The sequence below is a fragment of the Typopeltis vanoorti genome, chromosome 15, assembly GCF_054136105.1.
Source record: "Typopeltis vanoorti isolate ZY-2024b chromosome 15, IOZ_Tvanoo_1.0, whole genome shotgun sequence".
In the NCBI taxonomy this organism is placed as follows: Eukaryota; Metazoa; Arthropoda; class Arachnida; order Uropygi; family Thelyphonidae; genus Typopeltis; species Typopeltis vanoorti.
Genome location: NC_143563.1, coordinates 119,991,483 through 120,251,221, shown reverse-complemented (window position 1 = coordinate 120,251,221; position 259,739 = coordinate 119,991,483). Strand labels below are relative to the sequence as shown.

General features: G+C 37.5%; 1 protein-coding gene across 1 annotated transcript; it reads left to right on the top strand.

Annotated features, from left to right (window-relative positions):
* Positions 1–25,479: 25,479 nt before the first annotated feature.
* Positions 25,480–240,845, top strand: PIG-Q (phosphatidylinositol glycan anchor biosynthesis class Q). Its single transcript, XM_090405814.1, has 8 exons — positions 25,480–25,836; positions 37,530–38,339; positions 64,835–64,954; positions 135,595–135,715; positions 164,579–164,705; positions 190,014–190,167; positions 238,105–238,297; positions 240,399–240,845. Exons 2-8 carry the CDS (start codon positions 37,606–37,608, stop codon positions 240,843–240,845), a joined length of 1,896 nt encoding a protein of 631 aa, XP_090261940.1. The 5' UTR covers positions 25,480–25,836; positions 37,530–37,605.
* Positions 240,846–259,739: the final 18,894 nt, after the last annotated feature.

Sequence of the window (259,739 nt, the reverse complement as noted above, 5' to 3'; positions counted from 1 at the left end):
GGAGAAGAAGATTATTAAATATATCCATATATATATATATATATATATATATATATATATATACAGAAAACTATAAATTTTAGGTTAGATCCCTTTTAGTTGCTGACTAGAGGAGTGTTTTCTAGGCCTTACCGATCAGGATCACGTGATAGCTACAGTTTACTGCCATACTCGCCAACACTTCTTCCAATCACGAGTAGCCTACTCCGGGCTTAGTGGTAAAGCCCAGCACAGTGGAATAAAAAGGTATTCGAGAGAGGACAACCTATGTCATAACGAATCTCCAATTATGTGTTATTGTTGTTGATTGGCTGATATTGCTTTAATATTATTATTATTACCGTTTTCAAAAATAAAAAAATAAATGCATAGATGTTATGCAAGCACAAATATCACTACCTAGTGAGCATATAGTGAATTACAGTCATTCCTCGACTTACGACAGCCATTCTATTAACATCTTCACTGAATAATACCAGCTTACTCCTGCAACCCATGGACCAGACATTATTGCCATCTTTACGGCCTATTATTTAAGAAATGTTTTTGGGTGCCACTGAGTGTGAGAAAACCCTTCGACCTAGAAAGGAAAGTATCTTCCAGATGCAACACGGAGCAAAGTAACAACAGTGTCTTCTTCTTCTTCTTCGCGTTATTCCCGCTTCCTATGCAGGGTCCGCGTGTTACTTAGATGCGACTACTTGTTAGTACTACTCCCAACCGACCCGTCGCCTGGTCTGCCGCTGGGGGGGGGGGGATATATTTTTGACTGTAGAGGTGTATGTTCACGGGGCCGGTTTGCCTGTTTGCGGGATGAAAAACGCCAGATAAACTGGCGGAACAGTGTATGATTGGTATTTTCATGCATTCACAGGATAACACAAAGAAAAAGACATGAAATTGATGAAAAAGTAGTGCTAGCTAGAGTCGAAGTGTTGATAATAAGGAAATGTACAGCATTTGTTGAAAGTTGTTGAAAGAATGTGTTTCTTGAAAGCATTGCACTCAAAAGAAGGCCATAGCACTAGAAGCATAGAAAATTGGGGTAGAATAAGAAAGAAAAGAGAACAAGAAGAAGAGGGATCCAAGCCCCCTAAAAGTTTGCAGTGAAAATCTGGCAGAGGCATTTGCCTCTGTTAATAAGGCAGTTCGGGTGTTTATAGAATTAGATAGCAAGATGGAGAATTAGCAAACTGGAAGAGTAATGAAATTTATGCAGACTGGCTTAAATAGTACAAAAATTTGTACAAATTTTTAAACAACTCCATGTCTGTAGCCATGTCACCTCTGAATATGAGCTTAGACCCTTCCACGAGTGATGCATCTAGTTAACCATCCTCAGAACACTATTTCATTTCCTGAATTTGAAGAATTTGTTGTTAATCACTTAGCCTTTCCTACCTCTTCTGATGAACTCCAATTAATAAACCAGCAGTTATGGAAAGTTATTCTTGTTCCATAGGTTCTCGATTATTTTACTGTTAAGTAAGCAAATAGAAACTTTGTATCTTCGTTCTTTAATATTTATTGCAGTACAAGTACTGTATACATAGGCTGACCATATGTACCGATTTTTTTTTTCTTCATATTTCCCGGCCGTCCCGTCGTTTTAATAAAAATGTAAATTTTATCTCGTTTTTAATAAAACCTATAAATATACTTTAATATTAGGCAATCATAAATTATTATTCATAACCTTTAATCGATATCAGAAATACCACTAACTTGTATAACTGCAGTCGTTCGATACTAAATATCGATATCAGTAGTGATTTATTCAGAGAAAATAATAAATACATGTTGACAACATTTGCGCGTCTCAGACGCGGCGTCTGTTCTGCTGTAGCGTTAGTTTTTGTTTTGTCTGTATAACCGGTGGCTTTGTTATTCAATGACGGTGTTTAAATTTGGTATTTTTTAAAGCTTTAAGTCTATTCTTGCAATGTCAAAGAGGCGAAACTGCAGTTTTAATGACGATCTCCAAAAAGAATTCAAATTTATTAAACTGGACAAGCTGTGTAGTGATGGAAAAAAAAAAAAAAAAGTGGTATGCCAACATTCCATTTTCCCGTTGCTTATGGAGATGGAAGCGATATCAACCACATCTACGTAGCCAGAAACATAAGGATGCTGAAAACACTAGCTTCAGTTTAAAAAAAAAAAAAAAAAAAAAAACATTAGCTCATTTATTGGGAGACGTCATGGTGATAGTGAAAGTGATAAAATTGCAGCAAGTGAAGCTCTTGCATATCATACTGTGGGTCACAGCCAAAGTTTTCGCGCAAATGACAGCTTGTCGACATTGATCAATAAAATTTGTGAACCAAAATTTTCTTCAGCATGTACCAAACCAGAAGCAATAATTACCAACGTTTTATCACCATACATATTGGGCAAAGTAAAACTTTTTTATCATCTTACATTTTCATGAGTACAGAATATTACATAACTCCTGTCCTGTTTTTACCTCAAGGAAATATGGTCAGCTTATGCATACAATAAGTTTATATTGTAAGTTTTACATCATGTTATTTCACTGTACATAATGGGTGAAATCAGTTAAATGTGCAAGTCTGTTCTGTTATCTTTTTAAGTTAATCATGTTAACTGATAGCATATAGGTCATACCATAATTGAAAATTTCGAGATTGTTGGACCGGAATCTCATAAGTCGAGGAGTGACTGGAGATAGTTGACTAGATAGGAAAATTCAGTTGGGCCCATTTTCTCTACAGGAAGTGCAGTTTATGTGATTCTAATCTAATATATATAATGTAATTTTTTAAGATATTTCGCCAGCTGTGCCAAGGCAAGAATATTTCTCGTGACACATCAGATAGTCAAAATAAATTTATTAATATTTCGTTTGCTAACAGCAAACGAAACAACGTAAAGCTTAAAATTATTGTGCGAGACGTTTTAGATTCAAATTCCAAACTATCGTAACTCCCATTAAATTGCCATAATCTATACTGTCTCCAAGGGTGCTAAGGAGCATCATATAGAGATAAGATAAAGTGCATCCAATATGCTGAAGCAAATGGTAATAGGACAGCTGCTTGTGAGTTCAGTGTCAATTGAGACATTTGTCTTTAGAGAAAAACAAGTGAATTGAGGGAAAGCAGCCCAGAATTTAGACAAAAAATATTCAGTAGATTATATAGGAATATCTGTGTCAATACTGGAAGTTTTAATTCAAGCTAAGATACTGTAACAGAAGAAGAATATTCAAGACCCAATTATTATCTGGATCTACAGCTATACGAAACAATCATCTGTCTGGCTTCATACTCCTCATTAATAGAAACTGACAGAACATTATGAAGATAGGATGATCAGCCTTCCAACAGGTTAGCAACAGTGTCAACGGTCACTTGCATTCCACATACCTTTGGCAATGATTGTCAACAAGATTTGGGGGGGGGGGAGAAAGGATGACAGTCACACTTCCAGGATTTGAAGAACATAAGATTAAGAAGATGACGCAATGCTCTTTGTTATGGAGAAAAATCCGCTAATGCTTTTTATGGCTGCAACGGAGTCGACAAAACCGTTTTTGTCCTATCTATCACGGTCTTCACATTTAATCAACCAGATCGCGAGGCCACAATATCAGTGATTTTAAACTTCATCTGGTGAAGAGACTATGGTAGAAAACTGCTACTATATCGTTTCCAACTCTAATGCACTATATTATTGTCTGTAATAGCGTGTATTCTATAGCTGATTTTCTGAGTTGGATTAAAAAGTTGAGTTTCCTAGGAAAAATCCTACATTCCTGTGCCAGAGATTGGCTAACTTGGGAACTTGTCAAAGAAAGTAAAAATATTCTTCTAGTTGTCAACTATAATCAAATTTAGAATGCAGTTCCTTTCGATGGCCTTGCTCTATCAAATGCTATTTCTACATGGATGCAGGCCTTGTCTGTTAGCATAGTTTAATATCAATATCAAAATATTAGTTTTTATATTTTTATAACATTTTTATGTAAAAATTCTATTCTATTCTCGCCTTAAAAATCATGCAATAACTAAAACACCTGTTTATTGATTTTACTGTCTGCTCACAATATACTGCAGATACTTAAAATAGCGAACATTGGAGAAAAATTTCACATTTTCTCTAGAAAAGGTGGAAGTTGTTTTCAGGGATTTTTATTTTTTCCTGAAATGCATCTTGCAAATTAAGGATGTGTGTTGCACATAGGTTTATACTGTATTATGAGTCGATCCTCCATGGAGTCCAAAGCGTCATCTCAAGAAGATATTCAATCCAATTGTGTACATAGCCTAACTCTCATTTAATCGTTTTGTTTCTTAATTGGTCACTGTCCACTTTAAAGAATGAAAAACCCAGAACCCTTGCTACCTTCCTTCAGTTGTAAAAGTCCATATAACGATTCCCGTGGTGAGAAGAAAAGAACTCGATTTCTCCAGTTCTGGTGTTGTCCTTTTTAGGAGCATTCTTCATTGCACTATGGAAGTGCTATGGTGTATTCATCAGTAAATAAACAGTTCTTTAATTATTCATCAGTGTATACTGGTGAATGATGGGTTACAAAGCACATTATTATTATTATTATTCGTGACACCTCCAAGGAGTCCGAAGACTCATCGCGGGAGGACACCTACAACTGTCTCAACCACTAACACCGAACCTCTACTACGAATGATCTCCATCAACCGCCCACCACTACCACAACTAGTATTTTTTTTGTCTGTAAATTGCGTGTGTTCTGAAGCGCCGATTTTTCTGTATGCGGGATGAAAAACCCTGCTACCTCCGTATGAGATCGGCTAACTCGCCTTCGATTGAAATCGTCCAGATAAAGATTCCTCCCGTCGCGACGAGAATCGAACTTAGGCCTATTCTAATCGAAGGGCGCAATGTACCGTTTTTCCTTAATTTCACACATTTCCTTAATTCTTTTTCCTCAATTAGTACAATTAATACAAGTAACTTTTAGCTGTTGACACTAAAATGCTTATAAAAATTACAATTTCATCATGCACTTGTTTTTAATATCTCCCCCTCTGGAACTCTTTATATTGTCATATGGCATATTTTGGGCAAATGCCTTGCTTTTTACTTCTTACTCTGCAAATAATTATTAAAATATTGTGGTAGATAAATTTACCAGCGATCTTTCGTTTGCTGGTTAGTGGGATTGTATAGAGTAAATAAATTGCAAGTTTACAAAAAAACAAATTTCAACATTAATATTGAATTTCCTTGAATTAATCCTTCCTCTCTCAAGCAATATATATATATATATAATAAATAAATCAGCTAACGCCTTTTATTCTCTTATAAGGAATAGGCGAGGCTTTTTATACCTTATCTAGCGTTTGGAGAATGGATGGGCAGTTCTATAAAAAAAAAAATTAGCTAATGCCTTTTTATTCCATTATAGGGAGTAAGCGAGGCCGTTTTAGCGCTATCTAACTTTTCCAGTCTGAGTGGGCAGTTCAATCTCCACTTTTAGCCAATCAGAGATAGCTGGCCCAAGGCTAACACTAAGTTACTCACCACGTAGTGAAGATGCGGCTAGTAAATGTCTGAAAATAGTGTGGGTTCGACTGCCGATTTTCTTGAGTTTATGGGACATGAAAAATCCAAGTTTTCGGGAGAAAAAACCCGTTTGCCCGTGCCAGAGATAGACTAACTCGGGAACCTTTCGAAAAACGGCTTAGAAAATGTTCCTCCAGTCGGAGACGACTCGATTTACGTCTTTCTTCGTGCGGTCAAGCGTTGTAGTATGCAAACACCACTTCTACTGAGCTAGACAGGCTTTCATATATAAGAGAGTGGTCTGAAACGTACTCTGCTTCGGCCATAGTTGGCAACACGATCGGCACTTTTTTTTCCCTCTGTTGCTGTATCTGTCATAACCATCCATGTGAAATTGCAAGTCATTCTATCAAGTAGTTTGTATTATACAGCTATCTGAAGCAAAAGTGTCTGTATCCCTTGAAATGGATAAAATATATTCGAAGTATATATGAAATTCATTCGAAGTTCATAAACATTTATGGACACTCTTGTTCTTCCGTTTCGATAATTAAGAAATGCGCTGCGGAGTTATATTCGAAGTATATATGAAATTCATTCGAAGTTCATAAACATTTATGGACACTCTTGTTCTTCGGTTTCGATAATTAAGAAATGCGCTGCGCATTTAAAACGTGACCATACCAGCCTTGAAGATGATTCACGTAAGGACGTTCCAAAAGTGTAACAACACCATAAAGCATATATTAAGGGCACGATATTGGATGACCGGCAAGTCACAGTGCATGAAATTGCTGAGACTATAGGCATTTCAAAGGAACGTGTAGGATATATTTTGCATGAAGAGCTGCAAATGATAAAGCTTTGTGCATGATGGGTGCCTTGCTTGCTCATATCAGATCAAAAACGTACTAGCATGAAAATCTCTGAACAGTCCTTGGAGTATTTTAACAAAAATAAAACTCATTTTGTGCATCGATTTATTACTATGGATGAGACTTGGATTCACCATTATACACCAGATCCAAATAGTAGTCAGAAGCCAGTTATTCAGCACCAAAGAAGACAAAGTCGGTTCCATCAGCAGGAACGGTCATGGCTTCGGCGTTTTGGGATGCTATAGACATTTTGTTTAATAATTATCTTGAAAAGGGTAAAACAATAACCGGAGAATATTATTCCGATCTTTTAACCAGACTAGACGAAAAAATTCGTGAGAAAAGAACAGGATTTCAGAAGGAAAAAAATCATCTTTCATCAGGACAATGCACCTGCCTACAAAGATGTTTTGGCAATAGAAAAATTAAGGGATCAGCACTATGAATTGTTGGAACATCCATCTTATTCCCCAGATTTGGCTTCCTCTGACTTCTGTCTCTTCCCAATACTAAAACTTCCTCGCTAATCAGCGTTTTTCTTCGAATCAAGAGGTAATTGCAGCTATAGAGGGGGTATTTTGCAGATCTTACTGAGAACCACTACAGGGACAGGAAAATGGCGCTGAAGCATCGCTGGAATAAATGTATTAGTCTTAAAGGAGATTATGTTGAAAAATAAAAATAATTTTGAAATTAACATTTCAGACTAACCTCGTTTTGGCAAACAACTTCTGCCATCGCTTTCCTCTTAACCTAACATGATATGTTCTTGTCTGAAATCATGTGGTTTCTATTCTACGATGGATTTTCTTGAGTTCACGTGACAAAAATCTTCAGTTTCTGGTAGAATCGATTCGCTTGAAGGTCTCAGACATCGACTAACTCGGGAACCTGTCGTCGAAAGTTTACGAAAAGTTGTTCCAGTTGGTGACAAGACTAGGGCTATCTATCGAACAGGATGCAAGCGCCACTTCTACCGAGCTACACAGGTCTATAACTAAATAAATAATTGCATCAGTCAATTTGAAAATTGCTATTTTAATAACTTATTAAACTCTAAAGTTAGTCTTGTTACTTATATATACTGCATTTTTGGTATATATCACAATCACAGAACGTAGTATACCTAATTAATAGGCTTCCTACAGAAGAATGGTGCAGTTGAAAGACTAACAATGTCTTATATTGGTCTGAAACTTTGCTCTTGAGGACAAAAGTGGAACTTTTTCAACAGCACTTAAGTCTTCCAATCAGCAGGATTGCGGTCTCACAACAGGCAATGAAATTTCTCTCCAGTCTAAAGACAATCACAGATATTCATGCCCGCATCAGGATTTGAGCAACAGCCTGTTGATTCAAGAGCTTGGATGTTCACCAATCAACCAACCTGTCCAGCTTGGCTCACCTGTGGTTATTATATTTCGACTAAACTCCTTAATAGTAACAATGCAGTTGGTACTACTTTTGACATTTCGTTATTGAATTTACTTCGTCTACTTATATTCATTAGTTGAAGTAAATTTCATTATTTGTTTTTGTTGATATAATGTTAACCGTACTTTGGTATTCTGAGCAATAGGACGATGTGAATTCTTCTCTGAATTGTATACAGTAGCGAGCAAGTTAATCCGGTCACTCACATTTTTAAAAAACAATTTTAATATTGCAAGAAAATAAGTACAAAAAGTAAACTCCAACTTTACTTAATAATTTATTTGTTCACCTCTTATTTCTGCAACTCGAACCATACTTTAATAATGGATTGTATTAAATTATCTTTTTACTGTCATGTCAGAAACATTAATCCCACTAGCTGCCAAGTTTATTTACGTGTACAGCAGACAATCTTGGATTCAGTTTGCTTTTCCTAACTAGTAAACGATCTTCAGTAAGTATATTTTCCTTTTTCTCCCTCGTGTTTCCTTTTCTGGCAGAAGAAAAGCTACCTGTCCCACCAAAACCTCTTTAAAATTACATTAAAAGCACCTAAACCAACATCACACTCATTGACAATTTGTCTTGGAATCATGTTTGTGTGCTGAAAAAGAGAACACATTTTTTTAACCTTTTTTTTTATACGCATCTATTTGATAACTATCCAAGATGAATAAAATATTACGAATGTCAACTTGTTGACACTATTAAAAATTCACAATACTAGTAATTAACATCGTAGAGATAGTTAAAACACTCGGCTCTCAACAAAATAGTAAACAAAACAAAACGGAAAACGCCGAAAATTCGGTTGTTTGGATTAATTTGTTCTCTACTGTATATTGTGACCAAAATTTATGATTCTAATAGATCGCTTCAAATTTTCTTTTTTACCAAGTTGTTTGTTTGGTGGAAGAGTTGTGTGTCTTTCAATCAGTACTATAGAAGGTATCCAGAGCATAATTAAATATCTGACAAGAACACAAAAACCGATATGGTTTTTATGTTCTTTTCAGATATATACTGTCTCACCAATGTATCAAAGATCTTATGCACATACTTACTTTGTACTCTTATGTACATACTTACTTGGGTATATTCCTGGACATGACAGGAGGTATACTTTAAATTTCTACTTTTCTTCTCATAGGACTTTAATAATAATAAGATAACCCTTTTATTCCCTTATAGGGTGAGTAAGTGAGAGCCTTTTAACCCGATCTAGCATTTTTGGAAAGTGAGTGGGCAGTTCAATCTCCACCAGTAGCCAATCAGAGATAGATGACCCAAGACTATCAGCAGTTCCGATCGCCACCGAAGCAGAGATCGGCAAACAAGTGCTGCCATATCTTGGTACCTAACCCTAACAGGATGTGTTTCTGTCTAAAATAATGTAGGTTCTTCTAAATAATATAGGTCAATTTTCTTGAGTTATCGTGAGAAAAAACTCGAAAGCTAGACTAGAATTGTTCGAGTCAAGTCGCCGACTAGACTTAATCTTTCGGCTGCCTGTTGGAGATGATAAAAAAATAAAATCAGCTGACGCCTTTTATTCCCTTATAGGGAGTAGGCGAGGCCTTTTTCTAAAATGTACTGACAGAGGAGGGAGGACTCTAAAAGTTAGTCAATGGTCACAGCAAAATGTTGCCCTCATTTTGTTAAATGGCTCCCACCCAGGGAGCCACTTAACGAAATTTCCAAAATAAAAGTCCATTTATTATAGACATTTGTAAATCTATAATAAATGGGAATTGTGCGTGGACTAAGTTATTTAATTCATTTTTATCTAATTGATATAGCTGTTTATTTATTTTATATTTTTTACGAAGTCCGTAAATCCTGCTGTAGAGTCAAAACATGGAAATTTTCTAGCCACTTCAGGCTTCCAATAAGCGAGAATGCAGTCTGACACCGATTGATGAAAGTCGTCTCCCACAAAAGACAATGTCAAACATCCATTCCTTGGCGGGATTCCAACCGCAGCATTTTGTCTGAAAAGTGGATACACTAATCAGTCGCCCATATATGACGGCAACCAGGATTAAAACAATCTGTGTGAGAAACGTATATAATCAAAGGATAATCGACAACATATCGAACAAAATATTAAAAAATGCCAAAGCACCAAGGATATCAGCAAAGATACACTATGTTGACAAAAGTATTTGGACACATAGTTGTAGTTAAAAAACGTCGATTTATTTACATGTCTAGTACAGAGTGGCAGGGCTGTACTTAAGCACAGGCACACGAGTCTCTAGCTAAGGTATCCAAAAAATTAGGGCCAATTTAAGAGCCTCAAGCTGAGGAAGGGGTCCCAGAACATATGTGCCTGGGAAAAATTGTAAGTACGACCCTGTCGAGTTGGTCAACCTCTGGCCTGAATGACAGCAACCACCCTTTGGCATGCTTTCAACCCATTTCTGATATATCGCAACAAGAATATTCTTACATTCTTGATGCACAACAGCAGTCATCAGCATTATTGATGCTGATGACTGCTCTTGTGGTGTGGAATCAATTCAGTATTCTAATTCTTCCCAAAGATGTTCGAGGTCTGGACTATAAGCCTGCTAGCCAGTCGAACATATCAACGTTGTTTAGTGGAAACGAATCTCAGACACGCAATGCAGTATGGCATGGATTGTTGGTCTGAAACATGCAATGGTCGCTTCCGAAGAACTTCCACAGCATGAAAGTATATGTAATTGTCTATGTAGCCTTCAGACTCTATGGTTTTAGGTCCGTCCACCAATCGCCATCGACTGAAACACCTCTATACCACTAGAGAATCAAATTTCAAAGCTAGATTGATGCAGTCCAGCCGGAGCAGTTCTTAAATAATCTGTGCCCCCAAACACCACCATCACAGTAAAACGTTTCGAAGCGTGATTCGCTCACAGAACCCTTTTCAATCATCTATAGTCCAGAAGCGGTGTTAAAGAAATAAGTCCAAAAGTCGTTTGGCATTGATTTTGGACTTGTTTGCAGCAGTTCTGCTGTGGTGACCCAAGGCATGCAAATCTCTGTGAACAGTTCTAGTCTGAGAGGTCTCTCTGCAGCATTTCTTGGGTGGACTACGAGGTCCACTGCTGATGACCTTGCGGAATGCTCGAACATTTCGAGACAGAGCTCGTAAATCTCGGTCATTGGCCTACCAGGGCTTTTCTTGCTGTGGCAGTACCATCAACTTTTCATATCCGAATGTCTTATGCAACGATGGATTTCGGTACACGGCAACGGGCACCAATGTTACAGACAGAAAGATCACTGACATGACACCCGACTACCAGTCCATGTTGGAAGTCTGTCGGTTCAGCTGAACGTGGCATCTTGACATGAGTACAGTTCAAAACGACATCGTACAGCACCTTTTATTACGAGACACGCAAGCATTCCTGAAAATTTGCATGTGATAGGATTCGAAATTTGCCTAGTTTCGAAATCCTTTTGTGAACATAGTGTATGTCTATCAATTATACTAAAGGTCTATCAGAACAAATAGACAATTTAAGTACAAAGTGACATAGGAACGCTTCGACTTTGGAGCAGTTACTAGTCTCAGGATATTAACTAATTATAGAAACTCTATCACTCTACAATTTATTAAACTTCCAGAGGGTCCAGGACTCATCGAGGGAGATTATGCTTTCTGCTAATCTTCACAATAAATGCACTCGCTACTTCAATAGGCAAACGATTGCACTTACTGTTCTATTAGAGAAAAATATACCTTTTACCCCTTTCTCAGCTACACACACACACTTAACTTGCATGGATGCCTTCTCTTTCACATTCCATATAATGAAAAGCTTTATCAACCGATATCTTATAACGGCTTCTCAAAAGTTTATAGACCTCTTCCAAATTACCACACTTTCTTCTGTGCACCATCATCGACAATCTACATACTCTCAATTTGTGCTCGTGATCTACATTCCATAATCTCGATAATTTTTTTGGTATCCTCTCCTTAGCTTATTTTCCTCTTTGGAACTGAGAAGACTAAATAGATTGAGAGTAATTCAGTTTCCGTTGTATCAAGACCTTGTAAAGAGACAAAATGCCTTTCCGAACCTTACATCTGAATGTTCCTTTAAATATCGCATTTACCCTCTGAGTTGTATTTGCAATTTTTGTTATGTGGCCTTTGAACTCTCTGTCCACAATAACTCCAAATCTCCAATCTCGTCTCTTATTCCAAGCATAATTCTATCAATATAATATGCTTCTGAATATCTTGACACGCTAAAGTGCATAGCTTTATACTTACATTGAATCCCAGCCATTATCATCTACCCACACTTCTAGCTTATTCAAATTATCCTATATATGTTGAATCTCAGAGGCATCATCGATTGACCTGCTGAACTTTGCATCACAACAAACAACTGAATATCTCCTGTCAGCCCATTTCCTATGTCAATAATGTATTTATTAAACTAATGGTCCAAGGACTGGACCCTGTGGAACACCAAAGGTCACATTAAATACAGCAATTCACATTCTCCAAAACCACTTTCTGAAGCTTCTACGTCAGTCACCCCATTACCCAAGCCAATTGCTTAAATTCCAACTCCATATTCTCTAGTTTAGGCAACAGATGTTCATCTGGTATCCTATCAAATAACTTAGCAAACAGTAACAGTGATATAGAGTATCCATTCCTTTAATCCAACTCGGCCATAACATTATTATAAAATATGAGCAAAGTGCTCAGACAAAACCTCCCTTTATTAAACCCACGCTCTTCCTCGCAAATATATCTTGTTTGTCCACCGATTTCCGTATTCGAGTTAGTACTAACTTCTCTGACTTCCTTATGATCACTCCAGAGATATTGAGAAGTCGATATTTAAACACATCAGTGTTTGCCCACCCTAGTGTAATGTGATTATCATACATTCTTTCCATTACAATGAGATCTTTCCTGATCTAAGACAAATTATATAGTTATCAAGGGCCTGACTGAACCTTCCTTTAGCACATGTCCTGTCCCATTTGTCCGAATTGCCAAATTGCTATCCAAGTTATGCAACAGCTCTAGATCCTCCTCATGCACATCTGTATCTTCATTCAAGTAGTCTGTGCACTATGCTATATACACCAGGTTAATAGATCATGGTGAAAGTAAGCACTCATTATTTGAACTATCTCATCTGCTTCTGATATTAGGGTACCATCTGGATTCAGTAAAGTTATTCTGCATTCATTCTTCCCTTTACTTGCAGTATAATGATAAAATTGTTTTTGCTAGCCTTCAGCCTGTGCAACCAATTTCTTTTCATAATCCAACATTAGCTTTCCGTACGATACTGCATATTTGGTAACTTGTCTCAATCTTTTTCTCATCATCCCTCGATGAGTCTAAGGACTCCTTGGAGTATACCTTAATAATAATAATATTCCTTCAACATCATTTTCCTCTTTTCGATCTCTTGTTTGAGAAGATTGTGCATCCATTTCACTTTTATTCAATTTGTTCTTCGAACACTAGGACCACATTCAATTATCGCATATTTTAAGCACTTTTTTCAAACCCCCTATGCACTGCTAGTATAATTTCTTTTTAATAGTTTAGCTGATACCATGGAACCATAGATAGTATTCTGTAAACACATCATAACATCATGTTATCATAACTTCCAGATGTCTAGTTCAAATTCCAATCTGTCGTAATCGAAACATTCATTTATTGGCCCATTTCCCAGCTGAGTATGGCTGATCACTGTCACCATCTGGCGTTAAAACAATCGCATCCTTAACTGAGATAGTAGCTTCTGACGCTATGATCTAATCTAACGCTGTCCTCGAGTTGCTTATTTCTCATGCTACTTTAGAAAATTGCCACCCAAACTGCTCAATAAATTATTTTTTTCATGTTTTCTCTGCTACTCAATCAATATTCAGATAATTTGAGACTCCTCCACCATGATAATTGGTCGTTTAATACTCATCAGGTTTATTTGGTGATACATGTCTTATTTCCCAGCATATGAGCTGCCAGGCCAGTAGCAACAGCCACCATGCATTTCGTTTTGCTAGCCTCCACCTCTCACAGGATAACCCCAAATTTAGTGCTACACAGGACATATTGCCATTATTGCTGTCAAGTGTTTCTATCCTAACTGAATTCAAGTAATCTGATATCAGTAGACTTCCCCCGCTTCTATTATTCCTAAAAATATTATCTGTTTACACTCGATTCCAGTTACAACATTCCAGGACCGGTTCCTAATGCCAACAATTTAGGCTTAAATGTATTCATCAAAGTAAGAAATCATTCAAATCATTCTGTAAATGCTGGATATCAGTAGCATTCCTGATGGCCGTGAATATCCATGCATCATCTAGATCAATGGTCCTTAACTGGTGTTCCCCGGAACACTTGTGTTCCGCGAACTGGTTGCAAGTGTTCTGCAGTTGAAAGATGTCACATGACACAGTTCTAAGTATAATTAGCTACTCTGATCCTAACAATTGAAGACTGCTATGCGAAATTGACTTCTAAACCAATAGAATACCGTTTATAGGTGAGTAGTAGGCTCTATTAAAGGATTTGTTACCCTTGCAAAGAAAACAAACCCAAATATTATATCTACGCACTGTTTTTTGCACAGAAAATCCATAGTTTCAAAAACATTATCGGCAATATTAAAACCTGTACTAGAGCTGGTTGTAAATATGGTAAATTACATCAAGTCAAGACCTTAAAAACCACGCCTTTTTAAAAAAAAAAAAAAAAAAACTTTGCATATATCTGGAAGCCAAGTACGAATCTTTGCTTTCGCACACTGAAATAAGATGGTTATCCAGAGGTAAAGTGCTATTCCGAATATTAGATATTAAGAATGAATTATTGGCCTGTTATCAAAATGAACGTACAGATGCTTTTGTAAAATGTCTTCAAAATGGTATTTTGTGTGCTCAAATGGTATACTTAGCGGATATTTTTAATTACCTTAAATTGGGTTAATACAAGTATCCAAAGGAAAAATTAAAATATTTTTACATCTCCACTGACAAATTGTCAGCTCTTCAGAAAAAAAGTATCTCTTTGGAAACACCGCACCATCAAATCAAAAATCAGCTAACGCCTTTTTATTCCCGTATACGGGAAGTAGGCGAGGCCATTTAGCCTTATCTAACTTCTGGAGACTGAGTGGGCAGTTCAATCTCCACTGGTACCAATCAGAGATAGATGGCCCAAGGCTATCACTAATTAAGCAGTACACAGTGAAGAGAGATGGCTCAAATGTGCCGCCATCTCGTGGTCCCTAACCCTAACGCAGTATATTTAATTAGAAGAAACACACGTATAAACCACAGTGAAAATTATTTAATTGTAAATATTTCATCTTAAGTATCTTAGGACATCATCAGTACAGTATTTAAACAAAATTAGGAATAACATACAGTTAGGGCGCATGATTACAATTGAATCTCCTGAAAACGTGCTAAAGTAGTACAAAAAAAAAAAAAAAACATTAATTATTTAACACAATTTTGTATGATAATTTCCCATACTTTAGGAATAGTAAGAACGTCGTTGCGGTTAAGGTTTGGTCTGTGTAGTAGGGCTTCAGAACTTTCTTTGTATAAACGTTCATGTTTAAATAAAGATCTATGTAAAAGTTTAGCCTTTTCCCAATGGATCCTATGGTTTGGATTTCCAATTACGTGTTGAGAGAGGCGAGATTTCTGCGGTTTAAGAAGACGAATGTGGTCTTGATGATCCGAGATACGTTTCTGAACAGACCTACCTGTCTGTCCAAAGTAAGATACTTTGCATGAGCATGGAATCTCATAAACACCAGGTAACATCAAGGGTGAGAATTTGTCCTTAGGAGAAGGTAATAAGTTGTAAATTTGGTTGATAGGTTTGTAAGTAGTGGCAAAATTGTATTTCTTCATAATTTTAGAAAGACGTTCTGAGATGCCTTTAACGTAAGGTATGAGAATGCTATGCACTTCTTCCTGTCTGGTTTGATGTATGCAGAAGTGACTGATGAATTTTTGAATTGTTTTGGGATTATATCCATTTAGGATGGCTGTATTTTTGATAACTTCTAATTCCTGGTTTAAAGATTCTTCAGAGGAGCAGAATTTGTGTGCTCTGGAAACTAGTAATTTAATAATGCCAGATTTCTGAGAAGGATGATGAGCGGAAGAATTGTGAATGTGGTTACCTGAGAATGTAGGCTTGCCAAAGACGGACGTGGCAATGGAACCGTCTTCTTTTCTTTTGTTGTATAAATCCAAAAAAGAGATACCCTGTGGAGATTTTTTTTCTAACGTAAAGTTGATGCGATGATGAAGAAGGTTAATTTTATCTAGAAACAGTTGTAATTCAGGTTCGGGATGATGCCAGACTACAAATACGTCATCGACATATCTTAACCAAATTTTTTGTTTGGGTTCAAAAGTGAATATTTTTTCCTCAAGGTGTTCTAGAAATAAATTTTTTAGGTTTTGGTGATAAAGGAGATCCCATTGCTGTTCCTTCCTCTTGCTTGTAAATTTGACCTTTCCAGGTTAAGTAACCTGATGCAATAACAAACTTAAACAATTCAACTATATCAGACGGAAATTATTATTATTATTATTATTATTATTATTATTATTATTTCTGGCGACTTCAGGAGTCCTTAGACTCATCGAGGGAGGCCCTAAACATCATGTCCACACAACTATGCGATTACATTCTCACAGTATCTATCATACCTTGCCTTGAACTCGTTCACCGTCATTGCACCCACAACAGACTCTGGCAGCTTATTCCACTCATTCACAGCTCTAAAAGTAAAGAACCCAGCTCTAACACCCCTGCTAACCACACTCTTGCCCAGCTTCCATAGGTGTCCCCTAGTTCTCCCACCACCAGTCCTGATCTCAAAAATATCCTCTGAATTAATCCTATAGAATCCCTTTAGCAATTTGAATGTCTCAATTATATCACCCCTCCTCCGACTATCAACTAGTTTCTGCAACCCACAAATCTTCAACCTGTTCTCATATGGACTAAGATGATAACAGGTTCATTCCATAGACCTGTTATCATCTTAGTCACTCGCCTCTGGATCCTCTCCACCTCCTCCCCATCAAGAAGGAACCGAGGTGACCAAATCTAGGCACAGTAGTCGAGATGAGGTCTTATCAAGGCTCGGTACTGAGGTACAATAACTTGCTTGTCTCTGCTCGTCAAGGTATTTTTCAACAACCAAGTGAGTTGATGAGCTGATTTAGCTACTTTTGCAATGTGCCCCCTAACTTCATCTCCCTATCCACCAACACTCCCAAGTCCCTGGCCTCATCAAACTCTTGGAGTACAGTTCCACCAATGTGGTATACTGCTGCTAATCTTTTCACCCCAAAATGCATAACCTTACATTTTGTCACATTAAATTGACATCCATTCTCCTTAGCCCAGAACTCCAATCTATCTAAGTCATCCTGCAAGACTTTGACATCTTCTGCATTCACTATTGCCCTACCCGACTTTGCATCATCAGCGAACAAATGAATTGTTCCACTTAGATCCTTCCCTGTATCGTTAATGAACAGATTAAACAGCAGTGGTCCAAGAACAGAACCCTGCGGCACACTACTAGTCACAGGCCGTCTTTTGGACTCTACTCCTGAATAAACTACTCTTTGATATCTCTCCATCAACCAACCACCTATCCATCTCACCAACCCTATATCCATTCCCATATGTTGTAGTTTACGGATTAGTATTCCATGTGGTATCCTGTCAAACGCCTTTGCCAGGTCCAGCAGTATCACTGTAAACCCATTTCCCTTATCCAGTTCAGCCGTCACCTTGTTATAAAACTTGAGCAAGTTACTGAAGCATGATCTACCCTTCACAAAGCCATGCTGTCCCCTGTATAGTATCTCGTTTTCATCAATCCATTCCTGTATTTTTCCCTTGATTACTTTCTCTAAGACCTTGACAACGACTCCTGATATGCTGATCGGTCGGTAATTTGCAACCGTAGTCTTGGATCCTCCTTTATGCAGTGAAACTATTTTTCCCTCTTTCCACACCTTCTGGACTAAACCAGACCTGAGACTCAGATTAAACAACATGGTCAAGGGCACTTATAATTCTTTAGCCACTTCACGCAAGACCCGTGCCAGTATACCATCCAATCCCACAGATGTGTTCACATTAAGGTTCTGTAATAGACTAGTCACCTCCACTTCATTCATCACTATTCCCGTATAAACTAATGGTTCCTTCATTTTTTCAATGTCACCACCTGGATGATATGCTTTTGCAAAGTGCGCGCTCAGTAACTCCACTATATCGACTGATTCAGTGACCTCCTTACATCGTCATTCCTTAAAATCATTTTGCCGTGTACAGTTTTTTTCTTGCTTGCAGCATATTGAAAGAACTGGGATTCTCTTTTGCTTGCAAAGCTAGTTTCCTTTCATAATCCGCTTTTGCTTTTTTTACCACACTCGTTACCTTTCTGGCCTGCACTTTATACCGTTCGTGTGCCTGCAGGTCACCCGTTTCTTTAAATACCCTCCATAGTTGTTTTTTTCTTGCAGCTCAAGCTTAATGGTGTTATTCATCCATTTAACCCCTACTTGTTTTACTATTCGGACCCTAGGTATACAATCAGCCATTACCTCCTGTATATGCTCCTTGACCACTTCCCATGCTCTATCGACGTCCAGCCCTTGCAGTTGTACATGCCATGGCACTGATCCAAGCAATCTCCTAAGCTTGTCATACTTGCCAGCACGGTAATTCCACAATACCCTGTCTTAATCGAAAATTCCACACCTTTAGCCACTTCCCAGGTTAAGACCTTATGATCACTCTCACCAATAGGTGGCAACATGGTCATATTCATTACAGTCAAATTCTCAGATACTATTACCAGGTCAAGCACTCTGACACCCCTAGTATTTTCAATTACATGCTGTCTCAGATAGTTATCCCTTAATAATTGAATAAAATCCTTTTCCTTCCTCACATGTGTCCTCTCCTCCTTCCAATCAATGTTACCATAGTTGAAATCCCCCATAATAATTACCCTCCTTCCACTCATTTCATCAATTTCCCTATGCATACTATCTTCACCATCTATTCCATCACCTGGTCTATAGCATCACCCAACTGTATATTTTATTCTGCCAGTTTCTATCTCACACCAAATAGCCTCAAATGAGCTCCTTTCACTATCCTGCGATACAACTTCAATTCTCCTTGGCTGCAGTTCATCAGCTATCATCAATAATACCCCTTCCCCCATTTTATTCTCTCTGTCCCTCCTAAATACACTATAACCTACACATTCTGTCCCACTAACTATATCTTCTTCCGTCAGCCATGTTTCACTAATGCCAATAACCTGTGGCCAGGAAGGGCCAATCAAGGCCAAAAATTCTTCCTTCTTGTTCCTAATACTCCTGGCATTAGTATACATGAAATGCAGAGGTCCCTTAGTCCCATCCCTATATTGATGCGTTATTCTAAATGACACATTCCCATTTTTTGTCCTTAGTGCTGGCTCGGGTACATTATATACATTCTTACACACATCTGTGTCACTGACGTCTGCATATCCATTCCCCCCCCCCTTGGTAGTTCTAGTTTCCCTGGTTTTTCACATCCATTTTCACTTCATTCAGCAACACTCTTTCCCGTCTCCGCACACCAAGTCCATTCAAATGCAGGCCATCCATCTTGTATAAGTCCTTTCACCCTTCAAACTCATTTCACACGTCCACGAATTCCACTCCACACCGTCTGCATAACCTACGCTTAATGTCATTTGCGATTATGGCCCTCCTCCTAAACTCCTCTCTGTCATACCGCGGCAACAGACTAACCATTCTAACTCTGTCACTCTTTTCTTTCGCTACCTTTAACAATACTTTCAGGTCCTCTCTCATAAAAAATTTATCACCTTTCAATTCATTCGTACCCGCCACAATTATTAATTATTTCACCCTCTGTTTTTGAACTCTAATACTCTCACTTACATCCTTAAATTTCGCACCCGGAAAGTACGATTTAGTTACACTGCCATCTATCACCCCTCTTAATAACGAGTCACCATACAACACTCTTTCCTTCATTTCAGAAACTCAGAAATTTTTGAGTTAGTAATTCTATTGTTTCTTTATGGGAAATGTTTGTGAAGAGGGAGACAATGTCTCATTACTAGAGCTGATAAAGGAAATATGAATTGATACCAATTCATATGACCGAAAAATGAATTTACTTCTTCGAGATCGTAATACTTACTCCAAATTGGATTTTGATCCTACGAATCGTCAACTCAGAAAATTAAATAAGCTACTTAATGAAACTTCCTCCTTAGATGAAGAAACAATCAAAAAACTTAAGACATACCATGCAAGACCTAGAATTTATGGCTTACCTAAGCTACACGAAACTAATGTTCCACTTAGACCCGTCGTAGACTGTATCGGCTGTCCAAGATTCTTATCTAACCTTCTCCGCCCTCACATAGGCCACTCAGTCTCTTCAATCAAAAATTCTACTGAGTTTCACACAAAAATTAAAGACATTCAACTATCAAAAACTGACTTGTTAATCAGCTTCGACATTGTCTCCCTCTTCACAAACATTCCCCATAAAGAAACAATAGAATTACTAACTCAAAAATTCTGTCTGATATAGTTGAATTCTTCAAGTTTGTTATTGCATCAGGTTACTTCACCTGGAAAAGATCAAATTTACAAACAAGAGGAAGGAACTGCAATGGGATCTCCTTTATCACCAAACCTAGAAAATTTGTTTCTAGAACACCTTGAGGAAAAAATATTCACTTTTGAACCCAAACAAAAAATTTGGCTAAGATATGTCGATGACGTATTTGCAGTCTGGCATCATCCCGAACCTGAATTACAACTGTTTCTAGATAAAATTAACCTTCTTCATCATCGCATCAACTTTACGTTAGAAAAAGAATCTCCACAGGGTATCTCTTTTTTGGATTTACACAACAAAAGAAAAGAAGACGGTTCCATCGCCACGTCCGTCTTTCGCAAGCCTACATTCTCAGGTCACCACATTCACAATTCTTCCGCTCATCATCCTTCTCAGAAATCTGGCATTATTAAATCACTAGTTTCCAGAGCACACAAATTCTGCTCCTCTGAAGAATCTTTAAACCAGGAATTAGAAGTTATCAAAAATACAGCCATCCTAAATGGATATAATCCCAAAACAATTCTATGAAGGTAATTTATGTTCTTATATCCTCATATGTTCTTTCTTGTGGTAATATGTTGCTTTAATGTCATTTTTGTTCTAGGTGTTTATCAGGAGTTTCCAGACTGATACAACCCAGTAGTCATTTATTTAAGTAATTTCTTACTTTTCCAGAGATACTGATAGGTCAAAAGTTAGAAATAGGGATGTGCCGAAGCAGGATTTAGATAAAGCATCGAATACCTATTCAAATATTGGTTTGAAAGTTGGCTGAAGCACTGAATATTCAGCCAAAGCACACGGAATTAAATTTTATAAACAAATGTTTGCAAAGGAGATATGCTCATTAAGATTGATACATATTTTAAATAAGGGTATCTTTTTTGTTCAAAATATTTCTTCATAAATTCTTTGGCCGAATATTCAACACTTCTGTCAAACTGCAGAATGAAGAAAGATTAAAAAGCATGTAATAGGTCTGGGTAGTGGCCCGTCTCACAATGCATAACATTATATATATCCATAAGGCTATGTGCATTGCATTATGGAATACTAAGGCAACTGATGTGAAGTCATTAGCCTCTATATACAAGAAGCCCAGTCGTGAAGTGACTTCACATGCAAACTTTGTTTGCTTACACTTGGATAAAGGATTAAATTAAATTTATTATATTCTAACAAAGTGGAAGAAAAAAAAACTTCCAACATCTTTCTCTAATCCAGAGTAATTTAATAATAAAGTAAGTCACCTTTTGGCAACTCGTACAGGTAAATATGACTTCTCCATTATTTTCACCTTAGTATCACCACCTCTGGCTCCCACTGACGAGACCTCAATAAGGGTTGAAACCGGTCTGGGTAGTGGCCCGTTCCTTAATGCATAGCATTATACATGTCGGGCAGGATATGTGCTTTGCATTATGGGAGATTCTAAGACAACTGATGAGAGCTTAGTCCTCCTTTACCATGAGTTGCCTCAGTCCTGAAGATACTTCAGGTGCAAACTTTGTTTGCTCATACTTGGATAAAGGAGTAAACTAAATTTATTATAGTGCACCCTTGTCTCAAACTGATATCACTTCAACCGTTTTCTGTACTTCCTTCAATTTAAACTGCTGACTACAACTTAAATATCGACTATGTATTGCTGTGTATAATGTTCCACTTACTCCATAGAAATGTAGCATTTTGAAAAGCTTTTCTCTTGGGCACCTGTTGTATCCCTTTTCCTTATCTACAAAACTCAAGTACAGATCCTTGTTATATTCTAATGATCTCTCAACTATTTGTTGTAAAGTAAAATTCCGATCTTGACAGCCTCTGTTTTGCCTGAATCCAGCTTGTTCTTCTCCAGGTTTCTGTTTCACAATTTTTCTTAGCCTCTTCTTAAATATACTTGCATAAATCTTACCAGGAATGCTCACTAGGAAAATTCCTCTGTAATTCTCACATTCTAACTTATTCCTCTTTTCATAGATGGGCTATCCATAATTTCTATAATAACTAAAGCATTGAGCCCGTGTAGCTCAGTGGATGTGGCATTTGCACACCACCGCGCTTAGCTGCACGAAGGAAGACTTGGTTTCGAGTTTAGTCGGCGACTAGAGGAAATTTTTCTAAGCCTTTTTTTCGACCAGTTCCCGAGTTAGTCGATCTCAGGCACGGGCAAGCGTGTTTTTCCTCACGGAAACTCGGGTTTTTCGTCCTGTAAACTAAAGAAAATCGACCGTAGAACCCACATTATTTCAGACATTAAATATATTGTGTTAGGGTTAGAGACCACGAGATGGCGGCACATTTGAGCCGTCTCTCTTCACTGCGTACCGCTTAATTAGTGATAGCCTTGGGCCATCTGTCTCTGATTGGTACCAGTGGAGATTGAACTGCCCACTCAGTCTCCAAAAGTTAGATAGGGCTAAATGGCCTCGCCTACTCCCGTATATACGGGAATAAAAAGGCGTTAGCTGATTTTTTTTTTAGCTGATGCTCATGCAAAGTATCTTACTTTGGACAGACAGGTAGGTCTGTTCAGAAACGTATCTCGGATCATCAAGACCACATTCTTCTTCTTAAACCGCAGAAATCTCGCCTCTCTCAACACGTAATTGGAAATCCAAACCATAGGATCCATTGGGAAAAGGCTAAACTTTTACATAGATCTTTATTTAAACATGAACGTTTATACAAAGAAAGTTCTGAAGCCCTACTACACAGACCAAACCTAAACCGCAAGGACGTTCTTACTATTCCTAAAGTATGGGAAATTATCATACAAAATTGTGTTAAATAATTAACGTTTTTTTTTTTTTTTTTTTGTACTACTTTAGCCCGTTATGCACGTTTTCATTAGATTCTATTGTAATCATGCGCATTAACTGTATGTTATTCCTAATTTTGTTTAAATACTGTACTGATGATGTCCTAAGATACTTAGGATGAAATATTTACAATTAAATAATTTTCACTGTGGTTTATACGTGTGTTTCTTCTAATTATGAACGCACCACAGGCTTCGTTATTTAAAATATATATATATATATATATATATATATATATAATGTCTGAAATAATGTGGGTTCTACGGTCGATTTTCTTGAGTTTACGGGAGGAAAAACCCGCTTGCCCGTGCCAGAGATCCACTAACTCGGGAACCGGTCGAAAAAAGGCTTAAAAAATTTACTCTAGTTGACGACTAGACTCGAAATCAAATCTTCCTTCATGCGGCTGAGTACCGTGGTGTGCAAACGCCAAATCCACCGAGCTACACAGGCTCCGCATTTCAGAAAAAAAACAAAACATACAGTAGATATCCTTCGCACCATAATAAAAATGTCGAGGGAATTATTTCCGTTATAACAGAACATTTAACAATATTGGAAGAAAAGATTCCAAGTTACTTTCCTTCTTTAAATGCATACAATTATGACTGAATACGAAATCCATTTGCACAGTTAATACATCGCGTTGTGAATTTTTGTTACAAGAAGAAGAATTAGTTGCCTTGTCAAAGGATCGTACTCTAAAAATGAAATTCTCTGAAATAACTCTTGAGGAATTTTTGATTTTTGTCCAAGTCGAATACCGAGCTCCCTGCACAAAGGCACTGAAAATTTTGTTAGTTTTCAACATCATATTTGAGGTTAGCTCGGTTTCTCAATATTAACCAATATAAAAACTAAAAAGAGTGAAAACTTTCTAATATTGACAAAGAGATGAGAGTAGCTATATCACATATTAGACCACCTTTGCTCCGAGTTGCCCTAGTGTTGTACTACCAGGTGTTGACTTAGGCTTGGACTCGCCGAACGTTCTTCGGCATGAAACTCTTAGATTTCGATCTTCGCGTTTCTTATCAGTTAACGCCTTTTTATTCCCGTATACGGGAGTAGACGAGGCCATTTAGCCCTATCTAACTTTTGGAGACTGAGTGGGCAGTTCAATCTCCACTGGTACCAATCAGAGATAGATGGCCCAAGGCTATCACTAATTAAGCGGTACACAGTGAAGAGAGACGGCTCAATGTGCCGCCATCTCGTGGTCCCTAACTCTAACACAATATATTTAATGTCTGAAATAATGTGGGTTCTACGGTCGATTTTCTTGAGTTTACGGGACGAAAAACCCGAGTTTCCGGGAAGAAAAACCCGCTTGCCCGTGCCAGAGATCGACTAACTCGGGAACCGGTCGTAATAAGGCTTAGAAAAATTTCCTCTAGTCGCCGACTAGACTCGAAACCAAGTCTTCCTTCGTGCGGCCAAGCGCCGTGGTATGCAAACGCCACGTCCACTGAGCTACACAGGCTCTCGCGTTTCTTATTCGGCTTTGAAATAATGAGGGATTTATTAACCCCTTAACTTAACTTAATATACGTCGCCGAAAAAAAAAATAGCCTCCTGGCTCTTTACTATGTTTACTGTTTGAAAACTGTGTGTGTTCTATGGTGGATATTCTTGAGTTTTCGGTACGAAAAACTTGAGTTTCCGAAAAAAAAAAAAAAAAAGAAAAAAGAAAAAAGAAAAAAAAAACGCTTTTCCGTGTCAGAGATTTACTAATTCGTGAATTGATCAAAAACGTCTTAGTAAAAGTTCCACTAGTTGGCGATTTGAATTGAGCTGAACTTTCCTAGTTGCTATATTTATATCTTACTACTTCTCAATTTAAAAAAAAATACAGAAAAATAACAAGTATATAAAATATAAAATATATAAAATAAGAATGAAAATTCTAAGCTCACTTAGGGTTGCAGAAATAAATATATAAAGATCTATTTGACAATCTTCAGTAATGAAAGCATCCCTTTGTCATATATGACTTACCCTTTGAACAGAAACAGTAACCTCAAAACTCCTGTATAAACGAAAACGAAAACCCAGAATTTTTTTTTTTTTAAAGGCGTTTGCAGGACGTTGTTCATACAAAACAGCAGATATACTTTCTTATTCGTGAAATATATATAAAATCTCTCTCACATAATAGCTAAACATTCAGAGCAAGCAACTAGCCATCCTGAAATGCGTGTAGAAATAATCTGAATAGCTTGTCATGGCACATGGTGTGCACTAGCTCAGGAACGCTACTACGGAAGATAAACTGTCAATTGATTACAGTGCTCAACCATATCATGCATGCAAAAAAAACTACGTGATTAGCGTCATGTAGTGTTTATTAATGTGACGGCACAACTTGTCGCTAGTGCTGTTGTATGCACCTTGGAGATGGGAAAACAAACATGGCAACTTTGTGTTCAACATGTCAGATACTTTAATAGTTGTTGATTTCATGGCAGTTCTGGACACAAAAATATCACAGGTGAGTTATATAAAGTTCAGTAATAGAAGAAGCCAAGAAAAAAGAAAGATTGTAAATAGCTGTCAGAAATCTGTTTAGAAAGATAAATGAAGTTACACGGAAGTTTATTCCTGGAAAATCTGATTTTTTTTTTTTTTTTTTTTTAGAAGTTATTATTATTATTATTCCTGACACCTCCAAGGTGTCCGAAGACTCATCGCGGGAGGACACCTACAACTTTCCCAACCACTACAAGTTGTAGAAAGTAATTCGGGGAAATGTTTGATGGAAGAAGAAGCAGTGAAAATAAGATGGAAAGAGTACGTAGTGGATTTGTACAAGAAAGATAACATTGAAGGAGAATTTGAGAGGAAAAAATTATATAATGAAAAGTGAAGTGATATCAGCAATGGAACAGCTGCCAAAAGGAAAAGCTTCTGGAGTTATCAGTGGAATTATTGAGAGTAGCTGGGTATATTATTATTATTATTATTATTATTATTAAACAAGACCTCATGGAGTCAAAGACTCATCTAGGAGGTCCTTTTATCTCACACACATCTCATCATACCGGGTCTTAAACACATTCAAACTCCTTGCAGACACCACACTCTCAGGCAAGGCATTCCAATCATTCACAACTCTGCACGAAAAAAACCTGCCTCTCACTCCCCTACTCACACCCTCTTTATACAGTTTCCAGGGATGACCTCTGGTTCTCCCCTGATCTCCCACTATTCGCTGTAGAACTTCTCCACCATTGATCCTATAGCAACCCCTTACCAACTTGTAGGTCTCTATCATATCTCCCCTCTTCCTTCTCTCCACTAGTCTCTGCAAATTACATCTTTTCAATCTTTCCTCATACTCGACATTCCAGAGGTCAGAAACTACCTTAGTCAGTCGCCTTTGGACCCTTTCCAACATCTCCTCATCCTTCTGAAAACCAGGTGACCAATGAAGTAGTGAAATTGACTGAAATTTGTATGAAGTAGTGAAATTGACTGAAATTTGTCAACAGGTTTGTAAGAAAATATACTGACCTAGGATTGAAAAGCATCAGTATTCATCCCAATTCCATAAATCAAATCCCAGAGATTGTGAGAATTACAGAATCATCGCTTTCATTTCACATACAAGTAAAGTTATGCTGGAAGTGAACCAACAAAGTCTGGAACCATATGTGAACAGAGAAATGCCACAAGAACAAGTAGGCTTTAGGAGAGGTAGAACTAGAGACCAAATAGTAAACATGAGATGGATTATGAAAAGAACAAGAGAATTTCAGAAGGAAGTATTCATTTGTTTTATTGATTATAAAAAAGCTTTTGATTGCTTGGATCACAACAGACTGTGGATTGTAATGAGATCAATGAGAATACCTGAACAGATCATGCCTCCAATAAATAAGCAATGGTCTTACACCAAGGGACAAAAACCAACTCCCACAGAACTGTATGACAACCAAGAAGCTTCAATAAAAATAGTCTGGAGAAACTGACAGTGTTTTAAGTGTGAAAAAGGAGTGCAGCAAGGTTGTATACTGTTGCCGTATCTTTTTAGTATTTATAGTGAATATATTTTGAGAATGGCTAACTTTGACAAAGATCCAGCTGAAATTAAGAAGAGAAAAAATAATTTAAGATATGCAGATGATACAACTCACATAGTCAGGGCTGCATTTACTATGAGGCACAAGCTGGGGGCCTCACTCTCTATGGGGCCATCTTTTAAAACCAAAGTCAGAAAAAAAACTTTTAGTTATTAATTTTTTTTATTTAAATTTGAACTGATTTATTTTTATACTTTTTTAAAATGCAAATATATGTATACCAATGTTGTATTGTGTTATTAAAATGAGTTATTATGGAAATGTTGACTTTTATTTTCATTAAATTAAAAAAAAATGCTTATTTTTGAAGCCTCATAATGGAAAGAACAGATTTGGAAGAAATTATTGCACCTAGGGCCTCCAAAAGTATGAATGCGGCCCTGCCCATAGTAGAAACTAAGAAGTTCTGGAGCGGTTGATTCTATTGGTTAAGAGGGAAAGTAACAAAGCTGGGCTTAATATAAACATCAGCAAAACAAAAGTGATGGCTTCTGGCAATTTAAATGAATTTATAATAGAGGGAGATAAAAGTGAAATCATTGAAAGTTATTTACTGAGGTCCAGAATCAGAAATGATGGTAAATGAAGATGAAATTAAAAGAAGGATAGTCATGGGGCAAAAAAAGCTGTATTTAACCTGACAAAAAATTATGAAAGATAGAGGTGTGAGTAAGGACATGAAAGTTAGAATTGTCGAAGCAATGGTATTTCCTGTAGGGATGAATGGATGTGAAAGCTGGATTATAAATAAGAAAGACAGAAAGTGAATTGATTCATTTGAATTATGGGTGTCGAGGAGACTATTAACAACTCATGGATTGCAAGAATTACCAATATGAATGTTTTTAGAGAGTAGAAAGACATGCTTCTTGGAAGTGATGATCACTAAACAGAAGTTGATGTACTTTGGATATATTATGCAAGCTGATGGATCATTGGAAAAGACAGTTATGTTGGGGAAGACTGAGGGAATGAGAAGGATGCTGCCCTCATCCAACTATGTCTGACTTATTCCAACAATTTTTGGGTGAACAGACTCAATTAATGCAACCATTTCATTTGCCTTGTTTCTTACACTTCTAGCATTTGTATACAAGCACAGCAGCTTATTCCTGTATCTGTAGCTAGTTCCACTGATACCACTTATTTGATGTGACTTCTCCATACTTAACTCAAGCCATTTCTTTTTCTCCTTATTCATCCTAGAACCTTCTTCAAATCCACCTGTTTCTCCTAATCCCAAGTCATCCCCTTCCCTTTTTGTCCACACGTGCATTCATATCCTCTTGGAGCACCTACCTTTCTCATGCTGTGTTTTTCTGTCCATCCTGAACCTCCCCGTTTTGCTGTCTGGCTTGCACACCTGTTCTCTCATTCTCTATACTCATGTCGCTCACTTCTTCATTCATAATCACCTCTTCAATCTCTCCTATTTTTTTTTTTTTTTTTATGTTGTGCCCATACACAAGAGGTTGGTTGATCAACCTATAGTACCTGTATGGGTAGTGGGTTGAGAAAGGAGGAACTTGTTTACATTTGATTTAAATGACTGTAAATTATATTCCTTGGGAAAACACAGCAGCGGAGGAGACTGTTACATGGTGCAGTAGTTGCAGGGACGAAGGAGGAGGAAAAGAAATTTGTTCTGCGTGTTTCTAGGTGTACTGTGAAGGGATGTTGAGCAGCAGCTACACATGTTCCAACAAGCTTAGTACTGAGTGGAAGAATTATTGATGCTATTTCAGATGAGCATTTCCCATGGAAATATTTGTAGAATATATACATATTGCAGAAACTAAACATCTCTGTAAATGTGGTGGGAGTGATCAGGACTGGCCTTCTCTATAAAGGGGCCTGGGTGCAAGAAACCTTTTTGGGACCCTAAAATATTTTTCAAAGGTAAAAATTAAAGGATTCAAAATAAACTTATTGTAAACCTCTTACCTGCAAATGATTTTGGCACAGGAAAACAAGAAAAAAAAACACATTCGAAATATAATACATTTCCGCAAATGTGTATCGACTGTGCCCACTCGATCGTAGGGACCGGGTGCATTGTACCCACTGCACCCCCGAGATGGCCGGCCCTGGTAGTGATTTGGTAAGAGATGGGTCATTAAGTCTAATTGCTGTTCTCTGTATTGAGTCAATCATTTTGAGGGAGCTATTAAGGGCCCCACCCCATATGTGGGAGCAGTATTCAATAGCTGGGCAGATTTGTGATTTGTATAATGTTAACAGCTGTTCAAGGATGAAGTAACATCTTGAGCAAAAGAGAAATCCTAGGTTTTTTGAAGCTGAGGATGCAATGTTTGTGATGTGTTTATGCCAGGAGGGTTTGATGTGAGAGTAATTCTAAGAATTGAAATCTCAGACTGTCTGGAAATTTGGGTATCATGAGGAAGAATACTGGGAAAAAATGGTTCTTTTTAATGGGAAATAGGAAAAACTAGGTTTTATTAGCATTGAAATTGATGAAGTTATCCGAACTCCATTGGAGAATGGCTTGGAGATCGGAATTGAGGGTGGTGGTGGTTGCCAGACAGAAAGCTGGCAATCCAACTACTGAAGTCCTGGGACAGACCAAATGATGGTAGTTTCCTTAGTAAGCCTTTGTGCCAGACCCTGTCAAAGGCTTTGGAGATACCAAGTGCAACTACTTGAGATTTGCCAAACTTCTTCATGGCATTTGTCTAGAGATGGGTGACATATATGAGCAGATCTCCTGTTGATCGGCAGCAACGGAATCCATACTGGTGGTTGTTTATTAGGTGGGTTTTTTCAAGGTAGTGTAGGAGTTGGGAATTAATGATTTTTTCCATTACTTTAGACAGCACTGAGGTAAGTGAGATATGGCGGTAGTTAGACGTCAGTGACATGTCACACTTCTTGGAAATGGGTTGAATATAGGCCAATTTCCAGTTTGTGGGATAGATTCCAGTGGAGTAAGAGAGTATATATAGGCGATATAGGATAGGCGTTAGTTCTGGTGCACAAATTTTCAGGACAATTGGGGGAATGCCATCAGGGCCAGGATACTTTTTTTGTATTGGACAGTATTTTTATGATCTCATCCTGGCAAAAGGATATAGGGGCATTATTTTGGGTGTCTGGAATGGTTGAGGGACATTTACCATCGTCATTTATGCATGCATTGGAAGCAAAGTGTGAAGCCAGAAGATTGGCCTTTTCTGTGGGTGATGATGCAATAGAGCCATCTGGGTATGATAAGGGTGGGAATAGTGTTGTGCAGAAGTTATGGCCAATTGCTTTGGTGATAGACCAAAAGGCTCGGCTGCCGTTTGAGCAGACTGCTAGTTTCCTGCTTTTTGCTCTTTCGAACTCTGCTTTGGAAGCATTTTTTTTTTTTTTTTTTGCATCTATTCTGGACTTCAATATCAGCTCTAAAGGAGAATGGGGTTCTTGATTTCAGTTAGTTATGGTATGTCTGGTGTTTCATCTGTGCAGCCTTGGCACATGTTTTGGTAAACCAGGGTTTAGTTAGGGAATGGAAGCTCAGAGTGGTGTGTGGAATGTATGTTTCCATGCTGGTGAGGATTACTTTGGTAATAAGTTTGATGCATATGTTTGGATTGGAAGGCCAGAAGCAATAGTCCAACCATGGGAATGTAGCATAGAAGTTGTGGAGGCTGTCCCGACACTGTTATAATGCCAAACTACTCGTATGGGAGTGTCTGTATAAGCATTGTTGAATGGGAGAGGAGATGAGCACTAGATTGTGGTCAGAATTACCCAGGGTACTCACTACTTATACTGTGTATTTGGAGGGTCACAGGTAAGGAAGAAATCTAGGGTGTTTGGGGTGTGGATCGGGAAATCTGGTATTCTGATTGGCATCTGAACAAGTTGTGTAAGGTCATTAGTGATGACAAATGTTTCAACATCTCTGCCTGCAAGATCTGTACAACTGGAGGAGGAAAGCCAGCTGGTGTTGTGGATATTAAAATCTCCTAGGAGGATAATTTCACTGATGGGAAACCAACTATTTTTAATGAGAGGAAATTAAAGAACACGGGGTGGTTGGTTGCATTGGGGGAGCGATAGAGAGAGAGAGCAAATGAATTTGATTGAGTGGGGAAGGGATATTTTCAACCAAAGAAGGTCGAAGTTGGGTGATTTTAGGTTGGCTGCTCTCTGGCAAGGTATGTCAGAGCAGATGTATGCACAGACACCACCCTTGAGAAGAAAGTTGTTAAAGAGTGAGTGAGATTTAATTACTCTCCTGTTCTTCCACATTTCTTCCCACGTGATCAGATTTATTCTCTGCACTCACTTCTCTACCTTCCAGCAGCAGTCTTTCCAAGCTACTCACACCAAAACAACTCAAATGCAATCTGTTGAACCTATACAGTTCACTTTGTCCTTCAAATTCATTCCACACATTAACAAACTGCACTCCTTTTTCCTCACAAATTTTCACTAACATCATTCAGAATCTTTGCCCTCAGCCTCATCTCACCACTGTCATACCTGGGCAACACGCTTACTACCTTTCTTATCATACTATTCTCTTTTATCCCCCTCAACAACCTCCTGATATCCAATCTGACATGTTCTTTGTTTGCAGTCAAGTCATTTGTACCTATTACAAGTACTAACTGTTTTGCTCTCTTACTTCTCATATCTAATGCCTCAGTCAATTTACTCATTCTACCTCCAGTAAAACATACTTTGTGCATCCCTCGTCCAGCACACCTTTAATAATTGAATATATATTATATATCCTGCATGAATGAGCAGTTGATTGTGCAAGATACTAGAGGAACATCTGACCATATATATTGTATATAACTTATGTATAGTTTCTTTCTTCATATTTTACTTATTATTCCCTGTATAATTCACCTGTCAAATTTAAGCTGTTCTCATTTGTAATGTATCCTAATTTGTTGTAAATAATGTTGTACTACTTTCTTACTACTCTGCCACTTGTGTTTAGATACGAAATAAATAAAATAATTGAATTGCCATACAACACCACTCGGGGGGGGGGGGGGGGGGTCTTTTATTACTTTTTTTATACCAACATTATTTGTTTTTTCATTTTCACCCTTCCATTCATATCTCAAATTCTCTTAACTTCATTCTGCATCTATTTCATCTCTTGCCTCATCTTAACCAACTGTTCACACTTGGTACAGAGTTCTTTGGAACCAGACAAAACTTCTTCATTCTAGCAAGTTCAAATTTAATCATCATTTCCTTGAAACATGTGAAAAACTATGAAATCGTCCAAATCTGAATCAATCAGACTGCATGACAGTATCCAAGTTTTGGGAAGTGATCGCTATAAATTGTTCATAAGTTATTTTTTTTTTTATTAATAATTATTTTAGACAGTTGTTTCTTTGAACTCTAATAGGGTGATATCGTGTACTTCAGCAATGGAGTAATGAGCTAATGTACACGATTTATGATTCATTAGTTTGATTTGGTGTTTTGAATGTAGTTAACGGCTAGTGTTCCTCATTATGACCACATAGTACTGGACAAAATATATTGGAATTTTTGAATAAAATTCTATATAATTTTTGTTACATCTGTAAGCCTTGAAAGTTATTTTAATATGGATTATTTTCTGTGATATTCCATTTATCCCATACAATTATAGTGTTTTGAAAGCTTTTCTCTGGGCACCTTGTATGCTTTTTCCAGATCTACAAAACTGAAGTTAAGATCCTTGTTATATTTCCATGATTTCTCAACTATTTTTCATAAAGTGAAAATCTGATCTCGACAACCCTCTATTTGGCCTGAACTCAGCTTGTTTTTCCTCCATGTTTCTCTTTCACAAATTTTCTCAGTCTCTTTTCAAGAATGGTTGCTTTAATCTTACCTGGAACATTTTGTAAAGAAATTCTTCTGTAATATTCAGCTTTATGCCCATTTTTATAGGTAAAAATTATGAACGCTCTACTTCTATCATCTGGAATTAGACCTTCTGACCAGGCTCTCTGAATTATGCAATGCAGCCATTGCAAAACTTTTATGTCTCCATATTTGAGCATATCTGGTCAAATATCACATCTACTCCAGCTGCTTTTCTACATAAACCTTGAAATGTGGCTTTTCTACCTCAAATTATATATATACTTCTGTTTGCATTCCACTTGAAAATTTGTCACTTGTCATTTCCCTCCACAACTGAGAGGACACAACTCATCACTTATCTTAAGGACTACTCTACCACCTCAATTGCCTTTCCTGTCCTGACAAAATACTATATACCCTTCTACTTCTATTCCTGTTGCTAGTGATTCCCTCCAAATATACTGTGAGACCAGGCCCATCCCCTAAATAAGCCTTGGTTTTCCAAAAGATGTGCCAAGACTGTACGAATGAAGAACCAAGCATACCTCAAACAACACCTACACAGCCATTCTGAACCAAGATTCATCTGATATTATAAGAATACCAAGTAGGATGATCTCTGACATTTCTGGGTCTCATTTCCATTGTTGGGTTATTACTTTTGGTTTTCCAACCCAAGCATATGCACTAAACACATCACTGAAGTAATCCTCCCCAGAAAGGAATTGCATATTCCCCATTCCACACTAAATCCCCATCCCCTAAGTAAACCCTGGTTTTCCAAAAGATGCGCCAAGACTGTACGAATGAAGAACCAAGCATACCTCAGTTGGCTATCATTAAGAATTCTGCTTTCTCTCATTTACACCAATGCCCAAAACAGCTTCAAGGAAATCATCTATGCATAAAAAACTGATTTCCAAAGAGCCAAAAGCAGGAAACTTGCATTGTGCCCAAATGGCAGCTGCATAATTTTGTCTCTGGTCAAAGCAGTTGGGCACAACTTTTGTCCAACTTTGCTGCTGCATCCAGATGGATAGGATGGATAGGTCTATTGCATTATCACCCAGAGAAATCCAGTCTTCTGGCATTGTAGTTTCCCTTAAATGCCTGCATAGATGATTTTGGTAAATGTCCTCCAAACACCCAACACTTATTGCATCCTCAGACATTTCACCAGTAAGTGATCAGAAAAATCTTATCTATATTAGATACCAAAAAAGTCTCTTGGCCCTGACGTCATTCCTCCAGTTGTCTTGAAGATTTGTGCTCCAGAGCTGACCTCTTTTTTTTTTTTTATGTTGTCTCTTTATGCTCTCTTACACCACCAGCATCTACTCAACACCCTAGAAATTAGCCCATGTCCAACCTATTCCCAAGAAGGGTGACAGATCCTTATCATCAAACTATTGCTCTCTCTCACACTTCATTCCTCTCTAAAGTAATGAAGAGAACTATCAACAGGCAACTGCTATGCCATCTTGAAAGTACTCAACTAATAAACGACATAGTGTGCGTCTTCCAGTGCTGTTTAACAGGGGATCTGTTCACCTATGTCGCACGCCTGGATAAGCACTATGGAAAAAAGTTTAGCGAATCCCAAGTAGTGTCACGCGATATCTCCAAGGTTTTCAACTGGATCTGGCACAAAGGCCTATTAAATAAGCTTCCATCAGTCGGTCTGGTCTTTAACTTCTGCAACTTGGTTGGCAGTTTCCTTACTGGTGCACGTTGTATATAATGCAACGTGCACCATTACATCCATAATTACGTCCATTTCCTCCTGGGCATCCAAAAAATTAGGATTCTTCTTTTGTTGCAGACATTAATTTACTCCCAAACAGCTGTTAACCCTGTACAAATCACAAATCTGCCCATCCATCAAGTACTGCTCACACAGTGCAAAAGAGAGCAGTCAGACTGATTAATGATTCATTTCGTACTGTCTCACCCCAACCACTCTCACATGGGTATCTAGTATCTACTGCATGCATCTTTTATAAATCTTTTTATGGTAAATGTTAGGGAAGGATTAAGCTGTGGCCCCTGGTGATAAAATTTATGGGGTCCCTAAAAAAAATTTCTACATTTGGAAAAGTTAACATTTCTCTTGTAGCCTGGTATACTTGTGTGGCAATATTGAATTTGTCTTTATCTTCTTTTAAAAATAGTAGAAACTGTCCCTCTTCATCATCAAATGCATAATATCTATCATTCTTATAGATCTCTTTTAATTTTTCCACATAGCTCGGGCCCCTGGTGGCTGCCAGATCCAACACCCACTTGATCTGCTTCTGGTAAATGTTAATCAGAACTATCATTAGTTCCCCCCCCCCTCTTTCTGTCTCTAACAAATCCATTGAAACGTGCAGCTACTGCCAAACCCATTCCTTCACAGGCAAACTCCATACTCATCAGACATGTTTCTCTTCCTCCTCCTTTATTCCTACTGCTGCTGCATTTTGGACTGGCTTCCCTCCCATATGTTTCCCAAGGAATACAATGCACAGGCATTTAAATCTAATGTGAACAGGTTCCTTGTTTCCCAGCTCTCTTCCCAATACACAGTACTAACATACTATTGGTTGGCCAACTAATCTCTAATGTATGAGCCTAACATTAAAAAAAAAAAAAAAAAAATGTATATATATATATATATAATTTTCCTTCAACCACATTTCATTGACTCCAGTAATCTTTGGATGAGTTGAGACTATGAATATTACTGCTTCATCACCTTTATTCCTGATAATCCTGACATTGTATAAAGAAACATCAACATGTCAGTATTTCTATACTGATTATCAGTACTTGTTTTGTAGATAAATAGGTGCCTTTACCCATTCTTTTTTAGCAGGAATGTAAATTAATTATTATTATTATTATTCCTGATACCCCCAAAGAGTCTGAAGACTCATTGCGGGAGGACACCTATAACTCTCTCAACCATTACACCAAATCTCTACTACGAATCATCTCCATCAATGCCATCTACTGCCCACCTCCTCCACCACCACCACTACAACTAGTATTTTTTGTCTGTAAATTGCGTGTGTTCTGAAAGGCTGATTTGTCTGTATGCAGGATGAAAAATTCGATTTTCCGGGAGAAAAAACCTTGCTACCTCTGTATGAGATTGGCTAACTCACCTTCGGTCAGTAATTCATTATTCCGCTAATCAGACTTCAATCACACCTCTCACTCCCTGAATGATAACAAGATCAAGCGTGAATTTCAAGACTAGCATTCGCCCCTGAAGCAGACTAAATGTAGAAAATGGTATGATGCTACAAGTTATGTCCATCATATAAAAAGAAAACTAAAAAATTATTTATTTATATTGTTACTTTATAGTATGACAATGTTTCTGGAGTGAGAACAGTAAATTATGTATATAGGTAAAAGCATAAAAAATTATTAAATATTACGAATTTCTAAATGTTCTACATCCACATGTCAAGCCTGTTAATAAAGGTGCTGGTACGTGATACCATTGTCTATTGTCCCCCAAAAAAACATCACTGCCTATTATTTTCCCCTCCAGTCTCCATATGATTCTCCGTAACAACATACGTTTCCTCCATCTCTCCAGTGTTTATTCCCATAAGAGGCCATTCTGACAACTCGAATATACCTTCTAGTTTTGCTGCTCTAATACTATCACTTGTCCCCAAGAACAACATTCTCTCCAGATGCCTGCATTCTTCCTCATTCAGGTGTAGTCCATCTCTCGCATACAGCTCTTTTCCCTGAAATGTACTCTAAGCATCTGCATAACCCTGGCCTCACTTTTGACAAATTATTGCTGTCATGCTGTTCATTATTGATGCTCTTCTTCTCAACTCTGCAGTATCATATCTAGGAAACACTAACTCCCTTCTCACAATCTTCTGCCATACAACTTCATGCATAAATCTCATATCTCGCTACCCAGTTCACATTATCTCTTAAGTCATTTGTACCCCATCACAATCATCTTATTCACTCTTTTGCCTTGCTTAATTGCCATAGTCTCCACTATCTTTCTCCAGGCAAGCATTCCTCTAGTGAATGCATTCTATGAATTTATGTATTGCCCACAGTAATATTGCCACGTGTTCATATTTACACTGAATAAATTAAGGTATTTATTCTGTAAATGTATGATTGTTGTATTTTGTTTTTATTAAAATGTTTCTATTAAATAAGTTAAATATGCTTGGATATATTTGTCTATGCTATGTTAATAGTTTGCATAATGTAGTTAAAAATTGTCCATTTCATTTTGCAGGATCAAGAAAGTGGATGTTTTTAATGCCAGTAGAAAACTCGATTGTTTATAAAATACAACTTATTTATTTGGCATCATGTTTACAAAGAAAAGATTTAATTGTTCTCTGACAAAAGAAGCTTCTCTTTTCCAAATTGATATATTTCTCCCATATTCCTTTTTAAATTATTCTTCCCATTATGTTATTGGGATCTACAAGTATGAAAGCAATTACATTCAGTTGAATTGTCTTCTCTGCTATCATTTTGAAACATGTTCCTTTTCTGAACTGCATAAATTATGTAAAGATTTGCAAGTAAAGTTGAATTTATTATGCAGGAATACTTACACTGTTGGAATTTGTGGATATGTTTCTGCTGCGGAAAAATCATTTGCACAGTTGGATTTCAATACCAGCAAATCCATTTTGGTTGATAAGTGTTTTTTTGTGATTGAAACAGGGCAGCAAAGCACGAAAATTAATATCACTCATTTATGGATAGAAGGAAAAAAATTAAATCCACTGAATACAGCTAGAATAATCCTGTATAACAAGGAAGAGATACTCTCCTCAAAGTTATTGCTTAACGAAAGTTCTGAAGATAAGAGAGAAGAAACATTTTTGTCACTTTTAGTACAAACAAGTTTAGTGGGACAGAAACAAAGTGCAGAATATGAAGAAAATCGCAGGAATGTGCATCATAGAGAGAAGAAGACTAAAAAAAAGAAGAAAAAACATGTTAGTTTTTATGTTGCATTCTTTACTAATCTCTTAGCATTAGCTGCAACATTTTATTCAGAAATGTGCAAACGCAGTTTTGGGATTTACAGGTATGAAATTAATTTTCGGTATTAATTTGTTAACATATTTAACATATATACATATACTAATTTGTTAACATATATACATATACTATAATAAATTTAGTTTAATCCTTTATCCAAGTGTGAGCAAACATAGTTTGCGTCTGAAAGTATCCTCAGTACTGGGGCAAGGTGGTACAACACCAGGGCACTCCTTGCAAAGGTGGAGCAAGCTACCAACATTCCTATCTCAGTATCTCCCATAATGCAAAACACATCTGCTTGCAGATATGTCTAATGTTATGCATTAAGGGAAGGGCCACAACCCAGACTAGTTTCGACCTTTATTGAGGTCTCTGCAGTGGGAGCCAGGCCTGAGTGGAGATACCAGGCAAAAGCATTAGCAGGTCATCTCCACCTATAGGAGTTGCCAAATGGTGTGCCACCCTTTTTTAATAAATTACTCTGGATTTAGAGAAAGATGTTGAAAGTTTATTTTTCACTTGGTTAGAGTATAATAAATTTAGTTTAATCCTTTATCCAAGTGTGAGCAAACAAAGTTTGCGCCTGAAAGTATCCTCAGGACTGGGGCAAGGTGGTACAACACCAGGGCACTCCTTGCAAAGGTGGAGCAAGCTACCAACACTCCTATCTCAGTATCTCCCATAATGCAAAATACCTCTCCTTGTGGATATGTCTAATGTTATGCATTAAGGGAAGGGCCACAACCCAGACTAGTTTCGACCTTTATTGAGGTCTTTTCAGTTGGTAGCTTGCTCCACCTTTGCAAGGAGTGCCCTGGTGTTGTACCACCTTGTCCCAGTCCTGAGGATACTTTCAGGTGCAAACTTTGTTTGCTCACACTTGGATAAAGGATTAAACTAAATTTATTATACTCTAACCAAGTGAAAAATAAACTTTCAACATCTTCAGGACTGGGATAAGGTAGTACAACACTTGGTCCACCTTTGCAACACTCGTAGCAAAGGTGGACCAAGCTAACATCACACCTATCTCAGTATCTCTCATAATGCAAAACACATCTCCTTGCGGATATGTATAATGTTAAGCATTTAAGGGAAGGGCCACTACCCAGACTAGTTTCGACCTTTATTGAGGTCTCTTCAGTGGGAGCCAGGCCCAGAAGTATACATTCTAACCTCAGTGTATACATTCAAAGTGTATACATTAAAACCTCAGATTATAGGCATTTGAGAGACCTAGCTATCAGAAGGCAGACATACTAACTGGTATCGATTGGGAAGGATATACAGTACTTTTAGGAAGGATAGGCAGGATAGGAGAGGAAGGCATGTACTGCTAATGATTTTGGATGACTTGAATCCATTTAAAGTTGAGGCCTATAACTGTAATAAGTAACAATTTTTTACATGACAGTGAGTTTGAAGACGTGGTGTCAGATGAAGCTAACGAGATCAAATACATAGTGGGATGTTGTTACAGACCTAGCAGATCAATTGCTAGTGATGAAGAAATACAATATCAAATAAAAATGATGGATGCAAAATGAGTAACCATAATGGGGGATTATGGTTACTCGTTTAATTATCTGAACATTGACTGGGTAGCAGGGAAATCTCATGAGAAGAATGAAACTGAATTTGAACTGTTGCGAGACAACTGCCCCAAGCAGCATTTAATAGAAGGAACTCAAGGTCATTGTTAGATCTGATTATAATGTCGAAGGGGTCAGCCTATTCTGTCTCGATTCGGTGACAGTGATTAAGCAGTACTGCCTTGGGAAGTGGCTAAGTTTATGAATGTTCCATTCAAAAAAGGTTGCATGCTGAACTACAAAGTAGGAAATTATGACCACCTGATGAGTATGCTGGGTTCTGCGCTACATATTGGTTCTTGGACAGAAAGGATATTGACAGTGCATGGGAAGCATTTAAAAAATACTTAAATGATGAAATATTGTAGTGTGTCTCTAAAGTTCAAAGAATAAATATAATAGGGATCAGTGGCGGCCTGTACATAAGCACTGCGACACTGCAACACCCCCAAGGAAAAAATGAAAAAATTAAATTTTGTTTATGTTTATAAATAATAGCAATGCTTACAGCATTATATAAATGCAGTATACAGCATGTTAAAGGTTACAGCTTATGTTTTGACATCGATTGAATAGTTAATAATTGGATTAATGCTTTAGATTACGAAACAAATGCACTGCGATCTAATGCCGATGTTCGTTTGCTCTTGTCATTGCATTTTACGTCATTCCCAACTGTAACTGCTCATACGGCAGTGTATTTTTAGTATGCTTACGTACCTTATTTCTATGAGATATGAAACGTTTATTATTGGTGCGTGTGCATGGTGAACTATTTTTTGTAAATCTTATTTTATTTTGTTAAAATAACATATAATTATTTATTTATTATAGATACAAGGCTGAATTATGCCGAGTGTCACTGTTGAAAATATGAAAAAAATTATATTTTTTCAATTATCGTTACACGAAACAAATGCACTGCCATCTAACGTCAATATTCATTTGCACTTGTTATTGCTATTGATACGAAACTTTTATTATTGGTGTTTGTTCCTGGTGAGGATGAAATATTTTTAATAAAGCAATTTTTAATATGTAAATTTATTTATTAATAAATTCGTTACTGAATTGAAAAAAAAAAGTTTTTTCTTTTTTTTTTTTTTTTTGTATTTGCAGCACCCCCACTTAAAATTTTCACCGGTCACCACTGATAGGGATCTTATTAAGCAAGAGATTCATGAGAAAAAGATGAGGAAAAAATATTGTGTGCATAAGAATGTCGGTTATGAAAATTATCAGGTACAGGTCAGAAGAGGTCACAACTATTGTACAGAAAGCAAAGTCTGAGTATGAAAACAAACTGGCTCTGCAAGCTAAAGACCATCAAACAGAATTCTATTGTTCTGCTGCAAGTAAAAGAAAGAATGAATATGAGAGAAAATTTTTACTAAGTGCAGATGGTATGCAGGGGGACAGATACAAAAGAGATTGTACAGCTACTGAGTGCCCATTTTATCAAAAGCTGTAATGTGGTGTATGTAACATTGACCTTACTGCAACCTCTTCACAGGATGAAGAAACTCAGGTTTATGATGAGGTGGTGCTATAACTGAAGGTTGATTGCTCCAAATATGTTGTAGTAGGCATAGTTGGAGTACGATAACAACATATTATATATATAATTTTATTTGAGTTGTTAGAATGTTTCAGATTCATATCTGTGATGATGTATTGACGTTCAAAATCAGCATGTGTATATTCAAAGAATGAAGCTCAGTTATAAAAATTATAAAATGTTTATTATTATTATTTCCTAAGACCTCATGGAGTCAAAAGCCTCATCTGGGAGGTCCTTTTATCACACACACATCTCATCATACCGTGTCTTAAACACATTCAAACTCCTTGCAGACACCACACTCTCAGGCAAGGCATTCCAATCATTCACAACCCTGCACGAAAAAAACCTGCCTCTCACTCCCCTACTCACACCCTCTTTATACAGTTTCCAGGGATGACCTCTGGTTTTCCTCCTGAACTCCCACTATTCTCTGTAGAACTTCTCCACCATTGATCTTATAACAACCCCTTACCAACTTGTAGATCTCTATCATATCTCCCCCTCTTCCTTCTCTACACCAGACTCTGCAAATTACATCTTCTCAATCTTTCCTCATACTCAACATTCCAGAGGTCAGAAACTACCTTAGTCAGTCACCTTTGGAACCTTTCCAACATCTCTTCATCCTTCTGAAAACCCGGTGACCAAATCTGGGCACAATAGTCCATGTGTGGCCTAATCAAAGCCTTATACAATGGAACAAGAATCTCCCTACTACACGTCAGTGTCCTCCGTATCATTCCCAGAAATCTTTGTGTTGTCTTCACAATTTTGGCGATGTGACCCCTAAATTTTAGATCCTTATCCACTATCACCCCCAGATCTCTTATTTCCTCTACTTCCAACAATATATTCTCACCAAGCATAAATTCTGCATCCCATCTTTGTTTTCCAAATTTTTAAACCTTACATTTTGCAACATTGAACTCACATCCCCATTCCCGTGCCCAATCACTCAATTTATTCAAGTCTTCTTGCACGGCCACAACATCTTCACTACTCTTTATGCTTCGTCCCAACTTTGCATCATCTGCAAACTGAATATCTCAATCCAAATCTTCACCAATATCGTTAATATACAAGTTAAATAGTAATGGCCCCAAAACAGACCCCTGAGGCACTCCACTAGTAACTTTCCTTTTCCTGGATATCACACCCCCATACACAACTTGTTGATACCTATCAGATAGCCAGTCTCACCAATGCACTAATCTAATATCCAACCAAATCTACTCTAGTTTGATTGTCAACTTATCATGAGGTACTCTATCAAAAGCCTTTGCGAAATCCAAGTATATGACTGTGTATCCTTCTCCTCTATCCAAGGAAGCAGTCACTTTATTGTAATAAGTAAGTAGATTACTAAAACATGACCTCCCTTTAGCAAATCCATGCTGTCCATCAAAGATTATACCATTGTTGTCAACCCAACTCTGGATCCTAGTTCTCACAAGCTTCTCCAACAACTTAACCACAACACCTGACACAGAGATAGGCCTATAGTTTGATGCTTGAATTCGATCACCTCCTTTATGAAGTGGCACAATCTTGCCCTCCTTCCACTCTTTAGGAACTTGACCAAGTGCAAGACTCGTATTAAAAAAATATGTCAAGGCAGGTGTCAACTTTCTGGCACATTCATTCATAATACGCAGTGATATATTATCAAGTCCCACAGTCTTACATCTAGTTTACTTAACTCCCCAAACACCTCTTGCTCACTTACAATCATTCTCTCCTTCCCATCATCAGCTGCTCTCAATCTCTCCATGAAGTCGCATTCACAAGATTGAAAGATCTTTATGAACTGCTCATTAAGTATCTCCACCACACATTCTGCAACAGCTGTCTTTATACCATTTCCTCCAATCAGTATCATCTTCCATAATCATTCTTTCTTTTCCTGGCTACATATCGAAAGAACTCCCAAGGATTCTTTCTGGCTTCATTAGCTAACTGCTGTTCATGCCTCTCTTTAGCTACTCTCACCAACCAAGTCACCCTCCTTGCCTGGTCTTTGTAGACCTCATGAAATTGGTTACTTCCCCTTCTCTTATGCTGCTTCCACAATGTCCTTTTTCTCTGTATCGCTTGCTTAATCTCTTTATTCATCCATCTCACACCTAAATTATTTAACCTTCTGACCCTTGGAATACATTTAGACATTGCATCTACTAAATAGTTTTTGAAAATCCCCTAAGCTACATTGATCTCTTTTCCAGCTAACTTCTCATTCCATGCTACACCCACAAGCAGTCTCCTGAGCTCTTCATAATCACCCCCCCCCCCGTTGTAGTTCCACATATACCCTTTTTTCACAGGGGCCCTTGCACTGCTGGCAATCACCCAAGTAATCACCTCATGGTCACTTTCACTAATTGGTGGATGATTTGACACCTCATTTATAATTACATCCACTGATGAGATGACCAAATCCAAGACCCTTAATCCTCGTGTGCTCTCTGTTACATACTGTCTGCGGTAGTTATCCCTCAAAAACTCAAGAAACTCATTTTCTTTACTTCCAGTTGCTATCTCTTCATTCCGGTCTATATTGCCATAATTAAAATCACCCATAATGATTACCCTTTTCTTATTTTCTTGGCTTATTTGACTATACGTTTCACTATCACCACCATCCACATTACCAGGTCTATAACAGCATCCCAGGAAGTATTTGATTCTATTCACCTCTATCTCACACCATACTGCCTCAAAACCACTGTCCCTATTTCTCTCTTGCATCTCTACTTTGTATGGACATAACTCTTTCTCTATCATCAGTAGCACTCGCCCTCCCTTTTTACCCCTTCTATCCTCACGAAACATATCATACCCTTCCATCTCTATTCCTGTCAGGATGTCGTCCTCTTCAAACCATGTCTCACTTATTCCGACAATCTTTGGGTGAACAGACGCAATTAGTGCAACCATTTCATCCGCCATGTTTCTTATACTTCTAGCATTGGTATACAAACACAACAGCTCATTTCTGGATCTACAGCTAGTTCCACTGATACCACTCACTCGATGTGATCTCTCCATGCTGGACTGGGGCCATTTACCTTTCTGCTTCTTCATTTTAGAACCCTTTTCAATTTCATCCGTTTCCTCTTGATCCCTGGTCATCCCATTCCTTTCCTGCCTACACATGCTCTCACCTCCTCTTGGAGCATCCACCTTTCTGATGCTGTGCGCCCCTGTCCACCCAGAGCCTCCCCGTTTCCCTGCTCCTCATGCACGCTTATTCTCTCATTTACTATTTTCATACCACTCACTTCCCCATTCATTTCCACTTCTTCAATCTCTCCTGTCTTACACTCCTGCTCTTCCACATCACTCCCCTCTCGATCTGATTCATTCTCTCTATACACTTCTCTACCATCCAGCAGCAATCTCTCCAAGCGACTCACACCATAACCACTCAAATGCAGTCCATCGCTCCTATACAGCTCACTTCGTCCCTCAAACTCATTCCACACATTAACAAACTGTACTCCCATCTCCTCACACATTTCAGCCAGAATATCATTCATAATCCTTGCTCTCCGCCTCATTTCACCACAATCATACCTAGGCAACACACTGACTACTCTTCCTGTCACACTATTCTCTTTTATCTTTCCAAGCAGCCTCCTAACAGTCATTCTGACATGCTCTTTGTTCTCTCTCACATCATTTGTACCAATTAATACAATTAACTCTTTTGCTCGCTCCTGCCTCATATCCAATGCCTCAATCACTCTACTCATTTTACCACCTGGAAAACATACCTTGTGCATTTTATCCTCTAGCACACCTTTAATAATGGAGTCACCATACAACGCCACTCGCTCATCTTTCATTAACTCTTTCATGCCATCATGATTTATTTTAATAGTTTTGACCTGAATTCTCTTAATTTCATTCTGCATCCATTTTATTTCTTGCCTCATCCAATCCAATTCACTTTCCGAATCTTGCGACAGATTCTCTCTATCATTAAATCTTTCTAACTCTCGACCCCCTCTTCTCACTTTCCCTCTCATTCATCCTTCTTTGTTTCCGTACTTTCGGTCCATCATACGTCCAACTTTCACTATCATTCTTCTCACTTTTACTCTCATTCATCTTTCTTTGTTTCAGTACTTTCAGTCCAAAATGCGTCCAACTTTCGCCATCATTAATTCTTTTTTCACTATCATTCATTCTTTCGATTTTTTTTACTTGCGATTTCTGCGTTACGCCATTTCTACCTTCATTCGTTCTCTCAATTTCGTTTCTTTCCGCCACTCTCGCCTGACTTTTGTCCCTTTTAACATCTGTTACGGTTTTCAAATTGCTCTTTTTCTTTTTTCCTGATTTTTTAACATTTTTTTCGCTCTCTTCTCACCATCCTTCTCTTTCAAACGTGCACTCGCAACACAATCGTTACTAACACTTTCTGTCATCAATTTCATATTTGCATTCATCAGTTCCTCATTCAGGTCACACTTCACACACACACCCTTCTTCCATCCGCGCTAAACATCCACAAATCATTTATGTAATCGAAAGAATACATATAACAGAACTCACACTTAATGAAACGACTGAAATCTAAATTAAAATCATGGAATGACAATGCTGCTGCCATTTATTTTTCTTTTTTTTTTTTTTTTAATTCTCTTTATCTCTATACGGAGATTTGACATTTTCCTTATTCTCTATAGAATTGAAAGTAGTGAATGAATTTCTGCTATTGAAAATATCAACTTTTTAAAAATACATTCAATTTAAATGGCCATTCTAGGAATTGCATAGTATGAGCTCAGTAAAGCATATCTTTCACTCACAGTTAAATACAGTTCTCAGAGATTACATCAAATACTTGACAAAACAACTCAACTTAGCTTTCAGCTGAAAGTTATAGTTTTACTTGGCCATATGAGAACTTGCTTTGCAGCATTTAATTTATTGTTTGTACTCATTCATTCATTCTTTGTTATATCACTCAAATACCTTATAATACAATCAAATTTAAAAAGGCCTCATTTAACTAATATACTTGTGTGTATATTCTTTCAGTAAGCACATCTTTCAATTAACAAGGCCCCCGTTGTTTTCGCCAGGGAACCAGGGCAAACAGCGAAAAGTCAGCTACTGGAACAAATCTGAAAACAAACCCCAACCCAACATCACCAGAGTTAAAGATCGGTACTATCAACGTAAGAAGCCTGAATGGCAAAGAAATGGAGCTAGCTGAGAAATTAGATAAGTACCAGATCGACATAATAGGGGTGACTGAAACAAAAAAGACCAAAACTGGTGAGATCTTTCTGAGCAATAAATACAAAATGTTATATTCAGGCAATGACAATCAAAGAAATGAAGGAGTAGCCATAGTATTCAACACAAAATATGAGGCTAATCTTCTTGAATGGCAGTCAGTCTCAAGTAGAGTAATGTGGGCAAATATGAGAATGGGGAACTGGACAATGAGACTTATTTGTGCCTATGGTCCCACAGAAGGTTCTACTAAGGTAGAAGTGGAGGAATTTTTTGAGGCTTTAGAAAAAGCAACTGACACAATGAAAAAGGAAAAGTTGGTCCTTGTTGGAGATCTAAATAGCAGAGTAGGAAATGATTGTGAGACATACAAAAATATTTTGGGAAAATTTGAAGAAAAGAGTAAAGCTAATAATAATGGCAAATATCTGTTGGATTTCTGCTCAGGACATGGACTGGTTATTACTAACACCATGTTCCAACATAAAAATGTGCACAAATTCACATGGAGAGAAGAGGCTAGGAATAAGAAAAGTCTCATTGACTATGTTATTGTTGATAGTGGTATTTTCTCCCTGGTGCAGGACACCAGAGTGTACAGAGGATTTGAAATTGAAAGTGATCACTATTTAGTCTTGAGCAGGATAAAATTGAATTTCATATTGAAAAGAATAACATATAAGAAAGTTTTAAAGCGAATGAAAGTTGAGCAGCTCTCAGATGTGAACTGTAGGCTAAAATACAGAAAGATTATTGAAAAGAAAATGAAAGAGTTTGAGAACAGGAATCAAACCTTGGAGATTTAGTGGCAAACTCTGAAGAAAACATTGATTGATTCTGCCAGAGAGGCATGTGGTGAGGTTGTGTGCAAGGATAAAACAATCAGAATTCCCTGGTGGACACAGGAAGTTAAAGAGGCAGTGAAGGAAAAGAAGAAAGCATATCAAAAGTTCCTGGCAAATAAGTCAGCTTTTACTCTTACAGAATACAGAGACAAATGTAAGAAAGCTAAACAGTGTGTAAAACTAGCTAAACAAAAGTCATGGGAGGACTTTGGCAAGAATATAGAAAATAAATATCAAGAAGGTGGCAAAATATTCTGGAGGTTGTTGAAGAAGCTTAGGAATGGAGGAAAGAGTGCTGTAAAAGGAGTTAGAGATGATAAAGGTGACATGAAAACAGGAGAAAAAGATATCCTTGAAGTATGGAGTAATTACTTTGAAAAACTGCTAAATGAAACAAGCAGTGATGACAGCACAGTGGTAAAAAACACTGACCAGGCATGCAGTCAGGAATACATATCCATACTTCAAGTAGAAAAAGCCATCAAAGGCTTGAACTGTGGAAAGGCAGCAGGAGTAGATGATATTCGACCAGAAATGCCGAAGTATGGTGGTATAAGAGTCTTACAGTGGCTGCACTGCATAGTTCAGGAAGCCTGGACAGAGGGACGAATTCCCGATGATTGGAGTAGAGCGCTCATAGTACCCATATATAAAAAGGGAAATAAAACTGAATGTGAGAATTACAGAGGTATTTCCCTACTGAGTGTTCCTGGCAAGATCTATGCAAGTATACTTGAGAAACGGTTGAGAAGAATTGTGGAAGAAAAGCTTGGTGAAGAACAAGCTGGATTCAGGCCAAATAGAGGCTGTCAGGATCAGATCTTCACTTTATGACAAATAGTCGAGAAAGCATGGGAATATAACAAAGATCTGTATTTAAGTTTTGTCGATTTGGAAAAGGCATATGACAAGGTACCAAGAGAGAAGCTATTCAATACGCTGCAGTTATATGGTGTCAATCGGGCATCATATCAAGTAATACTGAGTTGTAAGTCAGCAGTTAGAATTGAAGGAAGTACAGGAAGATGGTTTAATGTTAAATCTGGTGTGAGACAAGGATGTACATTATCCCCTCTGTTATTCATTATCTATATGGATCACATTGTGAAGGAATGTGGTATTAAACCTGATATCAAAATTGGAGATGTTAATGTCAGCTCTTTGCTTTATGCAGATGATGTTATACTTCTAAATAAATCCGCTACAAGTCTGCAAGATTCTCTGACTAAATTGAATAGCTGTTGTAATAGATATGGTATGAAGGTCAGCAATAAAAAGACAAAACAATGAAAATAGGCAGAATCATTGAAAATGTCAACTGTGTTGTGAATGGAGAACCTGTGGAACAAGTAAAACATTTCAGCTACTTAGGCATGATTTTTACTGAAGATGGTAAATTAAATATAGAAATAGACAACAGAATCAACAAAGCTGGTATGGTGGGAAGTCAATTGAATAAATTCATATGGAATAAGAGAGAAATTAGTCGGAACACTAAATTAGCTGTATACAAGACAGTGTTCAAAAGCCAGTTTTAACTTATGGATCTGAGAGCTTGGTCAGAAGTAAAACACTTGACCAAAGACTAGAGACTGCAGATATGAGAGTCCTGAGAAAGATTAGAGTCGTGAACAGATGGCATCAATGGCAATATCATATTAAAAATGAGGATATTAGGAAAGAACTTGACATTGTCAGCATCCAGGAATGCATTAGCAGAGCTAATCTCAGGTGGCATGGTCACTTAAATAGAATGGGAGAGGAAAGATTAGCAAAACAAGTGTTCTTTGCCAGGTTGGCAGGAAAACGACCCAGAGGAAGACCAAGATATAGGTGGATTGATACGGTACAAAGTGCCTTAGACGATAGAAATATAAGATCTGATAATGTTGGAGTCTTGACAAGTAACAGACTGATTTGGAGGAAAATTGTAGATAGGAAGTTAGTAATGATGTAATTTTTTCATGTAGTACTGTCATATCCTGTACACCCCTTGAGGGTACATGGCAGGAATTTGATGATGATGATGATGATTAAGCAGTTCCAAGTGCAATTCCAGTAAAAGGAACTTTACTACAGATTCATCATGCACATTAGAAAAAATATCCAGAATTTTAAAGAAATACAATCTTTGCACCATTTTCAAGCCTCATTTTAAACTAGCTACCCATATCCACTCCACTAAAGACAAACTCCCTCCCCCTCTCAGTTCCAGGTATATATAGAGTTCTTTGTTCCTGCAAGTTGGTCTGTGTTGACAAATAGGAAAGTCTGCTACCATCTGAATGGAAGAACATAAAAGTTACATCTACCCGATTGACCATGACTACTAGGTCAATCTGGCCGTGTAGACCATGCTTTGGATACAACTCACAGAATCAATTGGAAAAAGAGCATCATGCTCCATCACAATAAATTTAGGAGAGAAAGACTTTATTGTGGAATCTGTTACTGCTCTTAAGGAATCAGCCTAATTTAAATAAATATGGTTGCATAAAATTCCAAAATTATGGGAAACACTAGTACTTCGAGATCCCAGTTTACATCCTAGGCCACCGACAAATGTCCATAGAGGGCACCCCACCTAGTTAGGACTATTCGTTCTCCCACGTGTTTCAATTAGTTATGTGCTGCCTTTGTGTTACAAGTCTCATTTTGTACTCCCTGACAGTGTCTCTGTAACAGAGATGAAATATTAGAAGCATTGAATACTATTTTTAATTGCTTCCTAGTGCTGTTTCACTCCATTAACCTTTTATCATGAGTTTTTCCTAGCACTTAAGCCTTAACACATGGATTTGAGACCTATGACTGCAATACTAGTAACAGTTTTATAATGTGGCAGTGAGAGTGAAGCCATCTGGTGTAAGGTGGAGTCTAACACGATCAAATGAACAGTTTATTTATTTATTTATTCTTATGGCAAAAGAATACAGAACAACTAAAGGTCAATGTCCAGTCTGGAAAACCAATCCAAGGCCTCATCTGTCACCTTGTGGATGTCCTGTAGGCCGCTACCGTGAAATTGGTGCCTTGGACAGTCATTCAAAATATGAGTAATCATCTGAGCCACAGGAGAACAATCACAATAAGGGTGGTCCAACAGCCCCCATTTATGTAGTAGGTAGCCACATCTGCCCTGGTTAGTTCTGATCCTGTTGATTGATGACCAAATCTTCCTAGGAAAAGCAAAACCAGGTTGCAGAGCACAGGGATCTTCTACCAGGAAGCTGTTTGTTGGGAGATTGTTGGACCAGTATTCTTCCACATGTTAGGTGTTGGCAGGGCAGCTGAAGCGAGTTCACCCATGGACCAGAGAGGCTTTCTAGATTTTAGGTGAAGACTAGGTGGATTTATGAGAGTCTGGTGCAGGGGCAGGAGTGGGGTGCTCATTGCTTTATTAAATTCTTTAATCGAGGCTTGTGTTCTCCGTATGTTTGGTGGAGCAATGTTAGATGGGATATGCAGCCAGGAGAGAGGGATACTTCTTACTGTCCCACTAATTGTGTGAATGGTAGCGTTTAGCTGGTTGTCTATAATGTTATTGTGTACACTTCTTTCCCAGACAGGGGCACAATATTCTGCTGCAGAGAATGCGAGGGCTAGTGCAGACATCCTTAGGACTTGTGCATCACTACCCTAGGCTGTTCCAGCAAGCCTTGAAACGATATTGTTTCTCACTTTAATTTTGTTGGACAGGTTGGTGATGTGCCTTTTATAGGTTAGGCTTCTGTCCAGGCTCACTCCAAGGTATTTCGGGTGAGGCTCGTGTGTTCTACCATTTTTTTACAAAAGAAAGGTTGAGGTGTCGATTCGCCTCTGCATTGTTCAGGTGAAATACTGTGGACACAGTTCTGTTGGATTTCTTCGAGTACCACTGCTTGAATACTCTTCCAGGATGTTCAGGTCTGTGTTCAAGGTTGGTTACAGGTTGGCAAAAGAGGTAGAATGATGTAGGATTGCCAGGTCATCAGCGTATGTTGCTTGAGCTGGTATGTGGTAAGTCGTACCCTTTGATGTTAAAAAGTAAAGGGGATCACACAGAGCCCTGAGGGAGACCATTGTGGAGGAATCTGAGCCTGTTTTTTTTTCTGCCAATATGGACCCGGATCTTTCTGTTGGAGAGAGTGGATTCAAAAAGCTATTTCCTCCTAAAGCTATTTCTTAGCTTTAGGAGGAAGCCCCTGATCCAGACTGTGTCATAAGCAGATGTTAGGTCAATGAAAATAGCTCCAGATTTAAGTTTCTTCTGGAAGCCTGCTTCAATCTGTGTTGTCAGGGCCAAGACCTGGTCACAGTAACTTCTTCCTGGCCTGAAGCAAGCTTGTTCAATTGGGAGTGCTCTTTCGATGAGTGGTGAAATTCTTTTAAGGAGAATTCTTTCAAAGAGCTTAAAGGTGGAGCAAAGCAAGGAGATAGGTCGTAGATTTTTCACATCATTTGGATCTTTCCCTGGTTTGGGCATGGCAATTATTTTGGCTTCCCGCCACAGATTTGGTAGTTTACCAGTCATTATTGCCAGCATGGTTGGCTGAGTGGTTAGTGTATCTGCTCTTCATCCAAAAGGCTGTGGGTTCAAATCCCGCCGTGGGCGTTTGTGATTGTCTGTGAAAGTACTAGTGGTGGTAGCCGTCGGTAGATGGTGTTGGTGTTAGGTGATGAAGGTTGGTGGAGCAGAGAGAAGAAGAGTTGTAGAGTAGATGCCTCCCTCAATGAGTCTTTGGACTCCCTGGAGATGCGATATAATAATAATATAATTTCTGAGGAAAGGGCGGCCAGCCATGTTTGGCCTTGTTGACCGAGATGTTTTAGAAACCCAGGGAGGATACCATCCACTCCTGCTGCCTTGCCATTCTTGGTGAGTTTTAAGGCTACCTGCACCTCTTCCCAAGATAGATACTGGGTGTACAAGTTCAGGAAGCTTGGGTCCCGTCTTCAGGATTTGTCTGATGGAAGATTGCACAATAATTTTCCTGATAGAGCTGGGATGTATCTTGGAAGTTTTCAATAAATCATTAGCCATTTGATCAGGAGTTATCTCTGTGGTTTTGTGTGTGTTGTTGGTTCTGCTCCATCTAATCAAACCTACCAATAATTGTTCAGATGCTCCTGTTATTTGAAGTTATGGAACACTCCAGGTTTGTTAATAACATTAAAGCTGGTGTATAGATAGTAGGAAGTTTAGTATAGATGGTAGGAAGTATTTCATTGTAGCAGTTGAATACAGGTGGTATGGCAACATGATGTAAATTCAGTGACTTTGAGAGAGGTGTCATCGTGGACTGTCAATTGGTTGCATGTTCCTCATGCCACTGCTGCTCAACTGGAGCATCCAAAATCAATAGTTTGCAATAAAAAAAATAAAAAAAATCAGCTAACGCCTGTTTGTTCCGATATAGGGAGTAGGCTAGGCCGTTTAGCCCTATCTAAAATAGTTTGCAATGTGATCAACAAATGGAGACATTCTGGCATCACTAGTGCAGGAAAACTTCCAGAGCGGTCACCGAAAATAACAAGTACCGATGTTGTTAAAACAGGTGGCATGCAAAAACTGGCTACAATTGGCACAGTCCATCTGTGATGAGTTCCAGAGCACCAGTAACACCATGGTGAGCACTGATACTGTATGATAAGAACTCCATTTACTGGGTTTCTATGGAAGAGCAGCAGCACACAAGCCAAATATCACCAACGAACAAGGCAGTTCATCTGGCTAGGTGCAAAAAAGTGTGTAAACTGAACAATTGAGTAGTGGAAAACAGTACTCTGGAGCAATAAATCAAGGTTCACTTGTTAGTAGTCTGATGGCAGGGTGTGGAGGCAGCCTGGTGAACGCTTGTTACCACAGTGTGTTGTGCCCACAGTAAAGTTTGTTGGTGAAGGAAGTATTGGTGTAGAGTGTATTCAGCTGGTTTGGAGTGGGACCACTGGTCATTGTCCGTGGTTCCATGAAGGCAGCTTGTACCTTGATATTCTGGATAATCAGGTGCTGCCTACGCTTGGAGTTTTTATGGAACGGACCCGTGTTGCTATCAAGACAACAATGGCTCATGCCACAGAGCTGCAGCTGTTATGGACTGGTATTAAGAGATGATTGTTAAACAACTGCCCTGGCTTGCACAAAGTCCTGACCTCAACCCAGCCGAACACCTGTGGGTTGAATTGGAGCAGCGATTGAAGTCCAGAGCAGCACATCCTCGATCTGTTGCTGAACTCAGTGCTGCTTTGATGGAGACAAATTCCTCCTGATGTCTGCCGCACATTAGTGGAAAGCCTCCCTCAAAGGATGTAGGAGGTGATCAAAGCTAAAGGTGGACATACTGAATAGTTGGGTTCTCCTACTGGCATCAATTGTAAATTGTAGTGTGCAGTCAATTATTGGTAGATACTGTATGTTAAAAGTGGCCACCTCCTTCATGAATGCAAACTCATGCCCTTTTTCCCAGATTTGATGCCACCTTGTAAAGCACCTGCACACTGATGGTTTCAATAGCTATTGAAATGTTCATTTTTAGTTCATCCAGTGTGTGAGGATGAATAAACAACACATTTGAGGTATCCCCAAAGGGGAAAAAATCTTGGTGATAAATTTTGTGATCTTGGAGGCCACAGTTCTTTTGAGATGAGATGAGATGGTTACTGAAAAATTCTTGCAAAAAAAGTACGGTACTATTTGACATGTGGTACGGTCTTGCTGGAACCAGGAATGGTGTTCACTGACTCTAAGTACTACTGTATGACATTGATGATTGTATGGCAAGTTTCCTGAGGCATTTTGTTGGGGACAACTGCAGTGTTCTCTTTACTTCATCCATTTTATCATCAATCAAAATGGAAGGTCTTCTGGAGCAATTCATATCTGCAACAGATCCAGTTTCCTGTACTAATCTTCTTATTGTCGACTTCTGAGGTACTGCTGTACCTGAATATTTGTCGTGAAATTCCTAGGCAACACGTGTCAGAACAATTAGCGAAATAACTTTCCAAAATGCAAATTCTTTGTAGCTGGGAAAAAGACATTTCACTTCTGCGATGAACAAAGCTACACTGTGAACAACCTGACACATCATAGTGAACTTGGTGTCTCCAATAATTTATGATAATATGATGGTGACATCTAGTGATAGAAGGAATGATTATAATGATTTGCAAACAACTGGTACAAATTCAAACTTTCGGTTGCACGACTTTACAATCACCCTCTACATTTGCTATATATCAGCCCTCACTTGAGACATTCCAAGATGATCACATGACAGTGCCATGAGTGTGCAAGGCACTACAGAGAAGAATGGAATTTGTTCATTTGTTTTTTGATAACCATGGTTGTCATTGGGAACAAGCAGAGGTATAAAAAATGAAGACAAAGGTTGGTTTGGCATGTTTGTATTTGAACTGTATGTTGATGTGGACTGGCAGCTCTTTGTGTTTGTATGAGTACAGGAAAGTGAAAGGATGTTAGCAGCTTATTCAGAGGAGGAGTATGAGTACCCTTGGAAATACCTATAGAAGAGATATAATGCAGCAACAGACCATCTATAGGAAAGCAACCTGAGGGAGTTAGTGAGGTAGGGATCAGCAATTAAGCAAATAGGCTCTTCTACAAAAGAATCTATCATTCCCATGCCAAGTATGGGAACAATATTCTAGGGTTAGGAAGATTGAGGTTCTACAAAGTGTCATGAGTTGAACATGAGAGAAGTGCTATTTAGAATGAAAAAGCATACAAGGCTGTTTGTAGGCCATGGTTGGCCTGATGTGCTTGTGTCAGGCTAGGTGGGAAAGTCAATCTGAGAAGAGAAAACTTGATCCTGGTTGGTGAGAAGAATATTGTCAAAATTGAGGAAGAGAGTAAAGCCCTGTCTGTTTTCCAGAAAATGAGACAGGATTGCATTTTGGTGGCATTAAAATTCTTCAGGTTATCCTCACCCTACTTGAGAATGGCAAGGAAATGTTTAATACATTAGTTAAAGCAAATCTTTAAGTGTTAGTTACCTGAGCATTACAAGGTTTTGAAAATGGAAAAGTGGAGTGGAGGCTACTGTTATCAGCAAAGTCAGGAATAGGATCAATGTCATACAGAGAAGATCATTGATGTATAAGAGAAAGAATGTTGGTTAAAGCACATTGGCCTGGGATACTCCAGCATTGATTGAAAAATCTGATGAAAGGAAACTATCCACTATGACTTAAAGTTAAGAACCATAGAGGAAGCTAGCAATCCATTCACCAAGGGAAGGAGGAATACCATAATACAGTAACTTGGCAAGAAGGTCACGATGCCAGGTTTGATCAAATGTCTTGGAAATAGCAAGAGGTGACCCCTTGCATATCTCTAAAATTTCCATAACCTGCATTCAAAGGTGGACGAGGTTGGTCAGGAGATCTGCTGAAGTATGAGAATGGCAGAATCCATATTAGTGATTAAGTAATTAGTCTCGAAGTAGTTAAGCTTGGCCTTGATTACCTTTTCAGCTATTTTTGATAGCATTGAGGTCAGAGCAATAGGGATAGTTTGATGGTTGAATTTTCTCCCTCTCTGTTTGAAGACAGGCTGGATAAAAGCTTGCTTCTAAGTTGTTGGAGATTCTAGCTGAGTATGACATGTTATATGAGAGGTGTGCATTCTGGAACACACTTTTAGTACAACTGGAGGAATACTGTTAGGCCCAGGAGATTTATTGGTATCAAAGCTACTGAAGTAGTATTTTTCTCATGCCGTTCTAGTAGACGAAATTTCAGAGGAGGCATACTGTGGATAGTTTGTGAAATAGTGGGAGGAGATCTGCCTCGGTCATCTGTGCAAGAGTTGTATGAAAAAATTGATGCCAAGAAGTCTGTCTCTCTTGAGATATTTTACTCTATAATCAGCATGTGAGACAGGTGGAAACATAGAAGGACACAAGTTGCATCCTACCCAACCATGGTGAGAGACCAGAAAGCTTGACTGCCATTTGAACAGAAGACATGCTTAGTGCATTTGGCATTTAATAAGTCTACTTTAGATAAGTTGATGGTGATTTTCTTCCCTCCCCCCACCCTCAGTTGATGTGAGAGGTTGGAATTTTTCACTTGAGTCAGTGCGCAGCATGTACTGAATTTTTGACCTAGACTGCTTTGTCACAGTTGTTGGAGAACCAGGGTTTGAATAAGGATCGAGTTTTTGAGTGGAGTGGGGAATAAAAGTGCCCATCCCAGCTAGAATTTCTGTTAATCGATCAGAGCAGATACTTGGATTAGGAACCAAAAGCAATAATCAAAAAAATGGAAACAAGGCATGGAAATCCTGAAGGTCACTGCAAATGGCAATGTTGTTATTGTACCACAGGATATTAAGCAAAGAATGATACAGAGAGGGGAAAGAGACAATGATATGTAGAAAATGAAACATGGACAAGGTTATGAGCAGACTTGCCAACAGGAGAGCTAACATTAACGGTGTACCTGGAGGACAGCTGGTTAAGAAAAGGTCCAGGGTATTGGGAAAATGATGAGAATTATCTGAAATTTTTGTGGGTTGGTGAACAATTTGTTCATTGCTGATAATTTCTGAGAATAATTTCTGTTAGTAGATTAGAGCAGGTGTTCCAATCAGCACAGAAGTAGTAATCAGATTATGGAAACAAGGCATGGAAATCCCAAAGTTCCTTCAAGTTTACACTGTTGTAGATCACAGGATATGAAGCTGGGAGAAGGATGATCAGTGTATCTGGAAGGAGAGATAGTTAAAGAAAAGGTTGGGAGAATGATGAGGATTATATGGATTTCTAGCAGGTTGGAGAACAATTTTTGTTAAATCATTACTAACAGAACAGTTTTGTTCCTCTTCTGGCTTTAGACTGTAAAGATGAAGAAGGGAAGCCAGTCTGAATTGTGGACAATGAAATTACGAAGGAAGATTGATGAAAATCCTAAAAATCCTTTTATTAAAAAAATAATAGAATGTGCATCACAGAGGATCAAATATCTGCCTAAAAACCTGTATTAAATAGCCCATCAACAGATAGAAGGGATACCTCTGCTTCCCCTTAAATATGCCAAGTGGAATTTGATGACAGCTTGTATATTTTTCCAGAAGAAAAAGAAATGATGGAGTCTGGCAGTTCACAGTTCCCAAAAATGGAAAAATCCAAGACTAATGAAAACACAACTGCTCATATTAGGAAGCTAGATGATACTACCAAAAAGAAATGGTGGAAGCATTCCGACTAATTGTCGCGAATTCTGTCAAAACATAGATGACATCGGGGGGGGGGGGCTGTTTATCTTTTGAGGAATGTAACTAAGAGAAGATTTAGCTGATAGGGGGAAAAAAAAGTAGGATCTAAATTATCTCTTTTCAGGATCTTAGCAATCATTTTAGAGATGCATGTAATACGAGGGTGGTCTGAAAAGTTCTCAGTCTTGACCATGGATGGCAACACTATTGGCACGATTTTTTTTCTAAGTTGGGACATCTGTCATAAGCATCCATGTGAAATTGCAAGTCATTCTATCAAGTAGTTTGTTTTATACAGCTGTCTGAAGCAAAAGTGTTGTCTGTATCCCTTGAAATGGATAAAATTGAGTATCGCGTGGTTATAAAATTCTTTGTAAAAGAAGGTTTAATGCCAAAAGAAATTCATTCAGAGTTCATAAAAGTTTACTGGGAAATTAAAGTTGACAATTAAGAAATGTGCTGCAGAGTTTAAATGTGGCCGTACCAACCTTGAAGATGATCAACGTGAAGAACGTCCAAAAAGTGTAACAATACCAGAAATCATTGATTGAGTGCACGATATGGCATTGGATGACTGGCGAGTCAAAGTGCATGAAATTGCTGAGACTATAGTCATTTCAAAAGAATGCGTAGGATATATTTTGCATGAAGAGTAGCAAATGAAAAAGCTTTGCGCAAGATGGGTGCCATGCTTGCTCATAGCAGATCAAAAATGCTCTCGCATGAAAATCTCTGAACAGTGCTTACTGAACAGATAAAATCAGTGGTTATCTCAGGAAGGCAATATCAGAATGTATTCCCATGGTCAGAAAGACAAGTAGGCATTAGATGGATGAGTAGTAGTATCAGGCTTGATCTGCAAAAAAAAAAGAAAATGTTATGGAGAATTTACAAAGAGAAAGGCGATCAGTACACCCATGAGCAGTACAAAGCCCAAGCTAGGAAGTTACTAGTGTAGTAAGAAAAGCTTATTCAGATTATGAGAAGACCTTAGCCAACAAGGGTAATCCCAAAGAGTTCTTTTGCTATGTGGAAAGTAAAAGGAAGAATGACTTCGGAAGGATAACTTTAGTGGGTGCTGATGGTATTGAGGTGACCAATTCAGCAGTAATAGTAGAGTTACTGAGTGATCACTTTTCAAACGTCTAGCACCCGAGTGAGGATATCTCTGTACCTATAGCAGTAACTAATGTGAGAATTGAAGTTAATAAATCAGAAGTACTTAGTATATTGCGGAATTTAAATGCAAACACAACTGTAGGTTTAAATGGAATCAGCTTGGGTGTTGCATGAATGTGCAAAGGATTTGTCAGTGGCTCTTACTTGGTTATTTAACTTAAGTTTGAACTCTGGTATGGACCCTAGGGAGTGGAAGGAAGGCAAAGTATTCCTTTGCATAAAGTTGGCTCTAAAACTGCGGTAGTTAATTACAGGCCAATCACCATCTCGAGAGTGGTGGCAAAAGTATTGGAAAAGTTGGTTCAAGACAGAATTCAAGAATGGGTGGATCAGAATATGATATTCTATAGGGGCCAACATGGTTTTGTTAAAGGTCGATCCTGCCTTAGCAATTTATTAACTTTTTATAATAGAATGACATCTGATTGGAACAGAGGAAACGGCTACACAATGGTACTTCTGGATTTTGCTAAGGCTTTTGACAGGATAAAATGTGCACTGTTCTTAATGAATGATGTTGTTTTTCCTATGTGTGGTAAAATTATGTTGGTGAGGTGTTTTGCCAGATTCGAGGTTGGAGAGTCTCTTCCATCTGCTATCGGTCTTAAAGAAATATCTATCTTTTTAAAATTTGGAAAACAAAGATGGGATGCAGAATTTATGCTTGGTGAGAATATATTGTTGGAGGTAGAGGAAATAAGAGATCTTGGGGGTGATAGTTGATAAGCATCTAAAATTTAGGGGACGCAGTGCCAAAATTGTGAAGACAACACAAAAGCTTCTGGGAATGATGCAGACGACACTGACATGTAGAAGTAGGGAGATTCTTGTTATGTTGAATAAGGCTTTGATTAGGCCACACATGGACTCTTGTGCCCAGATTTGGTCACCGGGTTTTCAGAAGGATGAAGAGATGTTGGAAAGGGTCGAAAAGCCAATGACTAAGGTAGTTTCTGACCTCTGGAATGTCGATTATGAGGAAAGATTGAGAACATGTAATTTGCGAGTCTGGTGGACAGGAGGAAGAGGGGGAGATATGATAGACACCTACAAGTTGGCAAGGGGTTGTTATAGGATCAATGGTGGAGAAGTTCTACAGAAAATAGTGGGAGATCAGGGGAGAACCAGAGGTCATCCCTGGAAACTGTATAAAGAGGGTGCGAGTAGGGGAGTGAGAGACAGGTTTTTTCGTGCAGAGTTTGAGTGATTGGAATGCCTTGCCTGAGAGTGTGGTGTCTGCAAGGAGTTTGAGTGTGTTTAAGACATGGTATGATGAGATGTGTATGTGTGATAAAAGGACCTCCCAGATGAGTCTTTGACACCACAAGGTCTTGGGGTAATAATAATAATAATAATAATATTTTTGGTACTCCATATATTCTGGGTACTAATGGGTGTTTTGATTGTTGAGTTCTTTTTAGTTCTTCAGTCCAGTTGGGTATATTTTTAATTAGATCATTGGTTTACAATCAAAACACCCATTAGTACCTAGAATATATGTAGTACCAAAAATACATAAGATAGATATTCCTTTTAGACCGATAGTTGATGAAAGAGACTCTCCAACCTCGAATCTGGCAAAACACCTCACCAACATGATTTTACCACACATCCGAAAAATAACATCATTCATTAAGAACAGTGCACCTTTTATTGAAAAGGTAGAGGATGTATACATAGAACCTTCAGACATCTTTGCAAGTTTGGATGTAGTCAGCCTATTTACAAATGTTCCCAGAAATGAAACAGTGAATCTCCTTGAAGACCTTTTTCCACTGGACATTGTAGAACTATATAAACATTGCATAAAAAATACGTTTTTCATGTATCAAGACAAATTTTGTGAACAAAAAGAAGGACTGGCAATGGGCTCTCCCCAGCTTTAGTTAACCTATATATGGAAAATTTTGAAAATAATGCATTAAACAGCTATCATAAAAAACCACAAATTTGGCTTCATTATGTAGATGATATTTTCATCATATGACCAGGAACAACAGAGGAACTCACTGCTTTTAAAGATTATCTTAATAATCTACACAACAACATAAAATTCACTTTGGAACAGGAAGAACATAAAAAACTTCCTTTTCTTGATATCCTAATAGAAATCAATGAAAAAGATAATGGATTATCTTTCTCCATTTATAAAAAATCCACCAACACAGGAAGATTTCTTAATACAACCTCACACCACCACCCCAGGCCAAAAATAAGTTTAATTAAAACCTTGAGGGATAGATCTTACAATATTTCCAGCACAGAAAAAAAGAGAAATGAAGAATTACATTATTTAACACAGATCCTCAAAAAAAAAAAAAGATTTTGAACCTAAGATAATCAAGAAAATCCTCAACACACCTCCTACAAGCATTTCACAAAAGCAAGATTTCAAGAACGCAACCATGCTACCATACACCAAGAATGTTACAGACAAATTGGCCAAATTACTAAGCAGACATAACATTAAAGTTGCTTTTCTTCTGCTAGAAAAAATATCATGATTTCTACATCCCCCAAAACCTCCACATCACCCTTTAAAAAAACCAGGTGTATATAAAATTCATTGTTCCTGTGGCATCTGCTATGTAGACCAGATGGGCAGATCAGGGGAAATTTGTATGAAGGAACACCAAAAAGATGTGCAAAAAAGGAGAGAACACAAATCAGGCCTAGCATCCCATACAACTTCCACCGGCCATGAAGTACTCTGGCATAAAACAAATATGTTTTATATTGAAAAAATTTATTTCACAAGGAAATCTAAAGAAGCTGCAAATATGCTTAGAATTCCAATGCAATGCAACAAAAACCAGGGCCTAATTCTACACCAAGTTTGGTCAGCATTGATAAAAAATATACCTAAGTCAGACTTCGGACAGTGTGAATGTGAACAGCAGAACTTGACAACATCCATCATTGTTCAATCTTAGCATGCACAGATTCTGCATTTGGAATTTTTTAATTTAATGAACAGTCAGACTGCCATAACATCATAGAATGGACTATTTTGAGTAATTTTTCATTTCCTGTGTTTAAACTTTTAGTTACCTTTAACCCCTGAAGATGTAAGTCAAACGACATACGAAACTTGTCAGGTTTGTTTATTTTTATTTATCTTAATAAACATGTGGTCATAATACCGGAATCTTTCTTTTGAACTGCTAAACCACAGAAACCTATGCCTACAATTAAAGGGAGATATTCAATTGTTTGCTGATGATGCAAAGTTTGTAGCACAATAAAAAATCAAGCTGATGTTGAGAGTTTGCAGGATGATTTAAATAAGCTGGCAAAAGGTAATGGATGTCAGTTCGATGTGGAAAAGTGTAAAGTTATGCATTTTGGGATTAAAAGATTACCAGCTGTGTACTACATTGATGGAACAGTACCTCAAGTGATTGATGAGGCTAGGGACTTGGGGGTGTTGGTGGATAGGGAGGTGAAGTTCAGAGGACACATTACTAAGGTGTCCAAGATTGCATATAGGATTACTTGGTTATTGAAGATCACACTAACATCCAGAGATAAATAGGTTATTATTCCCCTTTGTAAGGCATTGATACTTCCACATTTGGATTACTGTGCTCAGGTCTGGTCACCTGGATTCCTTGGAGATGAGTAGGTTGTGGAGAGGGTTCAGAGGAGAGTGATATAAAAAATGCTCCCTACATTGATAGATTGAGAGCTTGTGGATTGCAGAGATTGGTTAATAGGCAGAGAAGAGAGGATATGATAGAAACATTTAAATTACTAAAAGGTTTTTATAAGATTGATGCTGGGGAAATATTTCAGCTGGGTGATAGTGATGGAAGAACAAGAGGTCATCCCTGGAAATTAAGGAAAAGTGTGGTTAACAAGGGTGTGAGAAAGAGGTTTTTTGCCTGGAGGGTGGTGAATGAATGGAATGCATTGCCTGACTCATTTCTGAGTTCTTCATCTGTAAATGAATTCAAGAAGAAATATGATAGATATTGTTTTGATAGTTTGGGTCTCCCGCGATGAGTCAGCTGACTCCATGGAGATTCCCTGTAATAATAATAATAATAATAAAACAACTAATCTGTTAAAGTTACCAAGCTATTTTAAACCTGGTTTTACTCCATTTCCCAAGTAAGCAAACGGACAAACACGTCAAGTTTGCACCTGCAAGTGTTGCAAATCTAGCTGATCCTACAGGTAGTGCAAGACCAAGGCAACTCATGGTAAAAGTAGTATAAAAAAAAACATCTAATCTGTTCACACATTTTTCTAATCCATGTTAGAATGATGATTGCAACTCAGCCAAATATGCCCAGACTAAAGCTTGAGGTATTTTCTGTAGATATCCCACAACAACAAACCTAATTTTCAAATATGCCTGGGCTCAAGCTAGATACATCTCTCACCAGAAGCAGAAATAATCCTGGTCCAATTTACTTCTTTTATTTCAAGATCCACCAACAGCGAACAAGTGTTGAAAAAAATCTGGCAAACAAAGTCAGATATACTATCCACTGGCTCTGTGTCCTTGAGTATACTGGTTACACAGTTACCAGTATACTCAAGGACATATAATAGTGATTACTGATACATGTGGGGAGACTTTTGCAAAAGATCACCAACATCTTAAACTCCTGAGTTCGGTGCCCTACAAAAAGCAAAGCAGAAAAACAACAAATGTAATTCTCTTTGAATGTTCAGAAGAATGCAACAGACCATTTACCAAGGAACAAATAAAAGCTGCTTTGCTTAAACATCATCCAACTGCTGTTGGACCAGATAATATTCATTATGAAATGGCAAAACATCTGTCAACATTGTTTATAGATCAACTGTTATACCTTTACCAGAATTTTTTATGAGAGAATATTTTTGGATACCTTACAAAAGGTGATTATAATTATTTTCATTTATTTTATTTATTTTTATTATTTTTACAGTCAAGACATGCACTATAAACTCAGCTGTCATGCTCATCTAGAGCAGACTTTAACAAACATCCATGCCCAAGGTGGGATTCAAATCCACAACCTGTTTTTTGGAGTGTGGATATGCTATCCACTTTGTCAACCAGGCTGGCTGGCTGAGTAGATAGCTTTCTAAATCAGGAAACCAGGTGTCCAAACCTGTGTACAGTAATCCATATGCAGTCTGATCAAAGCCATCATCATGAAATTCTGTCATGTTGTACCATCATTTTATATTGTATGAAATCATAACATCCTTACTCCTATATGTCAGTGTTCTCCGCAACCTTGCCATGCATTGTGCTGTCCTCACAATTTTTGCAACATGTCCCTAAAATTTCGGTTCACTTTCTAACAACTCCTTAATATCCTTCATCTCCTCCACCTTCTCTAAGAGTATCATATTCCTCTCCACTCATTTCTGAGTTTTGCCATTTAGCAGCTTTACCAGTACCTTAACTACCACTCTTGAGATAGTGATGCAAATTATCTTGCAGTAATTTGACTCTGAGTAAACTTCTTTTATGTGCAAGCAGGCTAGTTGTCAAGATACTTCACATGCATAGTTTTGCTAAAAAGAGACATTAAACACAGCATAAATCTGCTTGATGGAAAGGTTTGGTAGAAAAGCCAATTACATCCAGAATAATCATCTTAAAAAAAGGCTCATAGTTCTATCATATAAAAACAGATAAAAGAATATTAAGAGAAGATGAAATAAAAGTTGTATTTCCTTATGTTCTACTGATGTTTCTTTTCTTATTAAAAAAAAAAATACTAGAATGCTCACTGAACAGTGCCTCGTAATTTTCCCTCCCTCTCTAAAAGTATTATGAAATATCATTTTGTTCTTATGTTATTAATGATAAAGGTGATTTATATTATTATAATTTGTAAATCAGTTTTAACTTGTCTTCACTTCAATATCATTTTTCATCTACAGGTTCTTCTATACTTTGGACAAGCTTATATTGATAACAAGTACCGGCCGTCACTTGCACAGGCGCGTGTACCATCTCTCTTACATACTGGATTCATTCAAATGTAGCAGCATTTCTCTAAAGTAAGAAAAAATAAAAAGAAAAATTAATTTCTAAAAAAAAAAGGTACCTGCAAGCATGAAAGCTGAATGATGTGTAATGATAGAAGAGTGAAAGATGTGTCTGCTATCATGGTATGGTAGGAGTGAATTGAGACTGGCAGTGTTTACAAATGAGTCATTGCATAGATTGTGCAGAATGGATGGTGCAGTTTGTAGATATTTGGAGTGATGATGGACAAATGGACTTGTTATATGACTGTTGTTTTATTTTAGTGGTTTTGGAGTTAGATGTTTGGAGAAAGTGTTCATTTAGAGGCTGGAAGTGCAAACTCAGGGAAAGTCTGGGTGACTAGGCATGCGTCTAGTCACCCAGAGTCAAATGAATGCAATTTTGAAAGCGATTACTCAATTCTAAGTGCCAACTTCAGTTTTTCAGGTCTCAAATCTGAATGGATTGGTAATTACAAGATGAAGAGTAATTGTGAGCTTAAGGGAGCTATTGGAATTCATGTGTACAGTATCAAATCTATTGGAAATAAGAGTAAGAAGTTTGTGCCATTGGTCAATTTAACTTGGCCAAAAATTTACATCTTCAGTACTTATTATTATTATTATTCAGGCCTCCATGGAGTCAAAAGACTCATCGTGGGAGGTCCTTCCTAAGAACATAAAGGCTGTCAAGACTCATCGAGGGGAGGTTCCCCCCTAAGAAACACAAAGTCTATCATACCACTCTTTAAACTCACTGACCGTTCTCGCCCTCACCACTCTATCAGGTAATGCATTCCACGGCTCAACCACCCTCAATGCAAAGAAACCACTCCTCACCCTCTTGCTCACAGTTTCCTTTCGTAACTTCCAGGGATGGCCTCTTGTCATCACTCCTTCCCACTGTTCAACCAAGCGAAAGAACTCCCCAGTGTCGACCCTGTAACCACCTCTCAACAGTTTAAAAGTCTCAATCATATCACCTCTCCTTCTTCTATCCACCAAACTCTGCAGTCCACATTCCCTCAGCCGATTCTCATAACTATCCTTGTACAGTCCTGAGACCATCTTTGTCATCCGTCTTTGTATCTTTCCACAGTTAATTTATCCCCTTCAAATCCTGGGGACCAAATCTGAGAACAATAATCCAAGTGTGGTCTGATCAGAGACTTATACAACGGAATGATAACCCTCTTATCTCTGCAGGTCGCATCCTTCTCATAATTGCAGCAATCCTCTGTGTTACCTTCACCACCTTTGCAATATGTCCCCTAAACTTCAGGTTTCTATCAATCATCAACCCCAGATCTCTTGTCTCCCCAACTTCCTCCAGTATAACTCCTCCCATAGAGTATGCAGCATCCCATCGATGTTTCCCAAACCTCAAGACCTTACACTTTGCTGCATTAAACTGAAACCCCCATTCATTTGCCCATCTATCTAGCTTATTCAAATCCTCCTGCAGGGCTACCACATCTGCACTATTACTAATAATCCTTCCCAGCTCTGCATCATCTGCAAACAACTGAATATCCCCTTGCAATCCACTGGCAATGTCATTGATATAAAGGTTAAACAATATAGGTCCTAGTACTGAGCCCAACTTGGTTGACAGAAGATGATATCTTCCCCCATTCTCATCCATCCAAGATGAGTTGTTCCTTTAATTTGGGATTTTAGGCAATTAGTGCATCCAGCTTACCATTCCTCTGCTGCATCCTCTAAGGACAAGGATTTATATCTGTAGATGTGGTTCACAGGACTTTGCCTGTTTTGAAGGATGAAAAAGCCATGTTTCTGACTGGGGGGGGGGGACTTTTGCCTTTGTATGAGACCTGCTAACTTCCATTTGATTGAAAAACCTGATGAAGGTTTCTATTATCATAGATGGGATTCAATCCAGGGTCTTTCCAATGCTCGTCTATACCAACTAAGCAAAGGAGGCTCTGTAGATGTTATAGTGATAAGGGATATGTTATTTTCAGGGAATAGGATGAAGGGAGAGGTATTACTAATAATACCTGAAGAATTACAACCAACAAAAATAAAAGTTAAGAAAGAGAATTTCAGGGCTCAAGGAGATGGTTCATTTGAACAATCTGGTGTGAGATAGAGGCCAACATGATGAAATATAGTTAACTGCTCTATAAACTGGTGGTGTTGGTGGTACTACAGAAAGATGTATATAAATGCCATATTGGCCACAGTGATTGCAGACCAAGCAACTATGGGACATAGATTTGAGTGAGGAAATGGCATATGGCACAATGGGATTTATAATGTTACTAAGAAATAATTACCTGAAACAGCACTGAATGGAGAGGACTTTGGATTTCAGTGTACTTCATCAGGTAATAGCATTATAAGATGTATCCATACTCAGTGTAGCCACTCTGCTTACATTTGGGAAAAGTGATTGTGCAGTCTTGTCTTGGGATCAGTATTTCCTCTAAGCTGTGCATGTGTGCACATGTACACTGGTAAAAAAGGGAGTGCACATGCTTAGTAACTGGGTGTACAAAATTTTTGCTTTCATTATTTCTAATTTACAGTCAATTTTTGAACATACTGTAAAAACAAATTAGTGATAAATCATACTTGTCAGTTATTTTATTTAGTAATTTCTCAATTATGTAATTTTGTATATAGCTACACAAAAAAAGAGCAACATTAATATGAAAAATATTACATTTGTGGTTTTAGTGCATTAAACCCTCAAAATGTCATTGTGAAAATTAAAATAGAAAAGAACTGCAAATTTGTTTAAATTTGAGTGGCTGGATAAATGTGTTGAGAAACCGCAATGCTAACATCAAAGAACAACATTCACAGGCTACTGCACACATTGAGTCTGTGACTAGAAGCTTGTGCACAAAATGGTTTTCATGCACATGTGGGCTGGCAAAAATTAGAAGGAATATTGCTTGGGTGGTTACTAAACATGCAGAATTCACAGTTTAAAAAGGGGATGTATATGGAACTGTAGAGTTGGTGATTACAACAGACACGTGGAAGCGTGTTGGAGTAGAGTTATATCATGAAGGATGGGAAGGATAATGATCAGGGGCATGTTTGATAAAAGCAGTATCAGACTGCATTCATACTCATGGTCAGGAAGATGAACTGTGTGGAAATTAAATGGATAAGTAGCATCATTAAGTAGGAGCTGCAAAAAAAATGTTGTGGCAGGATATATGTAGGTAAAGACTATAGGTAAAAAAAGTTATTAGCATTTTAAAAAAAGGCAAAATCATTTGAGAAGAAATCCCAAAGAGTATACATCAGTCTGTAATGTCTTTTTTTTTTTTTTTTTGCCAAGAGGAAGATGTGACAGAGACTGATGTGAGAGCAGATGAATTGGCAGTACTCAGTTTTTTATCTTCTTGAAAATACAAAAATAGAATGGCATACTTCATTAAAAGAATGTGCAAGAGAATTGTCATTGCCTCTTACCGGGCTATTTAATTTCAATCTTGGCTGGAACAAGGCCCTAGAATATTGGAAAGAGGACGAGATAATTCCATTGCATTAAGGAGGTTCCAAGACAAAGACAGCAAATTGCAAACCAATTATCTCAGAAGTAGTGTTTAAGGCATACCGAAAAAGTTAGTTAAAAGCAGAATTCAGGAAGTTTCAGTATGACTTAAGAGTGAATGCCTGAGTTAGATAAAGAAAATGGCTATACCATGATAGGCTATGACAGGATACTGCATTGGTATCTGTTATGTAATTTGGGAAAAATGGGGATGGATATGAATTTAATGGCATTGATAGGAGGATAGCCAGACATGAAGTAGTATAGAGAATGATGGTGACCAAGGAAATGCTATAGGGTTTGGGTACTAGGACTGCTGCTGTTTTGTTTGTATATTAATGATATAAGGAATGATGTGAAGGGGGAATATTCATTTGGTGGTTGTTGATGCAAATGCAGGTAGAGCAGTAATTAATCAAGTTGTAGGGATGCTGTAGGATAAATTATATAGATTTGCAGCGTGAGCAGAGGATAATTGTCATTTAATGTGGCAGAGTGTAAGATACTGTATATTACATAAATGGATTCTGTGCTACAGAAAATTGTGCCTACGAATATTTTGGTGGGAATGATGGAAGTTCCGAGAGCATATTGGCAAAAATGGACAAAATTACTCAGTGGATAGATTGACAGGTAGATATTTGGAGGTTTCCATCTCTCTTCATAAGTCTCTGATATGGTCTTTACATCATGCATAGTTTTAGCTGCCTGCATTTCTTTTGGATGAAGATGTGGTGGAGATGATTCAGAAGTATGAACAAGTTGGTGACATGTCTATAGAGTGCTTGTTATGAGGATAGGTTCAGGTGTATGTGTGGGGGGGTTTGAGAGTTTCATTACTAGGTTGAAAAGAGGGGATATAATGGAAACTCAGAAGTTACTAGGTGGGTTTTATAAGTTTGCAGAAATTTTCATGTATTGAAAATCTACTTAACATTCAAATGACCCTTTGGAGGTTGAGGAATTGATTATTTACTTGCAGAGTGGTGAATGACTGGAATGTGTTGGTAGAGGTGGTCATGAGTGCTTTGTCAGTGAATGAGTTTAAAGAGAGATGTGAAAGGTATTAGGTGAATAATGGTCAGGTGGTCCTCCTGCAGTGAATTTTTAGACTGTGGAGATCCCAGTATAATAATAATAATAATATTTCTTTAAAGAAAGTTAGCATGTTTATTTTGGTATGCTTCCAGCAGCTTTTTTTTTTTTTTTTGCACACATTTGAAAATTATAGGTTTATACAAATTACTTATCTATAAATTAAAGATACCAAGAAATTATATTCTTGATTTCAACCTTTATTCAAGTGTAAGCAAACAAAGTTTGCACCTGAAATATTTTCAGGACTGGGGTAACTTGTATATAGAAGCTAATAACTTCACATCACTTGCCTTAGTATCCCACAATGTAAAGCACATATCCTTACAGACATGTATAACGCTATGCATTATGGGAAGGGCCACTCCCCAGACTGGTTTCGACCTTTATTGAGGTCTCATCAGTGGGAGCCAGACCTCTACATCTGCATTACTTAGGGGTCTATTTCCCACTGATGAGACCTCAATTTAGATGTACCAGTTTTTATAATCATCTGAACAACAAGTGAAAAGCATAGGGAAATGTCACTCTTCTTCATTCAAATGGATCTAGGACTGACAGGTTCTCCCAAAATAGTTAAGAAACTGTGTTCTTGTGATGCCCTTTAAAAACATGTCAACGACATTCTGAAAAATTACTCAGAACTACATCAATGAGTGGAATACCAATAATAGTTGTACACCATTAAACACTCAATTCCTGTAGTCGAGTAATCTTAGAATGGGATCTCCTAGATGTTCCTGATGAGGAGATATGTTCAGAACTGAAAGATCGGGGAGGGGGATAACATTTATGAGTGCATCCTGATCCATAAAAGTGGTTGTCTGGGTCTAACCAGAAACACAATCCTTATATTTGATACTTCTAAGCCTCCAACAACTGTTAAAGCGGGTATTTCAGTTGTCCTGATAGACGACACATCCTTAATTCACTAGGATGTTTCAAATCACTAAACTTAATTCACTAGGAAGAAAAAGAATATTAAACAGGAAAATAAGAAACAACAAAGCAAGGAAACAGGTAAGTCAGAAAATAACAGAAATCAGGTAAGTTACGTTGTTAGTAAAAAGAAAGAAGTTATTTGGTATGGTGACTATAATAAAACATGCTATAGATGAGCAAGTTATAACATTGAGTTTTCCTGGAGCGAAAATTAAGAATATAAAGGAAGCAATTAAAAAACAGAAAAAAAACTAAACGAAATCGTAGTTGTAGTAGGCATAAACGATTCAACTAGTGATAAGTTTAATGTGAGAGAGGACATGAAAGGGTTGTTGGAAGAGGCGAGAGTGAAGAGTGAGAAAGTGAAAATTGTTAGTATTTTACCTCGCTATGATAAAAACGAATTAAGAAGAAGGACTATGATGGCAAATGATTCAATGTGTAGGCTATGTAGAAGGAATGGATGTGAGTTTCTGGATGTGTGGAGTGAGTTTGAGGGAAGACTGGATTTGTATAAGAGGGACGACCTATACCTGAATGCTTTTGGTATCAGGAGTCTAAAAAAACTAATAACTGGTATGAGACCTAACACAGAGAGGTAGGAAAACTAAATTATAAAGGGAGAAATGGTGTGAATGTGAGTGTAAGAGCGACAATGTTATGTAACTGTTAATGACGGGAATGGGCTTTGTCATAGAAATGTTGACGAGGAGAGAATGAGTTCGGGTTTGTTCGTCTGGTTGTTCAGACCCATTATTTGTGTGCAAAGATGTTTACATGTGTAAGGCATTAGAGAATAATAGAGATCTGCAAGTTGTCTAGTTGTGTCTGGCACACTGCAGACAAGCAAATGAACAAACAGGTAGATAATTATGTTGTACACGAATGCTAGGAGTAGCAGAAACAAAGGGATAGAGTTTGTTGCCTTAGTCAATATGTTGCAACCTCAGATTAGTCTGATTCTGATAGCCAAGTCTCACTAATACCTAATCTGATAGCCAAGTGTCAAGAGTACAGTATTTTTAGGAAGGATAGAGAGGAGGGCGCATGCTGCTAATGATATCGGATGACTTGAATCCAGTTAGAGTTGAGACCTATGATTGTAGTAGTACTACTAACAATATTTCATGTGGCAGTGAGTTTGAAGCCATCTGGTGTGAGGTGGAATCTAACAGGACTAATTACATAGTTGGGTGTTTTTACAGACCTGGTGGATCAGTTGCTAGTAATGAAGAAATGCATCACCAAATAGAAAAGATGAGTGTGAAAAGAGTAATCATAATGGGAGACTTTAATTATCCAAATATTGATTGGATAGCAGTAGAATCTCACAAGAAGAATGAAAATGCATTTATTGAGCTGTTGCGGGACAACTTCCTCAAGCAGATTGTGACAGAAGGAACTCGAGGTCAAAGAGTATTAGATTTGAATATAGTGTCAGAGGATGTTTCAGTTAAAGACGTAACTATTCTGCCTCTGATTGGTGACAGTGATCATGCAGTACTCACTTGGGAAGTGACTAAGTTTATGAATGTTCCAATCAGAAAAGGTTACATGGTGAACTACAAAGCAAAAAATTATGACCAACTGAGGAGTGTACTGAGTTCAGTAGAATGGGATAAGTTGCTAGATGGAAAGAATATCGACAGTGCATGGGAAGCATTTAAACAACACATGAATGATGCGATATCAGAATGTGTCCTGAGAGGTCGAAGAATAAATAGAGTAGGAGTGAAATGGATGTGTAATCTCATTAAGCAAGAGATTCATAAGAAAAGGACGATGTGGAAGAAATACCGTGTGCATAAGGATGATGTCCGTTGTAAACGTTATAAGCAGCAGGCTAGAATAGTCACAACTGTTGTACAGAATGCTTTCCGTCTGAGTATGAAAAGAAATTGGCTCTGCTTGCTAAAGACAACCCAAGTGTAAGCAAACAAAGTTTGCACCTGAAGTATCTTCAGGACTGGGGCAACTCGTGGCAAAGTTGGACTAAGTTCTCATCCCTTTCTTTAGTATCCCATAATGCAAAGCACATATCCTTGCGGACATGTATAATGCTGTGCATTATGGGAAGGGTCACAATCCAGACTGGTTTCGACCTTTATTGAAGTCTTTTCAGTGGGAGCCAGACCCAGAGGTGATACCAAGGTGGAAGCAATGCAGAACTCATACTTCCATATGCCAGTTGCCAAAAGTTGTCATACCTTATTAAATTACTCTGGATTAGAGAAAGATGTTGGAAGATTTTTTCCACTTGGTTAGACTATAAATTATATATTTAGTTTAATCCTTTATCCAAGTGTAAGCAAACCAAGTTTGTGAAGTATCTTCAGGACTGAGACAACTCATGGCAAAAGTGGACCAAATATGAATTCTACATTGCTTCAACCTTGGTATCACCTCTGGGTCTGGCTCCCACCGAAGAGACCTCAATAAAGGTTGAAACCGGTCTGGGTAGTGACACTTCCCATAATGCATAGCATTGTACATGTCTGCAAGGAGATGTGCTTTGTATTATGGGATACTAAGGAAAGTGATGAGAACTTAGTCCACCTTTGCCATGAGTTGCCCCAGTCCTGAAGATACTTCAGGTGCTAACTTTGTTTGCTTACACCTGGATAAAGGATTAAACTAAATATATAATTTATACAACCCACAAGAATTCTATCAATATGCTGCAAGTAAAAGAAAGAATGAATAATGAAAGAATAACTCTTCTAAATCCTGTTGGCATGAGGGTTACAGAACAGGTTGTTCAGTTAATGAGTGCCCATTTTGTTAAAAGCTATCAACCTGGTTTACGCAACATTGAGCTCACTGTTACCTCTTCAATAGATGAAGAAATGCAGGTATATGAGGATGAGGAATTAGAGCTGTTGCACAAATTGAATAAGAATTCAGCAATAGTCACCTGATGGGTTATCAGCATGTGTGCTAAAAGAGCGTTCAGCTGAATTGGCCATTCCTTTGACCAGGCTGTTTAATATAAGTCTCAGAACAGGGAAGACTCTGCAGGAATGGTAATTCCATTGCACAAGGGTGGTGCAAAGACCAATGTATCCAACTATCGATCAACTAGTATCTCAGGAGTGGGGGGTGAAGATTTTGGAAAAATTGGTTAGGGCTTGCATTCAGAAATCTAAGGAAAGGTCATGTTTTAGCAACTTGCTTACTTGTTACCATTGAACTAGACAAGGGGAATGGATACACCATGATACTTTTGGATTTTGATAAGGCTTTTGACGGAATTCAGCATGGCGGACTGCTACGTAAATTGGAGAAAATGGGTTTGGGTTATAGAATATTATCATGGATAAGAGGATTGCTGACTGACAAATATCAAAAAGTGATATATGGGGAATGTGAGTCTGCAAGATTTAATGTAGCCAGTGGTGTACCACAAGGATCACTGCTTGATCCACTGTTATTCAATCTAAAATTAATGATATTGGGAAGGATTTGACAAACAACATACAGCTATTTGCTGATGATGCAAAGATAGGTAGGGTAGTCAGGAATGCTGCTGATATGCAGTACTTGCAGAATGAATAGACTTTTTTTGAATAGACTGAAATTGTGGGCATGGGAAAATGGGTGTCAGTTCAATGTCAGTAAATGTAAAGTCATTCACTTTGGCATGATTAGATATCCAATGTCATATTATATTGGTGGGATTATACTAGAAGAAACTGATGAGGCTAGAGGGTTAATAGATAGGAAGTTGAAGTTCAGGGGTCATTTGGCAAAGATTGCAAATACAGTTCAAAAGATAATTGCAATGCTGAAACGAACGTTCACATGTAAAGGTAAGGATTTATTTTGCCTCTTTACAAGGCCTCGAGAAGACCTCACTTGGACTATTGTGCGCAGGTCTGGTCTCCTGGTTTCTGTTGTGATTCTGATATATTGGAGAGAGTACAAAGTAGAGTATTAAAATTGATATCAGGATTGTGGAATACTGATTATTCCACAATCAGATTATGAGATGAAGACAGATTGAGAATTTGTGGACTGCAAACACTAGCAAACAGGAGAAAGAGGGGTGATATGATTGAGACTTACAAACTTTTGAAAGGGTCATACAGGATTTCGATTAATGAAAATTTTCAATTTATGGAGGGTGGTGAAAGGACTAGAGGGCATCCTTGGAAGCTGAGAATGAAGGCTGCTAAGAAGGGGGTGATGACTAGATTTTTCTCTCAGAGGGTGTAATTGGAATGGATTGCCATTGAATGTTGTGAGTGCAAGCAGTGTGAATGAATTCAAGAATAAGTATGATAGCTGGTGTGTGTAGTATGTGGCCTCCCTCAATGAGTCTCTGACTCCATGGAGGTCTCTTAATAATAATAATCATAAAATTTCAGAAATATGGACATCTGAACTGCTTGTTGTGGCTCTTCCACCTGCTCTTGATGTAGTAGTAAAGAGCATGATAACCAGTGTTGTTCTGCCAAGTAAGTTAATATTATTATTACGTTACACCTCCAAGGAGTCCAAGACTCATCGAGGGAGGGCACCTACTCTACAAATCTGTCTCCACTGCATCATTTACACCAATGCCATCTTCTGTCCACCACCACCACTCAGATCGATCATCTAGCATACTCCCATGCATGTCAGAAGTGGAAAGATGAGAAAGACAAAAAATAAAAACTGAACAAAACATCATGTCAGGAATCAAAACAAAAATTTGGCACTGCCACACCTGCTCTGAGATCCTTTTATACTGAGATAATAACAATTAAGAAAATGTCAATAGCAACTCAAACTCATGTGTGTTCCACCTTACTTGAACTTTATGATTGTGACTGGTTCTCTGTTGTGTGCATAAATCACACTATATACAGTCTCACTCTGAAAATGGTTCTATTCAACGAGAGCCCACTAGTGGAAATAAAAAGAACAAAATTATGGCAAAGTTATCACCTAAAGACATCAGACTACAGAAAAAAAAATGTATATTTCCATATCCATTGAAATAAATTGAACTTACCCAGCAATCCTGACACATCAGAAGATGTATTGGATATTTTTGCAGAGGAAGAGGTGGACATTGGTTGTTCACACTTGGCATTAGTGAGACATTGCGGACAGAAGATGATATTGTTAATGAAGTAGAATGTGAAGGATAGGATATAGTGTATTCAAGGAGGATAGAGAGAGAGAAAAGAATAGTGGGATTTTTAATTTGTGATTTAGTGTGATCATAATCTAAAGGTCTCTAAGAATGATATTCGTTTTATTGTATTCACTGGCATTGAGGATTAAATTTAAAAGCCTACTCAAAAAGGTTTCTTCCTACCCTCCTGATATCACAAAAAAAACAAAAAAACTCATACCCTTCAGTTGCCACTCCCTCTCCTTGCTACCAATATGTGGCTTGCCTATGATTCATAAACCCAAATTCCTCCTAAGATCCAAAATAGATACCACTAATTCTACCTGCTATAAATTACCCAAACAGTTAGAGAAATCTGTTACCCTGATTCTGGTTATACTGCATCATACATAAAAAATTCTTCCCATTTTAAAAGCTCTACAGAATTCAGGATTGTTGCCATAACCTGGTTTTGTGAAGAGTAGGTTTGCCTGAATGATTAGCTTACTTTTTATAATAGTGACAGTGGAGTTGGATAAAGGAAATGGCAACTCAGTGATCTGTGGAATGGCATTCCGCAGACTTCTTTTAAATGAATTATAGCAAATGGGAAGGAATATGAATCTAGTGGTTTCGATTAGAGGATGGCTCATAGACAGACATGAAAGAATGGTTCGTAAAGTTGAGTCTGGGAGATGGCAGGTGACCAGTAGTGTACCACTGGGCTTAATGCTTGTTCCTCTGTTGTTTAATTTGTATATCATTGATATAGGAAATGATATGTAGGAAATATTCAGTTGTTTGCCAGTGATGCAAAACTGGGGAGAGCAATAGTAAATTATTATTATTATTATTGCATGGGCACCTCAGGAAGTCTGAAGACTCATCATGGGAGACCCAAACTATCCACGCAATCTATCATAGCTCTCCTTGAACACGTTAACAGACAAAGCAGTAACAGCTGACTCTGGGAGCCCATTCCACTCATTCACAATTCTCCAAGCAAAAAATCAAGTCCTCACCTCTACTAACCACATCTTTTTAAAAACCTTTTAAGCAACTTAAATGTGTCTATCATATCCCCTCTTTTTTTTTTATCAGCCAACTTCTGCAATCCATGCACCCTCAATCTATCCTCATAGTGATCATTCCACAAACCATTCATCATCTTGGTCGCATTCCTCTGAATTTTCTCCATTGCTTCCTCATCCTGAAGAAAACTAGGAAACTAGATCTGATCACAGTAATCCAGATGTGGATGTATCGAGTCCTTATCTCTACTTGTTAGTATGTTCTTCAATAGCCAAGCAATCTTGAGCTACTTTAGCAACATGTCCTCTAAATTCTGAAATTATAAATTTGTTTTTTCATCATTAGGCCGAAAATTTTCAGACCACCCTCGTATACACACACACACATACATATATAAATCAAAATCGGTTTGAATGGTATTTGAGATATTTGATACCATCCAGACACTTAACAAATGCTAATTTTAGAAATAAAATTCTATCAGAAGAGGTGAAACTAACATGCCATATAACATCTTTAACCACATCAGATATAGTGCTAATGATATCATTTTGAACTGTGGAAGAAGTTCCTTGAAATATCATCGAATCCTTTAAACCACTGTCTAATGTGGCCAGTAGGAGGAGAAATGATTGTGGAAGAATGACATTGCAGGATAAAAATGGGAATAGAGTGACTGATGCAGAGGACATAGTGGAATTGTTCAATGAACACTTTATTGGAGTATTTCATCCTTCAGAAGAAGGTTTTAATATTGGAGGGATAGGACGGGTTTAGAGGTGCAAGAGCAGAGTGTGTTCCAAATACTGAGTATTCCGGATGTCAGTAAAGCTGTGGGACTGGATGGTATTTCACCACAGATTTTGAGAGAACCTGACAGCTCCGTTGACCTGGCTCTTCAATAAAAGTTTGGCTGCAGGAAAGGTACCCAAGCAATGGAAGGAAGGTAATATAGTGCCATTGCATAAAGGCGGTAGCAGACTGGAACTGTCGAAATATAGGCCAGTTTGTGTGTCATCAGTAATTGGGAATGTCTTGGAGAAATTAGTGAGGGACTATATACAACGTTGGGCAGATGTGGGTAATGTTACCTGTAAGAATCAACATGGATTTGTTAAGGGGCACTCTTATTTTAGTAATGTGCTAGCCTTTTATAATAAAGTGACAAGAGCAGTTGATGAGGGAAAGGCATATACTGCCATTTTTTTGGATTTTGCAAAGGCATTTGACAGGGTGCCACATGATAAGCTAATATTTAAGTTGCAGCACATGGGTTTAGATGTTGGATTAGTCAAATGGATTTAGGATTGGCTGTCTGATAGGTATCAGAGAGTTGTGTATGGTGGGGCAATATCAAGGAAGCAGAAGGTTACAAGTGGGGTTCCACAGGGCTCAGTACTGGGACCTGTATTGTTCAACTTTTATATCAATAACAATTGTCAATAGATTGCAAGGGGATATTCAGTTGTTTGCATATGATGTGAAGCTGGGATGGGTTATAAGTAATAGTGCAGATGTAGCAGTCCTGCAAGAGAATTTGAATTAACTAGACAGATGGGCAAATGAATGGGGGTATCGGTTTAATGCAGCAAAATGTAAAGTCTTGAAGTTTGGGATACATCGATGGGAGGCTGCACACTCGATTTGAGGAGCTGTACTGGAGGAAGTAGGGGAGACGAGATCTGTGGGTGATGATTGATAGAAACCTGAAATTCAGGGGACATATTACATGTGAAGGTAACACACAAGATTTCTGCAATACTGAGATGTTGAAAATTTATTTTTCACTTGGTTAGAGTATAATAAATTTAGTTTAATCCTTTATCCAAGTGTGAACAAACAAAGTTTGTGCCTGAAAGTATCTTCAGGACTGGGGTAAGGTGGTACAACACCAGGGCAACTCGTTGCAAAGGTGGAGCAAGCTACCAACATTCCTATCTCAGTATCTCCTATAATGCAAAACACATCTCCTTGCGGATATGTCTAATGTTATTAATTAAGGGAAGGGCCACTACCCAGACTAGTTTTGACCTTTATTGAGGTCTCTTCAGTGGGAGCCAGGCCCAAGTTGAGATACCAGGCAGAAGCTTTAGCAGGTCATCTCTACCTATAGGAGTTGCCAAATGGTGTGCCACCCTTTTTTAATAAATTACTCTGGATTTAGAAAAAGATGTTGAAAGTTTATTTTTCACTTGGTTAGAGTATTATAAATTTAGTTTAATCCTTTATCCAAGTGTGAGCAAACAAAGTTTGCGCCTGAAAGTATCTTCAGGACTATGCAATTCTAAGAAGGATGCTGACCTGCAGAGATGAAAGGATTATCATTCCGTTGTATAAGAACCTAATCAGACCACATTTAGACTATTGTTTTCAGATTTGGTCCCTAGAATTTGAAGGGATAAATTAGCTGTGCAAAGGGTACAGAGGCTGATAACAAAGATAGTTTCAGGACTGTACAATATTAGTTATGAGGATCGGCTGAGGGAATGTGGACTGCAGAGTTTGGTGGATAGAAAAAGGAGAGGTGATACGATCGAGACTTTTAAACTGTTGAGAGGCAGTTACTGGGTGGACTCTGGGGGAGTTCTTTCACTTGGTGGAACAGCGGGAAGGTGCGATGACAAGGGGCCATCCCTGGAAGTTGTGAAAGGAAGCTACGAGCAAGAGGTTGAGGAATTGTTTCTTTGCATGGAGGGTGCTTGAACCGTGGAATGCATTGCCTGAGAAAATGCTGAGAGCAAAACGGTCAATGAGTTCATGGAGTGATATGATAAACTTTGTGTTTCCTAAGAAGGACCTCCCACGATGAATCTCTTGACTCCAATGAGGCCTGAATAATAATAATAATAATATTGCTTCCTCTAGGTGACCCTTAACTATCTCCCATACACTACTAACAACCTTCCCTTGCAGTGTTTTATGCCATGGCACAGATTTACGCTTCCTCCTAAGCATTTCATAATCTCCTGCCTTGTACTTCCACATATACCCCTTCTTGACAGAATATCATTATTATTCAGACCTCCATGCAGTCAAGAGACTCATCATGGGAGGACTTTCCTAGGAAACACAAGGTCTATCATACCACTCCTTGAACTCATTGACCGTTCTTGCTCTCACTACCCTATCAGGCAATGTATTCCATTGTTGAATCACCCATCACTCAAAGAAACCACTCCTCACCCTCTTGCTCAGCTCACAGCTTTCTTTCGTAACTTCCAGAGATAGCTCCTTGTCATCGCTCCCTCCAGCTGTTGCACCAAGTGAAAGAACTCCCAAGTTTCAAACTATTGCCTCTCAATAGTTTAAAAGTCTCGATCATATCACCTCTCCTTTTTCTATTCACCAAACTTTGCAGTCCACATTCCCTCAGCTGATCCTCATATTTTTCACGTCTTACAATTTCCCAAATCAAGACTGCATGGTCACTCTCACCGATTGAAAGCAATGTAGCCACCTTGGTTATGGATAGCACTTCTGATCCTATGACTAGGTTCAATACTCTGACAACCCTAGTCCCCTCCATCACATGCCACGTCAAGTAATTATCTCTCAGTCTAAATTCCATTTTCTTCTTTCCATATGATCTTTCTTCCTTTCAGTTTATATTTCCTTAGTTGAAGTCCCCCATAATAATCACCTGACCTGTACCATCATCATTGTCATCGTCCTTTCAGGGATTTAGGTCCAGTGGCCTATTCCGGTCTCCTTCTATATTCTTCTTGGTCATCCCTGACTTCCCTGACCTCCAACTGGGTGATTTTTTTTTGGATAATCCTGAACTGTCCATTCTTTCGATATGTTCAATCCACTTCTTTCTGTATTCATATACTTTGTCCTATACTGAGGCTATTTTTAGTTCTTTGCATATTTCTATGCTTATTCTTTTGTCACAGAGAGTATAGCCTGCTGTCCTTCTCAGTAATTTCATTTCCCCAGTTTCTATTCTTTTTTCTTCTGTAGTTTTTATGATCCATAAATCACTTCCGTATAGTAGAGAGGGTCTTGCAAAAACTTTATAAACTCTTATTCTTGTATGCTTTTGAACTTAGCTAGGTTTGAAAATATTATTGATTATTCTGTTATCTTTAGAAAATTTGAAAATTTGATGTCAATGTCAGCTTCTTTGTATATGATACAGCATATCGAAGGTATTTGAAATGGTTATTCTTCTAACATTTTATTTTCAATCACTGGAAATGGTCCTTAAAAAGCCATGATTTTTGTTTTATCTGTTGATATTTGCATTCCAAATTTTTTTTGCACTTGGGTTTAAGGTATATATTGATTTTTGGAGTTCATCTTCACTTCTTGCTAAGATTATTTGGTCATCGGCAAACAAAAGATTCTTAAGTATATTTCCAAGATCCAGTTCAAATGCTGGCTGTGTATTTTCCTTCCATTTCTTTGCTAATTTATCTATACAGATATTAAATAACTAGGGCATTCTTGACAGACCCCGCTCTGTTTATCGATTTCCATTCTGTAACTTTTGCATTGATTCTTACAGCTATTTGTTTGTTCTGATATATGTTAGCTATTGCAGCAAGCAGCTGATTTGGAATGTTTAGCTTCTTGAGTATAGTCCATAGCTTGTTTGTTAAGACTGTCAAAGGCTTTCTTGTAGTCTACAAATGCTGTGTGCCTTTCTATGTTGTATTTGTAATGTTTTTCCATTTAAGATTTTTAATGTAAAAGCTGGGTCAGTGCATGATTGTCTTTTTTGAAAGCAAAGCCATTTTGTTCTTTGCAAAGTTTATCTTCTACATATGATTTAAGTTTTGAAGTTAATATTTGTGTATATAACTTATAACCAATATTTAGAAGACTTATTCCTCTTTAGTTTTCACAGTTGTGCTTATCACCTTTTTATTCACACCCTCTTTTTTATATATTAGGATGATAATTGCCTTATTCCAACTTTCTGGGATTATTCCTTGCTGCCAGATATTGTTAAATAATTTTAAAAGTCGTTTGATGAATAGAAATATAAAAGTTCTATATTTATTTAATTTTCTCCAGGGGATTTTCCTGATTTGCTTTGCTGTATTGCTTGTTGGATTTCTTGTAATGTTATTTCCTCTACTGTAGTTTGTGGTAAGCATTATGTCAGTTTTAGATTTGTTACTATCTTGCCATAAGGTTTGTAAGTCCAGCCAGATTTTCTCTTTGATTATTTCAAGTTTTACTTTTTCTTTTACCTCCTTATTCATATTCCTTAGAAATGAATTCCTTTGGTCTCTTCACTGTAGGATCTCTTTCCAATTTTGCTATGAAGTTATCTCATATTTCTCTATTCTTTTTTTGTTTTTGACATGCTTTTTTTTTTTTTTTGCTATTGTCTTTTGTATTTAAAAAAATATATATATATATTAAGTTTAATATATTTTAAGAAAAAAAAAATCTTAAAATGAAAGATTTTTTTCTTAATATTATATTCCATGTTGAGATGAAAAAGTCTTTCATCATACACTGCTCAAAACAATTAGGGATATTTTAGTTTCTGTTGGATAATTATAAATTTCTGCTAATAATTATATCTATTGGGTACTTTATACATGAATAAATATTTTTTACTTATGGATAGGGTGTAATTGATGAGATATTGTTTAAATAATCAATATTTATTACAAATTGTGTTACATTTGTAAATTATTTTTGTAACTTTATAATTTACAAGAAAACCAAAATATCCCCTAATTGTTTTGAGCAGTATATTTAAGAAATTAATGAATTAGATGACATCAAGCAATAAGATTGTCGCTTTTCCGAAGGGCCCTGTTAAAGTTCCCCAGCAGTGTCAGGAAGGTTGCTACATGTCAGTCTTCTGTCAGCTGCAACTTCATCTGCTTACATTGTGTTGACAGAATTCATAAAGGTATTTTGCATTTTCTTTTTTCTACAAGAATATTTTAAAGGAGTCTCCGTAGCTCAGTCTGTATTATAGACGAAGCCCTTTGGTCGGAAAGACCCTGGATTCGATTTCCTTCAGTGACGTGAGGAACCTGTATCTGGTCTCTTTCGACAAAAAGTGAGTTAGCCAATCTCATATGGAGGTAGGGGGGGGTCACCCAGAAACTCGGGTTTTTTTTTTTCCCCACAACAGGCCAACCAGCTTCCTGAAACACACACATCTGCAGACATAGGACTAACCAGCTTATCCTCAGGACAGGTACGGTTTGGAAGGGCTTTGAATAGCTCTGTAACAGGCCAGTAGGCCTAATACGAAAAAGGAAGAAGAAGCGGAAGAGAAGAGTCTTTTGATTTTTAATTAATTTTGCTTATAGTGATTTTGTGTTTATCCATTGTTTATATGCTTCTCTCTGATTATTGCTTCAGTGTTTTCATCCCAGTTTCTTATTCCCTATTTCCTCTTCCAATTACTTTTTGTTCTGAGGCATTCTGTTGTTGCATTTATTAATACATTTTTTAAGTTATTCCATTCTGTCTCTATATCATCATTTTCTTTTATTTCCTGTAGTTTTCCATTTATTGTTTGTGAATAAAGGTAGTTGATACTTTTTTTCATCCAAGAGTTGAACTCTAAAAGATTCCTGGAGATTTTTCTTAATACTGATTTGGTTAATTTTAAACCATCTTTGGGGAATTCTTAATTTTCCTTGCAAGAGAGAATGATTGGATTCTATTTTTGCACTTCTAAATACCTTTCTATCTAGTATCATATTAGCTGTTTTCCTATTAGCTACTATATAGTCTATTTTACTTTTTATGTTTCTTGTTTTCCAAGTGAATTTATGGCAATCTTTATGCTTGAAAAAAGTGTTAGAAATTTTTAAGTTATTATATGCAGAAAAATTCCTACGTCTTTATCCATTTTTATTACGTGTTGTTTCACCATTTGTTCCTATATTTGTACCTAGTGGAATGTTCCCTATTCTGGCATTAAAATCTCCCATTATTAATAGATAATCATTTGTGTTGATTTTATCTTTTATTTTTTGTAAATCTGAATAAAAGACATTGATATCTTTCTCTCTTCCTTTCTCTTTTTCATAGACACTAATAATATATATAGTCAGGAAGCCACTGCTTATTTGTAATCTTAATTCTAGAATTCTCTCACTCCAGTATTTTTAATGTGTGATTTTTTTTTTTTTTTCATTGATTTGTGAATAAAAACCATTACTCCTGCGCTCTATGTTCCTTTTTGACTCTGCTGTAGATATTGATATATCTATTTCATCTGAATCTTTTTTTTTCTTTGTCTTTGCTATTACTGATAATTTGATAATTCTTTCTGTTAGTATTTTGACTAGATCTTGATATTTGTGATGGATACTCCTGACATTCCAAGTAGCAACATTCCAGATATTCTTGTTTATTTTCATTTTTTTCCCCCCCTTATCTTGCTAATATCCGTTAATCTATACGAGTCATTTTCCAGTGTGTCAGTCAGAAAGCAGTGACAGTTCAATTACTTCTTTCTTGAGACATTGGAGTAAGAAAAGATTCAGCTGGGTTGGTTACTGACCACATACAGCCTAGTTTGGTGGTGGGGCTGCCATGATACGGCCTCCAAATTTGCTCTAAGTCTCCCTTCTCTCATTTGTACCTGTACCCATTGTACTATTTGCTGATGCATGGCCTCCAGATCGTCCGTGGACCTCCTGGCCTGTAGCAACAATCAACTGTATGTGAGGTGTGAGATCAAGTGTGGTGTGGTGTGAGATCAAGGCTAGTCTTACTAGCCTTGATCTCACACCAGACTGCTTCAAATGAACTGCCATCCTCTTGCGTATTTCCTATTCTTTTTGGCTGCAATTCATCCACTGTCATCAGCAGTACCACTCCTCCACCCTATCTTCTCTGAAAATACTAAGCCCTTCATGTTCTATCCCTATAACTACACCATCTGCTGTTAGCCAAGTCTCCCTAATGCTTATCACTTTTGGTAAGGTTGCACTCACCAATGCCAAAAACTTCTCTTGTTCTTAATATTTATGGCATTGGTATCTAGAAACTGCAGCATCACTTTAGGCCCCCACCCACCTTTGCTTTACTACCATATTCAATATTTTTACTTGAGAGACTAGATTCTGCATTTGGCCATTTTCACACTTGCTTGCCTCATAGGTGCCTTCACTTACACTCACTTACTTCCATCCTAATTGATTAAGTTTTCCTGAATTTGTGCTTCAGCATGCTCAGTGAACAAAGCTCTCTCTCTAGACACCTAATATCAAAACCATTTACATGCAGTTCATCAGCATTATACAAATTCTTCTTTACATCAAACACAGACCACAAATCCTACTCATTCCTTCTACACAACCTATGTATTGATTAATTTGCTACCACCTCCTGCCTCGTCAGTTCACCTTTATTGTAGCATGGCAGGAGACTTAAATTCTTCACGTTCTCACTCTTCAGTTTTGCTTCTTGTAACAACTCCATTACATCCTCCCTCATAGAATACTTCTTGCCTCTCATATCATTTATGCTCACCAAGATAATTAGTTCCTTTGCCTTTTTGCATCCAGATGGTGTGACTAATATCATGATTTTTTGCACCAGGGAAACATGATTTTGCTACACTTTCATTAACTGCTCCCCTGCTCATTGATTCTCTGTACATAATTTCTCCTTAACTTGTTTTTCTTGTTTGTTCGCTTGGTCTTTATTATTACTTCGGATCACCTGCTTCTTTCTCTTGTCAACCCTGCTAATCTCTTGCCTTCTGCAACTTTTCCATTTTGCACTTTGTCCTGTGAAGGATATCATTCAAAAATGCTATTTATTTGTTTATGTCCGTTTTGTTCCACACGTTCAACATTAATTCCAACATTTTCCATCCTACTGTCGATACTGTCCACTCTACTAACATTTATTCTCTTCTTGTCACATTATAGGCATTCAATTTTGAAACATTTAATACATAGTCTCTCTCTCTCTCAAACCTGCAAATTCAAATCACACGACAACATGGTCTTTGCCACCATTGTTCTATCAGTCATTGATGCCATACCAACAATCATATTTAAGCAAAAAAATACAAGGTTTACTTACAAACTATGTAACTCAGTTAATCGCACACACCTGTTTAAAACAAAAACTACATTAATTAACCAAATAATATCAACTAAAATACGAAAAAATTACTTATCCTTCAGGAGTGCTAATAACCATGCAACGCACACAACACTCTACCTAATGGCGTCATAGTTCCATTAGGATGCAAATGAAGGTGATATAGAAATCCTGAAGGATGACTTAAATAGTCTGATAGTATTTGCTGCCTGCCAGTTTAACCTAGTCTGATGTTAGACACTTTGGGAAGAAGAGATCACAAGCTGTGTACTATGTTGTTGGAAGTGAACTGCAAGAAACTGATATAACCAGAGAGTTTGGGATGAGCAGGAAGTTGAAGTTTGGGGGGGGGATCACATTGCAGAGGTAGGCAAGACAGCAAATTGGATTACTTGGTTGTTAAGGAACACACACACATTAACAAGTATGGATAGGGAGGTTATTGTTCCGTTTTATAAGGCTTTAATAAGGTTAAATCTGGACTATTGCATGCAGATCTTGGTCACCTGGATTCCATGGGGGATGAAGTAGTGGAGAGGGAAGTGACAAAGATTGTGGAAGATCTACAGAATGCTCCCTATGAGAATAGATTGAAGGTCTCTGGGCTTCAAAAACTAGCTGATAGGTCAAAATAGAGGAGATATGATAGGAGCATATAAATTAAGTTGTTTTATAGGATTGGCACTAAAAATTTTAAGTGCATGGCAAGAAGAGAGAGAACAAAGGATCAACCCTGAAAATTGTGTAAAAGTGTGTTTTGCAAGAGTGTTAAGACTAGATTTTTTGCTTGGAGAGTGGTGAATGTGTGGAATGAGTTGTCACACGTAGTTGTGAGTGCTTCTTCAGTGATGGAGTTTAAGGATAGGTATTGTGTGAATAATGGGTTTCCTGCAATGAATCTTTTGACTCCATTAAGTTACCCACATAATAATAATAATTCTTAAGTCATGCAATTGTGCATATATGACATTACAACCATAGTGGAAATTTGTATGGCAGTGCATGTCATTGAGTTATGGGCAGCATTGCTTGGATGATGCTTATCCATGGTAATTTGCATGATGGTGCATGTCACAAATCACAGGGGACATTGCTTGAATGATGCTTATTCTAAATTTTCTACATTTCTAAGTGTTCAGATGTAGCAAAAAAATTGATTGCATAATACTAAATTGAAATGTATCAGGAGAGAGAGAGGAATTCCTGTAAAAGATATAAAGTGTCATCTCTGGGAATGAGCAAGCTCACAATATCAAGATTTACCCATTAGGTCAGGTGGTTCCATTGTACAATCCTTGGTCCTTTCAATCAAATGCAAGAATTCTTCACATAACATTTAGTTTTGCCTACATATGGATCTGGTAACTTTGGTAGATATTTGGAAGTGTAGTCCTTGGAGAGGTGTTCAAAATCCTGAAAGTGATTTTATTAACTATCAACTTTCAGAGAAAGATTTCACATTGTTTTTTCATCATCATAAATTTCCTGATAAGTACCCTCAAGGGATACTATGATATGTGATTGACTTTACATTATTATTAATCTCCTGTCAACAGTGTTCCTCCAGATTACTCTGTTTCTTGTCAGCACTCCAATGTTGTATCTAAGTTAAACCTGATATCAAAATTGGAGATTTTAATCTCAGCTCTTTGCTTTATGTGGATGATGTTATACTTCTAAATACATCCATTAGAAGTCTGCAAGATTTCCTGACTAAATTGAATAACTGTTGTATGAAGGTCAGTAATAACAAGACAAAGACAATGAAAATAGGCAGAAGCATTGAAAATATCAACTGCATTGTGAAGAACCTATAGAACAAGTAAAACATTTCACTATTTACGCACGATTTTTAGTGAAGATGGTAAATTAAATCTAACAGATAAGCTTAGGTGTTGTTGGTTATTCATGACTTATTTTTCACGGTATTAACAACACCACAAACACTTTTACCAACCAAGATGTTTTATTAACGCTTATATTTCGCTGATTTTCAACTCGGCATCATCAGAGCACAACACTGTAAACGCGACAGTGAGTGAGTGAAACAGTATAATTGCAAAAGACAAAAGATCTAAAGTCCTATTTTTGGCACCCTCTAAAAAAAAAAAAAAAAAAAAAAACAGCAGTTATCCAGGAGTTTTTCTTAGGATAACCGTCTCCCAAATTTTTGGCAAATTAATGCAACCATATTTGTCAAGGTTGGGAGAATTCTTCAAAGCCATTGCTGACTCAAAAAATAATCTTTCAGATCTATAACGACTCCTAAATAGCACATTCGTTTTCCTCCATCTAATCCTGTGTGAAGAAGTGTCCAAAGCGTGGTCTGCCAGTCCCGACTTGCCATAGTAATAGTAGCGAATGTATCTTTCATGTTCTTCCAGGCAGATGTTCACTGATCTTCCTGTTTGCCCATAATAGGCCAAATCACAGTCACACAGTACTTCATACACTCCTGGGTGTGCTAAAGGGTGAAGTTTATCCTTAGGCAAGCGGATCAGAGTTGCCAGCTTGACATGAGGTTTGAAAGTGGTGCGAAGGCCATGTTTCAACAATACTTTGGCTATCTTTTCCGATGTACCTCTGATATAGGGAATAGAAATGGTCATGTTGTATTCTTGTGTATTAGGAGAGGGCAGAGTAATGGGCCTATGTAGTATTTTATCTATTTTGTAGGGATTGTAGCCGTTGGCTAAGAACGTATGGCGCAGGTATTGGAGTTCAGTGGTCAGAGCTGTATCGTTAGAACAAATGGCTCTGGCTCTGTGTGTAAGTGTTTTTAAAATGCCGTACTGTTAGACTGGATGATGATGTGATTGTTTATGTAGGTATCTTCTTGTGTGTGTAGGCTTTCTGTAGATAGCCAGAGCCATTTGTTCTAACGATACAGCTCTGACCACCGAACTCCAATACCTGCGCCATACGATCTTACCCAACGGCTACAATCCCAACAAAATAGATAAAATACTACATAGGCCCATTACTCTGCCCTCTCCTAATGTACAAGAATACAACATGACCATTTCTATTCCCTATATCAGAGGTACATCGGAAAAGATAGCCAAGTATTGTTGAAACATGGCCTTCGCACCACTTTCAAACCTCATGTCAAGCTGGTAACTCTGATCCGCTCGCCTAAGGATAAACTTCACCCTTTAGCACACCCAGGAGTGTATGAAGTTCCATGTGACTGTGATTTGGCCTATTATGGGCAAACAGGAAGATCAGTGAACATCCTCCTGGAAGAACATGAAAGATACATTTGCTACTATTAATATGGCAAGTCAGGACTGGCAGACCACGCTTTGGACACTCCACACAGGATTAGATGGAGGAAAACGAATGTGCTATTTAGGAGTCGTTATAGATCTGAAAGATTATTTTTTGAGTCAGCAATGGCTTTGAAGAATTTTCCCAACCTTAACAAATATGGTTGCATTAATTTGCCAAATCCTAAGAAAAACTCCTGGATAACTGCTGTTTTTTTTTTTTTTTTTTTTTTTTAAGAGGGTGCCAAAAATAGGACTTTAGATCTTTTGTCTTTTGCAATTATATTGTTTCACTCACTCACTGTCGCGTTTACATGTGTGTTGTGCTCTGATGATGCTGAGTTGAAAATCAGCGAAATATAAGCATTAATAAAACATCTTGGTTGTTAAAAGTGTTCGTGGTGTTGTTAGTTAATACTGTGAAAAATAAGTCATGAATGGTAAATTAAATATGGAAATAGACAACAGAATCAACAACGCTGGTATGGTAGGAAGTCAATTGAGTAAATTTATATAGAATAAGAGAGAAATTAGTCAAAACACTAAATTAGCTATATACAAGACAGTGTTCAAACCAATTTTAACTTATGGATCTGAGAGCTGAGTTAAAAGTAAAACACTTGATCAAAGACTAGAGACCACAGATATGAGAGTCATGAGAAAGATTAGGGGCATGAACAGATGGTATCAATAAATAAATAAATTCCGTGTGATGATACAGCATTCCCCCCTTTTTACAGAAGTTCACGGTACCATCTAGTTCCCCCCCCCCCCCCCAAAATTTTATCCAGGCTCCAGAACTGGCATAGGCTGACAATTCAGAGACCTATGACTGGGTCAATATTCCTGACTGTAATTCGTATGTCCTCAGACCAGTTTGCCTGCTTGTGGGATGAAAAACACCAGATAAACTGGTGGAAAAAACCCTGCTGTCTACGACCAAGACAGGCTAACTTGGCTATGCCTGAGGAAGATCCTTGAGCTCCTCACATCGTTGACGGGAATCGAACCTAGAACACTCCTCCCCCAGGCATATGGTTGCAAAGTGCAAAGCCACTAGGCTAACCATGCGGACATGTAATCAATGGCAGTATCATATTAAAAACAAGGATATTAGGAAAGAACTTGACATTGTCAGCATCCAGAAATGCATTAGCAGAGCTAATCTCAGGTGGTCACTTGAACAGAATGGGAGAGGAAAGATTAGCAAAACAAGTGTTCTCTGCCAGGTTGGTAGGGGGGAAAAATGACCCAGAGGAAGACCAAGATATTGGTGGATTGATGGTGCCTTAGAAGATCAAAATATAAGATCTGATAATGTTGGAGTCTTCACAGGTAACAGACTGATTTATAGGAAAATTGTAGATAGGAAGTTAGTAATGATGTAAATTTTTCTTTAGTACTATCATATCCTGTATACACCCCTTGAGGATACATGGCAGGAATTTGATGATGATGGTTATGATGAAGACACTTCTGACCTGAATCAATCCACCTAGACCTTTGTCTTCCTCTATGTCTCTTTCCTGCCACCTTAGCATCAAACACCTGTTTTGCTAAACTTTGCTTTACCCATTCTGTTTAAGTGGCTTACCCACCTTAGATTAGCTCTGCTCACACATTTTTGAATGCTAACAATGTCAGGTTCATTTTTAATATGATACTGCCATTGATGCTATCTGTTTCGGGCCCCTAATTTTTCTCAGTACATACAGGGTGTTCGGGATAAATTTGACAGTTTCGTAAGGAAAAAGAAAATCTTCTTTGTATCTATTAAATTTAATGAATTGACAAAAAAACATTACAGGAAGAGTTAATTACAATACTATCAACAAGATTTACTCAAAATAACCACCATTAGCATCGATCACAGCTTCAATTCTGCTTCGGAACCTCGAACAAGCTGATGCTACAGTCTCCCTGGGAAGGGCCGCAAAAACTGTTTTAATTTTATCCATTAACTGGGCTTTTGTATTACTGGAAGTGCGATTGGTGTCTTTTTCAACTGCGCCCCATACAAAATAATCCATGGGGTTAAGGTCTGGGGAGTTTGGAGGCCAAACATTTGGACTGGTGAAGTCGTAGAAATTTTCAGACAACCATTTTTGACTTTTCCCAGAGGTGTGGCAAGGGGCCGAATCCTGCTGCCATACATACGGCCTACCATTGGCTACCCTTGTTATCCAGGGCTTGACTACAGTTAGCAACTTCACGAACAAAGCCCGAATTCCAATGCCAGGGTTCTTCAACACCTGTTCCTGCAGATTTGCGAGGAATTCTGCTGTACGAACGCAATCAGATCGTCTGCTAGGGATCTTTATTTGCTACATCCTCGTAGTCACCATTGCAAGTCTCTAGTTCATGCCTGATTGTTTTTACTGTATTCAGGGAGCATTGGGCAGCAGTCGTAATATCCTTATTTTGATGGCGGGCACGAATCATCATGATACAAGTTATTCTCTTCCATGATTCAGGTGGGTTCCAGCTATCCATCCTTTCTGACATCTTGTATATGAATGAAGAAGGGTCCAAACTTTTAAATGAAGGGAAGTGTGTGTTAATACATGTAACTTACGGAAAAATATAATTAATTATAAATATGTCAAATTTATCCCGAACACCCTGTATTAGTACATACTAATTAGGGATCAGAGATCATATCTGTGATCCCTAATTAGTCTCTGATTATGTTTTTCTGTAATCATGTTTCTCTGATCTGTGTGTTTTGATAATATGTTATGTTTTTTAATTTCATCTTTCTCACATTTATTTATTTCAAAGGTGCCTGCACTTAGGGTCACCTACACTCCATCCTCAGAAGCTTTATTTAAGCTGATTTAGCATAACCATTAATCTGGAGATAAGTGTCTACTTTGTCTAGACACTTATCTCCAGGTTCATTTAAGTACAGTCTATCACACATTTACAGGTTCTTTCATCCATTATATTCACTCCAGTCATCTAAAATCTTTCCACCATTCCTCCAGCACAACCTTCTCTTTGACTCATTTACAAATATGGCATTCTCATTTTGCTCCTGTTGTACCTTGGGAAGACCCTTTTAAACTTTACTCTCTTCATGCTTTGCTTTTTTCCAATAACTCTTTCATATACTTTTGCAATTTTCACCCTTCTCACCTTTTAAATCATTCTGGCCAAAAAGCATGATATTAACATGTGCTTGTCAAGCACACATCGCTAATTGTAGAATCACCATATATATATATATATATATATATATATTTTTATTTATTTATTTATTTATTTATTATTTTTTTTTTTTTTAATGTCGCTTCTAACCACAAAAGGTTTTTGAAAACATGTAGAATTGTGGGTGGGCTAATGATTTTTCTTTTTACTTTGTTTTTTATTAGTGTTATATATATATCTATTTGTATCTTTTAATTATTTTTATATAATCCAGAAACCTATCTCTAGAGACCAAGCATCGAACTATTTCAAAATACTTAAGATCTCCACTAAGCAGGATGGTGGTAGTGTTACACTGGTAATGAAATTTATCTACCACCTTTCTTTCTTCTTTCACTACGCGTCATTCCCGCTTCCTATGCAGGGTCCGCGTGTTACTTAGATGCGACTTCTTTGTTAGTACCACTCCCAGCCGACCTGTCACTTAGTCTGCCGCTGGAGTAGATATATTCTTGACTAGAAGCATATGTTCATGGGGCCGGTTTGCCTGCTTGCGGGATGAAACAACGCCAGATAAACTGGCGGAAAAACCCCTACTGCCCGCACCCAAGACCGACTAATTCGGCTATGCCTGAGGAAGATCCTCACATTCCTCACGTCTTCAACGGGAATCGAACCTGGGACACTCTTTCCCCAGGCATATGGTTGCGAAGCGCAAAGCCACTAGGCTAACCACGCAGTTAACATATAGGTTTATTTTAATGTACAGTGTTCGTCTGACAGTGTGCTTTTATAAGTTTATTTTAATACATTATTGTTATGCTGCTAATGCAGCATAACAATAATGTATTAAAATAAACTTATAAAAGCACACTGTCAGACGAACATTGCACATTAAAATAAACCTATATGTTAAACTAAATCTAGAGAAAATTTTCCACTATCATTAATTAAAACCAAATAAAATGTTATATTTTTACAGAGATGTTGCTTAAGCCAATTTTCCTCATGCAGTACCATATTTACCTACTATTTCTCTGATTTAACTGCGTACCTTTCTGCTTAGGAAAAATCATCAGTTACAGGCGTAGGATATCTGCTATTTAGCGATAACAGATTCTCTTACATTATTTTTTTTTATTTAATTTTGATTAAATAAATAAAAAGAAAAAGATAACTTTTGGTTTTATTATTTATCGTGTATGTAAACATTTCCTAGATGTATAGCAAAAAAAAAAAAAAAAAAAAAAAAACATTATTTCATGTAATTAGAAATCTTTTTATATAAGAAATCTTTGTATACTTATGACCTATCGCAAACTGTTTGATTGTGATATTTATTTGTAAAGAGTACTCACCTCTAATTTAGTTTTTTATTTCTGTAACATAACCTCGAGAGAAAAAAATATTGTACACTCCATTGACTTTTTCACACCATTGAAGAACTGAAGTCTTGTTTACAAAGCGACTTTCGTCTCACTGCATGTTGCTTATTACATCAGGCAGTAGTGTGCTTGCACGAAGATTGTACTTCTGAAGAAGGAAGTTGAATTAATGAGTGAGAGAGAATAATAGAACAGCTGTGGCATTGATTAAAACAGAGATGACATAAAAAAGTTGGAAGTTAAAAGGAATTCTTAAGCTGAAAAGGTGTAAAAGTGTGTTATGAGGGAAGCAAACAGTTATCCCAGTTAACAGATGGATTTCTTTTATATGAAGCTAAGTTGTGGCATAGATAAGTGATATATAGTTTCTCCTGAAGCAACAGATGGTTCCTTTTGATACATTATGCAGCAAACATATTCTAGTTAAGTTCTGTAAATTATTATTATTATTATTATTATTACGGGTATCTCCATGGAGTCAGCAGACTCATCGTGGGAGACCCAAACTAGCAAAACAATATGTCATATCTCTTCTTGAATTCATTTACAGACGAAGAGCTCACAACTAAGTCAGGCAATGAATTCCACTCATTCACCACCCTCCAGGCAAAAAACCTTGTTCTGACGCCTTTGTTAACCACACTCTTCTTTAATTTCCAGGGATGACCTCTTGTTCTTCCATCACTATCACACAGCTGAAACATTTCCCCTGCATCAATCCTATAAAAACCTTTCAGTAATTTAAATGTTTCTATCATATCCCCTCTTCTTTGCCTATCAACCAATCTCTGCAATCCACAAGCTCTCAATCTATCAATGTAGGGAGCATTTTTTACATCATTCACCAACTTGGTCACTCTTTTCTGAACCCTCTCCACAGCCTTCTCATCTCCAAGGAATCCAGGTGACCAGACCTGAGCACAGTAATCCAAATGTGGAAGTATCAACGCTTTATAAAGGGGAATAATAACCTCTTTATCTCTGGATGTCAGTGTGTTCCTCAACAACCAAGTAATCCTATGTGCAATCTTGGACACCTTAGCAATGTGTCCTCTGAACTTCACCTCCCTATCCACCAACACCCCCAAGTCCCTAGCCTCATCAATCTCTTGGAGTACCTTTCCATCAATGTAGTACACAGCTGGTAATCTTTCAATCCCAAAATGCATGACTTTACACTTTTCCACATTGAACTGATATCCATTATCTTTTGCCCATTTTACCAGCTTATTTAAATCATCCTGCAAACTTTCAACATCAGCTTGATTTTTTATTGCAATACCCAACTTTGCATTATCAGCAAACAACTGAATATCTCCCTTTAAGCCATTTCCTATATCATTTAATCCTTCCATATAACGAAAAATTTCATCAGTTGAAATGCTAACACACCCATTCAAAAGTTTATAGACCCAATCATATCACCCCTCTTTTTCCTGTTAACCAGAATCTGTAATCCACATACTCGCAATCTGCCCTCCTAATCTAAATCCCATAATCTGGATATAATCTTGGTAACTCTTCTTTGTACCCTTTCCACAGCTTCTTTATCCCCTTGGAACCCAGGAGACCAAGGAAAAAGGAAAGGAGCTGATATTGTGCAGAAGATATGAAAGAAAAAATGCATTCTCTCTTAAGAAAAGTTGTGCACAATTTATTTTCTTGTTTTAGATGAAAAACAGGTATGAGCTAAGTAATTAATTTTTATGGCCGTTATTGACAGAAGAAGAAACTGTAATTCATAAGTTTGAAGTTAACTGTTTTAGTTCATGTATTCTCATCAAATCCTGTGATCTTGAAGAGAAAACAAGGAATTTTGCAGTGATTTTTATGTTCTTTAATTCTGTTGTTAAGTTTGTGGGCCTTTTTCTCTTTAGGAGATAAGTTTATTTATAATACAAATTTGTATATAGCTTGCAAAACAAATATTTTGCACACAATGTTAAGGCAATACCATAAATCTACACTACTGTTAATTACTTGTAAATAAAGATATTATTTCTTTCTTTAACTCAGCATCTTAACTTATTAAAATTATAATACCCCAGATCTCGGGGGACCCTGTAACCCCTAGAGAGCTTGTCCCCTGGGTGGCGGATAGGGGGAGCCCACCATGTGTGTGTGTGCACGTGTGTGTGTGTGTGTGTGTGTGTGTGTGTGTGTGTGTGTGTGTGTGTGGTGGGATGGTCCGAATATACTGAATAAGGACTCGTGGACCAACAGGGCCATAAGGGGCAATCATCTTGATTGTAAGGGAAGCGGCACTCCCATGGACCCCTAGCTGGATCTGTCCTTTCCTTCTACTACTTTGAGGAAGATCCACTTACTTTAATCTTTCCTATATCAGCCAACTTTTCTTATTTTATGACCCCTATGCTATTAGAGTACTCGAGGGCTATGGGGTCTTTTCATTTCTGGCCTTACAACTATGCCCTCTCTATAAATCTTACTATAATTCCTCTATAATCTACTCTTTCCCCCTTCAGTATACCCTATTCCTCCTATGGGTTTAAATTCGGAAGAAGGCTAGTTCAGAAGCCTTAAGGTAGCAGCCCTACCACTGAACTATTCCATTGTCAGGCTAGTCCCCTGACATGGAGAACATAATTCTACTAGTAAGCTGACAGAAAAAGATAATCGGATTAAATCTATAGGAAACGACCCTGGAATGGAAAAGGTAAAACAAAAGGAAACAACAAAATATAATACACATAGCAAACTGGAATGTAAGAGGAATAGCATATGAAGAAATAGAATTAGACCAATTATTAAATGAAAGAAATTTAAAAATAGCAGTAATCACTGAAACAAAAAAAAGAAATTAAAAGGAACCATGAGAACTGAAAATTTTAATGTGATATACAGTGGAGTTGACAGAGACCAAAGAGCACAAGCGGGAGTCGTGATTTGGATTCATAACTCCCTTTCAAAACAGTTAAAACATTATAAATTATGGAATGAAAGAATAATAAAAGCTAGAATAAAAATAGATAGAGCCTATTTAACAATAATTGGTTTATATTCCCCAGAAGAGGGAAGAGAAAAAGATAATATTGATTTTTATAATCAGCTACAAAACATATATAATAACATAAATAAAAATGATTACATAATTTTAGCAGGAGACTTAAATGCAAGAATTGGAAACATGAAAATTAATAATAATATAGGAATACACGGAGAACATACTCTAAACAGGAATGGTAAAAAATTGATTGACTTTGTAGTTTATAATAACCTTAAAATAATGAATTCCTTCTATAAACATAAAGACATACATAAATATACTTGGGCAGCAAGAGGATGGAAATCAATGTTAGATTACTTTATACTAAATGAAAAGACATCAAAATTTCCACTAGATGTTAGAGTTCACAGAGGATATGAAATAAGCAGTGACCGCTTCCTTGTTAAAATAAAATTAAGATTACCACCTAAATGGCTACAAGTAACAAGAACAGAAAGAAAAATTGAAACATTTGTTTATAAAACTAGACTATTGAATGACACAAATGTACAATGGCTATATGAACAAAGAATTAACCAATATCTAGACAAAATAAAACATAATGAAGAAATAGAAATAGAATGGCTTAATATAAAAATGATACTAAATGCAGCAGCAAATGAAAGCTTAGGAAAGACCAAAAAATTCAATAAAAGGAAAAAACTGAAGATCTGGGATGATACAATGAAAGAAATAATCAAAAGGAAAAAAGAAGCCTATCACAAATGGTTAAGCAGTAAAAGATTAGAAGATGAAATAGAATATAAAAGAATAAGAGTCATAGCTAAAAGAGAAGTCAAAAAAAGACAGAGAATCATGGAACAAATTTGTTTCTAATTTAGAACATGATTTATATAAAATAAGACCCAATGTATATAAAATTTTGAAACACTTAAATGCAGATACCAAAGAAAACATAAAATTAAACACTGAATTGAAATTAGAAGAATTTCTAAATTACTACACAGAATTGTGGACAGACAAATATTTTAAAAAAGACAATTGGCAAACAATTAATGAAAATGAAAAGGAAATAACTAAAGAAGAATTAAAAATCAGCCTGAAAGAAACAAGAAATGGAAAATCACCTGGAGAAGATAAACTAGGTTCAGAACTATATAAATATGCAGGAACTAGATTCAAAGAAAGACTCTTATTATTTTAAAATAAAATTTATTCAACTGGTATCCCCCCCCCCCCCCAGTAGAATGGAAAACAGCAATTGTGATTCCTATCTTTAAAAAAGATAATAGAGATGACCCTAAAAACTATAGAGGTATCAGTATACCAAATTCCTGTTACAAAATATATAGCAGAATCTTAAATGGCAAACTAATGAAATATTCCGAAAACTTTATTCTAGAAGTACGGAATGGATTTAGAAAAGGACGATTATGTATAGACCCGGCGTTTTGCCTAAAATTAATAATAGAGATAAGAAGCGAATACAATTTAGAAACACATATTGCATTTATTGACTTTGAAAAAGCATTTGACAAAGTTAAAAGAAACATATTATTTAACATATTAAAAGAAAGACAAATACCAGATAATATCCTAAAAGCTGTCACAAGTATAATAAATTTAGTTTAATCCTTTATCCAAGTGTGAGCAAACAAAGTTTGCGCCTGAAAGTATCTTCAGGACTGAGTTAAGGTGGTACACACCAGGGCAACTCGTTGCAAAGGTGGAGCAAGCTACCAATACTCCTGTCTCAGAAAAATAAACTTTCAACATCTTTCTCTAAATCCAGAGTAATTTATTAAAAATGGGTGGCACACCATTTGGCAACTTCTATAGGTAGAGATGACCTGCGAATGCTTCTGCCTGGTATCTCAGCTTGGGCCTGGCTCCCACTGAAGAGACCTCAATAAAGGTCGAAACTAGTCTGGGTAGTGGCCCTTCCCTTAATTGATAACATTAGACATATCCGCAAGGAGATGTGTTTTGCATTATAGGAGATACTGAGATAGGAATGTTGGTAGCTTGCTCCACCTTTGCAACGAGTTGCCCTGGTGTTGTACCACCTTAACTCAGTCCTGAAGATACTTTCAGGCGCAAACTTTGTTTGCTCACACTTGGATAAAGGATTAAACTAAATTTATTATATTCTAACCAAGTGAAAAATAAACTTTCAGCTGTCACAAGTATATATGAAAATAATCAAATACAAATAAGATTAAATCACGAGCTGTCATATACGAGAGAGGTAAACCAAGGAGTCTGACAGGGATGTCCCCTCTCAGCAACTCTTTTTAATATCTACTTAAATGAAATAATAATAAAATTGAATAAAAATTTATATCAAGGAATTAAACGTTCTTCTACAGTAAACTTAAACACTCTCTTCTTTGCCGATGACCAAATAATAATTACAAATTCTGAATATAAACTACAGAAAGCTATTTTAGATCTAAATGAGATATCCAACGATTATGGTATGATAATATCAACAGAAAAATCAAAAGCTATGGCCTTTAAAGGACAAGATCCAGCAAGAACAAAAATAGTAATAGAAAACAAGATCTTAGAACAGGTGAATTCATTTAATTACCTAGGAATGTATGATCACATATGAAAATGAAAAAGATATAAATGTAAAAATTGCAAAATATTTAAAAATAACAGGTGTAATTAACTCTATATTTAAACCAAACCTAGTTCAAAAACAAACCAGACTAAAAGTATACAATGCATGAGCCTTACTAGTCTTAATGTATGGAAGCGAAATCTGGACAATAAAACAAAAAGAGAAACAAAGATTAACAACAGCAGAAATGAAGTTTATGAGAAAAACTGCAAAGTATACCCTATTTGATCATAAAAGAAACGAAGAAATTATGAAAGAATTAAACCAAGAACCAGTAATAGAAAAAATTAAAAAATATAAACATAAATGAAAGAAACACATTCAAAGAATGAAAACAGAAAGATTACCAAAACAAGCCTTAAAGTACAAGCCATTAGGAAAAAGAAAACCAGGACGTCCTCTTAAACGATTCAACGATGACTTCTAAAGCCGGAACAGGCCATGCTAGGCCTAAATCCTTGATATGCATGATGATGATATCCCAGATCTGAATCTGTCACATTAACCACTGAGGTAGGTCAACTCTGTTATATAATGACAACCTGGGAAAAGACCGACACACACATAGGTTCTCTGCCCAGTTTGTGATTGGTCTAATGACCAACCACAACTTCATCCTTGCACATTCTGGAGTGAACAAAGTTCCTTGTGCCTGCAGTTTAGCCTATTTTGGAGATGGAATTGTAAATCAGTCTGTTAACATCTGCCTTGAAGAACACAGAAATTACATATATGATCATTATCATCTGTATGGGACTTGCAGAACATGCTCTAGATGCTCCTAGACTTAAGATTAAATGGAAGAAAACATCGTTATTACATAAAGGGTGCTATAGGTTTGAGAGTCTATTTTTAGAATCAGCATCAGCTATGAAGCACTTCCTGAACCTCAACAAGTATGCTTGCATTAATTTGCTCAAAATCTGGGAGACAGTCATTCTAAGACCAGGTAGCCTGACTTCTCCATGTTAACTTTATGCTTATCCAGCCCATAGAGGCCATCATGGTAAGACAGTAGTTCAGTTCAGTTACAATTTGAATCATTTGCAATGTTTTAATTAAGTGACTTGCACTTGTCACAGTCATAATTTGTGCTCCGAAGATGCTGGGTAGAAAACCAGCGAAATATTAGTAAATTTCAGTAAATTATTTAATTTTTTCTTCTTCTGTCGATGTTGTTAAGTACCGTGAAAAACACTATATGAATAATCAGCAACACCTAAGCTTTTCTGTACATTTAATCAAATCCTCCAGTAGGGCTGCTATATCAGCACTATCACTAATAACCCTTTCAGGCTTCTTATCATCATTTGCAAACAATTGAATCTTTCTTCATCCCAGTGACACTGTCATTGATATAATGATATTGTTGACATAATGATCACTAACCTGATATCTGACCCCATGTATTGCAACTTAAATATCAACTTACCATGTAACACCCTATCAAAATGTTTATGCAAAATACAAAACGAGACAGTATTATATACCTTTTCCTCATCAGCTGCTAATCACTTTATTATAAAAGGCAAGCAAATTACCGAAACAAGAACTTCCTCCCTGTCAACAATTCCATGCTGACTTTTTTTTGGAAAAAATCACCTTTATTTCTCAACATAGTCTTCATCGGGGCCTGCTCATTTGGTCCACTAGTTTCCAATTTTTTCATACCATCTAAAAATTGGATTTGTCAAATTATGCAAAATAATCATTGACAGCCTTGATGACATCCTCGTTCGAAGAAACTTTTTTCCACTGAGATGAATTTTTAAGTTTGGGAACAAGAAGTCACACAGTGGCAAGTCCGGAGAATACGGTGGATGTGGAACCAATTCAAACCTCAATTTGTGCAATTTTGCCATTGCGACAGCTGATTGTGGGATGGTGCATTGTTTTCATGAAAGAGCACTTTTTGTGCGCCAATCTTGGCTGCTTTTTCTTCAATTCTTCTTTTAAATGGTCCAACAATGACGCATAATAGACTCCTGTTATTGTCTTACCCTTTTCCAAATAGTATATCATGATAATTCCTTGGGAATCCCAAAAAACAGTGACCGTCACCTTTCCAGCTGACATAATGGTCTTTGCTTTTTTTGGTGCTCTTTCACCAGGCATTGTCCATTCTTTTGATTGCTGCTTGGACTCGGGTGTATAGTGGTGGATCCAAGTTTCGTCTACAGTCACGAATCAACGCAAAATTCCTACAAATTGCGTTGAAACGTCTTTTCACATGCGTTTTTGATCGACAGTCAACAATTGCGGCACCCATTGTGCACACAGCTTTTTCATGGGCAATTTTTCATTCAGGATATTATACACCTATGCAGTTGAGATGCCTACAATTTCAGCAATCTGATGCACTTTCATTCCGCAGTCTTCCATAATGATATCATGGATTTTGTCAATCATTTCCTTCGTAGTGACCTCAGTCGGGCGTCTGGAGCGTGCTTCATCTTCAATGGACTTAGACCATGTTTAAACTCATTTATCCAAAAATAAATATTCTTTAATGCTGGTGCAGAGTTTTCATGAACTGCGTCTAACTCGCTTTGATCTGCGCAGCTGTCCACTTCTTCAAATAAAAGTGTTTTATTACTGCATGAAACTTGTTTTTTTTTTCCATTTTTATGAAAAATGCGAACACGGTCATTTTAAATATTTGCTAAACGAGAACTACATGTCACAAGCGGCTAAAATTTTGCCAAAGGTCATGAAAAAGATGATACGTGCCAACACTGGTATGAATGAATGAATTGTGTCGCCTTCTATTGGAAATTTACCAAACCTTTCAAACAACCTTCGTACTAATTTCCCCAAAATTGTAATAACTATAGAATACAAACTGGTCTATAGTTTGATGCATCCATTCAATCACTATCCTTGTGCTGAGGTTATTACTTTATCACATTCTCTTGAAGCATGTAATAAAATTCCATCCAGTCCCACTGCCTCATTGATATTCAGAGTACTTAGTCTTTAAACACGTTCTCCTCATGCAATTCTAAAACTTCAACCCTCACTAGGAATAAAACCTGCTTTTCTGGAATGAAAATCCACATTAAAATTATTATTAAACAACTCCACTATATCATCTGCATTAGTTATGTGACTTCCTTTTCCATCTAATTGGGTCTTCCACTTTCACTTGAGGAATGCAATTTGCCAATTCTGCTGGTAAATATTTCTGTACGAGTCCCATAGAACTGCTCCAAGTTGATTTCTAAGAATATTTTACTCACCTGTCGTATAATTCCACATAAATTTCTTTCTCCTTAATATTTCTGCATGTCTGTTCATCTGCCAAGTAAAGAGTGCATGGTCACTCTCACAAATGGAGATAGACTGACATCTCGGTTTCAGTCAGATCCTCTCATGCAAGGACCAAATCCAAAACTCCTCTTGATCCTCGTGTTCTCTCTACAACATGTTGCCTGAACCACTGTCCCCTCAAGATTACTAGAAATTCCATTTTTTTACTGCTGTGTACTCTTTCCACTGCACAGTTTGCACTAATGATCACTCACTTTGCACTCATCAGACTTATTTGTTTAAACAGTTTCTGCTCATCACCACTCTTGTGTTTCCTAGCCTATAGCAACATTCAACTAAACAACTTGTCTTGACCACCTTCGCTTCACACCATACACTTCAATACTATAAGTGCAATTTACCTCCATATTCTTCACACTGCAAGGACACAACTTATTCCTTTAAAATTTAGTAGATTGCAATTTCTATCACATTGAAAATAGCCACAATAGAAAAAAGTAGTAGTAGTTTAAAAAAAAAAAGATTTAATTGGAATGAAACAGGTTTTAGATAAATATGCACAAGTGATACATAACCAATTTAAATTTAATTATGTCATAGCAAAATGAAGAATTGGAAAATTAGTGCAGTAAAGTAGATGTAATTTTGAATGATTTGGAATGAATGATTTCAAGGAAAAACTCAAAATATCTTTTTAAATATCCAAAAAAGAAAAAAAAAGGGGTGAGGGGGGAAAAAAGAAATATCTAAATAAATATAGAAAATTTCATTTTTTTCTTTATATCAATCCCATAAATAGGAAGCCTCAAGGCCTATTAATAAGTAAATGCCATCTGTTGCCAGGGTCAATGGCAAAGTACCATATTTGCCAGTGTATAAGATGCACCCCCTTTTTTGTTCACATTTTTTAGGAAAAAAAATTTATCACTGAATATTATAATAAATTTACAGTATTTCAAATAAAAAGTAATAAGTAGGTCTACTTTCAACAAATACCTTATCTAACTAGGAAAGAGTACCCACCTTTAATCTTCTTCGTTAAAACCCAGAAATTCATCTCCAGAGTTAAATGAAGAGACATTGAAACCTCTTCTAAATCAGAATCTGAGTCCTCATACAACAAATTGTCCTCTGTATCATCCAGTGCATTACTAATGCCACACTTCTTGAATGATTTAACCACTGTCTCAGTTTTCACAGCATCCCATGAAGCTTTGACCCACTCACAAACTTGCGAAATACTAGGCCTCTTCCTTCTTCCTGATGACGTAACCTCAAAATCTGAAGACTTCATCCAGCAGTCTTCTGGATGCAGTGTTCCAGTTCTCCTTCATAAATCCCTTAAATGGTTTATTAATGCAGACATCTAAAGGTTGAATCTGACTAGTTAGACCTCCTGGAATTACAGCTAACTGGGTTTTCAATTCCTTGAGTTTATTTTTAACATCTTCTGTTCTGTGAGAATGAAACTGATCCCATACTAACGGGCAGGCTTCTGCAACAGAGCACCTAGACCAAATGTTATCTATCCGTAACTGGAATACATAACTAACATAACTGGAATGCTCTCACACACTGCAAGGAAGCAAGAACGAAATCGCATGACTCAGAACAGAGAATATTTCCCGAAATGAAAGTAATAAAAAACTGCGTATTGGCGTATAAGACACACCCTGTTTTTCAGACCTATTTTCAAAGGAAAAAAGTGCATCTTATATGCCAGCAAATACGGTAATATGTTGATATTCTTTTTTAAAAATTGGAGATTGTCTTTAAGGAATTGGCTGAGTGGTTAGCATATCTGCTCTCCAGTCAAAAGGCTGCGAGTTTGAATCCTGCTGTGGACATGGATGTTTGTGATTGTCTGTAAAAATACTAGTGGTGGTGGTGATGGGCAGCAGGTGGCAATGTAGATGATGCAGTTCGCTGTACTTGGTGGATTGAGTGGTGGAGACAGAGAGTTGTAGAGAAGGTGCCTTCCCTCATCAAGACTGAACTCCTTGGAGGTGTCACGTAATAATAATAATAATACTTCATTGGCATTGATGTGTCTCTGAAAAATATATATGTATCATGATTTTTTTTTCTTTTATGATAAACACATTAAAACCAGAATTACCTCAGGATGGCATTGAACAACTTCAAGAGCCACAAGTGACTTGCAAACCACGATTTGGTCTCCACTGATAAATAGTATAATACAGTGTAGACATAATAAAGAACAGATGTTAATTCAGAACATATCTCTTTGAGCACAATTAGTGTGAGGACTAGAAGCATATTTTTTATTCAGGTTGTTTAAGAATTTTCTGATATGTTTCTGGCTGAGGGCCATAGGAGACATATGATGCAATGTTTTCAGGTAAAGAAGGTGATTTGCTTCGATCGTCTGTACTGGGTTTGATGAGACGAATGATGCTACAAGGTCAGCTTTATGAAAGTTTTTTCACTTGGCTATGCTACCAATTATATATTTGGTTTAATCCTTTATCCAAGTGTAAGCAAACAAAGTTTGTGCCTGAAGTATCTTCAGACTGAGGCAACTCGTGCCACCAAATGTAAGCCAACAAAGTTTGCTTACACTCGGATAAAGGATTAAACAAACTTTGTTTGCTTACACTTGGATAAAGGATTAAACCAAATATACAAAAGTTCAGCTTCAGTTAATGTTGAAATACTTGCATCTAGATGAGAGTGAGCTGATCGACAGAACTTGCTTTCATCTGCTTTTTCATTGGATTAGACTGCATGACTGCTGTTGGCAGTCGATGAGTTTTCTATCCTTTGAGAATCAGACTTATCTCTGTTAATGATGGTTTTGCAGTTGTTATGGGCTTCAGTGTAGGCTGTGAATAAAGCTGGAGTTTTTATCCTAAGCAGCTTTTTTCCCCTGGAACTGTGCCGGAATGCGTTTTAGGAAATCATGACTTTTGATATATGTATGTTAGGGGGGGGGGGATTGATTTTGAAGAGTGGGGAGTTAAGACTTATTTCAACATGGATAATTTCTGTAGCATGGTAACGATGAGTATCCCAATGTATAGAATAGAAATAGTGGTGTTACCTTAGAAAGAAGTATAAATCTCAGATATCTTCTCATTTTGTGATGGTATGTGTGTAAGTTTTTTTTTATTTATTTTAATTGCTGTGACACAGTATTTATATAGGTTTACTATTATATTAGTATTTCAGCAGTGACAAGGAAAAGAGCAATGGAATGCAATAGAAGAATGTAGACGATTAGATTCGTTGCCCATACAAAAGAGCATCCAGTCTCTATGCCATAATGTATAGGGGTATGTACTCTCCTGACATCCCTTTGCATACTGCAACATAGCCTCCCCTGCAGGCATGATCTGGCCACATAAATGATGGTGAGATTATGCATCAGTTGATTAGGGAACCTCTTTAACACCTCGCCATCAGGGTTCAGTCTTGTATGTTATCTGGTTGCCCACATGTTGAACTACTTTACTGTATCTTTGAAACTGGAGAGGGGGAATTCTGGAGATCCAGAATTTCCCCTTCCTCACTGGAAAGAGACAGTAATACCCAATTTAAAGATATCACTGTCACTTTATGTTAGATTTGAGGGAAAGAGATTCAAACCCCTGCTCTGGGGAAGCAAACCTGGCAGCATTCACTTCAGGCCCTCAGTAAGCAAGGTTATGTTGTTTTGCTAAGTGATGCAAGTCATCTTTGATGAATTCATTAATCCAAATGACAATCTCCACATCTAGAGAGGCTATATATGGCACATCACATCACATCCCTATAGTAACTCAGAAATGTAAGGAAACTATAAAATATGGTTCAGTGAGAATGTAAATGAAATTGTAGACCTAAAGCAGCTGCTCTATTTTTTTACAAATTACAGCAAAGCAAAAGAACTGACTGGCAAGAAAAGGAATATGCTGTTCTGTTTAAAGAAACTGATATCCTAGAATAGGCTCGGCATCAGGCTGGTTGGGAGTTGTACTAACAAAGTCGTATCTAATGTAACCCACAAACCCAGCAATGGAAGTGAGATAAATGTGCAGACGGAGGAAGAAGAAGAACATATATGTTTATGGTATCTAGCCTAAAATTATACAAAAAAAGCTTTATAACATTAAAAAAAAATAAATTTACTGACTTGTGATAATTATGGAACAGCTAGCTTTTAACCAGCAATGGCTTGAAATTATTCCTTAGAATAATATCACAACATACTCACCAACTACTCTCCATGTAAAGAACCTGCTCCTCCACTCCTTTGCTCACACCCTCTTTATACATTCTTGTGTAGAGGCTTAAGTGCTGTGAGGACATTATGTTGGAGATTTAATGGATTTTTTACAAAACTCAAAAAGAATTAAAATAGAATTTAATACTTCCTATATTTCGTCCTAGTCACTAGGACATCTACGGGGATTACAAAGACAATTAATGTAACATGCACACAAAAACTTACAATACTAAGCCCAACCACATGGGTGACAATAAAGTCCTATCTAGGTGGAGCGCCCTCTAAGGTCAGTAGTAGGTGGCCTGGAATGTAAGATGGGACCTCTGGTGATGACTGTTTCCCAAATCTTCGGAAGCTTAATGCAACCATATTTGTTAAGATTTGGTTGGTTTCTGAGAGCTGCTGTTGCTTCTAAGAAAAGTCTCTCTTTCTTGAATTTGCTGTGGTGGAGCATGGTGGTTTTCTTCCATGATACTCTGTGGGTGGTGTCCAAAACATGGTCAGTCAAGCCTGAATGGCCATAGTTGTGTTTAACAATGTACGACTTATGTTCCTCCAGGCGGATGGATGCTGATCTGCCTGTCTGTCCAAAGTACGCAAGCTTACAGGAACAGGGTACTTTGTAAACTCCAGGCAGAGAGAGAGGAGGGAGCTGATCTTTCGTAGAACAGATAAGGGTAGCCTTAAACCTTTCCGCTCCTGTCCCCCCCGAATATACGGTTTACCAAAAATCCACAAACCTAATTCCCCACTCAGGCCTATAGTAGATGCCACCAATGCACCTTGTTACAGACTGTCTAAACAGCTGGCCAACTCTCTGTCCCCCCTCACCAGAAATTCAGCTTCCTATATAAAAAACTCGACCCACTTTAAAGCCCTCACAGAAAATTTAACCTTGAATAATACAGACATATTAGTAAGCTTTGATATCTCCTCCTTGTTTACCAATATTCCCTTAACTGACACTTTATCTCTCTTAGAAAACGTTTTTCCCTCTGACATCTTAGATCTCTTTTCCTTCGCCATCAACTCTGGGTATTTCGCTTGGAATAACAAAATCTACAAGCAGATAGAGGGAACTGCCATGGGCTCCCCCCTCTCACCCCCCCTTGCCAATTTCTATATGGAAGATTTCGAAAAATGAGCCATAGACTCAGCCCCACTCAAACCTTCTATCTGGCTAAGATATGTAGATGATGTGTTCTCTATTTGGCCTCATGGCTCAGACACGTTAGACTCCTTCCTCGGTCATCTCAATAGCCTACATCCAAGAATCCAGTTTACTATGGAAAAGGAAAAGAACAATTGTTTACCCTTCCTAGACACCTTAGTCACGCGCCTGCCTAATGATACACTTGCCTTCACTGTATACAGAAAACCCACACACACAGGCAGATACATTCACAAACTCTCCCACCACCACCCCTCACAATATGGCATCATTAAAACCCTTACTAAGAGAGCCCACAATCTTTGTTCCAGAGGAACCGCCCTCACTACTGAGCTTAACCACATACACAGAACTTTCCTCTCCAATGGCTACAGCGAACACAGCATCAAAAAAATAATCAATTCCTCCCCCATTCCCCGTCCCTCTCGTCAACAAGAATTTAAAAATGCCATCACCATACCCTACATCCGTGGCACTTCGGAAAAAATAGCCAAGATACTAAAAAAGTATAACATACGCACAGCATATAAGCCCTACCGCAAACTGGCTACCCTTATCCGTTCTACGAAAGATCAGCTCCCTCCTCTCTCTCTGCCTGGAGTTTACAAAGTACCCTGTTCCTGTAAGCTTGCGTACTTTGGACAGACAGGCAGATCAGCATCCATCCGGATGGTTGGCCTGGAATGTAAGGTGGGACCTCTGGTGATGACTGTGGAGGAACACAAGTCGTACATCGTTAAACACAACTATGGCCATTCAGGCTTGACTGACCATGTTTTGGACACCACCCACAGAGTATCATGGAAGAAAACCACCATGCTCCACCACAGCAAATTCAAGAAAGAGAGACTTTTCTTAGAAGCAGCAGCAGCTCTCAGAAACCAACCAAATCTTAACAAATACGGTTGCATTAAGCTTCCGAAGATTTGGGAAACAGTCATCACCAGAGGTCCCACCTTACATTCCAGGCCACCTACTACTGACCTTAGAGGGCACTCCACCTAGATAGGACTTTATTGTCACCCACGTGGTTGGGCTTAGTATTGTAAGTTTTTGTGTGCATGTTACATTAATTGTCTTTGTTAATCCCCGTAGATGTCCTAGTGACTAGGACAAAATATAGGAAGTATTAAATTCTATTTTAATTCTTTTTGAGTGTTGTAAAAAATCCATAAAACCTCTTTATACAGTTTCCAGCGATGGCCTCTTGTTCTTACCCCCCCCCCCCCCCCCCCCTCATTCTATGAAAAATCTTTTCCATGTCAACTTGATAACAACCGCTGACTAGCTCAGTGGTGGCGAACCTTTTTATGTGCTCATGCTAAAAGTTTGCATATCGAGTTGCTGATGTGCCACCATGTACCAAAAATTTACAAATCAAGTTACTGACGTGCCGGGCAGTTTTTAGTAGGGGAAAAATTAATAGAAAATTAATTATTAATATTATATAATGTTTTATAAATAATTATAATTTTATAAATACTATTTTATTCTATTTATAATATTTATATATAAATTTATATTCAGTGTAAAATTTATTATTGTATTATTAAATTGATTTTAATGATGTTGGTTTAAAAAAAAAACGGTAGTGAGAAAAATACTTATGCATCGTAACTCACCATAGAAGTCAGCTGAGCAGGGGAGGCAGTAGAAGGATGTCAACTTGTCGGCGAAATGCTTACAGTATTTACTCGAATTTAACTTGCCCTCGCTTATAACTCGCATCCTTGATTTTACTTTACGAAAAGAAAGACATTAAAAAGTTTTGCATATACCTCGCACACGAAAAATGTTTATAAATGTTCACGTTGAGGGATAGTAACTTTCCAAGCGGTAACAACACATCCTCCCCAACAGACATTATACTGCAGATGCAAGAAAAACAAGTGTAGTTTTATTGTATCCCTGAATAACGTACAGAGGCTTTTGAGTCAGTGTAATATATTTCTCAACAAATAGTATGATTCATTGGTTAGCGCCGTTTTTATTCCAGCTGTCTCTAATTGCACTATTATTGACCTTCCCCCCCCCACAGAAACTATGCTGTATAGACTCAAGGAAAACCATATGTTGCACTGAAACACAGTATCTAACTAAAAACTATTTCCAATTTTTCAATTACATGAAATAAGTGTTTGTTTTATTGCATTTGAAATTCTCGATGTCATTATGACATATCACAAAGGCTAACTTCAAATAAAATTGTACCATGACTGAAACATGCCATATAATTACAGCAACGTACGTCCTTTATTTGAGAGGACAATCCTTTATTTCACTGCTCTTTCCTTGAGATTTATTTTTTTTTTTTCTAAAATGGACATTTTGTCCTTTATTTTATGAATTGAAATAGTAAATTGAATATTGATGCCAATATATTTAAAGATGCAATTCATAAATTTTACCAAACCTGCATTGATTATTTAAATAACTGGAACAGCTGTTTCATGGAAATGAAAGTATTTGAATGGGTCCACTACGAGAAAATCCTCTACGGGCAAAGATCGAGGAAAGTGTTTTGTTCATTTTCAGTCACTAGAACTTAAATATAAATGATGGCGAACTATTTGATGAAGTTTTGTGTATTAAAAGTTATGGCGACAACACGACGAGTCCTGCCAACGTAGATGGGTTGAAACTTTTAAATATTTTGCAGATAAACATGTATCTTTTAAAAACATTTTTAAAAACATTGACTTCTGCTTATGCCTTTCTGGATCTAATGCCTCCACTGAACGAGCATTTTCATTAGTGAACAATATGTGGACCACTGAAAAAATCAATTAAAAATCGAAACATTGAAAGCATGCATTTATACCAAATGCAACTTTCACATGAATTGATTACAGTTTTATGAATTTTTAAAACACAAACCTGATTTATTAAAAAAAAGTGCATTCTTGTGAAAAGTATCAAAATTAAAATTTTTTAAGTAATAATATTGATTGTTTAAAATGCTGTGCATATGCTTATATTTTACAATAGTCGTTATAAAGCTTTTTAGTGAAACAAATAAACGCAACCTGTTTTATTATTATTATTATTTTATTTATTATGAAACAATTTCTGATTTGTCCTTTATTTTCTCCAAAAAAAAATATGGTCACTGTACATATAATGCGTGTGTGAGTTCGCCTGCCAGCTCAAATGCAAACAAGCAGGAATAAAATTCAAACAAGAGTTGAAACTTTGTGTGAGTTGAGCCCTCCAGTAATGAAAAGTTCCATCGGAATGATAAACGATACTCCATCGTGAATGTGTTAAAACTAAGAAATATATAGTGAATGTTGTTATGACAGTTTCTGATGTTATGGAATTCGATTGAAGAGAATTTGCATTTCAACTCAACACTTGTCGGTTGCCTTTGTCTTTGGGTCGTGCGATCTTTTGTTAATACCGCACCAATCATATGCACGTCTTCATAGCTGCTCTCTCATGTAAAACAAAATTTAACTTGTACGTATTGTAATAACTAAAAAAAAAAGTTAAATAATTTATAAGCATATAAAAGGATATCACCTGTAAAACGTTGGCGTGTCAATCATATCCTTTCCCTCTTCCTCCTGTTCACATTGCTTTGCAGTTTATATTCTCTTAACCTGTCCTCATACTCTAAAATTCCAAAGACAACCTTTGTGATTCTTATCTGGACCCTTTCCAACATATCCTCGTAACCATGAAAACCCCACAACTAGATCTGCGCATAATAATCCATATGAGGTCTTTTCAATGCCTTATATTGTAGCATCATAACCTCTTTTTCTGCTTGTCAGGGTCCTCTGTATCATTGCCATTATCCCATGTGATGTCTTCGCAACTTGTGCAATGTGGACCTTGAATTTCAGGTCCTTGTCCTCCACCACCACTTCCAGATCTCTCATTTCCTCTACCTCCTTTAAATTTTCTCCACCAAGTGTATACTCTGCATCCTTTCGTTGCTTATCAAATTTCAAAACCTTACACTTCACAACATTGAACTGATAGTTCCACTTACCTGCCCATTCATGCAATCTATTCAAGTCCTCCTGCAAGGCCATAACATCTTCTTGACTCTGCATTGCACTTCCCAATTTTGCATCATCTGCAAACAGCTGCATGTCACTAGTTAAACCCATCCCAGTATCATTATATCATTAATATACAAATTGAACAATAATGGTCCCAAAACTGACCCCCACAGTACACCTCTAGTGACCTTTCTCTTACGGTATACTGCGCACCCCATGTACAACTTTCTGACACCTATCTGATAGCCATCACTGATCCAACTCAGAAGTCTGTTATCCAATCCCATCTGTTTCAATTTATTTATTAGTTTGTCATGTGGGAGCCTATCAAAAGCCTTTGCAAAATCCTAATACACCACTGTATATGCATTTCCCCTGTCCAAGATATTCATTGCCTTGTTATAGTACATAAATAATACTGCTATTTTCAACCCAGTTCTGTATCCTACTTCTCACTTCTGCAAAACAGATCTCCCTGTGCTTTGTGGATTTTCAAAAGAATTTCACACAGTTATGAAAAAAAAAACAACTGATGAAGCTTATAAAACATTGGTAGGGGACTCAGAATGATTTAAGAATAATGAAAAGCATATATAACCTAGTAGTGAAAACATTTCACTTACAAATTTCATTTGCTTACACTTGGATAAAAGATTAAAGAAGAATGTTAATTATTTGCTAGTATAATTTATTTTCTAAGCAAGTGAAAAAACTTTCTACAATGATTTTTAAAGCAGATTATTGTCATAATGAGGTGATACACCTATTATATATACACCTTCTATGTGTATATGGGAAATGTATGACTTCTGCATTATGGCAAATGTATGACTCCTAGGTCTGGCCCGTGCTGATGAGAACATTAAGGTATCAAGGTATTTAACTTAGATATAGCTTACCACTTGTGTACTGGTTATGTCCGGATTTTAGTTTCAGTTGATCTTTACGTTATTTCAACTGCATGACACTGATGAAAAAGAATACTTTATTGCATGATAGCCTTTGGCTGCATGATGGTATAAAAAGAGCCTTTTTTTTTTTTTTTGTTTCTAATTGCCATCAGTCTCTCTTGTACCTTTAGACTAACCAATCTAGGCCTATGATGAATGCCATTTTACTTTTTTCACTTTAGTAAAGGTGGAAAGTAATCTTGGTAGTGACCCTTCCTTAATCCATAGCATTATGCACAAAAGGAAGTGTGCTTTGCATTGTGAGATATTACGGCAATTGATATGGTCATCACCCTCTATATACAAGTAGCCTAATCATGAAAATCCTTCATACACAAACTTAGTTTGCTTACACATGGATAAAAGATTGAACAAGATAATTTCTTGGCAAGTATAATTTACAGTATATCCTGCTTTTATGACCTAATTGGTCATTAAACGAACTATCATAAATCATACCTAAAATACCCATAAGTTGATTGTTATGAATTTAGAAATACTAACATGCATAAAAAAATGTCCTTGAATACACATTTTCAACTGTATAATACCACACCATTATTTAAGTGCCACTTGTGGTATGTTCTTTATGAATTTATGTTCTCTTCTTTTTTCAATGTCTTTTACGTGTTGAGACATGCAGACAGTGAATCCTCATAAATGCCTGGTTTTTTCATGGGATAATGTGGAGGTTTTTGGTTACGTTACATCGATGATATTTTCGTTATTTGCTCAGGAACAGTGGATGAATTAATTACTTTCAAAGATTATCTGAACAGCTTGCATCCCAGTATCAAATTCACTCTTGAACTAGAACGACATAAAAAGTTACCGTTCCTTGATATCCTTGTTGAAGTAAACGAAGAGGTAAAAAAGGTTATCCTTTTGCATATACAGAAAACCTGCCACAACGGGAAGATTTTTAAATGCTACTTCACACCACAACCATCCATTACAAAAGATAGGCATAATTAAAACTTTACAAGACAGGGTATACAATATATCAAGCAAGTCAATTAAAAGGAATAAAGAACTGCACTACCTGAAACAGAACCTCTCACTCAATGGTTATGAACCCAAGATGATCAAAAAAAATTTTAATACGTCTCCTACAACTTCCTTACTTAAACAAGATTTCAAGAATCAATCACGCTGCCTTACATCAAGAATGTCACAGACAAACTGGCTGTATTGCTCCTCGAGTACAATGTAAAAGAAGATTTTTTTACTTTTACATAAAAATCTCAAGATTTCTACATCCACCAAATTCTCCACATCATCCCATGAAAAAAAGCAGGTATTTATGAGATTCATTGCTCTTGTGGCATTTGTTATGTATGCCAGCCAGGAAAGTCAGGACAGATCTGCACGTCTGAACATGTAAAAGACATCAATTCAGGCCATCTAGTACTTTGTCAACAAACAAAAATGTCATATATTGATTGTAACTATTTTACAGGAAAATTTTAAAATGCCTCGCAAATGATTAGGATTCATACACAATGCAATAAAAATCAAGGCTTAATTTTACATCAAGTATGGTCTGCTTTCATCAAAAATTTACTGCCACTGACCTAGGATACAACACGTATGATATCACAGAATGTTATAGCAACAACTTGTAATGATCCAACATGCATACAGTAACGAATTTGCCGTTATATTCTGGTTTGTCAATTATATGTAACAGCCATGAAGTTATCAAAGCATCTTGTGTGTAATTATTATTATTATTACAGGCAACTCCAGGGAGTCCTTAGACTCATCGAGAGAGAGACCCCAAATCATGTTCATCACAACTATTCGACATTCATACAGTATCTATCATACCTCACCTTAAACTCATTCACTGTCACAGTATCAACCACAGACTCTGGCACATTCCACTCATTCACCACTTTAAAAGTAAACAACCCAGCTCTAACACCCTTACTAACCACACTTTTGCCCAGTTTCCATGGATGTTCCCTAGTCCTCCCACAACCAGCCCTGTTCTCAAAAATACCTTTGAATTAATTTTATAGAAACCCTTCAGTAATTTGAATGTCTCAATCATATCTCCCCTCCTCCACCTATCAACCAATTTTTGCAACCCACAAATTCTCAACCTGTTCTCATAAGGTTCATTCCACAGACCTGCTATCATCTTGGTCACTCGCCTCTGGATCCTCTCAACCTCCTCCCCATCAAGAAGAAACCTAGGCGACCAAATCTGGGCACAGTAGTTGAGATGGGGTCTTATCAAGGCTCGATACAGAGGAACAATAACCTGCTTGTCAACGTATTCTTCAGCAACCAAGTGATTTGATGAGCTAATTTGGCCACTTTTGCAATGTGCCCCCTAAACTTCAACTCCTTATCTACCAACACTTCTAAATCTCGTGCCTCATCAATTTCCTGGAGTAACAGTTCCACCAATGTAGTAAACTGCTGCTAATCTTTTCACTCCGAAATGTGTAACCTTACATTTTGCCACATTAAATTGACATCCATTCTCCTTAGCCCAGACCTCTAATCTATCCAAATCATCCTGCAAAATTTTGACATCATCTGCATTCACTATTGCCCTACCCAACTTTGCATCATCCGCAAACAAATGAACTGTTCCTCTCAGATCCTTTCCTATATCATTAATGAACAAATTAAACAGCAGTGGTCCAAGAACAGATCCTTGTGGCACACCACTAGTCACAGGCCGTCTTGTGGACTCTACACCTGAATAAACCACTCTCTGATATCTCTCTCTGTCAACCATCCTCCTGTCCATCTCGCCAACCCTATATCCATCCCCATATGCTGCAGTTTACTGATTAGAATTCCATGTGGTATCCTGTCAAAGTCCTTAGCAAGATCCATTAGAATCACTGTAAACCCATTACCCTTATCCAGTTCAGCCGTCACTGTGTTATAATACGTGAGCAAGTTACTGAGGCATGACCTACCCTTCACAAAACCATGCTGTCCCCTGATACAGTATCCCATTTTCATCTATCCAATCTTGTATTTTCCTCTTGACTATTTTCTCCAAGACCTTGATAATGATTCCTGTTATGCTGATTGGCCGGTAATTTTCAACAGCAGCCTTGGAACCACCTTTATGCAGCGGAACCATTTTCCCCTCTTTCCACCCTGCTTGGAACTGACCCAGACCCGAGGCTCAAATTAAACAAAATGTTCAAGGGCACTGACAATTCTTTAGCAGCTTCACGTACGACACGAGCTGGTATACCATCCAATCCCACAGATGTATTGACATTGAGGTTCTGTAATAGACTATTTATCTCTACTTCATTCATCACAATTCCAGTATAAGCTGTTGGTTCTTCCCTTCCTGCAATGTCACCACCTGGATGATATACTCTTGCAAAGTGCTCGCTCAGTAATTCCACTATATTGGCTGATTCGGTTACCTCCCTACCCTCAGCATTTTTTAAAATCATTCTACCATGAACATTTTTCATTTTACTTGCAACATACTAAAAAAAACTGTTTGGTATTCTCTTTAGCCTGCATGGCCAATTTTCTTTCGTAATCCGTTTTTGCTTTTCTTACCACCCTTGTTACCATCCTGGCCTGAGCTTTATACTGTTCCTGCGCCTGCTGGTCACCTTTCTTCTTAAATTCCCTCCACAATTGTTTCTTTTTTTGCAGCTGAAGCTTAATAGTGTTATTCATCCATTTAAACCCTACTTGATTTATTATTCGGACTCTTGGTATACAGTCAACCATTGCCTCCTGCAAACACTTCTTAACCACCTGCCATGCACTGTCAACATCCAGCCCTTGAAGTTTTACATGCCATGGCACTGAGCCAAGCACACTCCTAAGCTTGTCATACTTACCAGCCTGGTAATTCCACATGTACTCTGTCTTAATTGTAAATTCCACTCCTTTAGCCACCTCCCAAGTCATGACCTTATGATCACTCTCACCATTTGGTGGCAACATGGTCATGTTCGTTACAGCCACATTTTCAGATACAGTTACTAGGTCAAGTACTCTCTGCCCTCTGGTATTTTCCACTGCATGCTGTTGCAAATAGTTGTCCCTTAATAACTGCATAAAATCCGATTCCTTCCTTCCATGTGCCCTCTCCTCTTTCCAGTCAATGTTACCATAATTGAAATCATCCATAATAATTACCCTCCTTCCACTCATTTCTTCTATTTGCCTATGCATACTATCCCCACCATCGATTCCATCACCTGGTCTATAGCAACACCCAATTATATGTTGTTCTGCTAGACTCTGCCTCGCACCAAATAGCCTCAGATGTGCTCTTTTCTCTATCCTGCAGTTCAACTTCTATACTCCTTGGCTGCAACTCATCAGCTATCATCAATAACACTCCTCCCCCCCCTTTTTATTCTCCCTGTCACTCCTGAACATGTTATACCCATCGCATTCAATCCCACTAGCTTTATCATCATCTGTCAGCCATGTTTCACTAATACCAATAACCTGTGGTCTGGAAGTGCCAACCAAGGCCAAAAACTCTTCCTTCTTATTCCTAATACTCTTGGCATTAGTGTACATGAATTGCAGAGGCCCGTTAGTCCCATCCCTACTTTGATGCCTTATACTAACTATCCCATTCTGATTTGTTGTCCTTCGTACTCGCTCAGGCATATTATACTCATTCATACACTCAACTCCCTAAAGTCTGCATATCTACTCCCTCCCCCCTTAATAAATCTAGTTTCCCTGAGTTTGTACTTCCACTTCCACTTCATTCATCAACTCTTTTTCAAGCCTCTGTACACCAAATCCATTCAAATGTAACCCATCCATCTTATATAAATCCTTTCACCCATCAAACTCACTCCACACATCCACAAATTCCATACCACTATCCATGCACAACCCACGCATAAAGTCATTGGCAATTATGGCCCTCCTTCTAAACACTTCACTGTCATACCGTGGAAAAATACTCACCATCCTAACTCTCTCACTCTTCTCTTTTGCTACCTCAAGTAATTCTCTCACTTCCTCTATCATTTCCATTTTGTCTTCTTTCAAATCATTTGTTCCTGCCACGATTATCATTTCTTTTACCCTCTGTTTTTGCATTCGAATAGATTCGCTGACGTCCTTTATGTTCGTACCCGGATGGTACGATTCCGTCATACTCTTAATAGTGAATCTCCATACAGCACTTGCTCCTTCATTTTATTTACATTTACGAACATTCTATTAATTTTCGTAACAGACTTCCGCCGTTTATTAGTTGGTACGTTCAGCACACATTTTTTCATACGCTCCAGTTGTCGCTTTGCTCTGTGTATCGCTCCGCTCAACCATGCGATTTGCATTATCAATGTAATCATCCATTCGTTCTGTATTTCTATCTTCATTTACACTTTCAACGATGCTCTCACACCTATCTGGTACTACCTCGCAATTCCTTATCACATCACTATTTTCTATATTTTGACTATCTTTAACGATATCACTCTCGCCACCCGAAAGACGCTTGAGATCCTCATTCTCCTTACACTTTCTGCACATATTAACTCCACTATCACCATCTAACCAGACTTCCACTGCTCTTCGCAAAGCATACATCTCACAGACAGCACATTACATAAACTCTTAAACAAACATGGCGACCTGGCCGCCATTTTTTTTTTTTTATTGGTGCTATATGTACGCTATCTTATCTTAAAAATAATAATTAAAATAACACAGAAAACACACAAAAATCGCACAGACACACCATCACCAAGCAGCACCCAATTGTATATTTTGTTCTGCTAGACTCTATCTCACACCAAATAGCCTCAAATGTGCTCTTTTCTCTATCCTGCAGTTCAACTTCTTTACTCCTTGGCTGTAACTCTAATTAATTGTTAATAGACTTTTGTTGTGTAAAACTTTTCTGTACCACTACTCCTGATGATGAAAGTCTTACAACTTATGAAACTGGTCAGGTTTTAATTACTTATTTTTTATTAAACTGTCTATTTACATCATAATGTGTCTCAGTACTGAAAATTTCCCATAGTACTTCTAAACCACAGAAACTTATCTTTGCCAAAGTAACAGATGTTGTGTTGGATAAATGGAAATATTATTTTTTAAAATCTATACGCAAAAGAATAAAGATAATACAATCAAAGATGATGATGATGTTCATGAGGGGGATAACATAACCTTTGGAATAAATATGAAAAAAATAAAAATAAAATAAATATTGAACAAATTCTTAAAGAACTAAAAAACAAAAAATCAGCTGGAACAGATAACATACAGAATGGACTTAATGTTAAAATATGGAAGGAAATAAAAGACTAAGATGATTCATCAAATTTCACCTTATTTAATTTAGCGATGAAGTGATAAAAGTAGTAAACAAAATGGAATACAAATTAAAAATGAAAAATTAAGAATTGGAGATTCTGATAATATCTTATTATCAAGGAGATCTGGTCTTTCTGTCTTTCCCACTCCTACAAACTACCCACAGGATGTCTTAATTGTCAGTTGCAAGACCACTTATTGTAAACCTTCAAAAAAGTTCTTTAGAGATCTCTCTTTAGTTTTTTTAGCAGAATTTCATGATTATGTAACTCTTAGCTCATCAATCCATCCAGCATTCATGTACTATAGGTTTATAATCATATGTGAGTGGGAAACACATAAAGAAAAATTTGCATAATCTTAAGTTAAGCTACTTTGAAAATATTTTCACCCATTTTTGTATGTTAGCACCACACAGCTGTAAAACCTATGGCACAACAGCACCTTTAATACTGTTAATGAGACAAAATTAAACTGTTGTTGTGTTTCTTGAACAGCTTAATATTGTAGTTAGAAAACTATGTGAAGATGCTTTCTTGTGCTGTTTCCCCTGAGGACAGAGATATAATGAAAGGAGATGAAAATTTGGTTCAGTAAGTTTGAAACCGAACTGTATATGAATGTTGAACCAGCAACTGATTCAGGATCATCATTCCCTGTAAATTATTATTTTTGTAATGCAGGTATCTCCATGTCCTCAGAAGACTCATTGTGGCATATCCATTTATTCACACAACTATCATACTTCTTAAACTTATTCACTGTTTCAACCACCTCTGACAGTCCATTCACCTGCCTCCAAGCAAAAAGCCTAGTCCTAACACCCTTGCTAACCACACTCTTATACAACTTGTACTGTTGACCCCTTCTTCTCTACCTTCCTGTCATATACTAAAAAAAAATTCTTCAGTGTCAATCCTATAAAATCCCTTCAATAACTTAAATGCTTCTATCATATCTCCTCTTTTTCATCAAGCAGCTAATTTTTGAAGCCTACAGATCATCAATCTATTCTCATAGTGAGCATTTCACAGACCTTCCAGAATCTTTCACTTGCCTCTGGATCCTCTCCACAACTTGTTCATTACCACGAAATCCAGGATTCCAGATCTATGTGCTGTAGTCCGGATGTGGCCTTATTAAAGCCTTAGATACTACAAGAACAATAACTTCACTATCCTGCTTGTTAGTGTTCTTCAAGAACCACATAATCTAATGTACTCTTTTGGTTACCTTCACAATATGCCCTGCAAACTTCAACTCCCTCTCCACAATCACACCAAAGTTCCTGGCCTCATCAGTTTCCTGCAGTTCAACTCCATCAATATAGTACAAAGTTTCTGATTTTTATAGATCAGTCAGTGTATTCGATTCCCATCCATGAAGAACCCTTATCTGTCCTTTTCAATGAAAGGTAAGTTAGCCAGTCTCAAATAGAGGTAGAGAATTTTTTCACCTGGATACTCGGGTTTTTCATTCCCCCAGAACAGGCAAACCGGCCCATGAACACACACACGGATTATCAGGAATACTTAAGAAATGGTCCCTCCCAGCCATAGGCCTGATTCATCATCTATGCCAGCCCCAAGCTCAGATAAAATAGAGGGGATGAGATGGTGTCATACCTCCCTGTAAAAGGGGTTCACGGTCATTGTATCGTCACACAAAATAAATAAAAAACAGTTTCTGATTTCTTCCCAGAGTGCATTATCTTACACTTGGCCACATTAAACTGGCAGGCATTTACCTTTGCCCATACTGTTAGTCTGTTTAAGTCTTTCTGCAGGGTCTTTGCTTTAACTTCATTTACCATTGTTCTTCCCAGTTCAGCATCATCAGCAAACAACTGAATATTTCCTGTCAAATCATTTCCTATATCATTGATATACAAATTAAACAACAGAGAACAAGAAGTGAGTCGTGATATACCACTGGTCACTTGCCTTCTCCTGGCTCAACTCCTCCATAAACCACTCTTTGATATCTGTTCAATAGCCACCCTCTAATCCATATCACCAGATTTATATCCATCACCATTTGCTCCAATTTATGCAACACAGTTTTCTGTGGATTCTTGTGAAATGCTTTTGCAAAAAAGTCTAGCAGTATCGCTGAGTAGCCATTTCCCATATCGAACTCCATTGTTACTTCCCTTCAAAACCAAGATGTCCCTTATAGCGTATCATAGTCCTGAATTCTGTCTTTTACCAATTTCTCCAGTAACTTAATCACCACTCCTCAGATTTGATACTTCTGTCTTGGAACCTCCTTTATGCAATGGGACTATTTTGCCTTTTTTCCACTCCATTGGCACCTTCAAACTATTGAGGCATAACTTAAACAGCTTGGTCAGAGTAGTTGATAATCCTCTTGCTCATTTTCATAATACGCAGGCTGATATGCCATCTCATCCCATAGTTCAGCAATATTTTAAGCACCTGCATTTCTTCAGCCTCCATTCTCCTATCAGTCATTGTCATATCTGGCTTTGCAATGTCACCACCTAGATGGAACAACACTGCAAAGTACTCACTCAGTGATTCAACTATTTGGTTTTTGGTTCTGTTACCCTCCTGCTATCAGCAATTTTTAAAGTCATCCTTCCATGGTCATTCCTCCTTTTAATTGCCATATAGCAAAAGAGCTCTTTGTTTCTTTTGGCCTCATCTGCTAGCTTTCTCTCATAATTATGGGCATGCTGGTCACCTTTTTCTTTATAAACTCTCCACAACCTTTTCTTTGTGTGCAACTCCTGCTTAATGAAACTATTTATCCATCCAACTCCTACCTGATTTATTCTTCTGATTCTAGGTATGCATGCAGTAGTTCAAACTTGCTTTAACCACCTCCCATTCCCCCCCCTCCAACCCCTTATGCCATGACACCGCTGACTCCTCAGCTCGTTTTAATCAGCTGCTTTGTAATTCCACATATCCCTTCTTAACAGAAAATTCTGCATGTCTGGCAATCTCCCAGGTCAATCATCTAGCCATGCTGTTTCTGAGTGGAGGCAACATACCCAGATTGGTTAGTGCTAAGTTCTCTGATGTAATGATTACATCCAGCATTCTTGAACCTTGTGTTCCCCTCCATTACATATTGCCTCAGGTAATTATCTCTCAGCAGCTGTATAAATTCCATTTCCTTCGCTGCCTGTGACCATTTTCCCTCCCAATCTATGTCCTCATATTTGAAATCCCAAAATAATTACTCGACCTGTACTCATCATGCTAATTTGTGAGTGCATGTTATTTACATTCTTCCTATATCCCCTGGATTATAACAGCAGATTATAATCCATGGCCTCATTTCACACCAGATAACCTCAAATGAACTGCCCTCTGAATCCCTGTCCCCTGATCTATTCTTTTTGACTTTAATTCCTCTGCTATCATTATCAAAACCCCTCCCCATCCTGTTTCTTCTGACCTCTCTGAAGACACTGTATCTCTTACATTTTATTCCTATGACCATATCATCCTCAGTCAACCATGTTTCACTAATACCTATAACTTTTGAGCAAGTACTAACCAATGGCAAACTCCTCAACCTTATTTTAAATACTTCTGGCATTAGTATATATAAACTGCAATAATAACCTCTTCATTCTTCTTCAATTGGAAGAACGACGGTACATTGCGCCCTTCGATTGGAATAGGCCTAAGTTCGATTCTCGTCGCGACGGGAGGAATCTTTATCTGGTCGATTTCAATCGATGGTGAGTTAGCCGATCTCATACGGAGGTAGCAGGGTTTTTTCTCCCGGAAACTCGGGTTTTTCATCCCGCATACATACAAATCGGCCCTTCAGAACACACGCAATTTACAGACAAAAATTACTAGTTGTGGTGGTGTTGGAGGTGGGCGGTAGATGGCGTTGATTCGTAGTAGAGGTAAGGTGTAGAGACAGTTGAAGATGTCCTCCCGCGATGAGTCTTCGGACTCCATGGAGGTATCAGGAATAATAATAATTCCACAACCTCCATTACACCGTGTGTTTACTTAACTGAACTATAGTTAACTGGATGCTACATTTTAAATCATGTAATCAATCTCCCACTATGGTTGCCACCTTTTGGTAAGTCTAAAGAGGGACACACTTATCGAAAATGAAAGTCTTCCCATCCCCTAAATGCATAAAATGAAAAAGCCCAAGTTGAGTATGTAATTCAACCTTATAAAAAAATTAAAAGATTGAATACATTGTTATCAGTATTAGTGATTTAATAATATTTGTATTTTAAAATTTATTTGTATGATTTTACTTTTAATGGGGAGAAAATTATGGGTGATTTTAATTATGGCAATATAGACTGGAATCATGACATAGCAACTGGAAGTAAAGAAAATGAGTTTCTTGAGTTTTTGAGGGATAACTACCTCAGACAGTATGTAACAGAGGGCACACGAGGATTGAGGGTCTTAGATTTGATCATCTCATCAGAGGATGTAATTATAAATGAGGTGTCAAATCATCCACCAATTGTTGAGAGTGACCATGAGGTGATTACCTGGATGGTTGCCAACAGTGTGAGGATCCCTGTGAGAAAAGGGTATATGTGGAACTACAAGGGGGGGGGGGGTGATTATGAAGAGCTCAGGAGACAGCTTACGGGTGTAGCGTGGAATGAGGAGTTAGTTGGAAAAGAGATCAATGCAGCTTGGGGATTTTCAAAAACTATCTAGTAGATACAATGTCTAAGCATAAGAGAAGTGGAAATAACCAATTTCATGAGGTCTACAAAGACCAGGCAAGGAGGGTGACTTGGTTGTTGAGAGTAGCTAAAGAGAGGAATGAACAGCAGTTAGCTAATGAAGCCAAAAAGAATATTAGGGCATTCTTTCGATATGTAGCCAGCAAAAGAAAAAATGATTATGGAAGCTGTCTTTATACCATTGGAGAAAATGGTATAAAGACAGCTGTTGCAGAATGTGTGGTGGAGATGCTTAATGAGCAGTTCATAAAGATCTTTCAATCTTGTGAATGTGACTTCATGGAGAGATTGAGAGCAGTTGATGATGGGGAGGAGAGACTAACTGTAAGTGAACAAGAGGTGTTTGGGGAGTTGAGTAAACTAGATGTAAATAAGACTGTGGGACTTGATAATATATCGCCCCGTATTCCGAAGGAATGTGCCAGGGAGTTGACACCTGCCTTGACATATTTTTTTAATACGAATCTTGCACTTGGTCAAGATCCTAAGGAGTGGAAGGGGAACAAGATTGTGCCACTTCATAAAGAAGGTGATAGAGCTCAAGCATCAAACTATAGGCCTATCTGTGTGTCAGGTGGTGTGTTAAGATGCGGTCACATGGAGAAGCTTGTGAGAACACTAGGATCGAGAGTTGGGTTGACAACAGTGGTATTATCTTTGATGGACAGAATGGATTTGCTAAAGGGAGGTCATGTTTTATTAATCTACTTATTTATTACAATAAAGTGACTGCTTCCTCGGACACAGGAGAAGGATACACAGTGATATACTTGGATTTTGCGAAGGCTTTTGATAGAGTACCTCATGATAAGTTGACAGTCAAACTAGAGCAGATGGGGTTGGATGTTAGATTAGTGCATTGGATTGGAGACTGGCTATCTGATAGGTATCAATATCAACAAGTTGTATATGGGGGGTGCGATATCCAGGAAAGTCACTCGTGGAGTGCCTCGGGGGTCTGTTTTAGGGTCATTACTGTTTAACTTGTATATTAATGATATTGGCGAAGATTTGGATGGAGACATTCAGTTGTTTGCAGATGATGCAAAGTTGGGACGAACCATAAAGAGTAGTGAAGATGTTGTAGCCTTACAAGAAGACTTGAATAAATTGAGTGATTGGGTACGGAAATGGGGATGCGAGTTCAATGTTACGAAATGTAAGGTTTTAAAATTTGGAAAACAAAGATGAGATGCAGAATTTATGCTTGGTGAGAATATATTGTTGGAGGTAGAGGAAATAAGAGATCTGGGGGGTGATAGTGGATAAGGATCTGAAATTTAGGGGACACATCGCTGAAATTGTGAAGACAACACAAAGGCTTCTGGGAATGATGCGGACGACACTGAAGTGTAGAAGTAGGGAGATTCTTGTTCCGTTATGCCCAGACTTGGTCACCGGGTTTTCAGAAGGATGAAGAGATGTTGGAAAGGGTCCACAGGCGACTGCTAAGGTAGTTTCTGACCTCTTGAATGTTGAGTATGAGGAAAGTTTGAGAAGATGTAATTTGCAGTCTGGTGGACAGGAGGAAGAGGGGAGACATGATAGAGACTTACGAGTTGATCCTTATAAGAAGAGGTTGTTATAGGATCAATGGTGGAGAAGTTATACAGAGAATAGTGGGAGATCACGGGAGAACCAGAGGTCATCCCTGGAAACTGTATAAAGAGGGTGTGAGTTGGGGAGTGAGGGGCAGGTTTTTTTCATGCAGAGTTGTGAATGATTGGAATGCCTTACCTGAGAGTGTGGTGTCTGCAAAGAGTTTGAGTGTGTTTAAGACACGGTATGATGAGATATGTGTGTGTGATAAAAGGACCTCCCAGATGAGTCCTTGACTCAATGAGGTCTTGAGGTAATAATAATAAAGTACTGAAGAGCACAAGTCTACCTGTTCTTGAAATTCGAGATTTGAAACTGTACTTCTTATTTGATTTGGCTGCTTCTAAAAGCTGTCTGTTTTGCTTCACTCTCACAAAATAGTCAGTGCAAGTATCTGTAACATTTTTTGAAATGATGATTTCACTTTTTATCAAGTCAGCTGAGCACTTGTTTTCTGAGTCTGTCCATTTTAAGTTCATAAGAGAGAACACCCATTCTACAAAGGCATTACTACCAGGAATGCTTAAAACATACCATATGAGCTTATTGAGACCGGAAATGTTTTCTTTACCAATATTCTGAATAATAATCTTCTATTTCATACCTAAGGCCTCACGTGCTGTGTAGTCCACTTTAGTGGTATTTATTTTGTCACAACTCAAGCAGAATTCCTCGTATAACTCATCAAGGGTAATGTCGGATGTTAGATTAAGTGCCTTCACAGTCTCTTTGAGATGCTTGAAAGACAATTCACTTTGGCAGTTTAAGTTCTTCAGCAAACTAGAAAGATTGTTTTCTGTGAAGTCAAATGATTTCTCCAAATGGCTTAAGGCTTTCTCATAGAACTTAAGAAAGGCTGACTTGCACTGATTGCTTTCTTGAGGGATCATGGCTTCTAATACCCCTTCAGTGGCATTTCCAAAGAACCTGTCCTCTTGTCTTTTAAGAAGTTTGTTTCGTAAAACACCGATTACTTCAAATGCCTCTGATCTACTGAAATCTTTTTCTAGGAGTTTAATACATTCTTCAAAAATGGTTAAAACATTTGAAAAAAATAAAAAGTAGAGTTTGACTTGCTGGATGGCCCTCTTCAAATTCAAATATTTTCCTCAGAAAAACAGGACATTCTTCAATGCTTTTAAAGTAGCTCTCAATAGCATCCCAGTTAAGTAAAAGTCATCAGCTGCAGGTTTCAAGGAAAGCCATCTGGTACAAACATGCCTCTTGCCATTCTAAATCAACAAACTCAAAATAACTCTGCAACTCTTCTCTCCTTTTGACAGAACAAGAAATTAGAACTGTTGAACTATTCTAAAATAGAATAAATAGAACTGTTTCTATATCTATATTTTATTATTATTATTATTCAGGCCTCCATGGAGTCAAAAGACTCTTCGTGGGAGGTCCTTTCTAAGAAACACAAGTCTATCAAAACTCATCGAGGTAGGTCCCTCCTTGGAAACACAAAGTCTATCATACCACTCCTTAAATGTATTGACCGTTCTCGCTCTCACCACTCCAGGCAATGCATTCCATGGTTCAACCACCCTCCATGCAAAGAAACCACTCCTCACCCTCTTTCTCACAGTTTCCTTTCGTAACTTCAAGGGATGGGCCCTTGTCATCACTCCTTCCCTCTGTTCAACCAAGTGAAAGAACTTCCCGGTGCCAACCCTGTAACCACCTCTCAACATTTTAAAAGTCTCAATCATATCACCTCTCCTTCTGCCATCCACCAAACTCTGCAGTCCACATTCCCTCAGCCGATCCTCATAACTAACATTGTACAGTCCTGAAACCATATTTGTTATCTGCCTTTGTACCCTTTCCACAGTTAATTTATCCCCTTCAAATCCTGGGGACCCAGATCTGAAAACAGTAGCCTAAGTGTGGTCTGATCAGAGTCTTATACAACGGAATAATAACCATTTTATCTCTGCAGGTCAGTGTCCTTCTCATTATTGCAGCAATCCTCTGCATTACCTTCACCACCTTTGCAATATGTCCCCTAAATTTCAGGTTTCTATCAATCATCAAACCAAGATCTTTTGTCTCTCCTACTTCCTTCAGTTTAACTCCTCCCATAAAGTATGCAGCATCCCATCGATGTGTCCCAAACTTCAAGACCTTACATTTTGCTGCGTTAAACTGAAACCCCCATTCATTTGCCCATCTAATCTATCTAGCTTATTCAAATCTTCTTGCAGGGCTACCACATCTGCAATATTACTAATAACCCTTCCCAGCTTCCCATCATCTGCAAACAACTGAATATCCCCTGGCAATCCACGTACAATGTTATTGATATAAAAGTTAAACAATATAGGTCCCAGTACTGAGCCCTGTGGGACCCCACTTGTTATCTTCTGCCTCTTTGATATTGCTCCACCATACACAACTATCTGATACCTATCGGACAGCCAATGCTGAATCCAGTTGACCAATCTGACATCCAGAACCATGTGCTGCAATTTGAATATCAGCTTATCATGTGGCACCCTGTCAAATGCCTTTGCTATTCTCTCCCCTTCTCTCATTCCCATAACTCTCTCTCACTCCTCCCGTGATTCGCCTTGCATTCGTCTCTTCCATTCGCTTAATTTCATCTTTCACACTTCTCATCTCATTCACCAGACATTCCACTTGCCCTTTCAGCTCATCTATCTCTCTCTCTGTAAGTCAGCCATTCTTGTTTGCATTCATCCTTCCCATACTCCCCACTCTTATTATTTTATTCATACTTCTCTCGCCTTCTATCATATCTATCATCTCTCTACGTGGAGAATCTTTCGTCTCTGACTCAACGAAGTCAGTTATGGTCATTTCTAAATCGCCAAGATCCTCCAATTGCCTGCATTTTGCACATATACATTTCCCCCCTTCTTTCTCATGCCACATATACAATCGCCGGGACGCATACATTCCGCAAGTCCTGCATGCTACAAAATCCCGTATGTAAAAGTAACCTACGCGCAAAATGGAGTCCTTAAATGGGGTGGGACTAGGCGATATGCCATTTGTAATTTTGACTGTCTCTGTCGCCATTATTTAAAATAGTGTCGCTAATTAGTGTCAAAAAATAAACGCTAAATAAGTACAAACAATTTCAAACAGAACATTTAAGCACACTAGATATAAATAAAATGAAATAACTAAATAATGAAAAATTATCCATTGTCTTGTCTTCCACCGTTATGCATTCGATTCCAACCCCGTCTTCACGGTAACCAAAATACACAATATTGCGATAACTAACTTCAAAAAACAACCACTGACGGACACTCGTATTCCAGAAAACAACTTAGCACTACAAAAACATAGAAAAAAAACGGACTATTCACCAATTAATAAGCACTTTCTTCAGCACTGCTCAAATTCCCTCCACATGCTACGGCCAAAAAGATATTATTATTATTATTATTATTATTATTATTATTATTATTATTATTATTATTTGACACCTCCAGGGAGTCCAAAGACTCATCGAGGGAGAGTGTGCCAACAGCATCGAACGATTGGTCCCCTTCCAACTACTAACCGCGCTCAAACTTACTTAACTGAGCCATATATTCAATCTTCTTTCAATAACAATGAACAATAGACCAAAAATCTTCACCATGCACTGTCATTTATTTATAGAACAAATAGAACTGTTTCTATATCTATATTTAGTGCATCAAATGCTTGCATACACCTGTTATGTATGATGTGGGCTGAACAATTGGCTTTTATTATTTTGTTATTTGCCTTAGATAATAACTGATACACTGAATGTTTCTTCCCAAAATTAACACTGGCATTGTCTGCGCTGTAGCTTGTGACATTGTCTAGGCTCAGAGGAATGCTTTTGAAGCCCACTTTTGATATTTAAAAAAAAACTGAATCTGAAGTCCCTTCTGGATCCTCATAAAAATCAAGAACCTTACATTCAGTGCCCTTTTCAGCTCTGAAATATCTTACACACAGAGGCGACAGCTTTCTGTTTCTTGTTACTTGCATCAGTAACTACAGAAAAGTAACCTACTTTTTTTTTTAGATCTCTGGTAACTTCGGAGACTGATTCAGCAGCCATTACATTGCAGACAAGCATTCCTTTGTCCTACCACATTGAACCTTTAAAGCAATTTCAGAGTCATTAAATATAACAGGACACATTTTATTGGCACAATCCATATTTGAATATAATAAATTATGCTTCACTGTGTGATAAACCAAACCTAATTCTGTGGCTGTTACTGATTTTCTTTCCATTTCGAATGATACGAAAAAACTTTCTTATTTCATTCCCTCTTTGCTACTGTTCTCTTTTTTTGTGTGGATATCACTGTTTGAATTTTTTAACGTCATTTTCTCCACCGTGTGCAGTACCGAATTCACGGAAGCCAATATTACAGAATGCTTTAAAAGAGTTTCTTCCACATGATTGCAACCATGGATATTTCCCTTCCCAAACACTTCTGTATACACATAAATGCTTCATTTTTTTTTGCTTTTCTTCTCTTTTTCACTGTCACTTGAGGAACTAGACATTGTGAAACTAATATTGTACAATACTCCAGTTCACTATCGGTGACTAATGTTGTGCAGAAAGCAATTCTGAAAAAAAAAATGAAAAAAAATATTAGTATCTCACAAAACTTAAGAACACGCTACCTCTTTAATCATCGATCATAATAATAACTTATCTCTTCCTCTGAAAAAAATGCCACAACTTTTCCTTTAAACAATGAAAATTCAAGTCAAACTCAATGTAAAAAACAACCAACTCGTAGCATTCATTCGTTGACGTTGAGCAAAGTCTATGAGTCATGGCATATGTATCTAGATTCTAGAAGGCTATGATAATGTATAACATCACTGGCAGTGATTTCACTGCTACCAACATGACATACAGTAATTATGGCGATAAATCACATAAACACATTACGTAGGCCATGAATGCACTTATTTCATATTACAAGTAAAGATTATAAGTTAATCGAATCACAATGAGCATTACAATCTACAGGAATCTACTTCATCTGAGCAGAATTTGACCAATGAAACCCCCAAAACATAGATATTTTTGCATGGTAAACATTATGGATACAAATTTACAAATATCGCTAATGCTCACGAAGAATTTCTTTCGCATATTTTGTAAGTCTTTGGGATAATTTGCCGTCTCGCCATATAAGTTGTCCCACTTAGATGTAATTCGGGACGCTGAAAATTTTCTTAAAATTCGGGACAGATGACAACCCTATTTCCCACTTACTAACCTCTAGGTTGCCTGGACCCATGCTCACCTTTATCTCTCACTGAATAACACTTTCTCAGTACTCCTGTCACCAAATCCATTTAGATGGAAGCCATTCACATTCAAACACCCCCTTGGAATTTGGATACCTATAAAGGAAGAAACATAACATTTATGGGAAATGCCTGTTGTTTTAATATTTAATAGTAGGAGAGAGTGGAGGGATACGAAATGCATTGGCCAGCTACAAAAATATATTCAATTTGACTGCACTATGTGGTGATTAACTGGAAAGTGCTGTATCTAGAATATTCTGGGATTTATTTTAATGCTAAGTTTGATTTTTGCATGTGTTTACCATTTCAATAATTTTTTCACTGTCTGCTACCAGGATCAATTAATAAATAGTTGTATAACGTTTCAAATAATCATAAAGTCCAACAGAAAAAAAGTTTATGAACTAGAGAAGAAAGTTATAAAACCATCTTATGGTCAACAGACCAGCCAAGCACTTTCTGATGATAGATTTTATTCTGCCACTGTGTAAACATATTTTTACATGCAGTAAAAATGCTAACATTTTGCATTATTTTATTGCTGTTGTTGTTATTATTATTATCATCATATCATTATCATCCTGAGACCCAACAGATAAAAAGTTTATGAACTAGAGAAGAAAGTTATAAAATTATCTTATGGTCAACCAACCAGCCAAGTACTTTCTGATGATAGATTTTATTCTGTCGCTGTATTACATGCAGCAAAAATGCTAAAATTTTACATTGTTTTATTACTAATAAAACAATTTTATTATTATTATTATCATCATCATCCTAAGACCCCATGAAGTCGCAGACTCATCTAGGCGGTACCTTTTGTCATATACAGACACAGCTCATCATACTGCACCTTAAACACATTCAAATTCTCTGCAGACACCATTCTCTCAGGCAATGCATTCCAAATATTCACAATTCTCCATGCAAAAAACCTACTTTTCACTCCCTTGCTCATACCCTCCTTGTACAGCTTCCAGGAATGACCTCTTGTTCTCCCCTGATCTCCCACCATTTTATGAAAAAATTAATCCTATAACAACCCCTTACCAACTTGTATGTCTTTATCATATCATCCCTCTTTCTCCTATCCACTAGTCACTGTAAATTGCATCTTCTCAACCTTTCTTCATATACAACATTACAGAGATCACAAACTGCATTAGTAAATTGCCTCTGGACCCTCTCCAACACCTCTTCATCCTTTTGAAACCCAGGTGACGAAATCTGTGCACAGTACTCCATTTATGTAGCCTGATCATAGCCTTATGCAATGGAATCAGAATCTCCTTACTTCTACAAGTTAGTCTCCTCTGCATCATTTGCAGAATTTGTTTCGTTGTCTTCTAAATTTCAGATCCTTATCCACCATCATCCCAAGATCCCTTATTTCCTCCACATTCAACAATATATCTCCACCAAGAGCAAATTCTACATTTCATCTTTGTTTTCCAAATTTTAAAACCTTAAGTTTTGCAACATCGAACTGGAACTGGCATTCCCACTCCCTTGTCTATTCAAGTCTTCTTGTAAGGCAACAACATCTGCTCTACTCCTCATAGTTCATCCCAACTTTGCATCATCTGCAAACAGTTCTATAATCACATTCAAATCTTCCCCAATATCATTAACATACACATTAAATGGCAATGGACCTAAAACAGAGACCCCCCCCCCACGAGCACACCATTACTGACTTTTTTCTTCTGGGATATTGCTCCCCTTACACAGTTTGTTGATACTTATCAGATATCAGACAGCCAATCTCCAATCCAATGCACTGTTTTCATTTCATTTTGTTCCTGTTCTTGGATTTATTTTTATGAACAAAAAAAGAAATATATCATATTCTGCAGCCAGATTGAGGAAATTTTGGCTTCTATTTTTAAAATTTAAAACACAATCAGAATAGATATAAGATATACAATTTGGACGTGCTTTACTGTTTGCAGAGATTCTTGATAAAATTCAGCATATGCCATATGGTAAGTTGTATACCACGAGTGAACAAGAGGACACAATTTGGAGTAAAGTGGATGACAAACAATATTAAACAGGAATTGCATGCGAAAAAGAGGTGGTGGAAGAGATATAAGGAGACAGGAGAGGAAAAGATGCATGAAGAGTATAAGACACAGGCCAGAAGAGTGACTAGTATGGTAAGGAAGGCAAAATTGGAATATGAGAAGACATTGGCTCTAAGATCCAAAGAAAATGGTAGGGAATTATTCAGATATGTGGCCAGTAGGAGGAGAAATGACTGTGTAAGAATGATATTGTGTGATAAAAATGGGAATAGAGTGACTGATGCAGAGGACATAGTAGAATTGTTCAATGAACACTTTATTGGAGTATTTCATCCTGGAGGAGTCAGTTTTAATGCTAGAGGTATAGGAGGAGAGTGTGTTTCAAATACTGAGTACTCTGGATGTCAGTAAAGCTGTGGGACTGGATGGTATTTCATCATGAGTTTTGAGAGAATGTGCTGGGAACTGACAGTGCCTTTGACCTAGCTTTTCAGTGAAAGTCTGGCTGCTGGAAAGGTGCCCATGGAATGGAAGGAAGGTAAGATAGTGCCATTGCATAAGGGTGGTAGCAGACTGGAAGTGTCTAATTATAGACCAGTTTGTGTGTCATCAGTAGATAGTAAGATCTTGGAGAAAGTAGTGAGGGACCATATACAGCATTGGGCAGTTGAGGGTAATGTTATCAGTGAGAGTCAGCATGGATTTGTGAAGGAGCGCTCTTGTTTTAACAATATGCTTGCCTTTTATGATAAAGTTACAAGAGCAGTAAATGAGGGAAAGGCATATACTGCCATTTTCTTAGACTTAGCGAAGGCATTTGACAGGGTGCCACATGATGATAAGCTGATATTTGAGTTGAGTTGCAGCACATGGTCTGGATGTCAGATTGGTCAACTAGATTCAGGATTGGCTGTCCAATAGGTATCAGAGAGTTGTGTATGGTGGCGCAGTTTCAAGGAAGCAGAGGGTTACAAGTGGGGTCCCACAGGGCTCAGTACTGGGACCTATATTGTTTAACCTTTATATCAATGACATTGTCAGTGGATTGCAAGAGGATATTCAGTTGTCTGCAGATGATGTGAAGCTGGGAAGGATTATTAGTAATAGTGCAGATGCGGCAGCCCTGCAAGAGGATTTGAATAAGCTAGATAGGTGGGCAAATGAATGGGGGTATCGGTTTAATGCAGCAGAATGTGAGGTTTGGGAAACATCGATGGGACACTGCATACTCTATGTGAGGAGTTATACTGGAGGAAGTAGGGGAGACAAGAGATCTAGGGTTGATGATTGATAGAAACCTGAAATTTAGGGGACATATTGCGAAGGTAACACAGAGGATTGCTGCAATAATGAGAAGGACACTGACCTGCAGAGATAAAACAATTATCATTCCATTGTATAAGACCCTGATAAGACCACACTTGGACTATTGTTCTCAGATTTGGTCCCCAGGATTTGAAAGGGATAAATTAATTGTGGAAAGGGTACAAAGGCGGATAACAAAGATGGTTTTAGGACTGTATAATGATAGTTATGAGGATCGGCTGAGGGAATGTGGACTGCAGAGTTTGGTTGATAGAAGAAGGAGAGGTGATATGATTGAGACTTTTAAACTGTTGAGAGGTGGTTACAGGTTTGACACTGGAGAGTTCTTTTGCTTGGTTGAACAGCGGGAAGGAGTGATGACAAGAGACCATCCCTGGAAGTTACGAAAGGCAACTGTGAGCAACAGAGTGAGGAGTGGTTTCTTTGCATGGAGGGTGGTTGAACCATGGAATGCATTGCCTGATGGAGTGGTGAGAGCAAGAACGGTCAATGAGTTCAAGGAGTGGTATGATAGACTTTGTGTTTCTTAGGTGGGGGGACCTCTCCTCGATGAGTCTTGATAGACTTTATGTTTCTTAGGAAGGAACTCCCACGATGAGTCTTTTGACTCCATGGAGGTCTGAATAATAATAATAATAATTCCATGATGAACAAATATGTCACATGTAATCATGTGAAAAATGGAATATGCTGAAGTTGAAGAACCTAATTCAAATTTTACCACATCTGGCATATTATTTTCAGAAACATAGTTCCTCTAGACATTGGAGCTGTTATTTATACAGTACTCGGAACCGTGGGATTCTTTATATATATATATAGTAATTGTAGAGAAATGATTCTAATACAAACCATTGTTCAAAGACTGATTAAAAGATAGAAATTATTCAGGTTAGTATCTGAATTCTGTAAATGCTTAGACAGTTTTTGAAGAAGTTGGTTGTTGTTGTTGTCTTTCTAGGTTCTAATAAAAGGGAAGTAGGGGGGAAAAACAGAAGTTCCTATTTAATATCTGCTGTTTTAATTAAATTTTACTTCACACAAGTTTAATGAGTAAAATTTAATTAACACAGCAGATATTAAATAGGAACTTCTGTTTTTTTCCCCTACTCTCTTTTATTAGAACCTTGGCTGGCTTGCTTTGTCATCCTTACTCAGAGTTTTTAGTTTTATCGATTATGTTTTCTCCTACATAAGTTTAGCAGATCTCTTCTAGTATCTCACATTTAGAGTTCTATTGATGTTCTGCTTGCACTGCAGTCAAATTTTCAATTTATTTATTTTTTATTTATTTTATTTTATAAAGTGCTTTATTTGTTGTCACTGCATTTTAATTATTATTTTGTTCTTTTTCCTTTCTTGTAAACAGAGCATAGATTATTAATATGTACATATCTATGCACTGTATCATATAATAATAGTATAAAAAATATTAATATTTTTGATGAATTAAGTATCTTTGAAGTATAAATTTTTTAAAAAAAAAATCAAATTCGATGAAAGTTTTTTTTTAAAGAACTGCTTAATGTTCTGTTGGGTACTGTATGCATGTTTGTTCATATATAATATATTAACTGTATCTGTGTTTAAATTTGTTTATTTTTTATTTTGTCCTGTGTTATTTAGATGTGGAAATATCTTCTCAGCCATTTTATTTGATATATTAATTGGAAGTATGACTACTTACTGGATTTTGCATTATGTGCAGTTACAGATTTTGCTGACAGGCGCTACACGTTATACTAATGTAAGTACTGTTCTCCATTGTTTAATATTATTATTATGATTATTAAGAGAGACCTCCAGGGAGTCAGAGACTCATCGAGGGAGGCCACATACTACACACACACCAGCTGTCATACTAATTCTTGAATTCATTTACACTTCTTGCACTCACAACATCCAAAGCCAATCCATTCCAATCACGTACCACCCTCTGAGAGAAAAATCTAGCCCTCACACCCTTCTTGACGGCTTTCATTCTCAGCTTCCAAGGATGCCCTCTCATTCTTTCCTCACCCTCCATAAATTGAAAAATTCCATCAACTGAAATGAAGTTTGTAAGTATCAATCATATCACCCCTCTTTCTCCTGTTTGCTAGTGTCTGCAGTCCACAAATTCTCAATCGTCTCCATAATCAGTATTCCACAATCCTGATATAATTTTTAACACTCTCCTTTGTACTCTCTCCAATATATCAGAATAGCAATGGAGACCAGACCTGCACACAATAGTCCAAGTGAGGTCTTCTCAACGCTTTGTAAAGAGGCAAAATAACATCCTTATCTTTACATGTGAACATTCTTTTCAGCATTGCAATTCTCTTTTGAGTTGTATTTGCAATCTTTGCCACATGACCCCTAAACTTCAACTTCCTATCTATTAACACTCCAAGATCCCTAGCCTCATCATTTTTTTCTAGCCTAATCCCACCAATATAATACAACATTGAATATCTAATCATGCTGAAGTTGAATGACTTTACATTTACTGACATTGAACTGACACCCATTTTCCCATGCTCACAATTCTAGTCTATTCAAATCATTCTGCAAGTACTGCATATCAGCAGCATTCCTGATTCTCCTACCTATCTTTGCATCATCAGCAAATAGCTGTATATTGTTTGTCAAATCCTTCCCAATATCATTAATGTACAGATCGAATAACAGTGGACCAAGCAGTGATCCTTTTGGTACACCACTTTTTTTTTTTTTTTTTTTTTTTTTTTTGTACTGGTTATGGGCAGTATTACCCTTACATCACATCCAGACTTGATATAGGCTTAAGCCTTTACAAGTGTTTAACCCTATGCCTGTTCTAGTTATCATTGTAGTCATTCTCTGGTGGCAATGTCATTCCACCATATGACTCTCTGTGCCCTGTAAGACTCTCAAGGAAAGAACTTTTATATCCTTCTGGGTAAGCCCAAGCTGTTTTAAGTCCTTAGTCCTTATAGCTATCTGCGCTCCATACGGCATGTAAAGAGATGGTGGCACTGGTAAACCTCGGAGTTGCCCCATGCTCCTCCCGTATCTTACTAACTACATCTTGGTTATTCTTATAATAGTTTACCTTATTATTATGGCTATAGGCTAGTGCCTATAGCCATAATAATAAGGTAAACTGCCTTGTTCCCACCAGCTGGGCATCAACTACCCAAATATCACCATCTCTTTTAATCACTAAGTCTGGCTTATGCAAACCCGCAGAGGTCCTATAATGTGGTTCCACCGTGGTCTCCCAACCTTTGTTCTTAAAGCGGTTGTTCAGAATGGAGACCACGGCGTCATGCCTCTGCACGTGGACCCCATGGGTGCGGAAAAAACACTGGGCTATATGAGACAATATTTCACTGTATTGACAGCCAGTCCTACAGTTTGAGTCGTCACTATCCCATTGAGCTGTGTGGGCTCGAGTGGGCAGGGCATTTATCCTCGTCCTGATAAGGTCAATATACTCGAACCCAGGACTGGACCTCCAAAAGACCTTTGATAGCGTCTCCCTTCCTGCTCTCCTTCGAGCACTATCTATTGCTAGATGTCCAGAACCCTTTGTTTTCTATGTTATGGAGCTACCCAAGGAGAGCAGGAAGGGAGATGCTATCAAAGGCTTTTGGTGGTCCAGCGATGCCATATATAGAGGCTTAAGGCAGCGTCAGGAATCAGAGAGAAGAAAGAAGTTATGTATTCTCGGCACAGCCGTCTGAAGGGACAAAAGCTCTCTGTCTATAATCATGCTGTATATGTTGCTGAAATTGTTTAACTAAGATTTTATGATAGAGTCTAAGTATCACAGGGGAGATTTTCTTCAGAATGAAGATAATTCTTGAAGCTCGTAGGTATGGTGGTATTGCTCTACTGGAAAGGAGAATGTCCAATAAGACTTGAAGAATCTTCAACAGCACCTTCCAAAGCCTAGCCCCAGGAAAGCCATCATGTCCGGAGGCGGAGAAATTGGATGGAAGAGCTGCTTTGATCTCCTGGATGTAGATAGGCTGGTATATTTGAAGGGCAGGAATGGGCCTCAATATCATAAGTTGGTCATCATCCGGGAAGTGTGGAGGTGAAGCAGAAAAGACTGTACTCCAGAATTTTAAGAAAATCATCATGTAAGTCTGCTAGAGGTGGAGGGGAAGCACCGTCAAAGATGGTCTTGACACATTGTCCTCTATTCTTTTTATAGAGGGCCTGCATAGCTGCATAAGGCCCTCTTCCTCTGCTTCCTATTTGACAAAATCATTGTAGAATGAGACATAGGCTGATGTTGATGAGGCATGAAGTTTCGGAGAATTCAGCATGGTGGTAGTCGTTTAACTGATCTGTGATATCCATTCCCAGAAAGTGAGTCTGGATGAGAGATTTAAGAATTTGATGGTTATATTCCTGAAGAGCATGATCATTTAGAGATGATGTCAGTCTGAGAATCAAAGTCTCTTCTTCAACAGCAGGATGGTGGCTGGAAGATGGAGAGGCAGGGACAGGAGATATTACCTGTCCCTACCTGTGGCAGATGAGCTGCCAATTCTTGAACTAAGCCTTTGTAACTGGCTTTCCATCTATGACACTTGATGGCAACCAAAGATCTTAATGGGAACACCCTAAATAAAGCCTCATTGATGTTCTTTATCCCTCGAGCCATCAACTCTATCTCATGAGCGGCGAGGATCTTTTCTCTTCGGCAGTTCAACGTGCTTTGATGTGCTCAGTTCTTATTGCAGCGTTGGCTTCTACTGAGGTGCGATGCATGCCAAGGCCAACTGCAGTGGAGAATGCACGATCACAGACCTGACACACAATGTGTCTGAGATTTTGAACTCCTTGACCGCCGGAACAAACATGATGAGAGCTTGAAAAAATGGGTGATGACAGTCCTTGCAGAGCTTTCTTTTAACTTTCTTCCTGAGGACACCACTGGGATGGGTGGCAGGATCACCACCAAACAAGAAACAGACATATGGAATCACACTCAACGAGTTTCCTGGCTCTGGCCTATAAGAGTCGGAGCCTTTATCTGATGAGTTATTACAAGCAAGGAAACTTAATCCTACCAGGGCTGCTTAAACCTTGCAGACTCAGAGTCCCCGTATACCACTTTTTGATATCTGTCAGTCAGCCATCCTCTTATCCATGCTAATATTGTTTAACCCAAACCCATTTTCTCCATTTTATGCAAGTCTACCATGCTGTATTCTGTCAAAAGCCTTAGCAAAATCCAAAAGTATCTTGGTGTATCCATTCCCCTTGTCTAATTCAATGGTAACATTGTTATAGAATGTGGGCAAGTTGCTAAAACATGACCTTCCCTTGGTAAACCCATGTTGTTCATTGCAAAGTAGAGATTCACTGTCAATCCATTTCTGAATGCGAGTCCTAACCAATTTTTTCAAAATCAACACAACCACTTCTGTGATACTAATTGGTTTATAGTTGGATACATCGGTCTTTGCACCACCCTTGTGTAATGGAATTACCATACATTCTTTCCATTCCTGCAGAATCTTCCCTATTCTGAGACTCATATTGAACAACCTGGTCAAAGGAATGCCGAGTTCAGCTGAACACTCTTTTAGCACATGTGCTGATATCCCATCAGTCCCTATTGCTGAATTCTTATTCAATTTGTGCAATAGCTCTAATACCTCGTCCTCATATACCTGCGTTTCTTCATCTAGTGAAGAGGTAACATTGAGCTCAATGTTGCTTACACCAGGTTGATAGCTTTTAACAAAATGAGCACTCATTAACTGAACAACCTCTTCTGCATCTGTAACTCTAACACCGTCTGGATTTAGAACAGTTATTCTTTCATATTTATTCTTTCTTTTACTTGTAACATATTGATAGAATTCTTGTGGGTTCTCTTTAGCATGTAGAGCCAGTTTCTTTTCATTCTGAGACTTTGCTTTCCATACAACAGTTGTGACTATTCTAGCCTGCTGCTTATAACGTTCATAATGGACGTCATCCTTATGCACAAGGTATTCCTTCCATACCGTCCATTTCTTACGAATCTCTTGCTTAATAAGATTATACATCCATTTGACTCCTACTCTATTTATTCTTTGAACATTCTGATACACATTCTGGGACTCATTCTGATATCACATCATTTAAGTATTGTTTAAATGCTTCCCGTTCACTGTCGATATTCTTTCCATCCAGCAGCCGATCCCATTCCACTGAACTCAGTATACTCCTCAGTCGGTCATAATTTCCTGCTTTGTACACAATAAATAACGGAAAAAACTCACGTAGAAAGATTATTTATTAGTATAATTTTTGCCTGTGTGTCACAGGCATCTTCAGAGGAAATAACGCGCATTACTATCCCTTATGTACAAGGCATCAGTGAACGTATAGCAAAAGTCTAAAAACCACTGAATATTTTTGTTGCCTTTCAACCGTTTAGAAAAATCCCCACCTTTCTCACTTCTCATAAGAACAAGCTTCCACATCTTAATCATCCAGGTGTCTACCAGATTCCGTGCTCTTGTGGATTATCTTGTTTCGGACAAACGGGAAGATCTCCCTCTATTCGGCTAGAAGAACACCAATCTTATATTGAATACTTTAAACCTGAAAAGTCTGGACTTTCTGAACATGCCATCTTCACTAGACACAGAGTTCATTGGAGAAAGACAAGAGTTCTTCACAAAAGTCAGTTTCTCGTGGAACACCTTTATAAAGAAACATGTGAAACTCTACTTCATTCTCCTAACTTAAACAGATCCGACGGCTTACGTCTATCCCCTTTATGGGAGATAATACTTTACAAATCAGCTAATCTTTCCTAACTTTTTATTGTATTAATTTTTTTTTTTTTTTTTTTTTTTAAGAAAGTTATTGACCTTTTTAGTTATCTTACACCAGCTACTTAGGTGGCACTTTTTGGAATTGTCAGTTAGTGTTTAATTTTGAGCTTAATGTACTGAAGATTCCTGTGACACACAGGCGAAAATTATACTAATAAATAATCTTTCTGCGTGAGTTTTTTCCGTTATTTATTGTGTACCGATATGTCTACTCACGGTTTACCTCTTTTAAAACTTCCTGCTTTGTAGTTCAGCATGTAACCTATTCTGAATGGAACATTCATAAACTTAGTCACTTCCCAAGTGAGTACCGCATGATCACTGTCGCCAACTGGGGGCAGAATAGTATGCAAAAAGAAATTCTCTTGTACAGCATTATAAAAAAATAAAAATAAAAAAAACTTTGTATAAGGTTATCTTCTGTCTCTGTGTGTTGCCTGTTCAAATGCTGAAGCTTGAACATATACATCTTTGGATCCAAATACTGCCCCCCCCCCACAAACAAACAAACAAACAAAAAAAAAATTCAACCAAAAAAACTCTATAAAAGAAGATTATTGTATCCATTTCATGAACATTCATGCACCATCCACAAAACTTATGTAATCCAGAATTATTATTCCTAACAGAACCTCAGCTGCCGATATCAACAACCACCATCTACCTCAAATGCCCATACTAGACATATAACATAGTTTCTTCTGCTACTTCTGCAAGTTTGGCCCTTTTGCATTCATCATAACTAACATCCTATGTCAGAGAATGCTAAACCTCAAATTCCTGCTGTTTGATCTGCTTTAACTCAAAAATTTCTTTACTAAGCCATCCTGTTGCATTCATTTGCTGCCTCTTCACTCTCCAATTCCAGTAACCAATTTGACCTCTTCAACTATCTATTCTAAGCTTAATTTTCTCCTGTCAAAATATCCTAATAGCAAGCTCGTCCTTCTCTGGGACATCAACATTGAAATTGGTTTCCCTTCTCAGTTCCACTAATCCAGCAGAGTTGCCAAGGTATTTACCATTAGCAATGACCTAACATAGATACATACACAAACTTTCCCATTCCCCCCTCCCTTCAACAATATGGTGTAAAAACACTAACCCATAGATAACCTTTGTCCCAATGAAACCTCTCTTGCAACAGAACTCAATCATATATACCACACTTTTATATATTATGGTTGCAGTTCCCACATTATCAAAAAAATAATCAATCATTCCCTCAATCCACAACTTCTCTTCAGAAAGATTTTAATGCTATCACCATCTCCTATGTCTGAGACACATCAGAAAAATTATCCAGAATCTTAAAGAAATACAATCTTTGCATCACTTTCAAACTCCGCTTAAAATTAGCTATCATTATTCACTCCACTAAAGACAAATTCCCTCCCCTCTCAATTCCATGTGTATATAGAGTTCCTTGTTCCTGCAAGTTGGCCTACTATGGACAGACTGGAAGATCAGCTACCATCCAAATGGAAGAATATAAAAAATACACCTGCTATCATAACTATGGTCAATCTGGCCTTGTAGACCATGCTTTGGATATAGCTCAGAATCATTTGAAAAAGACCATCATGCTCCATTACAGTAAATACAGAAGAGAAAGACTTTTTCTCAAATCTGCTGCTACTCTTAAAAATCAGCCTGATGTAAATAAATATGGTTCATAAAACTTCCCAAAATATGGGAATATGTTAATACTTCAAGTTCCAGTTTACATCTTAGGCTGCTGACAAGTGTCCATTGTCACACCTAGTTAGGACTTGTTGAGAGGCTTATACGCTGGTTAGACATAATAACTAATATTTAAGGAATTGACAGCGTATACTGGAAATATAGATTAAATAAACTTTAATATACACTTTCCGATATTTCGGCGAACGTTACGTTGCCATCTTCTTGGGAACTTACTAAAAAGACACGTGCACACAAGTACTAATACAACAAGTGAGACTGAGGCTAGGGCGCTAGCGTTTTCCTGAAGTCCTGATGGTGCCCCCTGGCGGGCTATATTGGTAGTTCTTGGCCTTTGGGCTGAAGTTCTTTTGATAAAAGTTTCCCAAATTTGGGGCAGTTTCATGCATCCAAATTTGTTGAGGTTTGGCATGTTCCTAAGGGCCGAGGCTGATTCCATGAATAGTCTTTCATACTTGAACTTGCTGCGGTGTATTACTGTGGCTTTCTTCCATCTTATTCTGTGGCGAGTATCCAGAGCGTGGTCTGCAAGCCCAGAGTGGCTGTACTGGTGAAATCGGATGTAATCCTTGTGTTCTGAGATTCTGATATTTGCTGTCCTGCCTGTTTGGCCAAAGTAGGACAATTTACAGCTGCAAGGGACCTGGTATACACCAGGTAGGTCTAGGGGAAGTGGTTGGTCTTTGGTGGAGCGGATAAGGGATGCCATTGCTCCTAGGAAATTACCGGCCGAGGAATTAATGATTCAAATTGAACGCGGGATCCGCCAACTTCCAACCCACATCGCCAACGACATTAGATTGGATGTAGCCTGTGTTCTCAATAAAGCAAAACCTCCAAAATCCAACATATCCATTAGTGAATACAAGGCACTACAAGAATTGAAGAGAAACAAAAAAATAGTGATCACCAAAGCGGATAAGGGGAACGCCACTGTGGTACTCAATCTTAAAGACTACACAGGTAAGCTCAAGGCTTTATTATTAGATCGCTCCACTTACCTCCCCATTGATTACAATCCCACCAGCTCACAAATTAGAAAACTCCATAGGCTCCTTAAGAAGGTCACTTCTTGGCCTGTGGAGATTACCAACAGACTAAAACCCTATAACTCTAGACCCCCCCCCCGCATATATGGGCTCCCAAAAATACACAAAGAAAATGTGCCATTACGTCCCATAGTGGATGGCATTGATTCCCCCACTTACAAACTAGCCAAGCATTTAGCCAAAGCACTCTCACACTATATTGGCAATACACCATCACACATAAAAAACTCAGCCCACTTCAAAGCCAGTATAGAAAACCTTACACTCCAACACAATGTGATTTAGTTCAGAGGTTAGGGCTTGATCATTAGAACAGATTATTTTTGCCCTGTTGAATAATGTTTTAATAACTCCATATTGTTGTGAGTGGGGGGGGTGGGATTGTTGGTGAATGTATCTGCCTGTATGGGTGGGTTTTCTATAAACTGAGAAAACCAAGGTTCCATCAGGTTGGCGGGTGACTAGTGTGTCTAGGAAGGGGAGGTTATTGTTTTCCTCTTTTTCCAGGGTGAATTTGATTCTAGGGTGTTGGTTGTTCAAGTGTGTTAGGAAGGAGAGGAGTGAATCCGGGCCATGTGGCCAAATAGCGAAAACATCATCAACATAGCGAAGCCATATGGTAGGTTTTTGTGGGGCTGAGTTTAAGGCTTTCTCTTCAAACATCTCCATGAAAAAGTTGGCCAAGGGTGGGGAAAGTGGTGAACCCATGGCTGTCCCCTCTATCTGTTTGTAGAATTTTTCCTGCCAAACGAAATAGCCTGCGTTCATTGTAAACTGAAATAGGGCTGAGATATCGGGAGGAAATTTAGCTTGGATTAGCTCTAAGGTTTCTTAGAGGGACATTCGTGAATAGGGAGGAGACATCAAAACTGACCATTATGTCATTGTGTTGGAGTGTAAGGTTTTCTATACTGGCTTTGAAGTGGGCTGAGTTTTTTATGTGTGATGGTGTATTGCCAGTATACACCATCACACATAAAAGTTGTGTGATGGTGACACTTTCTCAGCCAACGGCTACCCCCTCCAAAAAATCCAAAAAATACTTAACCCAGTTATCCACAACCCACCACCCCCTCCCCCTCACAAAAAAGATTACTCTAAATCCATCACTATTCCCTACATCAGAGGCACCTCAGAAAAAATCAATAAAATCTTAAAAAAACATGACTTGACCACTTGTTACAGACCACATAGAAAACTGGCATCCCTTATCCGCTCCACCAAAGACCAGCCACTTCCCCTAGACCTACCTGGTGTATACCAGGTCCCTTGCAGCTGTAAACTGTCCTACTTTGGCCAAACAGGCAGGACAGCAAATATCAGAATCTCAGAACACAAGGATTACATCCGATTTCACCAGTACAGCCACTCTGGGCTTGCAGACCACGCTCTGGATACTCGCCACAGAATAAGATGGAAGAAAGCCACAGTAATACACCGCAGCAAGTTCAAGTATGAAAGACTATTCATGGAATCAGCCTCGGCCCTTAGGAACATGCCAAACCTCAACAAATTTGGATGCATGAAACTGCCCCAAATTTGGGAAACTTTTATCAAAAGAACTTCAGCCCAAAGGCCAAGAACTACCAATATAGCCCGCCAGGGGGCACCATCAGGACTTCAGGAAAACGCTAGCGCCCTAGCCTCAGTCTCATTTGTTGTATTAGTACTTGTGTGCACGTGTCTTTTTAGTAAGTTCCCAAGAAGATGGCAACGTAACGTTCGCCGAAATATCGGAAAGTGTATATTAAAGTTTATTTAATCTATATTTCCAGTATACGCTGTCAATTCCTTAAATATTAGTTATTATAACTAGTTAGGACTCTAGTCTTTCATCCACTTGTTGTGCTGCCTTGTGTGTGTGTGTGTGTGTGTGTGTGTTACAAATATCATTTTGTACTCTCTGACGATATCTCTATAACAGAGACAAAATATTGGAAGTTAAATACTACTATTAATCATTTCCTAGTGCTGTTTCACTCCATTAAACTTATGATAAAAGTTTAATTTAAAATTAAAGTAATTAAAAATTAATTTAAGTTAAATTTAAAATTTTAATTTAACTTAATTAAAAGTTTAACTTATGATAAAAGAGGATTTGAATAACCTGGAAAGGTGGGCAAATGTATGGGAATATCAGTTTAATGAAACTAAATGTAAGGTTTTGAAATTTGGGATCTGCAGATGTGGACATAAGAAACAGATGGAAAATATACTTTGAGGGACTTCTGAATGAGGAAAATGCAAGGACTCACAGAGGACATGGGCAGCCTTCTGAGGGGATGGTGCAGAACATCAGTAGAATGGAAGTGACAGAGGCCATGAAGAGGATGAGGAATGGAAAAGCGGTGGGCCCCGACAGAATTCCAGTGGAGGCATGGAAGGCACTGGGGGAAGAGGGAATTGACCTGCTGTGGGACCTGTTCATGAAAGTTTGCCAACAGGAAAATATACCCGAGGAATGGAGGGAGAGTACTCTTGTTCCCATCTACAAGGGTAAAGGGGATGCACAAGACTGTAAAAATTACAGAGGAATAAAGTTGATGTCCCACACAATGAAGATCCTAGAAAGGGTTCTTGATGGTAGATTGAGGGAGGAGGTGGAGATTGCAAAGGAACAATTTGGCTTCATGCCTGGTAGATCAACAACAGATGCTATCTTTGGGTTACGACAGATGATGGAAAAATATCGAGAGAAACAAAGGGAGCTACATCTGGTATTTATTGATCTGGAGAAAGCATACGATAGAGTGCCAAGGCAAGTCTGGAGGTGTCTGAGGGAGAAGAAGGTGCCGGAGAAATATGTCAGGTTGGTGCGGGAAATGTACAGAAATGTGAAGACGAGTGTTCGGACCTGTTTGGGACAGACAGAAAGTTTTCATGTAACAGTTGGCTTGCATCAAGGGTCAGCATTAAGTCCGTTTCTGTTTAATATTGTGATGGAGGTGGTAACAGAGGAGGTCAGAGAAGATGTGCCTTGGACAATGTTGTATGCAGATGATATCTTGCTGTGTGTAGATTCAAGAGAAGAAGTGGGAACTAAACTGGAAAGATGGAGAAAAGTACTGGAAGAGAGAGGTATGAGACTGAGCAGAAGTAAGACAAAGTATATGTGTTGCGCAGTGGGCGGTGGCCAGGAGACAGAGCTGGAACTGGAAGGAAATGTCATCAGGAAGGTGAGAGACTTTAGATACTTAGGTTCGACAGTGGAAGAAGATGGAGGAGGTGAGAAGGAAGTGGGATGCAGGATACAAGCTGGTTGGAGGAACTGGAGGGAGATGGCTGGAGTGTTATGCGATAAGAGGGTGCCGATCAATCTGAAAGGCAAAATTTATAGGACAGTAGTGAGGCCAGCTATGACATATGCTATAGAAACTGTGGTCCTGAGGAAAAATAACATTAGCAGGATGGAAGTAGCAGAGATGAGAATGCTTAGGTGGATGTGCGGTGTGACCAGAAAGGATCATCTGAGAAATGACTATGTCAGGGGAACAGTGAAAGTTACGAACTTAGGAGCGAAAATACAGGAGGCAAGGTTGAGATGGTTTGGTCATGTGATGAGGAGGGAGGACGAATATGTGGGAAGAAGGGTCATGCAGATGGATGTGCAAGGAAGGTGGAAGCGTGGGCGGCCAAAGAAGAGATGGAGGGAGCTGGTAGAAGAGGACTTGAAGATGAAGAACTTGGATGTGGTGACAGCCCAAGACAGGAAGGTGTGGAGGAGACTCATAATAAACAGTGACCCCACTTAAGTGGGAGAAGCTGCAGAAGAAGAAGAAGATGGGATGCTCCATGCTCACTTGGTGGAGTTACACTGGAAGACGTGGAGGAAGGGGGATCTTGGGGTGGCTGTTGATAGAAATTTGAACTTGAGAGGACATATTGCAGAGGTTGCAAACACATTCCAGAGATTTTCTGCAATATTGAAGAGGACATTGACTATGAGAGAAAAAGGATCCTGATCCCATTGTATAAAGTTTTGATCGAATCACAACTGGATATCTGTGCTCAGATCTGGCCACCAGGATTTGATGGAGATAAAGTAACCTTGCAATTGGTGCCAAGTTTGATAACAAGAAGGTTATCAGGACTGTACAATCTTTATTATGAGGATAGACTTGAGGGCATGCAGTCTGCAGAGTTTGGTGGATAGAAGACAAAGGGTGGATATGATTGAGACATTTAAGCTGTTGAAGTGTTATTATCAGATTAACACCAAGAAGATTTTTCATATTGTAGAATGAAAGGAAGGAATAAGGATAAGGGACTTCCCTGGAAATTGCAAAAGGAAGTAGTGAGTAAAATTGTAAGGAGTAAGATTTTTTTATGGAGAGTGGTAGGAGCATGGTATGCATTGCTTGAGAAGGTGGTAAAAGTGCAAATGGTTGATGTATTTAAGGAGTAATTTGATAAACTTTACTTTACATGGTGTTGACAATTCCATGATGAGTCAGGCAATTCCATGGAGGTCAAGAATATAATAATAATTTTTGTAGATGCTATTTCAATAAAAAAATAATATATTATTTAATATTTGCTACACCTTACGCAATTATACAAATGCAGCCTTTCCTTTACATGAAATACCCTTTCCTTTAAAATATCATTGTAGAAAGTTTGTACGTTAAAGATACCAAGAAATTATATACTTACTTTTAAGGTTACACGGTGATCAGTACTCATATTTGTAAATTTAGGGACACAAAAAAACACACGTGTTAAACAGATTATTTTATTAATTACTAATAAAATAAAACTTGACGTTTCGACTCCTATATCGAGATCATCATCGGAAGAATACAACTGTATAAGGAACCAAGCTACATGTTCATGCCCTGTATACTGGTAAACTAAATCTACGTAGTTAATAAATCCTTTTTCCTAGCCTGACTTTTAGTGATAAAAAAAAAAAAATAATAATAATAATAATAATAATAATAATAAAATAAAATAAATTGATTAAAAAAATATATATATATATATTAATTATAAATAAATAAATACAACTACAATAAACTGCTAAAGTCCTCATGTATTAATATTCTTCTGGATAGTTCTGATTGTTATACAATGATTTCTTTCAGTTGCTGTTGAATGTTCCAAACACTACACCAGGTTGTCTTTTAGTAGGATTTTTCTAAGGCTAGTTTAGGTTGTTATACAGGTTGTAGATGGGTCCTCCACATTCTTGAAATCGTTAGGCCATCATTTTTGTTGAGATTTGGGTTGTGTTTGAGCATTTCACATGACTCTTTAAATTTTCTCTCAAACCAGGTTTTGGTGCGGTGTAGGGACGTGGTATTTTTCCAGTCAATTCTGTGGTATGTTTGGAGTGCGTGGTCAGAAAGGCCGGTTTTACCAAAATGGAGGTATTTAATGTGTCGGTTGTGTTTGTCTTGTCTGATTGGGATAGTTCGCCCTGTTTCCCCTATGTATGGTATGTTACATGTGCATTGTATTTTGTATACCCCTGGGTGTGCTAGGTATGGAAGAGGATCTTTAGAAGAACTGAGTAGGTGTCTTAACTTATTTGGGGGTTTAAAGGTGGTTTTAATGTTGTATTTGCAAAGTGTTCTGTCTATTTTTTCCAAAATGCCTCTAACATAAGGAATGGCACTAGCATTCTTGAAATCTTTTTTGTTCTTACTGGTATCTTTATGGAGGATCTTGTGATTTGGGGGTTTAACTTAACTTATTTGGGGGTTTAAAGGTGGTTTTAATGTTGTATTTGCAAAGTGTTCTGTCTATTTTTTCCAAAATGCCTCTAACATAAGGAATGGCAATAGCATTCTTGAAATCTTTTTTGTTCTTACTGGTATCTTTATGGAGGATCTTGTGAATAGTTTTTTTACTGTATCCATTTTTGATAAATGTTTGGTTGATGATCTTGTATTCCTGATTTAGACCCTGTTCATTAGAACAAATAGTTAGGGCTCTGTGTTTAAGGGTGCTTATGACACCTAGTTTTTGTGTTGGGTGATGGTAAGAATTTTTGTGTATGTATTGGCCTGTGTGTGTAGGTTTGCGGTAAACTGAGAAGGAGAGACAGCAGAGGGAAGACGTGTGACAAGTGTGTCTAGGAAAGGAAGAGAGTTTTTTTTTTCCATTTCAATGGTGAATTGGATACGTTTGTGTTGTTTGTTTAGGTGGCTAAGGAATGTATTTAGATCTTCGTGGCCGTGGGGCCAAATGGCAAAAATATCGTCAACGTATCTGAGCCAAATTTTGGGCTTTAGACATGCTGTCTCTAGAGCACGTTGCTCAAAGTCTTCCATATAAAAGTTAGCTATTGGGGGAGAAAGTGGTGAGCCCATGGCTGTACCTTCTTTTTGATGGTAAAAATTGTTTTACCACACGAAATATCCGGAGCGGAGTACATGGGCAAAGAGGGCCATGATGTCATGTGGAAATATGTTCTGTAGGAGCAAGATCGTGTCATTGATCGGGACATTGGTGAAAAGGGAAGTTATGTCAAAGCTGACTAATAAATCTTGGTTGTTGAGTGTAATGTTTTTAATTTTATTAATGAAATGTTGTGTATTTTTTATGTAGGAAGGGGACTGACCTACCAATTCCTTGAGTGTGGCAGCCAATTTTTTGGCTAAGTGATAATTTGGGCTGTCAATTCCTTCAACAATCAGACGAAGCGGTGTGCTTGGTTTGTGTATTTTTGGCAGGCCATAAATTCTGGGCGCACGGACATACTGAGGTATTAATTTTTTTGTTATTTCTTCGGGTCATGTGTGGACGGATTTGATTAATTCAGTTGTTTTCTTTTTGTTACGTTTTGTGGGGTTGTAGTTTACCATTTGGTAGGTGTGTTGTGGTTCGATATTAAATGGTTCATTTTTTCAATGTATGTTGTACGGTCTAAAAGGACAGTGGCATTGCCTTTATCTGCTTTCATGATTATAATGTCTTGGTTATGTTTTAAGGATTTAAAGGCTAGATTTTCGGTTTTGTTTAAGTTGGTGCTTAGTTTTTTGTTTGACTTTAGTATACATGATGTTTCCATTTGTATTTTATCAACCAGAATGGTGGGGAGGGATCTTAAACCTCTCTCGATATGATACACGATATCAAGTTTGTTTACTGACCTCGGAGCAATGGCATAGTTCAAACCTTTCTTTAGCAGCAAGAGTTCACCTTGGATGAGATTGTAGTTTGATTGGTTGATAACCAAGCAGTGATCCGATGGTGGTTGGTTGCTCCTAACATTGTTTGTGGGCGATTGGCTGCTCCTTATGATGTCGGTTTGTGATTGGCTGTTCCTTTTGTAATGGCGTCTTGATGGTCTTGTGCTTTTATGTTGTTGTAGGACTTGAAATTTCATTACTAATTTTTCATTGTTTTTCAGTACTGAGTGCTTGGCCGAGTCGTCAGTGATCCTGTCTAGAATCTCCCAAATTTCAGCTCTACATTCCTGTTATCTTTAGGTTTTACTGTGCGAGGGTTCTGCTATCATATTCTTTTGGAATCTTCTTCAACCCATATATCATCCAGACTTGGAAGAATAAGATGGCAGAACCCTAACACTAGAAAATCTAAAGATAATATAAGATATAATATAATATAAAAATACAGTAATATACTATAAGATATAAAATAAAGATAATATAAAAGTGTCACATCTTCCCTTTTGGAAGATTTCAATAGACTTTTGACTTGGACCAAGGAGTAGGATTGTAGTTTTAATATTAATAAGTGCAAGGTGCTGCGTTTTAGAGTGAAAACATATAAGACTGTGTACTATACCGATGGAACTGTACTGCAGGAAGTGGATACAATTCAAGATTTGGGAGTGCTGGTTGACAGCAACTGAACTTTAGAGGGCACATTGCAAGTTTTGCAAAGACTACACATTGTTGTGATGCTATGATAAGTATATTAACATGTAGGGATAAGTTGTGCCACTGTATAAAGCACTGGTCAGACATCTGAACTACTGTGCTTGGATTTAGTCACCTAGTTTTCAATATGATGGAAACATTGGAGAAGTGAAAAGATGAGTGACTAAGACAATATAGGACTCCAGAATGTTGGCTATGAAGGGAGGTTAAAGGAATATGGATTGCAGTTTGGTGGATATGAGGAAAAGAGGTGATATGATAGAGACGTTTAAGTTAGTGATGGAACATATTACTGGAATACATTGTTAATGCAGGGAGTGTTAAGGATTTTATGAGTCAGCACGATAAATATGTTCTCAGTTGAATGAACCTCCCACGATGAGTCTGCTAATTCCATGGAGGGTGTAATAATATTTTAACGTCAAAGATACCAAAAAATTATATACTTGGTGTTAATCCTTTACCCAAGGAATTTAGAATATTTTATTTATTTAAAATTTATTGTTTTTCACATTTATTTTAGGTTATATTATTTTTTTATTTTATTTTATTAATAATTTTTTTTTTCACCACAAGTCAGGCTAATGTAAATGGTTAACAAAGCAATTATACTTGAAGATATTTAATATAGTGTCATGTTGCTTGTGTCTTTGTCATATACATGTTTTCCTGATGATGACTTTGATAAGTCAGAATGTTGAGCATTATTTTCGTTATTGTAAGTAAAGTAATCTGTAACTTGTGTGTTTGTTTCCATAAATTCTACACGATGAATGCTGACTACCTTTGTAACCTGGAAAGAAAGAATTGAATGCTATTGTATATTTATCTAGGTGGCAGATGTCTTTCATTGCCTGGTGAAATATCACTACTCTGTTTTTTTTGGGGTGTGAAGTGGCTACAACCATGTTTCATCTACAGAGTAGGGCCACTGGCCTCTGTTCCTCCTTCTTCTCACATGCAGTGCAGGTGATGGCCTTGCTGGGTATGCTCTACACACCATTATTATTGAACTAAAGAGCCAGTTTCTTCTCCATTTGAGAATACAGCAGTAAAACAGTTGTCAGGATCAGGATCAGATCTTCACTTTATGACATATAGTTGAGAAATCCTGGGAATATAACAAAGATCTGTATTTAATTTTTTTTTCGATCTAGAAAAGGCATATGACAAGGTATCAAGAGAAAAGCTATTCAATATGCTACGGTTATATGGTGTCGATGGGGCATTATATCAAACAATACTTAGTCTTTATTTGAGTTGTAAGTCAGCAGTTAGAATTGAAGGAAGTAGAGGAAGATGGTTTAATGTTAAATCTGGTGTGAGACAATGATGTACATTATCCCCTCTGTTATTTATTATCTATATGGATCACATTGTGAAGGAAATTGGTATTAAACATGATATCAAAATTGGAGCTGTTAATGTCAGCTCTTTGCTTTATGCGGACGATGTTATATTTTTAAATAAATCCGCTACAAGTCTGCAAGATTCCCTGACTAAATGAATAACTGTTGTAATAGATATGGTATGAAAGTTAGCACTAAAAAAGATAAAGACAATGAAAATAGGCAGAATCATTGAAAATATCAACTGCTTTGTGAACGGAGAACCTGTGGAACAAATAAAACATTTCAACTACTTAGGCACGATTTTTAGTGAAGATGGTAAATTAAATATGGAAATAGACAACAGACTCAACAAAGCTGGTATGGTAGGAAGTCAATTGAATAAATTCATATGGAATAAGAGAGAAATTAGTCGGAACACTAAATTAGCTGTATACAAGACAGTGTTCAAACCAGTTTTAATTTATGGATCCGAGTGCTGGGTCAGAAGTAAAACACATGACCAAAGACTAGAGACCGCAGATATGAGCTTATGAAAAAGATTAGAGGCATGAACAGATGACATCAATGGCAATATCATATTAAAAATGAGGATATTAGGAAAGAACTTGACATTGTCAGCATCCAGGGATGCGTTAGCAGAGCTAATCTCAGGTGGTATGGTCACTTAAACAGAATGGGCGAGTAAAGATTAGCAAAACAAGTGTTCTCTGCCAGGTTGGCAGGAAAATGACCCAGAGGAAGACCAAGATGTAGGTGGATTGATACGGTACAAAGTGCCTTAGATGATAGAAATATAAGATCTGATAATGTTGCAGTCTTGACAAGTAACAGACTGATTTGGAGGAAAATTGTAGATAGGAAGTTAATAATGATGTAAATTTTCATGTAGCACTATCTTATTCCTGCCATGTACCCCTTGAGGGTACATGGCAGGAATTTGAAGATGATGATGACATTTTGTACAACCTACCAGGTCAAGACTGCATGGTCACTTTTCCCAATTGTAGGTAGAATTGCTACTGTAGTTATAGATCGATCTTCTATTACTGGATCCAACACTCTCAAACCCCTGGTCCCTTCCATCACTTGGTGTTTCATGTAATTATCCTTAAAACTGAATAAATTCCATTTCCATTTTCCATTTGCTCTTTCCTTCTTCCAGTCTATATCACTATAGTTGAAATCTCCCATGATAATTTCTTAGCCTGCAGTCATAGTGCTAATCTGCTGATACATGTTGTCGACATCTTCTTCTGAACCCCTAGATCTATTTTTTTATTTATTTTATTTTATTTTTTATGTTGAGTCCACACACAGGAGGTTGGTTGGTCAACCTGTAGTACATTAGTACTGTGTGTGGGTAGTGGGTTGGGAAAGTAGGAATTTGTTTACATTTAATTTGAATGACTTTAAATTGTATTCCTTGGGAAACACAGCAGGTGGGAGACTGTTCCACAGTGCAGCAGTTACAGGGATGAAGGAAGAGGAAAAGAAACTTGTTCTGTTTGTTTCTAGGTGTTCTCTTTCTAGGAGCAGTATTCAATAGCTGGGTGGATTTGTGATTTGTATAATGTGAATAGCTGTTTGGGGGTGATGTAATGTATTGAGCAAAAGAGAAATCCTAGTTTTTTTAACGCTGATTCCAAGAAGCGAGATCTCAAACTGTCTGGAAATTTGGGTATCATTGACAAGGATACTGGGAAAAAATAGTTCTTTTTTATGGTAAATAGTACAGAACTGGGTTTTATTGGCATTGAAATTTATGAGGTTATTCGAACCCCATTATAGGATGGCTTGGAGATCGGAGTTGAGGGTGGTGGTGGTTGATGTTCTGTAGGTTGAGGTGAGTTGTGTAGGGTAAGGGCTTATCAGATGTAAGTGAGGAGTGTCTATAGCAGCAACCAACAATACATTTTGTCCTATTGACTTCTAACTCACCCCAGACAGTCTCAAATGAACCATTTCATCAGATCTACAATCTCAATTCTATTTTTGTCGGTTGAAGTTGTTCAGCTGTCATTAAAAATACACCTCCTCCTGCCCTATTTCCTCTCTCTATTTACAACTTTGCAAAAGTGCTGTATTAGGCAACCAAGTTTAAAGTACATTATAATGAACCTATTAGGTAATATTATAAGTTAGCTTACATGGTTATTTGCATGGATAAAATCTCTACTTTCTACTAAACAAATTGTATGTTCATATCTTACTTGCCCAGTGTTGAAATTGGAGACCACCACTGTAAATGTACCATGTTTTACATTTTGATAAGGATTCTGCTCTAACACACTCTAACCTTATCTAATCCTTAGCCCACACCTGCAGTATAGTATCTTATAGGTTTATAATCTTTTAAACCTTGGTTTAATTAGCATGTATGCTATAAACATATAAGCATACATGCATAAATATTATATATATATATATTGTAAAATAGAGTTGAATGACTTAAACCGAGAGTTAGGTAAAAAAGGGGGGTTTAATAGTAAAACACGACTAGTTTCGGCTTATAACAGCCTTCATCAGGTGACATTATAAAAGAAAAAACACTAAACACTGAAGGTTAAAAAAAAACTATGAACAACATAAAGAGTCTCTATACATAATTAGCATGAAAACGTTGTAGTTGCATTTAAAGATGTTCTTTCATTTGTTGCATTGTTGGGAGAGTGCGTGCTTCCAGCATCACGTGAATGCCAGTACATGATTACAGCTGATTGACTATCTGGGAGGTTGTAGCTCAAGTTATTATTTAGATGTTCAGGATTGAGGATGATTTCCCTAGATTCTACAATTTTTCTCTCCAATTCATAATGGCAATGAAAGATGTTAGTAGATCTGTCCCAGCGGACTGTGTGACTTGGGTTTTCATCATTAGAATCAGCCGAGAAAAGGATATGGCTTGATAAGGCACTGGCTTGCTGTCTCTTGTAAGCAATATCCCTCATGTGTTCCTCCATACGTAATTCAATGATTTGTCTGTCTGGCCAAAATAAGGAATATCACAATCACACCATATTTTGTACACACCAGGATATTTAAGATGATGATGACAAGGTTTTGGGTGGCTTATTAAGGAGTGGATTTTTGGAAGTGGGGTGAACAAAGTTCTGATATTGTATTTTTTTAGAACCTTGGCTAATTTTTGTGAAACTGAACTTATGTAAGGAATAGATATATTGCCTTTAAATGTATTTGTTTCTTCTCTGTGATGACTAGGAGGATTAAGAATGAATTTTTCAATAATTCTTTCAGAATATCCATTAAGTACGAAAGTAGTTTTGAGATAGTTGATTTTTTTTTTGAAGTTCATTTGGGTCATCAAGAAGAGAGCGAGCTCTATGTCCTAAGGTAGAAATTATTCCAAGTTTTTGGGGAGGGAAGTGATGGGACTGACTATGAAGATATCTGTTGGTATGTGTAGGCTTTCTATACATCGAAATTTTAAATTTACCAGAAGAACGGGTCAGTTTTACATCTAGAAAAGGTAGGGAACTATCAATTTCAAGCTCTGCAATGAACTTTATACTTGGATGTCGACTATTGAGATGTTCCAGGAAATCCATTAGGGAATCATGTCCATGGCTCCAAATGAGGAAAATGTCATCCACATAATGTGTCCAAAATTTAGGTGTTAAAGCAAAAGAAGAGATACTTGGAGGATTTTGAAGATTTTGATTGTAAATATTTGCAAGAACAGGGGATAAAGGATTACCCATCGCCAGACCATGATTTTGCTTGTATATAATATCATGGAATCTAAAGTAACCAGACTTGATGCAATGGGTAAGTAAGGCCAACATTTTTTTGGATAACTTGTCTTTGAGTAATGTTATGACTTCGTCTGTTGGGATATTAGTGAACAAGGAAATTATGTCAAAGCTAGCCATGATTTCATCTTCATTAACTGTCACATCCTTAACGTACGAAACAAAGTCTGCTGTGTTATTGATAAAGGATGAGGACTTGCCTGAAAAGTATTTGAAGTATTTTAATAATTATTATAATATTATATATTATTATAATATATATATATATATATATTATAACTTCTATTCAGTCGGCTTGTAGACATTTTAAAAAATAATTATACTGACTAAGAACACTGAGGAGAAAGGTATGATAAAAACTTTAATAAAACACAACTAGTTTCGTCAGAACGCCGACTTCTTCAGGTGTGTAAATAATTACAAAAAACTGGAAAAAATATGGAAAGTTAAAAAACATGAACTTCTCATATAAAACAAATTGGGAATAGCAACAGTCAGATTTGAATTGGTGTCTGCGTGGCAGGTCTAGCATGATGCATAAATGAGTAGCCACCGACTCGAGAGCACCAGAACTGAATCACAGCGCTGTGAGAGGCAGGTAATCTGTAGCTTAAATTATTGTTCATGTGTGATGGGTCCAGAACTATTTCTTTTGATTCTAAGATACGTATCTCTAGTTTGTCACCACATTTATGGATAGTGGTCGTAAGATTCCAGTCTACCTGGTGTTGGCGATCTTCTAGATTGGAGTTAGCGGAGAAAAGAACATGACTGGGGAGGGCGCTTGCACGGGTTCTCTTGCAAGAGATGTCACGTTGATGCTTCTCAAGACATAGTGTGACAGACATGAGTTTGTCCATAATAAGGTTTACCGCAGCTGCAGATGTTGTAAATTTATGCGATTTTGTAAACTGGAAACTGAAGTTGGTTATGTTTTCATTTGGGTTGACTCAGGAAAGAACGAAATTTTGGTAGGGTGGTGAAGTAAGTTTTAATGTTAAATTTCTTCATAATTTTTGCCAGTTTTGGTGATAGAGAGCTTTCAAATGGCAATTGAATGTGTATAATAGGATTGGAGTTATCTTCTTACGAGGTTGATGACGTGGATATAGTCATTTAGTTATGCTTCAAGATGAATAGCCATTGTTCAAGAATGTGCTTTTGAGGTGGTCAAGTTCTATTTGAAGATCTTCTTCTTCTGAAATAAGAGAGCTCGCCTGATGGGCCAGAGTGGAAATAATACCAAGTTTCTGCAGAGGGAAGTGATGAGAGGAGGCATGTAAGTATCTGTCTGTGTGAGTAGTTTTATGAAAAATCGAAAATTTGAGACAATCAGGCACCCTAGTAATCTTTAAATCCAAAAAAGCGAGTACGCCGTTCATTTTGTGTTCTGATGTGAATCTGATGTTCTAGTGGTGATTATTCAGATGATCTAGGAAAGTTTATAACTGCTCTAGACCATATTCCCAGATGATGAAGATCTCATTCATGTATCGTAGTCACATTTTAGGTTTTAATGTTGCGCTTGAAATAGCTCTTTCTTCAAAGTCTTCTAGAAATATATTGGCTAACATCGGAGACAATAGGCTGCCCATAGCTAGGCCACTGGTTTGTTTATCTATTTTTCTTTCAAATGAGAAGTAGCCGGAGTTTATGTAATGTATAAATAGTGCAAAACATTTTTTGGAAACTTTGTTTTTCAGTAGATTGAAGATTTCTTCTGTGGGCACATTTGTAAAGAGAGAGATAATTTCGAAACTAACTATTCTGTCAGAATCCTTGAGTTTTAAATTTTTTATCTTAGATGTGAAATCTTCAGAGTTTTTGATATATGAGGAGGAATTACCAATGAGATGTTTTAAGGAAGAGGCAAGGTATTTGGACAGGTTGTAAGTGGGTGAGTCAATGCCTTCAACAATCGGTCTTAAAGAAGTGTCTGCCTTGTGAATCTTTGTGAGGCTGTACAAACGAGGAATTAGGCGATGGAGAGAGTGGAGAGATAGCCTGGTGTGTCTAGGAAGTTTTGAAGTAGATTTGAGAAGGTTGTTGGATCATTTATGAAGTTCTCTCGTAGGGCCACTTTGTAAGAGAGAGTAAGTATCAGATATTAATAAATCGTTGATCTCGGTATGGTAATCAGATCTGTCTAGGACTACAGTTGCATTACCTTTATCTGCTGGTAGAATAATGGTTTTGGTTTTATTACGAAGATGGTGGATAGCTTTTCTTTCAGCACAGGATAAATTATCTGCAGGTCAACGACTGTCGTTTATTGTAAAAATAGCTTCCATTCTGAGAAGGTTTGCTGTTTGTTTTGGTAGATGTAAGGCAGCCTTTTCTACCTTGGTTCGAAAGAGTTCCTTAGGAATGGAGGTGGGGGACGATACGAAGTTGAGTCCTTTAGACAGTACGCTAATTTCTGCTGAAGAAAGGGTATGAGAGGATTTGTTTATGACAACATTTTTTAGGTTTTGTAAACCAATAGGAGATTGATGAGTTTGTTTCTGTTTGAGGTGATTAAATTTCCTAATGAGAGTTAATTTATTGATGTCGTGGAATCTAGAAGCACTGTGAGGGTTGATGTTTTTAACCTCATTCCAAGAACTGTTGTCTAAAGAAGAACTCGCGCTATTTTCTAATGCATCTTTTTTAGAGAAAGTTGAAGCTAGAATATATTTAGTGTCTGCGATCCTTTCATTTACATATCCAGTTTTACTTTATGGTAAATATTATGTGCACATTTTGTGCGAATAGATTCCTTAAAATCTAAGAACTTTGCGATGATAGAGTGGGACATGCATATTTTCAAAAAGACTAACCTGTTTATGAGAAGTTCAATCTTTACCAGAATCTTTTGATATTCCTTAATGTGTTGTAGAGTAACTTCGTCAGAAGGTAAATAGTTATTATAACTTCTATTCATTCGGCTTGTAGACATTTTAAAAAATAATTATACCGACTAAGAACACTGAGAAAGGTATGATAAAAACTTTAATAAAACATGACTAGTTTCGTCGGAATGCCGACTTCTTCAAGTGTTTAAATAATTACAAAAAACTGGAAAAAATAACAAGTTAAAAAACATGGACTTCTCAAATAAAACAAATAGGGAATAGCAACAGTCAAATTTGAACTGGTGTCCATGTGGCAGGTCTAGCATGATGCATAAGTCAGCGGCCACTGACTCGAGAGTGCCAGAACTGAATCACAGCGCTGTGAGTCAGGTAAGTTGTAGCTTAAATTATTGAGAGACGTAGATTTAAGCTATAGCTTAAATCTACATCTCTTTACTTCGTCACCGCATTTATGGATAGTGGTCGTAAGATTCCAGTCTATCTGGTGTTGGCACTCTTCTAGATTGGAGTTAGGGGAGAAAAGAACATAACCGGGGAGGGCGCTTGCACTGGTTCTCTTCTAAGAGATGTCACGTTGATGCTCCTCAAGATGTAGTGAGACAGACTTATTGCTTTTTTCTATAATGAGGTTTACCGAAGCTGCAGATGATTTTGTAAACTCCTGGAAACTGAAGTTGCGTTGACAACCCAGGAAAGTCAACCTAGGAAAGGGTTGACTTTCCTGGGTTGACTCAGGAAAGAACGAAGTTTTGGTAGGGTGGTGAAGTAAGTTTTAATGTTAAATTTCTTCATAATTTTCGCCAATTTTGGTGATTGAGAGTTTACAAACGGCAATTAAATGTGTGTAATAGGATTGGAGTTATCTTCTTACGTGGATATAGATGTTTAGTTGTGCTTCAAGATGAATAGCCGTTGTTCATGAATGTGCTTTTGAGGTGGTCAAGTTCTATTTGAAGATCTTCTTCTTCTGAAATAAGAGATCTCACCTGATGGGCCAGAGTGGAAATAATACCAAGTTTCTGCGGAGGGAAGTGATGAGAGGAGGCATGTAATTATCTGTCCGTGTGAGTAGTTTTATTCTAGTTTCAACTTTTTCTAAAAATGATGCATTAGAAATTAGCGTGAGTTCTTTTTTAGACAACAGTTCTTGGAATGAGGTTAAAAACAACAGCCCTCACCGTGCTTCTAGATCCCAAGACATCAATAAATTAATTCTCATTAGGAAATTTAATCGCCTCAAACAGGAACAAACTCATCAATCTCCTTTTGGTTTACAAAACCTAAAAAATGTTGTCATAAACAAATCCTCCCATACCCTTTCTTCAGCCAAAATTAGCGTACTGTCTAAAGGACTCAACTTCGTATCGTCCCCCACCTCCATTCCTAAGGAACTCTTTTGAACCAAGGTAGAAAAGGCTGCCTTACATGTACCAAAACAAACAGCAAACCTTCTCAGAATGGAAGCTATTTTTACAATAAACAACAGTCGTTGATCTGCAGATAATTTATCCTGTGCTGAAAGAAAAACTATCCACCATCTTCGTAATAACACTGAAACCATTATTCTACCAGCAGATAAAGGTAATGCAACTGTAGTCCTAGACAGATCTGATTACTGTACCAAGATCAACGATTTATTAATATCTGATACTTACTCTCTCTTACAAAGTGACCCTACGAGAGAACTTCATAACCGAACCAACAATCTACTTCAGAACTTCCTAGACACACCAGGCTATCTCTCCGTTCTCTTAATCCCCTAATTCTCTGTTTGTATGGCCTCCCAAAGTTTCATAAGGCAGACACTCCTTTAAGACCCATTGTTGAAGGAATTGATACACCCACTCACAACCTGTCCAAATACCTTGTCAACCACTATCCATAAATGCAGTGACGAACTAGAGAGACGTATCTTAGAATCAAAAGAAATAGTTCTGGACCCATCACACATGAACAATAATTTAAGCTACAGCTTACCTGACTCTCACAACGTTGCGATTCAGTTCTGGCACTCTTGAGTCAGTGACCACTACTTATGCATCATGCTAGACCTGCCATGTGGACACAAGTTCAAATTTGACTTTTGTTATTCCCAATTTGTTTTATATGAGAAGTCCATGTTTTTTAACTTTCCATATTTTTTCCAGTTTTTTGTAATTATTTATACACCTGAAGAAGTCGGCGTTCCGACGAAACTAGTTGTGTTTTATTCAAGTTTTTATCATATCTTTCTCGGTGTTCTTAGTCAGTATAATTATTTTTTAAAATATATTATATATATATATATATATACATATCTAGAAAGTTTTTTACCTTAGGTATACTATACGTTAAAGATACCAAGCAATAACAAGCAACTTGGGTATAGTATACCCAAGGTAAAACTTTCTACATCTTTCTCTCATCCTCTCATCCTGAGATTTTTATTTAATAAGGTCAAAGTACCTTTGTGGCAACTTGTATAGGTGAAATTTATAAGCTCTGCATTACTTCAACCTTGACATCTCTGGGTTGGTCTCCCACTGACTAGACCTCAATAAAGGTCGAAACCGGTCTGGGTAGTGGCCCTTTCCTTTATTGCATAGCATCATACATCTCCACAAGGGGATGTGCTTTGCATTAGGGAAGATACTAAGGGAAAGTGATCAGAGCTTACTCCACGTTTACCACGAGTTGCCTTACTTGGGAAAAAGGATTAAAACCAAGTTTATAAAATTGCCTGGTATCTTTAACACACACACATATATATATATATATATATATAATGATGTCTGCAGAGAATTTGAGTGTGTTTAAAGCACGGTATGAAGAGCTGTGTGTTTGATAAAAGGTCCTCCTAGATGAGTCTTCAACTCCATGGGGTCTTGGGTGATAATAATAATAATATAAACAAGCATTTATGCTAATGTGTGTGTGTGTGTGTGTGTGTGTGTGTGTGTGTGTGTGTGTGTGTGTGTGTGTGTGTGTGTGTGTGTGTGTGTGTGTTAAGTCCTCTTAGAATACTTCATCTGGTGCATAACATGATAAGAGAAATACAAAAATATACATTACAAGAGAACAACTATAATTAACTTGCCAATGTATATTCTAACATCTGAATGCCATAGTATTTTTGGTCAATATACCCTGAAGTGCCATTGAATTAAGGATCGCTACCAAGTAACATTGAACACCCTCTGTCACTGATAATGGCTGCCACATGAGGCAGGGACTCTATAAGCTTGCGAAAATGTTTTTCAGGTATCTTGACTCATGCATCCTTCAGAGTTGTCCACAGTTTGCTCAGGTTTGGCAGTGATGGGACACAGACCCGAACACTCTGCTTGACAGTGTCCCAAAGATTTTCGATGGGATTTAAATCAAAGCTTCTATGTGGCTACTTTATTATTTCAAAAGTGAACAGAATGCTCCTGGAACCAAGCGGTAGCCTTCTTGGGTCTGTGAGATGACAGCTGTTTTGCTGGTAGATGCCATCTCCATTGAGATTTATGATGGACATAAATGGATGTAAATGGTAAGCCATGAGTTTTCACGTACTGGGATGCAATGAGAGTCATTGGGACACATACTAAATGTCACCAGTTTTTGATCGTCCAGTTTCAATGTTCTTTAGCCCAGGCAAGGCATTCAGCCCAGTGTTGTGCTGTTAGAAGTGGGACTCTCATAGGTCAGCATCTCACGAAGCTAAAAAGTCAAGCGAACTTTGCAATGCCCTTGCACTGACTTTCCGGCTGGAACCCTCGTTCAGGTGGGAGGTGATTTGAGATAATGTCTGGCCCCTGTCAGTCTGTACGATGTGATTCAAGTGGAGAAGTCCATGTTCATTCAAGGCCTGTTGCCCTTTGCGGTTTGTCTGGGTGTTTGTTTTTTTGCTGGAATTTTCATATTCCTGGAACACTCTTGAAACTGTCATATGAGACAATCCAAGTTTGTTGACAGTTTTGGAGATGAGTGACCCGTCCATTGGGTAACTACGATCTACCCTTTCAAATGCATCTAAATCCCTCACCTTTTCCATTACGCTTCTCATGACAAATGCTTGGGGAATCCAACACTGGCAGCTAAGTATAACCACAGTTTCAACCATGCATGCACACAAATGTGGGAGTTGCAGTACAGAATTTGCATAGCATCGCCTATTCCTAATTCAGTGGCACTTCAGTGTGTGTGTGTGTGTGTGTGTGTGTGTGTGTGTGTGTGTGTGTGTGTGTGTGTGTGTGTGTGTGTGTGTTCAGTGGCGTCACGTGCCCATTTTGGGTGTGCTTTTGTGCCTTATGCAACCTGCGCTACAAAATTCACATCAGTTTGACCATATGATTGCATTTTTGTCGATATATGAAAGTTTTAAGAGTGTATAACACATTAGTGCTCATCTTAATTGGTCTAATGAAATTAATTGTAGAATAACTTTGAATAGTTTAATTTATCAATTAATTGTAATCAAATTTCTGCAGAGTAGAGGACAGTGTGTTTGTTTTAAGATACTGTATATTAGAAAACAATAATGAGGGAGAATGCTATAATTAGTTGGTATATTTGAAAGGTGTAAAATTTGGAAGAGGAGGACGAGGCTTACCTCCTTCGACTACAATGCTGTTTCCCATTGTAAATATGGGCAAAAAAGTTATAAATTTATCTAAAATTAAAAATAAAAACTTGTCTATATTATATATAAAAAGTTGCTTACATGTCAGTTCACACTTCACGCATGCAAAACAAATGAAACTCAGAAAACAAAAACAGCAACTCGTGAAATGACAACACAGCTTCTAGGTGCTATTCTCTCAGAACTCACCTTCTGAGCAGTTTAAAACTACTAGAATGCTAAAAATTTGACCTACTGCACCATCTATACGTCTTTTCAAAGGGCTCAAAGGTGTATGTATGTATTTTGAATGCACACCCAGGCTATTAACACAAATGTGATGCATGTTTACGCATCGAAAAGTGTCTTATTCATGAAGGCACTAGTATATTGTGTTTACTTTTAGGAATCATGTGAAGCCAGGAATCAATTAGGGGAGTCTTTAACAGAAATAAATGCAAAAATATAATATCATTGATATTGCTATTCGGTGGATGAGCACTACACACCTAGCACACCCTGAATATTCGCCCCTGATATATATATATATAGAGAGAGAGAGAGAGAGAGAGACATTATTATTCAAACCTAACTGTATTCTTTCAAAAATAAATGTAATTACTTTTTAAGGAAGTTGTCAATGAACTTCAGAATCTTTTGAACTGGTTAATGGGAGTACCTGCTGGACTAAAACTGAATTATCCCCTTAATACTACTCTTGGTCATTTTTTCCTATATCATATTTATCTCTGGAAAAGTAAGTGGTTTACAATCACTATATATGCCATTTTAAAAATTGTATCTGTGATATTAAATTATTTAATTCTTTCTGTAATCAGAATTAATGATGACGACATTGTTTATTCTCCAGAATGAGTTGTTTGGTATGTATAGCTAAAGTAATTAGTGTATTATCTTTGTTAATTTCATATTTTTATGGCTGCTTTGTCTTTTCAGAATAAAAGGCCTGCTTCTGTCATATGATATTGGATAACTTATCATCTGTTTTTTGATAATAAGGTGTGACACCTTATTATCAAAATGCTCTGGATTAGAGATAGGATAGCTGTTGAAAGTTTTTCACTTGGTTATACTGGAAATTGTAGATGCCAAGAAATTAAGTTCTTGGTTTAATCCTTTCTCCAAGTATAAGCAAACAAAGTTTGCATGGGCTACCTGTATATAGAGGCTAATGACTTTACTTTAATTGCCTTGATATTACAACTACTTTAATCCAAACACACACATACCATTTCAGACGTAGCATTATATGGCTCTTCACATAATACTACGCATTATGTGATGAGTCACTACCCAGACTGGTTTTAATCCTTCACCCAAGAAAACAAAAACTATGTTTTGTGTGTGAAATATATTCATGTTTGAGCTACTTTTACGTAGAAGCTAAATCACTTTCCTTATTATGAATTCCATAATTCAAAGCATACACACTCCTTCAGATGTGTGGTGGCTGCTCTTTCAAGCATAACACCCAGACCAGTACCTAGGTCATCTGCTGACAATTTGGTGGCTACACTTCACTCCTGAATGGTGTGGCTTAGAAAGCAGGGGCTGCATAATCCCAATGGCTGCCTTGATGTTTCTGTTCTAGTGGCCTCATCACCAGAGCAACGACACTATAACAGTATGAAAGCGATTTCGGCTAGTGCTGCCTTTCAAGACATGAGGCACAAACTGTATCGTTGCAGTGGCTAGATAGGTTCTCACTTAGAGGCATTCAGTCATAATCCCACCAATAGTAGCTTCGCACCACTGATCACTCGATCAAGCATGTACCACTCGATCATGTACCAAGTGTCCAAACCTGCAGTTTCTCTCATACTGAGCAGATCTTTAGGTTCTCAACTTGCATTAAGAACCTATAGATGTTCAATTCTTAACATGTGGTACATGAACCAAAAGGTGTTCAGTTCGTGCATTTACCACAGTATGATTATTAGCACTGTATATTTTGAGTTTTTCATTAAGTATTCTACTATATATTTTGTAGCTTGTATTCAGTAAAGTAATACCTCTTTAATTAGCAGGTTTTGTTTTATGTTTTATTTGTTTTTGTTTTACTTGTTTTATTTATTTTATTTATTTTGAAAATATACAGTGAAAAAATATTATTAGGCTGTCAAAATGTATTTAGAAAAGGATGCTCTTCAATGGATGCAGCTTTCTGTTTAAAACTACTTATAGAAAAAAGAAGAGAATTTAATTTAGAAACTCATCTTTTGTTTATAGATTACGAAAAAGCATTTAACAAAGTAAAAAAGATATATACTGTTTGATATATTACAAAGAATAAATATACCTAATATATTACTACATGGAATATTGAATATATATGAAGATAATGAAATAAAAATAAATGAAAAAATGTCTGAAAAATAATATATAAACCAAGGAGTAAGACAGCGATGCCATCTGTCTCCAACACTTTTCAATATTCTCATTAATGAAGTTGTTCAACTGTATATTAAGTTGTTCAACTGTATATTAATACAGTTGAACAACTTAAACAATCCAAGTATAGAAATTTCTGGGAATAACAAAATAAATATGCTGTTATTTGCAGATGATGAGGTAATAATATCAGATAAGGAAGACAATTTACAAAGAGCAATATATAATTTAAATGATATAGTAGAACATTTTGAAATGAAAATTTCCATAGATAAAACTAAAAAAATGGCATTTTGTAGGCAAACTCCAGTTAGAAGTAAAATAGATATTAATAATAAAATAATACAACAGTTTGAGAACAGGAATCAAACCTTGGAGATGCAGTGGCAAACTCTGAAGAAAACATTGATTCATTCTGCCAGAGAGGCATGTGGTGAGGTTGTCTGCAAGGATAAAAAAATCAGAACTCCCTGGTGGGCACAGGAAGTTAAAGGGGCAGTGAAGGAAAAGAAGAAAGCATATCAAAAGTTCCGGTCAAATAAGTCAGCTTGTGCTCTTAGAGAATACAGAGACAAATGCAAGAATGCTAAACACTGTGTAAAGCTAGCTAAACAAAAGTCATGGGAGGACTTTGGCAAGAATATAGAAAATAAATATCAAGAAGGTGGCAAAATATTCTGGAGGTTGTTGAAGAATTAGAAATGGAGGAAAGAGTGCTGTAAAAGGAGTTAGAGATGATAAAGGTGACATGAAAACAGGAGTAAAAGATATCCTTGAAGTATGGAATAATTACTTTGAAAAACTGCTAAATGAAACAAGCAGTGATGAGAGCACAGTGGTAAAAAACACTGACCAGGCATGCAGTCAGGAATACATATCCATACTTGAAGTAGAAAAAGTCATCAAAGGCTTGAAATGTGGAAAAGCAGCAGGAGTAGATGATATTTGACCAGAAATGCTGAAGTATGGTGGTATAAGAGTCTTACAGTGGCTGCACTGTATAGTTCAGAAAGCCTGGACAGAGGGACGAATTCCCGATGATTGGAGTAGAGCTCTCATAGTGCCCATATATAAAAAGGGAAATAAAACTGAATGTGAGAATTACAGAAGTATTTCCCTACTGAGTGTTCCTGGCAAGATCTATGCAAGTATACTTGAGAAATGGTTGAGAAGAATTTTGGAAGAAAAGCTTGGTGAAGAACAAGCTGGATTCAGGCCAAATAGAGGCTGTCGGGATCAGATCTTCACTTAAATTAAGGGGATATTAAATCCCGCATAGTTTTAAAACCGAATAAGAAACTCAAAGATTGGAATCAGAGAGTTTCTTGCCGAATATAGTAAACTATAAAGTATCGGCGACACTAGCGTTAGCCAATGCAAGTGATCCTAGTACGTAGTACAATACTGGGCAACTCGTTGCAAAGGTGGAGAAAGTTCATATCGTTACTCTTAGGTATTTTCCATAATGTAAAAACACATTTCCTAGGAAATGTATGCTGTTATTACATTATGGAGGGAGGTCACTACCCAGACCGGTTTCAGCCCTTTTTGAGGCTTCATCAGTGAGTAGCTAGACCTAATACCAAAGTGTATAGCGAAAAGAACTTATGTACTCTGCGAACGAGTTTTCCAAACAGGTGCAACCATTAAGTTACTTAAGTATAAAGAGCTAATAAGCTTCATTTTGGCAATGAAAACATTACTTAAATTAAGGGGATATTAAATCCCGCATAGTTTTAAAACCGAATAAGAAACTCAAAGATCAGAATCAGAGAGTTTCTTGCCGAATATAGTAAACTATAAAGTATCGGCGACACTAGCGTTAGCCAATGCAAGTGATCCTAGTACGTAGTACAATACTGGGCAACTCGTTGCAAAGGTGGAGAAAGTTCAGATCGCTACTCTTAGGTATTTTCCATAATGTAAAAACACATTTCCTAGGAAATGTGTGCTGTTATTACATTATGGAGGGAGGTCACTACCCAGACCGGTTTCAGCCTTTTTTGAGGCTTCATCAGTGAGTAGCTAGACCTAATACCAAAGTGTATAGCGAAAAGAACTTATGTACTCTGCGAACGAGTTTTCCAAACAGGTGCAACCATTAAGTTACTTGAGTATAAAGAGCTAATAAGCTTCATTTCGGCAATGAAAACATTACTTAAATTAAGGGGATATCAAATCCCGCATAGTTTTAAAACCGAATAAGAAACTCAAAGATCGGAATCAGAGAGTTTCTTGCCGAATATAGTAAACTACAGGGTGTTCGGGATAAATTTGACATATTTATAATTAATTATATTTTTCCATAAGTTACATGTATTAACACACACTTGTCTTCATTTAAAAGTTTGGACCCTTCTTCATTCATATACAAGATGTCAGAAAGGATGGATAGCTGGAACCCACCTGAATCATGGAAGAGAATAACTTGTATCATGATGATTCGTGCCCGCCATCAAAATAAGGATATTACGACTGCTGCCCAATGCTCCCTGAATACAGTAAAAACAATCAGGCATGAACTAGAGACTTGCAATGGTGACTACGAGGATGTAGCAAGAAGAAAGATCCCTAGCAGACGATCTGATTGCGTTCGTACAGCAGAATTCCTCGCAAATCTGCAGGAACAGGTGTTGAAGAACCCTGGCATTGGAATTCGGGCTTTGTTCGTGGAGTTGCTAACTGTAGTCAAGCCCTGGATAACAAGGGTAGCCAATGGTAGGCCGTATGTATGGCAGCAGGATTCGGCCCCTTGCCACACCTCTGGGAAAAGTCAAAAATGGTTGTCTGAAAATTTCTACGACTTCACCAGTCCAAATGTTTGGCCTCCAAACTCCCCAGACCTTAACCCCATGGATTATTTTGTATGGGGCGCAGTTGAAAAAGACACCATTCGCACTTCCAGTAATACAAAAGCCCAGTTAATGGATAAAATTAAAACAGTTTTTGCGGCCCTTCCCAGGGAGACTGTAGCATCAGCTTGTTCGAGGTTCCGAAGCAGAATTGAAGCTGTGATCGATGCTAATGGTGGTTATTTTGAGTAAATCTTGTTGATAGTATTGTAATTAACTCTGCCTGTAATGTTTTTTTGTCAATTCATTAAATTTAATAGATACAAAGAAGATTTTCTTTTTCCTTACGAAACTGTCAAATTTATCCCGAACACCCTGTATAAAGTATCGGCGACACTAGTGTTAGCCAATGCAAGTGATCCTAGTACGTAGTACAATACTGGGAAACTCGTTGCAAAGGTGGAGAAAGTTCAGATTGCTACTCTTAGGTATTTTCCATAATGTATAAACACATTTCCTAGGAAATGTATGCTGTTATTACATTATGGAGGGAGGTAATAATTTAAGTAATGTTTTCATTGCCGAAATGAAGCTTATTAGCTCTTTATACTTAAGTTCAGATCTTCACTTTACGACAAATAGTCGAGAAATCATGGGAATATAACAGTGATCTGTATTTAAGTTTTGTCGATTTGGAAAAGGCATATGACAAGTTGCCAAGAGAGAAGCTATTCAATTTGCTACAGTTATATGGTGTCAATGGGGCATTATATCAAGCAATACTTAGTCTTTATTTGATTTATAAGTCAGCAGTTAGAATTGAAGGAAGTACAGGAAGATGGTTTAATGTTAAATCTGGTGTGAGACAAGGATGTACATTATCCCCTCTGTTATTCATTATCTATATGAATCACATTATGAAGGAAAGTGGTATTAAGCATAATATCAAAATTGGAGATGTTAATGTCAGCTCTTTGCTTTATGCAGATGATGTTATACTTCTAAATAAATCCGCTACAAGTCTGCAAGATTCTCTGACTAAATTGAATAGCTGTTGTAATAGATATGGTATGAAGATCAGCAATAAAAAGATAAAGACAATGAAAATAGGCAGAATCATTGAAAATGTCAACTGTGTTGTGAAGTGAATGGAGAACTTGTGGAACAAGTGAAATATTTCAGCTACTTAGGCACGATTTTTACTGAAGATGGTAAATTAAATATAGAAATAGACAACAGAATCAACAAAGCTGGTATGGTAGGAAGTCAACTGAATAAATTCATATGGAATAAGAGAGAAATTAGTCGGAACACTAAATTAGCTGTATACAAGACAGTGTTCAAACCAGTTTTAACTTATGGATCTGAGAGCTGGGTCAGAAGTAAAACACTTGACCAAAGACTAGAGACCGCAGATATGAGAGTCCTGAGAAAGATTATAGGCGTGAACAGATGGCATCAATGGCAATATCATATTAAAAACGAGGATATTAGGAAAGAACTTGACATTGTCAACATCCAGAAATGCGTTAGCAGAGCTAATCTCAGGTGGTATGGTCACTTAAACAGAATGGGGAAAGAAAGATTAGCAAAACAAGTGTTTTCTGCCAGGTTGGTAGCAAAACGACTCAGAGGAAGACCAAGATATAGGTGGATTGATACGGTACAAAGTGCCTTAGACGATAGAAATATAAGATCTGATAATGTTGGAGTCTTGACAAATAACAGACTGATTGGGAGGAAAATTGTAGATGGGAAGTTAGTAATGATGTAATTTTTTTCATGTTGTACTATCATATCCTGTACACCCCTTGAGGGTACATGGCCGGAATTTGATGATGATGATAATACAACAGATAATTTCAGTTATCTTGGATGTGAAATATCATATGAAAGAGAAAAAGACATAAAATTAAAAGCTTCAAAATTTTTACAGATTATTGGCCTGATAAATAGAACACTCAATCCAAATAATATTATTCTTATTATGATTATTACCCAAGACTCCATGGAGTCAAAGACTCGTCTTTTATCACACACACACACACACAGCTTATCATACTGTGTATTAAACACACTCAAACTCCTTCCCGACGCCACACTCTCAGGCAAGGGCATTCCAATCACTCATAACTCTGCATGAAAAAAACCTGCCTCTCACTTTCTCCTCACTTCCCTATCCTTTTTATACAGTTTCCAGGGATGACCTCTGGTTCTCCCCTATCTCCTACTATTTTATGTATAACTTCTCCAGCATTAATCCTATAACAACCCCTTACCAACTTGTTGGTCTCTGTCATCCTCTCTTCCTCCTGTCCACCACTCTTCAATCTTCCCTCATTCTCGACATTCCAGAGGTCAGAAACTACCTTAGTCAGTCACCTTTGGACCATTTCCAACATCTCTTCATCCTTCTAAAAACCAGGTGACCAAATCTGGGCACAATAGTCCATGTGTGGCCTAATCAAAGCCTTATACAACAGAACAAGACTCTCCCTACTTCTACACGTCAGTGTCCTCTGCATCATTCCCAGAAGCCTTTGTGTTGTCTTCACAATTTTGGCTATGTGTCCCCTAAATTTCAGATCCTTATCCACTATCACCCCCAGATCTCTTATTTATTCCACCTCCGACAATATATTCTCACTAAGCTTAAATTCTGCATCCCATTTTTGTTTTCCAAATTTTCAAACTTTACATTTTACAACATTGAACTCATATCCCCATTCCCGTGCCCAATCACTCAATTTATTCAAGTCTTCTTGTAAGTCCACAACATCCTCTCTAATCTTCATGGTTCGCCTGAACTTTGCATCATCTGCAAACAACTGAATATCTCCATCCAAATCTTCGCCAATATCATTAATATACAAGTTAAACAGTAATGGCCCTAAAACTGACCCCTGTGGCACTCCACTAGTAACTTCCCTTTTCCTGGATATCGCACCCCCATATACAACTTGTTGATACCTATCAGATAGCCAGTCTCCAATCCAATGCACTAATCTAATATCCAACCCATCTGCTCTAGTTTGACTATCAATTTATCATGTGGTAATCTATCAAAAAGCTTTTCCAAAATCTAAGTATATTACTGTGTATCCTTTTCCTCTGTCCATGGAAGCAGTCATCTTATTGTAATTAGTAAGAAGATTACTAAAACATGACCTCCCTTTAGCAAATCCATTCTGTCCATCAAAGGTAATACCATTGTTATCAATCCAAATCTGGATCCTAGTTCTCACAAGCTTCACCAACAACTTAACTACAACACACTTGACACACAATTAGGCCTATAGTTTGATGCTTGAGCTCTATCACCTCGTTTATGAAGTGGCACAATCTATCCCCGCCCCCTTCCACTACTTAGAAACTTGATCGAGTGCAAGACTCATATTTAAAATATATGTCAAGGCCGGCATCAACTCCCTGGCACATTACTTCAGAATATGTGGTGATATATTATCAAGTCCCACAGCCTTATTTACATATAGTTTGCTCAACTCCCCATACTCCTCTTGCTCACTTAGTCAGTCTCTCATCCTCATCATCAACTGCTCTCAATCTCTCCATGAAATTACATTCTCAAGATTGAAAGACATTTATGAACTGCTCATTAAGTATCTCCACTACACCTTCTGCAACAGCTGTCTTTATACCATTTTCTCCAATCAGTGTTATCCTTCCATAATCATTCTTTCTTTTGCTGGCTGTATACCGAAAGAACTCCTTAGGATTCTTTTTGACTTCATTAGCTAACTGCTATTCATACCTCTCTTTAGCTATCTTCACCAACCAAGTCACCTGCCTTGTCTGGTCTTTGTAGTCCCCATGGAATTGGTTATTTTCACTTCTCTTATGCTGCCTCCATAATGCTCTTTTCCATTGTAACACATGCTTAATCTGTTTATTTATCTATTTCATTCCTACCTTATTTAACCTTTTCACCCTTGGAATACATTTAGGCATTGCATCTACTAGTTAGTTTTTTGAAAATCCCCCAAGCTGCATTGATCTCTTTTCCAGCTAACTTCTCATTCCATGCTACACCTGCAAGCTGTCTCCTATGCTCTTCATAATCCCCCCCCCCCCTTGTAGTTCCACATATACCCTTTTCTTACAGAGGTCCTCACACTGCTGACAACCAGTCAGGTAATCATCTCATGGTCACTCTCACCAATTGGTGGGTGATTTGATATTTCATTTATAATTACATCCTCTGATGTGATAACCAAATCCAAAACCCTCGATCCTCCTGTGCCCTCTGTTACATACTGTCTGGGATAGTTGTTTCTCAAAAACTCAAGAAACTCATTTTCTTTACTTCCAGTCTCATCATTCCAGTCTATATTGCCATAATTAAAATCGCCCATAAAGATCACTCTTTTCTTATTTGCTTGGATAATTTGATTATACATTTCATAGTCACTACCACCGACATTTCCTGGTCTATAACAACATCCAACCAAGTATTTCATTCCATTCACCTCTATCTCACACCATACTGCCTCAAAACTACTGGCACTATTTCCCTCTTGCATCTCTACTTTGTATGGACATAACTCTTTCTCTATTATCAATAGCACTCCCCCCTCCCTTTTTATCCCTTCTATCCTCATGAAACACATCATATCCTTCCATTTCTATTTCTGTCAGGATGTCGTTCTCACCTAACCTTGTCTCACTTATTCTAACAATTTTTCGGTGAACAGACATTTAGTGCAACAACTTCATCTGCCTTGTTTCTTACACTTCTAGCATTTGTATATAAACACAACAGCCCATTCCTGGTTCTACAGCTAGTTCCACTGATAACACTCATTCGATGTGATCTCTCCATGCTCAACTGGGACCATTTCCTTCTCGGCTTATTCATTTTAGAACCCTTTTCAATTCCAACTATTTCCTCTTGATCCCAGGTCATCCCATTCCTTTCCTGTCTACACCTGCTGTCACATCCTCTTGGAGCATCCACCTTTCTCATGCTATGTATCCCTCTCCACTCTGAGACTCCCCGTTTCAGTGTTCATCTTGCACTCATTTTCCATACTTATGGCACTTACTTCCTCATTTATAACCAACTCTTCAATCTCTCCTGTCGTACTCTCCTGCTCTTCCACAGCACTTCCCACTTGATCTGATCCATTCTCTATACTCACTTCACTACCTTCCAGCAACAGTCTCTCCAAATGACTCGCACCATAACCACTCAAATGCAGTCCATTGCTCCCATACAGCTCACTTCTTTCTTCAAACTCATTGCACACATTAATATATAGTACTACCCTCTCCTCACACATTTCAGCCAACATACCATTTATAATGGTATGAGTTTCAGGAGTCGTTGTCAAGGTCTTGGAGAAAGTAGTCAAGGGGAAAAATACAGGAATGGATTGATGAAAAGGAGATACTATGCAGGGAACAGCATGGCTTTGTGAAGGGTAGATCATGCCTCATTAACTTGCTCAAATTTTATAACAAGGTGACGGTTGAACTGGATAAGGGAAATGGGTTTACAGTGATACTGCTGGACCTGGCAAAGGCATTTGACAGGATACCACATGGAATTCTAATCCGTAAACTACAACATATGGGAATGGATATAGGGTTGATGAGTTGGATAGGTGGGTGGTTGATGGAGAGATATCAAAGAGTAGTTTATTCATGAGTAGAGTCCAAAAGACAGCCTGTGCCACGGGGTTTTGTTCTTGGACCACTGCTGTTTATTCTGTTCATTAACGATATAGGGAAGGATCTAAGTGGAACAGGTCATTTTTTCGCTGATGATGCAAAGTTGGGTAGGGCAATAGTGAATGCAGAATATGTCAAAGTCTTGCAGGATGACTTAGATAGATTGGAGTTCTGGGCTAAGGAGAATGGATGTCAATTTAATGTGACAAAATGTAAGGTTATGCATTTTGGGGTGAAAAGATTAGCAGCCGTATATCACATTGGTGGAACTGTACTCCAAGAGATTGATGAGGCCCACGGACTTGGGAGTGTTAGTGGATAAGGAGATGAAGTTTAGGGGACACATTGCAAAAGTAGCTAAATCAGCTCATCAACTCACTTGGTTGTTGAAAAATACCTTGACGAGCAGAGACAAGCAAGTTATTGTACCTCTTTACCGAGCCTTGATAAGACCTCATCTCGACTACTGTGCCCAGATTTGGTCACCTCGGTTCCTTCTTGATGGAGAGGATCCAGAGGTGAGTGACTCAGATGATAGCAGGTCTATGGAATGAACCATATGAGAACAGGTTGAAGATTTGTGGGTTGCAGAAACTAGTTGATAGGTGGAAAAGGGGAGATATGATTGAGACATTCAAATTACTAAAGGGATTCTATAGGATTAGTTCAGAGGATATTTTTGAGATCAGGACTGGTGGTGGGAGAACTAGGGGACACCTATGGAAGCTGGGCAAGAATGTGGTTAGCAGGGGTGTTAGACCTGGGTTCTTTACTTTTAGAGTGGTAAATGAGTGGAATAAGCTGCCAGAGTCTGTTGTGGGTGCTATGACGGTGAGCAAGTTAAAGGCAAGGTATGATAGATACTGTGAGAATGTCATATAGTTGTGTGGACATGATGTTTAGGGCCTCACTCGATGAGTCTAAGGACTCCCTGGAGTCAACCGAAATAATAATAATAATAATTATTATTCTTGCTCTCCGCCTCATCTCACCACAGTCATACTTAGGCAGCACTCTTAGTACTCTTCCTTACTACCCTTGTATTCTCTTTTATCCATCTAACCAGCCTCCCTATATCCATTCTGACATTCTCTTTGTCTTCTGTCAAGCGATTCGTACCTATTAAAATCATCAACTCCTTTCCTCGCTTCCTCCTCGTGTCCAATGCCTCAATCACTCTACTCATTTTACCACCTGGAAAACATACAGCACACCTCTCATCCAGCACACCTTTAATAATGGAGTCGCCATACAACACCATTCGTTCGTCTTTCGTTAACTCTTTCATACCTACTTGAGTTGTTTTAATCGTTTTCACCCGAATTTTCTTAATTTCACTCTGCATCCATTTCATCTCTTGCCTCATCCAACCTAATTCATCTTTCGAATTTCGTGTCACATTCTTTCTCTATCATTCAATCTTTCTAATTTTCGAACTCTCAACTCCCACTTCACACTTTCACTCTCATTCATCCTTTTGAGTGTCTGTACTTTCGATACATGCGTCCAACTTTCATTCCTTCTTTCCATTTTTCCCACTTTCAATCCTTTCGTCATGCTATTTCCAGTTTCTTTTGTTCTCTCAATTTTGTTTCCTTCCGCCACATTTACCTCATTTGTCCATTACAGTTTTCAAATCACTCGTTTTCTTTTCAATGCTTTCTTAACAACTTTTCACCTTTCTTTCACACCATGCTTCTCTTTTGAATGAGCACACATTCTTCCTGTGTCATTCTCGTTACTAACACTTTCTGTCATCAAATTCATATTAGCACTCATCAATTCCTCGTTCAGCTCACACTTCGCACACACACCCTGTTTACATCAACCCCATACGTCCACAAACCATCTATGTAATCAAAAGAATGCATATAGAAGACCTCACATTTCACGAAACAACTGAAGTCTAAGTTAAAATGATGCACTAACAAAGCCGTCACCAACTTTCCTCTGCCAGTTAAGGACTCTAAGGGCGAAATCCAACGAATTTGTAATCAAGTTTAAGCAAAATATCCCACACACTAATAATACTAGTAGCGCACAACTTTTATAGCAGCTCTTACTCAAACAATCACTCATGTACAATTAATTATTTCAAGAATAACTTATCTGAATCCGGAGCACTTCTTACACACCGCCGCTAATGTTGCCTCACGAGCACCCTCTCATGAAAATATACATTACTGTCATTGAGGCCATAGCAGTTGTGGGCCCTGGAATTATTACTATTATTACTATTAATAACACCTCCAGGAACTCCAAAGACTCATTGAGGAAGGGCACTTACTCTACAACTCTTCACCAAATACAACTACCCATCTACCGCCTACAACCACCACTAGTATTTCCACAGACAATCACAACATCCATGCCCACGATGGGGTTCGAACCCACAGCCTTTTGGCTGGAGAGCAGATATGCTAACCACTCAGCCAATATTATATTATATTACAAGCTTATATTTTGCGATTTCAAACCAGCATCTTCAGAGCAGAACAACATATTACAGTTTACATGCAACAACAAGTAATAAAAATAGTTCAAATTCTAATGGACAAAAGATCAAACTCCTAATTTGGCACCCAGTATGGTTTAATAAAAGAAATTATTATTATTATTATCATTCAGGCCTCCATGGAGTCAAAAGACTGATCTCGGGAGGTCCTTCCTAAGAAACACAAAGTCTATCAAGACTTATCATGGGAGGTCCCTCCTAGGGAACACAAAGATTATACTGGCCAACAAAAAAAAAAATTTTTCTGCTGATTATGATCTGACACTTGTTTTTTACTAATTTGGGTGCACTGATTTCAAATATCAAACCCATTTTTCTCTATCACATCAGGTTTTTCCTCTATGGCATTTTCTTTTTGCTAATTTGTAAGTTTTTGATAGTTTTAAGGAGGCAGTTCTATTTAGAGGATCAAAAAAATCGATTTTTTAATATTATTTTCTGAAAGTATGTACTTTTAAAAATCTGTTCCTAACTTTTTATCAAGAAATTCAAAAAATTCCCGAAGATATAGCCTATTATTCAAAGCAGTGCACAGATCACAATCGGAGCGCTCACTGCTCTCGCTTGTTAGTAAACGAATAAATGCGTAAGAACCTGCAACAGCACGTACTGGTGCTTTGAATGCGATAGAGGCCGATAACAGACTTAATACATTTAGGTGATGAAAAGTAGGCGATGACAACTGCCTAAAACAAATGAATGTATTATGCATTGTAGCGGACAAAGAACGATCGAAATCAGTCAATCATTAATCGATCGTGAAAGTATGATGAGTGCTTATAACATTTCAATAAAGTCTCTGGTTTTTTTTTGTCTTGTTAATTGCATGTTAGTCGGCAGTGAAGAAAATTCATCATGTCTACTACTCGAAAATGTGTCAATAGTGTAGATTCCTTCTGCTACATTTGTGGCAGCTTTACTGTTTCCAGTCAAAGGACAAATATCACTGATTTCGTTAAGAAAGTATACTTTGCATACTTTGATGTAAAACTTGCAGATCAGGACAATTCATGGGCTCCAAATAAAGTGTGTAAGTCGTGTAGAAAATTTACGACAGTGGAGCAAGGGAAAACGCCAAAAATTAGCTTTTGGCATTCCAATGATTTCGCATGAAATGAAAAATCACATAGATGATTGCTATTTTTGTTTAGTTCAGACTTCTGGTTATAACAAGAAGAATAAGAAAAAAATTGTGTATCCAAATCTCGACTCAGCAATTCGGCCAGTTGCTCATTCCAATGAAATAGCCGTGCCAATTTATAAAGGACTTCCTATACTTGAGAACGAGCATGATTGGGATTATGCCAGATGTTCTTGAGGAGCAAGACCCGGATGTTGATTTAGACAATGAAAATTTAATTTCTAGTTCTGGAACGCAATGTTTTACTCAAGCGGAATTGGATGACTTAGTAAGGGATTTGGGCCTATCAAAGGAATCATCGGAATTGTTAGCTTCAAGATTAAATGAAAGAAACTTACTGGAGCAAAATACGAAGATAACTTTTTATCGTAGCAGGGAAAGTAATCTTGTACAATATTTTAAACACGAGTGTGGGTTTGTTTTCTGTAACAATGTGTCAGGTTTACTAACTGAAATGAGTGTTGTACAATATCATCAAAATGAGTGGCGTTTATTCATCGACAGTTGAAGCAGAAGTCTCAAGTGTGTCTTACTACACAATTGGAATGTATATAGCTCAATTCCTATTGGCTATTCAGTCCGCTTAAAGGAAACATATGAGGACATTAAAAAGGTTCTGAAGTTATTAAAATATACAGACCATAACTGGATCATCTGTGTGGATCTTAAAATGGTGAACTTTTTACTTGGCTTTCAAAGAGGATATACAAAGTTTCCATGTTTTCTATGCTTCTGGGATAGTCGAGCTAGAAACCAACACTGGAGTCAGAAACATTGGCCTCTTAGAATATCCTTAAATGTTGGAGAACAGAATGTTATAAATCAACCTTTAATCGACAGAGAAAAAATCATTTTTCCACCTCTACACATCAAATTAGGTCTTATGAAGCAGTATGTTAAAGCTTTAGATTTACAAGGTGACTGTTTCCAATACATATGTGAAAAATTTCCACGACTTAGTTATGAAAAAATTAAAGCCGGTGTATTTGATGGACCGCAAATGAGAACTTTAATGAGAGACCCAAATTTCATCAACTCTATGAATGAAATTGAGAAAGAAGCCTGGACTTCATTTACGATGGTTGCGAATAATTTTCATGGAAACAAAAAAGCGTGCAATTACAAAGATCTAGTGGAAACAATGCTTGAAAATTTCCAGCGCCTAGGTTGCAACATGAGCATAAAGCTTCATTTCCTATACAGTCATCTTGATAGATTTCCCGAGAATTTAGGTGCTGTAAGCGATGAACAAGGCGAAAGATTTCATCAAGACTTAAAAACTATGGAAGATCAGTACCAAGAAAGAAGGGATTCTCACATGATGGCCGACTACTGTTGGAGTATTCAAAGGGATTGCCAAAACAGAACACACAGCAGAAATTGCTACAAACAAAAATTTATTCCCTGAAACTCGTGTAAGTAAAATTGTTATTTTTTTTATAAATATTCTTGTAATTTTTAATGAATATTGTTAAGTAGTTATGTATCAAATTATCGGCCTCTCTCGCATTCAAAGCAGCAGTACATGCCGTTGCAGGTTCTTATGCATTTGTTCGTTTACTTACAAGCAAGAGCGGTGAGCACTCTGATTCTGATCTGCGCACCCCTTTGAATAATAGGCTATATCTTCGGGAATTTTTCGAATTTCTTGATAAAAAGTTAGAAACAGATTTTTAAAAGTACATACTTTCAGAAAATAATATTAAAAAATCGATTATTTTTGATCCCCTAAATAGTACTGCCTCCTTAAAACTATCAAAAACTTACAAATTAGCAAAAAGAAAATGCCATAGAGGAAAAACCTGACGTGATAGAGAAAAATGGGTTTGATATTTGAAATCAGCACACCCAAATTAGTAAAAAACAAGTCTCGTAAAAAAGTCAGCAAAAATTGTGTTGGACTGTGTTATCATACTGCTCCTTAAACTCATTGATCGTTCTCGCTCTCACCACTCTATCAGGCAATGCATTCCATGGTTCAACCACCCTCCATGCAAAGAAACCACTCTTCACCCTCTTACTCACAGTTTCCATTCGTAACTTCAAGGGATGGGCCCTTGTCATCACTCCTTCCCGCTGTTCAACCAAGGGAACTCCCGAGTGTCAACCCTGTAACTATCTCTCAACATTTTAAGTCTCACTCATATCACCTCTCCTTCTTCCATCCACCAAACTCTGCAGTCCATATTCTTTCAGCCGATCCTCATAACTAACATTGTACAGTCCTGAAACCATATTTGTTATTTGCCTTTGTACCCTTTAAATAGTTAATTTAGCCCCTTAAAATCCTGGTGACTAAATCTGAGAACAATAGTCTAAGTGTGGTCTGATCAGAGTTCTATATAACGGAATAATAACTCTTTCATCTCTGCAGGTCAGTGTCTTTCTCATTATTGCAGCAATCCTCTGTGTTACCTTCACCACCTTTGCAATATCTTCCCTAAATATCAGGTTTCTATCAATCATCAACCCCAGATCTCTTGTCACCCCTCCTTCCTCCAGTATAGCTCCTCCCATAGAGTATGCAGCGTCCTATCGATGTGTCCCAAATCTCAAAACCTTACATTTTGCTGTATTAAACCCACTCCCCCCATTTTCCCATCTGACTAGCTTATTCAAATCCTCTTGAAGGACTACCTATTAGTAATAGTGCAGTTGTGGAGCTACACTATTACTAATAACCCTTTCCAGCTTTGCATCATTCGCAAACAACTGAATATCCCCATGCGATCCACTGATAATGTCATTGATATAAAGGTTAAAAACTACAGGTCCAAGTACTGAGAGCCTGGTGCGACCCTAATTGTAACCCTCTGCCTCCTTGAAACTGCCCCACCATAAACAACTTTCTGATACCTATCGAACAGCCAATCCAGTTGACCAACCTGACATCCAAACCCATGTGCTGCAACTTAAATATCAGCTTATCATGTGGCACCGTGTCAAATGCCTTCACTAAGTCCAAGAAAATGGCAGTATATGCCTTTCCCTCACTACTGCTTTTGTAACTTTATTATAAAAGGCTAGCATATTGCTAAAACAAGAGTGCACCTTCACAAATCCTTGTCGACTCTCACAGATAACATTACCCTCATCTGCCCGATGCTGTATACGGTCCCTCACTAATTTCTTCAAGATCTTAACAACTACTGATGACACATATAATTTGACACTTCCAGTCTACTTCCGCCATTATGCAATGCTGTTATCTTACCTTCCTTCCATTCCCTGCGGCATCTTTCCCGCAGCCAGAAATTCATTGAAAAGCCAGGTAAAGGCGCTGTCAGTTCTTTACACATTCTCTCAAAACTCATGGTGAAATACCATCTAGTCCCACAGCTTTACTGACATGCAGAGTACTCAGTATTTGGAACACACTCTCCTCCTGCACCTCTAAACCTCAAACCTGTCCTATCCCTATAGTATTAAAATTTACTCCTCCGGGATGAAATACTCCAATAAAGTGTTCATTGAACAATTCCAATTTGTTCTCTGCATCAGTCACTCTGTTCCCATTTTTATCCCACAATGTTAATCTTCCACAGTCATTCCTCCACCTACTGGCCACATAGCAAAAAAATTCCCTAGGATTTTCTTTGGATCTTAGAGCCAATGTCTTCTCATATTCCAATTTCGCCTTCCTTACCATACTAGTCACTCTCCTGGCCTGTGTCTTATATTCTTCATGCATCTTCTCTTCATCTGTCTCCTTATATCTCTTCGATGGCCTCTTTTTTGCATGCAGTTCCTGTTTAGTATTGTTTGTCATCCACTCTTTACTCAAAATTGTGTCCTGTTCTTCACTCATGGAATACAGCTTACTATTGCTTCTGCTAACAAATATTCCTTTACAATTTCCCAAACACTAATGACATCCCGTCCTTCCAATTCCTCTCCCTCCATGAACCTTCCCAAAGTTGATGTCTAAGACTATTATAATCACCTGTCTTATAATTCCACATACGTTCCCATCTCTTTGATACTCTTGCATGTCTATTCATCTTCCAACTGAAAACCATATGGTCAGTCTCTCCAACTGGTGGGAGAGATGTCATCTTAGTTATTATCAACTCTTCTGATGCTATGACCAAATCCAAACTCTTGAACCTCTTGTTCCCTCTCTTACATGTTGCCTATGACATTTGTCCCTCAAGAATTCTAAAAATTCCATTCCCTTATTGCTACATGCATCTTCCTCTCCCCAATTTATACTGCTGTAGTTAAAATCTCCCGTGACAATCATCTTCTTGCACTTGCCAAACTCAACTGTGTAAACATCTCCCGGTCTCCACCCTCTGTGGTCCTTGGTCTGTAGCAACATCCCACTAAATATCCTCTCTTGCCCACCTCTTCCTCACACCATATGATTTCAAAATCATTAGTGTCACTGCCTCAAGTGTCACACATCAAGGATTTAGGCCTAGCATGGCCTGTTCTGGCCTTTGAAGTCATCGTTGAATCGTTTCAGTGTCACAAGTAAACGCTAAATAAGTATAAGAGAGTTTAACTATATAAGTAAAAGTACAGACAATTGTAAACAAAACATTTAAGTATACTAAATATAATTAAAATAAAACTAAATAATGAAAACTTATGCTATCTTAGTCTTGTCTTCCATAGTTATGCATCCGATTCCAACCCGGTCTCTCTCGGTAACCAAAATACACAATATAGCCACAACAACTGACTTCAAAAACACCCACTGAAGGACACTTGTATTCCATAAAAACAACGTAGCATTACAAAAACGTAGAAAAACAGACTATTCTACAATTAAACTTTTTTTTAGCACAGCTCAAATTTCCCACAATGTTCTCGGGCGACTCTAATGCCTTCCCCTCAAATATTACAGTTATATAGGAGTTGATCTTAAAATGACAGTCTCCCAAATTTTTACCAGATTATTGCCATACTTGTTGCAGTTATGACTTCTTGACCTGTCACAACTTCTGTATAGCACATTAGTTTTCTTCTATCTAATCCTTTGTGAAAATGTGTTCAAAGATCGATGTTCTTTGCTTTACGTTTATTGTGCATTCAAGGTTCAGTCAAAGTTTAATTATGAATTCCAAGTCTTCGATTTAAATCCTATCTGCTATCAGGGTTAGCTACTGCCGCATTTAGCATATTACTCATTCAAAGCATGTATGTTGCAGCAAAGGAACCTTCTTTAACACTGTGATAAAAACAGCTGTATCTTGACTATGCCTTAAAGTCTCTTCCAGAACATCCTACGTGGACTAGTATTTTTTTTCTTACATTGGGAAGTTCAATATTTACCTGTTTGATATGGTATTTACCTGTTTAACATGAAAGAAATTTAGCAATCTGATTAGTAGTATGAATGTTGACATCACCTGCACTGAACGTAATGATATTCTTCTTTTTTTTTTTTTTTAACTGGAATTGATTTCACATGGAGAAGGTTGATAGAACAATTTTATTTATATCTATGCTAGTTTCATGTATATTTATCATATTTCATCAGGTGAGAAAGGAGTGAGTTATATAACTGAGCTATGTGGAATAACAGTAAATTAGTAAATAATATTTGAAATGGACTAACAGTGGAGAAATAATATTTTTCAGTTGCAGTTTTGCACTGCATCATGCATCCTTTCATTGTGCCAACTAAGAAAGTCGAATACTCTGTCACTTCATCTGAAGTGACAGAGTATTCCACTAAATAACATGGTTCATTAAAACTGCTACCAAAAATATATGATTTATACAAACTTATTGTGTTCTTTACAGGCCTCCTCTTCTGTGTACAATTCACATTCAGTTCATTATGATTTTCTGCATTTATTGTATAAAGTGATAATCCCTAATTTTGATGTTAAGTTATGCTGAATTCCTAGCCACATTGGAATTATGGGAAATGAGACTGCAGATGCAGCTGCTACATCAGCTCACACCTTTCTAAGTACTGTTTGTCAGTTTCTTATGGACTATACACATTTAATAAGAGAAAAAGTAATATTATTATTATTATTATTCAGGCCTCCATGGAGTCAAAAGACTCATTGTGGGAGGTCCTTTCTAAGAAACACAAGTCTATCAAGACTCATCGAGGGAGGTCTCTCCTAGGGAACACAAAGTCTATCATACCACTCCTTAAACACATTGATGTTCTTGCTCTCACCACTCTATCAGGCAATGCATTCCATGGTTCAACCACTCTCCATGTAAAGAAACCACTCCTCACCCTCTTTCTCACAGTTTCCTTTCGTAACTTCCAGGGATGGCCCCTTGTCATGACTCCTTCCTTCTGTTCAACCAAACGAAAGAACTCCCCAGTGTCAACCCTGTAACCACCTCTCAACAGTTTAAAAGTCTCAATCATCAATGGTAGTCATCATGGCAAGAAGCACTGACAAGTAAATTGCATGCAATTCAGCCCGAAGTTAAGCATTGCAGTTTGGTCAACATAGAAACAGAAGAGAAGAAGACGTTCTTGCTAGGCTCTGCATAGGTCACAGTCAATTATACATTCTTATCTATTGAGGCTGATGTACCTGCCTATATGTGAACACTGTATTCAAATTCAAACTCAAGAGAGAAATATAGTTTTTACTAAATCGCTGGAAGTTACGAATGGAAACTGTGAGCAAGAGGGTGTGGAGTGGTTTCTTTGAATGGAAGGTGATTGAACCATGGAATGCATTGCCTGATAGAGTGGGGAGAGTGAGAACTGTCAATGACTTTAAGGAGTGGTATGATGGACTTTATGTTTCCTAGGAATGACCTCCCACGATGAGTCTTTTGACTCCATGGAGGCCTGAATAATAATAATAATAATATACGCTCACGGAGATCTTGTCAGACTTGGACAAACTGTAGGAATTTTTTAAATTTTTACAAAGAATTAATTTCTACGAATACATTTGATCGTAATGCTATTTATGTGTGGATATCGGCATTCCTCAGTTTATTTAAAAATTTGTTTTCTTCTACATGACAAGTTATTTATGAATTTAGCCATTTATTTTTAATTACCTCATGTTCTGCTGTGACCTTTGCTGTCCTTGTGCCAAAAAACTATAAACCAACCAATCAATCATCCATCTCTATTGTTTTTCTTTAAAAGTTGGAGTGGACTAGTACAAGTGTTTTCTCGCATTACACTCCTCGCCCTGTCCATTTACAAACACTTCAATCTCACCCACCTCACTTTATCTCACTATTTAAATCGTTTTCATCGCCTCTTATTTCTTCAGATCTCTCACTACTCCCTCTAGCAACAGTCTCCAGTTGACTCAAACCATTCAAATGTTCTCTGTTATTTTTACAAGGCTGCATGTGTTTCTTAAATTCACCCCCCCCACACACACACACACATACATTTACAAACTGTATACTTGTTTCTCCACACTGTTTTGCTAACATACCATTCATGATTTTTTTTTTTTTTGTCATCTAAACTCATTTTTGTAATAAATATAAATAGACAACATTCTGGCTATCTCTTATTCCACAGTGAATCATTACCTTTTGTGATTCCCCATAGCTTAGTCAGATGCCAGCTTTTGGTTGAAAAGTCCTAAGTTCATATCCTGTATAGGACATGAAAAATCCCTATCAGGACTTAGAACTTTTCAGCCAAAGTTGAGTTATCCAGTCTCAGGTGGGATCAAGAGCAAGTTTTTTCTCTGTCTCTGGAAAGTTGTGTTTTTTTTTCTCTTTGTGCAAGACAGAGAAATACCAGTTTTTACTGGCAAACCTGCTAGAGAATATAGGTAACTATTATTATTATTATTATCCTAAGACCTCATGGAGTCACAGACCCATCCAGGAGACCCCTTTTGTCATACACACAGATCATCATACCGTGCCTTAAACACATTCAATTTCTCTGCAGATACCATGCTCTCAAGCAGTGCATTCCAATCATTCACAACTCTCCATGCAAAGAACCTACTTCTCACTCTCTTATGCTCACACTATTGTTATATAGTTTCCAGAGATGACCTCATGTTCTCTTCCAATCTCCAACCATTTTATGAAAAACCCCTTTAACATTCATATAACAAACCCTTACCAACCTGTATGTGTCTAGCATATCACCTCTCTTTTTCCTATCCACTAGACACTAAATTCCATCTTCTCAGCTTTTCTTCATATTCAACATTCCATAGATCACAAACTGCATTAGTCAATTGCCTGTGGACCCTCTGTAGCCTAATCAGAGATTATACAATGGAACTAGAATCTCCATACCTCTACAAGCCAGTATCCTTCGCATTATTGCCAGAATTTGTTGTGTTGTCCTCAGAATTTTGGCAGTATGTCTTCTAAATTTCAGATCATTATCTACCATCACCCCAAGATCTCTTATTTCCTCCTCCTCCATCTGCTCTGCTCCTCATAGTTCATCCCAACTTAGCATCATCTGCAAACAGCTGTATATCTCAATCAAAATTTTCCCGATATCATTAACATACAAGTTAAACAGCAATCCCTGAGGCACACTGCTAGTGACTTTCCTCTTCCGGGATATTTCTCCTCCATACACAACTTGTTGATACCTATCAGACAACCAGTCTCTAATCCAATGCATTAGTCTAATATCCAACCCCCATCTGCTCTAGTTTAACTATCAACTTATCATTTAGTAATCTATCAAAAGCCTTTGCAAAAGCTAAGTATACTACTGCATATCCATCTCACATGTCCAGTGCTGCTGTCACCTTATTGTAATAAGTAAGTAGATTACTAAAACATGACCTCCCTTGAGCAAATCCGTGTTGTCCATCAATGATAATACCATTGTTAACAACCCAATTCTAGATCCTGATTCTCACCAGCCTTTCCGCCATTTTATCCACAACACCTAACACACAGATTGGTCTATAATTTGATGCTTGAATTTTGTCACCTCTTTTATGAAGTGCTACAATCTTGCCTTCCTTCAATTCCCTGTCTCATTTCTTCAACATATGTGGTGATATATCGTCAAGTCTCACAGCCTTATTAATATCAAGTTTGCTTAATTCTTCATTTTCCTCTTGCTAACTTACAGTCATTCTCTCCTCCTCGTCATCAACTGCTCTCAAATTCTAAATGAAAAGTTTGATGTCACATTCACAAGGATTACTATTACTATTACTATTATTATGGGCAACTCCAGGGAGTCATTAGACTCATCGAGGGAGGCCCCAAATCATATTCATCACAACTATTTGACATTCATACAGTACCTATCATACCTCGCCTTAAACTCATTCACTGTCACAGCATCCACCACAGACTCAGGGAGCGCATTCCACTCATTCACTACTCTAAAAGTAAAGAACCCAGCTCTGACACCTTTACTAACCACACTTTTGCCCAGTTTCCATGGATGTCCCCTAGTCCTCCCACAACCAGCCCTGTTCTCAAAAATATCTTCTGAATTAATTTTATAGAAACCCTTCAGTAATTTGAATGTCTCAATCATATCTCCCCTCCTCCGCCTATCAACCAATTTTTGCAACCCACAAATCCTCAACCTGTTCTCATACGGTTCATTCCACAGACCTGCTATCATCTTGGTCACTCGCCTCTGGATCCTCTCCACCTCCTCCCCATCAAGAAGAAACCTAGGTGACCAAATCTGAGCACAGTAGTCTAGATGGGGTCTTATCAAGGCTCGATACAGAGGAACAATAACCTGCTTGTCTCTGCTTGTCAACGTATTCTTCAGCAACCAAGTGATTTGATGAGCTGATTTGGCCACTTTTGCAATGTGTCCCCTAAATTTCAATTCCTTATCTACCAACACTCCTAAATCTCGTGCCTCATCAATTTCCTGGAGCACGGTTCCACCAATGCAGTAAACTGCCTCCAATCTTTTCACCCCAAAATGCATAACCTTACATTTTGCCACATTAAACTGACATCCATTCTCCTTAGCCCAGACCTCCAATCTATCCAAATCATCCTGCAAAAATTTGACGTCATCTGCATTCACTATTGCCCTACCCAACTTCGCATCATCCGCAAACAAATGAACTGTTCCTCTCAGATCCTTTCCTATATCATTTATGAACAAATTAAACAGCAGTGGTCCAAGAACAGATCCTTGTGGCACACCACTAGTCACAGGCCGTCTTGTGGACTCTACTCCTGAGTAAACCACTCTCTGATATCTCTCCGTCAATCACCCTCCTATCCATCTCACCAACCCTATGTCCATCCCCATATGCCCCAATTTACTGATTAGAATTCCATGTGGTATCCTGTCAAAGGCCTTGGCAAGGTCCAGTAGAATCACCGTAAACCCATTACCCTTATCCAGTTCAGCCGTCACTGTGTTATAATATGTGAGCAAGTTACTGAGGCATGACCTACCCTTCACAAAACCATGCTGTCCCCGATACAGTATCACATTTTCTTCTATCCAATCTTGTATTTTCCTCTTGACTATTTTCTCTAAGACCTTGATAATGATTCCTGTTATGCTGATTGGCCGGTAATTTTCAACAGCAGCCTTGGAACCACCTTTGTGCAGTGGAACTATTTTCCCCTCTTTCCACCCCCTTGGGACTGACCCAGTCCTCAGGCTCAAATTAAACAAAATTTGAGGATGAAAGACCTTTATGAACTGCTCATTAAATATCTCAACCATATCCTTTGCACAGTTGTCCTTATACCATTTTCTCCGATGAATGTCATTCTATCAGTATCATTGTTATTTTTACTGGCTACTTATGGAAATAACTGCCTAGAATTATTTTTTTGGCTTCATTAGCTAACTGCTACTCATACTGAACTTTTGCTACCTTTATCAACTTAGTCACTCTCCTTGCCTATTCTTTGAATTCCTCATGGAATTGATTATTACTACTCTTCTTATGTTGCCTCCAGTAGACAAATTATGTTTGTTGAGATAGATTAGTGCATAATTGATCTTCCTCAACAAATATGTGGCTTTTTTACAATGAAGCTTCATGGAAATAGTTTTCATAATAATAGAAGTATAGAATGCGTTGGCCGCTCGGTTAACCTAGTGGCTTTACACTTCGCAACCATATGCCTGGGGAGGAGTGTCCTAGGTTTGATTCCCATCAATGACGTGAGTTGCTTAAGGATCTTCCTCAGCCATAGCCAAGTTAGCCGGTCTTGGGCGTGGACAGCAGGGTTTTTTCTGCCAGTTTATCTGGTGTTTTTCATCCCGCAAGCAGGCAAACCGGTCTGAGGACACACACGGATTACATCAGGAATACCGACCCAGCCATAGGTCTGATTCGTCAGCCTATTCCGGTTCCGGAGCCCGGATAAAATTTGGGGGGACTAGATGGTACCATGACCTCCCGTAAAAAGGGGGAACGCAGTATCATCACACAAAATTTATTTTTATAGAATGCGTTCATCTTTCTGCTAGTTAGATTGCTTTTAGCCACCAAATGACTTGCTGCTGCCTTATTGTGTGCGTATTATTCTAAAATATTATACTTAGTATAGAGTTTCTGAATTAATATTTCCAAAATTTTTGTTTTTTGTTAACTTTAAGTTATTTTATTTATTTTTTAGCATACATGGCAATTATAAAGCCTGCCTTTGCCTTTCTGATGGAGTCTTTTGTATATCTTGGAGTAATGGGAATGACATTTCTCCTGAGCCTATTAAGTGATCTCATATCTTTGGCAACAATTCATATTTACTGCTTTTATGGATATGCAGCAAGGTATCATATCACATTATTCTACAGTTTAACTGATTTTATTAAAAAAACAAACAAACATAAAAACATTATTATTATCATCAGGATCTCTACACTAGAAGACTTAAGTCCATATTGTGTAAGAAACTCTCTGAATCACATAATTTCTGCGCTGTATAAGTAAATGTTACAATAAAAAATAATAATTTTATTTTCCTTTGCTACATAAAGGTTGGAAATCCACTATGTCAAGGTCTTAAAATAACATCAGGCATTAAACAATAAAATACAGAATTAATATGAGGACAGACCAACTTCGCCAATATAGCACGGAGAACATCCAGGACCTCACCTCCTCAAGAATCGAGACATAAGAGGAAGAATTCAACCGTGCGACTCTCGGTTGGAAACAATAACAGTAGGCTGCTTCTACCTTCCTCCTGCCTCAGATATTTCTCAAGATGACCTTGATGATGTCATATCACAGAGTGTGTAACAGTGTTGACATATGCTTGACAACAACTCTCTCTCAAACACAGGAATCTACACTTTCTTCCATATTCCGACCCAAACATCCACTGTCATCGATTTAACTCTCTGCTCACCCTCCCTTTTCCCATTGTTTAAGTGGGAAACTGATGACAAACTAGTTGGGAGCAATCACTTACCCCATGATATTCGTCGCCAGAGCCAGAGGTAAACCTAGTTTCAATTTACTTCTTCTGTATCAAGATCCACCAGCAGCAAAGAAGTATGGGGAAAAAATTCCACAAAATGAAAGGCAGATATACCACCCACCAGCTCTCTATCCTTGAATATAATTTCTGATCCATCTGTGATTGCCAACATATGCAGGGAGACTTTCATAAAAAAATTGCTTTTATGGACAAGGAATTTGAGGGGGGGGGAGATAAGATGCATAGCAGAAAAACAACAAATCCAGGTGTTTTTTTTAATAGAACAGAAGAATACAACAGCCATTTATCAAAGAACCATCATTACCCAGCTGCTGTTGAACGAGATAATATCCATTACAAGTGATAAAAAATCATCCATGGATCAACGGTTGCACCTTTACAACAGAATTTTCTGTGAGAGCATATTTTTGAATACTTGGCAAAAGGTGACTATAATTGCCTTTCCTAAGTGAGGAAAGGATCCAAAATTCCCAGATAACTACCATCCAATTGCTCTGATAAGTGTCACACTTTGTGCAATCCAGGTCACCTCAATAACAGAATAACCTCCCCCAACAGTAAGTAATGTCTATTATGTGTATGATTTACCATCATCTAGTATGAGGATCACAGCTACAGCAAGTCACTGACCATCTCTCCAAATGGGCTCTTGCAAAGGGCCTCACATTTTCACAGCAACCATACCCTCTTGTGGCAAAACTACACACAAAGACAGTTTGTGTGCAGTTTTGCCACAGACATGGCCTACATCCTGACCCAAACTCCAAGTAGAACTATAACTAATCCCAGATTCACCAGAAGCCAAATTCTTGGGACTAGTATTTGACAGCAAACTCCTGACAAGAAACTCCACCATGTATGTGTTGGAGTTTCCTCCATCACATACATCAGTTACGAGACAAGTGCCCTAAAGTAATGTACATTGTTTGCATCCTATCTTCCACCTGTTGGAGTGCTGACATATGTTCTCTACTTTCTTTGTATAGGGCATTGATAAGATCAAAACTTGACTACAGGTCCCAAATCTAGCCTTCTGTTAGGGTCAGAATTGTAACTTCCTAATCCTAGTCTCTTCATCTAGACAAGTGAACCAACCACCTTTGTCACTTTGCCAACAACAGCTGTCTCTGTTATACATAACTAAAAAAAAAAAAACTCTTCCAGAGCACCTCCACTTATTCAATGATTAATCCCATTTTTTCAATCTGTTCATTCACTAGTTCAAGAAGATTTTGAAGATCCTGAATATTGTCAGCCAGATGAGCTGTGTCATCAGCATATCAGATGTTATTAATGATTTCACCATTTTCATTAATCCCTTCCTTTCTTCCTCTTAAGATTTTTTGAAATATGACTTCTGAGTATATGTTAAAATGGAGATGTGACAGCACGCATCCTTGCCTTACTCCTCTTTATTATTATTATTCAGGCCATCATGGAGTCAAAGACTCATCGTGGGAGGTCCTTCCTAAGAAACACAAAGTCTATTAAGACTCATCGTGGGAGGTCCCTCCTAGGAAACACAAAGTCTATCATACCACTCCTTAAACTCATTGACTATTCTCGCTCTCACCATTCTATCAGGCAATGCATTCCATGGTTCAACCACTCTCCATTTAAAGAAACCACTCCTAAACCTCTTGCTCACAGTTTCCTTCTGTAACTTCCAGGGATGACCCTTGTCATCACTCCTTCCCGCTGTTCAACCAGGCGAAAGAACTCCCCAATGTCAATCCTGTAACCACTTCCCAACATTTTAAAAGTCTCAATCATATCACCTCTCCTTCTTCTATTCACCAAACTGTGCAATCCACATTCTCTCAGCCAATCCTCATAACTAACATTCTACAGTCCTGAAACCATCTTTGTTATCTGCCTTTGTATCCTTTCCACAGTTAATTTATCCCCTTGAAATCCTGGGGACCAAATCGGAGAACAATAGTCTAAATGTGGTCTGATCAGAGTCTTATACAACGGAATGATAACCATTTTATCTCTACAGGTCAGCATCCTTCTCATTATTGCAGCAATCCTCTGTGTTACCTTCAATACCTTTGCAGTATGTCCCCTACATTTCAGGTTTCTATCAATCATCAACCCCAGATCTCTTGTCCCCCCCCCTACTTCCTCCAGTATAGCTCCTCCAATAGAGTATGCAGCTTCCCATCAATGTGCCCCAAACCTCAATACCTTACATTTTGCTGCATTAAACCGACAGCCCTATTCATCTACCCATCTGTCTAGCTTATTCAATTCCTCTTGAAGGGCTACCACATCTGCACTATTACTAATAACCCTTCCCAGCTTCACATCATCTGCAAACAATTGAATATCTAAACAACTAGTTTCACCAACTAAGGCTGTTGGCATCTATGTACTATATACTATATACATCTGTATACAGTTATGTACTTTGAAGATGCCAACAGCCTTAGTTGGTGAAAGTAGGTGGTATAACATAGTTGTTTATTATATGCACTTGATCAATATAATCCCATTAAAAGTCATTCCAAAGCTTTTTGGTCAAGAAAATTAAATGAATAGAATCCATGGGGAAACCAAAAGAAAGATACGCCGTTTTGAACTCCTTAAATGTAAAAAGGCCAAACTATTAAATCACCTCACTTTTTTGAAAAGATGTCGAGACAACAAGATTATTCCAAAGTTTCTATTTTTAAAAGAACAATTCTATTCAAGATGAGTGAAACATATTTATTTTAAAACATCTTTGGCACTTCTACTTGAACGGCTACAGCATACCAGATTTCTTTTAAGCCAAATAGATTTAGAATGTTATCAGATTTATGATGATATATCTAGTACTTTAGACCAAGATATATGGTCGCATTTGGACAGAATGGTCACTATTAGCTATGTTAAAGCAACAAGCAGACGAAACCAAATCAAAAAATTTAACGATCTTTATACAAAACATTTTAAGTCAACACTTCTCTACCAGACAGCAAAGTTATTTTTAATTTTTCAGATCACATATTAATGAAACCAGAGATCAATATACTTAAAAAAGGTTTTAATTTTGCAATAACACCTGATAGTGTGATGTCCCTGAAATAGACATCATTTGTAATATAGAAAAGGCAGTCTCGTTGTTAACGGAACCCATAGCTAATGATATTAGATTAAAAAGTAGTATCATCCTCTCATCTTCCAGAACTCCTAACAAAAACATCACTACTCTGGAAAAATGAACATTGTATAGTTTGAAGAAAAAGAAAGACGTTATCATATTGATGGCAGATAAGGGAAATTCAACAGTGATTTTAAACACCAGTGATTACGAAGATTAACAGCTTACTGTCGGATACATCAACCTACCATGTCCTAGTCACAGATCCAACACTAAAGAATCACAATGACACCAACGATTTAATACGTCACATGGTGAACTGGTCTATAGACTTAAAACGAAGATTGAAATCCATGCATCAAGACTATATGGTTCTCCTAAGGTACACAAAATTGGAATACCACTATGCCCAATTGTAGATGAAATCAATTCACCAACTTATCTGTTATCTAAACAACTGGCAGGTCTCCTCAAACCACACATCCATAATTAGGATACTTATATACGAAATTCGCAACATTTCGTTGAGAAACTGAACGACATCTCTATCTCCAATACGAATCTACTCGCCAGCCTGGATTTTACATCTCTATTCACTAACAACCCTGTGGAGGAAAAGTCATCAACATTTTAGGAAGTTTGCTCCCACAAGACATTACTTCTCTGTTCCATCATTATTTAGCATCAAACTTTTTCTTATGGAATAAAACTTTATATCAGCAATTGACTGGCCTTGCTTAGGTAGCCCCCTCTCTCCATCTTGTGCTGATCTCTTTATGGAGGATTTTGAAAGTAAAATCTTATCTCAAACAGACCCTGAACCCACAGTATGGTGGAGATACATGGACAATATCTTTATTGTTTGGAACCACACAAAAAAGAACCTGTTTGACTTTCTTAACAAAATCAACTCTCTACACCACACAATCAAATTCACTCTAGAACTTGAAAAAGATAACCAATTATCATTTCTAGACACTTGAATTAAGAAGCTTCTGAATGGTGGTATCAACCTCTCAGTTTATCGCAAACCTACCAATACAGAACGTTATTTACATTTCACTTCCTGCCACCACATTTCTCAGAAACTTAGTATCGTACACATGCTGAAGAACCGTGCCTCTCTCCTTACAACAGATCAACAAGACCTCCAGGAAGAACTATCCCTGATATCTACCAACCTTACCATGAATGGATTTCCTCGAAGAGTGGTCCACAGGATACTTTTCTCTGAACCCCGACAAAGACAACAAGATGACATACATTATATTTCTACCATCGTCATTCCATACTTAGGGACAGTTTCCAATAAGATTGCAAGCCTCCTTAGACCACATAGAATAAGAGTGGCCTTTAAACCTACAGAAATGATTAGACAATTCTTAAGATCTCCAAAAGATAGTCATCTTTTCTCCAAATATGCTGGAGTTTATAACATACCTTGTTTGTGTGGTTTGAATTACATTGGCCAAACTTCAAGGAGCCTTGAAATTAGGCAAAAAAGAACACATAGGTGACGTCAATAATAACAGAGAAGAAAAATCAGGTTAGCTTTTCATTTCTCAAGAACAAACCATACCATAGAGTGGGATAGAAGCATAATTCCTTACATAGAGGAGGACTTCCACTCCTAAATTTTTAAGGAGGCTACAACAGTTGCCCGCTGTATACAAAACCTTAACAGGAACCAAGGACTAATCTTACCCGTGATCTGGAAGACCCTTATTAGATCTCTCAACTCGCCAGAACTGAATTACATTGCCAACTATAAAACGTTCCTAAATAACAAGTGACATCATGCACGCTCTATGCATGTATTGTACACGCTCTGTCCTTTGTTTAATATAATTGGAATCGGTTGATTATAGTTTGTAACAGTTTTTACTTTTTAGTGCCTTACATCTATTACTTTTTGTAACAGTTTTTTACTTTTTAGTGCCTTACATCTGTTGGCTTCTTCAGGGTTATGTACCCTGAAGATGCCAACAGCCTTAGTTGGTATAACATAGTTGTTTATTATATGCACTTGATCAATATAATCCTATTAAAAGTCATTCCAGAGCTTTTTGGTCAAGAAAATTAAACGTTTTTTTAATATTTTTTTAGATTAAAACCGTCATGCTTTTTCTGTAGAAGTTCTGTCTTTACATTTTTCATCCAAATTTCTTTTGCTTCTTGATCTTGTCTTTAATAATTTTCTGAACCTCTTTATATTTTGTTGGACTATGATTTTTATGTGATCTACATTGATCCATGAGAGAAAGAATTTCATCATTTATCCAATCTTTCTTTTTTTACTGCTCCATGAGGACACAAAGTATTTACACATTTCTCTATGAAGACAGATTTTAATTTGTCTCATGATTCATCAGCCCTCATGATGTCATCATTCTTGATAATTGCTATCTCTTGATTCAGATTTGACTCAGTTATTTGCTTATTTCTTGTTTTTTTTAACTTTCCTAGTTCAAACCTTTTTTTGTTAACGTTTCTTAAGTATAGCTCTCAGTCTAAGTTTTAATTCTGTCACCAGTAGATTCTGATCATAATCTACATAAAAACCTATCCAAGTATCTGCACTTGGATAGGTTTTTTTTGCTCTTTATTGAAACTTTGAAATAGTTGATTAATTAGCAAGTAATCTATTTGGTTTCTGACTATATTTGAATTATTATTCTGTTGTGCTCATCAAGTATATAGCCTTTGGAGTGGTAGCTTAAACCATATGTCTTTGTGTATTAGTTCCTCTTCCTGGCAGAATTAAATAAGACGGTCTCCTCTTTCATTTCTTGTTCATATTCACCAACTATATCTCCTCTTCTACCTTTCCCAACTTTAGCATTGAAATCACCCATAATGATGGTAATATCACTTTTCTTTGTATTTTTCATTAGTTCTCTTAATTGATCATAAAATTCTTCCATCTCAGTATCATTCTTGTTAGCAGTAGGGGCATAGACCTGTATAAGATTGATATCTAGTGGTTGACTTTTCAGTTTTAATAACATCATCCTATCTGAGTAGAGGATGGTCAATAAGCTGCCAGAGAAGAAAGTGGCAGCTTATTGACCATCCTCTACTCAGATAGGATGATGTTATTAAAACCAGATGCCAGATGTTTTCACCTTTACACTGTGTGATTCGTCATCAACATGTAGTTGCCAGATACCTGATTGATCACCTACACAGGTCATTGCATATGTAATTACTACAAGTCAACAAAATCAAAAGTCATTAATTGAATGAAAGATTGTTTGGACAACTTTGTATTGAAAACGATGAAGAATTCAATCACTTGCTGCTCCATACAGAAGTTCTTTGGCTATCAAAGGGTGTCTGTTTGAATCAATTTTATAAACTTTTTGACTCAGTGCTACAGTTTTTAGAAAACAGAGATGATTCTTTATGAGCCAACTTGATTAATTTCAAAAGTGACATAGCCTATTTGACCGACTTGTTTAACAAATTTAATGAAACAAATCTACAGCTCCAAGGAGATGCTGAATTTAATAAAAACAAAAGCTATTATTTCTGCATTTGTGTCAAAACTTGTTTTGTTCAAATGAAACTTAGGATGAGGAGAATTCAGCCAGTTTCCAAATCTATGAACAGTGGAAAAATGTGACGAAGAGGTGCTCAGCTATTGTCAGCACTTGGAGGCTCTCCATTGTGATTTCAACCAACGATTTAAAGATATTCTTGAAATGAAAATATCCGATTGGGTTTTGAACCCATTTTCAAGTACAAACACAGAAGAATCTTTGCAGTTACAAGTAGAACTGATAGAAGTAACAGCCAATGAGGAATTGAAATTAAAATTCAAAAACTGGTACCAACAGTTCTGGTTACAAAAGTTGATGCCCATACTTTATCCTGGATTGTGAGCCATAGCAAAAAAGTTTTTAATCGCATTTCCATCATCATATTTAGTGGAATGTGCATTCTGTGTGGTCACAAATCTTTTAACTAAAAAAAAAAACTGACTGCAAATAGCTGATAGCGATGATTTAAGAATGCTACTGACAAATATAGAGCCAAATATCAATAAATTGGTAGAAGCACACCAGGCTCATCCTTCTCATTAGGATCTTTTTTTTAATATTACTGATTGTTATGTACTATTTTATGTGCAGTTTATGTTTGTTTTCTTAATTTTAACAGCGTTATTAAATTTTCAGCTCAAACTTGTTCTCTGTTTAAGTGCAATTTGTTTCTTTTGTTGATTTCAATAAATAGTTTTAAAATTTCAGTTCCAAAATGTCTTATTTCCAAACTTCAAAAATCTCTACTAAATACATAATAAAACACAAATTTGTTTCTGCATCTATCTGTTTGTTCGCTTAAAACTCGAGAACTACTGATCCGATTTAATGCAATTTTCTTTTATATGTATCAGGTAGAGCCAGCCAGGGTCTTAGAAAGTAGTTTCTAGTGGGGAGGTGCTGAATAAATTTTTTTTTGGAAAAGGGGTGGTGAGCCAAATAAGATTGGGAACCACTATTTTAAATTATTGTAAATATTTTTTTAAGAAAAACCTCAGTTTTATGTACATTTTATGAATTATAATACTTTTTTTACATCTGTTTTATATGCATCTTTTATTTTTATTTCTTACTTATTTATTAAATAGTATACATTTAAGAACTCTTTCGTTTATGATTATTGTTATTATTTTGACTTTTTAGACCTATATAAGCCACTTGTTTATTAAACGTGTTTTGGTGCACCATGACAACCATTAAACCCAAAAACAAACAAACAAACAAACAGGTTGATCTCTTGGTAGCAGTCTTCTCCAAGTCTTATTTAATTTACCAAGGAAAATCATCTCTCACTATACCAGAAACAACTCTCTGTAACCTTTCCAGTAATTCACTAGGAAAACAGAAAAATTCACAGTAAACAAGACACTAATAACTCTCCTAGCCCAGTGATGTCTCTGCAATTGGAAGAATGTCATCTAATGCTAAAAATTTGCACTGTGTAATTTTTTTTATTATTTGACACTTCCAGGGAGTCCAAGACTCATCAAGGGAGGGCTCCTCCTCTACAACTCTCTGTCTCCACCAATCATGTCATCTACACCAATGCCATCTACTGTCCACCACCACCACCACTGGCATTTTCACAGACAATCACAAACATCCATGCCCATGGCAGGATTCGGACCCACAGCCTTTTGGCTGGAGAGTGGATATGCTAACTAGGTCGGCCTGGAGTAGTTGCCCTCCCTCGATGAGGCTTTGGACTCCCTGGAGGTGTTATGTAATAATAATAATAATAATTAACACCCATTCTGTATTGCCTATACAAATCACTCATCTACCCAAGAGCATGGAGCAAGCCTTTATACAGCCTGTCCCTTAAAAGGGATATAAAAAACAAGTATTATCCTACTGGTTTATCTCAGCACTCTTGAAAATAATGGAGGTCATTAACAATCTTCTTCTTTACTACTCAGAGGATCACCCATATTATTATTATTATTAGTCACTTCCCGGGAGTCCAAAGACTCATCGAGGGAGGGCATCTACTCTACAACTCTGCTTTCACCACTCACAATCCACCAACTGACTGCAATACACCACCACCACTAGTATTTCCACAGACAATTACAAAGATCCATGCCGATAGTGGGATTCAAACCCACAGCCTCTTGGCTAGAGAGCGGACATGCTAACCATTCGGCCAGCCGGGCTGGTTAGTTCTCCCACCTTGGTTGTACATCATTATATCTTATAATCAAACATCATCATCATCATCATCAAATTCCTGCCATGTACCCTCAAGGGGTGTACAGGATATGACAGTACTATATGAAAAAATTACATCATTACTAACTTCCTATCTACAATTTTCCTCCAAATCAGTCTGTTACTTGTCAAGACTCCAACATTATCAGATCTTATATTTCTATCGTCTAAGGCACTTTGTATCGTATCAATCCACCTATATCTTGGTCTTCCTCTGGTTCGTTTTCCTGCCAACCTGGCAGAGAACACTTGTTTTGCTAATCTTTTCTCTCCCATTCTATTTAAGTGACCATACCATCTGAGATTAGCTCTGCTAACGCTTTCCTGGATGCTGACAATGTCAAGTTCTTTCCTAATATCCTCATTTTTAATATGATATTGCCATTGATGCCATCTGTTCACGCCTCTAATCTTTCTCAGGACTCTCATATCTGCGGTCTCTAGTCTTTGGTCAAGTGTTTTACTTCTGTCCCAGCTCTCAGATCCGTAAGTTAAAATTGGTTTGAACACTGTCTTGTATACAGCTAATTTAGTGTTCCGACTAATTTCTTTCTTATTCCATATGAATTTATTCAATTGACTTCCCACTATACCAGCTTTGCTGATTCTGTTGTCTATTTCTATATTTAGTTTACCATCTTCAGTAAAAATTGTGCCTAAGTAGCTGAAATGTTTTACTTGTTCCACAGGTTCTAAATTCACAACACAGTTGACATTTTCAATGATTCTGCCTATTTTCATTGTCTTTGTCTTTTTTTTTACTGACCTTCATACCATATCTGTTACAACAGCTATTCAATTTAGTCATAGAATCTGGCAGACTTGTAGTGGATTTATTTAGAAGTATAACATCATCCGCATAAAGCAAAGAGCTGACATTAACATCTCCAATTTTGATATCAGGTTTAATACCACATTCCTTCATAATGTGATCCATATAGATAATGAATAACAGTGGGGATAATGTACATCCTTGTCTCACACCAGATTTAACATTAAACCATCTTCCTGTACTTCCTTCAATTCTAACTGCTGACTCACAACTCAAATAAAGACTAAGTGTTGCTTGATATAATGCCCCTTTGACACCATATAACTGCAGCGTATTGAATAGCTTCTCTCTTGGCACCTTGTCATATGCCTTTTCCAAATCGACAAAACTTAAATACAGATCTTTGTTATATTCCCATGCTTTCTCGACTATTTGTCGTAAAGTGAAGATCTGATCCTGACACCCTCTATTTGGCCTGAATCCAGCTTGTTCTTCACCAAGCTTTTCTTCCAAAATTCTTCTCAACCATTTCTCAAGTATACTTGCATAGATCTTGCCAGGAACACTCAGTAGGGAAATACCTCTGTAATTCTCACATTCAGTTTTATTTCCCTTTTTATATATGGGTACTATGAGAGCTCTACTCCAATCATCGGGAATTCGTCCCTCTGTCCAGGCTTTCTGAACTATGCAGTGCAGCCACTGTAAGACTCTTATACCACCATACTTCAGCATTTCTGGTCGAATATCATTTCTGGTCGAATTTCTACTCCTGCTGCCTTTCCACATTTCAAGCCTTTGATGGCTTTTTCTACTTCAAGTATGGATATGTATTCCTGACTGCATGCCTGGTCAGTGTTTTTTATCACTGTGCTGTCATCACTGCTTGTTTCATTTAGCAGTTTTTCAAAGTAATTACTCCATACTTCAAGGATATCTTTTTCTCCTGTTTTCATGTCACCTTTATCATCTCTAACTCCTTTTACAGCACTCTTTCCTCCATTCCTAAGCTTCTTCAACAACCTCCAGAATATTTTGCCACCTTCTTGATATATATTTTCTATATTCTTGCCAAAGTCCTCCCATGACTTTTGTTTAGCTAGTTTTACACACTGTTTAGCTTTCTTACATTTGTTTCTGTATTCTGTAAGATTAAAAGCTGACTTATTTGCAAGGAACTTTTGATATGCTTTCTTCTTTTCCTTCACTGCCTCTTTAACTTCCTGTGTCCACCAGGGAGTTTTGATTTTTTTATCCTTGCACACAAGCTCACCACATGCCTCTCTGCCAGAAACAATCAATGTTTTCTTCAGAGTTTGCCACTGAATCTCCAAGGTTTGATTCCTGTTCTCAAACTCTTTCATTTTCTTTTCAATAATCTTTCTGTATTTTAGTCTACAGTTCACATCTGAGAGCTGCTCAACTTTTATTTGCTTTAAAACTTTCTTGCATGTTATTCTTTTCAATATGAAATTCAATTTTATCCTGCTCAAGACTAAATAGTGATCACTTCCAATTTCAAATCCTCTGTACACTCTGGTGTCCTGCACCAGTGGAAAAACATCACTATCAACAATAATATAGTCAATGAGACTTTTCTTATTCCTTGCCTCTTCTCTCCATGTGAATTTGTGCACATTTTTATGTTGGAACATGCTGTTAGTAATAACCAGCCCGTGTCCTGAGCAGAAATCCAACAGGTATTTGCCATTATTATTAGCTTTGCTCTTTTCTCCAAATTTTCCCAAAATATTTTCGTACGTCTGACAATCATTTCCTACTCTGCTGTTTAGATCCCTAACAAGGACCAACTTTTCCTTTTTCATTGTGTCAGTTGCTTTCTCTAAAGCATCAAAAAATTCCTCCACTTCTACTTTAGTAGAACCTTCTGTGGGACCATAGGCACAAATAAGTCTCATTGTCCAATTCCCTATTCTGATATTTGCTCACATCACTCTACTTGAGACTGCCTGCCATTCAAGAAAATTAGCCTCGTATTTTGTGTTGAATACTATGGCTAGTCTTTCTTTTCCTTGATTGTTATTGCCCGAATATAACATTTTGTATTTATTGCTCAGAAAGATCTCACCAGTTTTTGTCTTTTTTGTTTCAGTCACCCCTATTATGTCGATCTGGTACTTATCTAATTCCTCAGCTAGCTCCATTTCTTTGCCATTCAGGCTTCTTACGTTGATAGTACCAATCTTTAACTCTGGTGATGTTGAGTTGGGGCTTGTTTTCAGATTTGTTCCAGTAGCTGACTTTTCGCTGTTCGCCCTGGTTCCCTGGCGAAAACAACGGGGGCCTTGTTTAACCGGGCGACGCCCCAGCCGGCATGAAAATTTGTCATGTTGTACCATCATTTTTTATTTTGGTTTAACCAATAAGAATACAATTTGGTCGGCTAAATCCCAAATTGCCAGCCCATCCTCGTTCGTTCAGTATCAAAGTAGATACCCAACAGGGTGCACCACGAGAAGGTGAGGATTGGACATTAGGTCAGAAGCCCTGGTCGGTTCTCCGCATTCCTTTAAAGGCTATGTGGAGGTCTCCTCTCAGTTATACAGCTTTGACCCTTAAGCACCCCATAATCAAACATCTATCTTTCAAATATGTAAGGAAAGGTTTGGAGGAACTCATGTAATTAGTCTTGATATTTCTAAGACATTTGATCAAACCTGGCAGGCACCAGAGAAGAAACTGACAGTTTACTGCATCTATGTCGATACTGGTGTACCTCAGGCTCTGTGCTTTTACTTTCACACTTTTCTTATATATTTATGATTTCTCACTATTGAGGACCACAGAATCAATTTGCTGTAATGAATATTCCTGTAAGATAGCTTTGTGCCTATGAAGATTTGGACAAGATGTTTTGGTTTTTACTAATAAGCAAGTTTTTACAAGGGCTGTCTGAAAAGTTCTTGGCCTAACAATGAAAAAAACAAAGTTATAATTTCAAAATGATTTTTATTTTTCAACATAATTTCCCTTAAAACTAATAAATTTATTCCAGCGATGGTCCAGTACCATTATCCTGTCCCCATAGTGGTTCTCAGTAAGATCTGAAAAATACCCCTCTACAGCTGCAATCGCCTCTTGATTCGAAGAAAAACACTGACCAGCGAGGAAGAGTTTTAGTTTTGTTTTCGGAAGAGATAAAAGTCAGAGGGAGCCAAATCTGGGGAATAGGGTGGATGTTCCAACAATTCATAGTGCAGATCCCTTAATTTTCTCATTGCCAAAACACCTTTGTGGCAGGTGCATTGTCCTGATGCAAGATAATTTGTTTCTTCTGCAAACCAGGTCTTTTCTCACAAATTTTTTCATCTAGTCTGGTTAAAAGATTGGAATAATATTCCCTGGTTATTGTTTTACCCTTTTCAAGATAATTAATGAATAAAATGCCTATAGCATCCCAAAACACCAATGCCGTGACCTTTCCTACTGATGGAACCGACTTTGTCTTCTTTGGCACTGAACAACAGGCTTCTGTCCACTGTTTTGTTTGCTATTTGGATTCTGGTGTGTAATGGTGAATCCAAGTCTCCTCCATAGCAGTGTTTTTCAACCTGTGGTCCGTAAAATCAAATGGAGACGTAACAAAAAACAAATATCGTCAGAATGTTCAAAGGTGGAAGCAATAAATCTATATTGTTGTTCACTTCATTCTTTTTATTATTCATCATTCTGCTGCAAAAATGACAATAATAAAAGAGGGGTGAAGTGAACAATAATATAGTTTTATTGCTTCTGCCGTCCCTTGCTGTTTTGTCAGATTTGAAGTGAACATGTGTTATCCACATTTCAACCAATGGCTTGTTTTTTATCGATTTTTATTATTGAAGGTTTCCCTTCTTCAACCAAGGCTCAGTATATCTTGAGAAGTGCTAAGTGATTCTTGGTCAGTGTGTTCTGAGTTAACCCCAGTATTATATATTTATATATTTTTCGGAAATGTTTTTTAATAATGGAAAAGTGGCTTAGAACTAGGACTTTGAAAAGAAGGGCAAATGAAACAGGTGATGCTAACCCTAATTGTGATATAAGTGATGTAATGTCAAGTAAATTTGATACTATTATAGAAGAAGAAACAAGCAGTTGAAAGAAAAAATACAGTAATAAATATAACAGTTCATATTTGGAATTCGGGTTTACTTGGTATGGAGATGAAAGTGAACAGAAACCTCAATGTGTTTTGTGTTATGAAGTGTTGTCGAACGAGTGCATGAAAGCTGCGAAACTCCGACAACATTTAGAAACTAAACATTGTGATGTGAAAATAAGCCAATTGAATTTTTTCCGCGATGCTTAGGGACATTAAATCATGGGAAAGATATAGTTTTGGCCATGGGTTCCATTAATAGCAAGGCACTGGAAGCATTCTATCTCTTAAGTGTGTGCATAGTGAAAACAGGGAAACCTCATTCTATTGGGAAAAATTTGCTAGTTCCAGCTATAAAAGATGTGGTAAAAACGATGTTTGGCAATAAGTTACTAAAAGATGTTGATTTGATTTCTCTTTCAAATGACACTGTCGGTCACGGATTTAATGATATGGCAGGTGACGTAAAATCTCAGTTAATCAAAAGAGTTAAGAAGAGCCCTTATTATGCATCACAAATAGACGAGACTACTGATGTTACAAGTGATGCGCAGTTAATATGCTACGTAAGATATGTGCATGATAACAACATTCATGATGATATTCTGTTTTGTAGAACTTTGCCATCCCTCACAACTGGAGAAGAAATATTTCACACTCTCAATAATTACATAATACACAAAGGGATCCTGTGGGAAAAATGTATAGGCTTCTGTTCGGATGGAGATCACGCCCTTACAGCCAGGCATAGTGGGGTTTCTATGATCAAGGAGTAGCTCCGGATCTGAATTGGGTACATTGTTTCGTACATAGGGAAGTGTTAGCCTCCCTATGTATGAAATTATATAGCACAATTTAAAACTGTGCTATATAATGCTGTAAAGCTAGTTAATTTTATTAAAGCTCAACTGTTAAATAACAGATTATTTTCAGTACTCTGCGATGAAATGGGTAGCAAATATATACAACTTTTGCTTCATTCTGAAATTCGCTGGCTTACAGGCAGGCATAGTGGGGTTGTTTCTGTGGTCAGGCAGTAGCTCCCGATATGAATTGGGTACATTGTTTCATACATAGGGAAGCGTTAACCTCCAAAGGAATGACACCAGAATTTAAAACTGTGCTATATAATGCTGTAAAGCTAGTTAATTTTATTAAAGCTTGACCTTTAAATAACAGATTATTTTCAGTACTCTGTGATGAAATGGGATGCGAATATATACAACTTTTGCTTCATTCTGAAATTCGCTGGCATTCCAGGGGCAAAGTACTAACAAGATTATTTCATTTAAGGTACAAAGTTTTATTATTTGTAAATGAACGTAATTCTGATTTTGCATCACTCCTTGTTGATGAAGCATGGATATCAACACTATCCTAACTTTTAGACATTTTTTCGAAATTAAATGAACTAAATCTCTCCCTTCAGGGAAATTCTTTAACTGTTCTCGATGCCTACGACAAAACAAAGTCATTCGAGAAAAAACTGGTTTTATGGATTAATTATGTAAAAGACAGACAATTTGCACCTTTTCCAACATTGGAATCATTTTTAGTGGAAAATGATATTTTTGTTGATTCTGAGTTTCTGGAAGGGGTTTGTGACCACCTCAAAAATCTGAAACTGAATTTTGAAACATATTTTCCGAATAACTTTTATAAGAAATTTCTGTGGGTTCGCGATCCATTTCAAGCTTGCAGTCACGAGAATGACCTTTCGTTATCAAAAAAGAACAGTTAATTGAGTTTTTAAGTGACATTGGACTTAAGATGCAATTCTGTGATCATGATTTGACTCGATTTTGGATCTTGCCTTCAGCAAGAAGTGAATTTCCCGAATTATCTGAAGAAGCTTTGAAAATCGTCATGCAGTTCTCTACAACCTATCTTTGTGAGAAATAATTTTCATTGCTCCTTCAAATAAAAACAAAATGCAGAAATCGTCTTTGTCTATGTGTGCTGATCTTCGACTGAATTTGACCAGTATTGAGCCAGATATCCAGCAACTCTGCAAGAGCCGAGAAGCTCAACCTTCTCATCAAAAGTAAGTAGTAACATAATTAGATCATGTTATTTATTTGTTTAATAAAAATTATAACTTGGTTCAATGATGATACACTTTTAATCATTTACTTCCAATTTAATTAATTATGTTGCCATATGTATTCAAAACATGCTTTTAGATTTATTATGTTATAAATGGCACAGTTTTTTTGGCAGTTCCTACTTAGGTTTTTAAAAAAATTATGAAAAGTCAAAATGACGTATAGAGAAATAAATTAAAAACACTCTATGTTTATTTTTGAAGTAAAACTTTAATTCCAACATTGTAAAATGTTATTTTTCTTGCTTTTCTGTTCTCAAAATTGTCGAAGTCTATTTCATCACTCAATTGCTGTGTTATAGACAGTAAGGCAAGATTTTTTTAAACTCCAAAAAAGTGCCACCCTGGGCGGATCCCCCCCCCCCCAGCTACACCTCTGTAATTTAGTGGTCTGTAGAATTGTTTTCAGCATTTTACTGGTCCTTGGCCTTAGAAATGTTGAGAAACACTGATCCATTGTAATAAATCAATGCACAAAATCAGTTTTATTCTTGTTAAAATGCTCTAAGCACTGTTCAGAGATGTTCATGCGAGTGCATTTTTGATCTGCCATGAGCAAGCATGGCACCCATCTTGTGCATAGCATTTTTATTTGCAATTCTTCATGCAAAATATATCCTGCACATTCTTTTGAAATGCCTATAGTCTCAGCAATTTCATGCACTTTGACTCACCGGTCATCCAATACCATATCGTGCACTTGATCAATGATTTTTGGTGTTGTTACACTTTTTGGATGACATTCACATGGATCATCTTCAAGGCTGGTACAGCCACTTTTAAACTCAGCAGCCCATTTCTTAATTATTGAAAATGAAGGAGAAGAGTACCCATATAATTTTTATGAACTTCGAATGAATTTCTTTTGCTGTTAAACTTTCATTCATAAAGAATTTTATAACCGCACGATACTCAGTTTTATCCATTTCAAGGGATAAAAAAATAGCCTTTTAAAGTTGGTCAGTTGTTAGAGCCTCTGCTACTAATGGCTTACACAAAAAGTTAAGGAAGTTTGAGCATGGTTAGTTGTTGGAAGGGGATGAATCATTCGATGCTGTTGCCACACTCTCCCTTGATGAGTCTTTGGACCCCTTGGAAGTGTCACATAATAATAATAATAATAAAATTGAGTATAAAAAAACACTTTTGCTTCAGACAGCTGTATAAAACAAACTACTTGATAGAATGACATGTAATTTCACATGGATGTTTATGACAGACGTACCAACTTAGAAAATAAAAATCTTGTCGATAGTGTTGCCATCTATGATCGAGGCCGAGAACATTTCAGACCACCTCGTAATAATGGTGTTTGCTATAGTGGGAGATGACTGTATAATTTAAAAAAAATCAGAAAGCCCTTATGTTTAAACTTATTAATTTTTATTTCTTTCCAAATAAAATTTAATTTTGAACATATGCTTTTGCTTGTTTGGTTGGTTTAGAGGCAACATATCGTCATAGTAGCTTTTGTGATTTAATCTCTGTTGGAAAAAACATGTCATTATATATTTGATTTTAGCATTGATAATAACTATTTCTGAGGTATTATTACTAGACTTTTCCCCAACTGATCCCATTTAGTAGGCTTTTGGTGCAGGCAGGCAGGCAAGCAAAGCATTTCTCTGTCAAAGAAAGAAAAGTCCCAATTTGGTAAATTTAACTACAAAACACACAGAAGAATATTTTTATGCTCTTTTATGTGTTTTGTGGTTAATTTTACTAGGTCATGGCTTTCCTACATGTTTCATCAAAAAAACTACTTATTTGATAAATAGATTTATTGTTCATATGGAATTGAACATGAACAGTGCATTGTATGCTATTTTATGTTATTTCAAGCTTTAGCACTGAATAACTCTCCATATCAATATCTTTGAATATGCAAGTTAATAATTTCATAATAGTGCTCTATGGTGTAAACATCACTAGAAGAACAAACTCATTTGAGTTACTTTCTCTGGTTTTCAAACTAGTATTTTCAGAGCACAAAGTACAAAATCAGCACTGAAATAAATTATTTCAAAATCAATTCAAATTGCAACTGAAAAGAACTTATATATGAACATAATAATATATACTCACTTCAAGCTAAATATGGTTGCTAGTATTATAAGTAAATGTAGCGACATTTTTGAGCTGTGCTTTAAATAGTGTATAGTGTAACTCTTTTCGCAAAATTGTGCTTCATATTTTTTGTGCTGGATACAAGTGTCCTTCACAGTGGTGTTGGAATTTTATTTGTGTTGTGCTACTTGTTTGTTCCTACTGTTTCTGCTTTCTGAAAATGACATCCATAAAGAAATGCACATGTGTGGAATAGAATACTTGAACACAAAGATCAAGTTCTGCCCTGGATTTTTCCCAGTGAATGTGATGTGAGAATTGCTTCATGTATGCAATGAAAAATTTCAAAGATTTATGGACTATTAAAGTGAACAAAAAAGAGGAAAGCATTAAATGTGTGTGTGCAAAGTATATTGATAGGTTAGAGTGTTTTGAAATGGGAGCTAGCATCAGGACAAAGAGCTTAGGCAATAGTTGGTGAAAATTAAAAGTGAAATGAAGCATCTGGGATATTTGATTAAACACCTAAAGAAGAGAGATTGGCAGGTGGGAATGGGAAGGAGGAAGTTAATATTATAAAAAACAAACAAAAAAAATCTTTCACATTTTTCTGCTATTTATCATCATACGAGGACTTGATTATTAGAGATGTGATGACTATAAAATACACAAAACATGCTATCCAAGTGGAACATTAAAACATATAACTAATGCTTTGCAGAGAAGGAAAGAGCATCAGAATTAGTGGTAGTAGTGGGCACAAATGACTTGGTGAAAAAAATGTTGATGGAGACTTGAGGAAGTTGTGGGAGGTAAAGGTGAATTGAGAAGGAGAGCAGAAATAATGAACATCAAGATGGCTGAGTTGTGTGAGGCAAAGAGAATTCAGTTTTTGAATCTGTGGAGTGAATTTGAAGGAAAGTTAGAAATGTTTGGTGTTGGTTAGAAAGCCCAACACCAAACCCATTCAAATAGATTGCATTTGAATGGGTTTGGTGTTGGGCTTTTAGAAAAGCTATTATTTTCTGAGAAGGCACAAAATCATGAAGCAGGATAGCACAGCCAAAAAGGTTGTACGACAGGAGGAAGATGAATACGAGATTGAAGATGTGGGTGTATGGCATGGCATGGTGATGGAATATATAAAGGTGAGAATGAGACAGGTATGAATGGCAATCAGGATCAGGGAAACAGGAATGGTCTGACCGAAGAGAGAGGTGTGGAATAGTGGCTAGAGTAGAGAATGTTGGTGCCTGTAAAAGGCCCCAAGACACAGGGATTGTTATGTTTGAATTCAAATATAAGGAGTATTCATAATAAGAGAGCTGAGTTTGTTGCATTGCTTGAGTCAGTATGTCCAAAGATAATCAATTTAAGTGAAACTTGGTTATCTGAGGATAATGTGATGTTGGGAATAGAAACAGAAGGATAGGAAAGTGAAAAGAGAAGGAGGAGTACTGTTATGATTGTAGAGGAATTGTGTCCACAAACTGTTGAAGTTGGTAGTACATATGCAGATTTTGAAACTGTGTGGTGTAAAATTGAAATGAACAGACTAGAATATCTGATAGCACGTTGTTATAGGCCATGGAATGTAGAGTATACTAATGATTGCAAAATGTTTAGGCCAATTGGTTGGGCATGTATAAAGAAGGTGATATTAATGAGAGACTTTATTTACAGGAATATATAATGGAAGGAGGAGATAGTGTATGGGAACAAGGAAAGTGAGTTTGTTGAATTTCTGAAGGATAAATATGTTAAGTAGCATGTTACCAAAGCAACTAGAGGCTTTAGTGTTTTGGATTTTGCGATAACTTCATTAGATATAGTTGCTAATGAGGTATTAACGCTGCCACCAGTTGATTAGAGTGATCATGAGGTAATTGTTTAGGAAGTGGTGAAACAAGAAAAGGTTACTGCCAGAAAAGAATATGTGGAATCATAAGGTGGTTGATTATGGGAAGCTCTTTAGTTAACTAGCATCAGCTGTGCATAAAAGATGTTGACAGTGCATTGAAATTCACAAGGCAGTATCTGACACAAGCAATGTATAAGTGCATAGCAGGGGTTAAGCTAGCAAATAGAGTAGAAGTTAAATGGATGAACAGTGAAATCAGATCAGATTTCACTGAATGGCTGGTCAGGCCAAGGTTAATTCAAGGGATTTTTCTTCTATATGACAAGCAAGAGGGAAAATAATTATGGGCGATTAACATTGGTGGATAGTCATGGCAGCAGACTAACAGCTGCAAAGGATATAGTGGAATTATTAACTGGCCACTTTATCAGCATATGTCATACTGGTATAAATGATGCTGTGCAACATGTAGAAGGGAGACAAGTATTAAGAGGATTGGAAGTGAAAGAATCAGAAGTGTATCAGGTGTTAATTGGGTTAGCTGTTAATGAGGTTGTGGGAAAGGATGACATATCACAACGTATTTTTAAGGAATGTGCACAACAATTAGTTATGCCTTTGACCTGGTTATTTAATGAAAGTCTTGCAGTGTATAAGGTTCCTAAGAAATGGAAAGAAGACAAAATAGTACCACTCCACAAGCTTGGTTCTAGGACAGAAGTTTCCAATTATAGACTAGTATGTACACTATTTACTAATAATTGTCCAGTCACTTTAGCCATTTTCAATTGATACCAGCAGGCGAACCCTAATATCAGGTATTGCCACCTTTGCTCCCTTTGAGGGAGGCTCTCCACCACTGTGCGGCAGACATCAGGTGGAATTTGTCTCCATCAAAGCAGCACCGAGTTCAGCAACAGATCGGAGATGTGCTTGTTTAACCCCCCCCCATCTCTTCATGTACCATTCCATAACAGCTGCAGCTTTGTGGCATGGGGCACTGTCATCTTGATAGTAACACGTGTCCTTAAAAACTCCACAGTGTAGGGATCACCTGATTATCCAGAATATCAAGGTACTGAGCTGCCATGATATAACCTTGAAGAACGACCAGTGGTCCCACACCAGACCAGCTGAATGCACCTTACACATTACTCCTCCACCACTGAACTTTACTGTGGATGCAATATACTGTGGTAACAAGTGTTCACCAAGCTTCCTCCACACCCTGCCATCAGACTGGAAACAGGTGAACCTTGATTCTTCACTCTAGAGTACCGTTTTGCACTGATCAGTTGTCCAGTTCACATGCTCTTTGCACCAGGCTAGATGAGTCGCCTTGTTCGTTGTTGTGATGTTCGGCTTGTGTGCTGCCTCTCTTCCTAGGAAACCCAGTAGATGTAGTTCTTTTCATGCACCATTGGTGCTCTGGAACTCATCACATATGGTCTGTGTTGATTGTAGCTGGTTTTTGCATGCCACCCGTTTTAAAACCCTCCTTTTTTCTGTCAGTCATTTTTGGCAGCCATCCTGAGTGTTTTCCTGCACTAGTGATGCCAGAACATCTCTATTTGTTGATCACATCACCAACCATTGATTTTGGACGCTCCAGCTGAGCAGCAATGGTACATAGGAACATGCCACCAATGCAATAGCCCACAATGACACCTCTCCCAAAGTCACTGAGTTCACATCATGTTACTGTACCACCTGTATTCATCTGCTGTGATGAAATACTGTTTCCTGCTATCTGTACACTGGTTTCTATGTTATAAACAAACTTTCCTGTATGCTGATAATATTATAACTCTTACTATCATCTACATCACATGCCATAACAAATTTGGTATGACAATCAGCAATAAAAAGACAGACTATCAAAATAGGCAAGAATATTGAAAGCATCAGCGTTCTAAGTAGAGAACCAATAGAACAAGTAACACATTTCAGCCATTTAGGCTCAATTTTTGGTGAAGATGGCAAATTAAATAAGGAATAAGCAAAGTTATTATTGCAGAGAGTTGACTTAATAAGTTTATATAGACTGACTGAGAAATATAGACAACAAACACCAAAGTAATGGCATACAAGACCTTGTTCAAAAGGATTTTAACTTATGGAGCTTAGAAAAGAAAAACACAAAATCTTAACAGATCTGAGACACTTTTTAGAATCAACATCAGCTATGGAGCACTCTCCCAACATCAACAAGTATAGTTGCATTAATTTATCAAAGATGTGTGAGACTATCAGACATGACTGCATGACTCCTCTAAATTAATTTTATGGTTATCTTATCCATAGAAGGTGCTGTGTAAGGGCATTAGTTCTGTTTTCAGTTTCTCGTGGTGCACCCTGTTGGGTATCTACCTGGAAGCTAAACGAACGAGGATGAGTTGGCAATTTGGGATTTAGTCGACCAACTTGTATTCTTATTGATTAAACCAAAATAAAAAATGATGGTACAACATGACAAAATTTCATGCCGATTGGGGCGTCGCCCGGTTAAACAAGGCCCCGTTGTTTTCGCAAGGGAACCAGGGTGAACAGCGAAAAGTCATGTATTGGAACAAATCTGAAAGCACACCCCAACTCAACATCACCAGAGTTAAAGATTGGTACTATCAACATAAGAAGCCTGAATGGCAAAGAAATGGAGCTAGCTGAGGAATTAGATAAGTACCAGATCGACATAATAGGGGTAACTGAAACAAAAAAGACAAAAACTGGTGAGATCTTTCTGAGCAATAAATACAAAATGTTATATTCGGGCAATAACAATCAAGGAAAAGAAAGACTAGCCATAGTATTCAACACAAAATACGAGGCTAATTTTCTTGAATGGCAGGCAGTCTCAAGTAGAGTGATGTGAGCAAATATCAGAATAGGGAATTGGACAATGAGACTTATTTGTGCCTATGGTCCCACAGAAGGTTCTACTAAAGTAGAAGTGGAGGAATTTTTTGATGCTTTAGAGAAAGCAACTGACACAATGAAAAAGGAAAAGTTGGTCCTTGTTAGGGATCTAAACAGCAGAGTAGGAAATGATTGTCAGACGTACGAAAATATTTTGGGAAAATTTGGAGAAAAGAGCAAAGCTAATAATAATGGCAAATACCTGTTGGATTTCTGCTCAGGACACGGGCTGGTTATTACTAACAGCATGTTCCAACATAAAAATGTGCACAAATTCACATGGAGAGAAGAGGCAAGGAATAAGAAAAGTCTCATTGACTATATTATTGTTGATAGTGATGTTTTTCCACTGGTGCAGGACACCAGAGTGTACAGAGGATTTGAAATTGGGAGTGATCACTATTTAGTCTTGAGCAGGATAAAATTGAATTGCATGTTGAAAAGAATAACATGTAAGAAAGTTTTAAAGCGAATAAAAGTTGAGCAGCTCTCAGATGTGAACTGTAGACTAAAATACACAAAGATTATTGAAAAAAAAATGGAAGAGTTTGAAAACAGGAACCAAACCTTGGAGATTCAGTGGAAAACCTTGAAGCAAACCCTGATTGATTCAGCCAGAGAGGCATGTAGTAAGGTTGTCTGTAAAGATAGAAAAATCAGAACTCCATGGTGGACACAGGAAGTTAAAGAGGCAATGAAGGAAAAGAAGAAAGCATATCAAAAGTTCCTGTCAAATAAGTCAGCTTGTGCTCTTAGAGAATATAGAAACAAATGTAAGAAAGCGAAACACTGTGTAAAACCAGCTAAACAAAAGTCATGGGAGGACTTTGGCAAGAACATAGAAAATAAATATCAAGAAGGTGGTAAGATATTCTGGAGGTTGTTGAAGAAGCTTAAAAATGGAGGAAAGAGTGCTGTAAAAGGAATTAGAGATGATAAAGGTGACATGAAAACAGGAGAAAAAGATATCCTTGAAGTATGGAGTAATTACTTTGAGCAATTGCTAAATGAAACAAGCAGTGATAGCATAGTGGTAAAAAAACACTCAGCAGGCATACAGTCAGGAATACATATCCATACTTGAAGTCGAAAAAGCCATCAAAGGCTTAAAATGAGGAAAGGCAGCAGGAGTAGATAATATTCGACCCGAAATGCTGAAGTATGGCGGTATAAAAGTCTTACAGTGGCTGCTCTGTATAGTTTAGAAAGCCTGGACAGAGAGACAAATTCCTGATGATTGGAGTAGAACTCTAATAGTTTTTCATATATAAAAAAGGAAATAAAACTGAATGTGAGAATTACAGAGGTATTTCCCTGCTGAGTGTTCCCGGCAAGATCTATGCAAGTATACTTGAGAAACGGTTGAGAAGAATTGTGAAAGAAAAATTTGCTGAAGAACAAGCTGAATTCAGGCTAAATAGAGGTCAGGATCAGATCTTCACTTTACGACAAATAGTTGAGAAAGCATTGGAATATAACAAAGATCTGTTTAAGTTTTGTCGATCTGGAAAAGGCATATGACAAGGTGCCAAGAGAAAAACTATTCAATATGCTACAGTTATATGGTGTCAATGGGGCATTATATCAAGCAATTCTTAGTCTTTATTTGAGTTGTAAATCAGCAGTTAGAACTGAAGGAAGTACAGGAAGATGGTTTAATGTTAAATCTGGTGTGAAACAAGGATGTACATTATCCCCTCTATTATTGATTATCTATATGGATCACATTATGAAGGAAAGTGGTATTAAACATGATATCAAAATTGTAGATGTAAATTTCAGCTCTTTGCTTTATGCGGGCGATGTTATACTTCTAAATAAATCCACTACAAGTTTGCAAGATTCCCTGACTAAATTGAATAACTCTTGTAATAGGTATGGTATGAAGGTCAGCAATAAAAAGACAAAGACAATGAAAATATGTAGAATCGTTGAAAATGTTAACTGTGTTGTGAATGAAGAACCTGTGGAACAAGTAAAACATTTCATCTACTCAGGCACAATTTTTACTGAAGATGGTAAATTAAATATGGAAATAGTCAACAGAATGAACAAAGCTGGCATAGTAGGAAGTCAACTGAATAAATTCATATGGAATAAGAGAGAAATTAGTCGGAACACTAAATTAGCTGTATACAAGACAGTGTTCAAACCAGTTTTAACTTGTAGATCCGAGAGCTGTGTCAGAAGTAAAACACTTGACCAAAGACTAGAGACTGTAGATATGAGAGTCCTCAGAAAGATTAGAGGGGTGAATAGATGGCATCAGTGGCAACATCATATTAAAAATGAGGATATTAGGAAAGAACTTGACATTGTCTGCATCCGGGAATGCATTAGCAGAGCTAATCTCAGGTGGTATGGTCACTTAAACAGAATGGGCGAGGAAAGATTAGCAAAACAAGTGTTCTCTGCCAGGTTTACAGGAAAAAAGATCCTGAGGAAGACCAAGATATAGGTGAATTGATACTGTAAAAAGTTCAAAGTTACTGTTAAAAGGAAATCAGTCAGTTCCATTTAAATACAAATAGTAGCTTAAGTATAAAGAGCTAATAAGCTTCATTTCGGCAATGAAAACATTACTTAAATTAAGGGGATATTAAATCCCACATAGTTTTAAAACCGAATAAGAAACTCAAAGATTGGAATCAGAGAGTTGCTTGCCGAATATAGTAAACTATAAAGTATCGGCGAACACTAGCGTTAGTTAATGCAAGTGATCCTAGTACATAGTACAATACTGGGCAGCTCGTTGCAAAGGTGGAGGAAGAAGTTCAGATCGCTATTCTTAGGTATTTTCCATAATGTAAAAACACATTTCCTAGGAAAATGTATGCTGTTATTACATTATGGAGGGAGGTCACTACCCAGACCGGTAGTGACATTATGGAAAATACCTAAGAATAGCGATCTGAACTTCTTCCTCCACCTTTGCAACGAGCTGCCCAGTATTGTACTATGTACTAGGATCACTTCCATTAGCTAATGCTAGTGTTCGCCGATACTTTATAGTTTACTATATACGGCAAGAAACTCTCTGATTCCAATCTTTGAGTTTCTTATTCGGTTTTAAAACTATGTGGGATTTAATATCCCCTTAATTTAAGCAAATAGTAGCTTTTTCGAAATTAAAGGGAAAAGGATATGTAAAAAGCGAAAAAATTTCTTCATGTTCCTTAAAATCATTAAATCCCCTATCAAATTCTTATTTAATCTTTTCTAGTTTGGGGGACAATATTAAGAAAAGGTAAAACCTTGATTCTTATTGTTCAACTGTTCACACATTCTCTTTTAAATGATTTTGAAACAAAACTAATTTACATCTAAAACTTGCCAGTGCATCATACATGTGTGTGTTATTAACTGATCTTTCGCCTGAAGTCTGACATTTAAATCATTCAAATAACCTGTAATGTCAATTAAGAATGCTAGATCTTGTGCTTTTGTCTGATCATTAAGAAATGCAGCATCATGATTTTTCATTTCTAGGAACAATTTGATCACCTCTAAAAGTAAAGAAAAGCTTTTTAGAACCTTATGACAAGATAACTAACGAATCTCTGTGTAATAAGGTAGCCCTTCATATTCACTCTCCAAGTCTTTAAGAAATCGTGCAAACTGGCGGTGATTGAGGCCTCTGGATCGGATGAAGTTCAATGTATTTGTCATAGGCTTGAATACGGTACTCATTTCCAATACTTTATAGCAAAGGACCTGCCGATGATTAATAGGGTGGAAAGATTGCAGATTTGGAATGTCGGGATACATTTCTTTTAACTTTTCGGCAAGTCTTAACAGAAAACCTTTATTTTTTCCTGTCATTGCTGGAGCACAATCAGTTGTCACTACTACGAGCCCATTTGGAGAAAGTTCGTATTTTTCCAAAATGCTCCCCACAGCTTCATAAATGTCTTCCCATCTAGTGATTCCATGGATTGGAATCATATTCAAAAACTCTTCAGTAATATTCATATTGTCGTCGCAAGCCCGAAGAAACAGAGCAGCTTTAGCCACGTCGTGAATATTGAAACTTCTGTCAAGTACATTTGCAAAGCACTGTACGTTTGCATATATTATTATTATTATTGTTACCCAAGACCCTATGGATGCAAAGGCTTATCTGGGAAGTCCTTTTGTCATACAAAGCTCATCATACCGTGCTTTAAACACACACAAATTCTCTGCAGATACCACACTCTCAGGCAGCATTCCAATCATTCACAACTCTGCATGAAAAAAACCTGCTTCTCTCTCCCCTACTCACACCCTCTTTATACAGTTTCCAGGGATGACCCCTGGTTCTCCCCTGATCTCCCATTATTTTCTGTGTAACCTCTCCAGCATTGATCCTAGTACAACCCCTTACTAACTTCTCGTAGACAGGCTTATAAGTCGGTTATGCATTATTAAAACACTTAAGGAATAGAACAACGTAGTTAAGGATATAAATTAAATTAAACTTTAATAAATATTTTCCGATATTTCGGCAACGTCACGTTGCCATTTTCTGAAGGAACTTACAAAAAAGTTATGTGCACGTAGGCACTACAACACAGAAACTGGGAATGAAGAGATGAAGCTATTGTTCTCCTAACAGTCCTGATGGTGCCCTGTAGCGGGCTAAGTAGGTGTTCTTGGCCATTGGGCTGAAGGTCTGCAAATGTAGGCCTCCCAAATTTGGGGCAGTCACATACAACCAAATTTGTTGAGGTTTGGAGAATTTCTTAGGGCTGAGGCTGATTCCATAAAGAGTCTTTCAAATTTGTATTTGCTACGGTGTATCACTGTAGCTTTCTTCCACCGTATTCTGTGGCGTGTATCCAGAGCATGGTCCGCAAGCCCAGAATGACTGTATTTGTGAAAACGGATGTAGCCCTTGTGTTCCAAAATCCTGATATTCGCTGCCCTGCCTGTTTGGCCAAAGTAAGACAGATTACAACTGCAAGGGACCTGGTAAACACCAGGTAGGTCTAGGGGAAGTGGTTGGTCTTTAGTGGAGCGGATAACGGATGCCAATTTTCTGTAAGGTTTGTAACAGGAGGTCAGGTCATGTTTTTTTAAGATTTTGGTAATCTTTTCCGAGGTGCCTCGGATGTAGGGAATGGTGATGGATTTAGAGTAATCCTTGTTGTGGGGGGGGGAGGGATCTGTGGTTTGTAGGTTCTAATATTTTTTGGATTTTTTTTTGGGCGGGTAGCCATTGGCTGAGAAAGTGTTGAGGATGTGATTTAGTTCAGTGTTTAGGGCCAAGTCGTTTGAACAGATTAGTTTAGCCCTGTTGTATAGTGTTTTCACTACTCCATATTGTTGTGAGGGGGGGGGGGATTGTTGGTGAATGTATCTGCCTGTATGGGTGGGTTTTCTGTAAACAGAGAAAACCAAAGATCCATTAAGCTGGCGGGTGATTAAAGTGTCTAGGAAGGGGAGGGTGTTGTTTTCCTCTTTTTCTAAGGTGAACTGGACTCTGGAGTGTTGGTTGTTTAAGTGTGTTAAGAAGGAGAGAAGTGTTTCAGAGCCATGTGGCCAAATAGCGAACACATCATCAACGTAGCGAAGCCATAGGGTTGGTTTTTGTGGGGCAGAGGCTAAGTCTTTTTCTTCAAAGGTCTCCATAAAGAAATTGGCCAGGGGTGGGGAGAGTGGTGAACTCATGGCTGTTCCCTCTATTTGTTTGTAGAATTTTCCCTGCCAAAACGAAATAGCCTGAGTTCATTGTGAACTGAAATAAGGCTGAGATATCGGGAGAAAATTTAGCTTGGATTAGCTCTGAAGTTTCCTTGAGTGGGACATTTGTAAATAAAGAGGACACATCAAAGCTGACCATTATGTCAGTATGTTGGAGTGTAAGGTTTTCTATGCTGGCTTTGAAATGGGCTGAGTTCTTTATGTGTGATGGTGTGTTGCCAGTATAGTGTGTGAGCTCTTTGGCCAAATGTTTAGCTAATTTGTATGTGGGGGAATCAATGCCATCCACTATGGGACATAATGGCACATTTTCTTTGTGTATTTTTGGGAGTCCGTAAATACGGGGGGTATAGAGTTAAACAGCTTTAATCTGTTGGTAACTTCTACAGGCCAAGAAGTGACTCTCTTAAGGAGCCTGTGAAGTTTTCTAATTTGAGAGTTGGTGGGATTGTAATTGATAGGGAGGTAAGTGGCCCGATCTAATAGAAGAGCATTCAGCTTGCCTGTGTAGTCCTTTTGGTTAAGTACTACAGTTGCATTTCCCTTATCCGCTTTGGTGATAACTAATTCTTTATTATTCTTCATTTCCTGTAGAGCTTTATATTCCTTGTTTGATATGTTGGTTTTTGGTGGTCTTGCTTTGGAAAGGACACAGGCTACATCCAGTCTTACACTGTTGGTGACTTGATGTGGAAGGTGGTGGATTCCCCGCTCGATCTGGATCATAATATCCTCACTAGGTATTTTATTGGGAGCAATGCCGAAGTTGTGTCCACGTGACAGCGCATTGAGTGCTTCAGGCTTCAGGGTAACTGAAGAAAGGTTGATTACCGTGTTGGTAGCAGGTTTTGGAAAGACGGTAGAGTTCTTTTTTAATTTTACCAGGTCCCTTGCAGTTTTAAACTGTCTTACTTTGGCCAAACAGGCAGGACAGCGAATATGAGAATTTCGGAACACAAGGACTACATCTGTTTTCACAAATACAGTCATTCTGGGCTTGCGGACCATGCTCTGGATACACGCCACAGAATACGGTGGAAGAAAGCTGCAGTGATACACCGTAGCAAATACAAATTTGAAAGACTCTTTATGGAATCAGCCTCAGCCCTAAGAAATTCTCCAAACCTCAACAAATTTGGTTGTATGCGACTGCCCCAAATTTGGGAGGCCTACATCTGCAGACCTTCAGCCCAACGGCCAAGAACACCTACTTATCCCGCTAGAGGGCACCATCAGGACTGTTATGAGAACAATAGCTTCATCTCTTCATTCCCAGTTTCTGTGTTGTAGTGCCTACGTGCACATAACTTTTTTGTAAGTTCCTTTAGAAAATGGCAACGTGACGTTGCCGAAATATCGGAAAATATTTATTAAAGTTTAATTTATTGAAAGTTTATTTTTTCACTTGGTTAGAGTATAATAAAATTAGTTTAATCCTTTATCCAAGTGTGAGCAAACAAAGTTTGCGCCTGAAGTATCTTCAGGACTAGGGTAAAGTGATACAACACCAGGGCAACTCGTTGCAAAGGTGGAGAAAGATACCAACACTCCTTACTCAGTATCTCCTATAATGCAAAACACATCTCCTTGCGGATATGTCTAATGTTATGCATTAAAGGAAGGGCCACTACCCAGACTAGTTTCGACCTTTATTGAGGTCGAATGGGAGTTCATGCCTTTCATCACTGGCCTCTTTAGATTTAAAAAAGTTGTGCTGAGAGTCAGCTTGATAGTGAGAGAGGAGGAGAAAGGTAGAGTGGATAGTAGTAGATAGTTAAAAGAGGCCTCAGTCGATCTACTTGGCCTGACTTAAATGTCAGCACCAAGCAGATCTCCGACATTATCTCCCTCCATCCGTTCTTTTCAGCTTTCCTCGGTCGGTCACCTCTTCAGATGACCGCCCGAGAAAAGCGGGGGAAAAACAAATGAAAGAAGCAACACATGAAAAAGGAAACTGGTAAATAACATTAAAACGTACATATAACAATTTGTAAGACAGAACCAAAGAAATAAGAAACTAGGTGAATTTCGGAATTTCAAACTGAATGACCAGAAGAGCGGGGGAAGAGCCTGGCCTGAGTGATGCAGCTCACAAGGAGCTGCACCGCCTCGATGTAGGCCTTCGCAGCCCAGGTTCTCAGGGTACCCCCTCCTGTGGAATAGACAAATACCTTTTCATAACAAAAATTCTAATGTGAAATGGAAAGAGAAAAAGGGGATTTTTTTTTTTTTTTTTTTTTTTTTTTTTTTTTTTTTCCCACCCAGAGTCTGGTCACTCAGTACGACGAATCTACTGACTTGTCTGCCTGTTAAGCAAGGCTTACATTCTCCTGCTTTCTGTTGTTGTGGGTTTTGAGGATGTGATCTGCTAACTTTTCTCCGCGGGAGTAGTTTAACATTCCTAGGCCTCTGTACAATGCTGCTCCTGCGTCATCCTTTGCATCAATAAATTCTTCGATTTGTTCTGGAGTGATTTCGTCTATGTCTTCAACAAACATATCGTTCCACTCTGCGCTTACCACTTTAGGCCCCAGGCCCCTTTTTCCCTGTGAGGATAAGTAGGATATCCCCGAATGCTTCTATACCATTTCGTAAAGCCTTCTCTTCCTCGGGGAAGTCTTTTAGTAGATGTAGTATTGTCACATTGGCTTTTGCATAAGGGTACTTTGTGGGTTCTGCTATTACCTTTCCAGATTCAGCTATGCCCGGACTCCCTGGTTTTGGTTTTTTTACATTACCTTCTTCAGGGCTGCCTGGCCTTTTTTGTGTGGTTTCTTCGCTATGAATTTCCATTTCTACTGTGTCTTCTTCTGTTATTTCTTCAACTACCATGATAGGACCTTCCTGCTGGTGTTTCTGTTTATTTTCTGTGGTGGTGGTTTGGTCGTTGGCTGGCTCCTCATGCTTTGTGTCTTTCCTGGCTGCTTCTACAATTTTGTCTGTCGGTTTCTCTGTTACTTCCTTTTGCGATGCGGCGGTTTGATTCTTTGTTGCTGCCCTTTCATGTGCAGCCTCCAGGGTTGGGAAGTCGTTCTGCTCCATGCCACTGATATTGTTTTCCGGTGTTGCAGTGTTGGGCGTAATAGTACCTCCCACTCTTTCTGCATGGTTTCTACTTGGACAGGTGTCCACTTTATGGTCTGTGTTACCACATTTTAAGCAGGCCGACTGGCAATTCTGCAATGTATGGCCGGCTGTCAGGCAGTTCCTGCATTTCATTTTCGGGCACTGAGCCCCGAGATGCGTGAGGGCACCGCACTTAAAACACTGTCGCTTTATGCCAGGGTAGCTGACCATTACCCTGGCCGATCCTATCTTGACGAAATTCGGAATTTCTGCCTTCATCATGATGGAAAAGGTGACTTGACCTGACTTCCACTGAGGGAAGTCAGCGTCCGTGCCAATTTTTATATCACGCACTGCTCCCCATTTCAAGAAGACTTTAGTTATGATGTCAGTGTCTTCTTCGAGATATTCTAGTGGGAAGCGATCTATTCTTACACTTTTGGAAAGACTTCCTACCACAAAAGGATGAAAAACTTTTCCCTGGCACTCGACTCCTGTCAGTAATTTTTCTCTAGTTGCAACGTTAGTACATACAACTTGAAACCTTCCCCCCCCGTAAGGGGTAAAGCCAGAAATGTTGTCGGCCCCAACATAGTTAATTATAGTCGTCGCAAACGTCCGCTTCTCAATATTAGCATCAATTTCGAACCCGAGGGTTCTTACCCTCGGCAAAACCGAAGACATTACTTAAACAAAGAAAGGAAGAAGACTTTCCAAGGATAGTCTATTCCTTTCCTATAAAGTAGCAGAATGCCGTGTATAGGCCTAAAAAAAAAAAAAAAAAAAAAAAAGAACAAACGAATCTTACCAAGGCACGACTTCAATCGGAGCTCTCTTTTCGGTTCACCTAAACTGTTGCTGGAATCCGCTGGAACAGGTTTGAAGAAGGACTGGAACATGGAGCTTTCTCTCGGGGCTGCTGCAAACAGGTCTCTTCAGTGGGAGCCAGGCCCTAGTGGAAATACCAGGCAGAAGCATTAGCAGGTCATCTCTACCTATAGGAGTTGCCAAATGGTGTGCCACCCTTTTTTAATAAATTACTCTGGATTTAGAGAAAGATGTTGAAAGTTTATTTTTTCACTTGGTTAGAGTATAATAAAATTAGTTTAATCCTTTATCCAAGTGTGAGCAAACAAAGTTTGCGCCTGAAGTATCTTCAGGACTAGGGTAAAGTGATACAACACCATTTTTTAAACTAAACTAATTTTATTATACTCTAACCAAGTGAAAAAATAAACTTTCAACATCTTTCTCTAAATCCAGAGTAATTTATTAAAAAAGGGTGGCACACCATTTGGCAACTCCTATAGGTAGAGATGACCTACTAATGCTTCTGCCTGGTATTTCCACTAGGGCCTGGCTCCCACTGAAGAGACCTCAATAAAGGTCGAAACTAGTCTGGGTAGTGGCCCTTCCTTTAATGCATAACATTAGACATATCCGCAAGGAGATGTGTTTTGCATTATAGGAGATACTGAGTAAGGAGTGTTGGTATCTTTCTCCACCTTTGCAACGAGTTGCCCTGGTGTTGTATCACTTTACCCTAGTCCTGAAGATACTTCAGGCGCAAACTTTGTTTGCTCACACTTGGATAAAGGATTAAACTAATTTTATTATAAAGTTTAATTTAATTTATATCGTTAACTACGTTGTTCTATCCCTTACTAACTTGTAGGTCTCTATCATATTCCCCTCTTCCTCCTGTCCACCAGACTCTGCAAGTTGCATCTTTTCAATCTTTCATCATACTCGACATTCCAGAGGTTAGAAACTACCTTAGTCAGTCGCCTCTGGATCCTTTCCAACATCTCTTCGTTGATAATGCCCATTTTTTCTGTATCACATGCTTAATCTCTTCATTCATTCATTTCACACCTACTTTATTTAACCTTCTGACCCTTGGAATATATTTAGACATTGCATCTACTAGATAGTTTTTGAAAATTTCCCAAGCTGCATTGAACTCTTTTCCAGCTAACTCCTCATTCCATGCTATACCAGCATGCTGTCTCCAGAGCTCTTCATAATCACCCCCCCCCCCTCCCCTTGTAGTTCTACATATACCCTATTCTCACAGTGGTCCTCACACTGCTGGCAACCACCCAGGTAATCACCTCATGGTCACTCTCACCAATTGGTGGATGATTTGGCAACTCATTTATAATTACATCCCCTGATGAGATGATCAAATCCATGACCCTCAATCCTTGTGTGCCCTCTGTTACATACTGTCTGAGGTAGTTGTCCCTCAAAAACTCAAGAAACTCATTCTCTTTACTTCCAGTTGCTATCTCATCATTCCAGTCTATATTGCCATAATTAAAATCCCCCATAATGATCACCCTTTTCTTATTTGCCTGGCTAATTTGATTATACATTTCATAGTCGATACCATCCACATTTCCAGGTCTATAACAACATCCAACCAGGTATTTCATTCTATTCACTTCTGTCTCACACCATACTGCCTCAAAACCACTGGCACTATTTCCCTTTTGTATCTCTACTTTTTATGGACATAACTCTTTCTCTATCATCAATAGCACTAGCCCTCCGTTTTTGCCCATTCTATCCTCACGAAACACATCATACCCTTCCATCTTTATTCTTGTCAGGATGTCATCCTCATCCAACTATATCTCACTTATTCCAACAATTTTTGTGTGAACAGACTCAATTAATGACTCAGAAAACAACGCATACCATTCCTGGATCTACAGTTAGTTCCACTGATACCACTCATTCGATGTGATTTCTCCTTGCTCAACTTAAGCCATTTCCCTTTCTGCTTATTCGTTTTAGAACCCATTTCAAATCCGACTATTTCCTCTTGATCCCTGGTCATCCCATTCCTTTCCTGTCTACACATGCATTCATATCCTCTTGGAGCATCCATCTTTCTCATACTGTGTTTCCCTGAGCCTCCTCATTTCCCTGTCTGTCTTGCACAACCATTCTCTCGTTTTCTCTAGTTCAATGATTACTTTGTTATAGAATATGATAAATTTAGTTTAATCCTTTATCCAAGTGTGAGCAAACAAAGTTTGTGCCTGAAATTATCTTCAGGACTGGGGTAAGGTAGTACAGCACCAGGCAACTCATAGCAAAGGTGGACCAAGCTAACATCACTCCTCTCTCAGTATCTCCCATAATGCAAAACACATCTCCTTGCGGATATGTATAATGTTATGCATTAAGGGAAGGGCCACTACCCAGCCTAGTTTCGACCTTTATTGAGTTCTCTTCAATGGGAGCCAGGCCAAGAAGCGGAGATACCAGGCGGAAGCAATGGCGAGGTCATCTTTACCTATATAAGTTGCCAAAAGGTGTGTCACCTTTTTATTAAATTACTCTGGATTTAGAGAAAGATGTTGAAAGTTTATTTTTCACTTGGTTAGACTATAATAAATTTAGTTTAATCCTTTATCCAAGTGTGAGCAAACAAGTTTACGCCTGAAAATATCTTCAGGACTGGGGTAAGGTAGTACAAACTTTCAACATTGTTATAGAATGTGAACAAGTTGCTAAAAAACCCTTGTTGCTCATTGCAAAGTAGAGATTCACTGTCAACCCATTCTGAATGTGAGCCTTAACCAATTTTTCCAAAATCTTCACCACCACTCCTGAGATACTAATTGGTCGATAGTTGAATACATTGGTCTTTGCACCACCCTTGTGCAATGGAATTACCATATATTCTTTCCATTCCTGCAGAATCTTCCCTTTTCTAAGACTCATATTAAACAGCCCTGTCAAAGGAATAGCCAGTTCAGCTGAACACTCTTTTAGCCCACCTGCTGATACATCCCATCAGTTCCTTTTGCTGAATTCTTATTCAGTTTGTGCAACAGCTCTAATACCTCATCCTCATACACCTGAATTTCTTCATCCAGTGAAGAGGTAGCAGTAAGCCCAGTGTCGCATGCACCAGGTTGATAGCATTTAACAAAATGGGCACTCATTAGTTGAACAACCTCTTCTGCATCTGTAATCCTCATGCCTTCAGCATTTAGAAGAGTTATTCTTTCATATTTGTTCTTTCTTTTACTTGCAGTGTATAGATAATCTTCTTGTGGGTTGTCTTCACCACTCAGTGCCAGTTTGTTTTCATACTCAGACTTTGCTTTCCATTCAACAGTTGTGACTATTCTAACCTGCTGCTTATAATTTTCATAACAGGCATCAACATAATGCTGATGATATTCCTTCCACATTACCCTTTCTTATGAATTACTTGCTTAATTACACATCCCTTTGACTCCTACCCTATTTATTTTTCTAACTCTTGGGACACATTCTGATATCGCATCATTTAAGTATTGTTTAAATGCTTCCCATGCTCTGTCAATATTCTTCCCATCCACAACCGATCCCATTCCACTGAACTCAGTTTACTCCTCAGTTGGTGATAATTTCCTGCTTTGTAGTTCAGCATGTAATCATTTTGAATGGTTCATTCATAAACTTCATCACTTCCTAAGTGAGTACCACATGATCATTGTCACCAACCGGAAGCTGAATAGTTACATCTTTAATTGAAACACCCTCTGACACATAATCAAATCTAACACTCTTTGACATCGTAAGTTCCTTCTGTCATGTGCTGCTTGAGGAAGTTGTCTCGCAACAGCTCAATAAATGCATTTTCGTTCTTCTCATGATATTCTACTGCTACCCAATCAATATTTGGATAATTAAAGTCTCCCATATGATTACTCTTTTCACACTCATCTTGTCTATTTGGTGATGCATTTCTTCATCACTAGCAACTAATCCACCAGGTCTGTAACAACACCCTACTATGTAATTGATCTTGTTAAATTCTACTTCACACCAGATGGCTTCGAACTCACTGCCACATGAAGTACTGTTAGTAGTAGTACTGCAATCATAGGTCTCAACTCTAACTGGATTCAAGTCATTTGATATCTTGAGCAGCACACCCTGCTCCTCTGTTATCCTCTCTATCCTTCCAAAAAATACTGTACCCTTTACACTCGATACCATTTAGTATGTCTGATTTTTATAGCCAGGTTTCATTAATGACAGCAATCTGAGGTACCAACATATTGACTAAGCAGCAAACTCTACCCCTTTGTTCGTGATACTACTAGCATTGCTGTATAGACATATTAATCTAACTGCATTTTCTTTTGTATACTCTAGTCTGCATGACCCAGTTGGACAACTTGCAGATCTTCTTTAGTGCCTTATGCATGTGGTCATCTTTGCACACGTTTGATGGGTCTGAACCGGATGAACACAAAGTTGAAATTGTTCTCTCCTCGCCAACATTTCCATGACAAAGCCAATTCCCATCATTAACAGTTACTTAACATTGTCACTTTTAAACTCACATTCCCACCATTCCTTCCTTTATAATTTAATTTTCCTGACTCTTTTTGTTAGGTCTCATACCAGTTATTAGGTTTTCTATATTCCTGATACCAAATGCATTCAGGTGGAGGCCATCCCTCTTATACAAATCCAATCTTCCCCTCGAACTCACTCCACTCATCCAAAAACTGGCATCCATTCCTTCTACACAGCCTATGCATTGAATCATTTGCCATCATAGCCCTTCTTCTTAATTCATTTTTATCATATCGAGGTAAAATACTGACAATTTTCACTTTCTCATTCTTCTCTCTCACCTCTTCCAACAACCTTTTCATGTCCCCTCTCATATTGAACTTATTGCTAGTTAAGTCGTTAGTACTTATTACAATTATGATCTTGTTTACTTTTCTGTTTTTGAATTGCTTCCTTTATATCCTTAATTTTCACTTCAGGAAAACTTGATGTTATAACTCACTCATAAATAGCATGTTTTGTTATAATGTCACCATACCAAATAATGGCTAATAATTGGCTACAAACACATATCTTGTTACATGGCATGATGCACCTTGCACATAGGAATGTCCCTTGAATTCTTTCCAAGCAGTGTATGCAGAGTTACAAGCACGAGACCAACATTTGCAAGAGGATGAGGCAGATCTTTCAAAGAATGTATAAAGGTTGATAGTTGAATGTTTTCTTTGCATTTATGAATAACTTTAGCCATTCTTTCAGATGTATTGTGGATATAGAGAATGTAATCAGGTGTGAGAGGGTCATGCAGCATTTGGTTTATGTTATATAGTTGTAAGTATAGGTAAAATTCATCTTCAAAATAAAGGTAAAGGTAAAAGTTATCTTTAAAAGACTTTTTTTTAAGAAAAACGTCTTTTGAAGATAACTGAGTTATGTGGCAAAGGCCATTTCATTAGAACAGAATATCTCTAGCTATCTATATATAAGTGTTTTGAGGGTCTTTACTGTTGGGTGGATAAAAGTGAAATGTGCTGCTTATGGACATACCATCATACCTGTGTGTATGGGTTTTCGTTAAAAATAAAAAGATAATGAAATAATTGGTGCTCATGTAACTAGCACATCTAAGAAGATAAGACAGTTTTATGTTGACTGCTTAATGTGTTAAAATACATTCTGAGCCATGAGACTGCAAGTCAGACAGTATGTAACAGAGGGCACACGAGGATTAAGGGTCTTGGATTTGGTCATCTCATCAGAGGATGTAATTTTAAATGAGGTGTCAACTCCTCCACCAATTGGTGAGAGTGACCATGAGGTGATTACCTGGGTAGTCGCCAACAGTGCGAGGACCCCCTGTGAGAAAAGGGTATATGTTGAACTACAGGGGGGGGGGGTGATTATAAAGAGCTCAGGACACAGCTTGCGGGTGTAGCATGGAATGAGGAGTTAGCTGGAAAAGAGATCAATATAGCTTTGGGGATTTTCAAAAACCATCTAGTAGATGCAATGTATTCCAAGGGTGAGAAGGTTAAATAAGGTAGGTGTGAGATGGATGAATAAAGAGATTAAGCATGCGATACAAAGAAAAAGGGCATTGTGGAGGCACCATAAGAGAAGTGAAAATAACCAATTTCATGAGGTCTACAAAGACCAGGCAAGGAGGGTGACTTGGTTAGTGAGAGTAGCTAAAGAGAGGCATGAACAGCAGTTAGCTAATGAAGCCAAAAAGAATCCTAGGGAGTTCTTTCGATATGTAGCCAGCAAAAGAAAAAATTATTATGGAAGGATGACATTGATTGGAGAAAATGGTATAAAGACAGCCGTTGCTGAAGGTGTAGTGGAGATACTTAATGAGCAGTTCATACAAGTCTTTCAGTCTTATGAACGTGACTTCATGGAGAAATTGAAAGCAGTTGATGATGGGAGGAGAGACTGACTGTAAGTGAGCAAGAGGTGTTTGGGGAGTTGAGTAAACTAGATGTAAATAAGGCTGTAGGACTGGATAATATATCACCGCATATTCTGAAGGAATGCGCCAGGGAGTTGACACCAGCCTTGACATATTTTTTTAATACGAGTCTTGCACTTGGTCAAGTTCCTAAGGAGTGGAAGGAGGGCAAGATTGTGCCACTTCATAAAGGAGGTGATCGAACTCAAGCATCAAGCTATAGGCCTATCTATGTGTCAGGTGTTGTGGTTAAGTTGTTGGAGAAGCTTGTGAGAACTTGGATCCAGAGTTGATTTGAAAACAATGGTATTATCTTTGATGGACAGCATGGATTTGCTAAAGGGAGGTCATGTTTTAGTAATCTGCTTACTTATTACAATAAAGTGACTGCTTCCTTGGACAAAGGAGAAGAATACACAGTAATATACTTGGATTTCACAAAGGCTTTTGATAGAGTACCTCATGATAAGTTGACAGTCAAATTAGGGCAGATGGGGTTGGATATTAGATTAGTGCATTGGATTTGAGACTGGCTATCTGATAGGTATCAATAAGTTGTGTATGGGGGTGCGATATCCAGGAAAAGGAAAGTCATTTGTGGATCGCCTCAGGGGTCTGTTTTAGGGCCATTACTGTCTTGTATATTAATGATATTGGCAAAGATTTGGATGGAGATATTCAGTTGTTTGCAGATGATGCAAAGTTGGGACGAACCATGAAGAGTTGTGAAGATGTTGTGGCCTTACAAGAAGACTTGAATAAATTGAGTGATTAGGCACAGAAATGGGGATGCGAGTTCAATGTTGCAAACGGTAAGGTTTTAAAATATGGAAAACAAAGATGAGATGCAGAATTTATGCTTGGTGAGAATATATTGTTAGAGGTAGAGGAAATAAGAGATCTGGGGATGATAGTGGATAAGGATGTAAAATTTAGGGGACACATCGCCGAAATTGTGAAGACAACACAAAGGCTTCAGAGAATGATGCAGAGGACACTAACGTGTAGAAGTAGGGAGATTCTTGTTCCGTTGTATAAGGCTTTGATTAGGCCACACATGGACTATTGTGCCCAGATTCGGTCACCGGGTTTTCAGAAGGATGAAGAGATGTTGGAAAGGGTCTAAAGGTGACTGACTAATGTAGTTTCACCTCTGGGATGTCGAGTATGAGGAAAGATTGAGAAGATGTAATTTGCAGAATCTGGTGGACAGGAGGAAGAGGGGAGATATGATAGAGACCTACAAGTTGGTAAGGGGTTGTTATAGGTTCAATGTTCGAGAAGTTCTACAGAGAATAGTGTGAGATCAGGGGAGAAACAGAGGTCATTCCTGGAAACTGTATAAAGAGGGTGCGAGTAGGGGAGTGAGAGACAGGTTTTTTCCGTGCAGAATTGCGAATGATTGGAATGCCTTGCCTGAGAGTGTGGTGTCTGAAAGGTATGATGAGATGTGTGTGTGTGTGTGTGTGTGTGTGTGTGTGTGTGTGTGTGTGTGTGTGTGTGTGTGTGTGTGTGTGTGTGTGTGTGTGTGATAAAAGGACCTCCCAGATGAGCCTTTGACTCCATGAGGTCTTGTGGTAATAATAATAATAATATCATTATTATAATATTGTTATGTGGATCAAGCAGAATATATTAAGAAAATGAAAATTCTTCTAAAAGACTCCTCTACTCACCAGATTACAACACATCAAGATCCTATTATATCTTCAAACGGGAGAGGGGAATTGTATATTATATAAGTTATTGAATAAAAGTTGCTTCCTGGCCTAAAGAAATTATGAAATATAAAAAACCTCACGGTGTTAAACTTCTCCAAATATACGAGTCCTGAAAATTTGCACATTCAATACATCCTTTATCTTATAGTTGATAGCATACATAGCTCACATACAAACCTGAAACTACAAGTTGCATCAATCCACCAAGATTTTGCTCTTCTGCTGGGTCTTTTTTCTGACCTCAGGTTTGTTTGAGGAGGGAAAAGAGAAAGTTCTAGAACAAGACTGAATAGATTGCATTATTATATCTGTACACAAATATCAAGAGCATCAGAAACAAAGGGGTTGAGTTCTTTGCTTTAATGAATATGATGTGGCTTTAGACTGTTGGTATTAGGGAAACCTGTCTATCAGAATCAGATATGTTAACTGGAATCAATTGTAATAGGTATATTATTTTTAGGAATGACAGAAGAGATAGGAGAGGTGAAGGAGTACTACTAATGCTATCAGATGACTGAAGTTCAGTCAGGGTAGAAATGTAAGAAAACAATGATAGTAACAATGTCCCATGTAGCAGTTTCTTTGAGTCTATCTGGTGTGAAGCGGAGGTTAACAGAATGAAATATATGGTGGAGTGTTGCTACAGACCTGGCGGCTCAGTTGCGGGGAATGAAATGCATCGTCAAATTAGCCTTATGGGTACCAAATTATGGGTGACTTCAATTTTGCAATCATTGTTTGGGTAGAAGAGAAATCTCATGATAAGAAAGAAGAGGAATTTATTGAATTGTTGCGAGACAACTTTCTCAAGCAGCATGTGAAAGAAGGAATTCAAGGTCAACAAGGAGAAAGAGGAGAAAATCTACGAACATATCCAACGATAGTGTTGGATATGTTCGTAGTGTCAGAAGTAGTCTCTGTTAAGAATATGGCTATTTTCATGGGTAATATCTAATTGTATTGATGCTCTGATTAAAACAGGTTATATGTAGAACTACATAGCTGGAACTATGATCAACTTATGAAAATACTATCTTTGGTCTCATGGTATCAGTTATTGAATGGGGAAAATGTCAGCAATGCATGGAAATCATTGAAAAAAGTGTTTAAATGAGTGGTATCTGTATCTCTAGTGTTCGAAGAATAAATAGGTTGGGAGTGAAATGGATATGCCATCTTAAGAAGAAGATAATGTGGAAAGAATATTGTGAAAATAAGAGTGAGAGAAGTTATGAAATATATAAAACTCAGGCCAGAAAAGTAACTAGTATTGTGAGGAAAGCTAACTTGGAGTATGAAAAGAAATTGGCCATTCAAGCTAAAGGCAATCCAAAAGAATTTTATCATTATGCTGCAAGTAAAAGAAAGAATGAATGTGGAAGAATAACTTTATTGAATGTAGATGGTACTTGAGTGTTTGAAGCTAATGAGATTGTTCAGTTAATGAGTGCTCACTTTGCTAATTTTCTATTAACTATTAACTATTAATTTACTATTAACTAACTAGAAAGTTAGTTAATAGTAAAACAGAGGAGAAAAAAAAGCAGTATAAAGACTTGAGTAGGGAGATACAAAGAGAGATAAGAAAGAAAAAGGAAGAGTGGTTAGATGAGATAAGTAAAGATACAACAGCAAAGGCAGAAAGAAATGACATAAGGTGTTTATAAAAACATTAATATGATGACAGGAAGGAGAAAGATGCAAAGGATTGGAGTAGTCAAGAATGAAAGAAGTGAAATTCTGATAGAAAAAGAGAAGCTATTACAGAGATGGGAAGAATATGTAAGTAAACTTTATGAAGATAGAGAAAGAGGAGAAAATCAAATGAAAGAGCATAGTGGGCAGAGGCTGTACATCATGAGGGAGGAATTGAATCTAGCAATTCAAAAGATGAAAGAAGGAAAATCCCCTTGAAAAGATGGTATACAGATAAAACTTATAAGGAATATAGGTGGAAAAGGTATGGAAGTGTTATGGCAAATTATTAATGGAATTTATGAGGGACAAGAATTTCCAGAGGAGTTTAGACGATCAATTTTTATCCCCATTCCAAAAAAGACGGGAGTTTTGGACTGTAACAATTTTAGAATGATAAGTCTTATAACTCACACAGCAAAAATTCTGGCACAAATAATTTTGGAGAGAATTAAGAGTAAAATAGAAAAAAGGAATGAATGAGCAACAGTTTGGATTCCGAACCAACAGAGGAACAAGAGAGGCTATAATTTGTCTAAGAATTATTGGGGAGAAAACACTAAACCATGGTGGAAAGTTGTTTTTGGAATTTCTAGACTTTGAAAAGGCATTTGATACAGTGAAACATAAAAGACTTTTTGACATTCTAGAAAACAGAATGTAAGTAAACTTAAGTCATGAGAGTTAATATTGATATTATCTCTTATGACTTAGAAATTTTAAAGAGATTATATTGGACACAAACAGCATTGGCATGTGTTAATGGAGAGGAAACAGGAGAATTCCCAGTGGAGAGAGGAGTTAGACAAGGATGCAAGTTATCACCATTATTGCTTAACCTTTATAGTGAAATGCTTAGAGAGGCACTTGAGGATTTAGAAGAAGGAATAAAAATAAATGGAAGAATCATTAATAACTTAAGATATGCGGATGATGTAGCAGTCATGGCAGAAAGTGAAAATGGATTACAACAAATTGTTCAAAGAATTGGAAACTCCTGTAAAGAGTATGAACTAAGGATTAACACAAAGAAGACCAAGATAATGATAATGGGCAGAAAAATAGGAGATAATGTAAAGATAAGATGTGGAGGAAAGATTTCAATATTTAGGTAGCTGGATCTCAGAGAAAGGAACTTCAGAGTTGGACATTAGAAATAGAATAGGCAAAGCTAAATCGGCATTTATGGAAATGAAGAGAATTTTAATAAACAAGAATATTAAAATAGGTGTTAGAGTTGGAATAGTTAAAGCAACAGTTTGGAGTATTGCAAGTTATGGAAGTGAGTCATGGACACTCAAAAAGAGAGATATGGAAAGAATTAATGCAGTGGAAATGTGGTGTTTTAGAAAGATGGAAAAGATTAGCTATACAGAGAGAATATCAAATATCAAGAAGTTTTAAGAAGAGTTGGGATGGAAAGAACACTGCTCAAGAATATTATGCCAAGAAAGACCAGATTTGCAGAACATCTTCTGAGAGGTTTTTCGGGACAACTGACAAGAACTATATTACAAGGGAAAGTTTGAGGGGGAAGAGAAGACGTGGAAGACCAACTAGAGAGTGGTTCAATGACATCGTGGAATGGACTGGTTTAAGAATAACGGAGGCGACAGACCGAGAAAAATGGAGAAGAGCTGCTCATCTGCTGCAACCCTCTTGCTAGAGGATGCTACTGGACGACAACACTTTGCTAAGATATATCACCCAGGTGTATGTAACATGGCACACAGGTTACATGCAAAATACAAAGTACAAAGTACTACTCCTACATTGGATGAAGAGTTAGGGATTCATGAAAATGAAGAGCTGTTGCATAACCTGGATAAGAATTTGTCTTTAAGAACAGATAGAATATCAGCCTGATTGCTAAAGGAATCTTCAATCAAATTGGCTAGGACTTTTGCATGTTTGAATCTCAGTTCAGGAATGGAAGAAATGTATGATAGTTTTATTGTACAAGGGTGGTGCAAAAGCTGATGTATCTAACTACTGACCTATCAGTATCTCTGGTGGTAGTGAAGATTTTAGAGAAGTTGGTAAGACCTTGCAGACAAACAAGCTATACTTTGCACAGAGCAGCATGGGTTTACTAAAGGAAGGTCATGTTTTAGCAATTTACTCATATTTTATAACAATGTTATGGCCAAGTTGGATAAAGGTAATGGATACACTATGATAATGTTGAATTTTTCTAAGGCATTTGATAGGATACACACAGAAGGCTGTTGCATAAACTGAATAATATGAGATTGGAATATAAACTCTTGACTTGGATCAGAGGATGGTTGACAGAGATATCAAAAAGTGGTAAACAGTGGGTGTGAATCTGCCAGATTTAATGTGACCAGTGGTGTACTACATCGGGTTTCAGTCCTCGGGCCATTATTGCTCAATAATATACATTAATAACATCAAGTAGGGTCTAGCATCAGATGTGCAATTGTTTGCTGATGATGCAAAGATAAGCAGAACAATCAGGTATGTTACTGATATCTGCACTTACAAAATTATTTGAATAGGCTGAAAATTTGGTCAAACGAAAATGGCTGTCAGTTTGATGTTACTAAGTGTAAAGTTATGCACTTTGGTTATGCTACAAGAAACTGAGGAGAAACTTAACATGAAAGTTAAGTTAAGGCCACATAGCGAAAGTTTGCAAATACAATACAGAGGATAACTGTGATGCTGAAGTGAACCTTGACATACAAGGATAACAAAGTCATTTTGCCTCTTTATGAGACCACTCTGGATTATTGTGTTCGGATTTGGTCTCCCAGATTCCAAGGAGATAAAGAGAGTGTGGAAAGGGTACAAAGAAGAGTTACAAAGATTATATTTGGATTATGGGATTTAGATGATGAGGATTACAGACTTGGATTAACAGGAGATAGAGGCTTGATATAATAGAGGTCTTCTATAAACTTTTAAATGGGTATTATAGGATAGCGTTTAATGAAAATTTTCATTATATGGAAGGTGGGGAGAGAACATGGAGGCATCCATGAAAGAAAAACCTAGTTCTCTGTGAGAGAACTAGGTTTTTCCTCTCACAGAGCAGTGAGTGAGTGTAATAGTTTGCCTTTAGGGATAGTGAGTGCATCTAGTGTGAGTGAATTTAAGGGAAGGTATGACAGCTGGTTTGAGTGATTTATAGTCTCCCTCAATGAGTCCTTGACTCCCTTGAGGTCTTAGATAATAATAATAACATTAAAAGTTTTTTAAATTATAAATTGTTGAATTGGATTTTAACGGTATTGATGCAAACACAGATTGATAAGAAAATAACTATTTATTAACTAAAAGCTAATATTTCGCTGGTATTATATCCAGCATCTTCAGAGCACACAAACAAAGTTTGTTGCAATAGCGAAACAGCCACAATCTGGTGTAACAGTGGGACTAGTATAAGTAATTGCAGCGTACAACACAAGACTAAATCTATTTTTCAAAACTTTCAAAGACTACTATTTGGACTACTATTTTTCAAAACTTAGGACTACTGTTTTTTTTTTTTTTTTTTTTTTTTTTTTTTTTTTTTTTTTTTTTAAACTTAGATAGCGCCTATTTAGGATTTTAGTCTTGTGTTGCACCTGCAATTACTTATACTAGTCCCACTGTTACACCGGATTGTGGTTGTCTTGCTATTGTAACAAACTTTGTTTGTGTGCTCTGAAGATGCTGGATATAATACCAGCAAAATATTAGCTTTTAAATTAATAAATAGTTATTTTCTTATCAATCTGTGTTCGCATCAATACCGTTAAAATCCAATTCAACATGTGTGATGAACACTTAAGCCTTTCCACACGGTTAAATTATAAATCGAATATGTGCCAAGAAATTATATTCTTGGTTTCATCCTTTATACAAGTGTAATGCATAGTATTTTACATGTCCATAAGGATATATCTTGCATTATGGGATACTAAGGCAGTTGATGTAAAGTCATTAGCCTCTATATACAAGTAGCCCAGTTGTGAAGTTACTTCACGAGCAAACTTTATTTGCTTACAAACAAGCTTAGTTATTACTAAACTAAAGAGCCAAAAAGGCTTCAGTTCAGCAATGCAAAATTACATAAACAAAGTGAATATGAGATCCAGCATTATTTCGAAGCTGAATGTAGAAACTATGAAAGTTTTGTAAGGTAAGTTGACCAGAGAGCTTACAGGAATGCACTTCCCGGCATTCATGAGTTGCCTTAGTGTGGACTTCTTAAAAGACATAGGCACCGCCCAAGTGGCTGACAAGAGCATTTGTTCTCTTACGGTTCTGCCCTGTTTGAAACAGCTGTCAGGCCAGTAAAACCTTATCAAAATGGACTAATAAAAGGCAAATATACAGATGCTTGGATGGCACCTATGTCTTTTAAGTAGTCCACACTAAGGCAAGTCTTGAATGCTAGGGAATGTTTTCCCATAAGCTCTCTGGTTAACTTACCTTACAAAACTTTCATTTCTACATTCTGCTTTGAAATAATGTTGGATCTAATATCCACTTTGCTTATATAAACTTCATTATCTTTAATCTACAGTATGACAAGTGAAAAAAAAAACTTTCAACATCTATCTCTAATCCAGAGTGTTTTAGTAATAAGGTGTGATGCATTTTGACTACTTATATATGGGAAATATATGACTTCTACATTACTTCAGCCTTAGTATATCTTCTGGGTCCAGCTCCCACTGATGAGACCTCAATAAAAGTTGAAACAGGTGTGGATAGTGGCTCTTCCCATTATGCATAGCATTCTACATGTGCATAAGGATATGTATAATGCCTTCTATTATGGGATAATTCATTTAGCATTTGCAAAAGAGAAAAGAATGTTAGGCTTCATAAATTTGGTAATTGATGTGAAATCATTATCTCTATATATACAAGTAGCCCAGTCATGAAGTTACTTCAAGTGCAAACTTTGTTTGCTTACACTTGGATAAAGGATGAAACCAAGAATACAATTTCTTGGCATCTTTAATGTATAGTTTTGGTAATGAAAATTCACTCAGCAATTGCAAAAGAGAAAAGAATGTTAAGTTTGATAAATTTGGTATCTGATATTGACAATGTGTCACATTTATTTTTTAATGTAATGCCTTTTAAATTAAGTATAGTAGTTTAATATTCTACTCAGTGTACAAATATGTTCTATTACAGGTTGTATGGACTTCAAATTTCTGGACTAACTGCTCTTTGGAGATTGTTCCGAGGAAAGAAATGGAATCCTCTTCGTTTACGTGTTGATTCTTATATGTATGATGTTCATCAACTGTTAATAGGCACATTAATGTTTACAGTGCTTCTGTTTTTGTTGCCAACGATAATGTTGTATTATGTAGTCTTTACAGTGGTATGTTTTTTTAATGCAGAATGCCAATTGTTCCTTTTTTTAATGACTTACATTTCATACAGTAATATGCTACTTATCCAACTTGGAAAACAGTGATTCCATGTTTTAATCCATTAGGCAACTAATCCCTGAAATTGCTCTTTCCCATAAAATATGAATGTTCTCCGCAGGTAGGCAAAATTTTATTAATTTCCCTCTTCCTGCCTTTGACATTGGCTATCATTCTCTAGGTATATTGTAGAGGTTTGCTAAACTGCATTCTAACATGAAATGGGTAATACAACAGAAAAAAATTAACATTGTTAGTTTAAAAAATCTTAAAAATTCATTATGTTTTATTCAGAATGACATCCTAATTAAGATATAATACAGTAACCTCTCGATTTATTGGATCCTGATTCAACAGACTTCGGATTTAACAGACATAATTTGACAAATAAATACAGATAATGAAATAATTAACAAAAAGATAAATAATATGATGGTTAAACGGAAGCAATTGGCAGTGTTTATAATTTGTGTCTTTGTATATGTTCGTGTATATTCATGATATTTCTTGATATTCACGATAGCTAGCGCAAAACGTGGTGTTTAGGCTGTTGCTGGAGTAATTTTTAGTTAAATCATTATTAACACTTTCATTGCCAAGCTGAAAATTGGAATTTTGTGTGGTGGCCAAATTTTTTTTTTTTTTTTTTTTTTTTTTTATTTAGTTAGCAATAACGCATGATCGGCCGTTTGGTGAGAACTCGCATCGCGTGCTCACGCGATATCGCTCATTGCCAAGCTGAAAATTGGAATTTCGTGTGGTGGCCAAATTTTTTTAAATTTTTTTATTTAGTTAGCAACGTCAACACGATAATGCGTGATTGGCCGTTTGGTGAGAACTTGCATCCCGCGATATCGCGTGATGCGAGTTCTCTTCGCGTGAAGAGGTCCTGCAATGGACATGTTAATATCAGTTAATGTGTCTGGGGTTAAAAGAAAACAAATAAACTTGATGATAGCATAGAAACTTCAGTTAATAAGTAAGTTGGAAAGTGGTGCATCTATTGCTCATGTTTGTGAACTTTATGGAGAAAAAGCAAACAGTTTCGGACATATGCAAAAATAAAGACAAACTTACATAGTTTTTGATAAAATATAGCATTGAGAGCTCCAAAAGTGGTTTCACTGTTGCCGATAAGAAACGTGAAGTTGGCCAAGCATAAGAATTTAGAAGAAGGAGTTTACAAGTGGTTTATTTAACAGCAGTCTAGTGACATTGTTGTTCGTGGTGTTGAACTAAGGTCGGCTACAGAAAAACTGGCACAACACATTGGCATACAGTTCCAGGCGAGTGACGGGTGGCTTTGGCGCTTTCGTAAATGCCATGGCATTATGAATAGGCAAACATGTGGTGAAGCACTGAGTGCTGATACCGAACAAGTTGAGCCCTTCAGAAAATACATCAGTGAAGTCATTGAATCTGAGGGTCTTATTTTGTCTCAAGTTTATGATACAGATAAGACTGGCCTGTTCTATCGTGCTATTCCTGAAAATACCCTCGTGAACAAACATGAGATTAGATGTCTGGCCACAAATTAAACAAGGAGCTCATTTCATCCCTACTTTGTGCTAATGCCAATGGCACACATCGCCTCAAGCCAATGGTAGTTAGAAGAGCATGAAAGCATCACGCTTTGAAGAATGTTATGAACCAGTTGTCTGTCATCTATGCTCAAGGAATGCTTGGTTTACGAATGACATTTTTTTCAATCACTTCATACTTGAAGTACAAAATTACCAAGAAGAGGTCCTGAAAATCTCTCCTGAATATAAAAGCTGTTTTACTTCTTGATAATGCATCAGCCCATCCTAATGCTGAGAAGTTGGTTAGTAGGAATGGAAAAATAAAATGTATGTTCCTTCCTCCAAACACCACTTCTATAATACAGCCTATAGATCAGGGAGTCATTGTTGCCTGCAAGAGCTTGTATAAGAAGATGAAACCTTCTTCAAGAAGAAGTTTCTTGAAGAGGTTATCGATGTCTTGGAGAATGAAAACAATCTCAAAGAAGATATAAGAGGAGCCAGGACACTTCAAAATTTCTATGCATAGAACATCAAGCCCACCATCTTTAATTTTGTTGCCTCTTGGAAGGAGATAAAGACTACAACATTGGCTAATAGCTGGACCAAGTTACTGAACGGGAGTGAACCAGAACACGATTTCAGAGGTTTGGAAACCTCTGATTTCTGTGAAACTTTGATGCGAGCTGGTAATAATGTCAGTGAGAATGACATTGAAAAGGGTGACCCAGGCTACCAAATTCTCAGCCAGGAAGAGATTGCTGAAGATGTTCTACCGAGCGATCAGAAAGTTGACAACAAGGAAGAAGAAGAAGTGATTCCACCTGGTCTGAAACTATCGATGGTTAGAGAACACATGGATGACATCATCGCATTCATTGGCACATCTTCAGATCCAAAGGTGATTGCTTATTATGAACATTTTCAGCAATTTCGATCGTTACTTGTTAAGAAACAGTATAAAAGTGGAAAGTAACTGAAACTCAATGCCTTTTTTCAAGCACAATCCTCCGTAAAATGGTATTTACATAAAAATGTTCTCGTTAAAATATATTAATACTGTATCACTGAAAGTGTTTTAATTTCAATACTATTCCTAAGATTAGCGATTTAACAGACTTTTGATTTTCCAGACAACCCTTAACCCTTAATAGTCCATTAAATCGAGAGTTTACTGTAAAATAAATTGTTACCAATTTTGTCAAGCTTACAATTTATGATATCATATGTGCCATAGCCATGTGTAGTTGTTAACTCTGGCTTCTAGTTACTCAGCCTAACTATGCGATATCAATGTTTATTCTTCTTTTCATTAATTGACTGTATATTGCAGACTCTCATTTGCTATTAGTTGACAATGAAGTATTGGTGTTTATTCTAACTATAAAGTAAAGATTACAAACATTTATATACACACACACATGCCAGCCACTGAATTAGAAACCTTTATACAGATATATACATAAATGTCACTTACGGAGTGCATATGCAAAATACTTGGTTACATGATTACCACATAATGCACATAACCAAGAATGCTGCTGGTCGGTAATTGTCAATAGTGTTGATCACAATGAGAAAACAAAGGATCTTTCAGAATTCTATAAAGGGCTTATTGTAGGTGCCTGTCTGTGTGGAATCATGATTTCGAAACAGCAGCAGAGCTCACTGGTTTCTCAAAAGGTGAGATATCCTGGTCGTTTAATCAATGGGAAAATAACCAACATTGCTTGTCTTAGAGACATAACTGTGTTCCTTAGACAGTCTATCAGGAATGAGATTGCCATTATCTAAGAAGGCTTTTACCTATGTGCAACAATTGACTGAAGCATTTAATGAAGGCTGTTCCCACCCTGTATCTCATCGATCTATGTGCAGAGAATTGAAGAGGATCAGTATTGGCAGTCACATGCCTGTGTAGAAACCACTGATTTCTGCAAGGTTTCTAATTCAGTGGCCTGTGTGTGTGTGTATACATACATACATACACAAGTGGGGTTCTGGAAAGTCTGATAAACACCTAGAACAGAAATGATAATAAAGCAATTTGATATAACCACAAGAAAGAACATATGAGGATATAAGAACCTACGCTTCCTTCATACTCTTCTTCTAGTATGTTATTTCTTGTGATTATTATTCAGGCCTCCATGGAGTTAAAAGACTCATCGTGGAAGGTCCTTCCTAAGAAACACAAAGTCTCTCAAGACTCATCGAGGGGAGGTCTTCCCCCTTGAGAAACACAAAGTCTATCATACCACTCCTTAAACTCATTGACCGTTTTCGCTCTCACCACTCCATCAGGCAATGCATTTCATGATTCGACCACCCTCCATGCAAAGAAACCACTCCTCACCCTCTTGCTCACAATTTCCTTTCATAACTTCCAGGGATGGCCTCTTGTCATCACTCCTTCCCGCTGTTCAACCAAGCGAAAGAACTCCCCAGTGTCAACCCTGTAACCACCTCTCAACAGTTTAAAAGTCTCAATCATATCACCTCTCCTTCTTCTATCCACCAAACTCTGCAGTCCACATTCCCTCAGCCGATCCTCATAACTATCATTGTACAGTCCTGAAACCTTTGTTATCCACCGTTGTACCCTTTCCACAGTTAATTTATCCCCTTCAAATCCTGGGGATCAAATCTGAGAACAATAGCCCAAGTGTGGTCTGACCAGGGTCTTATACAACAGAATGATAACTGTTTTATCTCTGCAGGTCAGCTGCTTTATATCAGTTGCTTTAATATCATTTTGTTCTAGGTGTTTATCAGAACTTTTCAGACTACTACCACCCTCCCGATATATATTTATGTGACTCCACCCACAAAAAGTTTTGAACCTGTAGGACATTAGTGCTATGGAGAACAAAACAGTTTTTTTTTTTCAGTTTTTATTAATTCTGTTTATTTATTTTGTACATAATCTGAAAAACCTTCTTGTAGACATCAAACATCTAAATTTTTCAAGTCAGTGCAGGGCTTCAGTTAACAGGATTATAGTTTTACACCAAGTGATGAAATTCATCTCCTACCTAATGAAAACTGCAAACATCCATATTCATAGAGGAATTTAAACCCACAGCCTTGTGTTAGGAGAATGAATATGCTAACTGTTCAGTCAATGAGGCCTGCAAATATGTATGATCTGTTATTATACTGTAATATTTCTAATCCATCTAATTCATCATGATCAATTTCCTGATATGTATCCTCAACTGTACAGGGTAATATGAACTACATGATTAAGTTCATAACTGGTAATTAGTTTACGGAATTAACAACGCATATAAAGTATATTAATTAAAGGTAACTTTAATGAATAACTTCTATATTTCGGCAACGTCACATTGCCATCTTCAGACACATAAAGATATGGTATGTGCACTCAGGAACTAACACAAAGCAAATGAGGAAGAAAGCAAGAAACTAATATTGTTCCTAAAGTCCTAATGGTGCCCTCTTGCGGGCTAATTTGGTAGTCTTGGCAGTTGGGCTGAAGTTCTCATAATGAAAGTCTCCCAAATTTGGGGCAGTTTCATGCACCCAAATTTGTTGAGGTTAGGAACGTTTTTTAGAGCTGCTGAAGATTCTTTGAATAATCTTTCGTATTTAAACTTGCTGCGATGAATTATTTTTGTTTTCTTCCAACGAATTTTATGGTGGGTATCTAAGGCATGGTCTGTCAGCCCAGAGCGGCTGTACTGGTGAAACAAATATCAGGATTTCAGAACACCAAGACTACATCCGGTTTCACCAGTACAGCCGCTCTGGGCTGGCAGACCATGCCTTAGATACCCACCATAAAATTTGTTGGAAGAAAACAAAAATAATTCATCGCAGCAAGTTTAAATACGAAAGATTATTCAAAGAATCTTCAGCAGCTCTGAAAAACGTTCCTAACCTCAACAAATTTGGGTGCATGAAACTGCCCCAAATTTGGGAGACTTTCATTATGAGAACTTCAGCCCAACTGCCAAGACTACCAAATTAGCCCGCAAGAGGGCACCATTAGGACTTTAGGAACAATATTAGTTTCTTGCTTTCTTCCTCATTTGCTTTGTGTTAGTTCCTGAGTGCACATACCATATCTTTATGTTCCTGAAGATGGCAATGTGACGTTGCCGAAATATAGAAGTTATTCATTAAAGTTACCTTTAATTAATATACTTTATATGTGTTGTTAATTCCTTAAACTAATTACCAGTTATGTCTAACCAATGTATAAGTCTTGCTACTAGAATCATGATTAAGTTCATGTCATTATTATTGTAGATAACAGTTTTCCTACATTTTAGTCTTTCACTTGCTGGTACACTAGTGTTCTCAGATCAGTTTTTGTCTTCCAGGACATTCTAGCTGCATCAATTCACCTATATCTTGGTCTTCCTCTAGGTCATTTTATACCTAAGGTTAACAAAACATCGCATACCTCTTTTGTTAATTTCATCTCCCATTCTGTTTAAGTAATCATATCAGTAAGAATGGAGATGGTGTGCTCTTGTCTCCCACTTGATTATACCCTAACCACCATTCTGTACTTTCTTTGAAACTGCTGACATAAACTATTTATTGCTCACTATAATGTTTCATTTTGCCCTATATAACATCTACATACTTATATAAATGTCTTCTGAAAAGCATTTCTCTTGGTACCTTGACTCTATGACAAAGACAACTGAATTATGAACATGTAGTGACTGTAAAACTTTTATGCCTTCATAGCTGAGCACTCTAGTTAAATATCATTTACTTCAGCAGTTTGCACATGAAGTATTTGAAACTGGTTTAGGTACTCTCTCTCTTAATTCATAGCATTATACACTTCCAAATGAAAGTGTGCTTTGAATTATGGGATATTAAGACAAATAATATGAAGTCGTTAACAAGTAGCCTTTGTATGCCTTGTATATACAAGTAGTCATGAAGATACTTCATGTGCAAACTTCATTTTCCTATACTTGGATAAAATTATTATTATTATTACTTAACACCAATAGGGAGTCCACCAACCGCAACTACATCATCTACACCAACGCCATCTACCGCTGACCACCATCACCACTAGTATTTTCCCAGATAATCACAAACATCCATGCCCACGTCTGGATTCAAACCTGCAGCCATTTGGCTGGATAGCAGATGCACTAACCACTCGGCCAATTTCTTGACAAATATAATTTATTGTATATTTATCTACACCTATAAAAGCTACTCAGTTTTTCGGCATGATATTCATTTTAATCATGCTTAAAACTAAGTGATTGTCACTTCCAGTTTCAAATCCCCTGTATATTCTATCATTATTGTGAACTAGAAAATTAAAATATCACTGTTAATGATAATAGAGTTAATAAGTTAATGATAATAGAGTTAGCTAGCTTGTTTATGTTTTTACTGTTAATGATAACCAGATAATCACAAACATCCATGCCCACGTCTGGATTCGAACCTGCAGCCATTTGGCTGGATAGCGGATGCACTAACCACTCTGCCAATTTCTTGACAAATATAATTTATTGTATATTTATCTACACCTAGATAAATATACAATAAATTTTTTTGTTTTATTTTACACTATAAAAGCTACTCAATTTTCCGGTATGATATTCATTTTAATCATACTTAAAACTAAGTGATTGTCACTTCCAGTTTCAAATCCCCTGTATATTCTAGCATTATTGTGAACTAGAAAATTAAAATATCACTGTTAATGATAATAGAGTTAATAAGACTTTTCTTGTTTCTCGTGTCTTCTCTCCACATCAACTTGTGTCCATCTTTATTTTGAAACATGGCATCAGTGATAACCAGTTCATGTCCTGAACAGATATCCTCTGGCACTTCTCATTACTATTATTACTTTCAGATCCATAATTTAAGATCAGTTGAACACTGTCTTATATATTAATAGCTTATCGTTTTGGCTAATTTCTCTCTTATCCATATAAATTTATTCAGCTAGCCAGCTAGCTCCCCACCATACCAGTTTTGCTTATTCTGTTTATTTTTATTTTATTTATTAATTTATTCTTTAATTTTTATTCTGTATATATCCTATTTAATTTGCAACCTTCACTAAAAAAAATTGTGCCTAATTTGTGTGTCTCCAACTCTTGACAGGTTGTAAACATATAGTTCATTAGTACTGTGTGGGCAGTATAAGGATTTTTTTTATTGTGTATTTTTGTTTGTTTGTTTTAATCTATTTTTTATAGTATGGAAACCCTTCTCATAGAGACTAAACATAGAACTTTTTCAAGCCACTTCAGGCTACCAATAAGCAGGATGATAGTCTCACACAAGATGATAATTCATCTGACACTTAAAGGCAGTCAACAACATCTGTCCATGACTATAATGGGATTTAAACCTGCAGCCTGTGATTTGAGAGTGGGTATGTTAACCATTTTGCTAGCAGATAGCTGAAATATTTACTCATTCTATATTTCATGTTGCAATTTGTGTTTTCCATTATTTTCCTGCTTATTTTCATGGTGCTTGTCTTTTTATTGCTGATTTCCACACCAAATTTGTTACAGTAGTTATCATTCTACTTTCTCAAAGTATCCTGAAGTACACTACATTTACTTAGGAGTATAACATCATCTGCATAAAGTACAGTACTAAGTCAAAAATGTGCAATTTTGATACTAGATTTGATGCCACTTTCTTTCATAATGGTGATTCAGTATTTATGTATATATATGGCAAATAAAAGTGTTAGGTAGGGGTTACAAAGTATGTTATACTCATCAATAAATTATATTCTGGTTTTAACTCTTTACAAGTTAAGCAGCAAAAACAGTTTGCACGTGAAGTATATATAACTGTCTCAGATCCAGATTGTTTTAGTAATGTGGTGATACACTGTTTTGCTACTTGGATATGATAAATATATAACTTCTCCTTTGATTTAACCATATTATCTTCCTTGGTATAGCTCCTCCTAATGGTACCTCAGTGTTATAATCTACTTGACCTTATCTGTTTTATCTGTGTTGTCCTTTAGTTACATTTTAACTCATACTTTATGCTTAGGCTTTCTTACTTTTGTTCACACACTCTGTAATTTAGCGAATTTATTTGTTTTACGACTGCAGCAGTTAAACTACCTGTTCATTGCGAGTTTGTAAGCAGTGGTGTAGCTAAAGCTTTTGCTGCCCCTCTCAATACTCTCCAAAAATACTACAAAAAGTCAAAACGACATAGAGGGAAATAAATTAAAACACTATGTTTATTTTTGAAGTAAAATTTTAATTCAATTGGCAAAGTCTATTTCATAGTAATGTAGGTAATTCTTAATTAATTTTATTTAGAAAAATTCCTCTCACAACTAGCAACACTTACAGCAGTTGTCAGGAAAATTAGCAGTAGTATTACAATATTTGGAAATGAGTTCTCGAGATTGTATTTTAGAATTAACTGCGAAAGTTCAAAAAAGTTCAAAGTGCTGCCCGTGGCAAACCGCCCCCTCTGCCCTCCCCTAGTTACGCCTCTGTTTGTAAGACACATGAACAAAGATAAAGCAGATATTATTCCTGCTAATTTTTACCTTTAATTTATCTTAGACGTTGCTTTAACTTATCATTTAGCATATCATGAATACTTTGCCTTATTAGTCAGATTTATGCAAGTTCGTATTTTTGTCGAATCAGTGTATTGACAGACCAGAAAACCTAGAGATTTTTGACCTAGAAATCTATATACGCTGTTCAATTTACATATAAACATCGACACGATGAAATTTCAAGTCAGACAGTTAGAAGTAATTATATCCTAGTTCTCCTACAATTCTATCTTATTATCAAAATATAATTTCTGGTGTTCTTACTAGTAACTGTTACCCACTACACATAACCTTGACTTATGTCTTCTACATACAGAATTTAACTTACTCATAGAATAGATATTTATTCATTTACATCAAAGTTAATTCCACTAATACAATTGACTATGGAACAAACACAAGGTGTGATTTGTCTGGAAGTACTTACAATTCTTTCCTTATATTTATGATGAATTATACAACATATATTTCTTTCATTCACTACAGTCCTTACTTCATTCCTTGGTCTTTGTGATTTTTCTTTCTTTTGACTGTATGTCTGTTCCTTATTGCCTGCATTTTTTTTTTCTTCTGTCATCAATAATCTTTAACCTTCAGAGTTTATTAATTAGCGACATTGTGGCATTGGCTGTTCGTATGTGCTATCTCCATTGAACTCTCTATGACTCCGGTGACAGAAAGTTGAACTTCACATGGCAGTTTACCCAGAGAAGGAACAGCTAAAACCTTGAGATGGCTAAAAACCTGAAACTGGCAAAAAACCTAAGAGGTAAGACTCTTCTCTTTTGATGACCGACAGTGGACTTCATGTGGCGGTGGACCCAGGTAAGAGAAGGTAAAGAACCCCAAGAAGATTTCCTTCGATACTTGAGAGCTTATATGCACCTCGGATTATAAGGTTTTTTATTGTTTATTTTTATTTATTTATTTATTTTTGTTTGTTTATTTGTTTTAATCTATTTTTATATAGTATGGAAACCCTTCTCATAGAGACTAAACATAGAACTTTTTCAAGCCACTTCAGGCCACCAATAAGCAGGATGATAGTCTCACACAAGATGATAATTCATCACACACTTAAAGGCAGTCAACAACATCTGTTCATGACCATAATGGGATTTAAACCTGCAGCCTGTGATTCGAGAGTAGGTATGTCAACCATTTTGCTAGCAAATAGCTGAAATGTGTACTAATTCTATTTTTCATGTTGTAGTTTGTGTTTTCCATTATTTTCCTGCTTATTTTCATGGTGCTTGCCTTTTTATTGCTGATTTCCATACCAAATTTGTTACAGCAGTTATCATTCTGCTTTCTCAAAGTATACTGAAGACTTGCACTACATTTATTTAAGTACAGTAGTATCTTGACTTACGAACTTAATTCGTTCCTGACCACGGTTCGTGTCTCGAAACGTATGTATCTCGAAACCCAGTTTTCCATTATATCTTATGGGAAATCAATTAATACGTTCCCAGATTCAAAAAATAAAAATTCAAAAAAAAAAAAAAAAAACTATTCTCAACTAAATGAAGAAAATGCAAAGAAATGGAGAAGGAATGAGGAGGAGCATTTTTACACTATAAATATGCATTTTGTATACCATTACATATTCATTTTTATTTATGAAATCTTTGGTTTTACATGATTAGTATGAAAATCATCATCCATTAAATTGTAAAAAAAAAAATCAATTTTCTTGTGGCTGGTTTTGTGGTTTGGGGGGGGTGCAAAAGTAGACTATAGCCTCCTAGTAGTGCACCCCAGGCAATGTGATTTTCACGGTGAAATAGTCTACAATATCTGGCAGTCAGACAATCCTACAGGACCTCCTGACTATTTGTTTACATCGCATTTACTCAAATGTCAAACCAGACAAGAAGTTTAGATTCTTTTCAGAACCAGCAGATGACAAATCGGAACTTCAGTCTATATCTGCCAAATAAATATTGAAAGCATCAGCTGGTCCAAATGTCAGTGCCTCTCTAAAATACTCAAAAAAATTAAATATATGTAGTTGTTATCCAGGAGACACTCATTGATAAGGAACAGGATTTTCAAGAAAAGGGACAAAATTCCTGGGTATGATCTAGATATGGCACTGCCACATACTTGTGGCAGCAAACGAGTTGCAAATCGAATATTATCATTATCCAGAGCACCGCAGAATAATAGCCATGATAATCAAGTCAAAAGAGATCTTGATAATTTGAAAGAGACATGTAACCAAGAATCTTGTTATTCTCTCCCCTTTTGTGTTACCGAAGTGTCGGATGCATTGGAAGAAATGAAGCTGGGTTAGATGGAATGCGCCCTGAATTTTTATGCCACTGTGGTAAATATGCTCGCGTTTGGCTATCAAAGTTTTTTTCTGATATTTTACAGACGACATCTACCTTCAGAGTTTTAAGAGATCAAAAATAATAGCTATTTTGAAGCCAGGTAAGCCAATTGAGCAGGTAGAGGGTTATCGACCAATCACTCTGTTAAGCACTTGCCTCATATTATTGGAAAGACTTATATCGAACAGAATAGGCTCAAAAATACTGGAACATATACCTATTGAACAGGCAGGATTCAGACCAAAAGCACTACAGATCAGGTCCTATCTCTGACTACATATATAGAAGTGGGCTTCTAGCAGCGGCTTAAGACATCAGTTGCTTTTATAGACCTTACTGCTGCCTATGATACGGTCTGAAGGCAGGGCCATATTTATAAATTACTTAAAGTTACATGATGCAAAACAACAACTGCACTTATAAACAATATGCTCAGTAATAGGTCATTCCAGTTCATTATGGGAACTAAAATAAGTGGAAGAAAATTATTGAATAATGGGTTTCCCCAGGGTTCTGTCCTCTCTCGAATGCTGGCTGAGTGGTTAGCATATCTGCTCTCCAGCCCAAAAAGAGCTGCGGGTTTGAATCCTGCCATGGGCACAGATGTTTGTGATTGTCTGTGGAAATACTAGTGGTAGTGGTCGGCAGTAGATGCCATTGGTGGAGTCAGCTAGTGGATTGAGTGGCGGAGACTGAGTTGTTGAGCAGGTGCCATCCCTTGATGAGTCTTTGGACTCCCTGAAGGTGTCTAATAATAATAATAAAAAAAAATTATATATTGCTGATATGCCAGACACTAAATCCAGAAAATTTGGATATGCAGATGATTGGGTTCTGGCAAAAGACTCTGGCACTGACGACTGACCTGGATTCTCTTGGTAGATATTTCAGGAATTTGCATCTTCAACTGAATACCAACAAGTCTGAGACTTGCTGCTTCCACCTTAATAATAAACTTGACAACAGAGTACTTCAGGCTGACCTTAATGGACATCTTCATCATAACAGTACCCCAAAGTCCTTGGGAATAACCCTCGACAGGTCTCTGACATTTAAAAAACACCTTATGAACATATCGGCTAAAATCAAGACCCACAACAATATAATTCAGAAACTGACTGAAACATCTTGGACAGTCTCTCCGATGACACTTAGATGCTCAGCTCTCGGCCTTGTATTTTCCACTGCTGAATACAGAGCTCCAGTGTGGATTAACAACACACACACACACACACCTTGACAAACAGATCAAAACCACCATGTGCCTTATTTCAGGGACAATTAAGAATACCCCCACAGAATAACTCCCTATTTTAACCCTTTAACTGCTACAGTCGAGTTAACTTGAGCGCAGAAAAAAATGGCAACCTTGCTATGATTGAGTTAACTCGATTTGAACTTTCATTGTGTAATACTCATTTAATTTAGTTTGTGAAAGCATTTGAATTGAGCGGGCTTATAGTGCCATCTCTTAGGATTAGAAGGAACTAATTTTCAAGCTTCTGTCTGCTTTGTGGCGCTATCTTCATAAAAAATTGTGAGACCATGCATAATGTTATCAGAGCCATCCTTGACAATAGGAGCCAGGTGATCACATGATGCAGTGATTCCAGGGTTAGTAAGAATGTCTTCGACAAGCAGACAGCAGCATTCTCTTACTGAGGTGGACTCTCATCAGAGAAATTTTTCAGAAGTTCCACATGCCAAGACTAACCACTATATCTGGACAACCATCACAGGGTGATGAACCCCTCAGATTGAGGAAAAGACATTTCCTAATACCTGTGCCACCCACACCCAAGAAAGCAAATCTCACTAGGCATTGTCATGTGTGTTCAAATACCACATTGGGGCAAAGAAAAAGAAAAGAGAGCCAGTATATGTGTGCCAAATGTAGCATAGCCTTATGTGTACAACCCTGCTTTCAAAATTACCACACACTACTAAAGTATTGAAGTATTTTTGGGGAGGTGTTTCTCACTTGAAGTTGTGTGTGTGACATTATTTGACATGGAATAAACAAATAAATTTTGGACATCCCTAACTTGAAAATAAAATTCCTATATAACAGTTTTGTTCAGTGACTTCAATTTATACAAGAAACAGTGCAAAAATGTGTAATACATTATAGTAACTATTCATATTATTATAATAGATTTTATAATTGTGAAAATAACTCAGCAAGGAGGGTCATACTGGTTATTTAGTATCTCAGCAGTTAAAAGGTTAAGCCATATTCCTCCTCCACCATTGAGAAGAGCCAATGCCTTATGCAGGAAGTATAGAAAGATCCAGGAAAACCCCTATCTTCCAGTGCATAGAGATGTTTCAAATCTAATAAATAGATTGAAATCGAGATATCCTCCTGTTAGTATGCTATTAGGATGCTGGAGGATAATTTTGACATCAATCAAGAGTGGAGACAGAAATGGGAGTCGTTTGCAGGTCCAGACTTGCAGAACTTTCCATGTATAGAAGAACAACCACCTGGATATGACCTTCCATGCAAAACTTGGGTTACCCTAAACTGGCTAAGGACTAACTACATTGATGTACAGACTTTTTTTTATAAGTCAGAAAATTCGTTCCCCACAATGTGACTGTGGAAGTGAGAGGCAGACCATTCATCATATTCACCAAGAATGTCCACTAAGAGTCTACGAAGGAGAGGAACAAGATTTCCTAGACATCTGTGACTATTAACTGGATTAATAACTTAGATGTAAACTTGTAACATCTGACTGACAGGAGCATCTTAATTTTCTTACTTGTAATTTTTACTGGTGCTGTTTGTATATTCAATGTATTTGTGTTATATACATATATTTAGAGATGTCGAGTTTAGACTTTATATATATATATATATATACATGCCTATTTTATATTTTAATTACATACATAATTTTATATTTGTTATCTACACTGTGTATGTTTTTGTTTTTCTTCCTTGTGATGTAATAGCCATACGATAAATAATGTGGTTCAAGAATTTTAGATTTGTTGTCATCAGTTGCTTCTTTTTGTCTGGTGAGGGAGGTTTAAAAAAGCTGTACAACATTGACTGAATCTGTTGTTTCCGGAGCATTATCTGATTAATGACATTGTCATTGAAGATATTGGTGGCTCTAGAAACAACACCTTGATTTGGATGCCACTTGTTAACCAGTTCTTCTAATTCGTCCCAGTGCTGCAAGATTTTTTTTACGTCACTTGTTGGAATTGCTCCCTTTTTGTTGCTGTCTTCTTTGTCCTCTGAAGACATTTGCTTTTCCTCCTCATCCCTTTCTTTTTCCTGCTCTCTTCTTAACTCCTATAGCTCTTCAGTGGTCAGCTCAACGTTGTACTCCTCTACGTCTGCTTCATCAACTTCCAAATGCATGGTCTTGCTCATGGAGACAACTGTATCTACAATGTTAATTTCCCTTTCAGGTCCTTCCAATGCAGTTCCTCAGACACAGTCAGGCCATAACTTTTTTTCCAGGCTGATTTTAGATTTCTCACAGAAACATCTTCCCATGCCTGACTAATAAGACGCAAACAATGAAGAATATTGAAGTGATTCTTACAGAATTCTCTGAGGGTTAATTCTGTGTTGGTGATAACTTCGAAACATCTTTGGAAAAGAGTTTTGGTTGTAAAGATTTTTGAAGTTGGAAATAGCATATTGATCTATTGGTTGTAGGTGTGGTATTAGGAGGCAAGAACTTAATTTTGATGAAATTAAACTCTTCATACATATCCTACTCCAGCTGTGGTGGATGTGCCGGAGCATTATCCATTATAAGAACTTTCTCAGACACACCCTTTTCTTGTAGATACCATTTCACTGTAGGAGCTGTACTGGCGAAACCGGATGTAGTCTTGGTGTTCTGAAATCCTGATATTTGTTGTTCTGCCTGTTTGGCCAAAGTAGGACAATTTGCAGCTGCAAGGGACCTGGTATACACCAGGTAGGTCTAGGGGAAGTGGTTGGTCTTTGGTAGAGCAGATAAGGGATGCCAACTTTTTATATGGTCTGTAACAGGAAGTAAGGTCATATTTTTTGAGGATATTGGTTATTTTCTCAGAGGTGCCCTGGATGTAGGGGATGGTGATAGACTTGGTGTAATCTTTATTGTGGAGGGGGGTTGTGGTTTGCAGGTTTTAGTATTTTTTGGATTTTTTTTGGGGTTATAGCCATTGGCTAAGAAAGTGTTGAGGATGTGGTTTAGTTCAATAGTCAGGGCCTTGTCATCTGAGCAGAGTAATTTTGCCCTGTTATATAGTGTTTTTATCACCCCATATTGTTGTGAGGGGGGGGGGTTGCTGGTGAATGTATCGGCCAGTATGGGTGGGTTTTCTGTAAACAGAGAAAACCAAAGATCCATTAAGCTGGGGGGTGATTAAAGTGTCTAGGAAGGGGAGGGTGTTGTTTTCCTCTTTTTCTAAGGTGAACTGGACTCTGGAGTGTTGGTTGTTTAAGTGTGTTAGGAAGGAGTGGAGTGTGTCTGAGCCATGTGGCCAAATAGCAAACACATCATCCACATAACGAAGCCAAATAGTGGGTTTTTTTGGGGCAGAGTTTAAGGCTTTCTCTTCAAATGTCTCCATAAAGAAATTGGCCAAGGGTGGGGAAAGTGGTGAACCCATGGCTGTCCCCTCTATCTGTTTGTAGAACTTTCCTTGCCAAACGAAATAGCCTGAGTTCATTGTGAACTGAAATAGGGCTGAAATATCGGGAGGAAACTTGGCTTGGATGAGCTCAAGGGTTTCTTTGAGTGGGACATTAGTGAATAGGGAGGAGATGTCAAAACTGACCATTATGTCAGTGTGTTGGAGTGTGAGGTTTTCTATACTGGCTTTAAAGTGGGCTGAGTTTTTTATGTGTGATGGTGTGTTGCCAGTGTAGTGTGTGAGCGTTTTGGCTAAATGTTTGGCTAATTTATATGTGGGAGAATCAATGCCATCCACTATGGGACGCAATGGCACATTTTGTTTATGTATTTCTGGGAGTCCATATAATCGGGGGGGTCTAGAGTTATAAGGTTTAAGTTTGTTGGTGACTTCCACAGGCCAAGAAGTGACTTTCTTAAGGAGTCTGTGAAGAGTTCTAATCTGAGAGCTGGTCGGATTGTATTCAATGGGGAGGTAAGTAGTACGGTCTAGTACTAAAGCATTTAGCTTACCTTTGTAGTCTTTTTGATTGAGTACCACAGTGGCACTTCCCTTATCAGCTTTGGTGATTACTATTTTTTTGTTGTTTTTCAATTCTTGTAGGGCTGCATATTCGTTTTTGGATAAGTTGGTTTTTGGAGGTTTGGCTTTAGTCAGAACACCGACTGCATCCAGTCTTACGTTGTTGGTGATATGGATAGGCAGGTTGCGAATCCCACGCTCTATTTGGATCATGATTTCTTCAGCAGGTATCCTTTTAGGAGCTAGGGCGAAATTGCGACCACGTGAAAGTGCGGTGAGTGCCTCAGGCTTTAAAACTGCCGACGAGAGGTTGACTACAGTGTTGAGTGGTGGCTGTGGTAAGGAAGTAGAATTCTTTGTCAGGTTTTCGTATTTTTTTTATGTGCCGACTACGTATTTTTTCGAATTCTTTTCTTGCCGATGAGCATGAGATGTCATGAAGTATCGACCATAGATCACGGCTGAGTGTATTTGAAAGCTCTTACTCTAGCGTCCGTAAGGTTTTGTTTTCGTCGGCAAGGAGAACGCGCGGCGCGGTAATTTGTTCTCTTAACAGGGCGAAGCTAGTGCGTTTATAAATGCATAGAGCTTTCTCTGAAGTAAAACGGTGCTTCAATTTGACACAATTAGGGATCACTTTGTTATCCCGGCAGCGTTTTAGGAACGTCAGACGATTTATTTGCCTCGATATCTTCAACCTCAATTTGCCGTATTCACGGGCCTTTCGTGCGATTGCATCTCCGTGGATGATCATGATTCTAGTAGCAAGGCTTATATGTTGGTTAGACATAACTGGTAATTAGTTTACGGAATTAACAACGCAAATGAAGTATATTAATTAAAGGTAACTTTAATGAATCACTTCTATATTGAAGTGTCGAAGAAATCATGATCCAAATAGAGCGTGGGATTCGCAACCTGCCTAACCATATCGGCAACAACGTAAGACTGGATGTAGTTGGTGTTCTGACTAAAGCCAAATGTCCAAAAACCAACTTATCCAAAAACAAATATGCAGCCCTACAAGAATTGAAAAACAACAAAAAAATAGTAATCACCAAAGCTGATAAGGGAAGCGCCACTGTGGTACTCAATCAAAAAGACTACAAAGGTAAGCTAAATGCTTTAGTACTAGACCGTACTACTTACCTCCCCATTGAATACAATCCGACCAGCTCTCAGATTAGAACACTCCACAGACTCCTTAAGAAAGTCACTTCTTGGCCTGTGGAAGTCACCAACAAACTTAAACCTTATAACTCTAGACCCCCCCGATTATATGGACTCCCAAAAATACATAAACAAAATGTGCCATTGCGTCCCATAGTGGATGGCATTGATTCCCCCACATATAAATTAGCCAAACATTTAGCCAAAATGCTCACACACTACACTGTCAACACACCATCACACATAAAAAACTCAGCCCACTTTAAAGCCAGTATAGAAAACCTCACACTCCAATACACTGACATAATGGTCAGTTTTGACGTCTCCTCCCTATTCACTAATGTCCCACTCAAAGAAACCCTTGAGCTCATCCAAGCCAAGTTTCCTCCCGATATCTCAGCCCTATTTCAGTTCACAATGAACTCAGGCTATTTCGTTTGGCAAGGAAAGTGCTACAAACAGATAGAGGGTACAGCCATGGGTTCACCACTTTCCCCGCCCTTGGCCAATTTCTTTATGGAGACATTTGAAGAGAAAGCCTTAAACTCTGCCCCACAAAAACCCACTATTTGGCTTCGTTATGTGGATGATGTGTTTGCTATTTGGCCACATGGCTCAGACACACTCCACTCCTTCCTAATACACTTAAACAACCAACACTCTAGAGTCCAGTTCACCTTAGAAAAAGAGGAAAACAACACCCTCCCCTTCCTAGACACTTTAATCACCCCCCAGCTTAATGGATCTTTGGTTTTCTCTGTTTACAGAAAACCCACCCATACTGGCCGATACATTCACCAGCAATCCCACCCCCCCCCTCACAACAATATGGGGTGATAAAAACACTATATAACAGGACAAAATTAATCTGCTCAGATGACAAGGCCCTGACTATTGAACTAAACCACATCCTCAACACTTTCTTAGCCAATGGCTATAACCCCAAAAAAAATCCAAAAAATACTAAAACCTGCAAACCACAACCCCCCTCCACAATAAAGATTACACCAAGTCTATCACCATCCCCTACATCCAGGGCACCTCTGAGAAAATAACCAATATCCTCAAAAAATATGACCTTACTTCCTGTTACAGACCATATAAAAAGTTGGCATCCCTTATCTGCTCTACCAAAGACCAACCACTTCCCCTAGACCTACCTGGTGTATACCAGGTCCCTTGCAGCTGCAAATTGTCCTACTTTGGCCAAACAGGCAGAACAACAAATATCAGGATTTCAGAACACCAAGACTACATCCGGTTTCACCAGTACAGCCGCTCTGGGCTGGCAGACCATGCCTTAGATACCCACCATAAAATTCGTTGGAAGAAAACAAAAATAATTCATCGCAGCAAGTTTAAATACGAAAGATTATTCAAAGAATCTTCAGCAGCTCTAAAAAACGTTGCTAACCTCAACAAATTTGGGTGCATGAAACTGCCCCAAATTTGGGAGACTTTCATTATGAGAACTTCAGCCCAACTACCAAGACTACCAAATTAGCTCGCAAGAGGGCACCATTAGGACTTTAGGAACAATATTAGTTTCTGGCTTTCTTCCTCATTTGCTTTGTGTTAGTTCCTGAGTGCACATACCATATCTTTATGTTCCTGAAGATGCCAATGTGACATTGCCGAAATATAGAAGTAATTCATTAAAGTTACCTTTAATTAATATACTTCATTTGCGTTGTTAATTCCGTAAACTAATTACCAGTTATGTCTAACCAACGTATAAGCCTTGCTACTAGTAGGTTTAGATGGATTATCAGCTCATGTGTTGCGTGAATGCAAAGGAATTGTCAACCCTTCTTACTTAGTTATTTAACTTAAGTTTGAACTCTGGTATTGTCCCTAGGGAGTGGAAGGAAGGCAAAGTGGTTCCTTTGCCTTCCTTCCACTGGCTCTAAGACTGCAGTAGTTAATTACAGACCAATCACCATCTCGGGAGTGGTGGTAAAAGTATTGTAAAAGTTGGTTAAAGACAGAATTCAAGAATGGATGGATCAGAATATGATACTCTATAGGGTCCAACACGGTTTTGTTAAAGATCGAGCCTGCCTTAGCAATTTATTAACTTTTTATAATAGAATGGCACCTGCACTGGACAAGGGGAATGACTGTATAGTGATACTGCTGGGTTTTGCTAAGGCTTTTGACAGGCTACCCCATGGAATACTGTTGCACAAATTAGAGCAGATGGGGATGGATACTGAACTAGTGATATGGATAAGAGAATGGCTCATGACTAGATGCCAAAAAGTAGTGTATGGAGGAGCAGAGTCCAGGATGAGGTAGGTGACCAGTGGTGTGCCTCTGTGCTTGGGCTGTTATTGTTTAATTTGTACATAAATGATATAGGAAATGGCTTGAAGGGAGATATTCAGTTGTTTGCTGATGATGCAAAGTTGGGTAGCGCAATAAAAAATCAAGCTGATGTTGAGAGTTTGCAGGATGATTTAAATTGGCTGGCAAAATGGGCAAAAAGTAATGGATGTCAGTTCAGTGTGAAAAAGTGTAAACTTATGCATTTTGGGATTAAAAGATTACCCACTGTGTACTACATTGATGGAACGGTACTCCTAGAGATTGATGAGGCTGGGGACTTGGAGGTGTTGGCGGATAGGGAGATGAAGTTCAGAGGACACATTACTAAGGTGTCCAAGATTGCACATACGATTACTTGGTTATTGAAGAACACACCAACATTCAGAGATAAAGAGGTTATCGTTCCCCTTTTTATAAGGCATTGATACTTCCATATTTAGATTACTGTTCTGAAGTCTGGTCACCTGGATTCCTTGGAGATGAGGAGGTTGTGGAGAGGGTTCAGAGGAGAATGACAAGTTGGTGAATGATGTAAAAAATGCTCCCTACATTGATAGATTGAGAGCTTGTGGATTGCAGAGTTTGGTTGATAGGCAGAGAAGAGAGGATATAATAGAAACATTTAAATTACTAAAAGATTTTTATAAGATTGATGCAGGGGAAATATTTCAGCTGTGTGATAGTGATGGAAGAACAAGAGGTCATCCCTGGAAATTAAGGACAAGGGTGTGAGAACTAGATTTTTTGCTTGGAGGGTGGTGAATGAGTGGAATGCATTGCCTTACTCAGTTGTGAGTTCTTCGTCTGTAAATTAATTCAAGAAGAGGTATGATAGATATTATTTTGATAGTTTGCATCTCCCTCGATGAGCCTACTGACTCCATGGAGATACCTGTAATAATAATAATATGTGGAAATTCAGTCTCATCACCACAAGTATCAAATTTATCTGTACAAATTACTAGTAAAGCAATTCTAAATTAAACATTTTAAAATTTTATAATAGAATTGTGAAACCTGTAACAACATATGGATGTGAAATGTGGCCATTAACACAAAAAAGATGCAGATTGACTGAGAATGGTTGGGGCATATAGAAAGAATGGAAAAAGATAGATGAGTTTAAGAAATATTTGAATTAAAATATAAAATATTCAATTGAAATCTGAATTTGAATTAAATTATTTGAAACCATTAGGACAAAGGAAGAAAGATAGACCAAGGAAAAGATGGATTGATGATGTACAAAAAGATCTTACAAATTTTAAAGTTAAGAATTGGAATAATA

Bases quoted from the DNA above. Each gene is read 5' to 3' on its own strand.
- PIG-Q (XM_090405814.1), top strand. From the start codon at position 37,606: ATGTTTACAAAGAAAAGATTTAATTGTTCTCTGACAAAAGAAGCTTCT. The intron at 135,716-164,578 runs GTAAGTACTGTT...TTACTTTTTAAG, and splicing joins GCGCTACACGTTATACTAAT to GAAGTTGTCAATGAACTTCA. The intron at 190,168-238,104 runs GTATCATATCAC...GTTCTATTACAG, and splicing joins TTTTATGGATATGCAGCAAG to GTTGTATGGACTTCAAATTT.